Below are 288,358 nucleotides of genomic sequence, written 5' to 3' on the forward strand. Positions count from 1 at the left end.
TTGAGAAAACCTCATCAGAAATAAACCTCATTGTTCTTGAAATGTGACCATTATTTGAGACTTACTTATTTAAATAAATGAATACAAGAAATTTATATGAACATTATACATTCATAATTAATTAAAACAGATATAAAGCAAGCTTGGCAAATTGTAAATTAGTAAGTATATAATAATAAAAAAACCATTAACATCATAAAAAAAATGTGTAAATAAAAATAAAATAAATGCAAAGGTAATAATCTGTTATTTCAGTATTTTTTTATCAAAATGTCACTTGCTTCTCATTCACTCTGTGTGATTAATTTACATAATTGACACATGATAATGTAAAAGTTTAATTTTTTTAATGAATTACAATATTTAAACATTATTATACATATTGTATCAATATTTATTTTAAATAACACATATATTATACAAAAATAGCTGTTACTTTTGGATATAATTGCACTTCTCTAAAAATAATCTATGGCAAATCACATAGCAGGTGTTCTCAACAAGTGTCATCATAGCCCAAGTCTCCCCAATAGACCTTTTGAAATCAACATAGGAAATGTTCGGAATACCAGGTCACATGCACAAGGTGAATACAGGCAAGTGCTCACCGGTGACACGTATTATGCAAAGCACAACCATGATAACTATAATCAAATTAAGTATTTCTTGGCCAAACTGGAACACTGTGAATGCTAGTGGCTCCGCGATAATCACACGCGAATATAGCGTGGTACAGAAGAAAGTATACACGCGCCTTGCACTGCGTACCCGCTTAGTACACTACATGGACGCAACACGCATGTTCCACTTTGGCCAAGAAATACTTAATTTGATTATAGGGTAAGTGCTGGACCTAACAGGTGCATGATGACCCAAACATAGTCATCATAAACTAACGGCTGTATTCGGAAAACTTATTAACGCGGCTGTGTACTCTAGACATTGTTTCTTTCGCGAAATTGAGCTTTTTTGAAATGTATTTACTTTGTTATGTTTTTTATAAATACAAGGAAAGAAAATCCAGATTTGTTAACTCCAAATGCTCTTTTTTATGGATTTTATTTCACTATTTCACTCGCTTCCGCAATTTAAAAGGAAAGAAAATCTTTGTTGTACCATCGGGTATACGCTAGCGACAACGCATCACGCTTTTGTAGACGCGTAATTTGTTAACGCACAGATACGCTACGCATACGCAACGCATATCTGCATGCGCGGCGCATCTTATGGAAGCACCACGGAAGCACTGATTTCATAAAAACCTTGCGGTCAAATGGCTCCGTTTTAGCTGATAAAATGTGAATTTTTTCAAGTTCTTTCCCCCGATTTAAACACCAAGATATGAATAGATTTCGCCCAAACTTCTCAAGGGGCTGTGGATTTACCCGATGTTCACGTAATGTAAGGTAGAAAAACAAGAACTGCCGCATTCTCATGTGAGCTTCGATCAAAGTGCAAAATGTGACCTCTTTAAACTTCAACGGCCTTTATTTCAATGTTCATTTTCTCGGTAAAATGACAATTTAGGTACACGATAACTCAATAAATACAGCATCTATAGGTAAGCAATTATGCTCATCATAAAAAGCATGATCGACTAAGAAACGGTTTTCTTATTTTTTTATATTTTGGTCTATTTCCGATTTTAGGCATCATTTTGTGCAAAAAGGCGTTTGTGAATTTTAAAAAGTTCATTTTGATGCCTTATATGGTCAATATCTAAAAAATAAGGCCAATATCAAAAACTAAAAAAAACGTTTTTGGAATGATGTCTGAAAACAAAACAAAAATTTTTGGAAAGAGTGTTTTTTTTTGTTATGATGTACCCAACAAAAATGGCCAAAAACTCACTTTTTTGTGATTTTCTTCATAATTGATGTTTTTACACCAAATCTGTATTTATATTAAGATTCATTGATGTATTGCCTTTATAAAAATGTATACTTTTATATGTCTTATGCTTAATAATTACAAAGTTATGGCACTTTTACTACATGCATGTCTGAGAGTACACAGCTGCCTTAATAAGGTCTACTGGCAATTTATTCTGTATACATCACAAGAGGGAGCTTTTTATGTAATATACAATCCAAGCTACTGCATTGTCATAATACCAAATATGTTGTCGGTCTAATGATGTAATGCAGTATAGCATTTCATTTAACTAGCCAGCAGGAATAATCTCATTGAGAACACTTGTTATAATGATATTAAGCATGGCCATTAGTCATAACTATAATTTTTTATCATGCACAATTTAAGCCACATGGAATCGGCCATGTTGCACTAACAAAAAATCTTTTGCATGCTGTTGAAATACTTACGGAAACAGCCCCTCGAAGTCCAGAAATTGACTGAACCAAATATCCGCATATTGGTTGTCCCACAAAACGTATCATTTTAAATAACCAGAAATGCAGACAACTGTAATTTACAACTTCACCTGAGACATCACATTCATTAGTGACATTTGAGTTAATGTTTGCAGATTATCTAGAACTGTTATTTTATACCCTGCAATTCTGGAAATTTGCAACACTATTAAATATTTTCCAGTCATTTAACACAATGTCTGAAGCCATAACATATCTGCAGTGGCCTACTGCCCTGGCATTCTCAAGGCACTGTAGGTTTGAAAGGCACATTTACGCAATAGCCTACATGTGACTGTTATGGAATCAATCAAGGTATACCGATGCATCAGCCAATCAATCAATCAATCAATCAATCAATAAAACAACATTTTGACTCAAATGCACTAAAATAATTAATTGTGACTCAAAAGAAAACAAAAAAATATACAATGTTTAACATTTTGTTTTGAATGTGACAATAATCGGTTTGTGCAAAAACAATGAATGTGGCTGCTTCATTTAAAATGCATTCTTTGTGTGACACACCCAGCACATTAAAAGATTCCTGGTGATCAATTTACTTTTACTGGTGATACTTATTAAAATAAAAGGAAAGTTTGTTCATTTTCATAGCAGCTATTGCTTGTCTGTTTTTGCACTCACAAAGATATAATTTGTGATACATTCAAGCAAAATGAATCTCTTTTGGAGGCAAAATCAAGGCTCATTTACTTTTACTGCTGAAGTAACCAGGTTACATCAAACTAAAAACCCTATCCAACTTAGATTTTTAAGTTCCAGATATACATAATACGACACCTTTGTGGTGGATCAATTATAGAAATGTCCCAACTCATTTTGCTTGATCACATCACATTTTTATGTTATTTTAACTCAAAATATACTTAGCCCTGTATAAAACATGACACTTGGTGCCTAATAATACAATATGGCAAGAAAAACCATCATATTGCAGGTCACACACAGGTGACCTGTATTGGTAAAAGTTCAGTATAAGTCACAGGTGACCTTTATCACTCAAAGTGCAGCTTTGATGAAACCCCTAGCTCGTCCGGTTGAGGGTAGTATTTCTGAAGATTCTCTCCTCTCCACATACTGGACATGACAGAGTAGACATGCGGTATGAGTAGTGGGAAACGAGATGTGAAGTAGTGAACAAACCCATCAGGTATGGAACCTAGGGTCTCTTTCACTTCATCTGGGAGCTCTCGATAATGATGTTTCTGGGTTGAGAGAAACAAAATAAAAATAACATGTTTATGTAAGTTGCAAGTTACTGCAGGATATTCTGTAAGGTTTTTTTTAATTCAGTAATTTCTTTGTTTCATACATAGAAATACCATGAATCTAAAATTTTAGCAGATTTTTCTGTAAATTCCAATCATATAAATTTATAATATTATTTGAAAGTCCATGACATAAATAAATCTGCCCAACAACACCCAAAGCAATAATTATTCCAGGAGTACCTTATTTCCTCGAGTACATACTTATTTCTTACTAGATGGGCAAAATGTAGGGTGGTATCAAATGTTAACATGTTTTGAGGAAGTCAAGGCCATCAAATTATGGATCTATTGTGCTACTATAAACCATTTTAGTCAGATTATATAACAAGCCCTCAGTTACATATCCCAGTTGAAGCTTGACAGTGAAAACCCTCAACACTCCTGTACACACTTCTGGAAACCACCTTCTATAGGGGATCAAGAAATGTTTTTTTCTTTCACAATGATATTTATACCGTTTCCAATTCATCTTGCATAAAATAACTGAATCGGGACAGTGTTATTACATTCTTAGATCTCTTTGCAAATGTAAACAGCTACAAAATACTAAAAATTTGATTAAGAAAAGAAAAAGATTTTAGTGAGTTAAATTTGTGAATAAGATTAACAATAATCACTTTTGATTATGAACACTCTCCTGATTTTTGATAACCATTAAACATGAAAGACTAAACCAGGCTAGCGGCACTCTGTACAAATTGCCTATACCGATTCCGAAGACAAGACCTGTGGCACAGTCACATCCCCTGCTTTGTACGTGTTTACCCAGGTCACGGTCTGTCTACGTGACAAACAGTCAGGGTCAGAGGACAGCGCAATCTGTCTGCTGCCAATTCGTAATAGATCTGTCAGTCACCTTTTTGTCTGCACAACAACAGCCTAATATGGGCATAATGGCTCCGCCCAATGAACCATATACGGCGCTGTCAATCATCCTTTTCGTAGCTACGTCACATTATAGCTCATTCATATCATTACATATTCACAATCACCTTTGTCGAACAGACTCTTACGCAGGTACTGAGCTCACGCTGTCCTCATTTTAGCGATCGAAGTAGCGCCTCTCTTAATTTAGTACTCTCAGACTAAACCCACATGCATTATAAACTTATACCAGATGGCCAGATTACTTACTTTGTTTCGCATTGCTCTCAATAAATCCCTTACTGATTTCCCTTTATATGCTCTGAATTTTCTCAAATCTGAAAGAATCAACACATTCACATAATTATAAGCATAATTACAGCTTACTTTGCCACTGAGTCAAAATAAGGCAAGTTCTTTGCTATCATGAATACTTTGACATAGCAAATGACCTAACAATAAGCAATAAAACTTTTCAAATCAAATTAAATATTTTACATTATATACCTCATATGTAGATTCCTGTCAGCCGATTGGTTGAAAGTGCAGTCATTGAATTAGCTACGCCCTCAAAATTAACTATGGACCATTCATGGAAATGACCTATTGACCAGTCACATGCGTCCTGATCAAACTGCGCAATCGCACCATCCACGTACATCCATTCGGTATATGAAACAAATATTGACTGCTTTATATTCAGGACATGGTTCGCGGTGATCACAAAACCATGCTATGACCCGAGACCCACCTTGGGCCTACAATCTTAACCATGCCCCTCCTAGCAGTCAATATTGTAACGGAACCCCCAGTAGGCACCTTAGTAGGCCTACTAATATTGAAAACCATCATTTAAACTTCGGCAGTGCTAATCATATTTTTATCATATTTAATAATCTTTTCATTTACATCTTTATTTCATTTGGTCAGGTATTGCGTGCTTGCTTTGCAGGCGCAGCGCGTACGCAAATTGCGCGACCAAATTGCTTGCGCGATATAGAAATGAAATGCCGATCGTGTTGTTTTGGAACGGCTGAGTTGCGGCCCAGGCTTTGTACCGGTGGACGTGTATTGCATGTCTTGCAACTCACACTTCGCACTCGGACATTCTGATACTAGATTCGCTGATCCTTTTAGGATCAGCTACGTGAGTGTTGTAACAATTCGTAATGATTCGTATTTAATATAATATCTGACTGGAAATGTGCTTATTAATTTATGTATGATTTTTGTATACTTTTCACGGAGACTCAGTAAACGCGGATTAATCCGAGTGAGTGCTCGCTATGGCGTGATCAGGTTTTTGGCTTTTCTATTTTTAACTTCAGTCAGTAAATAAATACGCATCATCGATAAACATAATTTCATAAATCATTAATTTCTTTAGTTAATTTATCTCATTAATTGTCACAATTTTCTAATCATCACATAGGCCTTTTAATAATGTCATAAATGTATTTTAGAGATCGGCGATAGAGTCCGATACTCGATTTCCATAATTTCTTGAGCGTGGGAATTTCCAGCAATCAGCTGTTGATTTGTAAACAAAGCCCACGATGTTTCTTAGTGTAGTAGTATTCTATTTATGAATAACTCGTGACTTTTACAAGATGAATTGACTAGTTTTAGTGATTAATTAATGTCGATATTTTACTGATAATTTCAGTAACAAAGGAAAGCGTTGTAAACTGGATATATAATATATTGTGTATTTGTTGTGCATTGTGAATGTGAAGCTTACAGTCTATGCTGGGAAACCAGTACAATATAATACTGTTGATCATTTTATATGTTGTCATGAGTCACCTTTATTGATCTCATTTCTTTAATTAAGTTACTTAAATTAATTAATTCACAATCCGTGGCAAATCACAATCAATCCAACAACCATCTCCTAATTAACGACGACCAGGTATTTATGCTATTCATGATCCTGACATTTAGGCCCATATTTCACATCGATCCTTTGGGACTGTCACGCTACCATATTTAGTCCATATTTGTATTTGTAGGCCAAGGCACATCCGTTTCAATATTTGTATACTCTGCAATGTAATGTTATTAAATACATAACATTGCAACTTGAACATTTACCTGTTTGCAGCTCTATTGTGATATTATTCCTCCAATCAGATTTGACCACTTCTTTTGCCTCCGTTTCCATGGACACTAATAATGGACAATTCAATGGCTCTTTTTCTATTCTGTCACTTACATCCTGATTAAAAAAGAAAAGAAACACAAAATAAAATGTTATTTATGAAAACCATTGGTACACAATATATTCACAAAGCCTTTACCATATACATAGCGAATGACCTCAACACGTGCACTCTCTTCAGATTACCCTGGTATCAATACAAAAGCATGCTGTGTATGAACCACATCCACAATTGCAATATGAAGCACCATTATATATAAGTCCATAATAAAATACAGACAGAGAGATAATAATGCCAAACGTCTCAGCAACTAAAATTGGATTCAATACACAAATTTGATTTAGTAATGTTGATTTCTTCATGTCACACATACCCACTGTACAATTAAGCGTGAGGGATATTTTGAATAAGAGATTGATGTTTATCTTGTCAATCGTTCAAAATCTGTGTGCTGAAAAATGATAAACATTTGCATGTTTCTTTCTATTACTATCATATTGTGCCAAAAAGCTCAGGTGCTACTTCAATATTTTCTGCTGATGACCACAAGTTGATATTGGCTAAATACACTGTATTTCGTCTGTAAGGGTACAAATTAGTGACATTTCTTGTCCACCATTTTTATACCTGTGACATCGAGATGCATTATGGGCATTGGTCACTTTGTATCATTTGCCGCTGTGACAACATCTTAGGTGACATTCTCTTGGTTGAGCTGGCGGCAGAAAGAGGGAAAATCTGGTTGCTGTGCATGTGTTTGAAATATTTTTGCAAAGGAGACAATGTGCCTGGATGTCCCACCCTTAGAATCATCCTAACAAAATATTGAACATTACTACAATTTTTCTCAAATCTCACCTGAAAAAACTGGAGCTGTTTTTCATGATTCCAAAAAAATGGATGCTTGAGGATACTTTTTGTGAGTGGTCTCAGTGACGGCACAGTATCCATCATCCTGGCTAGTAATTGCCTTGATACTATATCATCTGAAAACAACAAAATAAACTTGCAAATTATTTTCAACTAATACTGTTTTGACGATCGATAAACCCTTACACATCTTCTTCCCCAACAACATTTAATTATTAAGTAGCTTCTTTCTTCTATAACTTAATACATACATTGTAAGACGTATTATTGTAAATTAACATTCCACAGACATGCAAAAAAATTAATTCTACATGTTGTACGAGCGTGAACACACAAGTAATAAACAATCATGACAACAAGATGGTTGACCATTGGTCACAGAGCGCCTCTTCTACACGTTCGATGATCACTATTGCGTACCCGCAACTCTGAACAATTAGGAAATTTATTTAATTAATATCATATAATCTAAAATGTTATAGATTATTATAAGTTTTGACAGACGGATACAAATCATTATACTTCAATTATTCAATTTTAACAGTGTACAAAGAGATGGCAACCATATGACATCAGAAATAGTAAAAAGAAAGCTGCCCTAAAAATAAATGGGTAAAACGAAGACAACTACTATGCACAAAAACCAAAACAGGTAGTGAAGGAGAGAGAAAGTGGGGAAGAGACAAAGACAAGACATATCAACAGACAAAGATGGAGACATATACATTGACAGAAAATTGATGCTAACCTTGTGATATTCTATCTAGACTGAATTCCCCATTGAGTATGTTTGCCTGTCGTCTTAATGAATCGCCAAATGGATGCTTACCACCTGACAATACATAGTAAAACACACAGCCTAAGGAAAATATATCAACAGCTGTAGTCTGTAATGAAACAAATGTGGTATACAAATATGTTAATGGATGCTTAAATTGCTGCTCAGATGAGTGCATATTTACTTTATAGAGGGTTACTTGTTAAATGTACAACATCCAAAATTAAGGTTAAAACAGACAAAACAACTGACGTTTCAAGAGCATAAAGACTCCCCTTTTGCAAGGTAAAAACAACAAGTGTATGCAAACACCACTTGTCAATATAGTCTATATACCTACGTTGAGTCAACGGCACTATAGAAAAATTATTATATTCGTGTACATTGTGGAACATTCAACTACGCCTGTTACTCCGCGACTAATCATGCTAATACAGAAGCGTACAGCACTACTCTACGCGTCCATATTGCGAGGTTATTTGCATACAACAGCTTACTACGCACAGCCACGCAAAGAGTATGTTCCATGATGTACACGAATTAAGTAATTTTTCTATAGCGTGTGCTGCGTTGGCTTAGCGTGGTTTCTTGCATGTACATGTTGATCGCGCACATAAAAGTATGTACACGCACCAAGTAACGCTAAGCTAACATAGAACATGCTGAACTTCAAAACTAGTGCTGGTGACTCGAGGTAGATATACAAACTATAGCACTACAAATGCTACAGAGGGTAGCCATTTAACAGTGTTGAAGTATGAGTCAGGAGTATTATCCTACTCTTTACAAACTGGACTGTCAGCTATAATACAAGTATGACTATTTGTATCACTCTACTCACTGTTCTTTCTTCCCCTATAAGCATTTCGGGAGCAATCCAACCTTCTGTTCCAGCAGCTCCTGACCTGCGCGAGAATGACCTTCGACCTGCCGCTAGTTTCTTACACAGTCCAAAGTCAGATATCATGGCTTTGATTTGTCCATGTGCATTGGGCTGAGAGATGAGGACATTATGAGGCTTGATGTCACGATGGACTGCAAAAAGAAAGATATAAATGCATTTTTTAAATGTAATTTTGTGAAGCAATCTCATTTTCAATCTCAAGTTACCGATTCAAAGTAAGATACCAGCCCAACAATAAATAACCATGTATTTCTGAATGAATTCCTTTTAATAGGGCGTGGTCCAATTTATTCATGTTCTGTTTTCTATCTTATATTGAGGCCTACCATTAAACAATGTTTACACATTTTGAGTTGTGTTGCTCCAGCAGTTTTGGTATGCTAAGTAAAAATATGTATAACAATAGCATAGCAATGCCCTAGATAGGAGAGTACATACTTCTGGGGGTGGTTACCACAATTCACCATGTTTTTATTCACACCATCTAAACAAAACACATCTCAGGCATTACATTTCATTGGGGTAATGAGAAAAATATGAGCTTTCTTCTGATACCAAAATTTCAGCTTTGATGTAGAAAACTGGGAGATGAGGCTGTCGATTGGGTCACACCCCTCTAACCTTTATATTCCACACCATTCTAGATTATCATAATTTATCTTAAAGGTGTGTCTTTTACTACCCTTGCTTAATCCCTATCACTGATGATTTACCTATATTGAGTGAATGTAGATGTGCAAGTCCTGATGTAGCTTGCTGTAACACTTCTCTTGGTTTCAGCTGCTCAAATCTGCTGGTATCACTAACATACTCATGTAATGTGCCAGCACACAACTCTAGGGCTAAGTAACGGAACTGCTTATCTTCCTCCTGGCAAGAAAATGTGAAAGAAATGATTAGTGATTTGCAGAACATCTTCAACTTCATTCAAATTAAGATTTTAAACAAGTACAGAACAGGCGTAAATATGATAATAAATCGGAAGCATAGCAAACATGAAATCAAGCTAATAATAATAATAATTAAAGACAAATGAAAGTAAGAAAAAGTATACTCTGGTTGCGCTACGAAAAAGGTATTACTACCAAAAGCACTAATCTATCCAATTATCCCCTGCTGATGCCCTATTATATGGCTATCAACATGGTGTGAAAAGTGTGCCAACAGATTCCATAATACCATTATTACACAACAATTTTCTATATTTTGGCTTGTCTACTGTGGTTTATCATTGGGGTGGGCTTGTCCAGCTGGGAGTGAATTTGGCCAAAGGGGGTAATTACTAGTAATTGGTCCTGGATAAACATCCCATTTTCATAGAGCAAGAGGACTATATGTATGTATTTTTATTGAATGAGGGGGTCAAATTCATATACCATAGTGAACAAACAAACCTGAACACTCAACACTGGGGATAGCTGTTAATAATCACAAAATGAGTTGCTGGCAATTTGATTCATGAAATAAGCACAAGTTAACTGTAATCATCAAATTATCCGCTACATAACTTGGGGGGAGCTTCAAGAAGATATACATGGAAGCTTGTTAACAGTAATGGCTTCTTTGCTATACAAGGATGTGATGAATGATGATAGCTGAGTGAGAGGTGCAACTATACAAAGTGTGATATAAATATTTACATTATTGTTCATAATATTCACTTTGAATTTGAAACAGATCCTAGAAGACACTACACTAGCGTTTAACCCCATGAGAACTACCTGCCGATTGGCCAAAAAGAAGTTTCATTATCAATTGGCCCAATCAGCAACATTGTTAGAATAATTTCACCATGCAAAAAAAAAATTGGGTTGAATTATTTGCAAAGCTCCATTCTGATTGGTGATTAAAGTGAAAATATCATGTAATTGACCAATCAGAGGCAATGTTAGATCAGCAGTAACAGAGTGCTCACACACTGTACTGGTTTCCCTACATTGCAGAGAAAAGATTAAAGTACAAGTACTTACCATACAATAATATCTGATGACATTTGGGTGCTCATCAGATTCTCTTAACAATTCAACTTCTCTGTCAGCAAAGTTGAAACAATCAGGAAGAATACGCTTCACTGCAACATCACGATTGTCAAACTGACCTCTGCAATATACCCAATAAAAAACAAGTATAAATGACTAGATTTATATTATAGCATATTTTCCTATAAAATAACAATGCATCAAAGTCACATTACATTATGCTGAAGACATCCTAGCTTTCTTATATTGTAGAAACATTGCACCATATTGTAAAAGCTTTTGTCACTGTTTTTTTTTTTTTTTTTTTGATATAAACCAAGGGATTGGCCATTAACTCATGTAAGAAGCAATGCAAAAATACAGAACAAAATTGAAGTCATCTTTAAATTACACTGGCCAGTATTTGATACTTTCAACTTACAAAGAGCTTTATTGACATGCTGCTTAACTACAGGCTTTTACATTTGTACCATCAAAACTGTTGGGATTCTATTAAACTAGCATTTCCTAATTTCAGACATCAAGACTCATTTTCTCAAATACCTACTTGTAAACAAATGTTCCTTCACATCCTTGTCCAAGGATCTCCTTGGGATTGAACATGATTTTACCCACACGGTTAAATCCTTCCGGTGCAGCAGAATCATAGACTCCTGAATCACTACTAGCTTGACTCTGATTGGATGTCTGTATAGAACGAGGCTGGTTGGACACAATCACTACAGGCTGCAATAAGAGATATATCAACAAAAGCATTTCAACATGTTGTTTCTTAACATGTTTTCTGGTCAAATTTGCAAGTTTTTGCAAATAAGTATAAGGAGATATGCAGTTCAAGAAATACTTCCCAAGACACCTTCAAAGAGAAATTATAATGGTGTGCTCATCTATATAAGGGTGAAACAAGGCTCCGAAGGTGACTGCGCTGGTGCTCTACCAATGAATTACTTCTCACTTAATAATTTTACCTTACAACTGGCTGTTTGTTGTAAAGAAATTGTGTACACCTCTGTCTGTGCCAAAAGACAGGAATAAAATGCAGAAGATAATTACTAAGATGTATTTTTGATTGCAAATAAAGGAAACTGAAGACATGCTACAGTAATGCAGATATAGTCTTATTAAGTATGCATACAAACCTTAGAAAATAGTCGCACAATGACAAATATCCCTAACAGCAGAGTAACTATCCCGGCTACAAATGTTCTTCCACTCAGTACAATATGCAAGCCACCATCCTCCCTAACCCCTATAGTCTGTGTATCATTATGTGCATCATCAGCAGTGGGCCTTGGGTGGGGCACAGGTAGTGGTGTAGGTTTGGGGGCATTGTGAGGCAGGTCATTCCAGGTTGGAGGGACAAAGATTTGTTGTGAGGCACCTTTATTGCCCGGGGATGGGATTATTAAGGCATGGGAATCCTCTGGAACCTCGTGATAACCTGCAAATGAACAAATCAAAAAGAGTAATCTATGTTAACAAAAGGTAGCAAGATTGTTCAAAGTCCTTAAGAAGACAAAGGTCCGTTACTGTAGAATTCTTTTGATGTTAATTTAAGAAACAACTAATCACAGTTTTCTTTTAAAACGTAATTATAAAGCATTCTTGTTATTGTTTTATAACTAAGTACCTCTGTGAAGTTATTGTAATTCCATTATCCTTCTTGGTTCCTATGTTATTATATTTTGCTTACATGTTTAAATTATATTGCCATCACTGTTTGTCTGTCCATACTTGTCTCGTCTGTCTTCATCTAGCACTATTAAAAGTCTTGTCTTACTCGTCTTACCAACACACTGAAAGGTCTATTGTTCTATTGTGTCCGATTTGAGCGCTGACATATTGGAAAATGTTGCCAATCAATATTCATGAGAGTGTACATTCAACGTCTAATTTTCGAAATTGGGTGACTTGTGCTTAATTACGTAACGCATAATAGCATTGATATCATCGAATGGCTGCCTGTAGTGCTATTAGTGTTAGGTCTATGTGTGTGTGGGGGGGGGGGGCTGTGTCTAGTTTCTATAATAATTATTATTAGGCCTACATTTATTTATCATCCCTTTCTTTTCCTTTCTCTCTACTTATTCTTTCCTTGCTAAAGTATCGCCCCATCTCCTTGTCTCCCTTCCCTTCTCCATATCCCCTTTTACTTTTTGTCCCCTCTCATTCCTATCATTTTCCTTATCTTTCTATTATTTTATTTACTTCTATTTTTTTTCTCTTCATTTCTTCCTCTCTTCCTCCAGTCCCCTCTCTCATTCTCCATATCCCCTGCTCCACCTCTTCCTCCCTCATCCCCTCCCAAGACCTCTCACAAAAGAGCTGCCTCCCTTTCGGTACGCCACTGGGTATGCCAATCTCCTTTTTAAAATAAAATTAAATGTCAATGTATTACAGTATTACCATTATAGTATTACCATTATACAGTACTAAAGACATGTGGACTTGGCAGCCTTAATTCTGATGTGCAATCGATTTAAATGAAGCTCCTCAGTCAGTGGCTGATAACGAACTGTACACCCACGGCTAATGTGTGCCTTTTGTGCTTATACGGCTACTCAAGTACACCCTTGTGATGTATGGGAACAAAGGGTACCTCTCGCTAGTGTAGGCGCTTTCACGTGACTTTCGTTTGATCGCTTATTGACAGTAGCCTGCCTATTATAGCGTTAATACGCTGTCAGGACAGTTACCGATTTAATGGCGGAAGCCCTTTGTCCCGAACAAAAGGTACCTCTCGATGCATAGCGTTTCGGAAACTCAAATAGGCACAAAGGAACAATATGCGTTACGTAATCTATTCCCTCTCCTTTCTATCTAACCTCCTTGCGTCTAACTAAGTAAAGGGGGGTCAGATACATTCAAGATTTGTTCTCTTTGACCTCCACACCACATTATCTTGTAATTTGTATATTATTTTGATCTTGGTGAAATATACCTTAAATTGATACTGAAACTGATCTATATTAAGGTTGACTGATAGATTCAGGAGTGGTAAGGCTTTACAAATCAAAATTATTACATGTATGTGTTCAATTAGCTTAAATACTTGGTTTCATTAATTTACCCCCCCCCCCCACACACACACAGGAACATGTCACAGATTGAATGACAAAATCTCTTCTTACCAATGAGTAATGGTGGTTTTAATAATGCTGGTGGTCTTGTGTATTGAGCTGGTATAATTGTACTCATCATAGGCTCTGTTACATGGTGAGTGGGTGGTTGATTAGATGAGGGTCCTTCTAGTAATGGCGGACTCCATCCTCTCGGCTGAAATAAATGAATAAAACCAAAGGATTCCATAAAAACAATGTTGCCTGTTATTCGCACAACTGTAGTTGATTAAAAAATTTAGTATAGAGGTTATCCGTGTTCTATAAGCTGCATATCCTATCAGCGACTGATATACCTTGTTTAGGACTTTCAAAAGAAGTACTTGCATGTGCAACCATCACTGTTTCAAAATAGCCCGCCAAAGTCCTGCAGGCAACTCTGAGGTGCATTGAATTGGTTTGAATGAGGATTACTACGGGAACCAGCGCCTTTTGTTAGAAGTCACACATGAGTGAAGTGGATAACCTCTATAGGAGCAACATGAACTTGGAAGACATCGGCTACCATCAATGATGACGGTCATTTCCACACAACGCTCACAGGCATTCTGCTGGTTTATATTCATATTGATTATAAGAACAGTCATTTACAATTGCCAGCTCAAATTCATTTGAATTATAGGATAGAATTAATGATATTTTCTCTTACCACAACTGGTACGGATCCATCCTCTATGACTGCTGGCAATGCAAATATACCATGCTCATACTCTCCCACATACAGGGTAGGTCTATGGAAGAGAAAATACAAAGGGCAATTGAAATCTTCAACACAAACAGACTGTGACCAAGCATAATTATTGTATGCACACTTTCATGTCTAATCAAATTTGCAGTATTCTTTTAGATATTTAGTTGCGGCATTTAAAAGCAAATATGACTGATATTCATGAGATAAATCCAACTTTGATATTTAACAGTTTTACGCACACCAAGCGTGAGAGTGTGATCAAGCCAAATTAGTCTGAAGTCAGACATATTCAATTTCAGTTTCTTATAGGATTTTTAACAGCATTTGCAAAGCTACATTTGGCTGCAAACCCCATTGAATTTGGTTAACCAGTGCAAAAGATGAGAGCAGTTAAAGAGTTTCCCAAACAATAGGAAACAAAAGCACTTCCTTTGTTTGGCTATATCTCAAAATCAATATTTCCGACTTCTGACTGATTTTGCTTGATCATATCACATATGTACATTTTTTTGATCGCCAGTAACCCAACTGCTAAAGAACTGCAGAAAATATGTTTTACAAAAAAAAATACAAACAAACAAACAACACAGAAATTCAAAATGAAAAAAAGAGAACTTACAGAAGTGCATCATCATTAGAGTAATCCAGCAGCCTATTGCTCCATGATGGGAATTCCCCTCCATCTAAGAGATGACCCATAGTCCTAGGTGAGATACTGGTGAATGCAACCTTCTTAAGTCCATCACCATAGAGTGTATAGAGACCAACCACAGGAGACCCATAGCTGCCATCCCATAACATCTCACCAGATTTCCTGTCCAGGGTTACCACAGAACCATCCGTACTGGAAGAGAAATGCTTCCACTCTAAAAATGACAAAACACAATAAAACAAGAAGGAGAGTTTCAATGCAGTGAAGTTTTCATTTCAAGAGTGCTTTTTATAAGATTAAGACTAGACAGAAGAGCCTTAGTTGACAGGTGAAAGATAGAAGTGACAAAAAATGAAATGGAATCCACTATATATTTCAGCTACTTTGGATTTGACGAAGGATCAGTGATTCCCTGTCCCTGATGTTTGTTGATATGATGCAATTTGAGTATCCCTTTGGAAATGTTGGCAATTTTTAGAACCTGAATAACTTTTTTTAAATATAAGGCTTATATGTATTCATATCTCTTGTAGTTGAACTTTGTATGTTTTTTTTTATTATTATGTAAAGTGCATTGGACTTTGTGGAAATGCGCTCAAAAATCCTTGAAATCTAATATACTAAAATAATGAGCGGTCTCTGTAAGTCTGTCCGGCTATGCGTTTCGCTGCACGTCGACGCATCGATCCGATATTTCGGATATAGATAGGTACCGGGCGTACGCTGTTCGTGAGGTGGGTTCAAAGGTCATCGGAGGTCAAAGGTCAAATTTTCAAACTTTGTCTGATCGGGCCCAAACTTGGTGGGTGGAATCCTTGATAGGAGGGGAATATATGTGCGAAATAAAATCGAGGTCAACCGAGGTCAAAGGTCATTACGGAGGGGGTCAAATTTCAAACTTTGTCCGATTGGGCTCAAACTTGGTGGGTCGAAACCTTCGTATGAGGGGAGCATGAAAAACAATATATGGAGGTCATCCGAGGTCAAAGGTCAAAGGTCATGGGTTTCAAACTTTGTCCTATCGGGCTCAAACTTGGTGGGTGGCATCCTTGATACGAGGGGAATATATGCGCAAAACAAAATTGAGGTCAACCAAGGTCAAAGGTCATGTAGGGGCTAAATTTAAACTTTGCCATATTGGGCTTAAACTTGATAGGTGGAATCCTTCGTATGAGGGGAGCATGAACAACATTACACCGAGGTCATCCGAGGTCAAAGGTCATCTGGGGTCAAACAGTATCGCTATCATGCCAGTGCTCTCACAGCATCAGGGCTCTCACAGCAGCAGGTGCACTAGTCTATACTAATAAAAAAATCGTAGCTCTGTCTGTCCGGCTATGCGTTTACGCCGCTCGACGCATCGTTCCAATATTTCGGATATAGGTAGGTATCGGGCATTCCACGTTTATGGGGTAGTTTGAAAGGTCATCGGAGGTCAAGGTCAAAGGTCAAAATTTCAAACTTTGTCCGATCGGGCCCAAACTTGGTGGGTGGGATCCTTGATACGAGGCGATATATGCCCAAAATAAAATTGAGGTCAACCGAGGTCCACGGTGATTACGGAGGGGTCAATTTTCGAAGTTTGTCCGATCGGGCTCAAATTTTGTGGGTGGAATCCTTGATACGAGGGGAATATATGCCCAAAATAAAATCGAGGTCAACCAAGGTCAAAGGTCATTACGGAGGGGTCAAATTTCAAATTTTGTCCGATCGGGCTCAAACTTGGTGGGTGGAATCCTTGATACGAGGGGAATATATGCCCAAATAAAATCGAGGTCAACCGAGGTCAAAGGTCATTACGGAGGGGTCAAATTTTAAACTTTGTCCGATCAGGCTCAAACTTGGTGGGTGGAATCATTGCTACGATGGGAATATATGCGCAAAATACCATTGAGGTCAACAAGGTCAAAGGTCATTACGGAGGGGATCAAATTTTGTCCGATCGGGCACAGACTTGGTGGGTGGAATCCTTCGTATGAGGGGAGCATGAAAAACACTATATGGAGGTCATCCGAGGTCAAAGGTCATGGATTTCAAACTTTGTCCTATCGGGTTCAAACTTGGTGGGTGGAATCCTTCATACGAGGGGAATATATGCGCAAAACAAAATTGAGGTCAACCGAGGTCAAAGGTCATGTAGGGGCTAAATTTAAACTTTGCCCTATATTGGGCTTAAACTTGATAGGTGGAATAATTCGTATGACTGAGGGGAGCATGAAAAAAATTGCACCGAGGTCATCCGAGTTCAAAGGTCATCTGGGGTCAAATAGTATCGCTATCATGCCAGTGCTCTCACAGCATCAGGGCTCTCACAGCTGCAGGTGCACTAGTAATAATAAATAATAACTGAAACTTTTATGGGTTTTTTTTTATTATATACCATACCCTAATAAATAATATAATAATTTCATCCATCAATCTATAGAATTTTAAGATAAGACTAGTAAGACAAGAGATATTATATTACTGATACATAGCAAACCATAAATCATCACCTTTTTCCCAATTACATTTCATAACCATATTCATACACTATGATGAGCTTAGGTGCTTCACATTTTTACACCATGTATAAATTATTTATGTTATTATTACGATGATTATTATATTCATCAATGTTACTATTTATTATTTATAACATTCAGCCAAAGCCAGGCAAAACCCAATATTGCTCACAAGAAGCCTAAATTAAAGGGATGCCAATTGAATATGATGGGACAGAGATATGGGAAGAGGGAAAATTTTAGAAGCAGAAGGAAAACCGGATCATCCATAGGACGAGCATGGATCGGCAACTAAATTCACATGTGGCAAGCAGGAAATTGAACCCAAGTGGCAGTTGTGAGAAGCTGGTGAGAAGCAAGTGAGAAGTCCAAACCCATCCTCCCTAATTTAACAATTAAAATGTTATATAAAAAACAACAACTAAAGAACACTTTATGTAGCACTTTAACATAATATATGGGCATATTTTGTTTAGAAAAATAACACAATTTAATTCAACTTTAAAAAGCATTGCATATGTCCAGAAACTAAACTGCACTGACAAGGTGGTAATAATAGTAATTTTATGCAAATAAGACAGGCTTGCTACCGCACTGTTGCATAAATTACTGCATAAAACAGTTATAAAGTTCAATGTCATCTGACTCAAATTATGTGGGCATTATACATATGGCCAGCCCAGATCAACTGATTTTAATTTATTGCCTGCATGAAATAAATTATGTCCAAATGCCTTGTGGTTTTATAATTATGTACATGTATATGTTTGCCTAATGTAGTACATGTAGGTAGTTGTCAATGCGAATAGATTAAATTCTTATTCTCGCATGTGTTTGCAAAAAAAAAAAAAAAAAGAAATACAAACATGATTTCATCTACATATTGACTACCTAATCAAAACTTAAGGTAGGATATGAGGCATTTTCTGGAAAATATCAATTTCTCTGCTCTGAGCATGTTTTGAACAGAAAATAGAGTAGGGCAAACCCCGGCAAAGTGTATATATTAATTCATATTTTCTTTGTATCATATTGTTTTGATCAACAATAGATCTAGTTAAAGTTTCCAAATGCCTCATATCCTACCTTTAGGAAAGTGTTATAGAAATGAGCTATAATATATTTTAAAAGTTGGAGATAATAATAAAAAAACAAAATTAAAAAATACCACAAAAAATACTATAAACCTTCCTTGTGCCTTTGTTGAAGAGGAACTTTCTTTTTCAATTGTTTTTAATTTGCTTTTCACCATTGAAACATAAGTGGTATATATATATTTGCATTGAATTCATTTATTTTTATTATACTTTTTATACCCTTGAAATGTTATTAAGTGCCTTGGAAAGGCCAGAGGATTTAGCTATTTTGACCAAATTCTTTTGTGCACTTTGTTCTTGTATGATAATTGTGAGTGGATTGAAAGCAATGGTATACTTGCATGTAAACCTTGAGGCTGAAAACACCTTTTTAAATATATTCAGTTACCATGGTAACCAATGCTATATTTTGTCTGAAGTAATCAATATTAGTGGCAAATTTCCCATTATTCCAAGACAAAGCTTAGGCTTGAAGAGGTTTTTTTTAATCTTCCAAGCACTGGGTTTTCCCACTGCTCTTTGTATAATTTATAAAATCTTGAATAATTTTAACAACAGGCATTAAACAGAGGTTCAATCATAATTATAACAGGAAAAGTACAAAAACAGGTGAAATTAATAAATCTCTTATACATTGTACTTTTGTATGGGAATAAAGAGCTAGAAAATAGGAAATTCTTCATATACCTCAACAATTACAGCAATAAATGAATACCTAATTTCATCCTTGTGATTCTTAAAACAAAACTTGATTTATTTTGATATTTCTTGTTTTATTACAAAACAGTAAAGGATCCAAAAATCTCTGGTTTTAAAAGGTTTTAATAACTTACGATAGTCTGCGTCATCTATGCCGACATGTGAGGAATAGTCTGTAAACGTCACATTCCATCTGAAAAGAAAAAAACAAAGAAAAACAGATTATAGATGAGGTGAAATGGAGAAAAAATTCTCTTAAAGGAATGGAGTGACACCTGTAGTGATGGCCATAATTTTATTTGAACTTTGAATTTTAACAATTTAGTATTGTATTCAAAACTAGTGCAGCACTGAAAGGGAGGTCTGAAGGTTCACATGGTCAAGAATTGTCCATGATTCCAATGCCTTCAAACTTTTTTAAACATTTTTAAAATTAGCATTTTTTTCTTTACAACAACAACAAATTTATTACAGGAAAAATGTAAATACAATTCTATATAAGGAGCAATGAACTTTAATTTTTTTGTACAATTAAATGGTATAAAAGATACCCCCCTAACACACATAATTTTTGCAAAGTTAAAATTAAATTAAAATTAAATAAGAATAAAACTTATTTAAAAAAAACAATCAAAACATTTCTTTAAATTCTCCTACATGTGTATGCATGTTTCAACAAAATACATTGAGCTATATGGGCATGGTAGCAAACACAATTGAAATGCATTCAACTGTATAATGAAAGGCCAAGCCTCAAATAGCTCCTATTATAGCCACTTCCTAAAAGGGGTGTATGGAATTTAGCCCAATTTAGTAGCACAATTGGGTGATTTTTGCTGATTTTCATCACACATAATTATGATAGTTTCCTGTCCCATGGACATCAACCACAGCGGCTGAAATATTTAGGTGACCCTGCTATAGCCATGTGACAAAGACAAGATCCTGTGAATATGAGTAATTCAGTATGTTCAATGTTTTGGTGACCTTTAACAATTTCTTTTGAGAAAATTCAACAAAAGTTTTTAATTTTAACTGAGAGTGAGAAACTTCTAGTCACAAAAATTATGTTTGAAACCGGCTTTGTCGGTGTGGATCCCTCAAGCTACAATTAATAACATGTCACTTCATCATCGGTCTGTTCATAGCCATTGTATAACACCAACATCATAATCAATGGTGTGTTCATTCAATAGTGTGAAATTTGGCATTTGGACAGACCCGCATTTGGTAAGCGATGCTTTTCATGTGGAAATAATGCAATTTTTGGTCTGACAGGTAACAGGTTTGTTTTGAATATCAACATTTCAGCATGTGATAGGAATATTATTTCAATTCCACAAACAGTGATATGATATTTTAAAATATCAAAAAAATAGTACGTTTCAATCTTTGCAAAATTCAAATGAAAGCATCTCCACACATGAACGGAACCCAATTATTTACATATATGTTATATATATTATACATGTTGGTTTCGGTTTCAGTGGCTGTATTGAAGTTTTCATGGAAAACAATTGAATCCTTTGTTTTAAAAGAGACCTGACCCGGTATTAAGTGTTCATATATTTATAGCTTGGTCTGCTTGGACATGTAGCTCTGCCTTCAGATTCTCCAGAAATGAAGTGTGAGATTTTGGAAACTTGTGAAAATTGATATTCTGATTTTGTTATGGAAATATATATATCAGTTCTTCCCCCCCCCCCCCCACCTGCATCAAAATTGTAATTTCCTTAAATTCCTTTTGTCTTAAAACATTATTATCACCCAGAAGCTAATATATTGATTCCTATCTCTTTAAATTGCAAACTATTTTTAGTAAATCCAAATCCAATGATCACAGCAAGCCTCCATATCAACTACCTCTTGACACTCACTCCATTGCCATCAGGTCTGCTTGTAATCAAGGCTATTTTTATACATATCACAGTCAATATACATGTATGAAGTACCTGTACTCACTTAAACTGAACAAGCTGCTAGACAATAACAAAACTCAGTTGGCATTTCAAGATGTCGGTAGATAATGCAGCTAACATTTTTTGTTTGACACAATAAACATTTTATTTTTGTACAATTACAAGTGAGAAGAGACACACACAAAATAACCATACCAAATGTGCCCAAAATTTCTACCATTAGGTGCTGTTATTATTATATAATCAGCCAGGCTTCATTCACCAACTGCTGTAAAACAAGTTTATTTTGCAAGTATTTTATTTTTTATTGAGCGGGTTCCAGTGGCAAAATTAAATTGCTGCCAAATTAGTAAATTTATTAATTCTTTAATGCGAGAATCGTGAAATTTACTAAATCAAATTGCAGCAAAAAGGTCATTTTCCCATTTGTGACATGCAGGCCCAGTTGTATGAAGAAAACCCCCTGCCTGAATATACTTCTTTGAATATAGTTGTGTTCACATTGTTGGACGTACGCCCGGTGGAACTTGGTCGGCGCAAGTTGCTAGGAGTAGCGGTAGGCACTGCCAGGAGTAGTGGCAGTGTGAACGATGGTCAGCGTAAGTTCCGCCAGACGTACGTCCGACGATTTTAATCCTGACAAAAGTCAGGAGTAGCGAGCTGGGTGTAACCTCCGCCAGGCGTAAGTTGCAATGTGAACATTGCTACTCCTGGCACGCGGTGTAAGTTTGACCTTTTGGTGCTAGGAGTAGGCTAGGTGTGGACACGCGGTAGGAGTAGCGAAAATATTTGTGGAATTTTTATTAATGTTAGCGCGGGTGTAACTCAAAATGTGAACACGACTTATAATGCTGCATGCAGGTCAAGAGACAGCTGATGTTGATACCGGTAATTAGTTTCCTGTTGACAAAATTGACATATTTATTTCCTGTTGGGTGTGTACAATTTATCTTTGGGAGCAATTTTACTGCATCACATTTGTTTTATTTAAGAAATCCAGAAAACAAAATTTTCCGTTTCATACATAAAATGCCTAGGAAACAACATTTTTTCAAGGAGATTGTTGCAAGCAAAGATAAAAGCAATAACAATCTATAATTTCCCTGTAAGTTTCCACATAGATCTACCACATGTTTTGAACAAATTATTTAGGACTTTAAAAAAAATGTAGGACCTATCTCACATCTTGGTTTTTGGTAGCACTTGTTCAGTGCCTAGTACATGTATATCTGTATATGGGACCATGACAACCACTCTCTGATATTACAAAACCGGCGCTGGCGCGCCTGCGGCCTCTCGAGGAACTAGATCTAGTTCTAGGTTTTTGGTTTTGGTACACCTACAGCAGGGTTTGTGCTGGATTTTATAAAATGATGAAATCCAAGTCAAAATTGGGAATTTACACATGCAACCCCTATCCTCTCTAATAAATGCCCCAGGATACGTGACATTTTCAACATATATTTGAAGTAAATTTTGGACAAAATTGTATTATGATAGCTTTAAAATCGGAGAAATACAGGGCACTTCCGGTTGACTTCCTGTTTTAAGTTCTACTTCTATCGAAAATTACTTGCATTCATATGTATGCAACTAAAGTCTGCACAAAAAGTAACTCAGCTGTTATAAATACGCCTATAGATTCAAAACTAATAATTGTTTTCACAATATTTCAACATAAAAAGAAGGATGATTTATTTACGCGCATTTTGATACCTCATTTGTCCAATTTTGTTAAATATTGACAATACAGCAGTGTTTTGAAAGAAAAATACCCCAATTTAAAAGTTGCAGTTATTTGTATTGATTTGAAGTAAGCGCGAAGATAATGGCGGCCTTTACATGTTTACAGTGCTGGCATTATAACCATTGATCGCTGTAAACTGCAACTTTAAAATTCGGGTATTTTTCTGTAAAAGCACTACGGTACTGTGTTGTTAATATTGAACGACATTTGACTTAATGGGGTATCAAAATACGGTAAATAAACCATCCTTCTCTATGTTGAAATATTGTGAAAACAATTATTAGTTCTGAATCTATAGGCGTATTTATAACAGCTGAGTTACTTTTTGTGCAGACTTTATATGAAACTAAGAATCATCACAATACCAAGGTTTAGATAGTAAGTTTATTTAGACATAAATTTGACAAACAATTTAGTTGTACAGGTGCATTGAAAAGGGCTTCGGACAGTTGTCACTTGAAAATGCCATCAGGGGCAAGGCGCTAATAAGGTTGAATATCGTACTTGCTAATTTTCATACATTCTAGCTCAATATATCATGCGGGATTACATGCTAACAATAATGATGAAAACTCCCTATAGACATTGAAACTTCATAGCTCCAGGCTAAGGCCTCAAATTTTTTCCCATTTTCAAGGCCACTGAGCAACACAAAGAAGGGCACCAAGGCCAACAAGTAATGAAGAATGAATTTGAAGCTGACAAAGATCTGGGGCACTAAGGCCAAAACTGAAAAAGGGTAGGCAATGGCCTTGGTGGCCTCCCTGAAATTCAAGCCCTGTCCAGGCTCCAGGAATATGATAATCTTCATCTGTCCAGAAGCAATTAAATTACAAAAGAAACTGGATACTTCTTTTGGTCATGTGATGTATCTATATCAAATTAACAGATGAAAATGACCCAACTGTCTGATTTATCTGCATCATGTTGCCACTGCTGTTATTTTTGTATGGCCATTACCATTATTGCACCAGATGTGATTGATTGATTACAATATTACCTGATATTACATGTCTAGTACATGTAAGCAAACCTGACACTACACTGTAGCAAATTCATAAATAATCTTTCAAATAGACACAGCAGTAAAAAAAAAATATTTGCAGGGTTAAATTTGCATATTTTTTACCAGATCACAAGATATCTGTTAATGGTGCAATTTTTAGAATATCACATCAACTAAAATATGAAAAGATCCTATTGACTAGTGTTCTTGAACACTTATATTACAACAACTAAAATAGCAAAATGAGAAATCAAATCACATGCAAAATTACACAAAATTTAGGTGATGGAAAAAAACAGAACAACAATTGCGCAAGAAGCGTTGCATGCACATTGGAACTGATTGATACATATACCGGTATAATTACAGCTCAAACACAAAATGTTTTCATTTTTCTTTTTCCTTGTCTTGAAATCTACACTCCCTGTGTGGGAGACTGGGGGTGGGAAATGGTTACCTGCGCCATAATATGACAAGGAGGATTGGGGCGAAACTTCAACACTTTTTGTCATTTTTATTTAACAAATTGCTAGCTAAACAACAATTTCACCTGCATTTCTTTTTCATTTCACAGCGCCTGTTTTCTTTTAATATTTCAGGCCGGGGGTAACAACGCACCCTTACCCTCCCTTTTCGGCAGGCCTGAGTGCATATATTATTTAAAACAAAAATTTTGTTTAAAATAATAATAAACGTTCCTATTTCAAACAATTGGTATGGCTCAAACCAATAGGGGAGATAGACATATTATCTACATATCTATATAACAGTGCTAAACAATGTGAGACTTACATTTTGTCTTTAGTCTTGCTATCAAACATGGTGAGCATGAATTCTGTCCTCCCTAGGAATAAGGTAGAGGCATCCGATGATGGACAGGATGTCTGAGATGACTCTGCTGTTAGTTTCTGTTGTCTCTCTCCTGTTGTAATGTCTATTGCTAACCAAGTGTCAACCTTACGACCTGAAAAGAAAGGAAGAATAACTTCAGGTAAATTCTGATTTTGAGCTTTTGCCACACCATTTTAGTTACTACCAATTGTGACACGATCTGCTCCACAGGGGCCAAAGGAGGCATTTTTGAAAATTGAGTTACTATAATTATTATCTTGTAATAACATTAGGCTCACCAAAGGTCTAGCATATTTGGTTCTAAAGTTATGAGGTTTTGTGATGTGTATTTTCTTATGTATTTTATTGTCTTTTACTCCATACTTTTGCCTTCATCTCAATTTCAAATTAGCTACCTTTGGCTCCCCATGGACCAGATTGTGTCACAATTTAGATTTATAAAGTGCACCTACAGACTAAGAACAAAATATGACAGAAACAATAAATAAACACAATGCATGATATCATCACTGATTTAGCATTGTGGCATATAACAATTATTTTAACAAAGACAAAATAGATAAATTGAAGCCATAATATGTATTTCCTCATTGTTTTTGTGTATTCGCTGTTTGTAATTGTGTTTTCCCTTGCCTGAGATTGGTATAGGAATTTTTCTTTTCCTTGTCTTGAAATCTACACCCCTGCCCCATTTTTTAAACCAATGTTATTTGTGAAATGGTTGCCTGCGCCATACATGGATCTCAGTTGATATTGGGGTTGTATGTTTCTTCTTTTTTTTTTGGTTAATAAATATGATTGAACAAAAAAATTATCACTAATTTTGAAAATGAATTTTATTTAATGTGAGAACGCACAAATTAGGGTTATACACCCAGCCAAAGAATTAAGGATCTGAAGGGGCACGGCAACTTTTTTAGGGCAAGTTGATAATTGCCTTGGATTTTCACTGAAAAGGCAAGGCAGCACGGCAATTTGTAATATTTCAAAAGGGCATCAAGGCAACTGTTGAAAATTTGATAGGGGCACCAAGGCAATTTTTCAAAAGCGAATAGATGTATTGCTGTCAGCTGAATTCGACACCAAAGTAAAATTCGACTCTCAACTTTACACTAAAACTAACCTGCTTGCTCAAAAAAACCTGCTTAAATAATACAAAGCAATCAAAAATCAACAGTTTAATTTACTTAAATTTTGCGATCCCTAGTTCTGAGCTGCAAAACTGACTCAAAACACTATGAAACAGCTGTAACTTTGGTAATAATATTGATCAAATTCGCCGGATAAAAACTATTTCGTGCAAAACATATCTAGAGATGGGCTCACATGTACAAGATAAGACGATACCGGAAGGGGGATCGCCATCGGTTTGCAATGGGAAGTCAATGTTTGCTAATCGAGAGATCAATATTAATTTGCCCAGCGCTCGGATTTTGTTCACGACACAGGAAGCTTTAATAGTTACTAACAGCGTTTCTGATTGGTCGATAGTACGTTGAAGGTATTTCTCTGACCAATCGGGCAAATGAAGTCAGATTTCTAGCAACCAGATTATAAATAATAATGTATAAAAGCCGATGTGATTGGCTGAATATGTAAGCTTACGTAGAGGTAATGAATATTAATTGACAACAAACTATGATTGATAGCTGGGGTGCGATGCTCAAAATAGCGATCGTGTTCAAGATTTTCGATTTAATTTTCCACAATTTTTCGGGGTTTTAACCAGTACTTGTTAATTATTTTATAATGAAGGGGCAAGGCTAGCCGGCTAGGGCACCCACAGCAACTTCATTTAGGGGCACGGCAAGTGACTGCCGTCGGTAAAGGACATATTTTGAGGGCATTGCGGCAATGGGGGTGAGCATATCACGATAATCACCATAACACACAAATCACAAAAGATTACATAAATAATCCATAAGAATTTACAAATACACAACACTAGTATATGAAAAATTCAAATATTGATTAGATTTAGATGTGTCTAGTAAAGCATTGAATTTCAAATCTCCACATCATTTCCTTTTCTTTCAATTTTACTCACAAAATAATGACTGCATCTCAGTTTTTTAAAAAGTATTGTGAAAGAATTTAATCATGTAATCTTTGTAATCAATGAACTTTCAGAGATATGCCATTTAGAGTTCTAATGCAAAAGGTTTACTTTTCCACAATACACAATAAATAACTGATCAAGAAAACTTCATTTATAACTGTAATTTTTTTTAAACAACTGGGAATATTCTTCATAAATACTGGCACCAAATAACAAGGACTCAGTGCAACAGTATGGTAACTCCAAAATAACCATTTTAAAAAGAGGAAAAAAGCTTAAGACTAGAGCCACCAAATCATAAATCCATGGAAATACAATATTGTGGCATACACTGACCCCTGCAAAGCCCATACAAAGTGTATGGGGATGGTGGAGATATCATATTGTGGCACATTCAGTGAGTACAGGCTGGATTGAATCTTTCTTTTTTTATATCAGATTTTTTAAAATTTAAATCAGATTTTTTTAATTTAAATCATTTTTTTTTATTCCAAGAACTGCTATACCCATGATAAAGTCAAAAGAGTACCAGTGGAATGCTTGTCATATCAGATTTAAAAAAATTAAAATCAGATTTTTTAAAATTTAAATTGATTTTTTATTTTTTTTTATTCCAAGAACTGCTATACCCATGATAAAGTCAAAAGAGTACCAGTGGAATGCTTGTCATATGCACAATACTACCAGGTATTTACAAAAAATTCAAAACATGTTTTTACATGTGAGTGAAAATTTCAAAGAAAAAAATTTGGTAAAATCATGGGAAAAAACCTGTTGAATTCTGCACCTTAAAGATGAATTTTCAGCAATAGATAAAGTGACATCATAGTGGTATATAAATTATATGCAAAAGTTGCAGAAACATTAGGAATGAAGTAAAACAGTAAATGCAAGAAACAAATTAACTTACATTTATCAAAAATGGTAAACAATGAACAAACTTGATTTAAATCAGTGATTTTTTTTAAATCAAGTGATTTAATCACGATTTAAATAAATGATTTAAAATTATCAGTGTGATTTAAATCAAGCAACCCTGGTAGAGTGTGAATACACATCATGATGGAGATAAGATTTGTGTCCCTCAAATAGCTTGTGTTGCCAGCTTTAATTTCATACCAGAATCTAAATTTCACCAAAAATGAAGTTAAGATATTATATTATCTGTATTTTATTGATCACATATCGTGGCCAAATTACATGTAAAATTACAAAGCGATTACATTAAAACATTAAAACGATTAAACATTTAAAGAAATTTAAAAGACATCAAAAACAAATTGCACACAAAATATTAACTTTGACCAAATATTGCACATGTTTTGGAAAACATCAAAATAAACAAAATGTCAAAACAATTATAAATATAAACAATTACAAATATGTATTATAACAGCTGCACCAGACCATAAAAACAGCATATTTTTGCGATGAGCCCTCGATAGGTGCTTGATGATTAATTGATTGATAGCTTACCTGTATACAGTATTCCATCTGAACTCCTACATGGTGATGCAGTCACCAGATCTGGTATTGTAAAGGGAAGTTTCTGAAATCAAACAAAGTTTTCACTTACAAATCTACACAAAAAAGAATAAATTGTAAAAATACCCCAAACAATCAAAATATTCACAGAATATTGGTGCCACTTCTATTTTAAAAGGGCATTTCGTGATCCACAGCCTCATCCCCCCACCTTTCTCAAAAAAAGTTGAGATTTTTATACCATTGGAAACCTCTGTCTACACAATGTTTATGTACCAAATATTTCTTGCAGATTAATTCGTTTAGCAAAAATATCGCCAAATTTAAAGAGTGGCCTATGGAGCAGTGTAATACACATAATCATGCATAACTCACAAACACAAAATCGGAATCAACTGAAATTTTGGGAATAAGCTTTTTCGTGGATATCTACTGAAAAATGTCATAAAAAGAGGATGCTAGGATCACGAAATACTCCTTTAAGATGTTTACATCCTCATCAGGTTTGTGTCCATCAGCTTTGGGTCCAATCGCAGCAATGAACAATTAAACAATTTGACCACCGCATGACCTTCCCAAGGTAAGCCCAAGGCTCAAACTCATGCAGATTTATCGTATTCTCCGGTCCGACAGCGCAATGCCTTAACCGCTCGGCCATCTCATATAAGAGAAAATAGTATTAACTTACTTTGAGTCCTTCTGTGCCACCACCCAATGCATATAATGTACCATCCTTTGGGTCAGGAAGAAATGTTGGCCCATCTGCTACATTTACTGGTACTTTTACTACTGGATCTAAAGATTTAAATAAAAGACACAAAATATGTTAGTTTTGCATGTATAATCCGTACATAAATGTGGTTGAGCACCAATAAATTGCAAACAATTGTTTAATGCATCCACTCATTATTTTTCTATATCATCAGCAGCTTTTTATATTTCATAAAAGCCCCATAATGCAATCAATTTAATGTGAACTGTCTGTTTTAACTTGTATTATATATATAATGTACATACAAAATGCTGATATATTCATCTGTTCCGATCCTTGACTTCTTTTGAGGAGTATATTTCTCTGGTGCTTAAACTATGGTTAAATATGCCTCAGGTTGCTACTTTGATAAGGTCTCTAAGCAAGGAAATGGAAAATGTCAGCCTATTTAACAGCTCATGAGTTTTCCATTGACTTTATATTGCAATTTTATGGATTGTGGTCGGGGAGGGGGAGGGGGGGGGAGGTGGAGGGGTTTGACAGTGTACGCATGCTTGACCAAATTTTTTTTCAAACACCCCCTTTAAGTTTTCCTCTGTGAGCAAAAGGACCCGCTAAGCAAGATTTTAGCGCGCTTTCCCAAAAAAGTTGACCCCCTAAACAAATTTTTGTCTAAATTTGACCTACTATACAAGTTTTGATGGATTTTGACAATTTGAACAATTTTTTTTACTAATGTCATTGTACACTAACAATAACATGCTAATCAAGTCTACCCCTCCCAGGTATACCACTTTTTATAAATAATGACTCAAGTGATGAATACATAGTGTACCATCAAGGCCTTCAGATTCGTAGCTTGTTACGTGAATCTGATTGGATTCTTGATCGTGTTAGCCAACATTAATGCAAGTTTGAAGCTTACTTACACAATATACACATGATTTACCTTCTTTAAGTGTCCACAACACAGCTCCTGTTAATTGGTTCACAGCATGCATACTGCCATCTAGAGTTGACACAAGAAGCAGTCTATCCATACCCATGTATGGAATACTTAGACGACCTTCTCCACTTCCACAATTCTAAAAACATATTAAAAATATTATATGAAACAGGTAACATACCCCGGTATATTACATAAAAGAGGTTAAATGTGATCCGTCATACCAACAACAAATGCACATTTTTACAAACATTCTGTGAAATTATACTAAAAAAATTATTTGATTGACGTAACCCGACCGACTCTGAAGTTTAAAAAAAATTAATTAAAAAAAAAAAGTTCCATGTTTATGTAAAGGTGGTACTACACCCCTTGAATATTTTTGCAATTTTCTCAAAACTAATGACACACTGGTTATGTATTATAGGGGCAAGGAAACTGGAATTTTAGTGACTCAAGACAAGAGTTATGTTATTTATGATAAGAAAAGAGATACCGCTAGAATGTACCTCATTTCTTAACATATTGAACCACTTGTCTTGAATCACTGACATTTCAGTGAAGTAATTGGATTCCTTGCCATTATAAGGCTAATGAAATGAAATGATTAGTTTCCCGTCACATTTTTTTCAGTGAAATATGACTATCACCTGTTTGATTGAAGTCATGATTTCATTAAATAATATTCATTATTTTGGAAAATTTCATTATTGTCAAAACTTTCATTTACAATACATGGCTATTACCTTATATTGTTTACATAGGCCTATATACATAACTTTTGTTACCAGTGTGTAGTTATTTTTTGAGAAAAATACAAAATTAATCACAAAATTTATCAGTGGGTGTGGTACCTCCTTAACGCACAAGCAATCACGCGTACTAGTTGATCGCATAATTATGCGCATTCAAACGGATGATATATTTTTAATAGTTATTCATGCAATTTATAGTGTTATTTTCACAAAACAAGTTTGTTAACTGGAGGTATTTTTAAATGAATGGCAATATAACTTTGCACCATCTGTTTTATGGTCATTGCATGAAATCGTCAGGGTTTGTGCTGGGCCTCAGTATTTTTCCTCAGGCATGTTGGGGAAAATTACCTCAGCTCAAAATAAAACCAACCCTCCAATTTGCTAGTTCCCACAATTCCATGATGACCTCAATATAGTTGTCTACAATATAATGTTACGGTACTTAATGTGTTATTTTTTTGATGCAATCAGAATTGTATGTCATGGACATGCATTTGTGTAATGAAAGGAGTTCATTCAATCATACATCATGAATATTTTCATGACGAAACGGTTGTTTATACATATTTGCTACAGCGTACGTGATTGGTCAAGAGCTGGGCTTAAACAATGTAAAAATGCCCGTCGTGGGGAAGGAAAATGAAGGAAAATCATTTTTTAAATGTTACTTTTTATTTTTTGTTTTAGGTTTCAAGTTTCTTAAAAACCTTCAACAGGTGGTATGCGCCGTGCATCTCTAAATTCAGTAAATTTCCATTGTCAACCATGTAATTGAATGGGATTATTTTGACATTTTAAAACGCTTGAAAAATCACGAACAATATAACATACAAGCTAAAACTGTTGGGGTTCGATAATGAACCCACAAAACTAACCGAGTATATGGAAAATGCCATACGGCCGAGCGGTTTTTTCCAGCTCTCTCCGACCATCATGCCACTCGCCGCCTGCGTTCCAACGTATAGACACGTATGCCCTACACCAGTACATACCACTACCAGTTCGCCCCAATACACGTACATACCAAGGGTGATTTTAAGCGGGCGACGTTTGGCCCCCAGAAACCAGGCAAGTGCGCTCGTGACAAGGCAAAATAATATAGACGGGCGACACCCATTTTCTCCCGAGTGGCGCTCGTACGTCTCCAACACTACCTGACTCTAAAATTTAAGTAGAAATTACCTGTAAGCTTAACAAGTTTTGTTGACGAAAACATTGTTTTAAAATCATGAACTGCGTACGCACGTAGAATTCAGTGCCCAGGTCAGTCTGCATAAATTATTGTAATTTAGTTATCGGCAGCTTTCCGATCGTGCACGAGTTGGACTCGGGGAAAAGATTTCATTCATAGAGTTACCCCCAAAGATTTTCGGTAAACTATCGACTATTTCCGGTGGGGATGACGTCATGAACATGAACCATGACCCCATTAAATATTAAAATGGCCGTCAAAAACAGAAAAAACTATAGAAATTGATTGAGTTTTCGCCAAGTTTTTTTGCACCTTTTTCTGACCACGTTTCGGAACAAAACTGACATGGAAATGAGAAAATTTATCATAGGGACTAGTGATGGAATATCACGGCGGAAATGCACTTTTTATTTGAGCAATAAAGTTTGTAACAACACCGCACAGTCTGTGCACTGTGTAGTGGGGGAGGTGCACTGCAGAGAGCATGTGTTATGTGAGCGTACTGCACGGTGTAATTAATTTATTTTTTATTTTTTTAATAACATTATACTGCAGTGCTTTTATTTTAGATCCCCAAACTTGAAATAATAATTTTTTTTAAAAAGTGGCCCCTGGTTCATCCAAAGTGGCCCCTGGTTCACTCCAAATCTTGGTGAACCAGGGGCCACTTTTTTTGCAAAAGTGGCCCCTGGTTCACGCGCTCTTATTTTCACCCTTGGTACATACCATGACCAGTTCGCCCCAATACACTTACATACCACGACAAGTTCGCCCCAATTGAAATTTTTTAGAGTCAAAACTTTTTTGACCCCCCTCCAGAGAACCTGAAACTTTTTTGACCCCCCTCTTTATACATACAAAACTTTTTTTGACTCCGCCTCCCCTTTCCAAGAGGTTTAATAAAAACAACTCGGGGGGGGGGGGTACTCCATTTTGCAGTAACAAACTCAGTCACAATTATAGTAAATCAAAATTTCATGTTGCCCCTATTGCTACAAAAGATTGTTTTCTGGATAGAACTCATCAATAGAAGTACATGTATTTTGGTGGTTAAATGGTCAAAATCGGTCAAAAACTTTTCCCATTCTGACCGGTCATTGGAACGAAATAAAATGACAAGGTCCAAAAATATCAATTGGGAGCAAAATTGGCATAAGCATATATTTACCTTTATATATTTCTTTATTTTAACATATATATGCAAACATGAAACAAGCATATTGTGAAAGTATCAAAGGGGTTTCTTATGAAATGGCACTTTACTAGTCAATGGCATAAATTATTTTTTTCAAACCGAGGCATTGAAATCATACATTTGCCAAAAATCATCCAAGATGGCCGATATGGCACAAAATCAAAATTGCGGGTAAACTTTTTTTTTTTTCTACCAAAAATTTCGATGTTATTGGGTTTAATATGACCAATTAGTAGGTGTATGCAAATTAAATCTTAAGTGTCATTGAAGGTCATTGACTCATTCACAACAATAGAGGTTATCCACTTCACTCATCATGCTCATGTGTGACTTCTAACAAAAGGTGCTGGTTCCCGTAGCATTCCTCATTCAAAACAATTCAATACATGACCTCGGAGTTACCTGCATGACTTTCGCGGGCTATTTTGAAACAGTTATGGTTGCACATTCAGGTACTTCTTTTGAAAGTTCTAAACAAGATATAGCCAGCAGCAAGTTGTAGATGGTATGGGCCAAAATATAAGAAAACGTTTAGGGTTGAAATCAGGTGAAAAATACATCAAATGAGCACGAAACTTCACATTTATGTTCAGAAAGGTGTCTTCTTAGCATGATTCGAAAGGAGTATGGAAATTCCAAAGGGAAGCTGGTGATTTAATTTGTAACTCGAGATCTACTTGTTCAATATTTTAAGCTTTTTACAGAGGGTATGATAGAGGTATTACTGGCAACTCTGCCAAATTTCAGCTCAGTAGGCCACGTTTTTCACCTGAAATTATTGACATGAATATTTTGTGCCATTCTTGAGCAGTGCTGAACTCAGCCATTGGCAATTAAGCGCACTGTGGCGATGGACCAATTTTGACTTGCAATTACAGGAAAATGAAATAAGTTATGTTGCTGTAATTTGCAAGATAGTTACAAAATATAATTGGCATTAACTTCCCCAATTTTTACAGAAAAATATTGAAAAATAAAAGAATGAGATCAATTTAGAAATGTCTGTGCAAGCAGTGCACAGTTGAGCTCCCTGCATGTCTATGGGAGTGTTCTAATCAAGTTGATGGTTCATTGGTCATCCCTAATTATAGGCCTACATGTTTGTTTAGGCTAAGTAAAAAATAAAACATGTTTCACGTCCGGGTTTTCAAAAAAAAGGAGGAAGAGGGTTTTTTTTTATTTTTTATTTTTTATCTCAAAATTGGTGTAAATACCCATACTTAGAGCTGTTTTAGCGTACAATCTGTACATACAATAATGCCTGGAAAAAGGAGGAGGCCCTTTTTTATTTGTTGTTCTGAGAGTTACACCGCCTCTAATGATCACAAAACCTTCCTAAAATGTTTCTTGTATCTTAACAAGGCTATAGAAAGCATCCCAACTTCCTAGACATATTTTTTGAAAAGTTATAACTGAATTTCAAAAAATAAAAATTTATTTGAGAAAACCTCAAAAAGGAAGCGGGAGGGGCGTGAAACATGTTTATTTTTTTTATTTGGCCTTATACATTTATTTATATAGGCCTGTTTCCTAAAAACATGAAAGTTGAAGGTATTTTTCACATGCTGTGACTTGTATGAAGTTTAATTTTAATTTATGCATTCTAATTTTGTGAAAATACATGTTTCATTCTTATGACCCAATAATTAAATAAATAAAAGTAACATTAAGGTAGGAAACTCGGTTCCCACACGTCGGCAAGGAAAAAATTATAAAAAATATTCCGCCTCCTAGTGTACACCTCTTGATTTTTATGAGTAAACTACACACCCCAATGCTTGAAACCACAAAATAGTTTATTTTACTTGGGGATCACTGATCTTCTAATGTACTGCGAGGGCTCTGATCAAGAGCTACCCAAATATATGATTTTTTATGGTGATAACTTTAAGTCACTCGCACATGGAATTTTAGAGGGATTTTGATAGCAGTTCCAATGAAAAAGCTGCTATCAACATGAGACTAAGAATAAGATCTAGAAACACCACCGAAATGCTTTTTTGGGGAATTTTGCTAGCTGAATCTTTTTGATGAAAGTCAATCTTTGACAAGATGTAACTTTGCTACGGAAAGTGCTATGAAAAAAAGGTTTTGGCTTTCTTTACTCAAGCCCTTTAATTTGATATAAAAATGATGCAGTTTGATGGCAAATTTGAATTCACCTGGCATACCTAAAATATATAATATTGTTTGGGCCCCAGCTTAGGCCATTTTGGTCGACTACCAAATGTGTTAACTGAGTCTGAGGTTTGCCTCTCAAAATGCGTGCACAAATTTTGACTTGCTTTGCTATAGAGGGGTGCAGAATCGATGCTGAATTGGTCAATTCGGTGCCCCTAAGAGTGGTGCCCAGGTCATATGCCCCCTAGTTCACCACGTAAACTTGTATGGCTCAAAATTCGGACCGCTTCGCCATTAAGTTTACTGTCATTCCGTATTTCCAGGTGGTTGATGTTTTTTGGTACTCACATACAGTCCACAGGTGTTCCAGAGAAAGTCATTAATATATCCTGCTACTTCACAAAATAAAACAAATTCTCATTACGGAGAAATTTCAGTGAAAAATACGTGCCCATACGACTCTACGGCACTAGAATATTTTCAACAGCAATTCGTTCCATCAACAGCCCGTATACTTCGCAGATGCAGCCCGTAGCACATCGCCTATTGGCTGATTAATCGCTGCAATTTATAATTTATGCTATGACGTCAGGTTCTTCCGCTGCCGAAAGTATACCTGGATTCGATCAATTTCATAGAGTTGGTAAATACGTCATCTGCTTAATTATTCATAGACTACCTTGAACGGATGGAATACATCATACATGGATTACCGAGTGGACTTGCATAGGAGACTCATAGGATTTACACAGAGATATTTTTGGCCAAAATTTGAAAAAAAAGGTTTTGGCTTTCTTTACTCAAGCCCTTTAATTTGATATAAAAATGATGCAGTTTGATGGCAAATTTGAATTCACCTGGCATACCTAAAATATATAATATTGTTTGGGCCCCAGCTTAGGCCATTTTGGTCGACTACCAAATGTGTTAACTGAGTCTGAGGTTTGCCTCTCAAAATGCGTGCACAAATTTTGACTTGCTTTGCTATAGAGGGGTGCAGAATCGATGCTGAATTGGTCAATTCGGTGCCCCTAAGAGTGGTGCCCAGGTCATATGCCCCTAGTTCACCACGTAAACTTGTATGGCTCAAAATTCGGACCGCTTCGCCATTAAGTTTACTGTCATTCCGTATTTCCAGGTGGTTGATGTTTTTTGGTACTCACATACAGTCCACAGGTGTTCCAGAGAAAGTCATTAATATATCCTGCTACTTCACAAAATAAAACAAATTCTCATTACGGAGAAATTTCAGTGAAAAATACGTGCCCATACGACTCTACGGCACTAGAATATTTTCAACAGCAATTCGTTCCATCAACAGCCCGTATACTTCGCAGATGCAGCCCGTAGCACATCGCCTATTGGCTGATTTATCGCTGCAATTTATAATTTATGCTATGACGTCAGGTTCTTCCGCTGCGAAAGTATACCTGGATTCGATCAATTTCATAGAGTTGGTAAATACGTCATCTGCTTAATTATTCATAGACTACCTTGAACGGATGGAATACATCATACATGGATTACCGAGTGGACTTGCATAGGAGACTCATAGGATTTACACAGAGATATTTTTGGCCAAAATTTGACCATCTCTAGGCAAGTTGGCCCTACTTTGTCTGCGTTATGTGAAAAGGACAGTCTTAAGTAAGTATTCGAGCAACGCTTTTGATGTTTTGATGTTTTGGGAGACTGGGAGGGTTCAGAACCAAAAAATGATGGAGCCTATTCTTGACTGTGTAATATTCCTTCAACGAGTTGCCGTGCGGAAATAACCTTATACGATGGACAGATAGTATCAGTTTGTGAATGAGGACATCGTATAAGTTCCTTGTACTAATGCCCCCCCCCTCCAGTCGCTACGCCAATAATGTCACTGGAAATTGAGAGCAACATCAGGACACATACTTAAGATTTTTATTAAATACTTAACGACTTGTTTATCAGAGGCGTAGCCAGCTTTTGGGACAAGAGGTGTAAATGCTAAACATTTCAAGTTTGCGTCATGTACGTACATGCATTTTTGTATTTGATTTCATTATGGTTTATTTCATTTATGCTGTATGGTTTACCTTGTCTGTCTCGCTTCCAACGAACGGCATCAAGCCCAATAACACAGCCAAGCGTGTCCACGCTAATGATCGCCAGCTAACCCACGGCCAACGACAGCTTCGCCACAGCTTATACATTTTATTAGATTCTCTGTACGATTCAGCTTTACTTGAAGATACTTTTAACCAACAAATTATTCATTTCTAGGGTTAATTTACGGCTGAAAATCCACATAAATAACAGCTGTCTTCGTTGAGCACTTTCACGTTTTGTCCCTGGATTTGTTTTCACATTATAATCTCTTTTACAACATGCATGAACTAAGTCATTTACATAATTCACACACACACTAAAGTGAAATGTATGTTTTGTTTAAGAGACTGTACGGAAGACGACTGATGCAATATGAAATAACGAGCACTTGATGCAAACAAGCTGTGGTTTAAAAAAAAGAATATATTGGTAGCGGAGGGTTCAGTAACTGTGAAGCTATTCCGTTCATAAATACTTTGGTGGGGGGACTGTGTGTGTGGGGGGGGACACAAAAGTTTTGAGTTGCACAAAGGGGGGACCAAAAGTTTTGGAGGGGGTCAAAAGAACGAGAGCATACAAAATTTTTATGCGCTTACGCCTCTGCTGGTACCAATAAACCCTTTTTTAACCCCAATTATTTTTTGGCGGCTACTGCCGCTACATTACCGTATCCCATTAAAGCCTTTTTGGAATCTCAAACACTTTACATCATTCTACAGTCGCTATAAGAAAAGGTGTATGACCGGTATGTATCCCACTGATAATACCGGGTCAGAATGATGCAAAATTACCTGGCTGTTGCAATTAACAAATTGTGCAAGACTCTATACCCATACCACTAAGGGGCTGTGCAATAATTATGAGCCCCGGGGTAAAATTTCCAAACGGCTCGCCAAAAATCGCTTGCCCCCCCCCTCAAAAAAAAAAAAAAATTCTTTGCCCCCCCCTTGCACATGCCAAATTTTTTGGGATCCCAATTTTCAAACTGTAAATGGTCTATATACATGTTGTGAGCACAGCGAGCAGGAAAATGTGCATATTTAAGTGTTTCTGTGCCATTTTCCTAAGCCTTTTTAGCGCTTTTCTTTAAAAGGCGCCCATGAATGTGTGCCAAAATCGTTTGCCCTCCTCTCGGCTTGCCAAAAATTGCTTGCCCCCCCCCTTTGGCTCGCCAAAAATTTCTTGCCCCCCCCCTCCCCAATTTTACCCTCCCCCAGGGCTCATAATTATTGCACAGCCCCTAATTTGACCTCAGATGACCCTGAAAATACCTTCAAAATATGTGGCTCTAAATGGTGACTGTAAAATAAAACAGTTTATACTAATTTGACCTCAAACGACCCCAAAATGACCTTAAAAAATGGATCTTAAAAAGTCTAAATGGTGATTGTACCCACCAAGTTTCATGCCCATACAACAGTTTATACGGTACTAATTTGACCTCAGATGACCCCTGCTGACCCTGAAATGACCTTCCCAAAATTTGGCTCTAAATGGTGATTGTACCGGTACCCATCAAGTTTCATGCCCATACGACAGTTTTTACTAATTTGACCTCAGTTGACCACTAGTGACCCCAAAACGACCTTCCAAAAATTTGGCCCTAAATGTTAACTGTACCCTCCAAGTTTCATGCACATACGACAGTTTTTACTAATTTGACCTCAGATTACCCCTGGATGACCTCAGGTGACCTTAAACCACTAATCAAAACAAACTTGTTCAGTCTCTGGTCAAGATGCACCCACCCACCAAGTTTGAGCATGGAAATAGTGGTCTTATCTACTATTTCCATGGTTTGAGGAATGTGCGACCCCTAGCCTAGAAAATGGGCGGACATACACACAGACGTTGCATATTATATAGACAAGGGGTTAGGCCTACCCATATTTGATGGTTCTCGGCTGGGCGCGATTACCTGGCTGATGGTGACTGTAGGCCAACCCAGCAAGTTTCATGCCCATCTAACAGTTTTTACTAATTTGACCTCAGATAACCCCTGGATGACTTCGGATGACCCCGAAATGACCTTCCAAAAATTGGCTCTAAATGTTGACTGTACCCACCCATACGATAGTTTTTAGTAATTTGACCTCAGATGACCCACGGGTGACCCTGGATCTATAAGGGGGGCAAGTATTATATGATGCATGACATTTTATGTGATTTGACGCTCAATGTGTGACAGTTGACAGCCCTGCACTAATTGTAACAGAATCCATTTTACATGCATCCATTTCCCAAAAACTCACACAAAAACATATTAAAAGTCCTAGAAAATCTGATTTGCAGAGGTGCAATTTCAAAGTTGGTTGGATCTTGTAAAAAATGTATTACTCTCATCATATTAAGGTTCAGAAAAAATATAGTTTGACCGATATACATTCCCGATGTATATTTCTTGAGTTATAGGGGGACAGGTCAAATATTAAAATTAAAATTCCATAGGGGACAAAAATTGACAAATTCTCTGACTTTGATCAAAACGGCCTCAGATTGCTCTGCTTGCAAAAACATTAAAAAAGAATAATTTGTCATCTTGGTAACATCTCAAAAATATCAAAATACATTAATAGCCAAGTTGACCTTGACCTATTTTGTGATGTTACCTATCTACTATACTAAAATAACCAGCGAAGTCTGTGTGTGTGGTTGTCTGTGTGTCTGTGTGTCCGGCTATGCGTTTCGCCGTGCTGGGACGCATCGATCCGATATTCCGGTTATGGATAGGTGGCGAGAAAAGCATGTTCACCGGGTGGTTTTGAAGGTCATCGGAGGTCAAGGTCAAAGGTCAAAATTTCAAACTTTGTCCAATCGGGCCCAAACTTGGTAGGTGGAATCCTTGATACGAGGGGAATGTATGCCTGAAATAAAATCGCGGTCAGCCGAGGTCAAAGGTCACTACGGAGGGGTCAAATTTCAAACTTTGCCCGATCGGGCTCAAACTTGGTGGGTGGAATCCTTGATACGAGGGGAATATATGCCCGAAATAAAATCGAGGTCAACCAAGGTCAAAGGTCATTACGGAGGGTTCAAATTTCAAACTTTGTCCGATCGGGCTCAAACTTGGTGGGTGGCATCCTTGATATGAGGGGAATATATGCGCGAAATAAAATCGCGGTCAACGGAGGTCAAAGGTCATCACGTAGGGTTCAAATTTCAATTTTGTCCGATCGGGCTCAAACTTGGTGGGTTGAATCCTCGATATGAGGGGAACACGTAAAAAATATAATCGAGGTCATCCGAGGTCAAAGGTCATCCAGGGCTACATTTTAATATCACGGAGCATGAACAAAATCAAACCGAGGTCACTCGAGGCGAAGGTCAAATGGGGTCAGTAGGCCTATGCCCAATTGGGCTTAAAAGTAGTAAAAAGAATGACGGGAACATGTCAAAAGTCAAAAGAAGTCATCAGGGGTCAAATAGCATCGCTATCAGTAACTCTCACAGCAACGGGTGAACTAGTGTAACAAAACAATGCAACTTTTCTCTGATTTATTTTTGCCAAAGGAACAATTTGAGACCAGTTGGATCAGGAATATTTTTCAATTGTAGACGCATGTGGACCCCAGAACTTGACCTTTGACCCTTTTGCCTATAACTCATGAAAGTATATGTTGGAAACAGGTCAAACTATTTCTGGATGAGAGCAATATATTAGTTTGTATCAAGATTTGACCAAATTTGAAATTTCACCCCCTGCATAAGCAGCCATTTTGGATTTATGCAAATTAGGCACAGTTCTACAACTTGGGTGTTTGGAACTTTTGATGTGTTATTTATTATGCTTCTGAAGTGAATGGAAATGGATTGTTTCAATTAGTGGTGGGTTAACACCTTATTTTTCTTAATTTGAAGGGCTTGTAGGAGAAATGACATTAACTTGCGGTGCCCTAAATCAGCAATGACCTCACTTGACCCCTAAATGATCTTTGACCCTAGATTCAATACCATCCTTCATTGCCCCTACAAAGTACTAAATTCATCAACTTCTGTACATGGTGAAGCTTTTTGAACATTATTATTATTTATTCTTTCTTTATTGAGGGTAATACTGCTTCAGTGACAAGCACTGCTCTTCTTAACATGGCCTAATGAACCCTGTGATCTAACATCTGTTGACATCAACCATGTCAAGTACCTCCTCCCTATTCCAAAAACAGCGTTTAACGGTGAAAGCTCATATTCACTATTGAATTTAGGTATTCCAAATCGGTATATTTCCGAAGAAATCATCAAAAAACTGTAGAATTAGTCTTGACTGTGGTATACCACGTTTGAGACTAATTCAACAGCTTTTTGATGATATCTTCGGAAATACGATTTGGAATTTCAATATGTTATGAGAAAAATATGACTTTTCATATGACATCAATTTATTACAAGATCATTACGATTACTACATCATTGACTGGTTGATTAGATAACCAGTTGATCAATTAAAAGTTTGCGATTCTAGCATCCTTTTTAGGAAATAGTTTTATCTTATAATTATGTTAAATTTCGGTTTATTCTTTGAAAAATTTGTTGATTCCTTTTAAAAAATATTGATGAATTGATCGACCAGTCACTTGAAATGTGGTATTTAATACCGTATTTTGTCAAATAAACGCCCGGCGTTTATTCAAGGTCAATTTTAGAACGATAATTCCCGTTAAAATCATTAGGTAAACTAAAAACACATGCTAAAATGACGAACTATGAACTAGAGACTTCTGGCTCACTTCCGGGTTTCTGATCCAGATTTTCGCCAATTATTGACGCTATTATCGACCATGTGCGCAACTTGGTAAGCTTACTACACAAGATAGCATGGAAATATCGGCATTTTTGAAACATCTTGGTTGAAAAAAGTGGTGGGGGGCGTTTATTTGAGGGGGGGCGACTATTTGACGAAATACGGTAATTATTGATCTTCTGATATTGCTTGATAATTTTAAGTTTGAATACAACTCAATAATTTTAAATTGCCTTTTTGATTGCTTGATGGATGGGGAATGAGGTGATGCAAGGTCGATAAAGTCTGTGGTCTGTGGTGATCACTAAAATGATTACAGGGACATATCACACTGTAGGGATGTGTCAGTAAAACTTCTTAATTGCCGGTACAAACTACTGTTCTCAACTTGACAAACTGCAAATGATATCAAGCAACATCAGCTGTGGGTGTAGACAAAGACACGAAAAAAAGCTACAAATTGGAAAGAAAATTTTGTTTTCATTATTTTATTTCATTTCAAGACACCACATACACGCCATTCAGCAGTGTTATCCAACCTCTCACCAAGGTTGTCTGTCCTACCTTAAGCACACACACCAAAATGTGTAATAACATCCCCCTAAAACATAATGAAAATCTGACCCATCACAAATGCACAATATTACATTCTGTCTTTAACAACAGTATTGAATGGAAATACACAATTTTTTCTTCTTATAAACCTTAATATGTTATTAAGCTTGCTCTTGATAGACATTAAACTCTGTATGATAAGTGTTAAATAGTGGAAGCACTGTTGTCATAGTTGTCATTTTGTGTTTTACAGAGAGCTAGATCTTTTTTATTGTGTAAAATGCAAGATCCATCTTTCTGACAAATCGTGACTTGATTTATATAGACATATTAAGAGTAGAGTACTTGTGTTTATTTCCACTCACTCATTTCATGGGTAAATATAAAGTGCATTAATGCAAACACACATAGAAACATGGAAAGATAAGATAATGGTATTTGGTTGGTTAAATTGGTTTGTTTGTTGGTTGCTGTTTCAACTCATTCCTCCGCTGCTCAAATTTAAATACATTCAGCTGTGTGAGGTTTTCTGCACAACTTAATAATAGTCCTGACTCTTGGAAACCTGATAAAATATCCACTCAAACTCAGTATCCTTTTTTTATATACAATGTTCAGATCTATCAAATAAATACTCAAGAAATGCTACTGACACTGTATAACTTCAGTTTGTTGGATCATCCATGTTTTTTTTTAAAAAGAATTGTCTACTATTACACAGTGGAAGTTGTTACAAATAACATTAACTTGATATGTAAAACAGTGGGCTTATATATTTGATACCATGTAAGTGCCCTTTCCTGCATGGGAAAGTTTTCTTATTTCATCATAATAATCATAATAACAATAATAGTAGTTTCAAAACAAAATACAATTTGAGCAGAATATTGTTGACATACGTCCCCAACAGTACACTAAACACAAACCCATCACCATGATATCTTTACTTCCAGTACTGCTTGCTTGGTGTAAAAAGGTCCCACTTCTACATCTCAGTAATATAAATTACCATCTTTGGAAAAAGTTGATCAGCTTCCCTAAATGGCCTCCTCATACATTTTTCCTAATCCATTTATATCAAAATATACTGTGTCAAACTCAACATACGGACGTCATTCCCACGCAATTTTCATTAAATCCAGAGGCAATTTCAGATATTCACCCTTCCTGTGTATAGCAATTCATGAAATGATCTTTTGGCTATCTTGCAACAAACTTGTTCACATAATATGACCACTGGACATTTGTACTGATCAGGCAGTTAAGTTTAAATATACCAAAGCAATACATTATAGTCATATTCAGGAAGAAGTTGCTTTAATAGAAAAGTTCATGCATATCATATTGAATCGGCTATAACACAGCTTGTATGTCATATTCCACATACCTTGCATGAATCAACCAATACCTGTATACACGGGTACTTAATACTGATAGTACCCAAAAGCACAAATAGTATACACTTCATGCTTAATGCTGGTATGCAAAGAATATCCTCTTACACATGATGCTGAAAAACTGGCAAGTCAAAAAACAAACATACAAACCCCAAAACAAACAAACAAAATGTTGTTGTGTTTGTTTTCATATAGTTTCTACAAAAACACTGACATTAGACTTGCTTGGTGGCCAGCCATTTTGGTAGGATTAACTGTTAATATTCTTCATAGGCACTACTAAGTATTTTCCTGTGTTCTTACTTAAACTTACAATGTTGCACGATTACATGTATTAAAAATGACTGAAAAACACAGAAATCATTTTAATCATATTCTAAATAAGAACAACAATAGTATTGATTACTGGTATACAAAACCATCAACAAGTTTTCATATAATATTTACAAAAAAATCATTCAACAAAACTTAACCAACAAGAAAAATCAAACAGTGTGATTTGTGAACTGTAAACTTGTGAGATAACATGACATTCAGACAAAAAAGTGTTTGGCATATTCATCTACAGGCACGTATTGTACAGCAATTTTTTTGTGTCTTTTTTTTCATGTTTATGTTTTAAAGCAAAATTGTTATCAGCAGTTTGTAGCATACTGTACAACCATAGTATGTTGGCAAGCATATCAGCAGTATTACTGTATCAACTATAGTATAATTATATCATGTGCAGTCTGTATACACATACATACAAATTGTGTTTGCTTCCTAATACAATATAATGTTGTGTTTTATTCTTAATATAAAGCATAGACTTAGTTTTATTTGTTACTAGGGTGGGCTGTATCCCTTGTCCTATAAACGACATTAGGTGCATGTTGTATTGAAAACTTGCAAGTTAAGACAATACAAATCTGGGGAAAAAAACCCGACAGTTTTTATTGTTTTCTACTTGACCTTTTCGGCGAACCCCATAAGCCTTTTCGATTGAACCGCTATATATGTCACAAAGATGCGCACACTATTACTGCACAGTTCACCGGGCTGTGATTTACGCAGTAACAATGTTGTTTAATAATATGCGCACTGGTGTGACGTTTATAGAGGTCCGATGCAAAGGCTTATGGGATTTGCCAAAAAGGTCAATTCTTTATATCAATGTCTATTCCAGTTCAATGTTGAATTAAAATATGCTTCCAAATGAGAATACACAGGAAGCACTTTAAGTGGATGGAACTTGTGGAAGCAGCCATTTTGAAATGTAACAATCTTACCCTTGACCCCAAAAGGTCAATACATTTGACCTTTAACCCTGCATTGCACAATTGAAAACTTGCATTTTATTAAATCCATCAGTTGCCACCCTTTTTACTCTGCATAGCTTTTAAATACAGGTTTGTGAAGTACCTTGCACATTACTGAAAAAACAAAAAACATCTTGCTTTTTTTTTTTGTGTCACTACGACTTTTTACTTAAATTTTCAAAATATTTACTCTCTTTTCTACATAATCTCGCACTGCTATCCAAATGACAATAAAACATCAATTGGAAACAAATTATCTGGTGAAAAAATGTTATTACTTATTATTATTTTTAACAGTATGCACACATACGTTTTGAAAGAATGAATAATTCACTGAATAGTAATAATATAGAATGAATAAAAGGAGTATTTAAGAAAACAAGGCAGAAATCAGATATACAAATTCTTTGTTCTTAAAACTACAAAACATGTGATGCACCCAATAGGAAAAATTCATACATAATATAATAATACTCCAGCCTAAAGTACATGCCTCAATACGAGGAGGGAAAAATGGTCACCATAGGCCATGGTAACCGTACTAGTGTAGTTACAAATGAGACACTTTGGTTACTATATTTTTTTTAAGTATCTACAACCATTATGTGACAATACCTTCTTTTTTTTTTTTTTTTTTTTCCTACACTGCAACAGGAACATAACTATTAACCAGGCTTATATATATTTTTGTGCCGGAAAATCTGCACCAAATTCACAGTATCATGCTTGAAATGGGACAGATTTTATTTTCACAAAAGCATTTTTTGAACCCATGAAACATTCCTTTCACAATGTCAGCTGGACATGTGTGTATATATAAAACAAGACTTACACTGCACAATCATCTACTTTACGTATACTCCGATGCAGTTCTTTGTGGAAGTCAAAGAAACGTGGGGCAGTGAATATCTTCAAGTCATAGTTTCTTCCCGGAGGTTAATTCATAAATTAAGACTGGACAATGTAGCACCGTTTTGAAGAGAACATAATTATATCGTACATTGCATGCACACAAGCCCTGCAAATTGTGCTTAAAATCTGACAATTGCATGGCATTTGGTTTTTTTTGCATTAATATCTGCAGTTACTTAGAAAAGGAGATGACTCTGTGAGCTGAAAAACCAAACTAATTCCAACCCGTTTTCATTATTTACTTGATATGCTCACGTTTGATTTTAGGAGGGGAGATAATGATTGTTGTCCTTGATTCTTTGGCTGTTTGTTTACATGAAAAAAATTATGGCGTTAGTAGTTTGGGTTCTTCGCACACAGAATGTCATCTTTGAAAATGTCATACAATGAAAAAGGCATGAATACGATAAACTCATGCAAAACCAACATCCAATAGAAGCAATACAAAGACCTCTGTACTGTTATGCTGTCCGTCTGCAGATCATGGACATGTGTGGAAAAAAGTTAGTAGTCGTCATGATGACATGACTCTGGGAATGATACAGTACTACGACAAAACTCATTAACATATTTCAGAACATAACACTGTACTGAGCTACTTTGTTGCTAATGATCAGAATGTTGATTTCATCCATGAGATATTGATGTCAAGGTTTTTGTGTTGATCAAAGTCAACACCACACCATTATCAACTTGAACCTGATCACAATGTACCCAATCTGTCAAAGAGAGAAGTATTCTTAATTTTGTCTGTCTATACTTGTACCATTATTGAGTCCATACAAATGAACCGGATGTTGAATTTGAAGTTAATTATCCTCGCCATATCTGTTGCGTAAAAGCTTCTTTTTTTTTGCAGAAAACAGTTTTATTGCACTTTAATCTAGACAAGAGACTCTGAATATTTGTTGGAATGATCGGTCACATTAACAGTGTCATTTCAGATTTTAATCTACTAACGAGTTACCACAATTTTAATACCCGTTTACGAATACCATGGATAGGACTACTCACTTATAAATGGCAACACAGGTCTAAGAAAACAAATAGAACAATCATTTGATGTCACACGCTTTTTAAGAAACAGACACACAAATTTAAGAATACTTCTCTTATCGGCCTGCATTTATACAATCTATTGCATATTGTTTTGAATAAAATAAAATGACTGCATCTTGCTTTAAAAAATGGAACAACACCAAACTGTAAAACCTTTCTTCCATTTATCCTCCAGCTTGCAAAGTTCCACACCTTGCAAATAACATGTGGGTTGTTGTACTATGTCTGGAGGATGATGCTGATGATGACAGTGATATAAATTAGCAGTGTTACAAGGTGCTCCAATGGAATGCATTGAAGTACATCACATTATCTTATTTTGTACATTTTTTTTTCTCATAAAAATTGCAAGGAAAGCCTACAATGTACACACAAAAAAGACGGATGGGTTGGTTGGTGGAGTTTCAATAAATGTTTACAAAAATAGTTATAAAGCCCTGTTCTTAAAACTGATATTGGAAATGAAAGTATGCACAAATCTACACACGGAGTTGATTTCAATATAAGGATTAATACTACCCTCTGAGACATACATTCTGAAATATGAGTACATTCTGAATTACTTCCATTTATTGCTATGTTTGGTTCCTAACACCTTGGTGCTTCCTCTACATGAGCAAGAGTGCTGGTAGGAGCTCATCAATATTTGGTCAAAATTTATATCAGTACAGTAGCTTGTACTTGCTCTGTCCTCAACCTAATGAATAACCTTCTTGCAAGCGAGTTGCTCTATTATCATCTATTGCACAACACTATGGTATTCCTAGCAAGTTTGAGACATTTCTAGCTCTCTACCAGCATCTTATGTCAGAGGAGCAACCAAAGTAGGCGGGAACTTAACGTCTGTATGTAACCAAGACGGTTGGTTGATTATACTACATACAAACTGTACGCAGAACAAATTGTTTCTACTAGTTGTCAAGTTGATTTTTCCCCTTTCATCATCAGGCACTATAGTTTTTTTTCTTTCAAGGAGGATCTTGTATTTGTACAATTATTAATGGGTTCAAAATAACAATAACATTAATGAAAATAATAGTAATAAAGTTAATTTCAGCTTAAAGATACCTTGCTTTGGTTGAACTTATTAATCGACATAATTATGGGTTTGAACATATAAAAAGTTTCTTATAATACTTCAAATGTGTGACATTCCATAGTTTCTTTTCCAATAAAGTACTTGACATAAAGGAATATAATGTACAGGATTTGTTTATGTTAAAAGCCGCAAGCTCTGCACTTTCTGACAATCTACGCTTCTTTTTTTTCCAGAAAATCCAAAGAAATATCTGTACACTTTAGAAGCTGAATGAAAAGTATAACATCTATATATAAATTTCTTCAAATTTTCCAACCTCTTCCCATCTTGGTTACCAAGGAAACGACATAACTTTATGTACCGTAAGAAGATTGCTTCTCATTTCAGTTTTGTTTTTTTATCACTTTTCATTTCACTTCAAATCTTAATTGCTATGCTTTAAAGTGGAACATACATGTAATTTGAAAAAAGGGGGGAAAACACCTTACAGATTGCAGCGCCAGTTAAAATTTGCACTTGAATTCTTGGCAGTTCAAATTACGTAAGTTGCCACTGTTAAATATTACACTGTACAGTACATGTATGTATACAACTGAAAGGATATCGCTACTGTCTTAATGAAAAATAACAAAATAACAGCTCTTGGATTGTCTGTCATATAGTGCAAAGTATAATACAGCAGCACAAACCATAACATCTTCATAATACCACATCTGAACTATTCTAGTTGAAATCCATACACCCCTTAATCTCCCACACAGGTGTAGATTTTAAAGACAGCCACCCATTCAGGTAACCCCATTTGAAATTCACACTTCCTGTGTGGGAGATTGAGGTCATGTCTTCCATAGGGGGTGTATGGATTTCAACTTTAATAACCCAATTCACTGGTCAGCCATCTGGTCATACTCAGATTGATTCCACCCAATTTCTTCTCCATGTAGTCCCAGGTATTAAAGTCAATAGAATAGGGACTTTAAAATTGAATTTCTGTGCCTTCACATTTTTTAATTAGTTCAAATCGGCAAAAAAGGGGCTTAAAAATTGCATTTCTGTGCCTTTTAAAACTTTAATTGGTTAAAATACACATGCATCAATCTTCTTTTTTTTTTTCAACAAATTTAATTTTTAATTGGGAAATTTATTTCCATTTTATTAAATTTCATTACAACTTGTTAAATGCCCAGCACCTGCCACATTCCATGTGCATCAAAAGCTTAATAAGTTGGCTAAATTAAGTCCACTTGAAATATGAACTTTTTGATTTTTCAGCAGATCAATTTTTTTTTCAACCCATCTTAACTTACCAGTTAACTAATTGGACAAGAAAATAAAGGAGTTATGCATGACCTGAGGACTGACGGTCAGTCATATGACAATTTCATGTACATATTAGAATAATTATACAATCTGCTATCCTTGAGGCAGGGCTTGAAGTTAATTTTAGTGTAATCCGTATGTCAGACCAAAACTTCTTTGTATGTAGAATGTGAACTTACTGTCCACCATAAACTAAAGAGATAGAGATCAATCACAACAGGCAAAGTCCCAGCATCATCCGTTTATGAAGTGCAAGAGATAAAACTGCAACGCACATACTGTGTATTTTTATGGTCTATTGCGAAGACACACAATACTCTATAAATCTACCTCAAGTCATCAGCACTAGTTTTGAAGTTCTGTGTTACCTTAGCGTTGCTTGGTGCGTGTACATACTTTTACGTGCACGATCAACGTGCTGCATAGAAATACAATACACGCAAGAAACTACAATAAGCCAACGCAGCACTCTCTGAACTTCAAAGCTCGTACCGGTGACTCCAGGTAGATAGACTGAATCATATAACACAAACAAGGTTGGTGTGATTTGTTAGAGACACACAAAATCGGCCATCATGAATATGCAGGAATTCTCAGCATACAAAGCACGGGGTTTTTGCCTGTTGGTGAATGGTCTGTATTTCTTTAGTTTATGCTCTCCACACACTTACTGTACAGCCTTATCCTTGCCTTATAAGAAACTTGACAGTGTACATGTTGCATTGTATCATTATAAGATGTTGATTGTCAGGATGGAAGTAAACACAAAAACGGGAATAAACTGGGTATACAAACATGGTAAATTAATTATCCACACACACAAAGACCTGTCACAATAAGGTTGCTGGAATAAAATGCTTTTTTTGTTACCTTACCATACATAAATACAACCTTCCTTCTGCTTCTATGTAAAACAACAACATTCATTTTATTTGTTTATCACACACTATTAAACAACAATGCTAGGATTTTTCACCTCAAAGTTTGTGGAAGATAAATATTTTTTGAGTCATCGATTTTTTTCTTCTTCAAACGAATTGTTGACACACCCGTACATACAAACGGAGTTATTCAATTATTGTATTGGTTATACAGCCTTAAAGGGCCAGAAAATATATATATCTTCTGACTATATATATATATATTAACAAGAACAAATCACAACAAAGACATTTGCAATAATATAGAACATGCTTTTTCATAATATAAAGCCAAAAAATTAAAGCAAGAATATTTGACAACTTTTTTCTTTATTTGTTTTTCTTCAAAATCATTAAAGATTATTATCTCAAAGCTACTGTAGTAAGGACAGGAAGATAAAAGGTAGAAGTGGCTTTTCTTCACATATTTCAAAATAGTCATTGGCATGGTTAAAATAGGCAATTTGTGAAAATGGAAATTGCCTCATAAAGAGCATTGTTTTCCTTAATTAAACACTTAATTACCTTAATTATTAATATTATTACACAAGTCTATATCTCATGGCACGTTAGTACTCTCAGGAATGGATGAATACTGTTATACTGGCTAAACTACAAAGTTTAAATTTTATCAAGTCAAAACCAAAGTGAAAAAGATAAAATATCTTCTCATTTATGTGTTCTTTTTAGTAGTGGTAGTGTTCAGTTAAGTCCACACTGCTTTTCTGATTGATTGTGTCTTCGATACCACTAATCATAGGCACTGAAATCTTTGTACATTACTAGTCCAATTGTGAAAAAAACAGCAAGGACATTGATAGTCCCGCTCAAATCTTTCCTTTTTTTTTGCATCCGCTTTAATGTTGAGGAACGAATGATAAAAACAAAAAAAAGAGCAATATCATAAAGTTATAAATATATGCATTTTCAGTGTATAATGCTTGGTCCAAGTGCACAATGAACAAAATATGGCCACAAGACCATTAAGAATAAAAACAGCTTGGAGTCAAGGTATAGCCTCATCATTATAGGTTTTAAATGTAAATTCTATTTCAAATGACATCGTTAACACCTACCTAGTGTGTCATGGTCAAATAACATGTTTAAGTACAAGTTCCTGATAATAATACCTAACAAACCAAATGGCCTCAGCTCAATGATCAGATCTGAAATGGATTTTTATTGTTGGCAGCGTTGTATGGTTCCAGTTCATTGTAAACAAAATAATTCCACCCCCGATGAACCTCCAACTCTTAATGTGCTGCACCAGTGTTTGGTATAAAAAAACATGTTTATCATTCTGTAGACCTTTAACTAATTTTACCGTGTGGATCCAACAGAAAAGATCCCACCCTTTTCCCCCCTTTAGAAACGTATACAAGGCTTTCAGTTTTGTTTGTTTTCTTTTTCACTTCTTGTTAGTAACGTCGGAGTTCATAATTTGCATTTTTAAGTCCAACCAAATATATTTCAAAACTACAGATTTTTTGATCATAATTAAACACTGGTTCTTGTATTACAGAGTTGAAGGCACAAATACAATGTAAAATATTGTGAAAAGACTGTTAGTAACTTACAAAGCAATTTTTTTAACCGTTTTTTTTTAAACCATTTTTTTTTTTTTTTTTTTTCTTTTTTCAATGTTTTAACTACATATACAATGCACTGTTTTGTTTAGACAAAGACGTGGAAAATGGACAAAATCTTCTCTCACACTTGCAAGCAAACACACACACACCCTGAGGGTTTTCATAAAACAACCCTATAGCTACATCTTCAAATATAAACAACACTTTTTTACTTTGTATTGTAAAACTAAACCGCAGTATGAGTTTCAAACCTGCAAATTAAACAAAGTAGACTACTATATAATACTAAACAAAGTACATAAAATAAAGCATGATATTTTTCAAATGGAAACAACATAACGATTGGCTATAGCACAAAGTCAGTAAATTGTTGCATAATAAATTTTCCAACTTGGTTAACCTACAGTGCACCCCTAACACATGGTGCCCGAGTTGCATGAAAGTAATATAAACTCTACTGCTGAGAGCACGAGTATGGAGCAGGCAGAGTCTGAGCTGTCTTCATACTCCTACCATCAGCAGTGAAAGTTTCAACATTGAATAAGAGGAATGCGTAAATATGTGTTAAGTATCAATAATCAGACTATCAAGTACTGCACAAAGGTTGGTGGACAGGAATTTTTTTTCTTTTTACATTTTTTTTAAACATATCATCAAAATATTATCATATCATTATATGAATGGTCCAAGGATAATCATATCAGTCAAAAAAAGCTAAATACAATATTTCTGTTGCATTTTACTTCACAATTATTTCTTTTTTATATAGAGTTCAATTCATGCAAAAATATCAACAAAATAATGTAAACAACAAAATGCATTTTCTCATGCAAAAAAGTGCAGCTCTTAGCACATTATCGTACAAAGCGGATGACGATTTGTTTATTCATTTTAGAAGGCAATCATTTCAGTTTCAAAGGATCTATGCATCTTAAATGTAATATATATATACTTATGTCTGCCGACAAACAAGCAAAAATCTACTATTAAAAAAATTGTCACCAGTGATTTGATATTCGTTTTGTACCTGTTGGAACATATTACATAATACAATATATCATTGCAAGAATAGCCTTACTTTACAACATGGTTCATACAAATGTGGGGCTTATTGTACATACATACCCCTTAATGTGAAATCTTAAAACTACATGTCTTATACAACCACCCAGTTCCCCCAATCCTTCCCCCCTTCTTTCCATGGACATTCAATGGCAGCATACAGAAAAGTTTGCATGAAACTTTTTGTACAACATATTCATGTTGTTAACTTGTTCCCATGGCAATTGTCTGTGCAAATCATAAAATACATTCTTTTTTTGATTTTTCAAACTGTTAATTTCAATTCAGGTGGGTTGTTCAGATAAAATAATGGCACTTCCCATTATTAAGCACCCATCCTCCCAAAGTAACCCTTGACCCCTACCCACAATGCATCAACTACTGTACTGCACTCAAAATACAATTACCCTGTTGCTCTTCACTGGCAGAGTTACAAGGCATGGCATATTATCTTAATTTGTAATTTTTTTCTTTTTATTATTTTTTTATAATTTTTTATGATTTTTTTTTCAATGTTTTTTAAATATATATGTATATATAATATATTACATCCGTCCCTGAAAATCAAAAAACATTTTTATACCCATGGGTTCATAGAAAGCTGCCAAGCGGGACTGGCTCACACAGTTCTTATTGTTTGATTTTTTTTTTTTTGCATTTTTATATATATTTTTTTTGCATTTTTACAAATTTTATTATTTTTTTGCATTTTTTTATTATTTTATCATAAACAAGTCTTTCTTAAAAAACTCTTAATTGCAATATTCATGATTTGGTTTATCATTTCACTTTTTTTTAACATTTTTTGTTGTTTTAATTTTTTTTTTTCACCATTTTTCATTTTTAGTGTTTTTTTATATTTTTTTAAAACATTTTGTTTATATATATTTGTCTTAATATTACAAGCGAGCCATAAACATAAACAAACAAAACTAAAATAACAGCTGGACATTTTATTCATCAACCTGCACTCCCATTATCAGCTGCAAATGGGATTTTGGTAATGAAACCTGAGTGTGAATACTGCTGAATACGAAAACACTCTCCACTAACAATTATGCCCTCCCTCCCTCCATCCCACCCCCTCTCCAAAAGCACCCACCCACGTAACCCCAGATACGACCTCAACATACAGTTTTGATCAATGCATCACACCCACACAGTGGATAGTTAAAAAACCCAAAAAGCAAACATCAATTGATCAACAATGTTGTGCTTTAGGACAAGTTCTCCTTCTTAAAAACCAGACAAGAATGAGTGAATTTCTAATACTTGATCCATAAGAAAGAAACTTAACAAAAAAACTATATTTTCATATGATCACAAAACATGTGATTGTACTGATACATGAAATAAAACTTTCCATTGAAAAAAAAAGAAGAAAAGCTGGGCTCATTCAGTTCCCCTTGTTTCACTGTTTTTGATTTGATCATAATAGCACAAACAATCATTCCCAAAACTGGGGGGATGGGGTTGCTCCGAGAAACTTGTCCTCGCATGTTGGTCATACATTCGTCAGCTGCTCAGCAAACCAAAACCAGTTTCTCATCGGCAACAAATACAACCTCCTCTGGCACTCTCGCACAAAAATTGTTAACATTATTTGCATACACATAGTATTTTGTTATTCATTACATTTTGTCTTAAGATTACAAGTCAACAATATAGGCACTGATAAAAATACTGTTCCCAAAAAAGTGCAGCTTAGTTAGGGCTATACTTTTCAGTCATACAATTTTTACAACTTTTTTATTATTTAGTTTTTATCACAAAGACATGTAAATATATGTATATATAATAGTTACTAAATTGAGTCCACACTTCATTGTTGATTTTAATAAGAAAAAACCTGCCTTAAAGGCAGAAAATAAAAGTACAGTATTCAAAATACATGCTGTATAGGCTATGTACACTGTGTATGTAATTCAATTGAAGTGAAAGACAATCAACAGCCAATTTCAGTCGCCATTCAGCCATATAAACAACTTCTACCAGCTAACATAGCCACTTTGACCCCATGACAAAGTACACATTGATAAGAATCAAACTCTTATGAATGATTTAAGTTTTTAAACTTTTGATCCAAAGGCAAGAAATTCTTCCTACCTCGGAATCATAATCATTCAATATACCAACACGGATGAACTTTTCTGAATATTCTTCCAAGTTTAATTCCTTGCATTGTGTTTTCGCTGATGGGGTCAAATTAACATTAAGCATATAGTACAAACAAACTCCACTTTGAGTTCCTCAACATCATAGTCCCGAGCAAAGTACTTAACAAAGGAATCATGGAACTTTGGTACCTACAATAGTGCTTCATAGAGCCCAAAGTTTCTCAATGCCATCTGACAGCTGAGACACATTAAATATTGGGACGTGAAGCTGAGTTAACTCAAAGTGATAACACAAAAATAACACAAATCAACTTGGGAATTATTTCTTTTCTATATAGATTTTTTTTTTCAATTCCTACAAGCTGATTTGGATCACACTTAGAAACCCTAGGGGAATTGCACTTGAGATGAAACTAATACACAAGTTGAATGAATGACTGAATTTTATGCGGCACCATGTTTTAATATTATTTTCAAATAATGACATAAAAACAAACAGGAAAAAAACAAGGCGCCTTCAGTACAGACTACCTGGTTACTCTTAAAATTAAAATACACTTTGTCTCCATATTCTTTGTCAAATCGTTTCACATAACAAGAGAAATATAATAAAAGATGCACCATTCCATAACAGAGAGAGAGCTATTAATCTAAGCATCCCCTTGTAAAGTTGCAATATCAAGTGCCACACTACTTCTCCCGGTCAGTCGGTTCGTGTTCATCTGGCGGGCAACCCTCTTTAGTACAAGTTAAGTTTCTAAGAATGCATGCTTTCACAGAGCAGCTGATTGTCCTTGTTGGTTTCTCAGCAAAACATTTTTCTTATTCCAGACTGGTATAAAGTACGCTATTCAATCCACTTTGGTTTGAGTTTACATTTTTTTTGTTCCAAGTGATTCTTGCACTTTCTGTAGTAGTTTGTATTTCACTAATAACATAAAAAAAGTTTTTGTGCTGGAAGCTGGTCTTCAGGTAAATTTCAGCTGATTGTTCCTGTGTTCCATTCATCATTAATATCGTCCATCCAGCATGGCATTCTTGCCTTGTTTTTATTACAATAGTACACACACACACTGCATAACATACTCAAAATAGCAAAAGAATAGAATAAATTTCTCTTTGCATGGTTAGTTGTCCTCAGTAGAGAATCCAGTTGGCACACATAGTTTTCATTTATCAAGTTGTGACATTTTAAAGATGCTGTACAAACAATGTCCATATGCCGCTTTTTTTTTCACTTCTAGTAACGTAGTTCAAGTCGGTTTAATGCCTTTTTCCTCAATTTTCATTTTTTTAGTACAATAGCATATTTGAAATCTCCACCACAATGGCAATTGACATGATATGAGGGAATACTATTGAAGTAAAATTGCCCATTTGGTCGCTGCCATGGCAATGTTTGTTTTTCACACAAAGTTATCATGTTTTTAAGGTAGAAAGAGTATCATTGCACATTACAAACAGCATTCAAAACTGCATACATACAAGTTGTAGGTTTCATTTGCATCGTTACTCTTGAAGGCCATTCAGCCCTCTTCTTTGACGATTTCTCTCTCCTTGAAAGTCTACATGCTCATCTCTTCAATAGAGTCCAATGAGCATACAGCAGCTGATAGAAATCATGTGATACACCACATGATAAATCACATGATCATAAAGGCATTTTTTATCCAATACAAAGGTGAAGGTACATTAAATACAATGTTTCATTCATAACACACATCTTCACGATATGTGCATTTTATATTATACCACGTTTTTGTATCATACATACATTATATTGCTGAATCTTGCCCGCATTATTGAGGGAGGGATAACAGTGATCATGCACTGTGTACATCAACAATTACTTACAAATCTTGCTTGATAAGAATTGGTAGGAAGAATAATAAGACATGGTTTCATCCATTTTACATGGATCCCTCACTGAGCAGACCTCCTGGCAGGAAACTGATATTAGAGACATCACCGTCATCAGCTCCTCCCCACCCCATGTTGTTAGGTGTACCAGTAGACCACATCTGGCTACTTGGTAGGCCAGGCAAAGATGATCCATTCCACTGGCTCGAGCCGCTATATTTATTATTACCGACACTACCTTGTGACCAACTGCTACCACCGCCGCCGCTGCCGCCACCGCCGCCACCACCACCACCACCGGATGTTGACTGAGTGCGATCCTTAAAGCGAGCCATATCGCCAGCGGTTGCGAAATCCACAATGATCGTGGTGTTACCGAGGACACAGCTGTGCAGGGTGCGCTGAGCTTTCATGGCTTCGTCTGGGGTGCGGTAGGCTATGAGAGCAGTGCCTTGGCTCAGGTTAAGATGGAAGTGCTCCAATGGACCATGCTGGTTGCACAATAGACGCAGGGTAGAGCCATCAATCTGTTGGTAGTATCAAGAGGATGGAACACAATTAAAAGGGATAGTCTAATCCTTTACTTACAAACTTTACATAATTTTGGACAATTTAAATTTAATACATGAGGACTCTAATATGCTATAGCAAGGTGCCTATTAATCATGCAAGACCAATATGGTCAAGCGTGCATAAGCACATCATCAAATAATGGTTTTTCACATTGAACAACCCAGTTGTTGGAAGCATTAATTTGAACAAAATAGAGAATAAATATGAAGAAAATAATATTTTAATATGGAATTTGTACTATATTTGTCACATAACATCAATATTTCATAACCCATCTGAATCTCGGTTAAGAATGTGGGACCATGCAAGTGATAACAATCGCAGGTGCATTTCAGCAGATGGCTCACTGACGAAATTACACACAATTTCCAAGTTGTTGGTTCTCTTCTGGCAACAATTCATGATAAATAAAACAAAATCAAAGTTACACATGCGGTAGAAAATAATAATAATAATTAAAAAATAATAATAATAATTAAAAACAAGGCATAATGAGAGCGAAAAGCCAAATCATAAAGAAATTAAGATTTCCAACCGCAACATGAAAATAGTTGAATTTACCTGAGGAGTCAAGTTCCTTAGCACCAGCCAATTAGTAAGTGCATCACCACCACCACCACCACTAGTAGACCAAGAGGTTCCTGCACATACCAACATGAAAAGAGAGAATTAGATTTCACCAATCCCAAATGATGCATTCAGTAACTGAAGTACTTACAAAGCATTGTATATCTTTGTGACTTCATTCCATCATCTTATAAGTGAGTGTAAGAAATATGTATAACAATATTGTGAAAGCTAGCATGTGTAATAGAAAAACACGTGTTGAATACATTGAGATCTTAATTTCATGCTCGGCAACATTTAAAAGGGCATACCAAAGTGGTATAAAGCTCTAAAATACCATCCTTCAATACTGACTATGGTCTCTGTGTCTATGCCTTACCATCTTTAAAGACTAATCAGAGAATTGGAGAATCATCATCTTTTCTGGAGTTTTTCAAAAAGATCAAACTTTTAAGCCTGCAATATATTCCATCATGTTTGAAGTATGGAGCTATTTCACACCATCCGTGCAATTGGTTTTACAAATAAGATTCTCAGATTCACAAATTATAATTGCAATTTGGCCAAATCCTACAATATAGCGATTTTTATTTTACATTTCTGGCCCAACACAGGGCATCGCATGAGATAGTTTGAAATCACAAACTATGAACACAAGATTTATTTGTTCCATACCACACATATTTTACTTCATGTAGAATGTATTTATGTTGCTAGAGGATAAAACATAGATAACATAATAATTTACAGTCAGGGTTCCTAGCATTTCACAAAAACAAAATTCTCTGAGTTTTCCTTGACAAATTTCCAAAATTCCATGATAAATAAGTTTGGCTATATTTCTCAAATTCCACTGACTTTTCCACATCTGGAAAATGAATTTAAAAAAAAATGGTTGGTTGGGCAAAGTGTTTGACATGATTGGCTTTGCATACACAGAAGCAACCTACCTGTAGTGCTCTGGGAACGATTCCAAGTACGTCCAGGTTGCTGACTGCCTTGTTGCCATGGTGAGTTGTTAGGTGGTTCAACCAATCCTGGAGGTGGTCTTACATTTCGACTTCCTGATCCTTGATTCAGTGGAGCTCTCCAGATCTCGTGTGTCAGAGTGGTAGGTGTGTACACTGGCTCGGTATAATTCCAACCAGATTTCTTGTTGTTGTAACCTTGTCCACCACCAGGACCGGCAGGCCAGGGCCCACTGGTTGTTGCAGGTGGTGGCTTCATAGGCTTGGTCAGGATGCCTGTGATCCCGATATCATCATCACGCGAGTTGCGATTCTCTGTTTTGGGCAGATTAGGTGTGTTCAGGATGCCATTATTGACGCTTCCTGGTGTGGCATGAGGATCATTGGCAACATCTTTGGTAGTGCGTGGTTTCCATGGGACGCCTGGTTTAAATTCAGGTGGACCAATGTCGCTAAGATCTCCAGTAATATCATTACTGGCCTGAGGGAATGACCAACCAGGAGTATCAGAGAAGGTCGAGTCAGCACTGCGAGGCAAATCAGAAGTTGTAGGTGAATTGCTGCGAGACCATCCAGATGAGGACATGTCAGAGGCAGATGCAACAGAATTATTGCGAAGGGCACCTCCAAAGGCATCTGGTTTACCACTAGAAGCAGTGTTGAGAGATCCCTGCTGCTGTCCAAACAAATGCTGAGTCGTGACTGCTGTGGTTCTTTGATGCCAAGGTCTTGGTTGAAACCACCTCCATTACCTGACAGCGCACTAGGATTGTACATTTCAGTGTCACTAGGCAGCTTGGTACGTGGTGGAAATGGAGCTCGCTGTTGCTGTTGCTGCTGTACTGCAGGACGCTGCAGATTTTGCTGTGTTTGCTGTTGCTGCTGTGTTTGCTGTTGCAGAAGCCGTTGCATATCGGCCAAGCGCAAGATAAGCTCATGTTGTTGACGGGTGGTATTCAATCCTGTCCTGTTGTTGGGCATATTCTGTATCTGCTGGTATTGCTGCATCTGTCGTTGGATAAGCTGGAAGACGGCCATAAATAACTGTGGTGTCAGCTGCTGTTGTAACAGAGACTGACTGATCAAACCTGCTTGAACAGCCAACTGCAGGAATGCCTGCTGCTGTTGTTGCTGTTGCAGCAACTGCTGTGGATTAAATTGACCTCTAAGCTGTTGGTTAGGTGGCATCTGTTGCTGAAGCCCACCAAATGGTTGTTGCTGTTGTCCAGGCTGCTGTATGAGGCTGTTGGCTGGGTTATTGCCGAGACCCAACCCTTGCCCATATCCAGGTTTGGCCACATTGGGCACCATAGGGTTGTTAAGCATAGAGGACGGAGGCATTGGTGAGGTGGGAGTCCCAGGCACATTGTCTCCAAAAGACTTTTCACCTCCATGCAGAAGGCCACCGATATTCATATCTCTGAACTGGCCTTCCAAGTCCGCTTTCTGTGGGTTGAAATTACCAGTCTGACGAAGTTCATCTGCAATTAACAACAAAATATAAGCAACTGTTTGAGTACCTTAACAAAATGTAAGTAACTATTTGAGTGTATTTTTGAAATAAACACCATTAAGAATCAAGCACTCTTTACTGGTAAGGCGACGAAAAAAAGAAACCCTGTTCTACGGGCGGACGGACCTTTCAAGTAGGGTCGGTCGGTCGGCCTTTTTTTTCCGGAAATGACCCCAAAATCACCAAAATCTGTAAATAATTTGCAATTTGAGAAAATACAAAAAAAAAAATTTTGTTCCCGAAATTTTCGAAATTTGGGTCGGCATTCATTTGTACAGGAAAAACTGTTTTCCCAATTTGTTCAAAATCTGGGTCGGTCAGGCCCGTAGAACAGGGTTTTCTTTTTTCGTCGCCTAATGTAGATTTATTTGTTTTTATGCACTATTCTCTGGACATTGACATTTGAGGCACACTTCATTCAGACAATTTGTCGTTCAAACTACTGCAAGAACTAGACAGTGCTATACTGTAAAAGTGAAAATTTTCAATTCAATATTTCCATACATTGACATAAGCACAAAAGAAATATATTCGCGCATTGATATTTTCGCGGTAGCAGCTTGGAACGCGAAAATAAATGTAGCGCGAAAATTTCCACTTTCACAGTACCCTTTACACTATAAATACATGTGTTTGCAGCAACTTGACACACATTACTGCCAAGCCTTGAAATAAGCAGACTGGAACCAGGAGCAATTTGTTTCGAACATTGCTCCTGGTTAACTGGGATTTTACAAGAACCAGGAGCAATTTCTGAAGAAACAGGAGCAATTTTCAAATATTAAATTCTTTTCTGTATATACAATACAGCATACCAGCACAACTGCATCAAGTGCAAAACTGTAACCAGGAGCAATTTATTTTTAAAAATTGCTCCTGGTTCATGTGAATTTTACAAGGACCAGGAGCAATTGGTGGCTTTACAAGAGCAAATTTGCTCCCCGCGGCTGCTTATTTCAAGGCTTGATTACTGCCAACCATTTCATGAAAACATGAATACTTACTGAGGGCACTTTCAAAGTGCATGTTGTGTTTCCTCAGTGCCATTTCAGCTTCATCTTTGCTGTATCCCTGATCCATAAGACGTTTCAGTTTGCTTATCCAGTGGTTCGATTCCCTCTGACCAGTTCCACCAGCCTACAACAAAATTCAGAAATAGTTTTACTATAGTCTGTATACCTTCCTCAAGTCAGTAAAGCAAAATCAAATTTTGAGATTTTCTCATAAACTGTTAATATTTGCAGGAATCTGTTATGCTAATTGGATTCCTTGCATCATATCCTTTCTGAAAATGTATACTTTTATATACCTCTCATCACTGCTCATCATTACATTTAGAGATACAATAAAGGACAATATCTAAATTACTGACTCGAGGAAGGTATACAGACTATAATACATCAAATCCTTTTGTTAACTTATAAAATAACACTTCCTGTTTTTATACGTTGAATAGCATTGTTCAACACTCCAGACTCCCATGGCTATTGCTACCTGGGTCATCTCCTCCTCAGAAGTCATATTTTAATGGTTTTCTATGCTAAGTGTTTTATTCAGGCAACATCACTAGGCATGTCCACACTTCTTGCTTAAGCCACACTGTCCTCGAGCAAAAACATGGGAAATCCGCTGTGAGAACTGTCTTGAGGATTCCAATCCCTAAGTTTGTCCCCAAATTAATCCCCAAGAAATTTAGGGGATGTTATATTTCCCCGAGTGTTCCTGTGGTGTGAGCAAGCCATTTTGGGATTCCCCCAGTAACATATGACCTTGATTTAACTTGACTTTTCATACATTCATTCATTTGAATCACTTGATTTAATATGATTCAAATCAGTACGCCACTAGATAGGTCACAGTAAGCCTCCAATTCTAAACCTGATATCACCAGGCATGGCAAAACTCAGGGATTCCCATCTTCCATGGAGTCGTGTGGATACACCAATCCCCGAGAATTCTACGACTGTCTGAATACACAATGATTCTAAATGCTTTGGTGATCACAACAGGTGACAAATAATAATTATAATCCCTTCCGCCCACATACTTTCTAAGCGTAAGCTTTTGTCTACATAATATTTTCCAGACATAGTAATCCGTCTATCCGCAGTGAAATTAAAGTCAAATATTTATTTTTTTACAGAACAAGTGAGTTTGAGGCATTCATATCCTGCAATACATTATATGACCCATGTCCACTTTTATTGCAATGTACTGGCAATTTACAATTTGGCTCGGTACCCGCCTTAAATTACATGGGGTACCAGGCACAAATTACCATAAAATCCCAGCCTTACTATAAACACACTCTTAAGTCAGGCATTCCAATTTCCCAACCTATTTTATAATGCATGTCAATGTTTGCAAAGTTTTTTTTGTTTATTAGATTTTTATTACAAAAAAATTATCAACAAATTACAGAAATCACAAAAAAGCAACAGCATACAACATATTTTAAAATAATTACAAAAAGGTGGGTAATTCCAAGTTTACATACATACGTACATAAGATCATGCAGCCATAATGTTTGCAAAGTTAGATAACTAGGGACCCCAAGTGAAAATTTTGTCACATTTCCCCCTACATTTTGAGCTTGGGATCCCTAATGGGGTACCGATCCACTGTTTGGGAGCATCTGCTTTAAGAGCATACAGCAGAAATAGCATAACATTTTAAGCAGGCTTCCTTTTACATGGAGTATGCACTTGACACCAGCATCTGCAAACTGGGATGTACTTACTACTGTTGCCGAATATTGGCAGATCACATGAGCAGCCAATCAGCAGCACTTTTCCGATTATGCACTGAACGCTTCAAAAGTTATCAAACTTTGCAAACAGAATCATGCTGAATATGAAAATCTTACCTTGTTGTTTGGTTTCCTTCCACCACGCCATCCTGAACTAGTGGACGATTCACTGCTGTGTGAGTGAGATTCCCACTTATCATCTCCATCATTCCAGTGACCTACTACAAGCAAGCAAACAAGAAACACACACTTAGTGATGCACAGGGAAAGAAAGGAAGGCACAACATAAAAAATACTAGTGGTAGTTGCAAATGAAATGTATCAGAGAGATAGTGAATTGAAGTTGAACTCATTTAAAATCCAAGTGTTTCGCATAAAATTTTGCTACAAAATATTATCCATCTCTATTCTAAACATTTTGTATGACTAAGTAGAACATTTTGATTTTATATTAGTTAAATTTTGATTTAAATTTGAGCAATCATTAAGTAAATAAGTTTGCTTCATGTACCTTCCAAAATGCATACAACCAACTTTACATATGCACATTCTATGTGCTTGCTGTAAATATTTCTGACATTGGGCAACATTACATTATCACACATTATGAAAACATTCCGTCATTAAGACTCTAAATACAGAAATTTTCCACTCACTTCCTGATCCTCCTCCTCCACCTCCTCCTCCACTATTGTCTTCATTCCAACCAGTTTGCATAGAATCCTTAGTACTGCCCATAGTACTGGTCCTTCCCCATGGAGAGTTATTAGAAGAGTCATCCCATTGACCCATACCACTTCCACCTCCTCCTCCTCCTCCTCCTCCTCCTTGCTTAGTAGCTCCCCATACCGATGTCCCATCATCTCCTCCTTTGGCAGTGACATTACCCCACTGAGAGCTTGATGCGCTGCGATCCCCCAGGCACTTGTTCCACTGTCCGCTTGGGAAGGTGGTCTGGCGGAGGGCTGATCACCTTGTTGCATAGTACTGAGCGGTCGTCCGCTGTCTTGTGGTGCTTGGCGACTTATGTTGATCCTAGCAGTGTGACTTATTCTCATGTTATGTTCATTGCTGTCACCCCAGACGTAGGTCCCATCGTCTACAGATATCTTGCGTGGTTGTTCTGGCGAGAGATCACCCCAACCTGTGGCTACCGTAGTAGAGGCCATGTTTTGCCAACTGCAGCCAGTGATGATTCTTGGTGCTTCAGGAGAGGTAGGTACGTCTGTATTGCTTGGTGGAGGGCCTGATGGTGGGGGAACTGATGGAGGGGGTCCAGGTGGAGGTCCTGAAGGAAGAGGCCCATGTGGAGGGCCAGATGGTGGGGGACCAGATGGTGGGGGCCCAGATGGTGGGATTCCAGATGGTGGCAGCCCTGTTGGGGGTATTGGGCCAGAAGGTGGATGGCCTGATGGGGGTGGGCCAGATGGTGGAGGGCCTGCTGGATGTGATGGGGGAGGGCCTGTTGGAGGTGGCCCACTTGGACGTGGTTGATCTCCCCACTGGCTTGGTGGTGGTCGGCCCCATGCTCCAGTTCCATTATCGGATGGTGGTTGATTGCTGCTACCCCATCCCTGTGTCCCTGAAGTAGATGGTGGAGCTGGCTTGCCCCACTGGGAACTTCCGCCAGCTGTAGATGAGTTGTTATTATTCACGACCCATGCACGGCCACCCTGATTTGCGTTGTTTGGCTGACTACTGTTTGGATTACCCCAAGCTGGGGGTGGTTGGGAGGTGGGTGGTGTTGGGTTCCCCCAACCTGTTGGTGTCTTTGGTGGTGCTTGAGATGGATTACCCCAAGCTGATGGAGGTGCAGCTTCTTTCCCCCAGGCTGGTCTAGTACTACTACTTTGTGGTGGAGGCTGTGGTTGTCCCCATGCTGCAGTGCCGTCATCTCCTTTGCCTGCTCCAGCACCTGAAGCTCCTGCATCCACATCCCATTTTGCAGTTTGGTTGATCTGCGTCTTTCCCCATCCGTCATTAGACATCACTTGTGCACTTGCATTTGGATCCAAGCTAGCACTCAGTGAATTTGGTGCTGGTTTCTCTTCCACACCTTTGCTTGCAGTCTGTGCCCAAGAGCTAGGCTGCTGGGGAGGTGCATTGCCCCATCCTTGGTTACCAGAGCCAGCAGATTGTTGATGTCCCCAGCCTGTTGGTTCTTGTCTCCTGTCACTATTTGGTCCAGAACTGGATGGTGCATCACCCCAGCCACTATTGCTTGGTAAAGGATCTCCCCATCCTTTTGTTCCCAAATCTGGTTTTCCCCATCCACTTTCGGTCGCACCACTTCCACTGGCGGGATTATTATTGGAAGGAGCATCGCCCCATCCTGTAGGGGCAGAAGAAGTATTACTTTGCTCTGGTTTAAACCCACCCCATCCCATGCTATTGTTGTTGCTGCTACTGGCTGATGTGTTCCAAGAGCTTGTTCCAGTTGCTGCACTTGAGCTGGGCCAAGAAGATCCTAGATCAAAGATATAAAAGAAACAATGATTAAGAAGAGTGTAATTCCAATGAAATGTTGATTGTGGGATCACTGATTTGTAGGATGCTTTAACTCATGGACACAAAAATGAAGTACATTGTACTGTTTCGCCATGCAAACTTTAATTTTGTTAAATGTGTGCATGTTATGCCACCTCATTCCTGATGAACGTGTGATCTGCATGTGTCGTACTTTCCCTTTCTTAACATGCTCAGCAATATATGCCCACACTTTTGTTAAATCTTTCTCCATTTCAGAAATGTAGCATTTCAGACATTAGTTCCACAGCTGGTGTGTAAGTGCTGACATTGCTACAAACCAAATGTCAAACCACTGTGTATATCACAAATTAACAACTCAATACTATCAATACTATGTTTGACTTGGAGAATGAAAGTATTGTTTTGAGTCCAAGCTGTGTCTCTATCGCCTGATATAAAATGGGAGATAGCATTATTTTAAGTGGTTCTGCACACACAAATCCAGTATTACATCAGGGGAGAGACACGGCTTGGTCTCAAAAGAATATTTTATTCTCATTTCGAAACAGATCACCTGTAAATTCATGTTTGCATGTAATTTATGTTCATTATTTATGGCCATTTTTCACTCCCATGCACAAAATTGGCAAATCCATGGAGCTATTCACACATGAACACCAACTATCACCCCTACATGGACGTGCGAGAACACTGCGCGCATACCATGCTTAGGGGCACCGCAAATGATACACACAACTGCACAGTTCAATACACACCTACTCTATTGCTATTGTCTCATATAACACCGGCAAGAACCAATGAAATAACAGGAAAAATGACAACTGTTTAAGAATTTTGCTTAACCCTTACCATGTTTTTGGTTTTTTTGACTATTGGAAGGGAAAGAAGAAACCATAAAGGAGAGAAGATGAACAAAGAAGAAGTCACTTGATACCCCCGGGATTCGAACCTCTGTGACCCCTTGCATGCCACGCAGAAGATTACTTTTGAAGTTTAGCCATGGGGTTACGCTGACCCAGGCCAGCGATTCTTTGGGTATGTATGACTATGGCTGATTGCATCATCACATCATGTGGAATGCATGCACGAGCAGTAGTTCTAATAGTGAGCTTTGGTTAGGTAAGGGTTAAGCGATGTAATGGTGCCATAGGTTAACTAGACAGAATCATCTGAGGCAATTACATTTTGAACCATATCATGATTTACTGACAATGATAACCCTGCCAGAATAGTTATAGTTAGTGTAAGTAAAGATGCTACAGAACATCAACTTGTTCTAAGGAAGCTAGCATTAACAAGGAAGATTTCTTTTCTTACCTGGGTTTCCCCATCCTGTGCCATTGGCAGCACCACCTCCTTGTGTGTTGCCTGGTTTGTTCCACGAGGCTGCTGATGAGTTGCTGGCACCAAAACCACGACTAGGCACATTCCATGGTTGATTGGCACTATTGGTAGTATTGGTAGCACCAGGGTTACTGCCAAAACCCAATCCGGTTCGCTGTTCGGCATCCAGCGGATCCGCTTATAGCGGTCCTTTTCCTGGAGTGCGAGACTGGGCGGAATTATTACCGGGAACACCTCCCGCAGTTGACTTTGGTCCAGATGCATTTTGTGGTCCTTCTGCAGTGGTGCCGGGGCGGGGGCCAGCCAACCACCCTGAAGGATCCCCTGAATTGTTCGGTGAGGTAGCACCATGATTTGCCCCTGGAGTTGGGGCTTTGGGATCCCATGCAGAGTTGCTTCCACCAAATCCTTGTTGCTGCTGCTGGTATTGTGAAGTTGGAGTTGTGACAGTTTTCCCCATAGTAGGAGTTGTTGTGATGCCACCATCCCAGCCACCACCACCACTACTGTTTCTCCAAATAGAGTTCATCATTCCTGTCGAGCTTGATGCTGGAGGGTTATCTGTAACCATAGCATTCTGACCTACATCCATTGCATTTTGACTGGAAGTGGGAAGGCTGGCACTCACTGTAGCAGTGGCCGATGATGTCTTAGGTTCACCCTCCCCTGGCTTGCTGCCAACGCGGGGGATTTCAGGCCATGATTCTGTGTCTCGCTCATCCACAACAATACTGTTTGGTTTTTCATTGCTCGGGCCCCATCCTCTACTATTGGGACCATTTTGCTCCCTGGCTCTGTCATTTTCATCTGAAATGCAAAATAACAACATACCAAACATAATGCTAGACATACTGCTGCTGATAATGAAATTGAAATACAACTATCAAAATAACACATCTTATTTGGATTTCATAAAGTTTACTGGTCATTGGCCCTTTAAAGCTCCTATAAAGATTTCCTCTCTGCTATCCTTATAATTTGATATAACATTACTAAGGATACATGCATGCCTATGATATAACATAATGCCTTGTACCAACCATCCATGGGGCATAAAGGTACAGTGACAAAATTAAATTTGTTTTAGCTATATGAACAGTCGGTTGTTTTGTTTTTGGCCTAAGTGGGTTGAATTTTGAAAAGAATTCAGCAAGTTTCATAATATGTTTGCCAAAAAAAATTGAGATTTGTTTTAGATTTTCAAGCTTTTAGAAAAAATTCTAGAGTCATTTAGCATCTCCCTGAAAACAAATATCAATCGTCCAACCCTACTTGGCAAGTCAGTCCACCCGCCCATAGAACATGGTTTTTTTGTTGTTGCTTAAGTGACCTACCTGTTTCCATGGCAGTAGGTTGAGGGTTCTTAGTCTGTTGATGTCCAGGTCCGTTAGACCATCCCCCTCCAGCTGCTGCCTTGGCTGCGTCTTCTTCACTATTCCACTGACTCATTTTCACTACAAAAACAAAATGGGGCATTAAAACCAGCATTGTGTTCAAACAATAAATAAGTATTTAGTTATTTATTTAACTGCTTTAGTTGGCAAACAAAGAGCAATGAACACTGAGTAATGAATGTTATGTTCAGCAGCATCAGCATTTAGAATTTAATTTGAACTGAACTGAATAAATCTTCAGTTTCAACTACAAAATCTTAAATAATTTATCTAGTAAAGGATAACATTATCATCAGTCAGCTGCAGAGTAGGCAACTACAAGCTTTCTGCAACTATTACGAAGCGAAATAATTTTGTTTGGCTGCAGCATCCCTTCAGTATCTCCCAGGAGGTACTGGAAGTACAGTGTGCGCGGCCATCCCGGTTTCCTCTTCCCATGTGGTGGAATATAAAGGGCATATTTTTTCACAGGCTCATCATCTTTAAGACGAAGTATATGGCCGAGAAATTTTGGTTGATGAATTTTGAGTATATGATAACAAGCATCTGGGAAATTTCACCAATACTAAAGTAGTTCTTTTCAAATGTTCCTTGTTACAACATCATGACTGTTGTTTCATCTTCACTCCCCAGCTCATTCCAAATAATATTGCATATTTGTATGATCCTATACAACTTACCACTGATCAAATTCTGCACACTTGTGAGTTGGTTTGTAGTCTGCTGGCCTCACACCAAAGAGGACGGCAGCAGATAGTTGTTTGGATTGCTACTCGCCGATGACAACTATGATCACACCGTTTCACAGTACAATTGGCAAAGGCATAAACTTTGGCTTCCTCAAATTCTGTTAAAGAGCAAACAAGAAATTCACTTGGTAGAATGAAAATTTTAAAAGACTTACTTTTAATCACCACATCCATGAGACTTCATCAGAATATTGTGACAGGAGCCTTACTGCGAAGTCCCACGGATGTGGTTACCGCTCCTTTCACAAATCTGAAGAAGTCCCACGAATGTGATGATGAAATATTTAAAGTAAGTCACTATTTTGCTGAGAACTGTTTAAAATATTCTTTCTAACATGGATAAACCTCAACAGCTTATCCTACACAAACAAGAAATTCACTTGTGATTAATTGTGATCAGTCTCATTTTTATTATTTTTTGAAAATTGTTTAATCTATTTCAATTGCAGACAATACTTCCTCATGCCAGTAAATTAAACATTTAAAGTTGAAAATTTTGCATGTGTAATTTTTTGCACTTTGCCAATTTCGAACAGTTTCACTAGTTTTAAATTTGTTTAAATAAGTTTCCTTATATTGAACTGCAAAATCACATTAAATTGAATTCTGCACCTTATTTCAACTGGATATGCAAAGCAGTAGGCCAATATGGTTGTCACTGACAAGGGTGAATTTCACAAACAGTTATGACCCATCCATCAGAAGCCCATAACCCATTGTAACTATACTACAGGACTTTTATGTTATAGATACAATGGATTTGTCTAATGAAATATTGCAACTGTTCATGAAATCGGTCCCTGGCTAGAACACTTGTTTGCCGCAAACAAGGTTAATGTTCAAGGCCAGCAGAAAGTTAAACATACTTATCTGACTTTCCATTAGACACAGGCATACAAACAAACAGATAAATCAAACTAACAATACTCACCTTTGGCTTGATAGTCTATGGCAGTCTGTAATACAAGAATGCAAGAAAAACAAAATAATCATGTATTCTGTGAAAAGCTAGCAAAAGAAAACATACTGGCATGATGGACTGCATCTGACCACACCCACCAGAGCTTTATCAATTTTATGGAAATGTTTGCATCCACATTTATGTATACTGTAATGAGGAACATGTGAATAAAATTTACATGAATTGACCATCTTATGTTTTAAGCAAGGTCATGGCTTTGAAATAGAATACTATAAAAACATTACAAACTGATAGAAAGCAGTGCAGCTGCAACATGCAACTATGCATATGGTCGAATCCAACCAAAAGTGTTCACGGGCCAAAAATAAAAGTCCGAAATAAAAATGTCTCCACAATTTTTTCCTTTTGCCCATTGATTGATGACATATTGGCCTTATAGGAACCAAAAGTGCCATTACTAATCTTGAAAAATAAATCCAGGACGTGTGATAGTAAATGTGATGTCAAAACCCAATGTTACCTACGAATACCACTAGGATGCTTTCACTATCGCAATACTAATCAACCTAAAACAAATGGAATATTCCCATTAACGCTTTTTTAGGTGTAATGTAGACCACATGGTGTCAGGAAAATGCTAGCTCAACCAGAAAATATTTGTTTTTATTTTTATAACGCGATCAATATGATCTTAGTCAATTTATGCTAGTTTATTTTTGAAAATGAAGTTTAGGTCAGTTTCTGTATTTTATTTATCAAATGAGTATGAATCAATTTACACATTGTATAAGAATGAGTAGGATATATGTTTTCAAGAATATTAGGAATTATACGCATACACCTAACGCTTTATACAACGAAAAGGTGAAGAAACCCGGGTATTCGTAGGTAACATGAGCGATTTAACAATATCTATATTGAGTTTAGAGGTTTAAATTTGGCTATTATGGTAATGAATTAATAAAATGGTAGTTTTTAGATCTCTTTCAGATGGTGCGTCCAAATGAATAACTGCTATTACCTTAGATCAAAAATTTGTTTATGCTTTTAGCAAGATTTTGACCACTTCATTTTGATATACAAGTAGTTAATCAGCAATTTTACATAATAATAATTGTTGAATGAATCCGTATATGGGTAATAATAGTGTCTTGGGGTACCGCTTAAAGTTTTTGACAATTAATTTCCATTGGTAGGGACACTTCATTACACATGTCATGTATTATGCTGTATTCGTAAGTAACATTTCAGTATTTGTAGGTAAGAATTAGACTTTTGGTGGATATCGCAATTAAAACTTCATTTTATAAAGCACTTTGAATGTATTATTTTCTTTATGTGCGTTTATTGATACTTTAGACCCTATCATGTATTAATAATGTCGGTTCACAGCGGTTGAAAGAGGATTGAAGTAAGAAACAAAAGTACTAAAGTGACTTTAATTTGCTTAATTGCACACAAATCGCTTAAAACCGTTATTGCAGACTTGTGAAGTCCATCTTGGAGTCAGTTACGCCTTGTGGCCTTTCGTTTGAGGGCAACGCCAATTAGCTTTATACCAGGGTCCATCACTGTGTTGTCTAGATCATGAGACAATAAGAACAGTCGTTTTTTCAATGGTATTCGTAGGTAACCTTAGCGAAAACGGCAAAAGTTACCTTCGAATAAATCAATTTGGACACAAATTACTCAGAAACCAGAAGGTCGGTAAACATTTAAAATGAAGCACACATGACAGTTGACAAATCCAAGTATTTATCCCTTCTAATCTTCTTTGAATCTGATTTTTCTTTCAAATGAGCAGACCGTCGTCTATTTCAGTACATATTTTTCAACAATTAAGCTGTATTCAGTTTTGCATGGTGGGCATGCATGTGAATTCGCAACTTTCATTGACATATGATTTGAAAGCAAACATACAGGCCTTCGTTATGTACCAATATGGGCATTGGCATGAATGGCGGTGTTTCACAATACTGTCATGATGTCAAATTGTATTCAGTAGGTAACATTCGGTTACGAAATTTACCTCTGAATACTTGCTTTTATTGTTGACATCTCAGAAATATTTAAACGCAGGCTATTGAAACTTAATAGAAATAAAGAGTGTATTACCCTGCACCTATTGCTTAACTATTGTTTACTATTCTCTCATTTTGTGGAAATGACACAGCTTTTAACATGTATTCGGAGGTAATGCATATTTTTACCAAACCTACCTTTGTGCCATTTAGAATTTCTGGCAGCTAAACACAATAATAAAGATGTCCGAATGCAATGCATTTCAGTATTGGACATATCAAAGCTTGTATCAATTATGCATTTATTAGTGATTTCCATTTTTAAAGATATATCTAGTGCTATGAAAATTGTATTCAGAGGTAATGTAAAAAATACCACTCAAAAATTATCACAAAAAATTCATAATTATGTACAAATATGTGAAAAATTGAACAGGCAATCTTTGAATACACACCTTTCAGGAAATCAATTTAGATTCAATCCAATGACTTCTTTTCATAATTGATTTAGATGTTTTAAAAAATACCTTAAGAAATATTTTGAAAAAATGGGTAAAAATGAGTAAAACAAGAGTGTTTTTTCATACTAATAATAGAAGTCTACCCACCTGAATATGTTGATACAAATACAAATTGCATTAATCTACCGATTATGCGAAACACAAAAACCCTCTCACACAGAGATTTTTCTGACCTGTCCCTAAGACCGACCTATCGGCGCCCTTTGAGTTGAGCGCACGCGTGCAACGATCCCTGTTCACTCCCCACCGCCCAGAGAAATAACATACCGCAAGGGGTTAAGGAGGCGGGATCAACATATTCAGGTGGGTAGACTTCTATTATTAGTATGAAAAAACACTCTTGTTTTACTCATACTTATACATAGAACTACCCACCTTCAATGTTGATACAAATACAAATTGCATTAACATTGACTAGCACCGCTAATAGGTGGTAGAGGTGCGGTCTGTTATTTAGACGCGAGGTCAGGAAAATCCCATTTTGCTTAAAAAGCAAGATACCAAGAAGATTGCTTAAAAGCAAAAACCCTGAAAATTGCTTGAAAAGCAAAAACAAGAATTGCTTAAAAAGCAAAACATAGACTAAAAAGACAATAGGATTTCAAGAATGTCTACAAGTAAAGTTATTCAATACACTTATGACCTGGTCATTCCTGAAAACAAATAAGGTTAGACAATCAATGATTAAGACATTAATGCTAATTGTTATCTTACCCTTATTGTCTGTTAGTCGAAGTCCTCGTCAAGACTGCTTTAGCGAACTTGACCCTGGAGTCTTCCTCTCCGACATTACGCAGATATGTATCAGTAAACGTAGAGGCGGTGCTTAAAGTTATAGTTTCGCAATTATCGTTCAGAGTGACCCCTTTCTGAAATGCCCACGAGCCTGAAACTGCTCTAGTAGAATGTGCCGCAGGGGCACATGTTCCTTCGAACGCTTTAGCATCTACTATGAGCAGAAACCAACCATCGTGCTAGTGTCTGTTTCAAGCTGCCTTGTTAGGTTTAGCATGGGTTATAAAAAGTTGGTCAGTCGATCCCCTAATATTACTGGTCCTATAAATATAGTGTTCGATAGCCGCACAGGGCACCATAGTCTATCTTCTCGTGCGGATGACTTAGTGCCAATCCTCGGAAGCAAGATGGACCCGTGTTGAAACGCTCTGGCGTTCATTTTTAGCTATGAAACCTACTTTAAAGGTCATAGAGACGCCATTGCGTGAAAAAACAAGAGTTTTGAACGATAAAGCTTGCAATTCCGACCTCGACGGCCGGTTGCTAAGCGCTACCAAAAGGACCGTTTTGAGAGTGATCTCTCGTAACGTGGCAGATTTCATCGGTTCATATGGTGCTCCTTTGAGAAGCTCCAAAACTTTGCTTAGATTCCATGCAGGAACGATTCTACGTTTAGGGGGACGAGAATTGTACATGCCATTGAGGAGAAGACGGATGTAGTCATTCTTATATAGAGTTGATCCGTCCTCAAATCCCCTATGGATCGCTGCGATAGCCGATTTATAGTTGCTAACTGTGGCTACCTGTAAGCCAGAGTCGAACACTTCCGTGAGGAAGTCGGCTATCTGAGACTGAGTTGCTCTGGCAGGAGAGCAATTTGTCTTTTCGCACCACTTGTAGTATCGACCCAGACGTCCAGAATAGATTCCGAGTGTTGAGTCTTTTCTACCGTGGGCGATGAGGTTAGCAGCTTTTTGTGAAAAGCCGCTCTCCTCGCAGCGTTGCCTGATAACGGCCATGCAGTTAACCTCAGATGACCCAGCTGAATGGTCGGCACCACTGTCTCCAGATCCTGCTGTCTCAGGAGGTCTGGTAACTGTGGAAGAAACCGAGGTGTACCTATGAGAAGGTTCACCATGGGCGAAACCATAGATGCCTTGGCCAAAAGGGTGCTATGAGTATTATGTTGCAATCTTAAGCTGGCTATTTTCTGTATTACTCTCTGTAGCAGCGAAATTGGAGGAAATGCGTAGGCCGTCATTCCTCTCCAGTTCAAGTGTAGTGCGTCTACCGCCAGTGCCCTTGGATCTCGCATCCTGGAGCAATATACTGGTAGTTGGTGGTTGCTTGCTGATGCAAACAGATCCACTGTCGGATAAAACATTACTCGGAAGATGGTTTGGACCACCTGAGGAGACAGTGCCCATTCTGTCGGGCCCGCACCTCGACCTCGAGAGAGGTCGTCCGCTAGAATGTTTGTGACCCGGCTATGTGGATAGCCTTGAGTGACATTCCTCGATGGTGACACTTCTTCAACAAGCGAAGAGTGTGCATGCACAACAGGGAGATTTTGTACCTCCTTGTTTGTTGATGTATGCTACCACCGTCGAATTGTCCGACTGCACTATGAACTTGCAACCCATCAACTGATCTTCAACGCCTGGATCGTTCTTTCTACCGCCCAGAGTTCTAACAAGTTGATGTGAGACTTGGCTTCCGTTGGGGACCACAGGCCCGAAGCCGTCTGATCCTGAGTATGACCCCCCCAGCCCACCTTCGACGCGTCCGTCGTGATGGTAAGCTGAGGAGGGGGCAGGAAATCTGACCCCTATGTTCAGGTTGGCCGTCGTGGACCACCACTTGAGTTTGTCGCGGATCAGTTCCGACATTGGAGCCATCCTGTAAACTGAGTGGCAACTGGGTCTGTAAAAAGCCAGTAGGTGCAGCTGAATTGGTCTCATATGCATACGACAATTCGGCACCAGGTCTACTAGACTGGCCATGAGTCCTAACACTCTTAGCCAAGCAGTGGCTGGAGCGTGACTTTCTGCACTGAGAATCTTGGCGCATTGTATTATGTTCATAATTCTCTCCGGAGAGGGCCTGGCCAGGCCCTCCGATAAGTGCAGAGCGGGCCCCAGAAACTGGGGGATCTGTGTCGGGACGAAGTTTGATTTCTTCACATTTATCACAAAACCCAAACTCGTCACAGTCTCTTGAACCATTTTTATATGGTGCAGAGCCTCTACCAGCGACCGACTGTATATCAGCCAGTCGTCCGAGGTAAACGCACAGATTGACGCCTTCTTTCGTCTGAGATAAGCCGCCACTGTCTTTACTATACGAGTAAAGACCCGTGGGGCTGTGGAAAGACCGAATGGAAGACATCGAAACATGTATGTCTGGTCTTTCACCCTGAACTTGAGCCATTTCTGGTCGTTCGGGTGGATGGGTACATGAAGGTACGCATCTTTCAAATCTATTGACGCGTTGCCCAACAATCTTTGATTGGACATGTCAGAACAGTTGCCAGAGTCTCCATCCTGAATCTTCGTGGTTTGATATATTTGTTCAATGGTTTGAGATTCAGGATGGGACGCCAGTCTCCAGTCTTTTGGGAGCCAGAAAGAAGCTCGACCAAAACCCCCTTGAAAGGGGGGGAAGACTGGGACTATGGCATTTTTCTGAAGTAGATTTGAAACTTCGGAGAGCAGTACCTGCCTCTGAACTAGAGAAGCTGGTAATCTTGTCTCCCTCTGCAGGTTCTGCGACGGAGGGGTTGTGGTAAACTCTAACTGATAACCCCTGCTCACTACCCCAAGCACCCATGAGCCCGGGCTGATGGTTTCCCATGCCCGGCGTGTATGTCTGTGCTGCCGCCCACCTGTGGGAAACCCCTGGTGGAGGGTTCACCAGTAAAGGTGAACACGCGGCCGCCGTGCCTCAGGTGCGAGACGACTTTCCCCATGCGGCGTACTTTGCTCTTGGAGGATTGCCGCCCGCTCCTGTGCCTGCTCTCTTCTTACCCCGAGGGGCGGAAGAGGCGGTGCGGGCAGGTGCTTGAGCTTGTGGCGTCACATTGGAAGAGGCTTGTCTGGTCACCTTGACTTTGGCATGACCTCTTGACCTCCTCTTCCTAGACTTGCCTTTCTGGGTTAGAGGCGACGTCTTTTCCTGCAGAGCGCTCTCTTGGGTGAGTTTAGTTGCGAGTGTATCAACCACTGAACAAAACCCATCACCAAAGAGTGAGGCTTGTGCCACCGGAGTCTCTTTCAACTTTTCTGACAAGTCTTTGTTGAAAACGAGATTCAACGAGGCACAAGCGTTCTCCCGCCTAAGTAGGACTGCTCTGCGAGTCAGTAGCCTAGATTCCTCCATGATAGTAGAGGAAAGCTTTGCCGCTAGCTCACAATCCCGATAAAGATCGGAATCCTCCCCACACAGCTCCTTCACTTGATGACCTACACTCGAGGTCAACAAAGAAGAAAAGGCTGAAAGTCTGGTAGATACTCTGAGAGAATTATCCACCGACTTTAATTGTTCCTCCCAATATGGGGAGAACGATTGTGGGTGGTTCTTATTCACTTGGTGAGGTAAGAACTTAGCAACGTCCCCTTCTATACCTGGGCACCGGAACATTCCGTTATAGTCCTTCTCAGACACACGGAACGTTTTCCCGTATACCGGCCGTCTATAAGACAAGGATCCACGATGATCTCCTTTCTTATCAAGAGCCTGCCAATAGCCAAGTATTTCGGCAGGAAGAGTGACACCAGATAATGTGTGTAGTCCACTACCTACCCCAAGCCTCCTAGAAGGGCGCTTGGTGTCTCCTCGGTTACCTCAGGACCATCGTCAAGTCTAAGTTACGAGCTAGACGACGTAACGTGTCCGGGTCTCCTTCGAAAACCGGGTGGTATAGAATCTACCCCACTAGACGTTGACTCACTTGCGCCCTCAGTATGGGCCGGAGGAAATGACGTCATCTCATGTGACATTCCCTCCTCGCCAGAGTCTTCCTCACCCTCACTGGTATCTGAATCCGACCCAACACCGATCTGTGATTCATACTCCTGTGTTTCAGAAGTGTTTGTCATGGTCGATCCCTCCGTGTAACCTGATAGGAGACCCGACATAACGCCAACTGAAGGGGAGGACACGCCTGCACCTTGCGATGCATTAGGTGTCACTGGGAACGTAGGGCTCACTAGTTACCGTTACGGTGTCGACCGCCTACTCGGCTGCTGTCGCACTGGTACCGACCTAGGTGCTCTCGTTCCTCTACCCGGTACCCCGAGTATTCTGAACTTGAGTCTGTCCAAGTCCGAACCTCTGCGGGTTAAACCAAGGAGGAACACATCCCCACATTGCTGCCGGATTCATCCACGGCCCAGCATTGGGGAAATTCCCTTGATTAACGGGTATACCAACTCCTGGCACCCCCATGCTTGTTGCCACTGTCCGGTCTGTGGTACAGTAGTATACAAGTTGGGATTGGCGCGAGTTAGCCGCGGTTGGCAACTCTCGACCTTGCGGGAAAGTTGAATGACCGCTGGGTCCCTGCTGACTAGTTGATTGATAAACACTAGTATAACCTTGAGGATTATCGACCGTATTGGGAGAATCCGAGGTCAGCGCTGCTTGATTGAACACTTGATGTAGTGTACTTGGGGAGTTATTCATCATTGAATAATTCGACCCATCAAGCATGACCCTAGGTGATCGACTATCAAAAGGATGAACATCCTCTTGAGACCGCTCATGAGTAACTTGAGCAGTCGGATCAATACCTGATGATAATAACTTATCGGGGGGGGGCTCCGCCCATGTCCACGCTACCCTGGATATCCCGGGTTGCATGTAACGGGGTGCCAATGATAGGCTCGAGTAGCACCTTCCGCATCTACCGATCCTTTCATTACTGATCTAGTCTCGTTCACGGGGGACCCCGTTACTAGAAATGGGTCTACCACTGGCTCCGTTTTTTTGAGAGGTTTCCCCTGTACTCCAACTAAGCCTAGTGGGTCCCTTGTCACTTTCGGGATCGCTCCCTTACTCGTGGCAACACTAGATCCTGGCCCCCCCGTGTTTAACAGAACATACTGTTTACTAGCGAGAGAACCAGTATCAGATCCTCCTATTTTCCGGGGGTTATTCACCCCTGTACTAATGGGTAGATCTTTGGAACCAACTACTTTCGGGGTGACCCTGTACTCATGAGTAAGTTCGATGAACCCTGCACTTTCCTGGGGTTTCCCCCTGTACTAATAACTGGGTTCATTGTATCGAGACCAGCTGTGTTCCCCGGCACTTGCGCACCTGTACTAACTGCTGGTCCCAACTCTGACATTTTCTGTGGCACTACAGTCGCACCCCTACTCGTGTCTGAGCCTTTAGACCCCAATTCAGGATTCCCGGGGGAACCTGAACCAGAGAAAAGGGCAGGAGCCCTAGCATCGGTAGCCCCCTTGCCGCCTAACTTAAGCGGTAGCGGGCCTCCTTTGCTATCACGCGCTCGTTTCTCAACTAACTTACCCGACTTACCACCTTTTGAAGGTCTCTGTTTGGATGGTCTAATTCCCAACTGCTGACCTCGCTCCAAAGCGTCAAACTGCTCCTCTGAAATCCCTATACATATGGTACATCTGGCGGAACGCGAACACTCACGATGAACATAACAAAGTAAATGAGGGTCCCAGCCAGGAACCGGTGATGGGCACTTAGCACATCGACGGGAAGACATAATATGGTGTCCTCCCCGGGAAATCAATTATATAATATATAGAGGATACAGGTCACTTCAAAGTACTAGTAAGATGGTATAATCTTTATTATGGTAATTAGATTTCGATTAAATTTTATTCAATCTACACAGAGAAACGGCACAAAATAGAGATTATATAGAATATATCTCTATAAAATATGACTATAAAAACCCGTCACTCGACTTCGATATAGCTTCACTGATAGTAGCAATCCACCATCACACAACTTTCACCTACTGTACGTCTCTGGTATGTTGTCACTAGTCTAATTCTAACAACTGCCAAGAACAACAGGGAAAACGCTATATGAGTATAACAAGTTACGGATATCATATATAGAATAAATTGTGTGATTAAACTATACAGCGGACGCTCTAGCAATGCCTTCCGAAAAGCTAGGCAATCACACGGTAACAAAGGGCGATCCTTAGATTAGCGACCGCCATGTTTTGGGCGATCGCGGGAATCGAAAAATTCGACTAAAGGACACATCCCGATAGTTTAATGAGTTTAAAAGTTCCCCATGATACTTAACACTCTCCGCTATAACTGCTATCCTTCCGATTGCAATACACGGCTGTTTTAGTACACAAAATCGTTCACCAACAAGCACGACCGTCCGGAGCTCATAAGCAACACGCCTTTCTTGGGCGGTGACAAAAAATTTTGAACAGGGATCGCTATAACGCATGCGCTCAACTCAAAGGGCGCCCGATAGGTCGGTCTTAGGGACAGGTCAGAAAAATCTCTGTGTGAGAGGGTTTTTGTGTTTCGCATAATCGGTAGATTAATGCAATTTGTATTTGTATCAACATTGAAGGTGGGTAGTTCTATGTATAAGTATAGCATGTTTTGGGGTCTCTGTGTCTAAGTTTTTCACAGAAGGGGTCATTATATATATGGCGCGAAGCGTATGATCAAGCGAATAAACACAATACAAAAAACGAATGCCAATTGATTAATACTTTTAAGTTATGGCCATGAACATGCCGTGTACACTTTTCGTTGGATTCGACCATATATGCACTGTGTGCAGGACACATATTAAAAATTGCAATAGCACAGTTGGAAATTAAATCAACTTCTCTAAAATTATTTCTGCTGCATTGGAACCAATTATTATCCAATCAGCCAATCAAGCAGATAGCTCACCAATGCATAGTTGCAACAGAACAAAATGTGGAAAGCTCATGAAAGTTAAAGGCACCAAAAATCATAAATATTTGGGTGCTATTATTGAATCAAGTAAGAAAACAAGGCGGTTCTCGAACCACGAGTCTCGCCTGCTTTTGCGACTGCCTGCTTTTTCAATTGCTTTTGGTAGCGGTAAATGAATTTGGCGGTTATCGGCTGGGCACGATTATCTGGCTGATGGTGACTGTACCCACCAAGTGTCAGGCCCATGCAACAGTTTTTACTAATTTGACCTCAGATGACCCTGGTGACCCTGAAATGACCTTCCAAAAATTTGGCTCTAAATGTTGACTGGACCCACCAAGTTTCATGCCTATCTGACAGTTTTTACTAAGTTGACCGCAGATGACCCCTGGTGACCCTGAAATGACCTTCCAAAAATTTGGCTTCAAATGTTGACTGCACCCACCAAGTTTCATGCCCATCCGACAGTTTTTACTAATTTGACCTCAGATGACCTCGAAATGACCTTCCAAAAATTTGGCTTTAAATGTTGACGGTACCCACCAAGTTTCATGCCCATACGACTGTTTTTACTAATTCGACCTCAAATGACCCCTGGTGACCTCGAAATGACCTTCCAAAAATTTGGCTTTAAATGTTGACTGGACCCACCAAGTTTCATGCCCATCCGACAGTTTGTACTAATTTGACCTCAGATGACCCCTGGTGACCTCGAAATGACCTTCCAAAAATTTGGCTTCGAATGTTGACTTTACCCACCAAGTTTCATGCCCATCCGACACTTTTTACTAATTTGACCTCAGATGACCCCTGGTGACCTCGAAATGACCTTCCAAAAATTTGGCTTTAAATGTTGACTGTACCCACCAAGTTTCATGCCCATATGACAGTTTTTACTAATTTGACCTCAGATGACCTCTGGTGACCTTGAAATGACCTTCCAAAAATTTGGCTTTAAATGTTGACTGTACCCACCAAGTTTCATGGCCATATGACAGTTTTTACTAATTTGACCTCAGATGACCTCTGGTGACCTTGAAATGACCTTCCAAAAATTTGGCTTTAAATGTTGACTGGACTCACCAAGTTTCATGGCCATACGATAGTTTTTACTAATTTGACCTCAGATGACCTCAGTGACCTTGACCCACTAACCAATACGAACCGGTTCTGTCTCGGGTCAAGATGCACCCACCCACCAAGTTTGAGGAACGTACGACTCATAGTCTCCGAGAAAATAGGCGGAAAGCAAACTTTAACCAAAACTTTAACCAAATTTGTCACATACACACATACACACAACACACATACATACATACGGAAAAGTGATTATATAGTCTCCTGCCTTATCAGGCGAGACAAAAATCACCCAACTGAGCGGACCACCACTTCATCAACAACTCTTTCTCTACATCAAAACGGTGGATACAAAATATTTGAAAAGGCCCAACTTTTTTATACTGAAAAAGCTGTGAAAATTAGCTATGTAGTACATGTACTTAGTGGCTGATCGATGTTCACATAAATACTATTCTAATAAAAAAAGGTTGGCAGAACTGCCATCAACCAGGGGTAGCTAGCTCATGAGTAGCCATCTAAATGTATTGATTTCACCCACCTTGTTAGTATTGGTCACTTTCTTGTGGTCTCTGACAAAGTATTGATTTGTTTCCATTCCCTGCACAGCTACATCTACTGTACATCAAAGCGTGTATAGACTCTCTGTAAGGCTAGTAATACCTATTCAAAGATATAATCGGTGGTATGGAACTGCAAAGGAAAAAATAAAAGATGGCAAGATTAAGATTTGATTTTTACTGTTAATATTGAGGAAAGTGAAGGAAAAGTTGAAAACACACTTTTATCTTATTTGAACTGTAATTCCATGTTAATAAAATTCCATGTCAATTTAACTTATGGATACTACATGTTACATTCTACTGTTTCAGCATTTACGTAAATTTTTGTTTATTATTAAAATAACATCTACATATCAACCATAACATGCCTATAATTTATAAAGGACAATAATTAGAATCATTATCTGTTCATGCTCCAGTGACACCTCATTAATTTCCTTGGATCTTTGGATGCATTGTTATACATGAACTAGGTACAATTACTTGCATTTTACTTGGGAAAAATCAATTATAACAGGGCTTTGGTGCTAGTTTTTAGCCCCTCCAGTGAGCATTGGCATAATGGCCGCTACAGACTCCCGAGTATTCGACATAGAATATTCAATGTAATATGTCTTCATTATTTAATCTACTGCCATTCTATTTCAATCATATGTTACGTAGAATGTCTGGTGGAAATATATTATCGATTTTACGTCATCAAATATTTCCTTACCAGTTTAATATTACTGGAAATAGAATGGGAATTTTATAACTAAGACATGAATATATCAAATATTCTACCTCTGTAGCGGCTTCAATCCTTCCCAAGGCAATATGCACAAGGTGTCACTGGAATTCGAACAGATTATAGTACATGTAGTACATGTATAGGGCAACTATCTATATACCTCTGGCCTTTAACATTGGCCTTTTGGTAATCTCCACAATGATTTGCTTGTCATCAATTTTTTATTCAAATCATATTTTGACATATTTTATGTGAATTATGAAAATATATGAATCATGAATTTACCTGTAGGTTTTGTCCACCGATTCATATCACAAATTTAATCTTTCCTGGCTAAGGGACTAGGGCAGTGTGCACATACACTCTGGCACACACATGTCATGCTGGCACACACTAACACATAATATTTATATTCATAGATAAGATATATCTATTAGATAAAGATCACAGAATAAAACTTGACAACTTACCGTTTAAAGGTAATATTTATTCAATGTTCGTTGTATATATATAATATGGTAAATCCACTCAAGGCATTTATTAGTCTCTTTCACACTCCTATTCATGTGTACTCTCAACACTCCCTTAATAAATATGCAGCTTTCAAAATGGCCACAATGGAAGTCCGTAAGGGAGGTTAACGTCTTCTTATTAATGTAAATCTGGCACTCCAAAAGGTGCTTCAAATAAAATCTGAAACATCAAGAAAATAAACACAGGCAAAGTGTTATAATATTTTTTTTAATAACAATATTCATTATCAGCCTTGTCAAAAAGTAATGATACCAAATATTACAAACTACTAATGGCTGCTGAAGTATATAATATTAATGGAATTATCTAGCGGAAACTAGGCAGACTAGTGAAAGCTATATAATTCGCTGTCGTAGTGCACATTAGTAACCATTGGTTACTGCTCCAAGCCTGGGCTCATACACCTGTTCCGAATTTTGATATGCCATAGGCTTTGTGTTGTGATCATTTCGATCACTGGTTCGTAACAAAGAAAGCGTGATCCGGTTGACCTAGCAACGGTCATATTCTAACGTGCACATTCTGACGTGCACTACGACAACGAATAGTACTATGTCTGTCAACCACTTCAACATGAATATTGTAGTGATCATAATACACTACTCAAAATATTTAAAAGATTAGAAACGGACAATCCTGGTTTTCATTCTTTCTTTTCTGATGATGACATGCATACTGCATCAAAGTGCACATGTTGAACCGTGTTATATAGTGTCAGATTACACAGCTAAGTTAAGAACCAATAAGATTGCAGGAACGTTCTCAAGTTTTTAAGAATTACAAAATATTGTCACGTGATAGGCCGAGCAAAAGCAGACCGTATACTTTATATCTCTTATTATGCATCAATGACAGCAGAAGTATCAGCAACAGCATGATAGATCTGTTAAATCACTAATGAGGACTCTTAATTAGTAATTATATATAGAATGAAATTTTACCTTTCTTTTTTTTCTGTAGGCCCTCGTAGTGATAGAGGTCTACATCATGGTCCGTATTGGACAAGCACTGAGGGAAACTTTGGCTTGCATAAAATCTCTGCAGTACTCAACACTGAGGTTTTTCTGAAAAATGAAGGAGAAATATTTGCAATGATCAATAACCTCTTTAGGCAATAACAAACAGCTTCCATCTGCTTACCAATGCCATCCTCAGTTGATTCATTTTAAATAATTCTGAAACATCTTTTCGGAAACACGGATGCGAAGTATATCGTCAAATTCTCCCCATAAGTATTATACTCTCCAACAGAAAAAGCAAACAAAATTCACAGTGCGACATTTGATAGTGGAACTAAACAATGCATGACATGGCTAATCAAATCATCTGTTCTTTGAGCTAGCTCAAGTGAAACCTGAGGAGCCACAAGCCATCCAGCAAGGTAAACAAGACAGACAGCGCAGAACACAGCTAGGCTTTCAATGTATGCACGGCGTACTTAACATTCAGATATGACTTGTTCTGTACCATATGCACACAGTCTAGCTCTACCTTAACTCTTCCTATATAAAATCCCATAATTTAGGTCACAATCTCATTAATATGCACCGTACAGTGGTATTTTCTTACAAGACGTTTTTCCCTAAGGAGACAGACAGACAGGCAGGATCTATAGATTCTTCCTCATGTTCTCAATGCATTTTTTTTCACTAAATGAGATGGACAGACAGGGAGGTTGTGCTTCATGTTCTACTTTTAAACATGAGCATCTTAAATTCTTCTTTCAATTCCCTGCAGTGTGTTTAGAGAGCAAGTGTTAGAAGCAAGCATGAATCACAATAACAAATTCAGGTCACAGTTTGAAGCTAAGGAGGTCTACAAAGAGTATATATTCACAGAAGGGAGATGGACAGACACAGGCTTGTGCTGGATGTTCTATTTTGAGTATCTTATTTGAAATTTGCATCTCTGGCATGCATTGATAAGAAACATGTGTATGGGAATAGCAATACAAATTTGGGTCACACTTTCAAAGCTAACTTTTTTAAATGAATGAAAAGCTTTCTAAGAGAGATGGCAGGGGATTTAGTATTTTCTACATTTAAATAAACAAGTATTACTGCCAAGCAAAATGTGAGAATTCAGAAAAAAAATATAGGACTGAATAAAATTATTGTGTCATTTTTGTTAAACTGTGTCATTTTTGTTAAACTTGAATTTGGTTTTGAGAGGATCAAAAAAAAAAATTAAATATAACATGAAGCTGCAAAATTAAAGCAAAATGATGCTGTATTGTGCATTACATTTCCCACCTGATCCATTATCAATTCAATATTAAAGTACACCACACAACTGAAATCATTAGAAGCAACCATCAGCATCTCACTCGGGGAAAAAAAGAAGAGAGATAGCGGGGAATTGCATTACTCTTTCAACTTTCTTCTCATTGAAACCCATAATTTCATGTATGTACGAGGTCCCCAAATTGCTTGCTCTATATAGAATGCCTCATGACATAGTCATTGGTTGCTACTTGCATTCAGGAGAAAGGGATACATACATGTACATAGTATTTGCAAGGCAATGCAATTATCAATATCCATAATATAAATTTTTGGTTGGTGCATATCCCTAATTGAAACATCAGCCCTTTAACTTTAAGTCGTGCTAGCTGTAGGTGTTTATTGCAGCTACTCCACTTCCCTAGTTTTGAGTTCCCACTCACAAGTAAAGCAAACCTTTTTTGTCAGCGTAATCTCTTTTCTCATCATTGATCCTTTTGTTTTCCCCAAGCAAAATAGAATTATGTTCGCAGCAAATAGAAATAGTTTATTCTTTTTTTATCTCGGTTAAGATTATACCATAGGCAAAGGGTTAACGTGGCAGGCAACTAGAGGAATATCTACTTCATATTTGAGTGAGACGCACTGCCTTGAGTGCACAGAAATCTATAGGCCACAAATCCTACACTCCATTTGTCTTCAATTTTGCATGTGAAACATTTCAAATCAGCACAAATCAAAGTCAGACCCAATCTCTCAATCTAATAAGAATGATTCTCTGCCAAATGGCAAGGTAAAGTTACACAAGGGATGATATCGTTCATTCAAATGTCATATTACTTTCAAATTCTAAACTTTAAACCACAAGCAAAATCCCAAAGAGATTAAAAACACATACAAGTGTCAGGGTTGACAAGCAACTGATTTTCCTGCATTTCTCTTGTATTTCATACATATTCAAGCCCAAATTTAACATCAGACATGTATACATAGCACCATGATTAAACTGATCCATTCTTTTCCCAAAGACAGATTTTCTCTATGAACAAAGTTGTTTTCTTCTATCTAGCCACTGTCACTCCTTACACACATCAGAAACCATGAAAACAAACTAGGAAATGGGACATGGACAGATTCCCAGTGTAATCTACTGTAGCAAGTTAATTTACACCTCCCAAGTTCTGCTCCAACTATCACCCATGTGGCTAGAGCTATCAACACAATATTATGCCTACCTGGTAGCAAGGTATAAACAAGATATCAAAATACAGCTAGGCTAGCTAGGCTCTGTTGTACACCAAACATACAAACTTGAAAATCACAACAAATTGTCAGCAGTACCGAGTCAGGTCAATTAACCCAGCTCTTCCTATTAGGTTGATACAGTACATGTATGCAATATCCAAAGGGGGGAGTAGGAAAGACAATCATTTGAAGTCTATCACTATAATTTAGTACAAGATTGATATGAAAACAACCAGAAAATGGATTATTTTCACAACAGATTGTTCACAGCATTGATCTGTCTGTAGTACAACTATCAAACCTTCTGTTCATATTTTTACATGACCTAATATTGCGCTGCAATGCGAGTACACACCAAGAAAATTGTTTCTATACAACACATATTCAATACAGAGTACACTTGTACAAAACCAATCATTTCTATACATCAGGCGATATTATTGTCACACAAACAGCAGCACATACAAATGTTATAGGGAAACAGGAATTCCTGTAACCTAACATGACCCCACTATGAACTATTGTACAGCAAATCTTATAAATCCCCAAGATATACACACACAAATATGCATACACACACAAATATACATAGCAACGGAACTAATCAGGGAAGGGAGGTTATTATTTCAAATGTCACCACTTTGATACATGAATAGCAGAGAAGAACCTCACAGTTCATGTAATAATCATGATAAAGCAGTATAAGCTTCATAACCTAAAAACACATACTGCACAGATGATATAATTATTGGTAACCAAGTTCTGGGCCCAATTTCATCATGAAGCCAAGGTAGGAAAAAAAGGAAGTGATATATAAACAAGAAATGTTCACCCTATGGTACCAAGATGACAAACAATCATACAGGGTGTCCTGGAAAGAAATGCACTATCAGAAACTTTAATCTTTAGGTATAGTTTAATGCCTAAACCAAACCAAACTTACAAAATTTGACAATTGACTGCAATATTCCTGAAATATAAGAATTTTACGAACCATTTTCAAACCATCCCACAGATTCAAATATCAATCAATAACCTGTATATCAGTAATACCAATCACTGTGGATGAGGCATTTATTGTCAGTGATTGATATTTTTGTGAAATTCTTATATCTCAAGAAAGTGATTGTCAAAACTCAGAAGGTATGTGATAGCCATTTTATTCCTCAAGCACATCAACTGTTTAGTTCTGTTTGGTTCACCCATTAAAATATCCCAAACGTTTCTGACAATACATTTCTTTCTGGGACACCCAGTACATCAGCAACAACAATACAACCATTAGTGGTTGTTGCTGCCCAAATGTTATACAATTATTTACATCATTATGTTTTCAGAATCTTGCATTTTATACCATACATGACCTAACCCAGTGGGAAATCTAACATATGTAATCATCATGCAAAGGGGTCAAAAGAGTGTACCTTCTGCAATGTATGTTTAGAGAAAGATCAGAAGTCTTTGTGCAGGTAGGGATTCTTGCATGTTATCTTAATCAATTGATGAGTGTCGTCTGCATGTTGAAATATAAATGCACAAGTACACAATTTTCTTCTCGATGAGTAACATGCAAACCTCTCAGACTCTCCCTCAGTCAGAAATTCAATTGAATGAACACAATATGGCATTTTAATGTGCCATGTAAAATTGTAATTGCACACGTCCACCAAATCCCATAACCACCACGTGTGCATGTTGTCATGGTTGAATGATGGAAATGCGGGCATTCAGCTTGCTGTGTTGATTCGATTCCCTGTCCGAGTATAGTCTAACCTCCAGGTGTCGAAATAAGCCAGACCTTGCTCTTAAATTTTCGAGGCCCTCACCAAATTTTTGAGGACATTGGGCCTTATTTCGCTAACCTCGCCAATACAATATGGGATTGACCTTCAGTCCTACACACACTATACTCACCTTTAAAATGTGACAAAAGTGCATCCTTGTAGTAATATTTAAGTTGTACAAAAATACCTGTGCAATAAATGGAAGAGATAAAAAGACATGTCAGAATATAATATCAAAATTCAAAATGTCAAGAACTTGAAAATTCAGCGGCTTTAAGCGTGAAAAAGCAATCAGCCAGCCATACATATTGCTAAGTTCAAGATGGCAACCATTTTAATAAAGAAATATTTGCCTGATACATATTTCAATATCTTCATTAGAAAAGGCAGCTTAAGGGGGTACTACACCCATCGCATTTTTTTACGGGTTTTTTGCATTTTGTGAAGAAATGAGGAAAAAAAATTGGACATAGTGGTATGCAAAATGAAGGGCAAATCTTCTCGCTCTATTGGTGGCATCGGTATCAATGTAGCTTACATGCTTTTGAAGGTAGAAGCCAAAAGGTGGTACATCACTGATGTTTTAAATTCACTTCATTTTGGAAAGCTTGCTATCAACGGATTTCGTTAAAATTTTGGATATGTGTTGCTAACGCATTAGAGAAATAATGTTGATATGTAAAATGGGAATAAGTGGTTCCTGATGGCTTCATGAACTTGGTGATTTTCAGTGCTCCACATCTATCAAAAACGAACTGGTTAAAATGCTTCTATTTTCAATGTTGAGCTATACTTTGTATTTTTAACTAGTTTACATTATTTCACTGAAACTTAATTAAGCCATAGGTAACAGGTTACCACAACCATACTACAGCAATGTTGAAAAAATTGCATTTCTCGTCACCTATACCCACCATATTTCGTAAGTGCGTTAAGCTTAAATTTGCGATTTTGGTAACTATTTTACCTTTTGTTTTCTAACCCATTTCAACTAGGAACTCCAAAATTGATACAGTGATAGCATATTTTAAGCGAGTCATATCATTTGTAACTTACCTATGATTGTCGCTATCCAAGGCAAAAAAATCAAATATTGTGTATATTTCCATAGAGTTCTGCACGATATACGGTAGCAATTTTGACACACGACAATTTTGACAAGTGTTCACCCACAATCCATTATGTTATAATGAGTTGCCGAGTTTTGGTATATATTTAGGTATTTTAAAGATCAAATTCCGGCGTATGGGGCAATCCCAATACGGAGCCATGGAGAAGGAAAAAACAAATTTTAGACAAGCCAAGACGGGCCGGGGGCACAGGAATTTGGGAAAATTTGGCAGATCGAAGGGGGAATTTTTGGCTTTGGAATCACGTCCACGGTATGCCTACAGAATAGAAACGCAGTCAAAATCATGAAAAATTCCTGCACGTTTATCCGGCACGCTCAGGCCTATAACGTAGGCCCTACGCTCGAATTTAGACATTCCCATCTATACCATTTTAAAGGCCTATCCAGTGATCCCAGCAAAGTGTGAAAAATTAAAATTGTTTATAAATGTCTAAAAGTGAAGGATAAGTCATTTAAATTGTCATTTAATATTTTTGAAATGTATTTGGCATAGGATCCTAACAGCAGTAGGCCAATTGACAAAGTTGAAGCCCGATATAATGTAGGTGGCCTATCATAGGCTTATCCCGCTAGTAATCAGATTCGTGTAAAATGTCTGATGATTTTTTCCGGGATGAGATTTTGTCTTTAATACTCAGTGTTTGGCTAAGCCACTAATAGGCCTACTATAACAACAAACAGGGACAACAAAGGCGATTATAAAGGCCGGGCCGGGGTAAGAGGATAAGAAATTCAGTTGGTAGGCCTACACCATTTGGAAATCCCCCAGTGAGCCCCTTATCATGCTTATTTCATCATAATATTTTAATTATATGACTGCCCCGGGCTATAACCTTTAACTTTCATTTTTCCGTGTTACCTTTTAAAATGTAGGCCTCACGCCTATTATTTTTATGGAATTGTAGGCCTATTATACTCGTGCTTTTCACCGCTGATTAAGTTTATATTATCGCAACTCGCCATCTGGGGTGGTGAATTTCTTTCCCCATGCCAACAAATCTTTGTCCTCCCCACTTTGACATGCCAACCCCCTTCTATCGACATAGGCCTACCAAAACATTGTCCCCCTAGGCCTACATGGCAACCGGTATTCAGTTTTAGGCAGGCCGAGAAGGGGCAAGCAAGTTTTGGCACGTAGGCCTATATTATTGCAAAATGCCTCTTCTGGCACAAAAGAAATACCGATAGCAGAGTGATGCCACGTACGTGCACATGTGCATTGACATTGGCCAATATCTATGGGGTGTAATAGGTCTACTATTATTTATTATTCACTTTTTCTACTCACTTTATTAGGGCCTACCATTTAAAATGTCTAAAATTGCGGAATTGTTAAAATGTCTTAATTTATGGAAATGAGCAAATTTCTCATACGTCCAGTGTCAGTACATAAGGGGGGGGCAATGGGGAAGCTACCCCAACCCCTGTGGAAAGTCCGCCCCCCCCTTTGGATGCGGTTGCCCTGAAGAATTTTACTAGGGTCTTTTTTGTACTTAGGAGCCTATTTTGTTTCGTTAAAGATTTCCCCCTTGAATGAGGGTTTCCCCTTTCACTCCTTTGCCCCCCCCCCCTTAAAAAGTCCTAGCTACGCCCATGATCCCCATGACGCCACTTCACGGGAGGGGGGGCACAACATACATTTCTGGTGGGTATGCTCCTGGGGTATGCTCCCCAGAATTTAGTAGGGTCCGGGACTGATCTCCCGGGGTGCTGACGGCGTGACTGGGTAGGCCTACATGCCGGAAAGGGATCATTTTGGAGCTGCCAATAAATATAAAAGGTGGTCTTTTGAGCTGCGAATAGTCAAAATTGGGTCTTTCTTGGCTTTCTGGGTGAATAACGCCTGAAAAACCCAGACATGTGAAGAATGATCGAGCGATGTAGGTCTTAGAGCTGAAATTGTCAAGTTTCTGTGTTTACGTATGCCTGCGCCTGCGCCTATAGCTCTATTTTGGTCACGGGTCTTTTGGAGCTGCGGAATCCAAAAAATGGAGGGGGGGGGGGGGTCTTTCCGGGAGAGCATACCCGTATGGTATTTTGTGTTAAGTTCCAACGCTTAAAATTCAATTTTAATAACACGACGGTCACAATCTTGATTTTATCAGGGATTTTACCAAGAGAAGGTGCTAGGCATACATGCTCATGTTTGAATCTGGCAACTTTGAACTTATGCGGTAGTCTTGTAGCCAAATCTCGCCCTGTTCAGTTTTATACACGCATTTGAATAGGAATTGTTTTGCGCACTTACCTAATGTTTATGGAGCACATTTTCTTCATTAGTTTGTCAAGTTGATGTCAAATGTTCTATTCTATATTATTTGGCAATAGTGTTTTTTTTGCCTATAGTATGTCCAAACATGGTCCAATGTTGTAATTTGTTGTTTTTGATCGCAAAGGTCGGATATTTTTATTCCCGATTTAACTGTGCACCCGCCGGAGGGCTTCGCAAGGGTGCAGAATTCGCTAAAGTTTGACGGTAATTTTGCCTTTTTGACACTAAAACGCATTCGATCCTTAATTTTATTTCAACAAAATTTTTGATTAGGTAGCATATTAATGAGGCGGCTACAATTTTTTTTACCAAATCTTAAAGAATTATTCTCAAATGTCTGACCTGTGTATTTCCTATTGGTAATACAAATTGACGTGTCAGCCCTAAACATACATAGGCAGGTCGTATTTTGGACTGGTAGCAAGTCTAATACTGTATTGTGAATATCGATGAATGTTAGAAACGGCAGAAACCGGTTGTGACGGAGACTACGTGGTAGCGTCCTTAACAACCAGTCAACTTTAAGACAAATAGGTGAAAAGGGACACTTTCACGATGTTTTTCATATTTTTTTTATTTCACATGATCAGTGCATATATCGCCTAGCTTGAAATGATAAAATATTTTTTTAGACCAATCAAACCAATATATGGGTGTAGTACGCCCTTAAGTAGGCAATACAGGTCTTTGTATGCAATTCAGGTCTTTGTATGCAACGACTAGCAGTTCAGTTTCAAAGCTACATGTACTAATTAATATTAGTTATGGTGGGAGTGAAACGCTATATACAATATAGTTTACTAATTATAGTTGATACACAACCTAAAATTGAGGGAGAAACAAAACTATACACTAATACTCACCTCCTCATAACTGCAGTCTTTCATTTAATGGCTGAAACAATAGAGAGAGAAAGGAAATTAATTCAGAAAACAAACCACATATATTTGCAAAATGATAATACTGATTATAGAGTACTTAAAATTATCTTTATATTTAAAAGTATATTGTTTTACCAGATGAAACATGGCTCAATGCTAATCCGTAATAAACATCAAATTCCACATTCAATCAATTTTTATTCCAGGAGGAAAGGGCCATAAGCCTGCATTTTTAGAGTGGTTCTTGATACCAACAACAACAAAAATCAAATGAATGGCTAATTTCATTATATATTCTATACATGTATTCCGGTTTTTGGTAAGCCGCCTTGTTTTCTATTCTCTTCAATAATCAAAATTAAGATGAAAAAGTGAAATCAAGAGTAATATTTTAACTAAATACTCAAGAATTTTAATGCAGATTTTGATTTTTGTAATGGTTTTGACACTGGTATATTTTATCACCGACATATATATGTTACAATAAATGTCTCCAATACAAGTTTGAATATCTCACACACACATGGTACACAGTGTCTTCTTTTCAATTTCTCATTAAGCAATCAAATCCATCACCTCGGTCTGATAAAATACATAATAATATATATGTATGCAGGACGAAGTGTTGATAAATTTAGAATGCTCTCTCTATGCATATCTACCAACCAGAAGCTACATCTTCCAAGTACTATACTGTATACATCAATGCATTTCTGCACCATTTGTATACTGCTTCGCTCCTTCTATACAGGTACGCCACAAACTTGCAAGACTGCAAGTGTTTTAAATTATATATACAGCACAGATTCATAGGTCCCACAGCTTACACTGTCAAGACTGAATTATTTCTTCTGCTTTATACATAATGTGACATGCATACACAATGATGGGACCTGTCTACCGCCTAGTTTATCTCTAGATAGGTAATCCATGTTGAATAATAAAGACAGGGAATTATCATGATATGATATTTCCATGGAGCACATTTTGATATTGTGCAGCGATATTGTGTCAACACTCCCCGATATCAAATACAAAAGTGGTGGTTTATTTAATATCACATTTTTAGATTGGCCAAATTTAATATTGATCATCCCCTTCAAGTCTTAACATAAGGAATTTTTTGCTATTATTGCCTGTTTTGCTTTTAAGAAAAATCTGATGAAGTATTAATGTGCATCATTTTGATTAGCATGCATAGTCCTAACACGCGAGCGTCTGCGTAACACGACTCACGTGATATCATAAGCCTCACACGCATATTTCGTGTGAAGCATGGCTGCACTCTTCAAGCAAGAAGGAAACTGGCCTACTTTTCAGTAAGATTATCAAACTAAATTCCTTCAACAAAGTTTATAAATAAGTTGGAAGACAATAGAATTCATGTTCACTAAAGAATAAAAATTGTTGCCCCCTGTTTGTTCTCACAAAATACGGGAAAATATCTACTGTCTGGTGCAGTATTCCATTCGACCATCGGCTTCATGGAATACGGCACCAGACCATAGATATTTTACCATATTTCATGAACAAACATGGGGTAACTAATAATACCACTGAATCTAACGGCATGCTGAAATGACCTCATCACCAGCAAGTAATTTTATATATATCAAACTCAAATATTAATTCTGCACTAATAGGCATAAAGATGGTTCATTATACACATTGCTGACATTGGCACAAAACAATATCAACCATGAGTGTAACACAATCATTTCCCCATCCTTTTTATTAAAATATTTTTGATGCACACAGCACCTCAGCTACACGTACCTTCAAATTAAAATGCCAAGATATTAATAAATCACACAACAAGTCCTGCATAGATTCAAAACACTACAGATGCATATTTCATACAGCGACAAAATTTCCTATATACATGTAAATGTATGCAGATCTTGACCTTAAGAATTTTTTTGGTAACAAACTTTTCAATATCCATATAACCACATTAACCAGTAAAATCCAATTTCCTTGACAGTAATTGTGATCACATCATCACTATCATGGAATAATCCTGAAATGGATACTGCAAATTCATTCTGTATCCCACGATAATGATACAATTTTTTTTCTTACTTAAAAACTAGAAGTTTGCAATATAGAATACATTCATGATGCCGTCAGAGGATGAGAGGCCGTCAAGGTACACCTGTGCTAGTGCAAGCTGATGAATAATACATTGCAAGAATATATAGAAACCATCGGGAATGTTTCCTGCAGTAAATAGGGAGTGAGATGCCTATGGAAAGTAAACACTGTAAGATTTATACAGAGTATCCTTGTACATGTTTGGTCATGGCGATGATATCAGGAGCATTTGAATAATTGCACATCAGACATGCACTTGCCCTGTCCTTTTTTTTTTTTTTTCCCCCCCCCCCAATCTCGCAGTACTAGCTAAAGCATGTTGGAGGGTAAAAAATCAAACAAAAACACATCTACTTGTCTCTGCCCTGATAAGGAAACTAGATCGTAACTGTGTTCTCCTCAACACAAGTTTTCTCCTTTGGCCTGTCTGAAGTTTGCCAAATGAGAACAAGCCTAGTAAATTGATCATACAAGAAGTGCCAGGCAGTTTAAAAACATCCTATTGATCATTACCATGTTCTTGCGATTCTAATTTTCACACCTTGAATATTTCCAACTGTCACCAATTGAAGCCAACAGGCAATATTAGCAAAATTATGCATGAATGAACCAATTCAACTCCAATTTACTATACTGGACAAACAAGCTTGTTAGCTTTTGCAATATACTGTTTTTCATTATAATCTTCAATCACAGCTACTCCTGTCCCTCCAGAAAAGACCTGAATGACCAACAAGACAGTGGTTGTCTCAATCTCCGGTCTCACCTGATCTGGTAATGAATCTATTGAAACAACTATTATTTGATAAATCAAACCTTGGGGCAGCATGGTATAATGAAGACTACAGCAACGTTATCAGCTAGCATGGCATGGAATGGTGAAACTAATTTTCAATATGAGATAGAAAGGCTAATGAGATTTCTGCAACAATAAATCTATAAATGCTACAAGCATTTAAGCTTAGCTCTCTTCCTCTTTGTACTTAATTCATAACCTTCCTATTGTGCAGATCTTCCTTTTGAAGTTGACATCACTTGTGGCTATTTTTTTTAAAGTACAGTAATTGAACCCTCTGCCTTCATCCTCTAGATGTAATTATTACTTGCAAAACAGACTGCACTTTCTCACACAATTCTCTGTTGATTTCAGTGTACCATTTGCAAATAAATTCTTTCAAATCTCATGGACATAAACAAACATAAATAAATAAAACAAACAAGCCTATGAAATCACATAGGATAGTTCAACTTATAACAGTCCCCTATTAAAGTACTTTTACTGAGTTCTCTGGCATTGCTATTCACATCTAGGTGTACATGTACTTTTCACCTAGACATGTAGACAGTTAAGCTGTGGCAAGCATTTTAATGCCGAACAAGGAACACTAATCTATCTTGAGACAATTTTGCATTCTGGTTCAAGGCATCCAGTTCAATGTTTAATTTGAATTTGCTGTTGTCTATAGTATTATGTGTACTAATATTTAAAATGTAGAATCTGCGGGGAAAATATACGCATGCAGTTTTATTAATAGCATGTTCAGAAAAAAATTCTGATGCGTGTTTCACTTTCATGTATTCTAGAACCACGTCAAAAAACAGGAGCCCACTCAATACATTTATGACCTTATCGTATAACAGAATTGACTCATCAATCACTCTGCCCCGTGTACTTGATTCGCACAGCAACAGATCTACTTGTTGCCAGCCATTTGAACACCAATCAGAATATTCTCACCAAGTGGCAATTTTCAAATTCAATACACATCAAAGAAGTGATAGATCTGGATAGTTTGCTCCATTATGTATCCTTGTTTGCTCAACGAGTCGTCAGAATAAGACATGTTTTTCTAGAAAGCTGCTGTTTGATAGACTGAAATAGTGCTTTGTACAAGTATGATACAAGCCTGCTTTTTCGAGAGCCTACACCTACAACAGGCATGAAAATTACTTTTTTTGAAAACTGCCTGGAAAAGTGAGTGAATTCGGCCTGAAAAGGCCCAAAACAGGCTGAAAAAAATTAAAATGTGCAAATTTGGGCAACAAAACTGCCTAAATTCAGGCAAAAGCCTGAAAATTCAAGAGCTTACAACCACTACTACAAGCATTCCTGTGATATTGTTTTGAACAAGGTCACATGGTTTACACGCTGTGGGAGTAGTTCGCATGGACTACGCGTAAAAGGCATCTTGCTGGTCAGTTTAGATACCCTTGCGCATGTTTTCTTGTGCGTCTTCTACATACTTGATAGTAAAAATGTGCTTACCCCAGGAGTACTTACCTTGTATTTGTTATATAAATGCAGCAGAGGTGTGGGGAATCTTGGACATGCTGATCCTGTACAAAAAAACAACAACAAAAACACAAAATAATTAAATATATAAATAAGGCAATTATTTTCACATATCATTCATCTGTCGGTTGTTTCAAATGAATTTTGAGTTACTGGCAAATAGAAGTGGTTTTAATTGAACCATCCATGGCTGAACCCAGGATCTGTGATTGAACCCACAACCTTCTGTGTGCTAGGCAGATACTCAAATCACTAACCCTTTCAGTCTCCCTGATAACCAGGACTGAAACCAATTTGCTACATGTATTGTAGGACAGTTCGGGTATCATGCCTAACATTATTTAAATCATATCTCAAAATCAATATTACAAACATTTGGCTCATAAGAAAATCTTACATCAAACATGTATGTTTAACTTTAGTCGCATTTGTGACACTACACACATAAATATATACATTTATGTGAATAGGTGGTGTCATGATACAAAAACTTCCAAAACCCCCTTGCCTGAACCTGATTTAATCAATTTTCGTTGAAATTTCATTACGCGGCAGGTCTGTGTATCCAATTTTCCCTACAAATTGAGAAATTTTATTACTACACATTGCTATGACATGAATAGCCATCCTACTATGCCTCCCCACTCTTCATATTCCTTTCATTTTTTTGTTGACAGTGATAATATAATAGCTAAAATTATGTGATTCAATAGACTAGGAATATGAATGCATCCACCTCATTTGATTTCAGATCTGTTGGATGCATACCAGCCAAGGCAATAGATTACCTGGATGGGCAGGAACAGAATTTGTGTTCAATTTATTTTCACTAAAACAACTCTATAACAAGAACCATTACTTTAAAACTATCGTACGAAATCAACATTTGCACATCTAATATGTACATCACATTCACAACCAAATCATGTCAACTTAAACACACATTTCATGAATAATGTGAAAAGAATTTGAAAAGATATAAATGCAAAATTACAACATGATGTTAATAATTCAACTATTCATCTGGTAGGTTAATTGTGTTTTCCTTTTTATATTCAATCATGAAGAGCTGTGTACAGATGAGCTGTATTGAAGGGATGCGTACTACTATACATCAGTCTATACTCTGTATACCTTTCTCGAGTCAGTAATTTACATGTAGATATCCAGAAAGGAAATGATGCAAGGAATCCAACTACATGTAGCATAACAGATTCCTGTAAAAAATAACAGTTTGTAAGAAAATCCCACAATTTCATTTTACTTTACTGACTCAAGGAAGGTATACAGACTATATATATAGTGCCAGTGGATGAAATAGGTATAAAAATATGGATGAAAATATTCCATATCCAATTATATTTACATTGAAGTATATTCAATAGGCCTATATATTTCAATGTTAGATATAATTGGATATTATTCCTATCTCAACCATATGATCAACAATATGAACCAATACAAAAAAAAATGAAGTGATAAAAAATACAATTTCTCATCTATTCTAAAGATGCCGACTCCACTTAATTCATGGAGAACCAATGTTTGCATTAGGTCTATTGCATTTATTTGTCCTTGGTTTCCATGGTACCTTACCCTTAACAATGGGTTGATTCAAGGTTACAGTTGGCTAAATTTGTAACAAATTTATTTCAATAAGTTTTAAAATTATTATGTTCTGCAATTTTACCTGTACCATCACATTTATTATATTTATCATAATAACCATATTGTTCTTCATTTTGAAACACTATGCATGAGAAATATGGCTCTTCTTCAATATGATGCTAGCATAAGCAATCAAAACTATGTTTAACTCTATACAATTTGCAATATTATCATGGAATGTCAGTGTGATATTTCCCCTGCAAAATGTATGAGAAAAAAATGTAATTTATTTCCCTCAAAATCTTATAATGCGTAATTTCGCATGACCTACAGGAAATAAACTTGGTTTCTTTTAAGCCCTATATGGAATTTTAAAATCTTGTCAGATTGACAAATTTGAAGTAACAAAGCCAAATCAAGTATGGAATTATTCAATGCAGTTTAATTTCTATCAAATAGCAACACATAGGCCTAAATGATGCGTATTTATAAAATTAGCAAACTGTTCTTTAATAATTCAGATATGTCAGCAAACAATTCACATGGTAAATCGCTTGACACGCTCTCAATGAATAATTCTGCATGCCTCATTTGGCTAAATCAATAGGAAATAATATCCAGCTGTATCAATCCCGACTAAAATAACTGCAACGATCCAATTCATACCTACTAAATCTGCAGTAAACTCACATTCAGTCATATTGTCAACCCCCTTGGGGTCTTTACAAATAATCCTCGCTCTATTTCTACTATCAGTTGCACAGCTAGCCACTTAAAAATCCCGACATGTATTACATGTATCTCACCCTCCATCACAGACTTCAGCAAACCAGGATGATTAGTAATCCCCTATCCTCAGGCTAAAAACATTTCAAAGATGGCCGCTTATTTCAAGATGGCCACCTAATTATTACGAGGAGCTACAGACACGGATACTAACTGCTTCACATTATAATTTAATTTACAACTTAAATATCGTTCATGTGTGCAAACTGGGCCTGATTGGAGCCAAATTAGGTTTGATTAAGCTGCGCTTGATATATAAGCTGCAAAGCAAAATTTGTGAGAGGATACAGACCTTACTACTATACTAGACAATGCTAGATGCAGCTAATTCACAATGAGCCATAAATAGTCTCATTTCCAATGGCAAACAACATATATATAGTTCATTTACCTCTCTCTAAATACCGTAAACCGTGTTCAGATGAGCTGAAAATGCGAAACTTCATGTGCGTCCACACAATGATTTTTAGTCGCCGACACCTAAAATTACCCCCCAAGTTTCCCTGTACAACTTATATCCATGTCCCAATAAAAATGTCAATCTGGGAAATAGTTCAACAATTTTCAAATATCAACTATGTGTGAATTGTGCATTGCTTGTGGTTTACTGTTTAGACACAATTCCAAGTTTGACATTAAACAATTGATGAACATTGAACACTGAATAATGTCTATGCTTTTAAATTAAGGAACTGGGCGAATGAATCAAGCCAATTTTTTTTTCCATGAGCACCCGCTTCAAACCTTTTTCCCGCTTTCTGTCAGGTATGACTTCTTTATCTTTCAGAACCATCCCAAATCTTGTACATATTTGGCATGAAAATTGTCAATCACAACCACCTCCATCCTTTTCAATGCTTTCACTTATTAAGCAGTCAAGTTTTGAGTTACATGATAATATTGGGCCACATTCATGTTAACACATGCTTGTATTCTCATGTTCAAGATGGCTTTGCTGCCTGTCAAACCTTGTCAAAGAAATCTTTAAGAAATCTTTCTCAAACTACACATGAAATGCCTATGCTTAGACAGTATACACTATACAAGCTTCATATTGATCACCTAAATGCTCATTGTACAACATTGGTACATCTGCAGATCAAAGAAACAAAATCACATAAATGCTGAACGTCTTATTAAAGTTCCACTGACACACTATTGATGCACCAGACTACCACTACCTCAATGCTATCTGATACTCTATGATCGCCTGGCGGGCTCAAGTGGCGCAGCCATGCCCATTCCGCGCGCTGGTCGAGGGTATTTAGATCGGAGGAACTGAGCCAGTTCTACAACAGAGTAACATTTGTATTTCTAAATTTATACAAATGTAGTGTTACATGTGATCCCAAAATTTAAACCCATTCAAAATAGAGGTCCGTTTTTCTTTGAATGCTACTGTTGTATGTATTTGTCTTTTAATCCCGCCCCAAAATACTACAGGACTAATAAAACAAAAGAATATATAAAATTTAAGTAACATTTAGTAACTGCCCAGTGCCCACCTTAAGAACTTATTAATAATCCGAGTACATGTAGTGACATTCAAGATGGCTAACCATATTGAGGAAGAAGCATCCAGCCAGCCAACAAACTGGCTGTTGTGCATACCATGACAAGTTTCTATGGTGCATACCATGACCAACCAACCATCTGTACTTCAATACTGCATGAATATCGGTCAAGTAGCCTTGCAGCTGGTCTGAACCATATTGATCGCCAGTCCCCTCAGTGTTGAGAACAGGTTATTGGCGAAGTTAAAAATAGGCGAAGTTAGAGAAAGGCGAAGTTAAAATGGCGAGTTACCCCTGCAGTGTTTTCCGGAAAGTCCATGCGGCGAGTTGTGAATTTCCGGAAAGTCCATGCGGCGAGTTGTGAATTTCCGGAAAGTCCATGCGGCGAGTTGTGAATTTCCGGAAAGTCCATGCGGCGAGTTGTGAATTTCCGGAAAGTCTACGCGGCGAGTTGTGAATTTCCAGAAGGTCCACATGGCGAGTTGTGAATTTCTGGAAAGTCCACGCGGCGAGTTGTGAATTTCCGGAAAGTCCATGTGGCGAGTTGTGAATTTCGGGAAAGTCCAAGATTTTGAACCAAAAATGCAGTTTTGGTCAAAATTCAAAAAATGATTATTTAAAAAAAATGATACTTGTATTCTTTGACTCATGTCAGTTCCATAATTATACTTCAGAGGTTGTTTAAATGTAAATGTTTAAATGTTTAAATGTAACCCCAGAATACATTGCAGCCACTGATGGCATGTGGTTTGAGAAACACATGGTTATTTTCAGAAAATATCACACTGGGCTCCTGCTGTGCATGGTCAAGGTTGTTATACAACCAGATAAGCTATGTGTCTGCATGCATGCATGTGCAAGAAAACTTTGCTGATTTCATCTTCTTTTCCCAAGCATTTAAAATATCTAAAATTGTTTTAAAACACACGACTTTTTAACTTTCTTGGTGGCAATGTATCCACAAACATTAGCCGTACCAAATTATCAATTCAAAACATAAAAGTCTCGATGAATATTCCATCAACTCACTGTTGGGACTTCATCATAGTGTTACTGTAACTCGCCACCAGGACTTCATAGTGTTACTGTAACTCGCCACCGGGACTTCATAGTGTTACTGTAACTCGCCACCGGGACTTCATAGTGTTACCCATGGAATATCTAAAATAGCCTCACTCTGTGGGGGGGTAACTCGCCTTTTTAACTCGCCTTTACCTAACTCGCCCATATTGTAACTCGCCTAAAACATGCTCTCCTCAGTGTTATACCCTACATGAACAAGTATGCACGACACACATTCGCATTTGATGTAAACATGAAAATAGTTCCAGTAAAAAAGAACCCAAAATGTTGGGCACTCTGCAAATAATGTCACTTCGGAGCTAAATGTTAATCATGACTGTTTGTTATATTTTATCCATGTTAATACATTGTAGCCTAGGCCTTTTGGCAAAAAATAGTGCATTTTGATTTGGTCAAGAAATTGGAACCTATTACTAGTCCATGATTTTATTATCACATCTGTGTCAAATTGTCTCTATAGTCTATGATAAACCAACACATGTGTCCATGCTTCTATTGCCCTAGGATGACATGACCTCAATTGGTTTGTTTACAGCTGAGGACACTGCTTTTTCCTGATTTGCATATTGCATAAACTCATTATTTTTGTGGTATAGCAATTTTTGCATTGACTCACTTGCAAGAAAATCCTATCCTCAATCTTTTGTATTTAGCAAGTCATAAATTAAGACCTAGTTGTGCAATTTTTTGCATCACAATGAACATATTGTCCTAAATACATGTATTGTAAGCCTCTTTTGACAAAACTGTCCAAAAAAATCAAATCATTTCCTGGTTAAATATATTTATCTAAAAAAAAAAAGACATTTGTTTAAATTGTTCCAACTAGAATATTCATCAAAACATTTTTTACAAACAACAAATGAACAATTTAATTTGTACACTATTCATAGAGAGGAGTGAAATAAATGAACCAACATAACTATGAAGTCCATTGATATGCAATAAAATAATTGAGCGGAAACCAAAAAGCTTCATTAGCATACCATGGTTTCCTTTCCAAGCTCAGGAAATCCATCTCTACTGGCAACTAGCATGGGCTGAAATCAGAAAGATCCTGTACTGTGTCATGACCTAGACTGGGTCATCTGTTTCATACCGCTGGAAGCTTCCTTTCAAGTGAAAACCAAATCTTAAAAAATTGTTAGGCCGTTTACATCACCTTGCTAAGGGCTAAAATATTCATACCAAATACTCTAACTGAATTGATGTACGCAGATCTATATGCAGTAGGTATGATGCCAGGCCGATTCTTATTAAAAAATCATTCCACCAAATTTCAAATCTATCTGACATTTAGCGGCAGAGTGAATTAATGAAATATTGACCTAAATATGGTGCCATTGATGTGCATTACTCCGTAAATAATGTCACCCAAAATAATAATGCACCAGAACTATTCTTGTTTTAATCACTACACCTACTTTCAGAATCTGATATGGGAGTTTCAGTGGTGGGGGGTATTGGAATGAGAAGGGGGTGGGGGGGGGGGGGACTTCAATGATGTTAATGTTATTATACATTGTATCATGTGTATGAAAGTCAAAATTGAGTAAATCTAACATCGGCTTTTACATGACACTTCTAATGTAAACATTTTATAGAATTTGTATTAAGGAATTTTGGTCTATCACATTGAAGGAACTGAATATTCTCATTGCTCATTTACATGTAGTACTCAAATACATATTTTTCTTTCTAAAATGTAAACAAATAAACACAATATTATCATAATTAAATATTCAGGTTGGCAAAGAGACTACGCACAGAATACATGGAGCGAGAGAGTGAACACTATCAGCATAGACCTGGTGATATTTTAATTTCCTGATTCTATTTCCAGGCTGCAGGAAGTGAGTGCCGTTTTACAACTGAAAGAGCCCACTATTTCTGATCCAATAGGAGTTCAAAGGTCAAGCTGGGGGTACTATAACCCACTACATGATATTATCTTGACACAGGTACCATGTTGTCTGTAATAAATGCCGCCACCCCCATGTTTTCAATGGGATAATGACTAAAATGCAGAAAAATGCAAAATGCCCATCCCAATTGTGAAATTGCATGGACAAAACCAACTGTGAGCGCCCACCTAGCAATTTTACTACACATGATCCTCCATTATGTGCCGGATCCAACTACACAAGATCCTCCATGGATCCAACTACACATCCTCCATGGATCCAACTACACATGATCCTCCATGGATCCAACTACACAATGATACTCCATCATTATCATGTACAGGATCCAACTACACATTTATTAAACACGAAACCATATACACGTAAAATAAAATAAAATAAAACAATGTAAAACTAAGCGTCCACTCAAAATGACTTGGTTAAGTACCCCGGGTGGTTGATGGAACAAATATGGTAATTTAAATGTCAGATATGTATTTGCTTTCAGATTTGTAATTAAACAATGAAAACAACACATGTATCTGTAATATGCACCACTAGCCCTGAGGTATTCAATTCAATATATTCCACTGCACTGGCCTACATCATACATGTAGATATCTAACAAAACCATAAAACAAACATCTGCATTTACTGTAAATGAGCTTTTTTCTTTCATATTTGCTTTGAGCTTTAGTTTTAGTGTGTTGTACATGTACTGTAGATGTTAATGTCACTGCCAAGAGAATAATAATAGCTCAATAATAATCAATCACCTTTAATGACATCTACATGTAGTATTAATTACCTTAATTCTGAAGTTCTAGCGAAAATAGATGAGGCAAATTTTCCAGGAAATCTTTAATATGTAGGCCTATACGGGGACAAGTTAACAAATTGTTAATCCATGAACTGTTATGAAATTATGTAGGCCTACATGTGCATGACTTTTTACTGTATTACCCTCAAACCTTTACATTCAGAGAGTGAGGAAGAGACCCTTTCCTTGCTAAATAATACTTTTAATACTAAAATTGATCACATACTTCTAAAAATAGATCCACCCACACTGATTGGGATTCAGTATTTCCTGCATATAATACACCTGCACATGTACATGTACCATGTCTGCAAATTGCCTTGAGTGCTTTACCTTGACCTTAAAATGGATCATGATCAGGTCAACTGCTGGATCATGGAAGTACTTCCATGACTGGATCTATGTATTTAAATGGTGATTTATCTCAACACTTCCAGCTTCTTCATTGGACCCAATTAATTAGAGCAACCTGATGCAGTGCTGGACCTGAACTCTTCTTGTAAACATTTTCAGTACACAACAGGCCAAGTTACATGATAAATAATTCAAGTGGATTGAAAGCTGAAAGTGGACTACATGTTGTGCAACCAGTTCTATTAAATAAAGAATGTGTACACAAATTTGTCACACAGCATGATTTTATACAATGATATTCATCATCACAACCTTGGCCCTCTGGAAAATGTAGGCCTACATGTGCAGAATAAATAAAGAATCACCTTGGCCTACTGTACACTGTACACTAAAAGTGACTTGAAGTAAGTTTTCTTTGCAACAGAAGTCTTTTTAAAGGAAGTCTGCAGCAATCACAACATTTTGTCTTATATGTTAGGAAAATTATTATCAAGTACGAATCATATGGTTTTAAACAAACTCATATTGACCATAAAAACGAATAAAAACAGCTATGTCTCAATACACGATATATCCAAAATTCCCTGCGCCAAAAATGTCTGGTGCAATGACATCCCAGTATTAGGCTAGCGGCAGTTGAGCACAAATAACCATGACGTCATTACACTAGACAATTTTGGCGCGGGAATTTTGAATATCGCGTGTTACTGTTGAGAGACGACTGTTTTTATTCGTTCATGGTCAATATGAGTTTGATTTAAATGAAACCATGTGATCCGTGCTTGATAATTATTTTTCTAACATACCAGGCATAAAGTCGTGATTGCCGGAGACTTAAGGGATCTAAAATGAGCGTTTATTGCGTTTCGACAGTATTTTTGGTGGGACATGAGAGCTTCATAATTTTCATTTTTTGAAAATCACAATATAATACAAATTTTATGACAAATTACAAAAATTTGATATTTTTCAAATTTTTGATATATAACAGTCCTCGAAGTAAATTATATAAATCTAATGACATATTCTTAAAGCGTATGTAGCAGGAGGAAAAGCCGACGGTCAATTGAAAATTTTGACCTTTCATATTGAAGATATGGATTTTTTCCCAAAAAGACCTAATTGTTTTTGGTGATTTGGGAAAAAAATCCATATCTTCAATACGAAAGGTCAAAATTTTCAATTGATCGTCGGCTTTTCATCCCACCTACATACACTTTAAGTATAAATCATCAGATTTATAAAGTTTACTTCAAGTACTGTTAAATATCAAAAATATCAATTTTAATGATTTGCCATAAAATGTATTAAATTGCTAATTTCAAAAATCAAAATTATTTGATATCAGAATGACATTCTTCGATTCAGAATGCAATTCGATATGTCTGATGTGCTCTAATGTCCCACAATAAATACTGTCCAAACGCTCATACCCCAGCCCTTACGTTAACTCATGTTTATGAGGCCTCTTTATTTATTGCTCTTATTAAAAATGTGTCTATTTTAAAATGAGCCACGCTTTGTTACATAACTTCCACGACCTTGAAATAGTATGTCTAAAAATACACTGTTGCATGAAGGTATACTTGCCAGTTGACATGGTTGACACAACAAGGAAACCTGACCAAAAATGAAATCTTATCAACAATACATTGATATATATTTTCTGATTGAATGCACTTTGAGACCACAGTGTTTACAATCATAAAGCTATTCAAACAAGGTAGAATAATGGCATGTCAGTACAAAACCACCACTATTGGTTCTGTGCAGGTTTCAAGTATTCCTCTGTGATGGAGGCATTATAAAAGTGCTCTAAACATGCTATAAACATATTAATTGAGTAGAGCAAAGTACACTGATCAACATGCCTTTTGTTTGAGTCAATCGGACATACGGTTGTCAAAATATATCAATTTATATTTTCTTTGTATCTTATTGTTTTTTTCAATAATCAATCAAGTTAATGAGCTAAAATGACTGGAGAAGCTCATTTACATATAATTTTTGCCAATATTTTGCTTAAAATCCATGCATAAATGTTCAGGGCACTTTTATTTTGCATAATTTTGCCCTGAAACTTGGTCAAAGTGTTTCTAATATGTTCTAATGTATTATATAGTGAAGCCGCCCCCTAATTTGCATATTTGCATAATTAATTAGCATTTATGCATATTAGCTCATTAATTATGCAAATATGCAAATTAGAGGGCGGCTTCACTATATAATACATTAGAACATATTAGAAACACTTTGACCAAGTTTCAGGGCAAAAGTATGCAAAATAAAAGTACCCTGAACATTTATGCATTGATTTTAGCAAAATATTGGCAAAATTACATATTAATGAGCCTTTCCAGTCCTTTTTTAGCTCATTAACTATATTGATTATTGACAAAAACAATAGGATACAAAGAAAATATAAATTGATGTATTTTGAAACCGTATGTCCGATTTGTTCAAACAAAAGGCATATTGATCAGTGTACTTCACCCTACTCAATTAATATGGATAAAACATGCTCAAATCATTTCCTAATTTCTAGAAAATGCATCCAATACCACCTTAACTCCAAAGACCACTAAACTGGATTCAAATCTGGAGCTGCAAGTTGTTTGGCAGTGGTTGTTTATTGACAAGACAAGAAATAGCAACCTGAGTGACATTACTCTATAGAAACCACTTAGCCCGATACAAACGACATGTAAAGAGTTCAGAGAACTCTATAGTAAAATTCATAATTTATAAGCTACTTGTATTTACATGTTATTTATCATCAGTATTGACAATTCTTAAACTTTGCCATTTTAAAGATAATATTTACCATAACCGTGCCCATGTTTTTTTTGCTATCAGAAGGGAAAGAAGAAACGAAAAAGGAGAGAAGATGAACAAGAAGTCACTTTGTACCCCAGGATTCGAACATCAGACCCCTTGCATGCCATGCAGAAGATCACCAGCCTCTAGCCACAGGGATTATACTGGACCGGCCAGTGATTCCCTGAGTGCATATGACTTAGGCTGATTTCGTCATCGCATCACATAGAATGCATGCATGAGCAGTGGTTTTAATAGTGAGCTTTAGTGAGCTCTGGTTGGGCTGCTCGTGCATGCATTCCATGTGATGCGATGACGAAATCAGCCTAAGTCATATGCACTCAGGGAATCGCTGGCCGGTCCAGTATAATCCCTGTGGCTAGAGGCTGGTGATCTTCTTCGTGGCATGCGAGGGGTCTGAGGTTCAAATCCTGGGAGTATAAAGTTCATCTTCTTTCCTTTTTGTTTCTTCTTTCCTTCGGATAGCAAAAAACCCATGGGCACGGGTTAGGGTTAGTGTGCATGTTTTTCCTAGATTTAGGCCTCCCCCAGGATTTGAACCTCAGACCCCTCGCATGCCACGCAGAAGATCACCAGCCTGGCCAGCAATTCCCAGAGTATGACTTGGGCTGATTACGTCATCTCATCAAGTGGAATGTATGCACGAGCAGTGGTTTAAATAGTGAGCTTTATTGAGCTCTGGTTGGGAGGGTTAATAATGTTATGCGATTGATGAGGACATCATTTTCATGGAAGGGGAATAATGTAAGTATGCTGATGGGGATAAGACCTTTTTTCAGGATATTCTTGTTCACAAAATAATATCTTCAGATATATTCATATCCAGTTCCATCTAGTTTGGGAACAAAAGATATTTAGATGGAGAGACGCGATCTCAACCAATCAATTGAGCGATTGCGTGACCGAGATTTTACAAGACTTGGGAGCGAGGAGAAAATGAATCACTTGGGCAGTTCTCTCTTCGCGAACCAACACGCTACATGAGTTTGTTCTACCTGCTCTATGATTTGATGACTTTGTATTATTTTATATTTTACATGGAGAGAAATAAATATATCACTACCAAATCTGAAGAGTCAACTTGTTTCATTTTTACCAGTGGCCTACCAATCCTGAATGTTTTTATACGTGCAGTCGTCTTTATCAGTAAAAAAATTATTAATTACTCTTTTCTCAGTCCAACATGTCGCTATATCATTACGTATCACGAAAGACAGGTGACCACTAGTGTTAGGCTGTATGCCGCCATTTTGGCTCAGTGAAAATTATTTTTGGCACATAAAAAGTTGCAATTCTGTATTGCAATTAGTCAATTTGAGGAATTACTGAGCCACAATTGGGTCAATTTGGGGGAAATGCTTCATTTGGCACACCCAATTGCCAGAGAGAGTAAACACTGATATTGACTACTAGTTTTACTGTATTCTGATCATGGTATAAAACGCCAAAATTTTGATGTGCACATCAGACACTTCTGTCAAAAGTGTAACTACACATCCATTGATTTTTAAATGTCACAGTTTCACACTAAATTCACACCTCGATAAAACAATATATCTTTAGTCTATGATCTATGTGACGATTGTGATCCCATGGATTTTTTAAAGCTTTTGAGAAGTGAATTGACCTGTACTGAGTAGCAATATGCATGTACACAATCCACATAGCCTTGCTTTCTATTGATTGTCTGAGGCCGGTCCCACATAGCAATCAATGTAGGAGGCCACTTAGCATAATACAAACAGCTGAGTAGAAGGGTTTCTACTTCACACTGTAAAGTTCACAGTATCATGAATTTATGAAAACTTTACAAAATGTTTGATAGCTTTGAAAATATAACATATTCAAAACCACCACCGAGGCCCCTGGACAACACATGTCAAAATTAGCTCAATGGCGGTATATAGCAAGCAAACAACTGGGTACCACCCAGCTTTGATCGTGATACATATAGTCACAGAAAATTGTCCTGTCAAGCAAAACCAGTTTAATACTTACCCACATAGCCATATAAAGCCCTGAATCACGCACACAGCACCCATGTCAAGAGGAAAACAACAGGCAAGGCATGTAGGGTTCAATAAGATTGCACATTCATGTAGATTTATCATTAATTGTCGTATCACTGATGAATAAAAACTTCACCGCTTTGCATTTATACGATCCCGTCCAAGCTTGCAATCAGTCAATAGAATTGTGAATGTCTGCTAGGTGCAGTGGTACATGTACATTGATTACCAGTGTATATTGTGTCAGTCAGCACTGCTGCTATATGGTATATGCTGGCTGCACACAGCTTTGGCTGGTTTCTTGTGTGTACCTAATGGAGTATAGCGAAGCCTGGGCTATTGCCATGCATAATGTTGACAACTCAAATGGCCTCAATTGATTTTTGTTCTGTTTGCTTGCAAAGTTGTGTGATCTTCATGCAATGTCCTTGTGGTACCGGTACATGTACGTTGCCATAATAATCTTATTTATAATAAATGGAACTGTATTTTGGATTACCATTAACATTATTTTATTTTAAGAAATGATATTATATCCAATGTTATCAATTTATTATGAAAATAACCTTTAAGTACATTTGTTTAAAATCAATAACTATTGTGGTTTTGGATTTACTATGAAGTTGTGTGAAATAAAAACAAACACACAAATGTTTACATAATAATTTGAGTGATATGTTTAAGCTTGAAGGGGGCACAGAAGGGTGAAACAAAAGGACTACAGTAATGTATACCATTTGTTACCATAGCATATTATATCATGTGTACAGAAATATACTGAGCACTAGCACCCAGGGGCCTGGGCCTATAACAAAATTAAATATTATTCATTTCAAAGAAAGTTGCAATGGATAAACACAAAGACTGAAGATCATGTTTCCATGGTTAGAATTGTCCAACATATATGTTAGAACATTCAACATATTTTGGTTTCCCCCTCCTGAGCATAAAAAAGTGCTGTCTTAAAAAAAACTTCTTATAAACCCTCTTCTACAACATTTTGCTTTTACTTTTTAATTTGCTTTGAACACAAGACATGCAACCTGACTACAAGTATAACTTTTCTGACCTAATATATTTCTGAAGAATGAAAATGTTTTGTAACTACTGCTAAAAATCCACATTATTAAACACAATCACTTCTCTCTATTCTTTTGAAACTGGGGACAACAGGTAAAACTTCTTGTGTTAAATAATAAAAGTGTAACTTTCTATCAAAATAATCCCAAAATAAACCCAAGCATGGTGTGTTTAAATGTACCGAGTACTTGTACATGTACTGAAAAAATAATTATACTTTTATGGCATGAGTTGACTCTTCAAAAAATATGGGGTCTTCTTTTTGCCAACCCCCTCTGTACAAGAAACAAATCAAACTATTGATGCTGGCCTGGTGCATTATAGAGCCCTCTGGGGTGTGATGTCAGTCAAAACCAACCAATTGGAAACCAGCTATCTTCGTGTTCATGGACCACTTTAGCTGCCAGACACACTTAGTTTTGAATCAAGTCTGAGCAATTCAACTAAAATGTTACACTACCAAGTTCCAAACTTTCTGATTAATTACCTTGCTAATGTCCACTATGACTAAGGATATAAACTTAACATAGTCTCATAAGTTTATGGCACAAATGATGGGAAAAGAATGGAAGATCCAGGAAAATTCAACTAAACATTATTCGGCCTTCAAGACTTGTAACAAGGTTATCTACCAGACATAACATAGAACATGGATGCCCAGACTTGTATACCTTATCGGAGTGCTTTTATTCATCATTTCTGATACGATAATGATATCATAATGCCACACAAATTTCAAACCTCAAGATAAAATGTCAACACTGTCATTATAATTAATCGCCACTGACAAATATATTCATGATAATCAACAGCATTTTAAAACAAAAATATTCGGAGGGATTTGCAGTTGAAACAACATTGAACATGGCTCACAAATCTACATATGTCGAAGGTAATGGCGGACCAAACAGAAATCGTATAGAAATGCGGGTTAAATGGTAGATACAAATCTCAAAATGGGCCTGCTCAATTATTAAATTCATAGGGGAAATCATAACTAGAACCAACAAACAAGCACACATACAAAAATAGTACTTTTACTGAATCTCGAGACTGTATAGTACAACCCACCTCCCAAAATCAGTGTAGAGTGTACATGTAGTCACATAATTAACCTAGTTCAGGGGTAGTGTAAAACAACTTCTTATTTTCACAAGAAAGCTTTAATTTGTCTCATTTACAATACTATTCATCTTTCAAATGTATGCCTCATTTCTTAATGGTATCTCCTTTATATAAAGACTCTTTTGACATAAAACCAAAATATTGCTGTCAAAGAGCAAGCCGTTTTGTATTCTTGAAAGCAAGCTGACGCAAAAAATTAATTGTTTTTAAGGATATCTGGGACATGCAGCAGTAACAGATCAGTTATGACACAGTTCTCTTTTCATGCACAATTCAAAAGACAAGCGATACTCATATTATATGCCACTAAATGTGCATCTCCCAAGTGTAAGACACCAAAAATTAAATCTTTGCGGTCTAATTTCAGAGAATGGTAACTTCACCATAAACAGATCATGAAAGTGATGAAATGAATAATGCATGAGAACCCACATTTATACCAGCTATCTTCACATGAAAGCACAGAACATCAATGATGATTGGCAAGGTTGAAGATTTGTTAGTGAAAACCATCGTTCAAAATTTCGGTTGTACGTTCGCCCGAGACAACTAAAAAAGTCCCTGGACAACCAAAAATACTGCTTCGGTTGTCTGCCGGACAACCATAAATCTGTAGTCAAATCTTAGCTTTGTACATGTATCTTTTAGCCGATGGTAATATTTAAAATGTGAAACTATTTTTGAATAAAATAAATGTGAATTTAAACATGGTTCCACAACCCAGCTGCGAAACTCAACTGCGGCCATTATCTGTTTATTTTATCGAGCCCCTCGATACCGGAAAAAACAGCTCAGCATTTTTGATTGTTTTCGAGGTAAACGTCCAGCTCAAAATCGGCGTACTCCCGAGGCAAATGCTGCCAAGAAGAGATGCACAGATAATGAGTATGTACCTATAGGCCTACACTGATATTAAAGTATATTAATAGCAAAAACCTGTTCCAAGTAGGGACAACCAAATACTTAGACGGACAACCAGAAATTGTAACCTGGTTGTCCATGGGACAACCATTTATTTTTCCATAATTAGAACACTGGTTAACACATAGTTCCCTTGGCATATTGTAAGTTCCACACATGGAAATAACAAAAACTCCTGTGGGGGTCTCTCTCATTGTGGCCTGTACACCATCCGCGCTAATGAAAACGCGTAAAAATGGTAGTTTTTCGTGGGTAGGCACGATCGCCAGTAACGCATTTAGGGTGTCAAAACATGAAATATTGGAAAAAGGGTAGCAAAATTGCAATTGCTAATACGCGAAATGAAATTTAGGGTATGAAATTTGATGCAAGGAATAAAATCCCTGTTTAGGGTGTGAAAACACCTGTTTAGGGTATTGTTTTAGCCAAGGGTTAAATCCTTGTTTAGGGTGCTTTTCAAAAGTTGATTATCGCGGATGGTGTACAGGCCACAATGGGAGTGACCCCCGGGCAAAAACTCCACATTCAAGTTTAAATTTTACTGCTACTTTTGCTCATTATGTTCTTCCAGCAATCATGAAATGTTGTTATATATTATGTTTGTTATATGCATAAGTCAACCTTGACACACAAAGCTGGTTAAATATTAATATGATCTATTTGCGAATTATCAATGACCTTTGACCTATTGTGCTCAGGAAGTATCACTGTATATGAAAACATAGACATGAAAGTATAGACATAAATACATAATGCCATACAAGCCAAAAATGTTTCGAGGGTAGGTTAAAAATACCCAGTAGGCCTATACATTGTATGAAGGATTGTGGAGCTCGGCATTTGGAAACGTGGAAATGGTCAAAATTGCCCAATTTAGTATGTGTGTTTTATTTGCTTGCTTCTTGTTGTTTTGGGGTAAAAGACAAATTCATCCTATTTTAAATTAATTTCCTGTAGCTGTAGTACTTCCATCATTTGACAAGGGGCATTTAGAGGGGGTTTATTTAAAGAATACAGTATTCAAAATCAAATACCGTAGTTAGGGTGCATCATGCCCCCCTTTTGTCAACCAGATTTTATGTAGCCAGTCTTAAAATGTGCCAAATGATGAAATAATAAGATTCCCAAAATTTGAATTCATTCCGAGTTCGTCTTATGGGTCCTCCGTGGCCCGAAAGTTTGAAACGAAAAACCCATATGAACATAACGCAATAGGCATATGGCAGCTATTGACATAACATGGATTTTCAATCATAAAATTGGCTGCTCCATGTAACCAAGTACTTGGGATGTTATTTAACTGTGTAAATGATACAGGCAATCCAAAACAATTACATTTTAACATGAAGCAGCTGTTCCAAACCCATAATTAATCATGTAAACAAATAGCTGCCATATACATTTCTTGTATTTGACACATAACACATTGAAATATGTGTATTTCTAGTGGGGGAAGGTCATTTAAAAACAACGTTGGCTAACAATGTAATTAATGATTGGTCTTGGGCCTAATATAATATGGAGTCAATGCATGTATGTACGTCATCCACCAGTGGAGCTCCTGCGCCCCTCCGCAGAACTTCCGGTAGTGGATGTTCTGCGCTCGGGGGCGCAGAGAATCCACTGTCGGAGTTGCTGCGCTCGGAAGTAAAATAATAGATTTTCGTATTATAATAACGGTGGATCATTACTGCGGTCGGGCGCAGAACATCCACGGTCGGAGGTGACGCGACCGGGCGCAGTCCCTTATATGTAACGGTGGATCATTGCTGCGCTCGGGCGCAGAACATCCACTGTTGGAGTAACTGCGCTCGGAAGCAATATAATACATTTTCTTATTATAATACTGGTGGATCATTTCTGCGCTCGGGGGGCGCAGAACATCCACTGTCGGAGTAACTGCGCTCGGAAGTAAAATAATAGGTTTTCTTATTAGGCCTATTTTAATAAATATACATGCGTATAATAAAAATAAATTATTTTCTTATTTTATTAATAAAATACAATATGCATGCGTATAATAACTAATATTTTTTATTATATTAATAAAAAATAATCAAAATAATAGATTTTCTTATTATAATAATGGTGAATCATTGCTGCGCTCGGGTGCAGAACATCCACAGTCGGAGTTCATGCGCCCGGGCGCAGTCCCTTATATGTAACGGTGGATCATTGTTGCGCCGGGCGCAGAACATCCACTGTTGGAGTAACTAACCGGAAGCAATATAATACATTTTCTTATTATAATACTGGTGGATCATTTCTGCGCTCGGGGGGGCGCAGAACATCCACTGTCGGAGTAACTGCGCTCGGAAGTGAAATAATAGATTTTCTTATTAGGCCTATATTAATAAATATACATATGTATAATAAAAATAAATTATTTTCTTATTTTATTAATAAAATACAATATGCATGCGTATAATAACTAATATTTTCTTATTATATTAATAAAAAATAATCAAAATAATAGATTTTCTTATTATAATAATGGTGGATCATTGCTGCGCTCGGGCGCAGAACATCCACGGTCGGAGTTCATGCGCCCGGGCGCAGTCCCTTATATGTAACGGTGGATCATTGCTGCGCCGGGCGCAGAACATCCACTGTTGAGTAACTGCAATATAATACATTTTCTTATTATAATACTGGTGGATCATTTCTGCGCTGGGGCGCAGAGAACATCCACTGTCGGAGTAACTGCGCTCGGAAGTAAAATAATAGATTTTCTTATTAGGCCTATATTAATAAATATACATGCGTATAATAAAAATAAATTATTTTCTTATTTTATTAATAAAATACAATATGCATGCGTATAATAACTAATATTTTCTTATTATATTAATAAAAAATAATCAAAATAATAGATTTTCTTATTATAATAATGGTGGATCATTGCTGCGCTCGGGCGCAGAACATCCACGGTCGGAGTTCATGCGCCCGGGCGCAGTCCCTTATAGTAACGGTGGATCATTTCTGCGCTCGGGCGCAGAACATCCACTGTCGGAGTAACTGCGCTCGGAAGCAAAATAAACTCCGATAGTGGATGTACTGCGCCCGAGCGCAGAAATGATCCACCGTTATTATAATAAGAAAATATATTATTTTGCTTCCGAGCGCAGTTACTCCAACAGTGGATGTTCTGCGCTCGAGCGCAGCAATGATCCACCGTTACATATAAGGGACTGCGCCGAAGCGCAGCAACTCCGACAGTGGATTCTCTGCGCCTCGAGCGCAGAACATCCACTACCGGAAGTTCTGCGGAGGGGCGCAGGAGCTCCACTGGTGGATGACGTACATAACTCGTCAATGAGATAAAATAGTGCATGGACTTCCATTGTATCCCTGGGCACTATTCTTAGAAAGCTGGGTTTCCCCAGCAAAGATTCAGATGCAGAATTATTAGACGGTATCGTCGGTATGGGAATTTATACTTTTTGAGATCTGAAAGTCAAAGGCAGAAACAAAGAGAGATGACTAGACTACTTGAGCTATATAAGGTATTCTCGGGTGATCAGAAGGTGCTGACATTTAAGCAACCTGGTACAAGGCAAGGTGGATGGCAAAGTTACTGTGTACTCGATGAAGATCACCAGGAAAATAACATCACCAGCTGCCACAGGGAACAGTCACAACAAAGCATCAGCTACCCAATATGTGTGACTTTGTTAAATTTGCAGCTATCTATATTTCCTGGTGGATAACCTGTAGTCAGGCGGCTGATGCACCCCAGAACAATCTTGACCTCTACAAGCGCCTATTAGCATACGATTCTGTGAATTCTTCAGTATCACCGAGTGCAAAGGCACTAAAATGCCAGAGAAGCAAACAATTGCGGTTAAACTTTTAGAGGTAACTAAAACCAGTAGAAGAAGTTCTAACTCCAAGCACAGATCTGTGCTCCAAGTAACCGGTTTGGCATGGGGTTTTAAACCAACCTTCCCAGATAACATCACACAGTCAACTTCACTCGCAGACTTGAGACTTGGTAGGACCCAATTCATGGTTCATGATGAGGATACTACAGATCGACCATCAATTTCTTGAAGAGAGAGTGGAGAACTGGGCTATGTGTGCTACTATCAGATTTCTAAAATCAAAATCATCATCAGTACCATCAATGTTGTCAATGATGCAGCCGAGTGTGCATTGAAATTGAGCTTGGATTTCCTCAGCACTGCAAAATCTGAGCGCCATTATCAAAATGTTTTACAGGCTGTTAAACAGGACAGGAAGAACAGCTGCGTAAATGTAAACTTTATGAAGACATAAACACCTCAAAAGAAATAAGTCCCCCTCTGAACATGTCGTCATAACATCGTAAGGTTTCATTTTGTACCAACAAAACTAACTTTGAAATAATTATATGACTGTTTACTAAGTGCTGTGTGAAAATGAGAGATTTCCATGACTTCAGGGCTGAATGAGCCTAAATTGAAGGCAAAAACTGCCCTTTTCAAAAGTCACAAAGTAGGCCTATGCTTGTCACAAAAGTTGATTCATGGCTCGTTACTAATGGAAACCCCATGTGTTTGAGTGCAGTTTAAAATCCTCACCAAGTAAACATTTACTGTAATGTGTATCGATTCTTGATCATTCAGCCATGTAAGCTCATGTAAATCCCCTTGGTGCAGAGTTCAGCACAGTGAGTTGTAAGATGGTCAGTTCCATTCCTTTTCCCAATACGCCTTGCAGTTAACAAGCATAGGCCTACTTTGTGACTTTTGGAAAGGGCACTTTTTGTCTTCAATTTGGGCTCATTCAGCCCTGAAGTCATGGAAATCTCTCATTTTCACACAGCACTTGGTAAACAGTCATATAATTATTTCAAAGTTAGTTTTGTTGGTACAAAACGAAACCTTACGATGTTATGACGACATGTTCAGAGGGGGACTTATTTCTTTTGAGGTGTTTACATTTGAAGGAGTACTTTATAGAGAAAGTGTGACTTTCATCCCACATGAAATGTGGTTAAAGGTTTTAGCTTAAGTGTGCTTTGAAATATAGTTCAAATTCAGCTATTAATTGTAAATGGCAGCACACTATGCTAAATACATGTAAGTGTATGTGTCACAGCACATGGCAGCTATTTATTTTTGTGATGTATATCCATATTCATTTGAACTTTTAACTTCAAGTTTAGTTGAAAACAAACCCCAATTACATATAATCCTAATCATAAATTTTAAGTACATGGCAGCCATTATATGTACCATTAAACTTTAGAAAATGTATAGCTGCCATATGCCTATTGCGTTATATTCATATGGGTTATTCATTCAAACTTTCGGGCCACGGAGGACCCATAAGATGAACTCCGAATGAATTCAAATTTTGGGGATCTTATTATTTCATCATTTGGCACATTTTAAGACTGGCTACATAAAATCTGGTTGACAAAAGGGGGGCATGATGCACCCTAACCGTAGTACAAATAAATCATGTCATTACTAACATCAGTTCGCGGCATCAGGGCTCTGGGATAGTTAAATCGCTGTATGTCCTGTCCACCTCCTGCTACTGTTTTTAGCGGCCGCAGGTAGGTAAAAGAAGGAGAAAAAATTACTATCCCAGAGCCCTATGCCTCGAACAAGAGACTATTATGTCACATGACTTAATGCAGCATTATCTCCAACACCTCCATCTTTCTTGTGCATTGCAAATAGCCAAATGCCTTAAAAATTTCAGCTGACACACTAGGCTTTAACATGTTTAACTCTGTGCATTGACAGGTTAAAAGCTAATATAATCAGAGCCCTTACAACATAATTTTGCGAAAGTCTACCTTCAAATCATATGTTGATCATTAAGCTGTATTGGTAACCTTATACCGTAACATCAAGTTCTGTTGACTAAATATAACCCCTGCCTTGGTGATCCAGGCACGTTAAATTAAGCTGCCCAATTCGTGGCTTCCTGGATCCGATTTCCTCCCTTTCCGCCAAAACATTCTTCTATTACCTTTTTCTCCAGCTTGCATCTTCATCAAAGACTCAGAAAATGTTTTTACTCCTCTTCGTTCAAAGTGACAGAAACAACGACTTGCAGTCTAGTATCATTATTTGAGTGGCATTTGCTTAATTATATTCAGCTTTTTCTATGTTCTGGCACATATTCGAAGACCGTGTATGTTGCGTCATATCATGCTAGGGTCAAGTACACAATCCTTGTCTAGGAATGTTTAAATAATATACTAGTATGCATTAAATTTTCACAGCATTTCTGGAAATGGGTTTTACTAAACAACTGGAAAGAAAAAGAGCAAGGTACACCAACTTGACATTGGGGAAACAAGTAAAATACAGACTACATGGTACGCAGAGAGGGACAAAAAACAACAAATGTAGGCATGGAAGTAGGTTAAGTTTGATAGCCACAAATGACCAATTCCAAGGCCCACGGAAGTGTTAAACCATATCTGTGGTTACACCTGCAAAAACAACAGGGATCAACGGGAATATAAAGTGCAGTAGAACAAGTGATGAAAATCACTGTGCACAAAAGCAGATATGATAAACCAAACAACCAATGTAAGCACAAAAACAGGCCAAGTTTGATGGCCACAAATTGCCTATTCCGGAGCCTAAAGAAGTGTCGGGAAAACAGTACACTAAAAGTGATGAAAATCCCTGTGCAAATAAGCAGTCGTTTTGAGCAGAGACATACAACAAAAAATCAAAAATCAAACAGTACAATAACTGGATCTGTAAAATAATATTCATAAATATGCAAATAACACAACACAAAACTATACAGCACATAATGCGCACATACTGGGATGTTGGCTGGGATTGCACAAACCCGCAGGGGGAGTGTATTAGATGCATCAACATCTCAGCACAAGTGCATTATTTTGAAAAAAAATTCGAGCAACAAGTGATATGCATTTATTAACCTATTTCATACACAAGAAAAAAATCCCTGCTTTTTGCTAATTACAATACAAGCAAATATAAATGCATCAAACCACAAGAAAAATGAACATGTGACCCAAAAACAATGCGCATAGTATGCAGAGTGCACGCCCAAGCATTATACACAATCAATGAATGGTTCGCATTTATTCGAACGTTTACAAGTACCGATTGGTTCCTGCTAAAAGTGTATGAAAATTTGATCTTAAAGTATCTTGAAGGTCACAAAAAAGTTTTTCCGGATATTGCCACTAAATACGTGGGTAGTGAATCGTTATTCTGCATTTGCAACACAATCAGCAATGACCTGGTTGACGGTGAAGAAAAGATTAAAAATGCAAGGGAATATAGGCATGGTAATGCAAGGCACTCAGTATAAACATGCACAGGGTGATACATGGCTTACAACTATCTCAACTCAATAGTCGACAAATCCAGCAGGTATCAACATGTATGTATACACAGTACTATCAAAGCTTAAATGAAGCATACACCGAGCTTGATCTTGATACAGTTGTACCTTGCTTTTGTAAACATCCATCCCGGTACCTTCTTCCTACAAAGCTGATGCTGATAAATAGATCAGTAGCTAGCTAGAAGAATGGCATAGGGATTATGAATGCCTAAGAGCTGTCGTACATATCATCCTGACTGTCGGGAGATCAATTTGGCTGGTGGTCTTTTGATAATCTCATGGAATCACTGTCATCATATCATATCACCAGTTCCCTACAGATGTTTAATATATTCAACTTTCAATTTCGCATGTAACTATAGTATAGGTTTGTGAATTCATGCTGCTAGTTTGTACAATTTCAAGGAACACAATTTTTAGGCCCTACGCACCTTATTCTCTCTAATTAATGCCCTGGGATGTTGCATTTTCCAAAAGGGAGCATTAATTAGAGGTCCTTTTTAACGGTAATTCCTATTACAAACATCGCTAGTATCATATGATATGCCATTTTTGAAGAAAGCTTATTCCCAAAATTTCAGTAGATTCTAAAATTGTGTTTGCGAGTTATGTATGATTATGTGTATTACATTGCTCCATAGACAATGTGCTGTAATTTCTTCCTGGTGTACCAGACGGTTAATTCAAATAACACAATATTTTTGCTAAAGAATTAAAGGCCCATTCAGTGATTTGCTCATCCGGACGATCGTAAAAATCATCAAAATTCAGATTTTGGTACCTTTGTAATTGGCATAGATGTGCTAACATAGCCTGCTAGTGGTTCGGTCGAAAGCCGTGTATTTTAGACAAAATAAAGCATTTGCATGATTCTGGACTTTTGATACTGACAGTACAAAAGTCCGACTCGAGATCGAAAGAAGCTCACTCTCCACGCACCAACACGCGTTGCGTATTGTTTCTACTACTTATTACATCAGTAGCTACTATTTTAAACAAAATACACAATTTTAACTGTTTTTCATATTTGAATTGACCGTTAGTTTGCCTCGGTGACCTAACTGACCTTTAATTGCTTATCTTGTTTTCTACTACAAAAATTAAACGCCTGTTTTAAATCAATTTAGACTCTACTTCCCCGTGTTAGAAACACTGGACTAGGAAGTTTTTCCAGTCGATTGGTTGGCGACTGTACTGAAAATCTCGATTTTCTCGAGTCGATCTGAGTTGAAGTAGAAAACCTTTCTAAAACTTCTGTTTTTGACTAATTTGTCGATGTATTCAGGGAAAAGTGGTTTAATGAAATTCTGTAGACTTATTCTTTATTTCTAAGCAACTCTGACAAATTTTCATTTTTTTTAATGTTCCTGTGAAATCACTGAAAGGGCCTTTAATCTGCAAGAATTTTTTTATGTAGCCAGAGGTTTCCAGTTTAACTGTCGATAACAACTAGCCTCGAAGTATGGGGTACAAAATAGGAGGGCAGTCTTCAATCTGGATAAAACTTGGCATATTCAAAAGACTTTACCCACTTTGTGCAGTGCCATCCTATTGTGTCCGCCATATCTAGAAAAGGCTAATGGCCTGCCACCACATTGATATTGTGAAATTGGCGATCAATGTTAAAACATGCAGGTATAGATAGTATGGTATTTTGACAGCATTTATGTTACGGTTTGGCTGAAAAAAAATGGTGGGGCCAAGCCTGGAAACAAGCAGGCGCCGAGCGATTTTTACCCTACGGTTACTGAGTTTTAACGCCTGGATCCAACCAAAATTACACGCCCAGGCGCCAGAGAAAATCTGTATTTTGCGCCCGGTATCAGTGCTCAGGAAATGGCCCAGTAAAACTTCGTCAGGCAAGTTCATTTCCGCTCAAAATATTACTATTATTAGCCATTTCCAATGTATTTTCAACAAAATGCAGTGCCAAATCTTATCTTTTACCTATTATTTCACCAATTTTCCTTGATATTTGCCTTCAGGGCTCATAATTTTGGCAGTATTTTGCCTTGTTTTCAGGTTAGGTGATCACCTCGATCGCTAAACATGAAGGCGGCCATCTTGAATTTTGGCGACATTGTTTCTAGATATAAAAAATTTTCCTAAAATCACGAAATAAAAGGCCAAATTGAATAAAATAAAAAAATGAATTAAAAAAAAAAATGAATAAAATAAAATAAAATAAAATAAAATAAAATAAAAATAAATAAAATAAAATAAAATAAAATAAAAGAAAATAAAATAATAAAATAAGACTCAACTGGTCTGTTCAGATATAATAACATTCATTGTATAACTTGTTATTTGTTAACTTGTGACAATAATTAATAATATAATAAGTTTTAACAAATAACATAGATCTAAAAGTCTCAGGTGAGCATCGAAAACTGTAGAAATAACAAAAATAAGCATTTTGATACTTTAAGAAAAATGACTCCTGGCTCTTTGAAAATGGCTCCTGGTTCACTAGAAAATTACAGGACCAGGAGCCGCTTTGCCAAATGTTTGGCTCCTGGTTCAGACCGACTTATTTCCAGGCCTGGGTGGGGCATTTATTAGAGGGGGGCTTCAATTAGAGAGAATACAGTATAGTTGAGAATTGGATCAAAAGGTGCTAAATTTGTCCACAGTTTGATCCACAAAAGGTGGGATCAAAAGGTGCTGGATCAAAAGGTGCTAAATTTGTCCACATTTTAAAAGCTTGCATTCTGATCCCAAATCTTCATCTGCCTTTCTCACCATTGCATTCTATATTAATTTGTATTAAGGTTAATCGTTCTGATTGTTACCGATTTAAACAAGAAATCAAGTTGCTACTGAGGAAGTTGAACTTTGCTTATTACAGGTACAAAAACAAGTTTACATCCATCCAGCAAACCAAAACCAAAACACCCAACCTGAAACATCCAGAACTTGCAATTAAACTGCCGCTTTGACACATTACGCTCATCTTAAGTTTCATTAAACAGGGCGACGAGAAGGAGAGAGCTACTGAAAAATGAGCATTGAAATTACGCCCTGGGAATAAACCACTACTAACGTATATAGCAAAGGCTGCAATACATGGCGGCTGGCACTGGAACATCCACCTGCCCAAAAGTTGCCATGTATCTCAAATTAGTAACATGACAATACACCAATCTACTCGCCAACCCCAGGCCAGCAACCGCGACTGACTGCCCTTATGTGTGTATACGTATGACGTCCAAGTGTTATTACATCCTGAGAATTGCCTCTGTCTGTCTCTCTAGCCAACCTAACACAATATAAAATACCACCGCCATTTTGGGGGTGAAATTGTTGAAGCAGAAGCTGCCCTCAGCTGCAATGCCATACATGTAATTGCATTCCGTTAAACATGAACGAGAGACCCAAAAAAATTGTAAGCGGACCTGAAAAAGGGTTTCACCAAAAATTTCCAATAATTTCTATTTGGAAAAGCAAAATTTTCCCTTCAAATACCAAAATTTCTTTTGGAACTTCCAAGATTCCTTTTCTAGTCTTAAAAGTCTCATCAACTTTCACCCAAACATTTTAAGTAAGAATGCGTGTAGCTACAATGTCCTTCCGTCTCCATTCGATTACATTCGTGTTATAATTATATTACGGCATTACCACATGATTAGCATGTGTCCTGGGCATGTGCCTCTTACAATGGATGTTGTCAGCATATAGGCCTTTTTCAGCAGGACTTTCGCAAAAAACACCGATCATACACGACCAATCCCGACCATCAAAATATATTCAACCAATCACTTTCTAATATTTGACCACACAGTGGACACTGCATTCACTACACTGAGTTGAGTAAGAGCACCATGGTATGTGATTGGTGCGCTTATCACACATGCTATCACAATTAGTGTGTGACTTGTGGTGTTTTTGTTTACTGCACGTGACATCTTTCTGAACTATAATTTCCAAAGATTTCCGAACTGCTGCTGAAAAGGTCTATTGCGATTGTGTTTTCATCTAAGAATGACAAACATTTTTCAGCCAGTTCAGAACATGACAATTTAAATTTAAGTGCATATTAAATTTCCGTGTCCTCTCCACTGTTTTAATCATGTTTAATAATAATTTAATCACATTTATTCAATGAACCATGACATTGCCTTCAGTCATGTCCGCCCATCATCATTGGTTACAATTGTATATCATATTATGATACAAACATTTAACCCACCTGACTTTCTGCTTGGCTATCACATTGCGTGATCAATGACGGTACCCAAGTATTGCAGCAGGCTTAAGTGATGTCATTCTCATTTAGGGTGTTTTTAGGGTGGATACCATTTCGTCTCAAATTGCCTATGTCCAAATACAGTTGGTCCAATGTTGTGATACATGTACAGTCATCCAGAATTTTTGATCCAAAATGTATTTCGTCCATACATACATACATGTGCTATGGTACATTAAAATTTGGTCCAACATTATTTTGGCTTAATATTTTTCCTCCATGCATAGGAGATAAGACAATTTTTCTGTTGGCTGAAAATATATGGGACAAAGTAAGGTTTGGACTTAAACAAAGGAGGAAATGTGGTTGGATACTACTTAGATGGACATGAAAAATGCAGTTGGCCAAACTTACTTAGACGGACAAGAAAAATGTGATTGCCCAAAACTTTGATGGACTAATGGAAGTCCACTGGACCAATTGATTTTGGATGAAAATCAAACTGTTGTGTTGATCCATGTCCTGTTTTGAGGAAACTTGAATCTTCAATACACCTGGCAGGTGTAACAAAATGATCTCAATATTTAAATTGCCCTGCCAATATCTGTTCTAGGAACTGAAATCATTCTAATGGATGTAGATCAGAAGACAGAATGGGAATTTGGTAATATTAATACACCATCATTCAATCAACATAGATTTTTAAATGAATTCTATTTTTGACATCCTCTATCTACACAAGCCTCCACATTGCCCAAGCAGCAGCCATTTTAACTTGAAACTTCCGCACACATCTTACAATCTGTATACAACATAAATATCACACACCGTATGTTTCAGTCTACATGTGCATCAACATCGGCTTCTTCTTTTTTCATATCTCCCCTTTCATCTTTTGAACAACTCGAGGGGAAGCGGATATTGAAAGGAGAACATGCGACACTTTGGCAAAGAGGGCAGGCATATAAGATATGGTAAATTCTACCATCTAGAATTGAATAATTAACGACAACTACACTTTTGCTGCATAGAACCAGTGAGTGTGATTACCACTATGCATCATTCAAAACAAGTGTGCAGTATTGTAGAAGCTGCACATTAAACAAGACCCACAGGGACAATTGAAAATGGGTAGGGAAGCTAAGAACAGATGCACAAAACAGTTTCTCTTTAATGATTCAATTACTTGCAAGCATGTCACCAATATTGCTTTTTTATATTTTGCGGGTTTTTTTTTGTGTGCTTGCATATATTTGTAATTATTGGGTGTAACATGAACTGATGAAATTAATGCAAATTATGTCGCTTTTGATTTTATACACATACAAAATGTCAACAAAAGTGCAACTTTCTTGTGTCATAATTAGGAATTATACATCTTCAAGGTATACAGGCTACAGCAATGTGAATATCGATTAATCATTGGGAGGAGTAACTGTTAAATGAGCTGTTGTTCCGGTGTGTGTGTGGGGGGATACCCCGTACAAATGACCTTTCTGGGATGTGCCGGATATCGATTTATGATTGGAGGTGTTACTGTTAAATAAGCTGTTATTCTGGTGTGGGGGGAGATACTTCATACAAATGACCTTCCGGGATGTGCTGAAGTTAGATATGGGTCTCATTATGCCCGGTTCATAGTCCACTTCGCGCACACGAATTTTTTATTAATTACAGATTACACAACAGTGGATGTCCCCGGATGGAGAGTCTATACTCCAATATAAACAGGGCCGTAGCAAGGTTGTAAAATGTGGTGGCCATGACAAATGTGGGCGATATATATACAAATATATGACCAAATTGAAATAAAGATATAAAGAAAATCAACAAATTTCTCAAAAATTGGGGGCCAAGGCATCCCGGCTGCCCCGCTTGCTACTGACCCTGAATATAAATACTATGGCTAAAAAGCTTAAAAATGCAATGTTCATCCTGGGACATCTACACAGGTCATGTCCTCAAATGTTTGGTTATTTCATCCAAAAATGTTTTTGGAATCAGCCATTTTGTCCCCAGTGTGGCAATTTAAAACGCACAATATGGGTTTGTGTGCCCGCTTGCCACACAGCACAGGAAGGGGTCGGGTGTGTGTGTACATTTGTTTTTGGACATTTTTCATAATCTATTTTTGTTTTTTCCAAAACCCTATTCTACCTGAATATCACCTATTCTCTACACACTTGCTGTGCAGGCAGCATAGCAAATTCAAAATGCCTGCAAAATCGCTTCAGCACTCTACTACATGAGAATGCAACTTAGCATTGAAGTGATGAATTTCTAAATAATGCAACTGCCTTGTCAGAAACAGTTATCATCAAAATGCACTTCTACTCTACCTCGATCTGAATCTCTAAGTGCCATCTGTACATATGGTGTAATTCCATTTCATGGACTGCATTTCTCCTGTGTCAAACTAAAAGCATTCGGTAGCCAATCCCGTACACACCCACACTTAATGTATTCATGACTGTTTGCAAGAAACATATTGTAAACAAATTCATAGCCAGCTAATTACATATATATATTGCTTGTAACTATAACATGTATTGCAATTATGGTTTGTTTGTATGTTTCCTGACTTTTCTTGATCCTGTTGCTTATATGGTATCTTTAGGCAGTAAACAACATAAGCAACCAAAGTATGCTAAGTAAGTACTATATGGATATACTACTAATTATTTATTGTCATTTTGTTGTTGACGTTTATTTAATGCTGCAGATGCTAACTTGTCACCAACAAATAATCCAGATAATAATTCATACAGCAAACTCCAAATCTATCTTCTATACTAATAAAATAATAAGCGGTCTCTGTCTATCTGTCTGTCCGGCTATGCGTTTCGCCGCGCTTCGACGCATCGCGCTGAAATTTCGGATATAGATAGGTATTGGGAAAAGCATGTTGGCCATGTGGTTTTGAAGGTCATCGGAGGTCAAGGTCAAAGGTCAAAATTTCAAACTTTGTCCGATCGGGCTCAAACTTGGTGGGTGGAATCCTTAATAATTTCGGATATAGATAGGTATTGGGAAAAGCATGTTGGCCATGTGGTTTTGAAGGTCATCGGAGGTCAAGGTCAAAGGTCAAAATTTCAAACTTTGTCCGATCGGGCCCAAACTTGGTGGGTGGAATCCTTAATCTGACGAGGGAATATATGACCGAAATAAAATTGAGGTCAACCGAGGTCAAAGGTCATTACGGAGGGGGTCAAATTTCAAACTTTGTCCGATCGGGTTCAAACTTGGTGGGTCAAAACCTTCGTATGAGGGGAGCATGAAAAACATTATATGGAGGTCATCCGAGGTCAAAGGTCATGGATTTCAAACTTTGTCCTATCGGGTTCAAACTTGGTGGGTGCAATCCTTGATACGAGGGGAATATATGCAAAAACAAAATTGAGGTCAACCGAGGTCAAAGGTCATGTAGGGGCTAAATTTAAACTTTGCCCTATTGGGCTTAAACTTGATAGGTGGAATTCGTATGACTGAGGGGAGCATGAAAAAATTGCACCAAGGTCATCCAAGTTCAAAGGTCATCTGGGGTCAAACAGTATCGCTATCATGCCAGTGCTCTCACAGCATCTGGGCTCTCATAACCGCAGGTGCACTAGTTACTAATAAAATAATAAGCGGTCTCTATCTGTGTATCTATCTATCTGTCTGTCTGTCCGGCTATGCGTTTAGCCGCACTTCAACGCATCGTGCTGAAATTTTGGATATAGATAGGTCTTGGGAAAAGCATGTTGGACATGTGGTTTTGAAGGTCATCGGAGGTCAAGGTCAAAGGTCAAAATTTCAAACTTTGTCCGATCGGGCTCAAACTTGGTGGGTGGAATCCTTGATGCGAGGGAATATATGACCGAAATTAAATTGAGGTCAACCGAGGTCAAAGGTCATTCATTACGGAGGGGTCAAATTTCAAACTTTGTCCGATCGGGTTCAAACTTGGTGGGTCGAAACCTTCGTATGAGGGGAGCATGAAAAACATTATATGGAGGTCATCCGAGGTCAAAGGTCAAAGGTCATGGATTTCAAACTTTGTCCTATCGGGTTCAAACTTGGTGGGTGCAATCCTTGATACGAGGGAATATATGCATAAAACAAAATTGAGTTCAACCGAGGTCAAAGGTCATGTAGGGGCTAAATTTAAACTTTGCCCTATTGGGCTTAAACTTGATAGGTGGAATCCTTCGTATGACTGAGGGGAGCATGAAAAAAATTGCACCAAGGTCATCCAAGTTCAAAGGTCATCTGGGGTCAAACAGTATCGCTATCATGCCAGTGCTCTCACAGCATCTGGGCTCTCATAGCCGCAGGTGCACTAGTACTAATAAAATAATAAGCGGTCTCTGTCTGTCCGGCTATGCGTTCCGCCGTGCTGCGACGCATCGATCCGATATTTGGGACATGGGTAGGTACCGCGGAAAGCATGTTGACCGTGTGGTTTTGAAGGTCATCGGAGGTCAAGGTCAAAGGTCAAATTTTCAAACTTTGTCCGATCGGGCCCAAATTTGGTGGGTGGGACCCTTGATACGAGGGGAATATAGGGGCGAAATAAAATCGAGGTCAACTGAGGTCAAAGGTCATTACGGAGGGGTCAAATTTCAAACTTTGTCCAACCGGGCTCAAACTTGGTAGGTGTAATCCTTTGTATGAGGGGAGCATGAAAACCATTATATGGAGGTCATCCGAGGTCAAAGGTCAAAGGTCATGGATTTCAAACTTTGTCCTATCGGGCTCAAACTTGGTGGGTGGCATCCTCCATACGAGGGGAATATATATGCGCAAACAAAATTGAGGTGGGCCAGTGCTCTCACAGCATCAGGGCTCTCACAGCTGCAGGTGCACTAGTACTCTAAATACCAGGTGAACACAGCAGCCTACATTTTTACCTGGCAGATGTTGACATTCCAGATTTCGCACTATGGTCATTGATTTCAGCATTTTTTTAAGAATAATGCATATGCGCAGGAACTCCATTCTATTGCAATCCTTAACCACTTGCTTGCTTTCCACTGCCTCACCTAAAAATGTCCAATTTACCTAAGCAAACCTTCATGCATACCAAATTTTGCTTTGAATTAATTCATGATGGAGACGATATATGCATGGTTAATATTCAAGATGAAATTTTGCACATATTCCATATGGTTTAAAAACCATATGGAATACACATACGAAAAGTGGCATGAAATTCAACTTGGTATAAAGGTACCATTTTCACAGTTCTAACCAATTCATATTTGTCAAAAAGAATCAAAATTAAAGGATGCTACTTGGCTCAGCAGAACAACATACAGAAAACTTCTAATAAAGCTGAGCCCTGGAGGTTTGTAATCGGTGGATAAATTGCATGTGAAGCTTGCTCTGTTTTGTCTGCTATGCATTTCCAATCCACATTTCACTATAAACTGTTGTGATATAAGCAATCAAAATATGATGCATTGAACAACTTTTTTTTATGCCTGCAAACCATAGATACATATAAAACACGAATAGCCGAGACTCCATGCGTATAAAGACAGCATAATTCTGTCCACCCACATAGGCCTTTGGTTTGAATGTTTAAAGCAATATATCTTACGGTAACGTTTATAGATAGATAACTGACTGCGGTTGTTGTGGCAGATCAGATTAGCTGCCCTGTAAAATGATCAGGAAGTTTCTCCTTATGTCCTGAAGATGATTACCGTACTGACGCGAGTATAGTCCCACCCCGTTTTTGGGTGAACATTTTTCAAAATTGGGGGTGGGACTATACTCAATTTCAAATTTTTTTTTTTTTTTTCAAGTTTTTTATTTCGGTTTTGAAGTGTCCCTGGACCTAAACCTAAATGCTAGGATCATTCATGGTCGACCTAAAAAAAAATAAAAAATTCAAGATGTTTTGTATTTTTAATATGAAAATTGATAATTTGTATTCATGTCATACTCTATTAATGATTTCAAAATGCATTAAAAATACAAAACATCTTTTTTTTTTTTAGGTCAAGCATGAATGATCCTAGCATTTAGGTCTAGGTCCTGGGACACTCCAAAGCCGAAAAAATAAATAACTTTAAAAAAAAAAAAAAAATTTAAATTTCCGAAATTTTTCGAAAGTTTGGGGGTGGGACTTTACTCGAAGGTGGGACTATACTCGCGTCAGTACGGTAGTAACAAATTGCATGCATACACACCAGCACCAGTTCTAGTGTGGTCAGCCACAAAACCTGTTCTAGTGTGGTCAGCCACAAAACCTGCTCAACCATCAATATTTAAGACAACACTGACATATGTAATGACAGTATTGAACATTCCTTTGATAATATATAGGATGCTCACAAATTTTAAAAACAAAAACAAAGAAGAAAACCCAATTGAAGTTGGAAATGAACCCACTCCTGGCATGACCATCGCAATCATCCAAACTAAGGATGCCCTTTATATTTTCCTACATTCTGAGTTTTCCATATTTATATAATTCCAGTGCATTTAATTTCCAATGGATGTCATTAAGTTATTATTTTTTAAAGCTATGTGATATGATGATCTTTGTGGTGTTGATTGGTGACTTTAAAATATTTCACTTGTAAAGGTTTCAGGGTTGTAGCTACGTCGGGCGGTGGCGGGCGGGCCCGCACGGCACTCTTAATTTCCACCCGGCACTCAAGTTAATTTTGAGCCCAAATACCCAGCACTCCAGTCTCAAATGTTTCAAAATTAATGAACAATCAGTATAACAAGGCGGTTCTCGAACCACGAGTCTCGCCTGCTTTCGCGATCGCCTGCTTTTACGATTACTTTTGGTATAAGTAAATGAACCTGCAACAACCCATGGCGATTTGCCTGTTCAATTTGAGCTTGCTTGGACCAATATTGAATTTGACCTTTGATCCCTAAATTTTGGTGGGTCTCGGCTGGCCACACGACAGTTTTTAGTAATTTGACCTCAGATGACCCATGGGTGACCTTGGATGACCCCTCAATTACCTTCCGAAACTTTGACTCTAAATGTTGACTGTACCCACCAAGTTTCATGCCCATATGACAGTTTTTAGTAATGTGACCTCAGATGACCCCTGTGTGACCTTGGATGACCCCGAAATTACCTTCTGAAACTTTGACTCTAAATGTTGACTGTACCCACCAAGTTTCATGCCCATATGACAGTTTTTAGTCATTTGACCTCAGATGACCCTTGGGTGACCTCGGATGAACCCGAAATAACCTTCCGAAAATTGTACTCGAAATGTTGACTGTACCCACCAAGTTTCATGCCCATACGACAGTTTTAGTAATTTGACCTCAGATGACCCCTGGTGACCTCAGATGACCCTGAAATAATCTTCCGAACATTTGACTCTAAATGTTGATTGTACCCACCAGTTTCATGCCCATACGACAGTTTTTAGTAATTTGACCTCAGATGACCCCTGGGTGACCTCGGATGACCTTGAAATAATCTTGTGAACATTTGACTCGATGTAGCACCCCAAAAGAGACCATTTTTGACATAAAACCTGTTTTAGACATTTTTTGAAAAAATGCTTCCTTCACCCTAAAAAGGTGGTTTTAATTATTCAGTTTCCTATACTTTTGTACATGAGAGACATTCTTCAAAGTCTTTTTTTGGCGTAATCAAATGTTTCAAAATTAATGAACAATCAGTATAAAAATTAGCAATTCTTATCAATTTTTTTTTACCATTTCATATAAATTTCACCCGGCACTAAAATTTGGCTAGCTATAACCCTGAAAGGTTTGCTTCCTGACCAGGATCAGGTAAGATTTGCACTTGTACCAGTATTGTGTTTTCTTGAATCCAATACAACAAACCAGGAAATTGAAAGTAGGCCAATGTGGAATTTTTTTTCTTTCGTTTTATTCCTGCCACCTCCTTCGTACAAGTTGTAATCATTGCAATAGCGCATACATGTATAACAACAGCCAGTTGAACAGAACTACACCAAGTATGGATACACATTTAATATGGTTGCGTTGTTATTCCATGTATTTTAATTACATGTGACACAGGAGGTCAAAAGTGTGCAAGTTGCCCACGTAGCATCTGGGGTAGCATACTACGCAAAAATCATGAACATGAAATATTCATCAAGACCCAGATTTTGAGTCCAAAATGTTGTCTTTAATATTCTACTTCATAACAGGGGTAGCGTTAACCCCCGATCGGGGGTGAATGACCCCCTAAATTTAAAAAGTATTAATTTTTCACCCTCCATATATTGGGAATGTACAAGCTCGGGAGTGAATTCGGACCCTCTACTTTTGGACCTTAATCAGGACTATCCCTGACTATTTTTCACCCCCGAGATTTAATTTTCACCCCATGTATTTGGATTTTCTGCAAGCTTGGGAGTGAAAAACACGGGAAACAACCCCCGACTTTCGGGCCTTAATGCTACCCCTGCTTCATAATCATGATAATTCAAAGTTAAAGATTTTTTGACCGTTTTTACCAAAAAGATCATGTAAACATCTGATTTTAGGATTATCAAGTATAATTTATTGCAACTTGGAGTATGCTAAATATATAAATGGTAATAGTTAAGCAAATAAGTGTATTTTTGTGACACATGCACACCCATTATGCATGCATGTGTACATCAAACATGTATCTCATATTGCTACTGAGCACTTACCAGCAAGAATCCGTACGTAGCAAAGTCACAAGTATAAAAATTATTTCATGCGATAATGGCAAGACCTGTAGAAATGGGAAAAACAAAGACAAAGACAAAATGTTTAGTTTGATTGAATCTTCCAATATTAAGCATTAAATCAAGATTTGATTCATCATACCATTCCAATGATCAGATTTGCAGTTATAATTTTTCGTTCTCACACTTGAAACCGACCAATTTGGTATTACCTGTTTTCCCAGGTCTGTTTGATCCAGGATGTCACTCATTTGAAAAGTGGTTTGATGATGCAGATTCCCTGACCAATTCCTATTCTGTAAATATTGAGTTTATTTGCTCCTTTGCATTCATCTAAACTAGAGTGGCAAGGTTTGTGTTTTCTAAATGTCAAATTCTGTGTTTTTTCTGTTTTTTAAATGTGACAATTCTAGGGAATTCTGACCATTGTATTTAAGTTCTAGAAACACTTAATGTAAACATCCAATATGGTAACTATACTACCGGAGACAGAATAGGGAATAAAACAACAAAATTTAATATGACCACTCATTGGCCCATAGACAAGAATAAATAGAGGAATTGAAGAAATAATCAGTAAAAGATGGGGTTTGTTTGGGCCTTTTGCTGAATATACATTTAAAATTTGCCAATATTTTTAAGTGGAAGTAAGTTTAATTTCAATGATTTTTCAAAATTGCATTTTCTGTCTTTTCTGTTTTCAACTCCAATTCCGTGATTTCATCCCTCAGCCCATTCCAGCAGCTTCATACTGTGGAGAAACCTGTACTGGTGTCTTCATGGCTATGGCAAAGTGTACGTGTATTGGGTGTGCTAAGACAAAAAAAATCATGTCCTAGAATAGAATGCTAACTACATAATAATGACAACTTCTACACTCCCAGAACAATTTCTTCAATTCAATTTACATGTATGACCAGTATGCCAATGGGTCAAAAAGAAGCAACAGAGTATTTATATTTGACCACAGATCTGTGATTTGACCCAGTAGTTCCCAGACAGATTCGCAGGTGGATAGATGCATGCATCATACATTGTACATCCGAAATTCAATTTGTTGGGGCACCCATTTTTAAGGCCACTGGGCAAAGACAAAGAAGGGCACCAAGGCCAACAAGTGATGAAGAATGCCTTGATCAGTTGACAAAGATCTGAAGGGCCAAAACTGAAAAAGGGCAGGCAATGGCCTCTGTGGCCTCCCTGAAATTTGAGTCATGCTGAAGATCATGAAAATACACATACACATGTAACTATTAGTATTACACTTCTCTTTATTTGTGCTTAGAAAATATGAAGGCACTATCAAAGGAACTATTATGGTGATCATGAAGGCATGAACAACTTGTTGTGCCAAAAATGTTACAAACAAGATACGACACTTGGAAAATGAAAGAAGCACTGTCAAAAAGGGACTGTTGAGGTGATCATGAAGTCCAAAAATGTTAAAAACAAGATACAACATATTTAACGAATGAACTATTTGTATCCTATACCCAGGTACGTAACCTATGACCCCACCATCAATAGAAGTAATCAACACAATTGAGGCATATCTACCCACTACATTTTGTACAATGTTCATTGAGCTTACCTGGGAGGATGCACCTGGAAGTCTTTTTATCTTTAGCTGCATCGGTAACATGTTCACATTCAACATTCAAAGATCATGCTAAATTTACTAACTATAAACATGGGTACGTAGGAATGGCATAGCCATTCAATTGTCTCTTACCAAATGTTACGAGTTCTGTGAGTCACATATATCCATTCAGTATCCTATGAATTCATATCTGCATCAAACCAGAGTACAATCGGTCCATATTCAAGCTGATATATTTGCAAGCACAGAACCCGAAGTTGAGCTGTTGTCTCTACAGAGGCATATGGATCATTATGTCAAAAGAACTAAGCCAATTGCCTCTCCACAACAAAATGGAATTAGTGTCAACCAGCCAGCTAGCAACATTCAATACACTCCACACCATGCGTATGTATACATGCGTCAGTGTTGCTAGAGTATTTTTGTTAAGGCTGATCATCGCAGGCAAACCCATCTGAAATAATGCACTCCCGCGTATTTTTTCTATCAGTCTATGGATGTCTAGTCTGTCAACGCTAAAGAATTGATGAAATCGTAATGTTAATTGCTACTGAATTTGGCATCAACCCAAGTTCTTTCTTTGACAGATCTGAAAGCATTGCCTACCAACACCAGACTTGCTATAATAAAATGGAAATTATCCAATGATGTTTTTTTTAATCACTGCCAGTCTAAAAAGCTGCAAAATTTGAATGCACATATGTTCAGCAATACAAAGTAGTTGATAGTCCCCTGAATGGATATGACAACAATTTCAAATTTGAAACTATGATTTAAATTTTTCGCTAAATATGTTACCATCTCATCCAATAAACATGCATGCACAACACACACACCCAAAAAGAGAACAAAACCTGCATGATTGCACATGCATACAAACACACCAAATATACACCTACACAAAGTATTATACAATATACAAGCCCAACTTTTCATGGGCCATTTGGGTATTTAGGTCTGAAAATCTATGGACCCTTGTCTATTTTTACAACCAAAACACATATTAAATTGACGAATAGTAGGGAGCCTAGATGTTTTGACAGCCTCTATCATGAATCTAATTATCAGTCTTTGTCAAAGTCTTTGTCAAAGACAAATCGCTATGGGGGCGAGAGGCAAAGCTGTGACATTGAGCCCCAGAGCGGCAAGAAGTGATTGTGGGGACGAGCAGAGCGCGAAGGCACGACAGAGCAGTGAGAGTGTGATACCCAGTAGTTTCTCTCCCTATGGATAATATATTTACATGAACTGTAGCACAGACTAGTCACATATAATGGGTATAAAATAAATAATGCTGTGTTGGAAATTTAGCATTTAATGAACTACATCTACATTACACCTACAGGGAATTATAAAAGGGCTTTGATTAACCATAACGCCCTAGCTGATGTTTGGCGAGGGGGAAGGAAAGAAGGAAGGAAGGAAGAGAGAAGACTTTTTTTCTTCGGGTGCGGTTTTGTACCTTGCCCGGCCAAGCTTTCCGCGACCATATGACTGTTCGCATGATGACGCAATCACATCACGTGGGATACCTGGCCGTGCCTATGCTTTGTTAACTGTGGTTTTGTGTTGTTTAGTACGGTTAGGTTTAAGATACACATATAGGAGGAAAATTAAGGTGTTCTTAACCCTAACGCCCTAGCTGCTTTTTGGCGAGGGGGAAAGAAAGAAGGAAGAAAGAAGAAGAGAAAACTTTTTTTCTCGGGTGAGGTTTTGAACCTTCGGGTGCCAGACACATGCACGGGCCTACCTTGCCACGGGGGTGTAGCTTGCCCGGCCAAGCTTTCCGCGACCATATGACTGTTCGCATGATGATGTAATCGCATCACGTGGGATACCTGGCCGTGCCTATGCTTTGTGAACCGTGGATTTGTGTTGTTAACTACGGTTAGGGTTAAGAACTAAATAATTGCAATAAACAGAATAGCCACCCCCTTCCCTTTTTTTATGGGCATTCATAACTGTGTGCAAAATATTGCTTTAAAATATTTGGAATGTTGCACTTATCTCCGACAGATGCAAGCATAATATTTGCTCTACATTCAACGATTAATTGCTCCAGTATCAACCACATACCCATTATGAATCGATATTATCTCTACAATGATGTCAAATAAAAGACAAAAGTTCTTCTCACAACCATTTTCCCTTTGTTTATGAAACTAGATCAAATAGCAGCAATAGGGCTTTTTATGAAGAACCGTGTTCTTTCCTCATGTTGCATGGCATGCTATCTCAGAGGAAATTGAAGTTCCTGTGATTTGAGCATCCTATATAAAGGAATGTAGCAGAGAAAAGTCAAGTGAAGTACAAACAGGGTCCATACCAAGCAGCATAACCATAGACAACTTCCCATTACACACTTTTCTTTAAATTACAATAAAAATGTACCTTCTTTATCATAACATGTCAGACAAGTTGTAATCTGGGGCACTTCAAACTGTAAAGCATGACAAAATTATGCACCCTCATACTCGCTATGTTTTTATTCACAACAGAGTGTGCACAAGCCAATTTTTAGCATTTATAAGCACTACAGTAGGTACATAATAAATGCTGTAATGTTTTATCTAAAAACATCACAAAATAATTTATTTTGAAGTTTCAACATAATTGGAACAATATTGTAAATTTTCTCTTCATGCGATCAATTCACCATCCCCCGTCTTCGACTGACATCTGTACATAATGGGTTAGCAAGATGGGATTACAATAGCTAGCAGTACTGGGAGTGACATTTGATTTTAGAATCGTGTATTGTCTCCAGGTAGATGGATTAGCAATTGTCAATCTGAATCCATATGCTTACTTCGCATGGTTCAAAATAGAATCCATAAACTGTGAGTACTGTTGGCCAAGCAGAGTTCTAATTTCTAAATTTAAGGTGGGATTGAAGTATTTTCTGGAATACAAGGATATGCTCTTGAGCATATTTTAAACAGACTATTAGGATAAAGTACACTGATCAATCATTATGCCTTTTGTTTGAAACAAATCGGACATGCAGTTTCATAATTACACCAATTTATATTTTCTTCGTATTTTGTTTTTGTCAATAATCTTATAAAATATGCAAGTTTTGCAATTATTTGGCTAAAAATCAATGCATTATGTTCATGATACTTTAATTTTGAGGACTTTTGCCTTGAAACTTCATCAAAGTGTTTCTATTATTATCAATTGTATTATAATTTGCTTTCTAATTTATATAGTAGCACAATTAATCAGCATTTATGCAAATTAACTCATTAATTTATTATGCAAATGTCTGAATTAGAAGTCAGTTACAGAATTATAAGCCATGCAAATGTTGATGAGGAAAAAAATACTGCACCCTGGCAGATGAGGGTGGTAATGGCAGAGTCCCTGAGAGATTTGAACTGTGTGCCTTTACCAAATAAAATAAATGTCCCTTTAAAGTTTACAGATACTGTGGTGTGAACCCTGAACAATTTTAACCTAGCCCTCAAGAATTTGTAGCCTTACCGATCATATTTCCTACTGGGCAATTTGTCCAGGGCAGTGATGAATCTTCAAATGTCAATTTTAGCATATATCATACTGTCTGTACATAATAAACGCCCCGAGGACATGCAAATTTTCGAAAGGGGAGGGGAAAGGGCTAGAGGCAAAATTTTAATGAAAAAAAGGTATGTAAACTCGGCGAAACCATGGCGAAACACAACTTACTTCCTGGTTCAAGTTCTATTTTTACCAAGATTTCCAAAATGGCGGCTACCATGTAATAGAATCTGTGGTGATATCATTGGTACCAATATGGAAAATTATCACCACAAAATTGCATTTGTAAGTAGGCCCTACATTTTCATGCATAAGTAGTGCTCTAAATGAAAATTCTATAATTTGGTAATGAACTGGATGGATGGATGGATGGATGTGGAAATTTACAGTAGGTTTTGTTCATGCAATTTTGCAATTGTAAGGGTTCACAGCAGATGCCAATTTTATTAACTCACTCTGCATTTCTATCACTTTTCTATGGTTGGAGGGGGGGTAGGCCTATACGGAAATGGTTTTCTATAGTTTTGATCAGCTTGTAATTGGCGGGCCTAAAAACATCACAGGTTAATATCCAGGGCTCGAAATAAGGAGGGTCCAAGGGCCCTCGGCCCCCGAAAATTAGTAAGGGCCTGCAAAAGATACATCTGGCGGGACCAAATTTGCCCGCAAAAATCTTGCCATTTTTCTCACTTATTTGTGGGGTTCATAGGTTAAAACCAATGGCCCAAATTTGGGCCCAACAAAATTTGCAAGGGCCCTCAAGCATATAAAATTGAGGGCCCAAATGGCCCTCAGAAATTCTGGCTTATTTCGAGGCCTGTTATTAAATATCAATTTTTTTTGAGAAATGTCTTGTGACATCTCATCAGAAGTAACACAAATTATTTTATTCACATCCAATGCTTTCATTTACTTTATTTGACACGCACAATAAATAGATCAGCTACTTTTTGGCATAGTGGTAAAAACCTAATTCCTGCTGATTATGAGCTGATCAAACTATTTGAATCAGTTTTTGAAAAAGTTTTAAAAGTTACATTTTATCAATTTTGACTCAATCACACAGTTCAGATTTAAGCATCATCGTCTTGATTCCCTAATCCCAGACAACAAAATCATCTCAGATTGTATTAGTACCAAATATGAAGCTCTTTCTCTATCTTGTCTTTTTCTGTTGGAACACCATGGATCCACCCACCTTGCCAATGGAGATCAATACATATTTCTGTCAAATTAGGTGGGAGAGGGTGGAGGTTCAGTGTGTTAAAATAGTCCAAAACTTACATGTGTTGTAGACTCCTAACCGGAGCGATCTTACCTTTCCGATGTTGATGAAGATACTTCTTCTTGCATTGATCCCGAGAAGTCATTTAGTCCCACCCCACATAAATGAATTAATAACAAATCCCCCCGATGGAATCACCCAACTGGTGACGTCTCACCTGATCATCATCCCTTATCCAACTTGGGCTACCCTACTCGGTCCAAACTTGTAGGGGGTGGCAGGGGTCCAGGACTAACAAGTTTTAACAAGGGAAATTACCAGTAAACTCTCGTCGCTATTTGCTGGTAAAAAGCGAGGAAGGTCAGTTTCTATTGAGCAGAATTAATCCCTTAACCGTCCGTCTCTTTACCGGTAAATGGTCACAATAGAAACGCGCTTATAGTGATGTTTTATCTTTGTATTACACATTTGAGATGTATATTTTTTACACTACAGCATTTTAATATAACTTTGAAATATCTGAAATGAATTGCCAAACACTAATAGATGTACATGAATTGCTATAAAACACTGAATGGCAGGTTTATAATAGACAATTCACACTCAATGTCATCCTGGTGTTCATTTGATAATTTTGAGCTCTACACACAAGTATGTGATACACCAAGAAATATACCCACAATTTATTGTACTGAATAAACTGGAGATTTTGTTGTAAAAGAGCATTTAATTATAAATACCAACAATGTCAAGAGCCTAATTACATGTATTGCATATAATCTGCATTATTTCCTGTATACTTATGATACAGCACGGTCAAAATACATGCGATAAAATAAAACACAGAGCACAGTACAGGTAGGTATATACCCAAAGTAATATGGCATGTCACATACCCATACTACAGCAGCATGTATCGTCATCTCATTTACTACTCAAAATATTTTCCCCATCTTATTTTCTCATCTTTTTGTTTGCTTCTATATTCCGACTTTGCCCTTCGTATCATGTCTGGAATTCATCCTCCACAGATTTTTCACAGCCTCTGGCAAAAATCACAGATGAACATGGGAGGAAGAACGGGCTAGAGAATCCCAACCCACTGCATTATTACTACTGTAACTTATCCATTCTTTCATGCAAGGGGATTTACCGATTTCGCTTTACATGAATAGCAATGGGATCAAATATTATCAGCCATACAACAGCATGTTTTATACAGAACATACCACATGTTAGCCTGGTTATCATAACATGGATAGTTTTATTATTTATTTTATACACAGTAACCTAAAAATAAATGTGTTCGTTCGTATCTAACCTCTTCATTACTGTTTTTGTTTTGTTTGCCTGACCTTTGTTTCCGCTCAACTTGTTCTTTTCAATAAAATAAAATGAACAAATATAAACAATTCATTAGCAGTGTGACCAATAAAACAAGAAACATCTTTAAAAAGACATTGCGAATAAAATAGGCTTTTTAAGTTTAGAGCGTGTTTTCATAATCTAGCTCAGTTTGTATTTTACTCTCTATGTGCAGGGAACCTTAATATTACATTAGATGTATATGTTTTTTATTATTCGTACTTTCACTATTTTCACTAATTTTCACCAATTAATATTTTATGCAATCTATTAATATTTTGAAAGCACATTTAGATGTGGAATCAAGAGAATATTTGTTAAATATGAATAAACCGTAAACATTTAAAAATATTAACTGACAGCTAGCCCTTCAACAGCCAGTACAAGAGATCAATCTTACTAGACCACGCTCCAGGTGTGGTTTAAAAGCGAGATCCATCTCTGAACCACGCTTCAGGTGTGGTTAAGTGGCATGGATTTTACACCGACATTGAGTGAATTGGACTGGGGAATTGGTACCAAATGTTCGTATTGTTCCCTTGTTTTGCTACTCGTTAATGATTTTATAATGAAGGGGCATGGCAAGTGATTGCCATCGGTAAAGGACATACCGTATTGTTTGTAATAAACGCTCCCCCTCTAATAAACGCCCCCCTCCAATTTTTCTGTGAAAAATTGACAATTTTTCTGTGAAAAATTGACAAAAATGCAAACATTTCCATGCCATCCATCGCATATCGTGTAGGTAAGCTTAAAACTTGCATCAGTTATGTCAGTCACGATCGCTAAATTGAATGGACAAAACCTGTGATGACTCAACTCCCATCCATTTCATTGCCTAATTATGGTAGAATTTCACTAATTCCATGCACTTACAGGTGTAATTTTGTTGAATTCCCACAAAAATATCATTTTCAGTGGGCGCCGCCATCATGTATAGTCGTAAATCCCTCCTTTTAATAGGAGCACCATCGGGAAATTGAACCTGATTTTCAAGCTTTTTTCAATGACAATTCACTTCCAATAAACGCCCCCCTTTTGGAAAAATCGGGGCGTTTATTACAAACAATACGGTATTTTCAGGGTAGTATGGCAGTCAGGAAGGGCACAGTTAATATGAGGGCTGCTTATTGGCCTACCTACCATGATGGGGGGGGGGGGCACAAGCCATTTTTCAGCCATTTTCCTATGGGATTTTTTTAAATTTCAGATCAATGGGGGGCACGTTCCCCCCTGCCCCTATGACGCTACGACTCCTGATTACTTACTTACCATTTATTTAAATATTTATTTATCGACTTAATGATTTACTTATTCATTCATTTACAAAATATACTTTTTACTTTTTTAATTTATTTGCTTTAACTTTACTTACTTTTGGCCCCAAATACTTATTTATTTCCTTATTAACTTACGTGAGCCTGAAGATTACACTTTATATGCTTCCAAAACCTATTCCATTCTCTTGTTAATAATTCAATAATGAGCCTCTATCAAATTTTCAATCAACAAGGAGTCAGTGTCAGTTCTAATATTACCTGCACATCCATACATCAACTTCAATAAACATGACGTAATTGAGCGTCTGATTCCCCTGAATGATTATTGGCCATGGACACTGACAAAACATTCATTACTTATTTATTGTGTGTGTCGGGGGTGCGCACATTGGTATATTATCAACCGAGAACATTCACCAGAATACATTTCACATGAGACATCCAGCAACAAACGGTCGGCCGCATATTGCAAATAACCACCAATGTGATTCAAGTAATAATTTTTATTATTAGGGTGTTGCCTGTTATTACTTACAATAGTAGCATGAATTTTGCGACACTATGTATGTCCTATGGTTATTCCTATGCTCTTACGAATGTTATTATCCCTAACTGACCCGAGTCTCACAAAAGTAAGTCATATACACCCAGGAATCGCTGGCCAGGCCAGCGTAACCCTGTGGTTACAGGTCGGTGATCTTCTGCGTAGCATGCAAGGGGTCAACAGTTCGAAATCCGGGGTACCAAGGGACTTCTTTGTTCATTGAGGGGTCCTAGGTTTTAATCCCAGGGGTACCAAATGACTTCTTTGTTGAATCTTCTCTCCTTTTTTGCTTTTTCTTTCAATTCCGATAGCAAAAAACCTCCACAGGTTCGGTTCGGTTAGGTTTACCATCACTATGTTTCACAGAATGTCTGCAATATGTTCAGCTTATAAATAATATCAAAATCTGATTGTGCCATTAACATGGCTTACAACTGGTTGATAAGTCCAAGGATGTCTTCCTAGCAGACCAACATAAAACATGCATCAATTATTTACCAAAATTGATTTGAGTTACAAACATTAAGGGGGTACTACACCCCTGCCAAATTTTGTGCCTATTTTGGCATTTTTCTAAAAAATTATAACGTATTGTGACAAGTAAGATTAGTAATATTGTAGGGACAAGGACTACAACTACTGCACTGGAAATTTTTATTTCAGCACAGACAACAGTTGTGGAGTTACAGTCAAAAATGAGGGAAAACCAATATTTGATCAATAAATCAATAACTACTTGACTTGAGTTGCTGAATTTTCAGCGCAGTAGTTGTAGTCCTTGCCCCTATAATATACATATATCTTACTTGTCACCAATGTGCTATAATTTTTGAGAAAAATGCAAAAATAGGCACAAAATTGGCCATGGGTGTACTACCCCTTAACATACAAAAATGTTACAAGGAAATCCACTACACATGCATGCATCCCCTGTGAATCCATATGATGCAATCACCCTAAGTCACATATGTAAGAAATCGCTGACCGGGCCAGAAAAACCTCCTGTGGCCGCTAATGGTTGGTCGGTCGGTCTGTGATCTTGTGCTTGGCACGCAACGCAAGGGGTCTAAGGGTCCATTCCTGGGGTACCAAAAAAAGCTCATTTATGCATTTTCTTTTCTAAATTAACCCCTGACAGATATCATCTGACAGCAAACCACTATCTGTGGGTTAAGTTAGGAGTCAAAAAGTGACGTTTATGAATTCGGTTTTATAACTTGGCATCAGTATGTCAGGCATTGTGAAACAGTTTGCTTTGTACATGTAACTCAGAATATCCCTTGGGCCCAGAGCCCTTGGGATATTCCTAGGTTTCAAAGGCGAAATGTTAAGATTTTTGAAAATGCCCCCCAAATAACTGATGCGCAGTTATTTATGGATTGGCTTAGAGGCAAATGAACAAATATAAAATGAATTATGGTCTATTAACAATCATTATTAAACTACCATATGGGCCTGTAGGGTTGGTTGGATACCCTCTTAAGATTTTATATTTGGTAAAATGCTCGGACCTATCATCATACTACAATACCATTTTTTCACCCTGATGTGGCAGTGACGTCAATGCGTGGAAAAAGCTGTTTCACTCGCGCATCTATGCAGCGTTTTTAAGCATGTGCGTGTATACAACTGCGTTTTGAATGAACACTAGTGATTTGAGGCTGCGCCCACAGAAATGCAACTAACATCACTGCCAAATCAGGGTGAAAAATGGTATAGGGGTAATTTTGGTTTCTTCCCTTATATTTCATCGATTTCTGCAATTTAAGTTTGCATAATTTCTCAAATCAATTGATCCCGATTAGTTCTCTGCAGCACATTTATATGCCCTGGACACTACAATCTTTTTATTTCAAAAACTTGAAAAATACCGGTACCAAAGGGATGCTGCCACACATCAACCTTTCTTTCAATTTTAAATGTCATCAAAACTTATATTATTAGATCATGGTATGGTAATTCTTCAAAGTCTATTTTGCTTGAGCAACTGAATACCTTGCCAAGGTCTAGTTAAGAATCAATTTCATGACATTTGATGCAGTGATGACACTGATACCATCTACAGTCTTGTAGCTTTCACCATTTAATTCTATGAGTGACCTTGTCAGCAAAGTAGACTGTCGGAGATATTAAGAAACTAGTTCGCGTCTGCTCACTCTGCCGATCTTGTCTCGAATCAAACTCCCAATGGTTCATGATTGGTTATTACTGTGTAAAACAGGAGGTTCCTTCTTCAGAGAAAAGTGGTGAATAGTCGCCCCCTTCAATTAAACGATGTTTCAAAAATGCTGATATTTCCATGCTATCTTGTGTAGTAAGCTTACCAAGGTGCACACACAATCGATAATTTTGGTGAAAGTCTGATTATAAACCTGGAAAGGAAACGGAAGTCATCGTTCCTACATTTGTAAGTTCATCATTTCAGCATGAGTTTTAAGCTTACCTATATATGATTTTGACGGGAATAATCATTCTAAAAATGACGTCTAATAACAACGCCCCCGTATAAATCATTGTACAGCCTCAGCACTTGTTCAGTGCTGGATGTGACAATCCCTGGCAATAAACAATTGCACTCCAGTTACCATGGTGGGCTCGGTGGCTGGTCTGCGCTCCGCGCAATAATAATATTATATTCGGTGGCATTGCGATCAGGGGACCTGATCTACAAGATCAGAATTGTGAATTTGAAAGGTAGCAGATTTCTGCTTTCAATACAGATTTTTGGGCCAACTTTAATTAAGGACTTGCAGGATCTATGCTTAACGGTGTCTGCAGAACCTCCATTTTTTTCCTTATTTCGAACACTGTTCATATACATGTAGGCCCACTTTTACTTTACCAATGTCAGTTGTAATTTCTCAGTTACCCTTCCCTTTAACATGTTACATTTTTGAAACAATACATGTACTTGTTCAGGTGCGGGTATACTGTATCCAACTCCAATTGTGACCTTGAGACTTGCTATTTTTAGATGTTCAGGATTTGGTTGAGTGGGTTAATGCCTGTAAACAAACACTACAAGGGCAGCAGAATGATAGGGTTCTGCACACATACACAGGGCACAGTGTTTAGTACAAAGCAAAATTACAAACTAATTACAAACTAACAAATTATTATGTTGCATTTAATTCTAGTAGTAATCATAAGGTTGATGCCATCCATTTCTTATTGTTAAAAAAGCCTGCCTAATACTAGGACCCTACCACATTATCACATAATAATTAGGTCTACACTTGATTCTGAGCTTGCCATGATCACATATCAGAAAATAAACACGGTAACTTTCTCGTTATTTTCGTTAGTTTCTTGTCAATGTGCAGAACTAAACACAATTTCATCTTTCTTGATCATTTTTTAAAACATTACACAAGATTACAATGCACAAAATGTCATACCATGGTACCAGGCATTTCACTCAGTTCATCCACATTTACATTGTGCCACCAGGTCTTTCTGTCGGGAGGTAAACAACACAAATACCTTTTTATATGTCAAGCCCAATGTATTGTATGCATTTCAAAACTGTCAAAACAATCCTAATGCTTTTATGAGCAGACCAACAAATTGAGAAGATATTATTGGGTATGAGAGTTGGTAGCCTCTATAGGTTATTTACAATTTACACGAGACTATTGATCAAGATCCATTTGGACTATGAAAATACTAACCTACTATACATCATGGTCGTCAACTTTTTGGAATTGCTGGCATGAGATACTGTCAAACAGTGGCGTACCGGGACGGAATTATTGTTTGCTGACTACAAAATTGTTCATTTTTGACCCACGTCAGGGTGCTCGAGAATAAAACGAAGTGGGGGTGTGGGTAGTAGTAGTAGGGACAACAATTTTGACAATGCGTGATATTTGGTACGGTAGTGAGATTTAACACCTTAAGTGGCTCGTCAGTCGCGCTATGGCGCACAACCAAAGTCACAAGAGAATATTTTTATGAGTCGGTAAGTTATTCAGTTGTCACTACGAAGCATAACACAAGTACATGCGCAGTGTAGACGAATGATGGATTTAGTCTAGCCTAGAACACCACCATTACATAAAAGTTACAATAGTAATATGAAATTGGATGGTAATCATTTGAATCCAATACACAAAATTTATTGGTTGCGCTGAGTTTTAAAATATTGGATGAGACGTAGTCGGGACTAATACTTCTAATTGTTGGACTCCCACCTCCAAAATGAATTTTGCTCGCTGTCAGGGCCGGGAGAAATATACACATTTTTAGGAATTAGCTGTTTCTTTCCCATGGCTGCCAACATTGGAATACATGTAAATGCAGAAGATTTCTGCTAAGTGTAAAAAAGCTTAGGATGTGCACCAAGGGCAGCGGCCCTTGCGTGGGATCGCCCCCCCCCCCTCCCCCCGAAAAACTCCGGGATGTTAGCTTTTTGAGACCCTTAAAATGTCTTTCCAAGGCTACTCAACCTTTTTTTTTTTTTTTTTGGCAAAAGGACAGGACAGTGGGCGTATAATTGATTTTGTTTTGATTTTTTAGCCAGAAGGCTGTAAATGCAGATGATTTAGCCAGATGGCTGCAAATGCAGAAGATTTAATTAATGTTCTGCAGAAGACAGAAGATTGCCAGCAAATGAGGAAGACTTCCACAGGATCAAGAAGGGTTGGCACTTGGCAGAGTCTCTGCTTTCCTGGTGGGAGGAGGGTAGAGATTTAAGTAATCACTTACATGCATACATATGTTAGATTATGTTCCAACTTCATGTTGAAATTGGTGGCATGAGCAGCTGAGCAGCTTACCTGATCATTAGTATGCAGTGCTTTGCACAGAAAAACAAATTGAAAGGTTTTCCTCATGACTGAGGTGAAGGATGTTTTCAATGCACATCTAATATATCATTGGTTTATAGTCAGCTAATCATTTATTCTGTACTACAGGTACATGTACAAACATGATATACGGTAGGCAAAATTCACTTTTTCTCACTCACTTCAGACCCAGTTCATTTTATTTCAGAAGAGAGAATTTTGCGATAATACAAGAGGGAATTTTTGGAATTTGGAGGGAAATGTTGCTTCCAGATATAGTATTAAATTATACAAAAAGAAATTATGGTGTGAAATTTGGCTTACATTCAGAAATATAAATTTTCCAGGGCCATCCCCATTTAAAAGTATGTTAGAACGATCAGAATCCATTCCTAAATTACACAAATACAGCTCAGATCCCCAATGGATATTTCAGAACACAGAAATGCATGAACATGTAACCTTTTCAAATAGTAAACACACCGTCATGTGCAATGCTCAAATGCAATTCAAAGTGTTAAATGTCACCTTATCTGTAAACAACTTGTTTTGAATATCTTTCCAATATAACTAGGAGGATTTTCTGTTTTCAAGTTATAATTTGCTTCCACATGACAATAAAATAAATTATTGAAAGTAAATCTGTAATTTTTAACAGTGAAAACTGACATGAACATAGACTTGATTAACCTAGACCAGAATGTGGCGCGATAGTCCAATCAGACTGCTGTAGTCAGCCTCGGCAACTGCATGGATTATGTCAATCAGGCAGGCAGGCAGCCTCATTAGCATATTGGGACGACATGTCTCGGCCACAGAGGGCAGTCTAACAATCTAGTGATTCTAATTACAGATGCATCAGAATGAATTGAAATAGTAAATATAATAAATTTCACACTGGGATGGTGTGGTTTGGTTAACTTTGGTATTCCAGGGGAGTCAGCTAGGGCTTGAGGTTCATTGATGTTCAGGTATTGTTTCATTTTTTTTTAATGTTTATATTCTAAACCACATTCCTTAGTCCTTACACACATAAAATTTGCATTTAAGTGCACTATAATTTACTCTGTAACAAATTAAATTTGCTAAGAAATTTGTCATAGCTAACATTTGTGAGAGCAAAATATTTAGCATAAAACATGTTCAAATGTGACATAATCTGCTCCATGGGGGCCAAAGGGGGCATTTTTGAAAATTGAGTTACTTTAATAATACAAATAGGCTATCCTATTTTCCTATTTCCTATGGCATTCACTCCAACTTGGGGTTGAGTGGTGCCATCTGCTTCATGATGTCCTGCCACTTCCTTCTGTCTTGAGTTAGCCTGCTAGCTTCGACCAAAAGAGCTGATGTTTACTTTGCTACAGTCTGCTTTCAGGCAGTCACTTTTTGGTGGTCTTCCTCTTGGGCGTTTGCCATGGATTATGATGGATATGTGCCTCAAGTGCTAATTTGGGAAAACGTGATGGTGGCATTCTCTGGATATGGCCGAAGTATCGGAGTCTTTTGTTGATATTCTGTCCAGGATGGTAAACTCCATGTCAAGGGTTTTGCTAATGGTGGTGTTTCTGATCCTGTCAAGACGTGACACTCCCATTACTTTACGAAGGCACATCATTTCAAATGTTGAAAGTCTGTTTTCATCTTCTTTCTTTAGAGTCCATGTTTCTGCTCCATACAGTAGTATCGAGAGGGTTTCTAGTACTTTGTAGAGCTTGATCTTAGTACTTCTCTGTATGTCTTTGGCGCTCCATGTCTTGTGGAGTTTTTGAACAGTCCCTATAGCTTTCCCAATGTGTAATTTTACGTCTTCGGTGCAGGATCCCGTTTGACAGAGCTTCCCTCCTAAATATGTGAACTCCTGAACCTGGGCTAGTGGTGTTCCATTGATTTTTATATCCATATTTGTGTACTTTTTGGCTATCATATACTGAAAACACCAAAGGTCTAGCATACATACTTGGTTCTAAAGTTCTGAAGCTTTGTGATGTGTATATATTTTATTGTTTTTTTACTCCATATTTTTGCCTTTATCTCAATTTCAAATTTGCCGCCTTTGGCCGGAAATTGGCCCCCATGGACCAGATTGTGTCACAAATTCATGTCAATTCAGAATAAAAGATCAAGATTGGATGTGGCTGATTTGGTTCGCTGTGAATGTTGGGTGAACCTCCTCATTCTGTTGCCTGAATAATTGTATTATTAATTATAAATTAAATATATATTTTTAGGTAAATTAAGTATTTCTTGGCCTATTAACTGGAACATGCACATTGCGACATGTAGCGTATTTAGCGTGTAGGCAATGTAAGGCGTGTGCATGCTTTCTTCTGTACCGCGCTATGTACGTGTGTGTTTATCGTGGAGCTACTAGCGTTCATAGTGTTCGATCTTGGCCAAGAATTACTTAATATACCTGTGTAGTAAGTAGTGCGGTCATTGATATTTCCTGACATTTCGGCAACACAGGGTTGGCGATTTTTTTGATTTTTTAAAAAAATCAAACAAATCTATTTATTTGATTTAAATCGGATTTTTTTTATTTAAATCAATTTTTTTTATTTTTTTTTATCCCAAGAACTGCTATACCCCATGATAAAGAGACCAGTAGAATGCTAGACATATGCACAATCCTATCAGGTATTTACAAAAAATCAAAACATGTTTTCAGATGTGAAAATTTCAAAGAAAAAATTTGGTAAAATCATGGGAAAAAACCTGTTGAATACTGCACCTTAAAAATAATTTTTTATCAATAGATAAAATGACATCATAGAGGTATTTAATTGTATCCAAAAGGTGTAGAAACATTACAAATGAAGTAAAACAGGCAATTCAAGATAGAAATTAACTTAAATTTATCAAAAACGGTAAAAACTGAAAAAGTTGATTTAAATCAGTGATTAAAAAAAAAAAATCATTTGATTTAAATCATGATTCGCACCAACCCTGCGGCAACATATCGACATGAATTGCTGTCACAAATTAAAGCTCTACAGATTTGCAAGACAAGCAAGCAGTGATGCTAGAATCTGAGACGAATTCGTCTCAGACTAGAATGACATGAGCAGGGACATTTCCCTGAACCAACCCCACTTGCGAGAAGTTGCAATCTTACTTCTGGGTTTGAGAATCTCGCTAATCCACGCTTGATACGTAATGCGGAACAGCGGAACTTGGAAGTATAAGGTACGTGTGGTATTTGGCATGGATTTCGACCAGTGCTGTACGGTGCGACCATTTTAGGCGCATTGGCGACCAGATTTTTTCGAATGCGACTAAACCTTCAATCCCTGGCGCCAATGGCGACCAACTGTTGAAGCTTTTAATTGCCAGCAAATACAAAACATGTACATAACATAGCATTCAATAGTGCGCATGTACGGCTATATGCATTATTATGACGTCTCGATGGGGACTTTCTAGAAAACATATAGACCTACACTGTACATGCTGTGTATGGACTTATGTAGCATTCAATGGGAATGTACATAGATTGAGTACAGCGCAGCTATGAACATTCAACGCCCATGGCTGTGACAGGGAAGCCCCTGGTCATAAAGTATTCTGTATGTATTGCGTGCAGTCAATAGGCCTATAGGATAGGTCAAAGGATTTAATCGTACTCAAGATGGCATCAAAATCAAAAAGAACTTTGAATTTGATGGACCTTTTGGGGAACAAGGAGAAGGAGGATTAAACAATTAAATCAGGGAATCCAACAGCAGTTGATATGAATCTAGGGGAACCTGGAACTGGAAATGGAAGTAAGCCTAAAAAACTCAAAATTGAGCGTAATTTAAACCATTGTGGCAGAATGACTTAGAGTGGTTGGAATTATATGATGAGTTGCCGCCTCAGTTTTTTTACTTGGGGAGCAAAATTTGGGCGCCTAAATTTATAAAGTTAGGAGCCATTGGCTCCTCAATCAGTTTTTGCACCGTACAGCACTGATTTCGACTGGATTTTGACTAGATTTTTTGAGAACATTCTCAAGTCTAAACATATATTGATTCAATACAACTGTATGTCAACAGAGGATCAACAATCAACAATTATTTATCAACAACAATCAACAATTATTTATCGACAACACATCAACCAAAAATACCATATTTCTTTTTTGAAAAGAAACTTTCCTTCCAAATGCCACAATTTCCCGGGAAGGAGCTTCCTGGAGACCACCAGGCAAGCAGATAGGACTTGACTATGTTTTATCTATTGTGAAACTTGCAAGTCTGAACCACAACGATAGTTAGGAAATATAAACTCAAATGTTGTTTTATCACATCAGCAGGTAAGCTATGTAATCACCCAAAATTGGATTTTGAAAGTCAGGTAAGCCAGAGCATCAGGGTTGGAAAAAAAAGAGTTAAAACTTACTTACCTAGTTGGCTATAGTAGTAGAAAATAAAAATATTTTAAGTAGAAAATTTTGAAGGGAAATCCAATCCAATCCACTAATCAAAGATTCTAGATTTTCCTGAATCGGCTCCACTCCTCTGTCACAGCTCACTGTCCTACAAAATCATAATAGATAAGACTCAATTAGTGGAACAGTAGTGGTAATTAGCAGAATATCAAGGTACATGTACATGTACATACATGTAGGCTAATGAAAGTTGATTCCAAGTTTCTTGTCAGTTGTCACCTGTCCACATTGCTTTTTCATGTTGGTCTTTTAAAGGGGGGAGGGGTAAACACTAACCCAATCAGTTTAGGATATGGATTGTCTTCAAACTTGCATACAATTTTAAATATCGCCCCCTTTATGCATATATGTGAGAAATCGAGAACATTTTCAGCAAAATGTGAATAATTAGCACAATTAACAAGCCACTCTGTGGGTTGTTGATCTTTTTTATTTTTTATTTAAATCAGATTTTTCTTTTAAATTTTTTATTCCAAGAACTGCTATACCCCATGATACCAGTGGAATGCTAGTCATATGCACAATCCTACCAGGAATTTATGTTAAATGTTTTATATTTATGTTTTACATGTATACGTTTTTATATGAAAATTTCAAAGAAAAACTTTGGGAAAAAACCTGTTGAATTCTGTACAGGTCTTCAAAATGAATTTTTAGCAATATAGATAAATTGACAGCATATAGAGGTATCATAATTGTACCGTATTCAAAAGTTGTAGAAACATTAGGAATGAAGTAAAGAAAGAAATTAACATAATGGTAACAAAATTAAAAAGTTGATTTAAATCAAACAACCCTGCATTTTGCAACTAAAATAGGCTTCTCATAAAGCTTAAATTGACAGGCCAGGAATCCGGGATACTAGCCATCCATTGTTATTTTGTGTCCGTCCAACGTCCATATCAAAACGATGCACTTGTCGGCTACTACATCACATGTCTCTTTTTATATAATAGCTCAGTACGTTTGGGTCTGTGAAGGTGCTTGACCAGGCATAGATTTCCCTAGCACAACAAGTCATACCTAGAATATTTTCTCAATTTACGGTTACCAAGTTTTGACGCCTGGATCCAACCAGAATTATATGCCCAGGCGCCAGAGAAAATCTGTATTTTGCGCCCGGTATATGTGACCAGTATTGCTCCATCACTCAGTGCTCAGGAAATGGCCCAGTAAAACTTCGTCAGGCAAGCTCATTTCCACTCAAAATATTGGCCATATCCAATGTATTTTCAACAAAAAGCAGTGCCAAATCTTATCTTTTACCTAATATTTCACCAATTTTCCTTGATATTTGCCTTCAGGGCTCATAATTTTGGCAGTATTTTGCCTTGTTTTCTGGTTAGGTGATCACGATGATCGCGATCATGGAGGCGGCCATCTTGAATTTTGCCGACATTGTTTCTAGATCTATATTTTTTTTACAATTTGCCTAAAATCATGAAAAAATAAATAAAATAAAATAAAATAAATTGAAATAAATTGAAATGAAATGAAATGAAATGAAATGAAATAGAATAGAGTCTCGATTTTAGTCAATAGATTTACATTAATAAAAATAAAATAAAATAAAATAAAATAAAATAAAATAAAACAAAACAAGACTCATAGTTTTTAACTGCAGATATAATAATGTTGTTATAACTTGTTATTTGTTAACTTGTGGCAATAATTAATAATATAATAAGTTTAAAACAAATAACATGGATCTAAACGTCTCAGGTGAGCATTGAAAGCTGTAGAAATAACAAAAATAAGCATTTTGATACTTTCAGAAAAATGACTCCTGGCTCTTTAAAAATGGCTCCTGGTTCACTAGAAAATTACAGGACCAGGACTAGGAGCCGCTTTTTCAAATGTTTGGCTCCTGGTTCAGACCGACTTATTTCCAGGCCTGATCGTATTAATAATAATACATATGCGAAAAGTAGTGATGTGGTCGGCACCGTTTTTTATTGTCGACATGTCGATATAATTAATACCGGCGTCGACAGTGTGTCGACATATAAAAAAATATATATTTTTGGCCAGAAAATCAAGTTATAGGCCCAAACTGACTTGTTATTCAAGGTTGGAAACCAGCGAAATACTGCTACTCAAAAAAAAAAAAAATGCCAATTTTTTTACAAAGTTGAAAAAGTTGTACATTTTAATTACTTTTGTTTCTATTGAACAGCTAGCAATGCATACTAATTCAATGTGTCCCTGACTGTTCAATAGAAGCAAAGGTAATCAAAATGTACAAGTTCATCAACTTTGTAAAAAAAATTGGCATTTTTCTTTTTTTAGTAGCAGTATTTCTCTGGTTTCAACCTTGAATAACAAGTCAGTTTGAAACCTATAACTTTTTTCTGGCCAAAAAAATATTTTTGAATTTTAAAAAAAAAAAAATTTTTTTGTCGACATGATTTTTTGATGTCGACATGTCGGCATACGTGCCGACGTCGACATTATGTCGACATAAGGCATGTCGACCACATCACTAGCGAAAAGTGCAAGAATTACTTCAATGGACATTGTAATTTACTCGAGAACTCTAGCTTCGAATTTGCACAAGATAGTTACGCATTTGATGCTAGAGTGCGTTGCTATCGTTTTTCGGTCGGACAGCAGTGCAATTTTTTGCACTGGAGGTTATTTATTCTGTTATGTTGAAATTTGGATGAAAGTTATTTCAATGAGTCAACTGTATCTTTTGAGCAAGATATGCCTATTTTGGACCAGGTCAATGAATTTTTTTTTGTGTCAATTCTTAATTCTGGGCCTACAATATTCCGTAACATCACGATCATGTCATGCATGCATGGCAATGCCGGTCCAAGCATATTATGATGATTGCGTAATAATTTCTCGATCACGAGAGCATGAATGTACTGCGCGCAGCCCTCGAATTAACCCACGGCACCCATGGCATTTTGCCGTGGGTGCCCAACCCACTGCCGTATTAAAAATGCCCTCAAAATATGTCCTTTACCCAAGCCAGGCAGTCATCACTTGCTGGCCCTCTAATGAATTTGCAGTCGGTGCCCCAGCCCTTCCCTAGTCGGGATTATGCACTTTCAGTTTCTCACGCGTTTGAACGGGAATTGGATTGCGTACTTTTTCGATGTCTAGTGAGCAAATTTCTTCAATATTTTGAGAAAATGATGTCAAATTTTCTATTCTGTTTTGTTTGGTAATAATGTCTTTTGCCAATAGTATGTTTAAAGTTGTAATTTTGTGTTTTTGATTTGTGAATTCTGAACCCTTCGCAAGGGTGCCGATTTCGGCAGAACTTTGACGATAATTTTGCCTTTTTGGACACTAAAATGCATTCGATCCTTAATTTTGTTTCAACCGAGTCTTAAATTAGCAAGCACAATAAGGTTGGTACCACTTTTATATACATTGATAAAATTTTAAAGATTTTTTTTCAAGTTTCTAACTTGGCGCCGAATCGTTAAGTGTGTATTTCCCATTGACATCCAAAATGGGAAATACGAGTCTGATGGACATAGGAACGGCGTCCATGAGACTCAGCGAGTCTAGCCCTTCCCCTTCATTATAAAATAATCTATCTACATGTATCAATGTTTGTGTGTGTTTTCTTCACTTTTTGAGAAATTGCCATGGTGCCCTTCTAGCTTCTCAAATTTTTAACAGTTGCCATGATGCCCTCTTGAAATATTACAAACTGCTGTGCTGCCTTGCCTTTTCAGTGAAAATGCAAGGCAATTATCAACTTGCCCTAAAAAAGTTGCTGTGCCCCTTCAGATCCTTAATTCGAGGGCTGACTGCGCGCTGCGTGCACTGCGTAATTTCGCAAGTTTAGTGGAATGACACGATAGCACGATCGATTGTGCATGCACAGGAAATGCAGCGCTACCCAAAACGAATACACCCAAAACGTACGTGGTAGGCGTTGTACGCCGACGCAATTGTCACTGCGTGCCTTGAGCTCTGAGAAACTATTATTTTAGCTTAAGTTATACATGTATAGATGAAGAAACTACGTATGCAATTAATTTAGAATAGAAACTATCCTATTGTGATTGTATGATTAATTAATTTACTCACTACGGTACTTTACAGATCTTGTTAGAGTTCGTTCAGCGAGCTCGAGTAATAAATAATAAAATATACCAATATCATTCATTGCATATTACATGATGGAATCGGATGATGGAATTTACAAAAAATAGTCATAATTATTTCGCCTTTCGCCCCGGCTTTTTCGCTCTCTATCAACTTACCGAAGAATCCTGTAGCTCAGTTTTCTCTCGATGCTAAAGATACTAGCGATTGGTTACTTATTCGTAGATGTTGCACTCTCTGTAAGTGGTAGAAAGAACAATTTCAGCCGTCAAAATGTTGATAAAAATTGCACTGACGGCTTATCTTCTGTCGCCATTTGCAATTTGTACCGAAACAGTCGCGAAACAGTGCGCAAGCGCAATAATTTTTGGTGATACCTAAGGCGAATGTTTGTACGCATAGAATTATCAAAATAAACTACCGTGGACCATTTATTGCCTTCTCCGAGAGGACGTGCTTCAACCAAAACAGATGCACCCACCCTGGATGATGCACCTGCATCTCGAACCTACAGGTCTCTCTGATGTGAAGGGATACCAACTTGTGAGATTTTGGCTCAAAATTTAAAATTTGATTGAGAGTGATTACACAAAATTACTTCCATTCCAAATAATTAAAAATATATCACCATTCTTAAAAATCCAAACAAGTCAGACAGAAAAAACCACTGTCAAATGGCAAACCCACTTTATGTCATAGGGGTAATTGCCCAAAATTGTCAAAATAAATCAAAGTTTAAGTTACATTAAGTTGCCTAAACATTTTGCAAAGTTTCCTAAATAATTAGCAAAGTTGCCCAAAGTTGTGTAAACTTTTCATAAAGTTGCATGAAATTGTGCAAAGCCTGCTCGAGGTTAATGCACTTGAGTTGCACAAAATTGCACAAAGTCGAATGCAGCCTGGTCAGCATAATTTAACCACTGTCACTTTTGACAATAATTGTGTAGGCCTATTTTGAGTTGGAACTTAGGCTTAATCATTGTTAAAAGGGCATTTCGTGATCCACAGCCTCATCTCCCCACTTTTCTCCCAAAAAAATTGAGATTTTTATACCACTGGATACCTCTGGCTACACTGATGATGTTTATGTACCAAATATTTCTTGCAGATTAATTCGTTTTAACACATCTGTATACCAGAACAAAAATTACAGCAGTGGACTCTGGAGCAGTGTAATACACATAATCATGCACAACTCGCAAACACAAAATCGGAATCAACTGAAATTTTGGGAATAAAGCTTTTTTCGTGGAAAAAAAAAAAAAAATGTCATAAAAAGAGGATGCTAGGATCACGAAATCATCCTTTAAACATAGTTGTTATTCATCAGTAACCCTGGATATATGCCACAGGCATCTCGAACCTACAGGTCTCTCTGATATGAATAAAAGTGTACCAACTTGTGAGATTTTAGCCTAAAATTTGATTGAGAGGTATTACACAAAATTACTTCTATTCCAAATAATTTAAAATATATCACCATTCTTAAAAATCCAAACAAGTTAAGTCAGACAGAAAAAAACACTGTCAAATGGCAAACCCACTTTATGTCACAGGGGAAAGTGCCCAAAATTGTTAAAATAAATCAAAGTTTAAGTTACATTAAGTTGCCTAAACATTTTGCAAAGTTTCCAAAAGTTGCCTAAATAATTTGCAAAGTTGCAGTTGACCATTATTATGTTTTGATGCATCCAAGTGTGTGAAAATATTGGATCCAAAACATGATAAAATTGATGCTTCGCCCACTATTTATTGGTCTCGCTATGTGTTTTAAAATATTGGACTCGACTCCGTCTCGTCCAATATTTTAAAACTCATAGCTCGACCAATAAATATGGGCTCAATCGATCCAATTTTATATCAAAGTTGTGTAAACTTTTCATAAAGTTGCATGAAATTGTGCAAAACCTGCTCGAGGTTAATGCGCTTGCACAAAATTGCACAAAGTCGAATGACAACTTTGCGCAGTTTGGACAACTTTGGACAATTTTCCCAGTGACACAGGGCCTCCAATAATTGTGTAGGCCTATTATTGAGTTGGAACTTTTAGGCTTAATCATTGTTAAAAGGGCATTTCCAATCATATAGCCTCATCCCGCTCGTGTGTTCATTCGGTTAGTAAAAAAAAAGTTGCTATTGTTCTCAGTAGCTTCATAGCAGGGGGGGGGGGCTCACTTTAATATACAAGGCGGTTCTCGAACCACGAGTCTCGCCTGCTTTTGTGACCACCTGCTTTTGCGATAACTGTTGGTAGAGAGGTAAATGAATTTGGCGGTTATCGGCTGGGCACGATTATCTGGCCGATGGTAACTGTACCCACCAAGTTTCATGCCCATGCAACAGTTTTTACTAATATGACCTAAGATGACCCTGGTGGCCCTGAAATGACCTTCTAAAATGTTGGCTCTAAATGTTGACTGTACCCCTCGTGCTAAGTTTCATGCCCATAAGACAGTTTTTACTAATTTGACCTCAGATGACCCCTGGTGGCCTCGAAATGACCTTCCAAAAATTTGGCTTTAAATGTTGACTGTACCCATCAAGTTTCATGCCCATACGAGTTTTTACTAATTTGTCCTCAGATGACCCCTGGTGACTCGAAATTACCTTCCAAATATTTTGCTTTATATGTTGACTGTACCCACCAAGTTCCATGTCCATCCAACAGTTTTTACTAATTTGACCTCAGATGACCCCAAATGACCTTCCAAAAATTTGGCTTGAAATGTTGACTGTACCCACCAAGTTTCATGTCCATACGACAGTTTTACTAATTTGACCTCAGATGACCCTGGTGACCCCAAAATGACCTTCCAAAAATTTGGCTTTAAATGTTGACTGTACCCACCAAGTTTCATGTCCATACGACAGTTTTTACTAATTTGACCTCAGATGACCCTGGTGACCCCAAAATGACCTTCCAAAATTTGGCTTTAAATGATGACTGTACCCACCAAGTTTCATGCCCATACGAGTTTTTAATAACTTGACCTCAGATGACCCTGAGTGACCTCGGATGACCCCGTAATGACCTTCCAAAATTTGGCAAAACCAAAGAACTATTTCATCAAAGTAATAAATCAAAACAGAAAGATGCTTCCTTTACGAGTTATCACTCATTGAAAGTGCTACTTTGCTATACTTTACATGGAAAGCGACTATCTTAAAGTCGTCATATTTCCTTAATTACATGACCGATCAAGCTGTTATTGGGATATGTGATGCACAGTTGAAAATTAATTGTTAAAAGATTTGGTGACCTCAGTTGACCTTTGACCTTGTATGTGACCTTTGACCTCACGAAATTGGAAAAAGTATGTTGCGCTGAAAAATCAAATTTGGCAATACCAAAGAACTATTTCATCAAATAAATCAAAACAGAAAGATGCTTCCTTTACGAGTTATCACTCATTGAAAGTGCTACTTTGCTATACTTTACAAAGCGACTATCTTAAAGTCGTCATATTTCCTTAATTACATGACCGATCAAGCTGTTATTGGGATATGTGATGCACAGTTGAAAATTAATTATTAAAAGATTTGGTGACCTCAGTTGACCTTTGACCTTGTATGTGACCTTTGACCTCATGAAAATCTAATCAGGTCGAGTACCTCTGGCCACGCAACTCCCCACCAAGTTACGTCACTGTACCCCATACGGATCTCCAGATAATCTGTTCACAAGGTATTTTGCTTATTACGCATATATTATGCAAATTAGGTACTTAATTACCATATTTTACGCTCAAAATCTAATCAGGTCGAGAACCTCTGGCCCTTCTCCTCACCAAGTTACGTCACTGTACCCCATACGGATCTCCAGATAAGCTGTTCACAAGGGTTTTTGCTTGATACGCATCAAATACGCATAAATTATGCAAATTAGGTACTTAATTAGCATATTTTGCGCTGAAAATCTAATCAGGTCGAGAACATCTGGCCACGCTACTCCCCACCAAGTGACGTCACTGTACCCCCTACGGATCTCCAGATAAGCTGTTCACAAGGTTTTTTTTGCTTGATACGCATCAAATACGCATAAATTATGCAAATTAGGTACTTAATTAGCATATTTTGCGCTGAAAATCTAATCAGGTCGAGAACATCTGGCTACGCTACTCCCCACCAAGTTACGTCACTGTACCCCATACCGATCTCCAGATAATCTGTTCACAAGGTATTTTGCTTATTACGCATAAATTATGCAAATTAGGTACTTAATTACCATATTTTACGCTCAAAATCTAATCAGGTCGACACCCTCTGGTCATGCTACCCCCTATAAAGTTTCATCATCATAGCACTTACGGTTCTCAAGATAACGCGTTCACAAGCTTTTTCCGAACACACACACGCACACACGCACACACACACCCCCCACACGGACACACACACACCATAGTGATTACTAAGTCTCTCCCTGAACATTCAGGCGCGCGAGACAAAAATGGATATCGGTGTAGGGTCTATTATAATAGAGCTGACACTTTCACAGTAGGGGCATTCGGTGAGAGCAAAATATAAAAAATATGGGGTCTTTTGGTGACTGGTGAGATTATAATTTTGAGCATTCGGTGAGGGCAAACTGTACAAAATGCTGTGGGGTCAGCGGGCTGGGTGAGAGATGGAAGTTGGACCTAAAGTAGCCTAGGTGGGGGTATAGGATGAGAATATGACCTTTGATGGAAAGGTCCTAAGGCTTTGGGTGAGAGCCAATTAAGAAGCCTCAAACATTAATTTTTTGTTCAAAATTGTTTCAAATGGCTTTGTTATTTCAAAATAAGTGACAAAATCAGTGATAAAATGAAAGTTGCTGTACTATTTCAAAAAATTAGAGCTAATAAGGATCTTTGGTGGACAGATGGAACTGAAAAATAACTTCAAAAATAAGTTTACTGGATCTGAGCATTTTGAGAATTGGCGGGTCAAAGTTCATACAGAGGTCAAAATTCAAACTGCTCAAATGCTGTTGAAAAGTTCCCCAAATTATTCCTCTTTTCATGGCGATCCAGAAAAAGTATACTTTTACCCACAGTGTACTGTGACTTTTACCAATGCTGTGACATACTCTTCTGGAGTTATAAACAAAAATGTCCAAGGTAACGATTTGACCTCCACAGGGGTCAAAACCTGAAAAATGCTCCGATCTTCACAAAAATACATGAATAGTCTCAAATTGACTTAAGAGGTATGTGCTCTCCTCTCTGTTTAGGGTATTGGTGCCCAGTCTCCACTACTGAAGTCTGCAAAAGAGACTAAGGAACACCGGAAACCACTCAAACTTGTTTGCCGGGAAAGTGGATCAGATGACCATATCAGTCATTAGTTCGCAACGCAAACTTAGAAAAACGGGCAAACAGACACATCATTTATCGGTATGACATTTTCGTTATTGGTGACGCCCTATCTAAGTTTGCACTGAAGTGCCATCTCAGTTTTGGTGCGCCGACTTGGATCATGTGCTAATGAATTTTTATTTATTCTGGATAAAATAATGGAGTATTTATTACAATTTCAAGCATAGAAGTTTAGGTAAGAAATACAAGAAGCTGTGTAATTAATATTATGACAAACATGCAACTATTTAAGCTACAGGAGCCTGGTTTTTTAGTGCAAACTCTAATTGAAACCATGCAATTGCGTTGCACTAGCTTTTTGTATACACGTCGTCCCATACCGTTGTGCAGAGCTACTACGGTATGGGTTCCTCGTACTAATCAGTCATACGTGATGAAGTCCTCTGATGAGTAGGATGAAGATTAGGCCTAAAATCCAACATGTTTAAGGTCTATTATGATTCAATAGACAATGACCTTTGTCACCACGTTACCATGGTAACAAAACATCCTAGCTATAGCAAACTATCTTCTTTTAATTGTTTATAGAAGACAATTTTCATAAAAATCAGGAGTATTTTTCAGGTTTTGACCCTGTGGAGATCAAATGGTGACCTCTGACCTTTCCGCTTATAACTCCCATCAGGGAATGGCACAGATAGGTAAAAGTATACTTTTTCTGGATCGCATGACAAAGAGGAATAATTTGGAGAACTTATTGCGAATAGCGAGAATTGGCATCCTACTTGGATGGGCCAAAAAACAGCCCTCAAGAAAGAGACACATCAGAGATTTTGTGTTACCAATTTTGTTTTTGAGCAGTCTGGGAATCTATACACATGCCCCACTTTTGAAAACCTTTGCATGCCATTGGACTGGAGGGCGAAGAGAGGGGATAGAGATATAGGAAGGAAGGAAGGTTTTATTTCAAACTCTAATGGTGACCCGCAGGTCAAATTGCTAGAATTGTACATTAAACACAACTAAACAGACACAATGCAATTTGCAGGCAGCAGCTAAATCAGCGCCAATATTGCAACATTGAAACAAACAACTATACAAACATCCAACCCAACCCAACCCCATCCCCCAGTAGGCAATGAGGATAAAGTGCCTTGCCCAAGGACATGATAGGGGAGTGAGAGATTAACAAAATGAACCGAGACATTTTTCATTATTTTATATTTTTATTTGTGGTTTCATTATCAGACTTATATGATGTAGCCATCATAACATTCATACCTTTCATTAACAGACTTATATGATGTAGCCATCATAACATTCATACCTTTCAAAACAGACTTTTATGATGTAGCCATCATAACATTCATACCTTTCATTAACAGACTTATATGATGTAGCCATCATAACATTCATAGCTTTCATTAAAAGACTTTTATGATGTAGCCATCATAACATTCATTAAATGATGTAGCCATCATAACATCCATACCTTTCATTAACATACTTATATGATGTAGCCATTATGATCATAACATTCATATATTCGGCTAGCAATTCTGACTGAGTATTAGTGAACTGAAAGGTTAATTAGGTCCTGTTATCTTATCTGTCAGTAGAACCATCGGATGGGTCGACTAAGAAATACTATATATACTAAATAAGGAATAAAACCTTGTATAATAAGGATTGAAAAATGTTTCCCCATAGGAATGGTAGGCTGTGTGCATTAAATTTTTGGGAGCAATTTTAATGCATTTCGGATTTTTTTAGAGAAACCCAGAAAAAATGATAATTTCAAACAAAAAAATAATTTGAGGCATCAGTTACCATAAATTCTGAAATAGTAAACAATTCTGAAATAGTTTTAAAAAAAACAAGATTTGCATTTTGGTTTCAGACCAACTACGGAAAAAATTTTTTTAGCCCAATGAAAGCTGTATGTTTTTATATAGACCAGAGATGCCACAAATCTGCTACAATGAAAGCTGAATGTGCATTAGTACACAAATAATCATCTGACATGGATAGCTATGGACCCCAATATTGGTCTAAATCAGGGAGATTTTCAGGTTTGTTAACTTCCTGGAAAATAAGGAAGATTTGGCATTTTCCCTAGGCCAGCATGGTAGCCAGCCTTATAGTGCCAGGGGGGAAAGCCAAATTGTTGTCTGATTTTCAGTCATTTTAATGACACTTTACACTATGCCATTCAAATTTTCATCCCTGAACATTTCTGTGGGGCAGTCCCCCTGGCTACCCCACTGCACTATGCATTAACAGAAGTTGTCTATTTAAAACTACCATGTTGGCAGTCAGATATATAAATGATTAACCTCACCTTGAAGCCCTGAGAATCCTGATTAAAAACTACATGTGACTGCTATGGCATTCCATATGCCTGCAGAGTAGGGGAGGAATGATCTTCTGTGGCACATTGAATCTTGGAATTTCCACAGCAAGGTCATATGAATGCTTAGCTGGCATGAGAGGACTGGGGCTCTGCCATTATACACACTTACATGCTTAAAGGTGCAGTATACTTGGGGGTACCAACAAAATAAAGTTCTATTTCAACATATAAGTTCATCAGGGCTCGACACAATAATTACAACTGTTTACTCCGAAGATGATCACACTGGTGATCTACCAATGATCTACCCCTCCAACTGATAGTAAGACTAGGTTCCTGTGACCAGTCATTGTCAATAATGACATTGCACATCCCAGTTCCAGCAGTGCAAGCTCTGCTCAGCTGACTCTAACTCAAGGGTCTGCTGGGTAATATAGGGGCATTGACTTAGCACGCTGGTTTACGCCACTCATACCAGCTGTTCCTAGCATGAAAGTAGGATGGAGTACCCAATCTCTGATGATGGTTTAATTAAATCATATCTCTGAGGGAAGCGGGACGGTTGGGATCCCTTAAAACCGGTTTAACCCACCAGAGTCTGGTCCTAAGTCCAGAGACCTCTGAGAATTGATTGATGCCTACCCAAGACAAGGAGATATGCAGTTCAAGAAATACTTCCCAAGACACCTTCAAAGAGGCATTATAATGGAGTGCTCATATGTATAAGGGTGAAATAAGGCTCTGAAGGTGACTGCGCTGGTGCTCTACCAATGAATTATTTCTCTATTACACTGTGTTTAAATCATAGCTTTAATAGTATTTAAGAGCATTATTGAAAATACATTTATGTAATTAATAATCAGATGTAACTTCACGATGTCCTATGACTTTGTTCCAAATATATTCTCAAATTGACATGATTGACAAAGGTAAGAGTCTACACCATGTTTAATGCAGAGCACATGATTGCTTCTACTTCTACTTCTACTTCTACGACGATACTCGACAGGATCCATAAGTAAGGATGTAGTGTCAAGGAAGAAGTGTCAAATGTTGCAGAACATTCATCAGGCCTTGAGTTTGAAACAAACTGCAGATAAGCTACACACCACTTTCCTTAGAAAGTTTACAAGATCTGTCACATGAGTAATTCAAATTGAATTGCAATTGTCCACAAATTTTAGGTGAGCTATAAACCCCCCTTCCTGAGATAATTAAGGAGAGTGATGACAAGAATTAAGAAATCACCCTCACTCACCATTAAACTCAAGGCCTGTATTTATGTGCAAGCAAGTGCATTGTGACCATTGTACTCGATCTGTAAGACTCTGAATGTTTAAGTCATTCTGAAGTAGATCCAATATAACGTTTCTAAAATTCTTTGTTCATGAAGAACAACATCATTTACATTGAAACATATTCATGTCCTCCTCATCAAATATGTTGAGAGACTTGACTGGTACTAATCTGTGCAGAACTTACATTGGTAACCAATAAATTTCAGTATACAATTTAAATAGAGGTATAGTCATTGTGGCGTCAACGCCGCCATCTTGTGGGTACGGAGTGCATTGTTGCTAAGATCACCGCGTTGACGCTTGACTGAAGAGGTGTGTCATGCGCTGCGACATCCGCGTATTCGGGGGCGTAATGTCTAACGCATGACATGCACAACGGCAGTACCCACAAGATGGCGGTCCCGCGGAAAAGGCTGACAGCCTCTATTAATGCAATACCTCTCTTACAACTCAAACATCACCATACGACTTGCACTAAACAACATTCCAAAATGGACTAAACTCTTATGGCTGCCAATCGCTCTCATCCAGCATTGCATCTGTAGATCTTTACTCTTGGACACTGGCGATGTGTAAACATTGGCGCTACACAAACTGCATATTCCATAGGCCACTTACATGTAGTATAATCTCTCTATAAGGGATATTGACCCTTCACTAGTTTTCTGTTTGATTGAATGATTGTTTGATCGATTGATCAATCGATCTGGTCTATCTATACAATACATAATGATTAATAGTTATGCACTGACACCATCTGAGAATGCAAGAGCTGTGATAGCTTTTTGATGTCCGTTGAATTCTCTTTTCACTTCGCCTAATTCAAGACTCCACAATCTGGCTGTTTGGTCTGAGGATGCTGCAACATGAAGAGAAAATAAGTAACAATGATCATAACGACATAGCTAATTCATAGCATGCTTCATGGTCAGAACACCCAACAATTCAATGCAATGCAGATTTTAGCATGTTATTTGAAATCAGAATAATTTGCAAATGCCAAACATGAGAGCAATCTTATTAAGATATTTGTGATTTAAGTGATTAAGTATTGTCCACTAAAAATCATGACAATTATCTGTGGTATAAATTACAAATGGGATCAAATACAACCACCTTTTGCAGGGCAGAGGAAAACAAATTCACAATCAATTTTGTGATTTGTATTTTCATTTAAGATTTTGAATGAAATCGCAACTCTGATGTAAATAACTTGGGGTGTGTTCTTGGTTTTCCCCATAAATGATGAAATATACCTGAAACTGTAAATTTCTTTGCACCAGAAATGTACACATACATTTTTAATACCCTTATAATGGCACCCTCTAATGCCAATTTACTTGCAATCTTAATCAAATGTAAAGCCACACCAATAAAAGCATTCTTAACGAAGTCTACAAGTGCAACATATGCGAAGTATTTTGCTGAGGATGAGAAAAAACTACATTTTCAGCATGTGGTACAGGTGAATTGTCATGTTGGTAAAACATCTCTCAAGCTAGTACATGTTTGAACTGATCTGCCTGATTGGCTATTTGTAGAGGCTAATGTCAAAGGTCAGCGCCTATGAAATAATACTATGATCATCTTACCTGTTATTACATATTGTGAGTCTGATGAGAATGCAGCGTCCCACACCCATCTCTGCATTGGATCACTAAGGGTTGTTTGCAATGTGAAATCAGTGGTTTTCCATATCCTTACAGACTGATCTGCAGAAGTAGTTGCTAATAATCTGGAGAAAAATATATCCAATTAATTCTCATTAGAAATGCACTGGATACACATACTTCCACACACATACTTATAAACACTGACAGCGATGTACTACTTTGAGTTTTATTATTGTGGACACATAATTATTTGAGTCTTATTGGCCTTATCAGACAACAGGTTATGACACATTTTGCCCTCTCCCTCATTTGAATCAAGGGAAATCACCCTGGTCAACTACAGATATCAGATGTAGCACATTCACTGTTATAGCCTCCATTTACCATGGTTTGGTCTTGATTCATTTTGTACTCACAACTTTCCTTTTTCCCCTAACTGTTTTAAAGACATTGGACTACAATAAACTGCAGACATTAGACAGACTTTGCCATTCTATAAGTCAGATTTTGCTGTGCAATTTGGCCAAAGATCCATCCCGAGTTTCCTCAACAATTTTGCATATTTTGTTTGATTACATGTACCTCCCATGTTTCCTAACTCTTGTTTATAAAAGATACACAGGCCACATGGCAAGTGCAAAAGTAGGCCTATATACGGTTTCATAACACATTAAAATATCCCTATTTAGTGGTGGATACTGAATTTCATGTCATCGGTAGTTAATAGTCACTTTTTGTGGCAACTTTTTTTTGCCCTGCTCAACATCGTGACTTCAGTGGATCAATCTGACACTGATATGCGCCAATCAGTGACTTCAGTGGATCAATCTGACACTGATATGCGCCAATCAGTGACTTCAGTGGATCAATCTGACACTGATATGCGCCAATCAGTGACTTCAGTGGATCAATCTGACACTGATATGCGCCAATCAGATAGTCTGCTCATTGTTTAGGTACTTTCTGACAGTCTGAATATTTTTATATTTCACCTTGGGGCAAATAGTAGGCCCACAGTCTCCAGTTTACCTTATGGAATCATTTTGCACCATTTCTCAAATAAAGAGCAGTCAATATTTGTGACATGATCAAGGGGAACGAGTCGGATGTCGCTAATATTGTTTTTGAGATATTGGCAAAAATAGTGTTCAAATTTTTTTTGTTTTATATTGTTTTCAGCCATTGATAAATTACTCATAACTCAGTAACCAGATGTCCGATTTTGATGGGGTTTGCTACAAAATGTAGCATTTGTAAACTGCCAGAAAATTATGTAAAAAACTTCTAATTAAAAATTGCCGACATGTGACTCATTCCCCTTGATCATGTCACATTTGTATATTATTCAACATAGGACAAACTTACGTGCAGTCAGGGCTAAATTTACACTTGAGTCCATATTTCTTGTGAGCAGGGATCTTTGTTCTAGGATGTAGCTGTGATATTGCATCTTCTTGTCCCGGTGATATCCTCCACACGTAACAATTGCCTTTATTATTGATAGCTGCCATATTTGTGGCATCAGGGTCTACTGCTATGCACTGGATGGAGGCATCTGCCTCTGGTACCTGTTTAGAGTAAGTGATTTATAGATGTGAGAATCAAGTGAAGGTGTTTTGTAATTAAATGATCCTGTGATGTTACGATTAGCTTGCAAGATCCTTTCACATGAGATAACACGCACACCCTGTTCAAAGGTCATACAGCCTTGCCGTTTGAGGAGAGCAATCGTTCTCGCTCGCCACCGCTCGCCCAAACTCCATTTCTAGTGAGCGATTTTACACTCGCCATAGACACTATATATCGCTCGGCGACGCTCGCTGCGAATCAGCCAAAATCAGCCATCGAATCAGCGAATTCAGCATTTAATCGATTCTGTGCCCCTGAGGAAGTCACAAACTTTAGCGCGGTTCACATGCATTTCAACATAAATACCGTTTTAAGACCGAAGCTCTAGTTGATTATTCGTATACCCAAATTAGTGGTATTTGTGCAATTTCGACCACTCGCCTAGCATCATGCTAGCGAGCGATTAACCACACACCTTTAAAATATAGACAGCATGCAAGGCCTGATACAATATTAATTTGTGTAGAACAGGTTAGGTACATTGTGTGTAGCATAGGAACTGCCCATTGTATTTACAAGATTGGTAGTTAATTTTTCTTTTCAATAATCAGGGTTTTGGTCAATGTGAACTGACATCTACACACCCATTCACCATAATGACATGGCTATTTGTATCAACTAAATGTACTACTGTATTATATTCTACAATATAGTTTTATTTTCTCTTACCAACTGTTCATTGTGTCCTGTTCTAAGATTCCAGATGTGCACTGTACCACTTTGATCACCAACCATTAATTCACCCTGAAATTGAACAGAAAAAATATTAACAAGTCTCACATAACATTTCATCATAAGGGAGACTCCAGATAACTTCCAGTAAGAAAAAGGGGGAAAGGTTTTCAGTTCAATGGTTTATTTGGCTTTATCCTTTGTAAGAACACTGGTTAAATTTCCATTCAGTGGCGTGCACAAAGGGGGGGAGCATGCCCCCCCACTTTTGTTGCTCATTCGGGGGATTCGGGGGAAAAAATGTTAAAAACATCAAAATTTGCTCCTAATCAGACTCCATTCGGGGGAACTGAACAACCTGGCCCCCCACTTTCAATGTGCTGCGCACACCACTGTTTCCATTCTTTTTTGTAAGTTTGTTTGCAGGCTTATCCAATATTTTTGATTAAATGAAAACAATCAATTTTTTTAATCAGGTACTTGAATATTTTAAAAACACTACAATCGAAGTATCAACATTTTCTAATTTGATCAAAAACAATTATTTATAAATTCTTCTAAGCAAATAAGATTTTTTAAGCAATGTTTTCAATGGATAGGTGGTGGTTTTAATAGTTGCATCTTTATATGTGATTATTAGGTGAAACTTCAAGCAGAATAATAAGTAAAATGCACAGCAATGTTTAACAGTGGGATTCTATGCAACAAATATGTTCAACCACGCCACACAATCTTACAGCCATGCAATCTTCAAAATTAAATTAAAAACAAATAATTAAAATCAGTTGTCTTTAACAATCACCCAAGCCTATTATTTGTTTGTATGTTTGTCTGTATTTAATTCTTCAGCATTTACAGAATACCTACTTGGTTTGGATGGAGACAGGCACATGTTACTGGAGCATTGACTTGGAAGATCTTCTGACAATGAAGATTACGAACCCTACAGAACAAAAGAACATTGTTATGACACAATTATTGTTTTCATTCGTACATGTATATTGACTTGATAATCATCCTTGGTTTTTGTTCTTTCTTTGTTTATCAGAACTTTCTAAAGGCATAAAAGAACTACAAGATATTTCAATACAAAGTATTCTTTTGAGGGAGGAGGTAGAGAAGGTGGCACATGAAAAGGAAGTGGGGCAACATGGAACCTTCACAAATAACTTAAGGACCATGATAACTTTTTACCATGATGTGGCAGCGACATCATTTTAAAGTCTAAAATCACTAGCATTCACTCAAAGCGCTAGTGTACACTCGCACGCACTGAAAGACGCTACATAGATGCGCGAGCGAAACAGCTGCTTCAACGCAATGACGTCACTGCCACATCAGGGTGAATAATGGTTCAGTAAAGAAAGGGAAATAAAAAGAGCAATCATTCTTTCAAATAACAAATGTAGTGACAATCCTACCTGAGATCCCATATTCTAGCTGTGCAATCTTCTCCACCAGTAAACATCCATTTGCCATCCTCCTGAAAACCAACACTAGTTACATTCTTAGATACGCCTTCATAATTGATTACTGGTGTTGAGTCATTGGAATTGATGTCATACATACGGATGTGTTGGTAGCCTGAAAAATGTACAACAAAATCATATTATGGCAAACTCTGTATCAGAAACAGACTCCGTACATTACTGTGTAAGTTCCAATCTTTGTTTGGTCATTCTCTGCATAACAGATGCCAACATTTACATTCAGCAATCATGGGGGTTTCACACAGAAACCATGGAAGTTTTTATAATTACATGCAACCTAATGGGTACAAAACTAGACGTTCGCTTTTCGTATCTCTTTCCTTGTTGGAAAGGTATAACGTTGAGGAGATAGGAACATGTACCGAAAATCCGGGACCTACTCTGCCATGTTTGGCTGAGTAACGGTACATGAACACAGTCTTTTGTGCCTATGTAAATTAGTCATTGTGTAAAGCTGTGTTTATACCCATGGGTTACTCATCATCAGACTGAATCATTGTCGTTAACTGCACAAGTTGTGTGTGCAATTTTAGAGAACGTTGACCGACAGAGGGTGTCAATATAGGCCTACGTGTCGCTTTTGAAAAACAGCGAATCATGCGCATGCTCAGCAGGCAAATACGACAGCGATTTAGTACACTGATCATGCATGCGATTCAGGTTTCTGCAAAAGCGATTGAGTATAAATGCATCTTTAGAAATGACCAGCGATTGTGTGTTCTCAAGTGGGTTTTATCATGTTAATTATATAGTGACCTGACACACATTTGTATTGGTTCGATCAAGCATTGAAATGCTTTCATTTTTTGTACTGGATCGTTCAAGCATGCCCAACAAATTTGTCAAAGTAAGTGCCTCTGGCCCTAGTGGAAGTAAAAACGGATACTATGGCCAGAGTTCTAGGGCTATACAAAACCTTCCTGCATTAGGGAGGTTGCCAAATTTGTTTGTTGGAATGTACAAGAAATTTATTAATTTCAGTGAGCCTCCCTGACAATCAAGGGAGAGTTGGCTTCTCTGGTATGAATATGCGTGTAACCAAAAAAATTGTCAATTGTGGTCAAACTTTCAATAATATATATTGACTGAACAAAATTAATATTGAAATGCAGTATTTATCGGGTATTTGGTAAATAATCTACTTTGCACTGGAATCACAGCATGGACAGTCTTACACTGTACATACATGTAGATTTAGAACTCTTAATTTTTGATCAAAAAGTTATTTAATTATACTACTTTTGGCGAGATGCATCTAAACAATAGTAATTTTGCTGACAATTCGATTCCTTCACATTTGCAGAAAAGGAAATCTAAAGGACAGAAAAAAGTTATAAATTAGTTTGTGATTAATTCTTACCTGCTGCTGCCAGAAGATGTCTGTCAGGTGTGATTTCTAAACAGTTTACTTGCTGTGGGCAACATGTTAAGGACAAACATATGGAATTACATAAAATTATATCATAATGTAATAATATAGAAACCACCATGTTGGAATAAATTTGTTTTTTAATAGATGCACTATCTAATCCTGCACATTTTGACACCACTTAGAATCTAATGCGGCCTCAAGAAGTAAAGTAAAGTAATTGAATAGACGAAGGTTCAGTTTTAAAAGTTGTGTTAAAAATCATTGGCCAGTTATTTATAGCCTATAGTATTAGCATGGAGGTATGGTAAAAGATACCACATAATCTACATTTTAAGGTGGTGTTAAAGGCAAGGTTTAGGGAAATCATGAATTCCAACATTTGTGCAAATATCTCCAAAACCTTTCATGATACAATCTCAAGTGAGTTTGTACTTATGTAGGGATATGTTGGCCATGTTATGAAGGTAATAAAACCGTTGCCATGGTAACCAAGCAGTCGCTATTGACTTCTGACCAATCACATTGAAAGTTGTTTTTTTCCTGTTTTCATATCCCACAAAAATACTGTCGAAACGCTCATTCCAGATCCCTTAAGATTTAATATCCTGCACTTTTTAACCAAATAAACGTTTTCAACTGAGATGTAGGTATTTTCGTCTCAGGTTTTCAAGTTATTATGACAAGTTTATAATATTCATGCTGTTTGTGCGGGATATGCCTTTAGGATGTTACGAAAATGGATTAACCTGTTTAATTAATAGGCCTATGATAAAAAATGTTTTAGTAATTTCTTTAATTTAATAAAAAAATCCTATATATTATACTCATATAATATTATCATCATTTTATTATTATTATTTCGTTGTTGTTTTTAAATCGTAATCATATTAAAAGAATATCCTGCTGATCACGATCCTATTTTTATCGATAAGGCCTATAGCTACGTCATCGATCACTTATCGGATTAAGTATTGAATTAGCCAATAATAACTGCGCACCATCTATTTTGAGGTCATTGTGTGAAATCGGAGGGTTTTGTTTTGGGCTGAGGTATTTTTCCGAGGGAGCGGTAGCTCATATGGAAACGTTTTGGCAGTATTGTCTCATTTGATATAGACCTCCTCATCCACACACAGTGCAAAGTTCTATGTAAACAATTCACTGGGTCATTGCACAGGAGATTAGGCTTGATCAATAATGCAAAAGCACACCCAGGGAGTTTGCAATTAGGACCACTCCATTGTTGTGCATGGGTAAATTGGAGGGGGAAAGACACAATCAATATTCACAAACTGGTCATGAAGCATGTGTTGGTTGTTTTCTGTTTCTTACAAACTTTTATTACTACAAATTTTCCACAAATACCACAACAACTTACGTGTGTCAGGTCCTCATATATACATAAGCGTAGAAAACATAACACACAGGAAACCCTATTACCCCTACAGTGCAAGTTCTGCGGCTCAAGCCGACTTGGCCTTGGGTCCGGTTGGGAGATTTGACATACACGGATAAAATAAAATGCGATATTTTGTTGATTCACCACTCTGTTAAACCAGCAAATGACTTCCAGCGAAATTTAAATAGTAGATCAGAACTAAAACTAGTATCTTTTTGAACGCAAAGAAATGTTAAAATTAAATGAAATGATGCGAAGTACGTCCTTACAATCAGCTGATTGAAGCGGTAATGGCGGCGGCGTCCCCAAGCAACGCATCCGGGATGTCGTGATGACGCATGCTAATGGGCTGTTTCTGACCTTTTAATAACACGCATACCGATTGGATATTTTTACATTATTGAATAGTCCGAAAAATATTTGACCTAGATCAGAATTGTTTTTATAGATACTTCTAAAGCAGATAATTAATTTTGCAATGCACTTTGGGAAAAAAGAATTGAATCATTAGCAACCGCGAGAGGGCCATTTGAATGTCGGGATTTCACTGGATTCATGCTAATTTTTGCCCTTTCGCATGTAAAAAAAGGGTGATTTTGCAACATTTACACGACCCGTCCTGAGAAATGAAAGCTTCTAAACACATTTTATGAACGGATTTTGTGAGAAGAATGTGTATAGTTTTAAAATCTGAATGGGATTTTAATTGGATATTTTTATTTCATTCAGTAGAAGCTCGTTTAGTGAAAATTGGCCTGGTTTCTCTATGTAACCACTTTCATTTCTGATCTGAGAGCAAATGAGACAACATTCGCATATGCCGAGGAAAAACACCGAGGCCGAGGGCCAAAACAAAACCCGACAATTTTTATTATACACGCACACGCGCGCAGAAGTCATTGTTGCGCGTCCGGAGTCATTGTGAGTTATTAATGACCTCGCAATTAGGGAGTGTTCATAAATACTTTGGTGGGGGGGTGGAAAATATTAGGGGGATCAAAAAATTTTGGGTCCTAAAAGGGGGGATCAAAAACAATTCAGTCCTTAATAGGGGGGATCAAAAAAATTTGAGGGTAAAATTCCAGGGTAAAATGTAAGAGAATGCATGTACATTCCAAAATTTTTGGGCGCTCCGCGCGCATCAATGTTGAGTATTCAATTTTGTACTCTCAAGCTACAAATCAAAAAAAAGTGTGCACTTTACAATTTGGGTGTACCACTATGACTCCAATGTCAATGAGTAATAACTCCAAACGGTAATTTTTAGCTAATGAGTTAATGACCATAGGGGTTGATCCTGGGGATGGGGATAAATCCCCAATATTTTGATGGGGATGGTCCATACAATCATCCCCCAATGTTGACGCCTGTATATCGGTTTCTAACCAAAATTAACCCCATATTTGGTCATTTTAAAATAAAAAGTGCCTATTTTTTGGTGCTTCGCGCAAATTAATTCCAGTTTTGTACTATACTAGTATTTCACCAGTTTAGCTTCAATATGGCAAATTTTTTTTGCGCGCTTTGCGCGCATTTGAACCATGAACTTATTTTGTCGACCAAAAGGGGCTGGATTCACTGGACTTCAAGAAATTTTCTCCAACCCTTAATGTCAAAAAAAAATCTATGCCAATGTTAATAATGATGTATATTTTGGGTTTCTTTAGGACATGAAGGGGGGATCAAAAAAATTTTAGACCATAAAAAGGGGGGATCAAAAAAAAATCCACCCTTTTTTAGGGGGGATCAAAAAAATGTTGATGTCCGAGGTTCAAACTTTTCCAACCACCCCCACCAAAGTATTTATGAACACTCCCTTACTCGCGGTCAGGCAATCAATTTCTTTTGATTGGATTACAGCCTTACATAGGTATAATACAAAAAAAATTGAACTTTTTTTGATTCTCATCAAAGTAATCTCATATTAAAGAGGTAAATGAAAGAAAACTGATGAGGCATAAATGAATGTCATACGACATGTGGTTGGAGATATGCTAATTTGAATGTCTCAATTTTTCAGCCAATTTCCTGTACAAACTTTTGTGCATGCACATATTAAAATCCTTATAGGCCTATACTGTGCATTGTGAGTGGGGGGCCTACACAATTTTAAGAAACAAGCACTTGCTATTTACCGGTACTGAACTGTAAATGTAATCCTAGATTGATTGAATTTGAATTGATGTGAACATAAGGGCCTATCATTTTCTTTGGAAGGGGGGGGGGGTCCCAAATATACAGGGGGGGTCATAATTTTTTGGAAAGAAAAATAGGGGGGGTCATAAAATTTTGATGACCAAAATGTAGGGAGTCGCAAGATGACCACAGATAGTGTGTTTATCTTATTCAAAAGACTGAATACAATTTTAGCCTCTTCAGGGGTACGCACGGCACATGACTTGTAAGGTGTATCAGTGGGTGGTGGGGAGGGGGTCATAAAAGTTTGTTGCGAAATAGGGGGTCGCAATTTTATTGATGCTGACTTTTTGGAAATTTAGGCGCCCCACAGAAAATGATAGCCCCTAATATACAAATGAACATGTATGAGTAACATCTTGTTTTATTTCTGTTTTCTGATGCAGATTCCAGCTTTGACAGAGGATGGAAACCAGGGACTGTCTTTTGGAATTTGCAGGAGAGCATTACATAGCTCTTCTAGAGCCTTCAAGAGCTGGCTCAAAATATGCTAAGGTGTCATATTATAGCCATATATTTTGACATCTTTTTTAAAATAATAATTATAGAAATGGAATATTTGCTAGTTTAGTGGCAAGTTTAGGTAGTAAAGACATAGCATACACAATTTAAGTAAAATCCTTTCACTCTAAATAATAAAAAAAAAAAAATAGCTGTAAAAATGCCTATTTTTACACTTTTATTTGTAACATGCCAAGAGACGCCTTTTTTCAACAGCTTTTAATTTTTTTATGGATCCTTATAGAAATTCATGTGACCTGTTTCCCAAAATGGTGCAGTAAACCAATCAAAAAAACAGAAAGAGGCATTATGAATTATAAGTTAACAGATCAAAAAAAGGATTTAAAAGTTTGCCTTGCGTATGTTACTATTGTCTGTCAAACTTTTGATTGATTTTGAAGTCCCTCAGTTTTTATAAACTAAGACTTGAAGCATAAACTAAAGGGTAAATCTATTGTAAATAACTTCATTTCTCCATATTATAATCAATTTGTAAGTGGCTGCCATCTTTTTTGAACATATAACAATTTAAAATTTTTCTTGAAATGTCTGTCAAATAGTAACATACGCAAGACGGTGCTGTAATTCCTGCTAAACTAGGGTGATACAGCTAATTATGCTACATGACATAGCATTTAGCTCCACCTAGCTTTGTGGCACTATCACTTTGTGAGGAGAAGCTTTTTGATGACACAATCCATTGTTAAGTGTTGTCTGTCAAACATTTGTACGCAAGTAACATACGTAAGATTTGTATGTGTCTGTCAAAAGTAACATACGCAATACGTTTAAAAAAATTAAAAATCACTTGATGTTCACATTATGATGATAGTTTAGAGTTTTAAAAGTGTTTTAAAACATGTGATTTATAAACTGCATGTGATCTTTATTCAATTTCCCATCTTGAACTACTGTTTTTGCCAAATTATTATTCTGTATGTTACATTTGACAGACATCTTATGTATGTTATGGCTTGACAGACACACATATTTTATTTATAACAATTTATCCTCCTTATTGTAATATTTGGACACATTTTTTTCCACAATCAGTTGCTGTAGGTCCTACACCTAAATAACCACAAAATACCTTATGTAATACTTTATAAATTTTTATTTGATTGCAGAAAATCATCAAAATTGTGTCTGTCAAATATAACGTACCCAAGGGCTAGAAAATTAAATTTGTGAAGTAAATGGTCTATAACTTATCTTTCTTTTAGTGTATTATGAACGATATATGTGCATACTATAATTTAAACCTGGTTGGAGACCAAAAGAAAAGAGCTGGAAAAATAATTGTGTGTTACACTTTTATGACACCTTAGCTTATTTTGAGCCAGCTGTTTAGAACATTTACAATAAAATGTAGTGAGAGAATGGTCAACCAAGCTAAAAATCACTCTCCGATTTAAGGAGAGCAGAAGAGAGCGATTGCTCTCGCTCTCCTCAAAAGGCAGTCCCTGGGAAACCACAGTGAGGGCCAACAGCATATGCAAAAATAAAGAAAAACTTCTTCAAAAAAAATGAAATTTGTGTTGAAGTGTCTTATTATTTTTTTGTCATTGAAAAACTCACGGGTTTGATACTACCCACCCGAGTACACCTTTTCACTGATACAAGGGGGGGGGGGGCAATTTGTTTGGGGGGGGCACCCCTTAAAATGTTTAATTATTAAAAGCACTAGCTGATGCATTCACCCCCTCCCCAGGAAAATGTTTTTGAGCAGGCACCCTTTGGAGCACTGGCTGGCGCATGCTCCCTATTCCGAAGATCATTGCGGAAACTCGAGGGCCAGTTCACTTGATCATCAGAATGGGGTCACTCCTGCTCAAGTATGAACCCCCCTGCCCCCATCCCCCAGCTTAAGTTTTGTCTTTGAGCAGGCACCCTTTGGCGCACTGGCTGGCGCATGCTTCCAAAGATCATTGCGGAAACTCGAGGGCCGCGCGACTTGATCATTAGAATGGGGTCACTCCTGCTCAAGTTACCCCCCCATGACGTGGCGTCATAGGACTACGCCCCCCATCAATTGGAAAATGGCCAAAAACGGCCTGTATCCCCGCCATCAATCATTCATGCGTCTATAGCAAAAATCTGATAGCGCTATGCATGATGGGATAGGAATAGAAAAGGTCCAAATTTGCTTCTTCCCCCGACTCATAGTCGGCACAGAGTGAGAATCTATCCCAGCATCCACAGCATGAGCCCATTCAATTAGTATACGCAAACCATGCCGGGTTAAACATGTTCACTCACTGGCAAAAGTAGCCGAATTCGTTCTACACAAAGTCCCCAGTTCACTCACTTTTTGCGCAAGGCATCCATCCAATCTCATCAAAACAAACATTTTTATGTACAAAAACCTACCTTTATTCACCGCGTGCTCCATTTAACTTACCGCTCAACTCCGTTATTTAGATATTTGGAGAGTAATTTCCGAAAAAATAGATCAAAATCGTCACTTTCAAACCCACTAGAAAGTCGCCAAAATTTGCCGCGACCACGCGGCGAATCATCTGACCTCTTCCGGGTTATGATCAAGTTCAACCTTTTGACTTGACCTTGTAAGCTTTGGAACTGTTTTTAACTCGATCTAATTCCCCCCAAAATTTTTTTCAAAAACATCGCCGTAAAATTTACTACCGGTAATGAATTTCCAAAATGACGCCGGGTGCGCGATTTCCCTATGCTGAGAGAGGCTGAATATTGCGCATGCTCAGGTAAGGAATGCTCACATACCTACCTTACAGGCTTCGCGTACATAATGAGGTTATGAATACAATAGAATAGATGTAGTATTTGATTGACAAGGTTACCCCTACGTCCTGTAGCTGCTTGTATAACAGCTTTATATTATATTAGCTTAACTTAGCCTTAGTCATGTTGTTAGTATTGCCAAGCTATGAACAATTTAATACAATATCACTGCAAACATGGCAGTGTAATGCTGGTTTCATACTACCCTGCCGCTTGCCGCTGAGCGGCGTGGCGCACGCGCATTGCAGACAAACGGACACAATAAAGGCTTGTCATTGGTTGAAACGCCCTGCCGCTTGTCGCAGCGGCAAGCGGCAGGAAAGTATGCTGGAGGCTTAACGTAAATACTAGTGCATGAAAAAGATACAGAGTCCTGATGTTGCACTGTTCTTTGACAAATTCCGGTGTGAGCTTGCCAAAAACGAATCGTGTGGTCGTAGCCTGCTGTTGCCAAGATCACTTGGTCGGCTCCGTCATTATTTGAGGCCATTTTATGGGCCTAAAAGCGATACTATTTTCTATGGTCCTCCCACTCCGCTCGTACGATCTACTTGCTTGCTTGTTTTCCTCCACACTGGTTTTCCTACCAACTCGCCCTCGACCACATCGTCCAGTCCAAATTGCGCTTCAAGGACCGGGGGGTGCAGTAGGGATGGCCTGCCAAAAAACTGAAGATTTCGCAGGCCTGAGATTTCGTTATTGTTGAGCAAAACTTTGTTCAAAAGGCGCTCCCTGTGCCAAAAATCGCTTTCTCCCTACCAAAAATCGCTTGTTCCCCCTTTCGATCTGTCAGTGCTTCCCCCAGTTTAGTAGACTTTTTTCCCCATCCCCTGGGGTAGGCATACAGTCATATTCGCAGGGAGGAGGCATCCGATTGGGCCCGAGGCTTTGTTTTTAACTTTTTTTTGTAATGAAATTTTACACATCTTGAATTCTAGCTAATTCTGGTCTTCATTTTGATATATTTAAAAACTGAGTTGTGTCCCCCATGCACGGCGCGTGAGTTAGTGTTGGAGGAACAGACTAGTCTATGATTATGATGGGAGTACTCCGCATCAGGCCTGATTGGGATGGTGCAAGCCATTTCAGCAATTTTGGCAGTAAGTGAGACTAGTGAGTGAGAGTTGACACTTCCCAGGAGGCAGTGAGCAAGTGGGGGAGCAAGTGAGTCGATGCAATGATTGCGCAGACCCATCCCCCCAATATTTTGCCGGGGGGCCGGGGGGATGGTCCTCATAATTAAGTTTGGCCAGTTTAGCCCCAATGCACAATATTGAATAAGTTTAGCTTCAAAGCGGCAAAAATTTTCGCGTGCTTCACACGCATTAGTATCATAAACTTATTCTGTCGCCAAAAGGTGCTGGATCGCTATACTTCAAGAATTTTTTTCCACCCCCCACCTGCGGATGGGCCTGAGTGGCATTACCAGACCTGTCCTTCCTGGGGGAGATTAAAAAATTTCCCAATTTCTTATCAAAAGTGCTTACAGTGAAGTGTTACAGTGGGTCCAGGGGCATGCCTTAGGGCCCCTGGTGGGGTCCATGGGCAAAACTTCGACAGGGGTCCAGAGGGCAGAGCCCCAGAAGCTCCTGGTTTTTGACATATTTCCCTCTTTTGAAGTCGACTATACCCGATGATCCCCTTTTTTAAGGTGCGGCTACCCAATGACCCCCTTTTTCGGTCGCGGCTACCCATGATCCCCTTTTTTCTAGAATTGCATCATCAAAAAAATGCCACAAAATAATGCGGAAACTTTCAAATTCTCTTATTTGAGCAAATTTGTATTGAAAATTTGGAATAGCCTAGGCCTATTTGGAACAAATATAGGTTTGCTCTATTTTTTCAAAATTTTCTACCCAGTACCCAATGACCCCTTTTTTGAAATGTCATACCCAAAGACCCCCTTTTTTAAAAATGCTATACCCAATGACCCCATTTTTCATTTTGTTTGTACCCAATGACCCCCCCCCCTTTTTTTAAAACAACGTTTTGTACCCGATAGGCCCCAACTTCGCCGATGCCGGAAGGCACACTAGTAACCGTCACTTCTAATGTTGAGTGCCCCGGGCCCTTTCCTCTTCTTTCCTTTTTCCTTTTTTTTCTTCTCCTTTCCCATTCTGGCCTCCTTCTTTCCCTTTTCTCTTCTCCCTTTCCTTTTTTTCTTCCCTCTTTTTCTCTTCTTCCCATTTTTTTTGTGTCTGGGCCCCACTGGTTATACACCACTGGGCGTACGCACACGCAACACACACTTTGCGGCCCGACCTTGTTCTGAGATGACCACGCGATCGGGAAAATTGTTGGGTTAAAATTGTCTCACAATTGTGAAATTGAAAATTTTTGGGTTAAAACAAAATGTAAAAGTTGATACAAGAAAGTATGTATACACTTCTATAGGCTGCACTGAAGGCTGCAGTACTCCAAAAATCATGAGGCGTACAGATTTGAATGGGGACAGTTATAATTAAAGACAGAGATAAATGCAATTTATCGCGTCTGATGTCACTGTCAATTACGATCCTTGATTGGTTTACACAGGTTAATCAGCGCGTAAAAGGAAGACCGATCTATCTGGTGCTGATCGGAGAAAAGGAATAGCAGCAAATGGCGAAAAAGTTCGTACTTTTACAAGGCAAAAAGCAGCTTTTCTAGGGATTGTGGACATGGTGCCTTCACCAAAGAAAGTTTCTTACTATAAAGCCCTAACTTTTGAGATGGTTTGCATGTCGAAAGGTGCAAAATCAACAATAAGGCGCCCGGTTATAAATCCGCGTTCAGCAAGTCATCATCACGACACAAACAAACCGTGCTCGAGTTTGATTGACAGGTGACGTCAGACGCGATAAATTGTCTTTATCTTTGTCTTTCATTATAGTGCATGGGTCGAGTCGTACTACGGACTTGCTAATTGGTAAACTGCGACCTTACTGTGAAATTTTATTTGTCAAAATACGATGACCACATGTAGTCAGTAGGAGACATGATCAAATAGAGGGCAGTAATATATCACAAGAGTTTGCTCTCTACCATCTGCAACAAAACAAAGTCGTGACAGAAGTTGGTGCTGTGATGCATGGATGAATGGGAATATTTCTCATGATCTTATATTCAAAGCACGTAAGCTTACTGATTACTGATATCACATGATTTAGGGGTTCATTCATATATAATATAGTTTAGTTATGAAAATATATGAATGAACCCGTTCATACATTACGCAACATTCGATTTCTGCATGGCCATGGACTGGTGTTTAATATTTTCCTAATTAATTTTCAGAAATTGACTGAAAACTACCAGTTCCTTATCGTTTCTAAAAGTTTTTCCATCGTTAATTGTGAGAAAATATTTACTTGCTCAGTCCATATGCGCGCGCAAACATCGCGTGCATAACTTGCGCTTTGCGTAAATAGCTCACAAGGCCGGCAAGCATACATACGCGCGTATCCTATAATCCTACTCGTGAGCGTCTATCGGTTCTAGCACGGCTTGTTTTCGACCGAAAATGCAGGCATAATTAGTGGTTCATTCATATATTTTCATGACTAAACGATTGTTTATGCCTGAGGGCTTTAGCCGAGGGCATAAACAACGCTTAGTCATGAAAATATATGAATGAACCCTGCTCATACATATATACGTAACATTCTGCGTGCTGTTATTTTCCTCCACAACTAAAAAATATCGTCATTTTAGACTAAAAACTACCAATTTCTTATCCTTTTTAAACTAAAAGTTTTGCCATTGCTAATTGTAAGAAAACGTTTACTTGCCAGTCCACCGTGTTTGGACGCGCGCGAACATCGCGTACATCATTGATGATGAAGAAATTAATAGTGTTAACACGGCTGTGTACTCAAGATGTTGTTTCTTTCGCAAAAATTGAGTTTTTTTGATATTTGTTACTTTGTTATGTTTTTTATAAATAAAAGGAAAGAAAATCCAGATTTATAAACTCCAACTGCGCTATTTTATGGATTTTATTTCACTATTTCATTCGTGTTTGCAATTTTAAAAGAGAGAAAATCTTTGTTGTATCAGCGAGGTACACGCGCGCAACAACGCATCGCGCTACGTATCGCGCAATTTGTTAACGCACAGATACGCTTACGATACGCCGACGCTTATCTGCATGCGTGGCGCATCCTTTGGAAACACTAATTTCAAGTGGTCAAATGGCTCCGCTTTAGCTGATAAAATGTGGGTTTTTTCAAGTTCTTTCCCCCGATTTAAATATCAAGTTATGAATGGATTTCGCTCAAACTTCTCAAGGGGCTGTGGATTTACCCAATGTTCACGTAATATAAGGTAGAAAAACGAAAACTGCCGCATTTTCCTGTGAGATTCGATGAAAGGGCAAAATGTGACCACTTTAAACTTCAACGGCCATTATTTCAATGTTCATTTTCTCGGTAAAATGACGATTTAGGTACACGATAACTCAATAAATACAGCATATATAGGTAAGCAAATATGATCATCGTAAAAAGCATGATCGACTCAAGAAACGGTTTTCTCATTTTTTATATTTTGTTCTATTTCCGATTTTAGGCATCATTTTGTGCAAATAGGCGTTTGTGAATTTTAAATAGTTCAATTTGAAAACTAAGGCCAATATCAAAAAAATAAAAAAAACGTTTTTGGAATGAAGCCTCAAGATTGAGCTAAAAATAAAATAAAATATTTTGGAAAGAGTGTTTTTTGGTTATGATGTACCTAACAAATATTCCCAAAAACTCACTTTTTGTGATTTTCTTCATAATTGTTGTTTTTACCCCAAATCTGTAAATTTATATTAAGATTTATTGATGTCTTGCCTTTATAAAATGTATACTTTTATATGTCTTATGTGAATAATTACAAAGTTATTGCACTTTTACTACATGCATGTCTGAGAGTACACAGCCGCCTTAATAATGAAACTATAATTTTGAGAAACAATATTCAACATGCAATAGATAATGTAAATGGACAATTCCACCGTTACGGACGTTACAGATACATGCAACTTGCAACTTTTAAGTGAATAGCACACATATTTGCTGTTAGGATAACACTTTATTTCTTAGTATGCTACTAGTACACACTCTAATGTTCAATATAATGAAGCAATTTTGTTTTGGCTTTTGTAGTTAATTAGCTACAGAAATTAGAAATGAGCGTTACGGATGTTACGCGAAAGTGCCTGCCTTTTTGACTGATGGTACATATCCTTAAATCTCTATTCAGTTCTGTGTTTTATTTTTTCTGTTAACTATATTGAGCAAGCCCTGACTCCATTCTATGTAAACATGAAAAGCAAGTTTGAAATTAATACTCCTGTATCGCCCTACACTGTTGATTTAGTGTTACGGACGTTACATTTTGTCTCAAATGTAACGTCCGTAACGTTTTACATAATGAAAAAAAAACTGTTCAGGTGCTTCCTCAGATTTTTTTCTTTACTATCTTGAAGTAGATCTGACATCAATCTATGGAGGCATGATTAGCAAGTTTGAAATAAATGCTCCTGTTTTTTAGCAATAATGTTCCTAAATTTTGTTACGGACGTTACAAAGGCACTTTTGGCATGGAATTGGCCAAATGCAAATGTTGGAGCTGTGAAATGTTCTAATCATAATAATGATACATGTATGTTAAAACATGAAAGTGAAGTTATCAATCATGAGAATGCTAATGCCATTGTTAGGAACTCTGTACATAAAACTAGTGCTGGTACATGTACATTTGTAGTATTAGTAATAGTGATAGGCTGTACAGGCCAAAAATAAGGGTGATGTTTCAAAAAGCTTAGGGTACCAGCTGAATTGAAGCACCTAATCCTCCTGAGCATTTTGACACCTTTAAAAAAAAAATTGGTTGAAAAATGAGACAGTGCCGGCCAAAAAACTACGCATAAGGGGGATTTCTTGGGACCCCCCCTATTTTTCACTATTTTGACCATTATGGGCGTTTTCTTTGCTGTTTGTGGGATTCTAATGATTATTTACATAATTTTGGGTCCCCTGGATATATTTATGCAATTTTTACACAAATCGTATGTTTTGATGCAAGTTTAAGGGCCAATTTAGGATGTGAGGGCGCTGTTCAGCCTAATAGCTGTTACGTATCCCCCCTACTAAAATTTAATCATTTCTTATTATCAAATCAAAGTTACTGATAAATAACATCATCTGTCCAAATTTGAACTCTCAACCTTATTTCACTTGTGCGTGGTACCCATTTGAATATGTGTAGAGACGCTTCCATTGACTTACATGTGATACAAAGTTCGTTGACCCCTGTATATTGCTATGGGCAGGTTACCCTGTATTAAAAATTAGTGCCACGGTCACACCAAATGTGATAAATGGCTGAAAATTTCAGAATATGGATGATTGATGATTATCTCTAGTATGATTAACTTAAAAATCGAAAATGGTTGCAGAAGGGGTCGCTAAACGGTAAAGCGCCCTCACGGCCTAATTTTACCCAAAAACGTTAATTTTAAGGACACTCAAAAGTTTCATTTGACACAATGTGCATAAATGACCTTCCTAGACCTAAAACTATGTAAGTAGATACCAAAAATGCATTACATAATCCTTAATGTGATAAAATTCCCTTAAAACTAGAAAATAAAGGCCAAATCTGCCCCCCCTTGTGTGTCGTTATTTGGCCGGCACTGTCTCAATTTTTGGCCGATTTCAATAAAATTGGTGTCAAATTACTCGGAACAACAAGCTGCATCAAATAAGCTGGTACCCTAAGCTGTTTGCAACTACACCCTTATACAGCCTATCACTATTAGTAATGATGTTTCAGGCACATCTGTTATTGAAAATGAAATGTCTCAAGATGTTCACACCAATGGTGCAAACAATGATAATAACTTTGATAATGAAGAAATGGAAAGTGTTTATAAAGTCACAACATGTAACTATAATGAGTGTACAAAAAAGTGGTGTAAGTTTACAGATAATGATACTGTAAATGTAAGTGTAATTAATTCTGGTATCAATGAAAACATTGTTAGTTCTACTTTACTTGAAAACATTCATGCTAAAAATAACTTATCTGTCTTGAATGAGAGTGTAGGTTATGATACTGATATTAATAATGACACTGTTAATCATACCACTAATTGCTTTAATAACCTTGACAAGACCTCAGATAAAAATAATATCAGTAGTAGGCCCAGTAATGGTGATAAAGTGAACAATGAATTAACAAATAGCATTCACATTTTAAATGAAAATAGTGTTGAAAATGATATTAGTGAAGCTTGTATGAGTATAGAAAGCAACAGTAGTCTAAATATATCAAGTGACAATTCAAAACAAATCGGTAAAGACAGTAATAGTAATGATTATAATCACTTGAATAATTTTAATCCTTACAAAGTTCTTAATACTCATGGGAAAAATATTGTTTTAGCAAACCTAAACATTTGCAGTCTTACTGGTAATATTGATGAGCTAAAACATATACTTAATGATAATCCCATTGATGTAATGGGACTTGGTGAAACTTTCTTAAATGAACATATATCAGATAACATTATAGATATTGATAATTATTTAAAGTAAGCAGGCACCCAGGAGCCATTTACCCAATGGTCATAACATTTTGACTCCTGGTCCACACCAAAATCATATGAACCTCAACCAGGTGCTACTTTTTTTTTAATAGAGCCTGGTAGTCAAAGCAGGTTTTGTATTTAATGTGTACAATTGAAATTTAAATGACTCTTAGCTCTTTAAAAATGGCTCCTGGTTCACTAGATAATCTCCATGATCACAGGACCAGGAGCTGCTTTTTCCAAATGTGCATATTATATCATTTTCAAGACTGGATTGAATTTTAACAAAAAATAACAATATAACAAAAAAACAACCCAAAAAACAACAACAAAATTTTTTAAACACACACACGCACAAAAAAGTACAATGAACCAGAAGGGTGGGTAGGAAATGCTAAGGCAATTATTTGTTAACTGAATCTTTTAAGATTTAAAAATTTTAAGATTTGAAAATTTAATTTTGACAGAATGTGTTAAAACATATTCTGTCAAAATTAAATTTCTTAAAAAATAACATGGTTTCCCTTTATTTTGCAGAAAACTTTTATTAGGTAGTGTGTGAATTGATTTGTTAGCAAGTACATAAACTCCTTTACTATGGCTATGCTAGATGAAACTCTGCTGTACCAGAAACCAGTACCTGTGCCTCCACCAGATGAGTACTTCAGGTAAGGTTCAAATTGTACAATCAAGATTTCATTTCAATTATAACTATGTTACCAATGCAAGCTAATAGAACTTATAGCAGTATCAGGTGCTGATTGATATATCGTAAGCACCCGGGTATAAGCCCACCTTCGGCTATAAGCCCACCCTCTATTTTTCAAAACATTCTGGGAACAAGGGTGCACTCAGGTATAAGCCCAGTACTAAATTTTGGCCAAGTTCTTAAATCAAATCAATGCTTTGCTCCCATATTTAAGAACAAATATAAAAAATATCAGTTGATAATTAACATTCCACACTTCTAATTTTAAGAAATTGACATAAAAGATAGAAATTACTGGTACATTGGGCATGCATATACAAATGGGGGTGATTGTTCGTATTTTTAAATTCAAGCACTAGCCCTTCCCCGGTTATAAGCCCACCCCCATTTTTGAAGTGAAATCTGCCATCTAGGGGGGTGGGCTTATACCCGAGTGGTTACGGTAATTGCAGACAATCCTCACTATATAGCCAAGGTGAAACCTATTTGGAGGGATAAGATATGGCTATCAAAGCAAGAATGAGCCTCCCGATGGTGCTAGTATACAAATAATGAATGTTTATGAATGCAATGGTAAGAATATTTTCATGAGTTGAAAAATGGAATGTTCCATTCAACGAAGCGAAGCTGAGTTGAATGGAACATTCCATTTTTCAACGAATGAAAATATTATTTCCATTGCACGAATGAAAAAAAAAACATTCATTATTTGTTTTATATAACATCTAAATAGATCTTTGTTATTTGATTTGTTGATTGTAATGGCTTTGCAGGAGTTAAAATATTGTATGCAATCGTAGACAAATATGGCTTTTTTTAGCAATACATTCTTGTATCACCCAAAAATAAGCCATTCAAAAGTATTATTTTAAGGGTCTATTATTATTTTTACCAGGCGTTTGCTACACAGTAAAATAGAATTTAAGCTTACCTAGACACCGGCCTATCCAATGCGTATTGTAAGCTTACCTTTTCACTTTTCTTGTTTTCTACTTTTTCTTTCCCAAAAAAAAAAAAAATCGGAATATGGCTATTCGCGGCTTTCCATGTAGATGTGAATTATATTTCTTCAAAAATATTCATCCAGAATTGCCGCAAAGGGCATAAATTAAGTTGTTGTTTTAAATATCCCGTATCACGGTAGGGCCTATGCTATGCATACTGTTCGCCGATCGGACTGAAAAAAACCACACCATGTAATTAATCTAGCCGTGCAATAGAACGTCGAATATAACGAAAATGCACGGTGCATATAACTAAAATGCACGGCGCATATAACCAAATTCCACGGTAATGACGTAGGCAGTAAAATAGTTTATTTATTGAATGACATGTGACCAACAATCAACCAATCAAATGACAAGGATCTACTTAGGTGTTATATAATAACAATTACATCACTTATGGTCAGGTGTGAAATATGGACTATAAATATTGAGATGGAAAGCAATTATCAATAATATGATTGGTTCAAATATGGCTTAAAGAAGCCAATCACATAAGTAGGACACACAACCTCTCCAACCTCTAGTAACAGTTCATTTTGGCATCAAAGGTACATTGTAGATCAGCTGCTGGCTACCACAGCTTAAGGTGGTACTACACCCCTGGCCAATTTTGTGCCTATTTTTGCATTTTCTCAAAAATTATAGCGCATTGGTGACAAGTAAGATATGTATATTATAGGGGCAAGGACTACAACTACTGCACTGGAAATTTTATTTCAGCACAGACAACAGTTGTGGAGTTACAGTCAAAAATGAGGAAAACCAATATTTGATCACTAAATCAATAACTACTTGTCTTGAGTCACTGAAATTCCAGTGTAGTAACTGGATTCCTTGCCCCTATAATATACATAACTTTTGTTAACAGTGTGTTATTAGTTTGTGAGAAAATGCAAAAATAGTCACAAATTTATCAAGGGGTATAGTACCACCCTAAGGTGACAAGACTTCAAAATTAATGGGCTACCCCAAGAGATCAGCAGGACCCTGTAGTAAAGTAGTGGTAGGATATAGGGTTAGGATTGGGATTTGAGTTTGGTTTAGGTTTTAGAGTTAGGACTAGGGTTATGGTTAGCATTAGCATTGGGTAAAGATTTGGAATTTTAATGAGATAAAGGTTAGGATTATACAGTTACTTTGGATGATGACCATTATTTCAATATTGCTCCATGAAGGCTATAGAGTGAGAAGGTGAACAGCAAAGCACTTGATATCATAATGTTCAAAAGAAATGCATAAACTTCTAATCCTAAATGTTCAATGTTTTGTTTTTACAGGTTAGTTCACTTTGATCTGAAAGGTGCACCGCCTAAAATGGAATTTCTCAAAGAGGTCAGTAAAGCCGATTGACTGTTCAAAATATCCGAGTTTAAAATTTTAAAAAGCTCTAGTCTTCCCAAATATGCATCAAGAATGTTGTTAGAGCTGACATTGCCTAGATGCAAAATAGTTGCACTTGAAAGTAAGGCTAATGAAAGTCAGTGTTATGTTTAGCGTAACATTTTTTTCAAACCACAATGAGGCAACTTCTTCATTATTCATTATTTTGCAGGGTTTCATTATTTACAAAATAGCTGCCATTTCATCAACACTTGGCACACTATATACCATCCATATTCTGTTAAAACAAAACCCTAATCAACCATAGGCCTTTCTTGAAGGCATAAACCAACTTATAAATTATGGAGGGGCCTAAATTCGTATTTATATATTTCACCATCCAGGTATTTATACCAGCTCTCGATCTTACTAGTAAAAAGGCCATAAATTGTTAAATTGCTGTCCACATTATTGGTCCAAACCAGCCCTCCTTGGGGTAATGGCCAATAATAGTTCAATTTGATGACAGAATCTTGTTTTTGGTTCTTTTTTTAATTTTGGAATAGGTTGATTTATCATTGGCATGTGTGCTTGTGTTCCCATTGGAAACTAATTGTGTACAAAATACAAAATAATGAATTGTTTTGGGATTTTGGCATCACAAACGCGGCCAGAAAATCCAAACGCGGGCGGGTTACGCTAAACATAACATTGACTTTCATTAGCCTAATGTCAGACTTTTGATAGCCTCGGAGAATTTGATCCGTAATTGTGAAGTCAACCACTTAAACAAAAGCCACACAATCATTGTTTCCAAGGAAAATGGTCAGTGAGTAACCATGAATAGGTGTAAATTTCACCTTGAGCAAGGGATAGTCTTACAATTATGATCCGATTATCCCCAAGACAACCTAATACACCCTAGACCTGTTATCGATTGTCGTATGTGTCGTATTATCGTCGATTTGGCCCTAAATCCGACACTTCAAAAGAAATTGTCCTTTTTCGACACTTTACGACACTAAAAAAAAAAAAAAAAAATGAAATTTCCATGCTATTTTGTCCAAATAAGCTTACCGTACGATCATGTTTTCAACGGTAAGTCAAAAATTACCCCCCGAAGTTGACCCGAACCTGGAAGTAGAACAAACCAGGAAGTGTGTTTACACCGGAAGTCGGTGATCGTAATTCATATCGGTGTGATTTTAAGCTATCTATCGACTTTTTCAGCATTTTTTTTATCTCATTAAAAGTTTCGACACGTGTCGATTGTCGTATTTTTTTTTTCCGACACAGTGTTGAATTAGAAATCACTCTTCATAGTAGGATTACAACTGGCCAGTTACACCATGGTTAGACTTCCACATCTGTTTTTTCAAGTGATGGGTTTAAATAAGTAAATATGTGATGCAATGAAGCAAAATGAGTCTGATGTCGACCATAATCAAAATTCAGCTTTCAATGTTATTACATGAGGCATTCTTAGAGCTTTATTTTGCTGAAAACCCCATCATAATTTGATTTACAGTTCCAGAGATATGGTCATTTTAGTGTTGCTCAGAACAATAAAATACAAAGAAAGTTGAATCCTGTTATTGGCTATATCTCAAAATCAATATTCCAGACATCCGACTCATTTTGCTTGATTGCATCACATATGTTATCATTGAATCTTATGGTTTTACACAATATGTGCACAGAGATTATTACCCCCCCCCCAAAAAAAAATCAAAAAAACATGTTGATGTTTCTTTGCTTTCTTTGTTTTCTTTGAATAGTTGTTTCCCAAACTGAGTGAGTGGGGATGTAATGGCCTCCTTATGGAGTATGAAGATATGTTTCCGTATGATGGAAAACTAGAGTTTGTCAAGTCACCCGATGCTTATAGGTACGTATGGCTACTAGGCATGTTAGTGTGTGTTTTATTGAAAGGGAGTGACTGCTTATGGTTCCAGATAATTGCTGAAATCAATGTTTTAATTGACAAAGCATGGATTTGTGAATTTGAGGCCACAATATAAAATGCACAGGAGTTTTTATTTTAAGAAAAGTATGTAACTTGGAATATGGAAAAACAAATTATTATCTCCTGCATAAACAAAATTTGGTTTAAAGTGTGTTGCCTTTGTGTCTACATGTGTAGGCAATAAATTGTTGTTGTTATTATTATTTTGTTGTTTGTTTATTTTGTGTTTTGTTTTAGTTTTTACCTTTTCCAGAAAAAATTCATATTCCCAGTTAAAAATTTTCCAAATTTTTGTCACCTTCCATGATATAATATAAAGAAATAATTCTGCAATTTCTGTGATATCAGGATTAGACATATTTATGTGGGAATATGTTATCAGTACTTGTGTATTACCAGGCATGTGAAATCAAGCACCTGTGATATACTTAAATCTCTTTGATGATTGCATTTATATATATGTGTAATAAGCTTTTATAATGCCAAATATTCAAACAGAGATAATGAAATGCTAGAAAGTGATTATTGGATATTGAAATAGAAAGTGTGTGGATTTCTGACCTCTACTAGTAGTCACCAGGGGTCAAATTCAAAATGGCCCCATTTACATTGGACCTTTATTTTGAGCGGAAACTCTCTTGCTGCTATCAGAAAGTACAATGGCTCCCACAATGGCTCCCAGTTTGGCATCTAGTTTTAGCAAATTGTCAGAGTCACCTATCAGCATTAATATATAAGACAAGTTAGGATGTTCATCCAGGTCTTATTATAATTTAAGTGCCTCATTTTCTCCTTTTTGGTCATTACATTTTTAATTACAGCATGTCAGATATTGAGACTCTGCAGCAATTAGCCAAAGAATACGGTATGGAGTATATACCACTGATACAGACATTTGGACATTTTGAGGTTAGTGTATAAGCAGTGGCATAACTAGGGGCAGGGGGGGCAACGTGCCCCGGCACCACATTTAGGGGCGCTGAAATGACAGTAGATAAAAAACAATCAATTCGGCGCCTCCTCCAAGCGGTGAAAGTCAAAATTCAACTTCATTGTAACCAAATTTTATTTAAGTGGTGTTTGTGCAAATTTTCATGCGCTATGCGCGCAATTGTTTCAGAAATGGGTGCCTGGGGGGCAACATTATACATCCTTGCCCCCAGCGCCAAAACCCCTAGCTACGCCACTGTGTATAAGTGACAGGATATTCGATATCATTGTGTTTTTTAGTTCTTATATCAAGGTTGAACCTTCTTACTAATAATATTGTATTCTAAATGGTTATGGTTCTTTGCATGCTTAGGAACTTAACCTTGCCCATGCCTACATGTATATTACATGCCAACCAGGGATTCAAAGGGGTAAAAACTTCTTTCTTTTTTTCTGATGCTATGTACCTTGTCATCAGTGTTCAAAAACAAGGACAAAGTTGAGGGTGTCCAACAGATAACCTGACCTCTGGGTTTTGGTTGCCCACCACTTATTTTGGTTGCCCACCACTTATTTTGGTGCCTGTAACATTTCTTTGAATTGAATTGGATTTGAATTGATCTCAGGGTTTTGGTTGCCCACCACTTATTTTGGTTGCCCACCACTTATTTTGGTGCCTGTAACATTTCTTTGAATTGAATTGGATTTGAATTGATCTCAGGGTTTTGGTTGCCCACCACTTATTTTGGTTGCCCACCACTTATTTTGGTGCCTGTAACATTTCTTTGAATTGAATTGGATTTGAATTGATCTCAGGGTTTTGGTTGCCCACCACTTATTTTGGTTGCCCACCACTTATTTTGGTGCCTGTAACATTTCTTTGAATTGAATTGGATTTGAATTGATCTCAGGGTTTTGGTTGCCCACCACTTATTTTGGTTGCCCACCACTTATTTTGGTTGCCCACCACTTATTTTGGTGCCTGTAACATTTCTTTGAATTGAATTGGATTTGAATTGATCTCAGGGTTTTGGTTGCCCACCACTTATTTTGGTTGCCCACCACTTATTTTGGTTGCCCACCACTTATTTTGGTGCCTGTAACATTTCTTTGAATTGAATTGGATTTGAATTGATCTCAGGGTTTTGGTTGCCCACCACTTATTTTGGTGCCTGTAACATTTCTTTGAATTGAATTGGATTTGAATTGATCTCAGGGTTTTGGTTGCCCACCACTTATTTTGGTTGCCCACTACTTATTTTGGTGCCTGTAACATTTCTTTGGATTGAATTGGATTTGAATTGATCTCAGGGTTTTGGTTGCCCACCACTTATTTTGGTTGCCCACCACTTATTTTGGTGCCTGTAACATTTCTTTGAATTGAATTGGATTTGAATTGATCTCAGGGTTTTGGTTGCCCACCACTTATTTTGGTTGCCCACCACTTATTTTGGTGCCTGTAACATTTCTTTGAATTGAATTGGATTTGAATTGATCTCAGGGTTTTGGTTGCCCACCACTTATTTTGGTTGCCCACCACTTATTTTGGTGCCTGTAACATTTCTTTGAATTGAATTGGATTTGAATTGATCTCAGGGTTTTGGTTGCCCACCACTTATTTTGGTTGCCCACCACTTATTTTGGTGCCTGTAACATTTCTTTGAATTGAATTGGATTTGAATTGATCTCAGGGTTTTGGTTGCCCACCACTTATTTTGGTTGCCCACTACTTATTTTGGTGCCTGTAACATTTCTTTGGATTGCAATTCTTGCCACAAAATGCCACTTTTTTTATTTGTTTTACTTGAATGCATTTTGTTGAATTTCGTTTAGTTTGTAGATTATGAATTGACCATACCTTTGATCCTTGCTATTTTCATTGGCATTGACATGATAATATAGATAAAGCTTGTGAAGTTTGTATGCATGTACAGACTTTGGTGGCCTTCCGGAAACCACTATGTCATTTGAGGTTGTCCGCAATCAGTCTTAGTTGTCTTGGGCAACAGGTCAATTACTTATTTTGAATGCTGCTACTGCTTGTTATTAACATTTTGTTACGATAACTTCAATATATTACAAATTTGATATGATCTCGTATTGACAGTTTGTGTTGAAACATGATGACTGGTCTGATGTAAGGGAGTTATCCAACATGCCTACATCAGTGTGTCCATCAAATCCAGGTAAGTACAGCAGCCTAATATGTATACTTAATGTTTTCTACACATTGTTAAATTTCATATACAATCACTTGCTGTTTCATCAGTGCACTTCTTGCATGCAATTAGACAAATAAAATGTGCATGTTGACGCATACCTGCCAAATAGGGACAGACAGTCCCCTCTTTTTGAGTTTTCCAAAGAAAGTAAAACGTATGGACAGTCCCTAATTTTCAACTCAGCTGTAAAAAACATTTAAAAAAATGTCAGTCAATTTCATGACAATTCCAACATGCCTTTTGCAGTTTTGGCACTTGCCAATGGCCAATGCGTGATCCCTGTTTAGCACCTAAACAGGACCAGGCCATGCCATAATCGGTAACACAATACTACTTGGCTTATTTAGTGAATGAGGTGCTGATGTTTCATGTCTTGATTCAATCAGCAGAACCCCACTTACATATATTTTATTCATTATATCAGAAATTTGTTTCCAACTTCTGTGATAAGTAGTGTGATCAGTAACAGTTATTGACAAGAGACACTTATAGTGTATGAATCATGTGAATATTTGTTTATTAGTTTTCCTGGCTGAATTCATAGTAGAATGATATGTTTTCATTTTCAGATTCTGTTCAGAGAGTTGTGGAGGTTGTAGATCAGGTCTTTGCATTGCACACAGATTTAAAGTTCTTCCATATAGGTGCTGATGAGGTAGGGTGCATTCATCTTATTGTGTTTGGACTTTGTCTACTTTTGAAAGAACACAGATGTTAGGCAAAACCAACACACATATATAGTAACATACACACCGGGTATAAACTCATTTTACATAGCTGTAATTCTAACATATATATTTATTTGTTTTAAACTAAACAATTTTTTATCCTTTCAAATGATGAACATTTTGGTCCATATCCACAAAACAAGTTAGACCAGGTCTAATTTCTAACTATGGAGATTATTTCTATGGAGAAGGAACTTTTTGGTATTTACATGTCCTTATAATATTGTAGATTAAGGGCAAACTCATGTAGCTTAAAGTTAGATAGTTGCAGTTTAATTTTTGGACTTTACTAGGACTAAAGGAGGAAAAAGAAAAGATTAAAGGGATCCCTCCCTAAGTCTAACCTCCATAGTTAGACCAGGTATAAAGTTAGACCTGGTCTAACTTGTTTTGTGCATACAGACCTTTGTGGATATTGAGAAGTGATTTTGGGCTACCAAATTAGACATCTTTCCAGTTCTTATCTAATTCATGTAGTCCATCATTGATTTCCACTGTGTTGTCTTTTGCCAGGTATTTCATCTAGGTCTATGTGCCAAGTGTAGGGCTCGTCAGGATTCAGGACTAGACAAATCTGAGCTCTTCCTTACTCATGTGTCCAGAGTACTCAAATACCTAAAGAATAAGTACCCATCGGTTACATTCATCATGTGGGATGACATGTTGAGGACTGTCTCTGTTGAACAAATGAAAGGTAAGTGTGAAATATTCAGGAATATTTGATACAACATTATTATTAGATGGCATTAGTTGGTCAGTTGGTAAATAATTATGATGTGATCAAGCTCAAGGAGGTGGCTGGCTGTTTGACATTATATCACTCATGTACATAAATTCTAGACAGTTACAGACTGGCCTAGTTTGTGCAGAACGTTTGCCTGAAAAGATTATTGGCATGGATGAGCTGACATACTTGGTCCCTAACCACAAAATGCAATTACAAGAGGCCAGCAATGTCCAGCAAAGCTGGTAAATATTTTTACTAAATATCATTGCTACTCACAATTGAATATATGAATACAAAACCCACCCAAGTCCATACGTTGGCCAAATTGAGTTAAGCATGGGAAATTGTTGCTATACATAGGCCTGTCATATGTATGAAAGAACAACTCAAATTCAATATCTGTGTCTATTGAGCATGTGAGAAATAGCATATATGAAAGAATCGCCCAATTCCGTGATTTGAGTCTTGTAACACATTGATTGAAATCCAGTATGTATAAAAGTCCACTTGTAACACATTCATTGCTGGAGAGTGACTTTTGAAAAAAAATGGGTTTAATAAAGGACCGTGTGTGGTTTATATTACATGGCAGAATGCTTATCAAAATTATACATGTGTGCTTTATGTTGTATTATCTTACTAGTGGTAATCTCATTCCAACGTTGTTGTCTTTGTATATGATTCAAAAAACCACCCAAGTCCAGAATTTAAAATGAACCCTACAAAGTCCCTGAAATGCTAATCGTCATACTTTATACAGTTTAATCCACTCATTTGCACGTAAAACTTACCATATTGACCAGGTAAATCTAACTTAAGGAATTAAAATGATACACAGGTTTCTCTCTCAAAATCACTTCCCATGGACTTGGGTGGGTTTTGTATTCATGTATTCAATTGTTTGGAGACCATTTATAAACTTTCTAAGTGCGTATTTTACACTCCACTTTGACTTGATCCCTGGTGACAGCGATACCACGGGTACTTGGGTACATACTTGCAAATTACACAGGGTACCCGGGCACAAAATTACCTGAAAATAACAGACTTAGTAAATATGAATTGTCGCAGTAGATTTACCAGATAGAACTTAGTGTTACATTGACAAATGAGTATTAACTATTCTTGGAAAATAAATAGAATTTATGTGCGAGTGTTTTAAATCAAATTTGGAGTGCTTCCTTGTTTGCTTGCATGCTTGATTGCTTGCTTGCTTGATGATTGATTGATGGATTTGTTGTTATTTTGTAGCACATAACTTAGGTGAGATGGTAGACCCTATGGTGTGGAATTACTCTGCACAAGACGCCAATTTCCGATCACGTTTTACAGATGACATGTGGAGTAACTATGCAGCAGTATTCAGCAATGTATGGGCCGCTTCTTCATTCAAAGGTATGCATTCCAACTGACATTATAGATTGAGAGAAAAGAAAAATTCAGATCTGGAAGGGACTCAAATTATTAAATTTGTGTACATCGTGGAACATTCAACTACGCTTGTTACTCCGCGACTAATCATGCTATATACACGAGCGCAGTGTTCGAAATAAGCACTTATCCTCTTGTCCTCTTGTCCAAAAATCAATGGGGACAACCAAATTGAGCTATGTACTTATCCCCTGGACAACCACTATATTTTACCTCCAAAAATATGACACATTTTGGGGACAACCAATATGTTTTGAGGACAAGCAGAATTTATGCTAAAGTTGTCCTCGGGACAACCTCCATATTTTTCTTATTTCGGACACTGCACGAGCGTACAATGCTACTCTATGCGTTCATATTAGCGAGGTTATCTGCGTACAACAGCTTACTACGCGCAGCCACGCAAAGTGTATGTTCCACGATGTACACGAATCTAATAATTTTTCTATAGTAATGGTACACTAACATGGGGCCAATGATTGGTTGAATATATTTTGAAGGTTGCACATGATCGGTGTTTTCATAAAATTCTTTCTGAAAAAGTTACTATTTACAATGCGTTACCAGTTGTAAATCTTCTTTGTGAAATAAAATGCATCCTAACTCATGAACTAATGAGTTTGAGACTTGCGATGAGTCATAAAGTTTAGTGAAACCACCCCTGGTCATGAACAACTATACCTGAATGCCACACCAATGTATGATGATGCGTAGGAGTATTTGGCATGCTATTATTTACCTCACAGGCTCAGTGACCACATTTTAAACCAATGGACATTGAGTATCAAATGTATATTTAAATGAGTGTGCCCTGATTGACAGCCTCATCCCCCATAAAAATGCAGCTTTTTTTATCAGGTCATTATTTTTTATCATAACCCCAATGAACTTAAAGCCTGAAATATTTTTGGAAGTCTTTTACTGTTCTATGGGTCACCGTTTTTGCTTCTAGAATCCAAATGGCTGGAGCAATTTAATTCAAAAACGTTGAATAATGTTTGGGTGGTGGGTCCAAGGTGAAGTAGAAAAACCATCGGCCACCATAAAGACCATAATCTTTTACCATTTGCAATGTATCATATATGTGATGCGATAGAAAACCCCATTGAAATTGAACAACCAGTTTCAAAGATATGAGCAATTAAAGCATTTCCAAAACAAGGGGAAACAAAAGGAAATATTTCCTTTGCTTGGCTATATCTCAAAATTAATATTTCAGAGTTCCGACTGATTTTGCTTGATCGCATCACATATGTTAACCATAAGTTTTCATTTATGTTATATAACAGGTGCCTTTGGTCCCACCCTATACTGGGTGCCCAACCATCTACATCTTCAGAATCACATCTTGTGGCTAAATGAGGTGAATTTACTGGTGCCTAAGACTCTTAAGATGCGAGGTTATGCTTTAACAGGATGGCAACGGTTAGTTAGAAAGCAAAATGCAACAACTTTTTTTTTTTTTTTGACAGCTGACTTTATTCAAAGTTTCTTGTTACATATTACTGCCACTTACTCAGTGACCTTAATGTACATTGTCCTGTTTTTTTATATTTATTAGTGTTAATGACAAGCATTTATATAGAATTTATACGAGGATTGAAAAACAAGCAAATCAATTTACTGTGAGAAAAAATACACAGGGGTAAAAAAAATCATAGCATTAATCGTTGCCATGATTGCCACTTCTTATTAAACTTTTGTAACTGTAAGCTACATACTGCTTGGTATTTCAAAACATTATAGTAACATTTAAGTTCCCTTTTTAAAATGTCTAAGTTTGGTTGTTTTTCTGTCATCTTTGCTCTATACAAATGAAGTTTTGCAATAGTCAAAATCAGTGTTAGAATAAAATCAAAATTCGATCCAAAAAGAATTAACTGGGGGTCATAAGTAGATCTATATTGATCTTGTCTTTTATCCAATCTTTGAGATTATCCCAAAATATTTTAGAAATCGGGCAATCCACAAAAAGATGTTTGATTGTTTCTGCATTTACCTTACAAAATGTGCATAAGTCATCATCCCTTATGTTCATTTTTAACAACAATGTATTTGTGCCTATGATACTCTGATTAATTCTATATTGAAACCATCTCATTTTAATATCACTGGAAAATTTAAAATTTAAAGTACATATTTTTTTCCAATCATCACTCTCTATTCCAAATTCCGTTTGCCACTTATTTGTTATATTCTTCATTTTTGATCCAATGGAAATATCATAGAACACTTTGCACCCTTTTAGTTGTTTAAAAAGTAATTCCATATTATTTGGCGAAAAGGTGATGCTAGTTTAGAGCCTTTAGTACCATTGTAATTAAAATTTGACTGAATTGCCCTGATAATACCATTGTATTCCAAGAAATTGGTCTTCACTTTGTATAATTTTGTAAATTCGTCAGTCGACAGAAAAGATCCGTTTACTTTTAATAGATCATTTATAAACATGCAACAACTTGGTAGATAAAGCAAAATTCATAATTCAAAATTCGTAATGGTTAAAACAGCTTGATGTGTTTGAGAGGTTTTTTTCAGTCAGAAATGCAAAGAATTCTTTACAGTGAACATGTGTTGTATTTATTATGACTAAATTTGGCAGATGTATGTAACTATTGTGGTAAAATGTGCAATTTTTCAGTGAGAATGGCAATTCCCTTGCACCAAATCCAATTTTCAATGCACCAAAATCACTCTGGCCTCAGAGTAAACACTGATTTACAACAGTGTCTAGAAAGGCCTGACTCAACTGCAATTCAAAATAGGTTCATCACAGGTGCTAATTACTTTATGCTTCAAGGGTGGGGTGGACATTTTGTTGACAAAGTGAAAGGTTGTAGAAGATGAGGATTTTAAGGCTACAATCAACGAAAAAAGTCTTGGAACGCTTGCGTGTAAATAACGTAAAAACTGTCACCCCCTCTCCCCGTGCAATGTTGAGAAATACCAAAGTCTTCAGCGGTTTCCCAATGTGTTCCAACATTGATTGATGGGGAGAGGGGAGGGTAAATCATAGTTGTAGATGTCATGCTTGTTCCCAGGCAAAATATACGTTATTTCCATGATCATATGAAATTCTGCACGGAATTTCGACAGAGTGTACCAAGCGTTCCAGGGACTTTTTTCGTAGATTGTAGGTGATGTAACCATGGATAACAGACCGCGTACAAGCAGTCAAAGTCTCGGCATCACCCGATAATGAGGACCGATTGTTCCATGAAATGCGACGGGCAAAACTGCGACGGGCAAAACTGCTACGCGCTTACTGCATATTTTTATGGTCTATCTCGATGGCACGCAATGCTCTAGCGCATATACGCGAAGGCACACAACGCTGGCGTAAATTGTTAGACACGGCACGATAGAACAATCGTCCCTCATGAATATGCAAGAATTCACAGCGTTCAATGCACGGTGACTTTGACTGATGATACATGGTCTGTAGTAGTCCTGGGATGTAACACATTCTTTCTTTTCTTGCTCTTGATGATAGATAGCCTGTCAAATGTTAATATCCTTGTATCATTACCTTTTGCATTTCTTTTATGTTACAGATATGATCACTTCTCAGTATTATGTGAACTGCTACCAATTGGTATTCCTTGTCTTGCTTTGGCTCTCTCTATATTGATGAAAGGTATGTTAAGTTACTGTAGATATTATTTTATCCCTGATCGTGTGTTAGCCACATGGTTAAGAATATCAGTCCCAATCAAAGATTATATTGGAGAGTGCATGCATAACACTATGGTAAATCTGCTATATTTGATGCTTGGGTACGAATGTGATGTGATCTGTGAAAATCCTTCACATGGTGAAATTTTTAATTCAGGAATTTTGTAGAAAAAACATTGACATTTAGAACTGTTGATTTTGTACCTGTGACTTCAACATAACTTTAATTATCATGAACTTAATCTTTACCCCTAATGAATTCTTAAAAAGGTTTTCAACAGATGTACCAAAACGTAATACAATGTACTGTTATATTTTGATGTTGGTATCGCAGGTGCATTTAGTCATGAACTACATGCTGAAGTATCCAAGCAACTAGGCTTCAGCAAACCATTGGATTTGGCCATTATCATGGTATCAGGACCAGAAAGGTAAAGCTGTTATTTCACACCATCTAAGGGAAGTAACTAATATGACCAAATGTGCAAAAAATTAAGTATGCTTCTATATGGGGTCTCTCGCAAGGCATTTCCCTTTGTCATCTTTCTGCATCAATAATGAATAGATTCATACACACTCAAAAGTGTGAGATACAAGCTGTCAAATAGCGTGACTTCTCTCTAGTCCGAAGGGTCCTTAGTCTGAAGGTTCTCTAGTCTGAAGGGTCGCTAGTCCGAAAACCAAATGAAGAAATGTGGCTGCACCTATAAGATAAAGTGGTCTGCTGATGCCATGGAAATAGACAAAGTACACTGCAAAATTCCTGGCGACAGAGTGACTACATCGCACTGGAACTCTGAAGTCACTACCGCCGTCACTCCAGAATAACCTACCCTATGGTGGCCGACAGAGTCACTACAGGAGAGTGACTACATCGGGAACAAGGCAGTAGGGTACTATGCAGCAGTGCCATCACGTAGTGACTACAACTGCTAGCCTCCGATGTGTTACCTGCTCGATGCCGCATCGGCGACTCATGATGTACACCACCGACTAGATTCCGACAGTGGTCCACATCTTGTAGTCACATCAAAGTGACTTCCATAGCCAGTGCCCCATGCGTCGCCTGCTCGGTGCCCTGTCGGCGAACTTCAAGGTGACTACGCTGCCGAAAGGTCGTTGACCGAACCCTGTTATGAGTTCGAACACTCTGGGGACGCGCGCGTATATCTACCAAATACGCGCTGATGATGACAAATACGCGTATCATGCATGTTTACTGCTTGTAATACGCTCATGAATGGAATGAGTTTGTTTTATAATTAATTGATTGATGCATGCTGTACAGTGGGTCTGTGGTTCTACTGCCGTCTTTGTTTGTTTGTTTTTTTATTGCTGCTTTTGCATTCTTTATCATTTATATTTCAACTGTGAGACTTCCGATTCATTTTGTTTCATTTATTTATTGTTCTCTTTTATAATATTTTAATTCTTTTCGTGCTGCCTGATTAATAATCTCATCAACTGTGTGTGTTTTATTTGCAGTTCTTGTTCTTGGTTTATTTGTTTGTTTCATTTCAAACGTTTTTATTTTGTTATTTGTTTGCTTGTTTTCCCACAAAACTTATAGCATTGCTTTGTTTACTTCAGTGGTTAGATGACATGTTTTGCTATCAAATTAGGCCTATTTTTTCATATTTTGCATGATAACGTTATATAGGCCTATTGAAACTTTTTTTTTATTTAAAAACAAATTGTGTTTTTAAATGTTTTAAAAGAGATATTAATTTTCAGCCGAAGTTCACAAAGTATGCCTATTATATGCCTAGCATTTTCAATTTATACATTTTGATTTGCCAAAACTTCACTTATTTTGAAGCAAGATTTTTTCTGTTATATTTAAAATTGATTTAGGCCTATGCCTAGCATGCATTTTGTGTTACTTCTTGTTACTTTCCTGAAAGGTCTACTGCAAATTTATACTTTTACTGCCGTAAGTTTATGCAAAACTTTGGCTTGTGCTATTTACTTTTTCCGTTTTTCAAAATGGTGTTTTTATAGGCCTATTAGTTTGATTCGTTTTTCATGTTGATTTTTTTACGTTATCAAATTATGCCTATAAATTGGTGTCACATCAATATAGGCCTATTGCAGTGTTTGTTTGAAATTGTGTCTTATTTTCTATCACGCAAATATTAATGCTTGTTATGAATTATTATTGTTATAATTATTTATTTATTTTACACATTTAATATTTTAATTCATCAATAGGCCTACGTGCTTCTTATAATATTCCTACCTTTAACTTCTTTTTTTGCAATTTTTCTCAAGTTGTTTTGTTTTGAAGTGATTCTTTTTTCTTCCATTCTTCGTTTATTGGTTTCTTCCTGTTTATTTATTTTTTATTTTTTTAAATTTATTTAGTTATTCAAATAACCACCAATTAACAAAGATGTATTTTATTCATCATATTAGTTTATTGAATTATACTTTGTTTACTGATCATGTTTATTTCTTTTACTAACAAATTTATTTTATTCATCTAATATTTCCCTTCTTTTTAAAGTTCTGTTTGCAATTTCCCCCTCCCTAATCCCCTAAAAAAAGCAAGAAATAAAGAATATTATTTGAATAAATCAAGAGAATATAAAAATATGGCAATAAAAGCAAAACCGCAACCCAAAAACGCTGCACGGACCCAGGCCCAGTCGCAGTAGTCACACCGGTGTGACTCTCCTGTGAAGTCGCCCGCCTGAAGTCACTCTGTAGAAACCTAGGAGGCTGGCTACCCGGCTATTTCGGACCGGCGATATGGAAAACCGAGGTGTAGTTTCCGATGGAGTGACATTGTGGTGACATCGGCGTCACACAGATGAGAATCTTGCAGTGTAGTTGTATTTTCTGTTTGTTTTTCTGTTCTGACGAGCCCCAACATAAGGAGCAGCTCTGACCAAATAGGTAAATTTATTATGACTTGGACTTAATGAGCATTAGAATTACTTTGTCACAAGAAATAAGGGCAAAAGTTGGAATGGGTCTAATCTTTGTGTAACAGTTCCTGACCTTCCCCTACCACTAGCTTCAATTTTAGTGTAGGACCAATTTTAGTCTAGGACCAATTTTAGTGTAGGACAAATTTTAGTGTAGGACCAATTTTAGTCCCTCTTTTGCAAATACTGGCCAACATCGTCACTTCATGATCCAGACATAAAATGTAGTAATTTGTATTTTTCCACACATACAGTAACCCTACCTCAGCAACTCATGCTATATTTCCAGGCAGTGAAGTATTTAGATGTATACAGAATCTTGCAATATATGAAACTTGCCAAGAAATTCGCTCATTAATAGCAACTCCAAAGGAAACAGTGTAAGTGACTTGTATTAAGCTATTCCAGTTGAAATCCATACACCCCCTATGGAAAACATGACCTTAATCTCCTACACAGGGAGAATGAATTTCAAATAGGGTTGCCTGAATGAGGGCTCCGTCAAATGGGTTACCTCAATGGGTGGCTCCATTTGACATCTACATCTCCTTATAAGGTCATGTCTTTCATATGGGGTGTAAGGATTTCAACTGGAATAGCCAATTGTTTGTTTGCTATGTTTGAACACAAAGGAATGGATGGTGTGAGGTGTATCCACTCTTAACCAATCTGAGCAAAAATAGTTGCAGCTAAGTTTTATATTTTTAATTTGGGATGGGTTGGGGGATAACAGCCTAATGCAAAATGTGTATAATGATATTGTTTGGCACAGGTCCCAATTATTGGTATGGTCATTATCACATAAAACAAAGCACTTGCATTCAATTGTCATTTATTGTCAGGGTCACAACATCCAGAATGAAATGTAAAATTGTTGGGACCAAGACAATTATTGCAAGATTTCATCATGCATAAGCTCAGAAGAAATGTTGATCTATTTACATTGTTCTATGAATTGATATAAAATATATACATTAATATGTATTCATACACTCTTAGATAGTGAGAACCAATTAGAGCAAAGGTTAGTAAATTAATAGCAGTGCATAAATATAGTATAATTGCTCGGGCGTGCACTCTGTGTTGTATGTGCAGTGCTTTTGAACACATTCATTTTTAGAAAATCATGTGTTTTTTCCCTCATGTATGAAACTGAGATGTTGATGCATCTAATGCACTCTGCCCTTCGGGGGCTCATGCATCTCAGTTCTCAATATCTCAATTAGATATTGCTTTGGCAACTTTTTTTTTATAAGATAGATGTAGATGTAGTGATGCATTAGATGCATCAACATCTCAGTATGTGTGCATTATTTTGTACAATTTCACTCCCAATAAGTGATATGCATTTATTAACCTATAACTAATATTCAGAAGGACCTTAACTTGTATGCTCTATTGCATAATATTTTAAAAAGAGATGCACACAAAAAAATTCAAGCAAGATTCAAATAAGAATGAAAATGTAATCAGCAGGTGTGGGGCTGGTATGATACCACAAGTACTCATAAATATTTGATTTTTGTTTCAGACTTGAGGAGGAGCAATCCACAAAAAGTGATGCTGAGAAGAGAGCAGAACTTGAGGCCAAAGTAAACAGGTAGGTTTCTATCATGGTGTATATGTCCAAATAAGCGAGTTTCATATACATACAGTGGAAACTCGTTAATACGAGATTGGTTAATGCGAGAAACCGCTTACTACGAACAGAAACATGTGGTCCCGATTTCCCCTATTATTTACTGCACAAAATAAACTGTTTAATACGAGGTAAATAACACGAGATCCACATAATACGAGCACTTACTGTCAGTCAAAGCTAATTTTTCAAGGTGAATTTATGATGTAAATCATGTCAGAAGTTGACAAAATATTCGCTCGAAAACTCAAAGCATGACTTCGGGTCCATCCGCAAATCAGTGCCAGGCAGCACTTTAGCGGCAAGGATTCCCTTTCCTATTTTTAGTGTGTGCCTTGTAATTCACTGATTATCTTGTTATGGGTTCCTGCTGTTGAATGAAGCCTTTGACCTAATTTAAGTAGACTAATATAACCCTGTTATACTCAATAGCATGCTTTATATTAGACAAGAATTTAATAAATTCTTTCTGTAAATATGATCATCTATGTTGGAAAAGTATGGAATATCTTCCATCAATATATATTGTTTTCTTATTACAGGCTTCGCTCAAAACTACAAACTCTACATGACAAATTTTGGGAGTGCATGTCAAAGATGTACTTCAATAGGACAATTGAAGAATGGATCAAGTTGAGGTTAGACCCATTGCAATCACTATTGGACAAAAGCCTTCAAAGCAGTATTGCAGGTGCTGCAGAGGAGACTAGTAAAGAGGACAAAGAGGACCAGATGGTGTTAGACCAGCCTGGTATAGATGATATATCATGATGTTGGCCTAGACAACATAGCGTGGTTGACCCACAAGGCATTGGAGATATTGCATAACAATAGCCTCCTGGTACCATGATGACCGACATTGTGTATTGAATTATTCCAGTTGACATCTGTATATACACCCCTATGGAAGACATGACTTTAATCCTCCACACAGGGGGGTGTAGATTTTAAATGGAGCCATCCATTCACATACCCCCCCCCCTTGAAATTCACACTCCCTGTATATGTCTTCCATAAGAAATGTATGGATTTCAACTGGAATAGCCCAATGGTGCTGTAGAAGTCATGCAGGTTTATGTGGAGTTGATAAGAGATTCCTTTTTCGTGTGTCTCCACCGTTCAGAATTTTATGTCATGTTTGAGAGGAAAAAACAAATGTAGATGCTTCCAATTAATACAACATTACATGTGATATCATACAGCCTACAGTGTTATAAAGGACCTATTGTATTTACTCTTGCCAGCAGTTTAAGACATTATACGCTGGCGAAGTTACGTAATAATCGGATTAACTACCATAGCAATAGGTCAAAACAATTTTTGAATATACCGCGCTGCACTGATACGTTCACGCGGTACCTCTGCATTGAACCATATGCTGATTACTTGCACCTGTAAGATTAGTATCTTTGAAAAGACCAGTATTGTATTCAATCTATGATTGCAGACATACACAGGTGATTAGTTCAACCTGCTTGTAGTGCAGCGCGGTATATTCAAAAATTTTTTGACCTATTGCTATGGTAGTTAATCCGATTAATTACGTAACTTCGCCAGCGTATAGGGAGACTTGTTTCATGCAGTATTTAGTAGATAATATGAAAATATTATTGGTGTATAACTATAGAATGAAAAGTAAAATCACTTTTTACAAGATTTCTTGCTGGACATAGTGCACAAATGTGTGCTGAAGTGGTGTATGTAAAGTGTGCAGTAATGCTTGTTAATTGGACAGTATGGGTGTGTTCATGCATGATCAGTACGAGTACAATGCTACAAATGTATCAATGTTTCCTGGAGCATACCACCAAATACATAATGGATATGATGATATACACATACCAAAAAATATACAGTTTGACCATTGAATGGTACTTGTATGGAACTGAAGGTAAATGTGCTGGGTGCAGTCTGGGGTACTGGGTATAAATATACAAAGTCACATAGGGATGAAATTTAAATACTTAGTTCTTTTTTTTCTTTTTTTTTTGTATTTCTTGCTCTTGCGAGCTTTTACTTAGTTCTTTGGGTTGATAGGATGAACAAATTTTAATCTTTACTCAGAACTGCCAGCGCACATAAATGTTGAAAACAAAACAAAACAAAACAATACAGTGCATCTGGCTGGATTCGAACCGGTGACCTTCGTATTATTAGCACGACGCTCTGCCAATTGAGCCACAGAGGCACACTGGAGAAGAGCGGAAGTTACATAGGGATGAAAATTATATATTTAGTTCTTCAGTTCGAATCCGCCAGATGCACTGGTTTTTTTTTTTTTTTCAAAGTTTATGTGCGCTGGCTGCTCTGGGTAAAGATTAAAATTTGTTCAGACCTTTAAACCCTTTCCACTTTGACATTGTGCTGATTTTTGGACATTAATTATGTACACTTACAGTATTTTTGAGCTTCCAAACTACCAGTATTTCAGAGAGGTACACTTTTGAAGTAATTTATGTACATGTATATAAGTAAGGTTAATATTTTCAAGTAAACAAAGCAGTATTTTTTGTTATACAATATAGCTTTACTTAGGTATTTAGGTCTCTTTATTTACTTAACAATTGTTGAAACTGGACCATTTGAAGTTGAATGTCATATGTTACCATGAAATGGATTTCTAAGTTGGACATTCTACAATGCAAGTTTTGTTCTTAATTTTGTAAGATTCTAAGATAGTTAATAGTGTAAATCAGCATGTATGATATTAGAAACTCAAAACCAAACAGAATTCCAATAACGCCCACCTTTATTGACTACTTGCATCAGTGGCATGCGCAAAGGGGGGTGGGGGCAGGGGGGCCATGGCAACCCCACTTTTGTTGGTAATTCGGGGGAAAAACGTTAAAAACGTCAAAATTTGCTCCTGATCAGACTCCATTCGGGGGAACTGAACAACCTGGCCCCCCACTTTCAATGTGCTGTGCACGCCACTGACTTGCATGGTTCCACAATTATGCACAATGTGCGAGGAGAGCCTTGAACTGGCAGCAAACATGAATGAGAATTGAACCAGTCATATTACATTGTGTGTAAATTAATGTACTTATTCCTTTCATGTGATGTCAGTTCGAGGCTCTCCTTGCACATAGTACATAATGGCGGAACCGTGCAAGTATAATTTGGTTCATCTCAAGTTTGGTAGTGACGTATGTGGCGATTTGTGACGTAATAATGACGTCACTACCAAACTTGAGGTGAACCAAATTATAGTGAATACAGCTTGACATTCTACAGACACATTATTCACCCCTTGCATGGTTTTGCCATGTTGGCGGAGAGCCTCAAACTGGCAACATACATGAAAGGAAGAATTATGTAACTTTACTGTAAATTACATAACTGTTGTATAATTGATTCAATTCCCATTCATGTATGTTGCCAGTTTGAGGCTCTACTCAAAACTTGATGATCATGCAAGGATCAAATACGAGATGAGTACATACTTGGTGTGGACCACCTTCCTCACATTGTGTGTTCAAGCTGGTATGCAGAGATGAATGTGGTAAACAGAGATGCCAGTTTCCAATTTTGACCAAATGTATTATTGTTATAAATCTTTGCCTCTTGGGCTCCATCAAGGTGCTGTCCCTGCCGGCTGCAGACCTTCAGCATAATTTTCATCACATCTACTGGCATTATGTAGTGCATGAGTTATAGGAAAAAAGGTCTGTAGGGAGGTTGTGCACATGTAAAGATGTCGTCACTTGTGCCATATTAAGTATAATCAAATTATCCATTGTTTTATTTCAGTTTTCATACATGATTACAGCCAATTTCTTACACATTTTATGCATTGACTATGTCGACTGCTCAATGCCAGAAGTGGGTAAGTGCAATAGCTGCCCTGTGAACACAGTATATTGTACTCGTCTAGTACACATGGCAGCCATTGCACTTACCCACTTCTGGCACTGCAGTCGATTTTAAGTTCCTCATCCACATTCTCCAAATATTTAGTACAAATTCATGATATCACAAATTGCTTATTGTGGTAATTTTGGTAAAAGTTGTCTTTTTTGGCAGTTATCTCTTCAATTATTTTTGTGTCAAATTTCTTAAAACTGTTGAAGAATTAAAGATAAATTATAGCCTTGTAAAGTAGGAATTGCTTAAGTACAAATCAGTGGTTAAAATAAACAAAGTTTACATCTCAGTACAAACCAATACTTGCCTGTTGTACTTTTATTCCAGTACTCCTTTTCAGGTAACAAGCCACCAGATAAAATTATTTGATCATTTGGATGTATTGCAAGATGGATAGGATTTTTGTTGATATCTGAGCTGTGTAGCAACCATATCAGAATCAGATTAGGGTGTCAAAGTGAAACTTACATGGTCCAAATTGACTCCTCCAGCAACTTGCTTGTGTTCTCATCTTGATGATTATCAACCTGACTATCTAACCACACCAAAGGTTTCAGGAGTAATAAGGCTGGTAAAGCTCAAGTCCGATAAGAATGGTTTGAGCACTTTCCCGGATATGACTGAGAGCTAATACCGTAAACGTTTGCCTAATGGCGCAACTGGGCTCCTTTGCCTTGGGGTAAATTTCATGTACAAATAGAGAGCTCCATCTAAAAATTCCAACAAGAATTAAGGGTATGTGCCCTTATTTGCAGGTGGGATTTTTATGGGAGGGCACCTTTAGTTTGTGTCTAAAGGTGAACATTTACTGTATACCGAGTCTTAATTCTGAACTTACTAATGCTATTAGAATGTAAATGTGTGAAAGAGGGAGAGGGTCCCAAAAATAAGTACACACACTTTTGCAACACAATACAAGGCAATAAATTCAATTTATTTGGATGCAATGCCATGACATGATTACATTATATAAACAATTGCATTTAAAAATTATATTCCAATCAAAATTCATGTAAGTACACAACACATAAATCCTATGATCTACATGTATAACCAATTCCAGCTCCAGTGACACCTTATTCAGTTTATTGGTCCTTTGGATGCATTGTAATAGCAATAGAGGTTATCCGTGTTCTATAAGCTGCATATCCTATCAACGACTGCTATACCTTGTTTAGGACTTTCAAAAGAAGTACCTGCATGTGCAACCATGAATGTTTCAAAATAGCCCGCCTAAGTCATGCAGGTTAACTCTGAGGTCGTGTATTGAATTGTTTTGAATAAGGAATACTACGGGAATCGGCGCCTTTTGTTAGAAGTCACACATGAGTAAAGTGGATAACCTCTATATAATGGCTGCATGTAGTGCTAGTTTTCATGCCCCTCCAGTTGGTCTAATCCTTCCCCCAGAACAATATGCATGAGGTGTCATGTCATTGGAATTGGAATCAGATGGACTTGTTGAACAAGTCATAATAACAATAGGTAATTATTAAAAAGCCTGTTACTGGGAAATAAATACAGTTTGCAAGGATTTTTAGTTTTAAGAATAGTTGCATTATTTAAAGAAAAAAAGAGTTGTACACTGAAATTAAAATTGGGTATTTTGTTCACAAGGTTCACATGATTTCCACTGCTTTTTATTAATTCAATTCTTTCTAAAATTACATGAACTTCGTAATAAAGTATATAATCCACATAGTAACCAAGAGTAACTAGTGAACACAATCATATGTGACATAATCAATGGAAATTACTTGAATGTTGAAAATATTCAATTTTGGGTGTTTTACATTAGTTACTGGCCCTTCAAAAATGCAAACTACATGTACATTGAACTTCCGGTTACCAAGTTATATGCAATTTATCAGTTACTGAAAACAATAAGAAGCACATTTCTTGCCAATAATTCAAAATCTATATTAGTGACATTAAAACTCATTCCCCTTGATTGCGTCACATAAATATCTGGACCAGAAATTCCAGAAACTGAAAAGAAGTGCTTTTGGATGTAAACATCAATAAAGACCACATTTATTTCACAACTGCCTCAATATTTGCCATCTCTAACAAGAACAGTGTATTTTTTGCAGATAAAATTGTTGCATTTTTATGGCATATTTTGTCCATACATATTGGTAGCTTATTTACATGGAAGCACATTTGGCATTGAAAATAAGTGTAACAACTACCACAGAATATAAAATCAAACTTGCTTCAGATGAATAATATTGAGAATGTTCTTACTGAAAATTATGGTTACTTCCGATGCACTTCCAGTTTCTACAATGTTGTGGTTCACACACTAGTTAAGGGATCTACAATGAGCGTTTATGGCGTTTCGACAGTATTTTTTGTGGGACATGAGAGCACCTCAGATGTATCGAATTGCATTCTGAATACTGAAGCATGTCTTTCTGATATCAAATAATTTTCATTTTTGAAATTCACGATATAATACAAATTTTATGACAAATTATTAAAATTTGATATTTTTCAAACTTTTGATATATAACAGTCCTCGAAATAAATTTTATAAATCTAATGATATATTCTTAAAGTGTATGTAGTTGGGAGGAAAAGCCGACGATCAATTGAAAATGTTGACCTTTTATATTGAAGATATGGATTTTTTCCCCAAAAATACCTTCTTTTTTTTGGTGTTTTGGGAAAAAAAATCCATATCTTCAATAATGAAAGGTCAAAATTTTCAATTGATCGTCGGCTTTTTCATCCCACCTACATACACTTTAAGTATAAATCATCAGATTTATAAAGTTTACTTCAAGTACTGTTAAATATCAAAATATCAATTTTAATGATTTGCCATAAAATGTGTATTACATTGCGAATCAGGACATTCTTCGTATTCAGAATGCAATTCGATATGTCTGATGTGCTCTAATGTCCCACAATAAATACTGTCCAAACGTTCATACCCCTTCCCTTAATCCAAGAGTATGATCAGGGTGTGTTAATTTCTGTCGAATTATTTCCACTTTGACAGACTACAAACTCCTATCAGATGCAATATTGACCCCCTGAGGATGCTTTCCTTACAGTCTTTCTGATTGGTTATTATGTGATATATTCATCTGAGTGACCAATGAAAATACAGCTTCTATATATTTAAGCTCAATCTTTAGTCCTACCAAATTCTTAATACCATGCTGCTGATTGGCTCAATAAATTATAATAGTCATTTTATAACCAATCGGCAGGTAGTGCTTATGAGGTTCAGCTATGATGTGCAACATATTTCTTTTCCGTTTTTGCATACCTGGATGATTGAGAATATACATAAGGGCTCATATTGAAATACCCTACCACGTTTTCACACAGAAAGAAGGCAGGATTCCCCTCGCTAAGCACGCGCCTCAGGAAAGCTCGGTCATAAAACGGATGGATTATATGCATCAGTGATACACCCTGCCCAGGATTTTAACAAAAGAAGGCTAGCACAGGAAAGCTGCAGGATGGCGCACACCTTCCTGTGTAAGGGAATTTCAATATGAGCCCTAAATATTTTCCCTTTTAAGTAATTTAATGGGTGGAAATCATCTCCAAATTAAACCTTAATAACATTAATGTCTCTGAAAATAAAATACATTATAAATATTCTTGATACACAAAAAATAACAAACTTAACAATATAAATGATTTCAGTTTATAAATGAAAATGGTACAAATGAATAAACTGGGTAAATATAACTATGTAACTACAAATTATCTCAATAATATAGGCCCTAAAAAGTTGATATTTGAAAAACTATTATATCCCAAAGAAGAAGAAAATTCTACTTGAGTAAGTTGAAAGGTCTGACTTTACATGAGGGTCAGAGTCAAGGTGGAAACAGTTCCTAAACTTAGCGCAACACCCAAATTAAAAACAAAGTGCTACATTCTCATTAGCAACAGCATGCTATGAGCACTGAGATGGAGAAAAAAAAAGCATCCCCAAATTATAATACATTCCACTTTCATTTTGGGTTACCTGTATTTATGAACATGTTACCTTTTTAATACAGGGGTGGTGCAAGTGCAAAAATGTCTACATGGTTGGTCAGACCGTTATTGGACAGTCCATAAGTTCAGTTATAACTAACATCACTGTATTCTGTATGATCGCCAAAGAACCAAATCTAAATAATTGTCCTAAAATACACAATTAGCATAAGGCCAAAAAAATAGTATGTCCCAAAGCTAGGCTCAAACTTAAATTCTTATATACATAATAAAATATTTGCACAATAGTGTTAAGGCCAAAAGAAAATAATGGTTTGTCTCAAAGCTCACGAGTTGTTTGAAAACAAATGCGAAATGTGATTTTTTTTTTTTTAATTTCCCGACTTTTTTCATGGTATTTGGAGAAAAAAATCTGATTTTCGCCGAATTTTTCTGGAAAAAGTAAATAAAAAAAAATTCCGCATTTGTTTTTTTCCAAATCTCATGATTTTACAAATGTGTGCGCGAGCTTTGAGACAAACCTTTTTATTTTTTTGGCCTAATCACACAATTTTTGTAAAAAAATGAGAGAAAAAATTAAATTTTATTTCTCCGACACAAATGCGACTGCAAATTGAATGCGTGAACAGCTTTGAGACCTACATTTATTTGCCTGATAATGAATTCACAACCCAGATTAGGGTTGGGTAACGTGGAAAGGGTCAATTGAAATATTATCCTGAAATAATTTCCTTACACATAGTACATTGGGCTATTCCACTTGAAACTCATACACTGCCTATGGAAGACATAGTCTCCCATGCAGGGAGTGTGAATTTCAAATGGGATTACCTGAATGGGTGACCACATTTGAAATCTACACCCCCTGTGTACGAGATTAAGGTTATGTCTTCCATAAGGGGTGTATGGATTTCAACTGGAATAGCCCATTTCATATTGCTTTGCCTTCCTTCATACATAAATATCTGTTACACACAATAATAAAGAAAGACTTTCATACATTAACCTAAGCACCTTCAAAATCAAATCAACCTATTTGATCATCAATTGAATACCTAAGTGGAAAAAGGGCCCAGCTCCACCATTTTACAAAAATGAGTTACACCCAGGATTTTTATTGCTAGCAGACAATAATTCTTCCTTGTGTGTGAAAAAAAAGGACTCAAATCTACTCTCTGAATAGTCTTCCAAGTACACTTAATCATGGTATCCTTGAAATATTATGGAGATGGAGTTGGGCCCTTCTTCCACTTTGGTATTCAATTATTAGGCACTGCTCTATAGATTCTGGAAGCTATGGCATAGTCACTAGAAAGGAAAAAGGTGGGAAAAGCTTACAGGTGATGTCTAATGGATGTATTTCTACAAGCATTTTAGCATGATAGTTTAAACTGCTCTTAGTTTCCCCAAAAGTGCAACATTTGTTAAAATGTGTTTATATAATTATTTCCCTAAAGTTTAAAGTGACTTTCAACCATCAAATTCAACTAACCTTGAGTTTATACATATTAATAGTAGATATTAGCATGTAGCATACATTTGACAAAACTGGCAGTAGACAGTAGAGCAAGGTTACGAAGGCAGCTTTCAAACACCAAGATGTTTTCTGAATATAATATAATATAATTGTCATTTAAACAATTTAGTAATTACTCTTGCCCTGTTCAGTCAGAAACATAATTATGGCCTCAAAATGATATAAATTAGGAAAGAAAGGATACAAATGTTCTTCATTCAAAATACTCCGATTTAAGATTACTGTGGTTTCCAGCCTCATCAAGCCATTTTGTAACGTCTCAATCGGTCATTCCATACACCCCTATGGAAGACATGACCTTACTCTTCCACACAGGGGGTGTCGATTTTGAATGGAGTCACCCATTCAGGTAACCCCATTTGAAATTTACACTCCCTCTAAGGGCCGGAAGATTAAGGTCATGTCTTCCATACAGGATGTGTGATTTCAACTGGAATAGCCCAAATGATATTGTACTATTCCTTGCATAGACGTCTAGTTGTAAATTTGGGTATTCTAAGTGAAAGCGCAATTTAAGGTACCCAATCATGCAATTAGCAAAATATATTGAAGATATCAGGGTAAGTTGGTATGGTGGCAGACACTTGTGATCCACAAGGTATATTGCTAATCGGGATCAATGGGCAAACGTGATGCATGCTGGGAATGAAAAGCGCTCAAAAGCTATAGAATTTGTCACCCGAGATTGCAAATTTGAACGCTTTTCCTTCCCAGCATGCATCACTTTTGCTTATCGATCGCTATCAGCAATATACCTTATAGCAACTGGCCCAAAATTTGAGCGCACAGGCTCAAAGTTGATAACAAAGCTTGTGCTCTGGTACATAGCTGATATGATTACAGTATGAAAACGTAGTCACACAGAAAAAGAAATCCTTTCTTGTCAAATTGTTAGCAAGTTACAGTAAGAGTCCCTTCCATCTATGCACTACACTGAGCTACATATGAGACTGATTACCGCTACATGGAATGTTCAAGACAGTACTGAATACATTGGTACATAATAATATAAACTCATGATAACATTCATGCAGAAGCATCTATTAATTGTTTAACCAATGTATATTATCATCTTTGGAACCAGTGTAACATCATCATGTATTGAATTGAGTATAAGGTAACTGTAAAACATAAACTGAGCTCAAAAAGAAACTTTTTACAACTTGTGAATCACAAGGTCATATCTTAAAATACTGTCAATCAAAATGAACCAAAATTACACACAGGATTACCTTAATACTCTACTCAAAACACATGTCAGTAACCAAGCAGTTGTCCAACTGACACAACAGCAAAATGCACTGTCATGGGACAGCTTCCTGGACTTCCTTCACTTTCACAGCCCAACATTTGGCACCCAGGACAAAAACTCTGTGAGAATGCACACAAGATCCTTGCACAGATGATAAAACGGCGCTGCTTTCTGCTTTTCATACACTTTTTTCATGAAACAGGGCTGGGCTGTGAATGTGGTCCAGGAAGCTGTCCCATGTCAGTGCACTTTGCTGTTGTGTCAGTTGGATAACTGCTTGGTTACTGACATGTGTTAAGAGTAGAGTATTGAAGTAAATCTGTGTGTAATTTTGGTTCAATTTGATGGACAGGATTTCAAGATATGACCTTGTGAAAAATTATAAGTTTCTTTTTGAGCTCAGTTTACCTAGCACCAGTTGTGCTTGACTGAATTTAAATAACTAGAAACCTACATCTGATTGATGGACATCTTGAGTTTGTACTTATCTATATACTTGAAATGTTTACCCTAAAAAACAACTTTAAACATTCCTTACATATAAAAATGAAAGCAACAAACTTCCCTTCAAAGGTTGTACATCATATAGATATAAGAAGCAGAAGTCCGAAACTTCTCCATGAATCATTTAAAACTTCTTCATGAATCAGTTAATATATAACTGACCTTTATGATCATTCAATTCTACCATGAAAAAAATGACACTTTTATATAAAAATAAATATCCTCTAACAGTACAGTACTCGTTATCATTTTTTCATGATAAATTGCATCCAATGTAAGCTCCATAAAATATACAGGGTGAGATAACTTAAGAATTCCCATCTTTGAAAAGAAATAGCATTCCTTTGATTGGTAATACTGTAAATAGGTAATATACAAGTACCACACTTTGTTTACAACTCATTTGAAATCAATCTAGGCTACTTCTTACAATTTCTTTTCAAAAAAGGTTGCCATTTTCCTCAACTCCATCCATTCAATAACCTCAATAACTTAATAATATCAATAACCCATATTCACATAAGTAGACCAATCTAGTCCGGGTCTACACTGGGTTAAGTCATTGAGGCTTCATTAGCTTTGATCAACTTGCAGAGAATGCCCCATAAATCTTCAAACATTTTGCCTTCTTTGTTGAGTAAGATTTGAACATGTCCCACCTCGCCAAACTACAATCCATTTTACCTTGAGGCTAATTAATATTAGCCCACTTAGTGAATATTAGCCAGTAGTTTCATACCAAATATTTTTGTAATAACAATTGCCATTATAATTGTTGCATAAAAAGTTTTAGCAATTACTCTCCGAGATGCAGATATAACCACATACACAACCAACATTGGCACATATCTACTGCAGTTTTAAAATAGCATTTTTGGGAGCATTACCCTTCCCCTTTTGAAGGTTCAAATGAGCTTTTATATGTGTGGTATGTAGGTAGCATACTGCTACTGCTGCTAGTCAAGACCAACACACTCATGAGCAATACAGCCACAAATCTACTGCAATTTACAATGGCAATAGGTTATACCACTATACCACTAAAATGCATGAAAATATGACAAGGAACTATTTGTTTGTAGGCCATCTAAAAAGGCTGCTTTAAAATCACTGAAACTGAAGTTATATAGCAAACAAATTGCATTTTGGGTTTTGATGCTTTGAAAGTATGTTTTTCTCTCATTATATGAATTTTTTGTCAAATTTTTGTTGAATAATTCATCCACACTGCATCAGTTTTCAGTGAACATTGTAAACATTCACCTTACCCAGGTGAAATTTTCAGCTTCAAGGGTGCACTACCATTTATGTGTTTATGGTTCAATGCATTAAAACAAGAAAAGTCTTCAAAACCTCTGTTAAGATTTTGGTCATTTGGCATCAAAATCATCTAGTTTCAGCTGGTGTTGGCTTTTAACTGTGACAGTTCTGAATAAGAGAAAATTCTGCACAAAATTAGCTATTTTTCCATTGAAAATTGTGTATATAGGCAATTAGTGGTATGTAACCAATATTGGAGGTCTGTACCTTAGTTGCTTATAGGCATAATGTTATACATATATCTACTGTTCAGCTTTCTTAGATGTATACATTAATAGCTGCATTTTCCAAAGAGTGTATCGATACTGTTGATATAGAGCAATACATCAAATGCTTTGTTTTATTTAATGGTGATTTGGTACATTCTGTGAGACAATTCCAATCTAATAGTATTCACTACTTCAGCTAATTTGGCTGCCATCTCATTTCAATTTTAATTTGTTTAGATTGCTGGACTCCAACCCCGGATAAAAAAAAAACTCCAAAAAGGCAGCTTGTTTCCACTGTGATCCATGGTTCATTTGAAATTGGGTAGATGAACCATCATGGTCAGTCCTGTAAAGAGGGCCATACCTGTTACATGTAGCTCACAGTCAGTTCCAAAAAGAGTAGAGTGCTAACCCCTGTATGTAGGACTACAACTAAAACCGTCATTTCAAGCAAGGAATGCTACTAAGATCATATTAGATCTTAATTTTTGACAAATGTTAGTGGACATACCCCATAAGTTACCAACCAAGACACTGAAATGTAGGGTGGTGAAAACCTTTTCACTGGAATTGTATAAAAATGCACCAAATTGTAGGGCTAATTCACTTTAATACATATTTTGCTGGATGGAGTATAGACCCTCTATAAAAATCATTTTGAGGAATAACATGATAAGAACAAGGACAAGAACAAAGCATCACTTCTTCTCAACTTCTATGATATTTTCAGGTTGGTACAGCTCGTTGCTTTTGATGTACTTGATGACTGGGTCAGGGACGATGTATCGGATGCTCTCGTTTCTTTTGATGGCTCGCCTGAGAGGGAGAGAAATGCCAAGATTAAATATTAAATTCACAGCATATATAATAGAAGAAGCAACATAGTAGAGGTTTCACCATTGTCTAAAAGCTGGTCAAATCAATAGATACAAGTTCTAAAGATTAATGAGCAAAGCAAAGTGCATTTTCACAAACAATATTCCGGATGTATCAGGCTTTTAAAGGCCATTGGTTAATCACTTGCTAGCATGATGCTAGGCGAGTGGTCGAATTTTCACAAATACCATTTATTTAGGTATAATCAGGGATGGTATAATCAAGTACAGCTTTGGTCTTAAAACGGTATTTAAGTTGAAATCCTCGTGAGGCGCGCTAAAATGTGTGACTTTCTCCGCTTGGAGAGGGCACAGAATCGATTATATGCTGAATTGGCTGATTCAATTGCTGATTTTGGAAGATTCGCAGCGAGTGATATTTAGTGTCTATGGCGAGTGGAAAATCGCTCGCTAGAAATTGAGTTTGGGCGAGCGGTGGCGAGCAAGAGCGATCGATCGCCTCAAACAGCAAGGCATGATGTATAGTGCCCCAATACCAGTACAATTCAAAAGCACAGCTTGCTCATTATTGTCATCAGTAAATTCAATGAATAGGATTGGATATGAATTTTAATTCTTCGGAGTTATAAGTTGTGCATCACACATATATGGGTGTGAAAACAAAAATGATAAACAATCACACTATAGTCCATATATCTACCTCGGGTCATCACCGGCACTAGCTTTGAAGCTCAGCGTGTTTTGTGTTAGCTTAGCGTTACTCGGTGCGTGTACATACTTTTAAGGGCACGATCACCGTGCCGCATATGTACACGCAAGAAACCACGCTAAGCCAACGCAGCACATGCTGGACTTCAAAGCTAGTGCAGGTGACTTGAGGCAGATGTATAGACAATAATCATAACATCAAGACTGTTGACCCATTGGTAAGGAGCAGAGACTTTGGCCCGTCTTCATGCTTGATGATCACCATTGCGAACTCGGAACTCAGAAGAACTAAACTTACTGTAGTAAAATATAACAGTTACCTGATTTTAGTAGAACTGATGTCATTATATATCCATTCCGTTACTATATCTATATTATTCTGAAATTAAAAACAATATAAAAACATGCAAGTTACAGGACAGCTCAACATAGCTTCACACAGCTCAACATGCAAGCAAATGGGTCTTATTCTACATTCCTGGAAAGTATGTTTTAAAATAATTTTACATGGTTTTAAGGCGTACTACACCCTTGATAAATTTGTGACTATTTTTGCATTGTTCTAAAAAAAAATAATAACACACCTTGGTAACAAAGTTATGTATAATATAGGGGCAAGGAATCCAGTTACTACACTGGAATATCAGTGACTCAATACAAGCGGTACGTTATTTATGATAAGAAAAGAGGTACCGATAGAATGTACCTCATTTCTTAACATATATAATGAACCAATTGTTTTGAATCACTGAAATTTCAGTGAATTAATTGGATTCCTTGCCCCTATAATATACATAACCTTTGTTACCAGTGTGTAGTTATTTTTTGAGAAAAATGCAAAATTAGTCACAAATTTTATCATGGGGTGTAATACCACCTTAAGATATTTAATTTAATTAACTTTTATTTTGATCAATTGGGAATATATAAAGACAATTGGTGCTACATCAAGTTGAAGATTAAGTGTCAAAACCATTTTTTTTACTAGAATTGTATTTTTCAAAGCCATTATCACTTACCTGGTATTTATACAACATATCCGACTCATAGATAAATTTCCGTGGGTCTGATCCAGATCTAGTCACTACCACAAGACCATGCTTGCCTACTATCGTCTCCATCTGAAAAGGAAATGCACAAAAACCTTATCAAAGTTTTTGTCAGAGAAGAACGGCACTTGTTTGCATTTTGAGAGCGTACAGAACGTAAACAAGGAAGTGGGGTTTTGATTGGTTGAATCAATCGTCTGACAATCATAGCAACAGACCGATAATCTGATTGGCCGATTGTGTGTCAAATCATTGGTCGGTGCAGATCGGCGCCCTTGAAGTGAACACAAAGCTCGACGTATGTCGCTCATTAACAGGGTGCTCGCGTGCAATCTGAGCAAGGGACTGCCATTCTTGTTCCTCTCTGTAGTGATTTATACTGTGCTATGGCAAATCACAGACCCTCTACAGATGGTCTGTGGCTAGACCAACACTGTGCTACACTAAAACACAGACCCTCTATTAGATGTGCATATCAAGGTAATTTGTAAAGCTTTACAGCTCCTATATTCTCCCACTTGTGAAAATCAGTGAAGAAATCTCTACCAATATCCATAAGTTGAATACCATTATCAGGGTCTTCCATCCATTTAAAACCTAGCCCCTTTACTTGGGTGGTATGAGTAGAGGGAGGCTATTTGCTGCCCACCCCTACATGTATGGTGCAGAAGTGGAGGCACGCTGTGTATTGAATTCTGTTGGATTTGCCAGTGTTAGGGCTCACACCTATGTTTCAGATGGACAAATGTCCTATACCTTAGTGGTTATGAAAGTAATGATCTTATTACATCACTCTATAGTGTGTCTCATCTCAAAGTTGAATTTTGCAGTGGCAGATTAGAATCAGTGTGTTTACGCTGTTGCGTCAGCAGCGTATGGACAAATCGGCCTTCTGTGTATACGCTCCGCTGGATTGGGTTAGCACACACAATTTGAATCTGCCACTACGAAATCCAACATGGTGTTACTCTCAACATGAGCTGAAACAGACTCTAAACACTTACATCTTCTTTAGCCCATAGATCTGGTACTGCAAAGGACTCTAGTAGATCAGCTCCACATAGAAGCTTTACTTGTACTCTGGTTTGGTTGGCATTGATATCATAGGCATCGTTGTCTGCTTCTTCTGTAACCAAAACAATACAGAAATTTTTAACTCAAGGATAAAACATGTACAACTGTCAAGCACCAAGTAAAACAAGGGCAACTCATAAAACTTATATGGGTATAGGTAGGCAAGGTATAAGTCATACTGGAACAATGCTCACATGCCCAAGTGCTATTTTTTTCTTTCCCTCAGCATAGGATGAACTCCTTATTATTAATTGCTTTGGGTTGTTACCTCCTGTTCAAGCGCATTTTATTTTCACAGCATGCCCGTACAAAGGAGTGCTTCTTGGTCAAAAAAGGTCAACATTTTGGGAATAAAGTCCAAATTTCACAAAATTGTCCCCTCCCCTTGGAAAAAAGGTCCACTTTTTCAAAATCAGCAGTTTTCAGCACCCCCCCAAAAAAAATCCTGCGTACGGACCTGCTTCCCAGCATAATGCTGGTATACCCATTTATATATGTATACTGAAATGCAGAGAGTCATTATAATAAGGGCCACGATTTGAACAACACAATATTTGGCACAGTTGGATTTGAACCAACACCCTTACAATTATGAACCTGTATAACTGTGCCAATGTGTTTTGAAAACAATTTTCCTGATCACTAAACTGGCTCAGACCCCATTGATTTGAGGCACAGCTAGTGTGGCAGCGTGAGGAGTCTCCTGATGGGGGAGCATCAGTTAAATTCAGTTCAGAGCAAGGAGGGGGGGGGGGAAGGGGGCAGCTGCCCCCACTGTAAGAAGTCTTCCCCCCTTGTCCCTCTGCGGAGGCTGGCCGCCCTGACATTAATGAATATTTGTCCTTTTTTGTATTTTTGGCAAATTTTTGACCATTTTCATCTAAGTTTTCCCCTAAAAAGTTGTCTTGCCCCCCCCCCCTTGCCCACCCTCTGAAAAAGTGCTGGCTATGCCACTGAGCACAATAAACACTTGCCATATTATATGCTTTCTCAAGCTTTTTATGTTTCTTGCTGTATCTTGTTCCCAAGGCTTCTATTACAAAGCAGTTGGTGCTTGTAAAATGTGCATTAAATTGCTTGGTATGCGAAGCAAAGGTAGTAAGATATTGAAGGAACATGTCAAATCCTTGGAGATTTTCACAATAATCAAATAAAAGACATTTTTAAGAGCATATCATATGAACCTTCTCTCGACTTCTCGTTTGAAACAAATTTGACTAAAAAGCTTTGTAACAAGTTAAAATGGTAACACACAACTATTTCCAAAGGTGGTGTAAATCAATATTTCATTTTCTAATGGGCTTAGCCAAAGGCTACTTCACTGAAACATGCATGAGTAAAATGATGAGCACACACAGATTTTCAAGAAACATTTACAAGCTAAACACAAATATGTCAATCACTGGAAATGTGAACTCAATCAAAAACAATCATATTCAGCTACATATATTATAATATCTTGAACAAGCTACTACTTAGCAATGCTGATTTTACTTAACTATAAAAATAAAAAGAAATGATTTTGCCTTACAAATCACAAAACCTTAAATATTTATGCAACAGAGTAAAGTTCAATCAGTACCTTAGGATATGGGTTGTCTATACTCTGATCAACACTAAAAAGGCAAGAGTTATGAGGCGTTTGATATTTTGCCTGCAATGAGGCTTTTGATATTTTGCCTGTAAAAGTACATCTACCTTCTGTGCATAGCTATCCATTTGCTACAATCTGGCATAAAGATGGAAGAAACTATTGCATTCTCTCTAATAAATGCCCCCAGGGTGTAACATTTTTGAAAGAGAGGAGGCATTTATTAGAAGTGAATTTTCAATGATAAAAAATTGGGGTGAAACTCTCCAAATACGACTTCCGGTTTAAATACAACATGGAGCGCCAGCATTACAGATATTAATATATAATTTGGTACTGATCACAGTATAGTGCTTCAGGGTTAAGGTTCAGATTAGGGTTCTTTTTGCTGTTGGAATTAGAATTAGTACCACTACTGGGGCTATGTTTCATCTACACACATTGAACTTGAATACAATTGTATCACCACTGCAATAGAATATGACATCAGTTACAAACTTTCAGCACATTACAGGAAAAAAGCATATGAATTATGGGACACTATATACATCAGCACTAACTCAGCATGCACAATACTAATGTACCATACCTGGTGCAAATTGGCCCCCAAAACAGGCCAGATGTGACACATTATGGAAGGCCCTCATGAAGTCTTGGAAAGACATATGAAGAATAAGATATACAAGATGTCAAGATATTCAAGATAATGACAATAATGAGGGAAATTCATAAGAAGGGAGTTAGAAGCAATAGGTGAGATAATGGGGATATCTGCACAGAACATCAGATCCAAATTAATCCACATTCAATGTGTACATGGCCATGGATCAATGTGTTGAATGAATCAATGTGTTGAATGGATCAATGTGTAGGAAGTACATACAGGTATAGATTCAAAGCCAATCATGGAAATATTGCTCTCAAAGTATTGCTCTCAAAAGAGAGATTAGAATTATTAGACTCTTCACAAATGATGAAATTATTAATTATTAAGTAATACATATTTATACTTTGGGTCTCCCTGTCAGTCCGAACTACCGTCAGTCCCTATTTTTAGGGTTAGGTTAAGGGCTAGGGTTAGGGCTAACCCTAAAAAATTCGGACTGACGGTGGTTCGGACTGACGGTAGTTCAAATTGACAGGGGGTGTACCCCATTACTTTTCATTGATGCTTAACCACCAATATTGTTCACGTGAATGTATAAGCCATAGTAAGGCACACATACTTCTTCCTTTAGAACTGAAGTATTTGATCTGAATAAACTCCACACAGAGAAACGGTACAATGTACATGTGCATTTCTTCTACAGAGTAATGGTATAGCAACATGTGACCTGATTATCGTTCTGTGCACTCCTTTATAAAATTAACCACATACTACATGTAAGAGCAAATGCTTCGTATACATCCATGAAACTGTTAATTAGTAGCTTATTGTGAAACAATTCTGACTCATCATTTAAGAACACAGTCTTAATTGTATTTATAACCTAAATAGCAGCGCAACTCTTTTGACACCAGCATCTCCTTCATTTTACATAGCCTGCATAGCAGCGAGTGAGAGTGTATTCAAGCCAGGCAGCCAGGGCGGAAATTGAAAGTGTAATTTACAAGATCTGCTGGCATTTTCTGCTTTATATGCTGGAGTTATTTGGAGTGTAAACAAAAGCAGGGTTTGCAGGGTACAATGACTGATCCATGTTAGTGGAACAAAACCAAGGCAATTTGTAAGCATACAGGGTGTATAATACAATTGAGATCTACGGGACCTCAGCCTACTTCACATGCTATCTAGTAGTACACATGATTGTAGTCTGACTCTAATTCTAACCATGAAGTGAAATTGCATCAACTAGCAACTACACTAGCTTTCAAAAAACAACGGTTCTTTCTTATTGATGCACACACCCTGTTACTGAGGCTTTGTATTCCCTTCATGAGCACTGCTCTGCGCCGAACGATGCTTTGATGCGTGATCAGCAAATCAGATTACTGGACTGTTGTGAGACGATTGAATCAGTCATTCAAAACCCCACTTCCATGTTTATGAAAGCTCATGTACGTATACACAAGCAAGCTATTTATATCAAGTTCCAATAGTACTCTATATACTGTGGTTCACCTCAAGTTCGGTAGTGTGTGGACAAACTACCCTTGTACGCATGCATGTTCGCTCTGCACGTTTACCTTTACGCGCATGGTTCACATCGAAAAACGCACCTACGTCACTACCTAACTTGAGGTGAACAAAAGTATACTACATCTTCCTACAAAAATAATATGTCATACACCCCTGAACACATACACACACAAAACTATAAACTCATAACTTGAACATTTTTACATATTATAACATTTTTTTCCCCAAGTCCAAGTTAACACTACAGGTAGAATTGCAAGATCATAGGCAGTGTCTTTTCCAATCCCTTTGAGACTAACAAATTACAATTTAAAATCATGGATCACTGCTGCTTCAACATTGGGAGGGAGCCTGGTGAATTATTGCTAAGTAAGGTTGGTATTACCTATGTGTGAGCATGACATTGTAGTAACTGGTGCAGTATTACCTCCTACACGTATGCTATGCCTTTAAATATTACAACATAATATACCGAGTGATTTTACTGATTATGCGATTATGTTATTCTCACCTACGTCCAATATTTAGAAGGGAAGGAAACAAAGTCATTCAACTCTACAATCATCATGTGATGCACTTAAATTCTTACCTAGTTAAATATTCAAGGAAAAACTATACAGCCATGCTCAAGCCATAAATATATTTTGATCCACCACCATTCATCGGTTTAATACAATAATTGTATGAACCCATGTTCAGACTGGTCAACCCTCACGCATTTTGCTTGTCTTACACATTTTACTTCATACTCCAGCTTTCTACAAAGCCATCAAAATCTCCAGCTTTACACTCACTAAATCTCATGCAATGACAAATGCTTTCTTGAACATCAAAACAATTTGCTTATAAATAGTTTATTAAACCCACATTTTGTCAAAATAGTACACCAAATGGCAGTAGCAGATCAAGCTGATGTTTTAGGGGGTGCCTTGTTTTTTGGCAAAATCAGCACACTTCTTACAATTTTTGGGTCCTAACAGCTCCCCCCTCCACCCCAAATTTTGACAACCCTGGATCCATGGCTGCCAAATGGCTCGCAAGTTTTTAAATTTTTTCAATATACAGTATGCGCTGCCCTTGACACTGACGCACCAAAGTTGCACCACAAATACTATTTTTTCAATCAGAAGAAAAACATCCAGCTTCGCCTTGTTCAATAGTTGACCCTGGGTAATACCTAAAACACAAAAATATTGTTAAAACACTGGTCTTAATCTTTCCAAGATGCCTAAATGGGTATGCAGTTATGCACATGACAATGGGGAGTGGTGGGCTAAAGGGAGAGTTTGTTTCAAATTTTATTAGCAATGTAAATTTAGGGTGGTGAAATTAGGGTGGTGAAATGAAATTTGCTTGCTCTAGTACTCGATTGTAACACTGTATTAAAGAACAGAATAGTTAAATGGTATGCTGCAAGGTGTTGAAGTGGGACCAGTACAGGTAGAGCATGATGAATGTACTATAGTCTGCACTTTGCAATGCTGCCTGCTCCCTTGTGAATATGCATTCATACATGTATCTCTTTTACATACAATACATGTACCCAAATGAATCCACAGATGCAAAAGCTCATCATGGTATAACAAAAATATAGTTATATAGTCAAACATTTCTAACCAACTGTCAATGTTTGGGTATAATGTGGATTTGTGACCCATTTACATAAACAATGATGAACCCATTGAGATAGTATTCTTGATTAAATATGTATTTTATAAAGTAGTTTATAGTTTGCAGTTATCCATTTTGAAATCTTTAAATATTTGACCCGTTCCTTCCATCTTGACAATTCTTGATTCAGTGTGCCCTAGTTGCCATCTAAACCTTCTCAATCTTTAACAAATCTTAGGTAAAGATACAAACTTTTTAAAATATATTCCCTAATAGAATTTTTTTAGAGATCATACATAAATGAAGAATTTTAATGAGACAGGTAATTAGGTATTGAGAAAGATGTGATAAAAATCTTACCACGATTATTACAATATTGTACTTTTAAACTGTCGTCAGTCATTACCCTTCAGGGTGACTCCCACATCTCACTATAAATCAAACACCTACTTCATATTCTCAGAATGGTACTTCCACATTTATGACAAGATAAAAATAGCACACTTATAACATCATATTTCATACACATTTCAAGGGAAAACGTAGGTATAGAACCCATTTTCTATAAGTCACATTTATCATTTTTACAAATTCATAATCAGAAGACAAGGTTCTCCAGATAATTTTGTCAGAAGTCTTTTATTAGTATTAATAATCAATGTTTGACAGCTAAACGGAAATTAAAATTGGACTACTGTAATTAATTGCTGGATTAGTTGTAATTATAACCTTGGATGCAAAGTATAAATGATATATTTTTTGGGAGAAGATTGAACTATTACATATTAGGCTAAAAAAAAATAATGCTATGTCTCAAAACCCATGGCAGTTTCAAAAACGAATGAGGAATGAGGTTTTTTTTAAGATTTGTTTTTTAAAGATTTTTTTAAAACAAAATTATGAACTAAGATGTCATTTGCGAGTGTTCAAAAGTACACAGTATGAAATTCGGGTTGATTTACACAATTGAAGTACAAACATCAATTGTTTTATACTTAAACAATGAGCGTATCGAATCAAGTAACTTTTCTTCCAAATTAATGTCTCAAAATTTCATGATTTTACGGCAAAAAACTATAAAAAATTTTTTGAAAAAATAAAAAATGAATATGCCGTTTCAGCTGACATGGACGCACTAAGAAAAACGAACGCAGCGTGGGCTTTGAGACATAACTTTTTTTTTTTAGCCTTAGCAATGCAAAATCATTTACTAATCCTACACACTGAAGCATATTTGCATCCAAACTACTTTTCTTTAATTAAGTCCCTCTTCACATCAAACATTTGCAAGAAAAAAACAAACCCAAAATACTACACACACATGCATCAAACCACTTTATTTCCTTTCATAATTTCAAACACGGTGCATGTATTATAGATGCGTGGTAGAGAATTTTGATATCTATGTAGATTGGGGTTTCCGTGGTAGCGGCATCACCAAGATGCCTTCAAGATACACTCAACTCCAGCACTAGATGATGCTCATTTCCTAGTACATGTCAGTTATGCTCCAACACTTTATTGACCTTTCTACATAGAAGGTTGGTGTCTAGTAAAGGGTGCCCTAATCGGCATAATAGCAGTCAAGTTATGCACTGTCATTTTCCACCAAATATTTGAAATAATGCATTTTCCTTAAAGCAGCAAATGTTTTCTAGTGAGAGGCACCATATTTTATTATCATTGCTTAAAACTACTTGTTTTGAGGCAAAATATGATACAAAGTATTTTTATTTTTAGGGATATTTTTCCAGTTAATCTTCTTTGAGGTATGTCATGAAAAATTAAGTTGCAGACATAATGTTTACTTACAAGTTAAGAAAAGATCTAATACATTTCTATCACCGAACAGGCAGTCTTGATTTAAATGAATCACAGTGCGTTGAATATACATGGGACCATGATAGACAACAATTTTTGCTTGTAATTTTCGCTGTGAAAATCAGTGCAATGTCCTTGTACACTAAACCAATTTAAACTTGCTTGTTTAATGAATATTGATCTAAGAATCCATGTTAACTTGGTTATCTGAGTAAATACTGTGAAAGTCGCCATTTCACGAAGGACGCAAATATTATGTCATGGAAGCAGCGCCCATTAGTAATCAATGTCTTCTCTAACCCATGCCAGTCTAAACAGACAATAAACAAATTAATCTATCATCTTACTCATCACTTCATTTTTAAAATTCTTTGAAAATACACTAAGCCCTATTCATTAACTAAAAATAAGGACAAGATTAATTAGGTTCGTGCAGCTTATTAAAGATATTTGTAACGGAAAGCTCAGAATCACTAAACTCACACATACTACCAGTCTTTGAAAAAAGGCATGTGGTAATTTTTAAATTGCTTCATCTTAAAAATAATATCCAAAATGTTGTAAATCCACACTCTATTTAGACTTACTTTGTAGTAAACAGCATTTTTGCTCAAACTGGCACTATAAAACCTGTAGACCCTCCCTCGGGTCCGTGGAGAACGACTGGTAATGTAGATTACATAGCATTAAAAATCAACCCAATACACGGACCCTCCCAGTCTGTAGGCAATTTGACTTCCAGCTCCCACAAACTGCTGGAAGTTCACTTTTCCGGATTTGGTGTCACGCAATCTTTCTATATACCACGTCCATGTTTTCACTACATTAACGCTTGTGTGTTTAGCGACTAAACAACGATATTGTATCCGACCAATCAACGCAGCTTGGCAGCGCGGGATATTTGAAAAGGCTTCCTAGCTAAATAATGTGCAAACATTTGCAAACCGCACGCGATAATGTACGCAATATGGACAATAGGCCTAAGTCCGAGTCGAGTGGTTGCCTTTTATTATTGCGCGTGCATTTCATGGGTCTATCAGACGCGTGCCACTTGAGCTCAATACCTCTCAGTTGTTGACAAGTGTCCCATCCGATCTTGCGTCACATCCCGCGGCATAGCTTTGTGCTACCATATTTGAATTGAAACTGGGCGGGGCTTTCGTGAATTGACATCGAATCACCGTGCCGTTGAACGAATATTTGGAAGTGAGATCTCTAACAGATTGGACCAGTCTCGGAATCAGCGCTCAATGGACTTTCGCGTTCACTAAATACGAGTATATTTCTATATTGCTGCATGGTTGACTGTGGTGGGTGTAATTAGTGGCGTCGATTTGTGGATGAAGAGGAGTGGGTTTTTGGCATTGACGAAAATAAGGGGGGGGGGGGAGTTGGCATTTTTTTTCATAGGGCATTACGTAATTATTTATTGTTACATTATCCAGAGATGGAACCGAACCGAGACTGGGGGCCAGTCTATAAAACCTGTTGAGCCATGATAAAACCACTGAAGACTTACTTGGACCATGTCACACATTTGCACATCTTGGCAGCATTTGAAACGAGAATTTATTCGTGTCGCAAATTTGATGAGGGGAAAAGTAAATGTCACTGAAAGCCTGGGGCACCTAGAGGAACAACTAAGTAAGTCACGCTCAGTCTACGTCTTGTACGGAATGAAACGTGGAATTGTTTGATGCCAACTGACCTGAATCTCCCTAATACATGTACCTTGCATGCAGTTATTATTGCATAGTCAAGGCAGTGAAGGCGTAAGGCACCAGATTCAAGGAACAGGTCTTAATACTCAAGATCATGAAAATCAAAAATATGCATGTTTGTAGTAATTTTCCATGTGGATTCCAAATGAAGTGATGAAAATGCCCAAATTTAATTTTTGCTCCAAGATATGTACACTAAACCAATTTAAACTTGCTTTTTAGCACCAATAATCAAATTCTTCCACATAATATAATATGAATACAACTGAAATTAAAGGTTTCAGAGTACTTTCACTAACTTACGTACGTACACTACCTTCCAAAATCAACATCTTGTAATAAGCTTGAGAGTAATTTCGACATCTAATAAATTTGCCAGTTTGTGAAATTGTGCACTGAATTCTAATGAAGATAAGAAAATTAAATTTCAAAACAAACACTAGATATGAAACAACTGAAGATGAAATATTCTAAAACTTCATGTAGCAATTTGTTTCACAACCTCAGTAAAACGATTCTTTTTTTGTATAAATATAAGCATGAAATTAAAACATAATATCAATTATAGGTTAATTAATAAATTTGTATTACTTATTGGAAGTGAAATTTTACCAAATAATGTACTCGTACTGATAGGTTGATGCATCTAATGTACGAGCCCCGCAAGGGGGAGTGCATTAGACGCATTGACATCTCAGTACAAGGGCAATTTCTCGAGCAATAAGTAATACACAGTTATTAAACTATTTCATACACAAGAAAAAAATCCTGTAATTTTTACTATTTTGATAACAAAATTTTTTTCACTCAAAATATAAATGCATCAACCTGCAAGAAAAATGAATGTGTACAACAGCTCTGCATGTAGTACATACACTCCTGGCATTTGTCTATCATTTGCTCTAAAACTGTTTCCTCTGACATCATTCTGTTAGTTGTCCTCTTTATCACTGCAACCTACAAAACCTGACACTATTTTTAAATGTATGTAGCAAGTGTTAGTCCCCCAAAGCCATGCACATACAGTCCTGAAATCTCTGTCAAATTTGAAACTAAACTATCCATATCTTTCTATTGTCCCATTTCTTCAGGTCTTCATTCTGCATCCGTCCTAACTATCTTCATTCCCAGAAATGATCCTGGCCATTTCAAAGTATCATGAGCATATAGCTTCAAGCCACACAAAAGCCTGTCAACCCTGTCGAATTTGAAACTAAGCTTGTGCTGATTTACCATGTACATGAGGGTTGGTATTGGCATCTGAAAAGGTCAATAGCTACGCTATCTGTGCTGAAGGCAAATGAAACATTGATTGGTGCTGTGTTCTGTCTGATTTGTACCATTATATACATGGAAAGAAATTAAAGGATGCTGACAAGTCTTAAGGGCACTTTCTGTAACTGAGACACTTATCTTTTTGTATACCTTGCGGTGATTAGTTTATATGTTTACTGTTTCAACAAATACAAATAAAAGCTGTAAATAAAATCAGTGTACTGGTTGAATGGTACCAACAAATATGGCTTGGAATAGTATAGGATACCCTTTGGACCCTGTGATTAGGCTACCCAGCTTCAAAAATAAACTTTGGTTTGCACCGCTAAAGAGGCTTACTAAAACTGAGACACCTATTTATGTACATCTACACTATGCTGGTATGAAAAAACCTGAATTAAATTTATTAAATTTCAGTGTGACCTCCATACAAACATTCATTCACACTACAATTAAGTTTGAATTAATAAAACAAATCAAATTGTCAGAACTTTACTAAAATTGGGTTGTTTCTTAACAACCCTGAAGATTGCTTTTCCACCTCTTTCTATTGCCTGCATTTACCATCCTTGCCTCATTCAACGCACCTGTTCTCTTGTTTTCATACCATCATTTCCCTCACTTGTTCCCCATGCAGTATCTCTTTTCATTCATTTCAATGTAATGAATTCAAATTCAACAATACCAGCGACAGCGAGTCCATGCACAGTAAGAAAACAAGCAAGCACTACAAAACGCTATTTTTGCTACATTTTTCTTTTGCAAACATCCAAAGCTATTTCGTAGCACAAATTCTCACAACTTCCGAGCACTGACTACAACATATTTGGCACTCTGGTCCCAACAATGAAGATTGATAAATACATTCACAAAAAAATTAAACATTCTGCAAAACGACCAAAATTTCAATGATCACAATTTAGACATTTAACTATTTCCTTGGCTGACCTACCTCCCCACTCACCCCACTTTGTGGTCGATTTTTCCCCATCACATTTCTCTCACCTGCATTTGTATCATTATCTCACGACCGATGCATGTGAAATTCTATAGTCCAACAACATCATGCTTGTAACTTGACACATGCTACAAACATCAGTAGTTTATTCTAAGCTTGAATAGTGTTATTTTGAATATAAATTGGTAACAATAATTGTTGGTGTATTATAGTACTAGTAACCATGACAGGTATCAGATATACTCAATGGCCTAGTTTCCTCCTTTTTGTCAAGATATTGTGAGCACCCAGCAGGCAAGATAGTCTTAATTTCCCATGATTTTGCCCACCAGCTATAATAAGATGCAAGCTGCAATCACAGTTCATTTGGTACAAGTTCAATCTCCCCAATAACAAGTCCTTACTTTGATTTTGCAATTTTAATTTTCAGATCTAAACTGAGCTCAAAAAGAAACTTAGAATTTTTTACAACTTGTGAATCACAAGGTCATATCTTAAAATACTGTCAATCAAAATGAACCAAAATTACACACATGATTACCTTAATACTCTACTCAAAACACATGTCAGTAACCAAGCAGTTGTCCAACTGACACAACAGCAAAATGCACTGTCATGGGACAGCTTTCTGGACTTCATTCACTTTCACAGTCCAACAATTGGCACCCAGGACAAAATATCTGTGAGAATGCACACAAGATCCTTGCACAGATGATAAAACAGTGCTGCTTTCTGCTTTTCATACACTTTTTTCATGAAACAGGGCTGGGCTGTGAATGTGATCCAGGAAGCTGTCCCATGTCAGTGCATTTTGCTGTTGTGTCAGTTGGATAACTGCTTGGTTACTGACATGTATTAAGAGTAGAGTGTTGAAGTAAATCTGTGTGTAATTTTGGTTCAATTTTATGGACAGGATTTCAAGATATGACCTTGTGAAAAATTATAAGTTTCTTTTTGAGCTCAGTTTATTTTGCTTCACAGGACTGTGGGGTTTGTAACTTGGCTCATCATTTTCTCAAGCCACTGTCTTTATTTAAAGATATGAAGAAAGAACAGTGGCATAGATTTCTTTTTGACATGGGGGGATGGTGTTGGAAAAAAATCTTGGAAATATAGTGAATGCAGCACCTTTTGGCGAAAATAACTTGTCTATGGTACAAATGTGCTGAAATGGCCAAATATGAGGTTAATTTGGTCATACCGTCTTCAACATTGTGGGGATGATTGTATGGACCATACCCATGGCAAAATATTAGGGGGGTTTACGCCTATGAGGCAGAAGAACAGACAGAACAGACATCAATTATAGTTGAAACTACTTCTTGATTCTAGACACATCCTTTTCTCTCCTCTGTAATGTGGCTGTCCTATGCTTTGTATTGGATGAGGATTCTCGTATACTCATGAAGGCCAATCATTCTATCGCCTACGTCTAACAACGCACAGTGTTGTGTGAAAGATAGCAAGACTGAGCTGTAAAAAATATGCTGTAACAGGCATCGCATCTTTGTCTCGCACATCATGGAACGATTGGCCCTCATTAACAGATTTTGCTCAACTTTGCCAGTTGGTTAATCTTCTGCAGTTTATTAGTCTATGGTGGCTGTACACCTGGCAACTGATGGGAAGTCAAAGGCTTAACTGACAAAAGACAGATAGAAAGACAGACAAGATAGAAAGACAGACAAGACAATAACAGACAAGAAAGACAGACAAGACACTAACAGACAAGCAGACATAACGACTCATTATGTTAGACTCTGCAATTCATCAACAATATCAAAAACAAGATGAAGAACCTAATGAACGATCAACAGACAAACATATCAAAAGATGGAGATACCTACATGTAAATACAGACAAACAAACAGACAGACATTTATCTTACCATTTGAGGCTGTGTCTTGATTCTTGACATTTCTTCTTGATGTTCGTTTCACCCCTCTCCTCTGTGGTGTGCCAGTACATCTCGGAACTGATGGTAGGCCATTATCGTGTTGATTGTCTCCACAAGGATTTAATTCTGAATCAAAATGTTTAAGTACCTGTAGTAATATTTGAAAAGATACAAGATGATTGAAAAAGAAAATGTTAAAACTGCTCCAGCTTGATAAATATTGATACTTTCATTTTAACACCATTCTACTTTGCATACAATGCTTCATATTTGCATTACAACTCACTCATTCAAATTTCATCACAACTAAACATGACATTTGCAGGCAATGTTTCAAGAACCACAAGTTATATTTGAAAAGAACAAGTGCATACTTTGCATTTCATGGGTCAATTATCATTATTTTACAACTGACTTCATACTTTTCTATACAATTTCCTTTCTCAAACAGTTCACAACTTCTGGTTGAAATGTTGTCTCTTATTTTATTTGTAGAACCTGCCTCCTTGGGCCTTAAGCCATAGTATTGATACCGATATAGCATATTACCTGACATACAATCAGTAGTCACATAAACATTCTGTTTTCATGTTTAGACATGAAATAAACAATTTACCTGTAGCTTTTAAGGATTACTTCAAGAAACGGTCAAGACACAGTAATGATTTGCAATTAACAAATAATAAGAAAACCTTTTTAGACCGAAGTATCATAACAAATGATCCCATTCTTTGAAATTCTTTACCAAAAACAATAAAAGAATCAATTTCTGTAAAACATTTTCGCATTCAATTTAAACATGACCTATTACATACCTACATACAATCTCACTAGTACCCCGATCTTTGAGCCAGTCCTTGCTGCACCCTTTTTTTTTTTTGCTCTGTTATTGATTATTAGTGTAACGTTAGTTCTTCTATTATTTATTGTAATATTGTAATATGTCTTCAGGGGTAGGTTACTTATCAGGCCTCATTGGCTTTCCAGCCTTCTCCTCCCTAAGGTTTTAATTGTTTGTCATTTGATGTATTGTTTTTTAATATGGAAATAATAAATTGAAATTACCTATCTACATCTGCTGAATCAAAATATCTTCTTCAGATATTTCATGCTCAAAATAATCTCATTTTTCATTATTAATTAATTATTGAATCAAAACCTAACTTTAAAGCAGACCAGCATATCATCCCTATCATACACCCTGTCCTAACCAAAACAGATGAAATCAAACTACAACTTTCCATTTCAGTCCAGACATTTTTGCTCCAAATATATTCATTTCTAAGTTCATGGCAGTTAAAACTGCATCTATGTTCAATAATAAAACCATGAGAGGCTCTTTTTAAACAGCATCCACATACTTCCAAATATCCTTCACCACATTCACTATTCTGCCAGATAATTTTGCATCTCGCTTTTCAACTGCACTTACATATAAATCAATATTAGTAATTTCACTAAACCTGCTGGAAATAATATGGTAATTGAATAAAGTAATCCATCCAATCAAAAAGCAATTAGACTAATTATTTTATTTAAAAAAAATATTACTGCTTTTTCTTATACTTGAACGCATTCTGTGTAAGTTAATAATCCTTTTATCATGCATTATACCTATTTCCCTAATGTTGTACATAAATATGATTGCATTTTGTGATAGAAATTGAGTTACATATTTCATAATCTGATTTTGAATGTAAGCAAACCAACAATTACATCTTGAAAGGTACGAATGCTTTTACTAATTTTTTCAGGAATATTAATTCAAAATTGTCTGGATTATTTTTCACAATTTGAAGGTCTAGAGCTCAGGAACCGAACCACTGGATCAATAAAAGCAATGTTTATACTTCTGGAATGCATAAAAATGTGTTGGTTAAAATCGAATCAGCTACTTTTAACAATTAAAACTACATTTTATAATCATTGTCTACGTGCAGATCACACATGTATACATAACACCATAATTGTATTTTATTGGCCCCGGGCTGTTTTCTTTGTATCATTTTTCAAACTCACTTGGGATGAGAAAAATCCATAAGAAAATATTAATAGACTACTTTTGTAGTTGAGATTTCCTACCTCCAACCTACGCACTGCAACTCATGTAACAAACTGTTGATCAAGAATGTCATTGACTAAAACCAATTTGACATCTTTCCCCGTCCTCAAACACCCATGAAACAACGATTTCATGCTTTTGACACTATACAACTAATCAGTATTAACACGTTGCTTTGGTTACCGACCATATTATTAGGACAAATCTATAAGCCAGCAAATCAATTAAAGTTGTCCTTATATTGTGCCAAAACTTGGGTTTATATTATCTTTTTAAATAGAAAACAAGCTCAGGTGTAAAATGAACATTGGCATGTTGCTTGTATGCACGCTATGGTGCACAAAGTAATGTGTTAGCAAGTCTACCCCACACATACTAATTACAAGTTGTCAAGAATGTGTTGTGACTAGAGTTGCCATCATAATATGCGAGGAACTGAACCAGATGAGGTGGATGTCAGTGATTGGGCTATTCCATTTAAAATCCACACTACCCCTGTGGAAGGAGTATGGGTTTCAAATAGAATAGACAGTTGGGTAACTTCCATTTGAAATACTCACTCCAGTTGTGGAAGATATAGGTAAAGCTATAATGCAGGGGGAGTATGGGTTTCAAAATGATTAACCCTGACTAGTTACATCTCCCTGTGGAAGATATTTCAAAATCTTCTACTGGGGTAGTGTGAATTTCAAGTGGAATAGCCAATTGCAACAAATCTGGAACTTTTCAATTAGGTTTAAAACAAAAAGCTACCAGATCAAAGCTTTTATATATTTATGTTTTGATCAATTGTTTTTTGACATCTTGTAATTGCGTAACACCTTTGATGATTACCCTGCAAGTGTTTGGGTCTCCCAAACCATATCCTGGGTTTCTTGTACATTCTTCGTGTGCTTTATGAAAAGAATGATTGAATGATATCAATATTGTTGTGTACTTTATACACATAGCTAAAAGGCCATCTTACTTTAATAGTCCTTGAGAAATGAAATGTGGTTTATTATTGTCAAAAAGCTCCCCCAAAAAGCTTATTCCACGTTTGATAAAAAAAGATAAAGTAAAAAGAACAAAACAAAGACAGACGTTTCTTATTTATAATCACCCATTCCTTTTTTAACGCAAATGCTTTCCTATTTCAATATTAAATATCTTGCACAAGCTTTAATGATGACCTAAGAATGGTTAAAACAAGTTGACATGTCCAGAGCGCAATATGACCATTGCCAAACCAAATAATAAATCCCATGGGTTATCACAACAACTTGCTATAGACCGGAAAACTCCTGATGACAATATTTAGTGGTCATTGACACAGGAGTTGTTTACCAAAACAGCACCGCAACATCCGCTATTATCACTGCCTACATCTTTATTCATTTCCTTCTATCACCTACGCTTTAATCAAAAAGACTTGTTTCAAAACTTGATTTAATCAAATTTTAACTTTCAACATTATTGGATTTTAAATGTCATACTTGCCGATCTTTCCCCCACATTCCCATCACACCATACACCCAGATGCTTGAAATGTGCTAATTTTAACACCAAAGATCATACGCAAGCTGTATCAAGCTTCTTTTTTTTCTTTAGCAAAGTTCATTCTCTTATTAACAAAATACCCAGCTCTCAAAGCCGAAACAAATGAACAAATATTGTACCTGTGATGAGTTAAGGAATTCAGTTCTGAGCAAAATTCTGCACCATTGGACATATCCATGTAGTGCACTGACTAAGTGTATCACAATTGATTCTTACAATGAATCTTAGTTTTGAAAACTACACTATGTTTATGAAATTTTACTATGCACCTACTACAATCTTGGTATTTGGAAGAAATGTTACCATGCTAAACCTATTTCCCAACAATGTTCTCCTTCACATCCCTCTTCTGCAATATTGATAGGGATAATGTCATCAATATTTGCATCTTGTTCCCCAACAATGAATGAAGGGGGGGGGCAGATGTACTGGAAAGCATGGGAAAAGTCCAACTAAAGACATTATTGAGGCAATGGTCCTTACCTTGGCAGTTTCTGTCCAGCAGTCCCTTTCTAGCTCCCATGTACTTGTCTTCACCCAATCCGATGATTGTAAGGCTAGTTTACACATCTCTGCTCTGTGTTTACCGGATATCAAGTCCTAAATAATCAAAGTAACAAAAAGAAAATAACTGTTGAAATCAACACAAAATACTTCACATCATTTGTGCTCCTTCTCTAATCATTGCAACCTTCATCCTCATCTGCCACTCATCATTTGAACTTTAATCAACTCCATTACCATGATTTCTGTTGATCTTCCTTTCTGTTGGCTGACCTTGTGCCTGTAATCGTATTCCCCCTCCCTGGCCCCTCAAATGCAGTTGTTACTTGGATATTTTGACATTTACTTGGACTTTTGTATTTCATTGATTAAATCGGAAGCTGGCTCATTTTAATAATATAAATGCCTCTCAGCGATTCCTCGTCTGCGCATACAATGTTCTTGCACTCACTCAAGGACACGTACCCCTTCACCAAAACAAATCACAAGGAGCCAGTCTGTTTAGTCTATCCATGTTATACAACTACAGATAGAGACAAGGCTCAGATTGCAATTAGCTTATATTAGTGTAATAGATAACTCCCTAATACTTAGTATCATAAGGTTCAATATAAAGCATCATCTCATCCCACATATTGAATTTGGTCCCCTTCCCAAAGTAAGTCCCTACCAGGAATTCCATTCACTCTAGTGATATAAATCACAAACTAAGAGTTTGAAAATCACAAACTAAGTCTTGATGATAAAAACATATAGATAGGGCCGCTGTCTGGTTGTGTACATTTAACTGCACAGATAACCCACTTAGTAATTAGCACTAGCAGCATCATTCAAAACCCGACCCTATTATGCAATATCTTGAAATTCAATTTCCGTACTATTCATACAAACATAATTCCATATGTCAGTGCAGGGAAATCGCTTTCTGCAATTGATAGTCTGCAACATGGCATCAAATTTCTTGAGATACATAGCTCATATAAACTTTCTTGCACAAAAACATCTCAAAAGCCACTTCCAAAGATTGGACATCTTGACCACGCGATTCAAAATTTAATAAAATCCAAACACAGCTTTGGCAGATGCAGTTTTATAGAAATTGCCAATCTAATTTTTTAATTTCCATCTTCCACACACACTAATACTATTGATTACACTTTTCTTGTCAGGATGTTGACCTCTATTTTCCCTCATGACCTATATAGGCAAAGAATCAATTCACGATGTGTTTCCTTTGCCATCTTGAGCATGATCACAGATACCCGACATAATAATATCTGCCTTACATCTTGCCCATCACTGCCAGGCCGATGTTTAGCATGGCTGTAATGGTCAGTAGTTTGCAATGGTTTGAGTGCACAGTATGCAATGGTCAGTGCATGGTTATCAAATATGGTCAGTGTGTATTGGTTTATGGTCAGTGTGTATTACCAAAATCGTACGACCATAATACACAGATGACCCGACAGAGTTCTTGTTAATAATGGTCAATTGCAATGAAATCAATCTCACTGCAGCCTGCTTCTATACCACTGTCTTTTCTCTAGCATGGCAACAAATTATAGTTTTGATTATTACAGGATTACAGGAGGAACAATTTTGAACATCCACCATGTTCATCCATATTTTGAAATCGATATAAATCAGTAACCCAGCCAGCAAACATTTACTTCCAATGACACTATTAATAGGCATGTCCACTAAAAATGGAAGTACTTTTAAATTGATTCAGACCTAACTTATTGGATGGGAATTGATGAAAGAAACATTTTGGCGTTTAAATAATCTTAATCGGACGTTTCATTCCAGAGATATGGCCTTTCGAGTGTCACGGTTTTATATAGGGCTGCTAGAACATGTTAAAAAGTTAAAGTCCAAAAGGAATACTAACAGAAAGTGCAACTTTAAGGTACTTTTTCTTAATGTATTTATTAACTATCTTATCTGGAACATTATATTTGCTTATAACAACATGAAAATAAGATCATCCTGAAAATTTAATCGATTTTGTTGACATACAACAAAAACTATAAGACCTCAAAACCCATGGTTTGTTTGTTGAAACCTCAAGCATGATCATAGATGGCCGCCATGGAAAATATCTCCATAGAGGAGATGAACAATAAGTGCATTATTTCAAATGAAAAGCGGTAGTCTTAAACATTGTTCAATCTTTTAAGGTCAGCACATTTTATCTTCAAAAATTATTATATTTCATCATGGCATAAGTTTGGTAACATTAATCACTACCAATTTTGAGAAATTTGCTCCAACTCAAAGGTTATCTTTACTACATTGAGCAATACACTGTGTGCATGGAAGCCATGATGGTCCCCGTTTTATACTCCCTATGAAATGGACATGGTAGTGAGAAGTGCACGGGAAGTGCATGATTTGAGATGGGCCGCGTAGGCTTAAACATTCTTAAATTTCTTAACATCCTACACATTTTGTCTTCATAAATAGTTAAATTTTATGAGTATGTAAGTTTGCTTGTCTGATTCACTCCAAATTCGGAGATAATTGCGTTTGAACACCTGATGCACGGAATGGTGTCACTTCAACCTGTTGTAGTTCTCATCTCATTAAATTTTTCATTAAAAAAAGTTGATTTCTTCATGCAGGAAGGTCCTCTCTATTTACTGACCAAACAGGAAAAAGTTTGGTGAATGTTTTCTGGTGGAATCAGGAATTTCTTGAAACACCCTGATATAGGCCTACATTTGGATCAAAACAAGTATGTACGCCATTTAACATGCCTGGGATTTCTTGTATCGATCAGTTTCTCCATAGACAATACGTGTGTGAGTGCACGCACACAGTAAATGAAAAATCGTTCTAGTGGAAACTGTATTGAGAGTGGGCATCCCTACTATTAAAACCAAATTTTTTTTTTCCTATGACACTATAAAGACAAAAGTGCCTAATAACCAAAACAGAAGCATACCCAGCAAACACAAAATTTTTACCAAAAATGTTTAAATGTGGGGTTATTATTTATAAAGGGTATAAAACATTTTAATAACATTCACATTTTTGACAATTTCATGCAAAACATTCTAACATAATGTTAAAAATGTTTAAATGTGGGGTTATTATTTATAAAGGGTATAAAACATTTTAATAACATTCACATTTTTGACAATTTCATGCAAAACATTCTAACATAATGTTAAGTGTTGACAAAATATTTTGTAAAAAAATGTTTGCCAACAAATATTTTACAATAGCATTTTGCCATTTTAAATTGTCCCAAACCTTTTTCATATAAAACCAGAGAAGATAAGAGAAGATGTTAAATGTTATCAAAACGTTTTGTACAAAACCTATATGTGTTTATAACATGTTTATGTTTTAGCACCAACTGTATGTCTGCTGGGTAAAAAGCATTTTAATGTATTTTAATGTATTACTTTTTTTAATGTATGACTAGTCTCAAAAGCACCATTTGAAAGAGTTCCATGCTTCTGGATTTTCACAGTTACCCTGGGCTTGGTAGGAGTTTATCCCAGGAGCTTAATCAGGAGTTGTCACATCTTTGGCCACTAAGTCAAAAGCATGGGTCTAGTCTCAATACTTTCACTCCATCTGAGTTGAATGTAGAGCAACATATCATAGAGGCATACTTGTGAAGCTACGTGACCACAATACGCGCAATATCAACTGCCTTTTTAGCCTACTTTTCACTGCATGTAAAAGAAGGGAAATGTGGAAGGAATTCAAAACCAATTCTTGCACTTTGTAGCGTATCATAAAATAAAGTGGTACAGCTCAAATCAAATGTTTTTGCAGCCTAAGCTTTGGTGATGCACATCAAAAGTATAAGTAAACACTACTGTTGCTGTTTTCATGGCATTGATCATTTATTAAGGCAAAGTCTTGAAAGTTTTGAAAATATTTGGTAGATCCAATTTCTTTACATTTGTAAATTTAAAGAAAACATGGAATTTTTTTAATGGTGTTTTATTTTAATGAACGTGCCAAAATAGAAAATACACAAACAAAAAGTTCAATTTTAATCTTCTGCAGCTCTCAAAATTCCCTTCCTTTTATAATTCCAATGTCCTTCAGAAATTTGCATGTTCAACCTGCTAAACATGACTCGATGCACACAGATGAATGAACAGTAAAGGTGAAGAAGATTTGAGTTCTGCACGGATGAATGTGCAGACTTTATCACATTAGTGTTGGTTTGAGGTATGCACGTATATAGGAAGAAGACTGGTTTTGTTGCTGATGAATACTGTCATGACTGTACTTCTTATCTTACTGGGACTTGAGTAAGATCTCAAATCTTTGGCCAAATAACCTTTAAGAATTAATTTTAAAAGAAACTACTTTGCTACACAGGAAGCTTTAAACAAAAATATACAGATCATTTCAAATGTTCATCAGGTGCTTAGCCCAGTCAAAAATAACAAGAAAATGTCAAATCTGTAGTTTGACATTACCCTAAAGATGTTGACTTTCTTATCGACTACCTACCTTTTTGGCATATGCATCATTGACTGGTGATACTAAGCCTCCTATTACCTGATATTTTCCTAGACGTTGGAGGTAATCTCGGGCTATTTCTGTTTAAAAAAATGAAAAGAAACGATAGGGATTAATCAAATGTCATCATAATAAGGATAGGATTTATCTTTGCAACAGTATAGATGATAATGTCAAATCAAAGTGAGATGTGATAATAAGATATAAGGATAATAAGAGATATAAGATAATTTTTCTTCTTCCTCCTTCTTGTTGTAAATGATATGTGTACCCTTTATAAATCCTGTATTTTGTTACAAAATTGAAGTAAGTACTTCACAATCTACTTTTTAGCAGTAGAAGAATGACATCGAATAAAGAATAATTATTTTGATACCTAAACTAAATTTTCAAATTGTCCAGAGTTAATAAGTGCATGGAGCGTATACGTGTATGAACACAGAAGTGCTAAACAACCACGCTGATTGGCTGATTAACAATCATGTCAACAAGACGGTTGATCCATTGACCATTGAGTCTGTAATGTGCTTCATGATCACTATTGCATTCCCTGAACTCTGAAGATTTAGGAAATTTATTTTAGTTTGTGATGAAAAAAATATATATCCATTCCCCCAGATTACTGAAAACAGACCCGTACCAAGCAGTTTGGATCAATTTGTTGTCATCTTTGCAACATGATACTGAAGTTAACATAAATGATTATTTTAAAATCAAATCTTAAAGGGTGCCCAATTTTTTTGGACTTTGCTATGGCCCTGTCTGAAAACAAATGTCAAATGTCACAAGTGTCACAAAAACTGAACCAAAGTGACAACATAATATTCAAGTGCAGAAAATGTTTCCTTTTTTTTATTATAACATTTCATTAAAAGGTCATATTAGAACATTAATACTGGGTTTTCTGTACCTCTTCTGTAAATGATACAGCTAAATATGGTATATAACATACTATCTACAAAAAGAAATAAAAACAAAACACATCTCACAAATCCACATAGCCATGACCGCATTTTCCGTAATTATTGTGACAGAATAATAACCTAGTCCATTGCACTACTCCACTTTACCTGAGGGAAGTCATTACTGTCTTCAGAAGATAGCAAACTAGGCCAATATATATGACAATAATAGCTTTATGCATTATGAAATACCATATCAAGTAGTATTTAGCCCCAGTGATCTAACTAGGCTAACTATTTAAGTAATTTTCTAACCAATATAAATTCCCCATTTATTGAGCTATCCACAGGTGGTTTTCAATCCAGCTTCAAACTGGACTGTCCAGATCTGGATGAAGTATTGAGCTGTGTATGATGACTTAATCATAGAAATTTTGTCCCATATACATTTTCCATCAAATCAAATTCTACAGATGACCTATCCGCACCAGGGAAATTAGATCTCCAGGAATTGTGACTGAAAAAGGTCACGATTCACACAAGTCAGACCTCATCTCTACGATCTGAATTGACATAGGTCAGTTTATTTCCCGGCATGCTTAGTAGGCACATCGGTCTTACCATAGACCCTGCAAGATATTTAATAAATATTTGCTCCACAATTTATCAATACATGTATGATAAAATATTAAAACATCGTACAAGAACTGTTCTATAGTAAATCAGTTATACCAAGTAACTGATGAGACATTAAATATGCAGGATATTAATCATCTTCCTAATAGGCAGACTATGGTACGTCATAGACATGACTTTTTACTTCCGCAAATGGCCGTTGGTCGGACCTCATCTCTTCTCAAATTGTGACCTAGGTCCCGACATTTAACCCTATGCAGTCTCATTCCCCTGTCCGCACTGCTCATGCAGATGCATCATGAAGAAGGTAATCTACATCAATCTGGATTCAGAGTATCATATGTGCCTAGATCAACCTAATCATAATAGTAATTTGAGTTATGCATTCATGTAAGGCATTCAGCTATGAAAATGTCATTATCAAAAGAAAGACAATTCGCCAGCGAAGTGTTACGTGTAATCCGATTATCACTATGTCAACTGGATCACGCTTTTGAGTTCTGCACCACGATCGAAATGATCGCAACACAAAGTCTATGACATGTATTACCATTTCCAAAAGGTGCGTGATCCAGTTACCAGGGAGTTATGTAACCACTTCGCTGGCGAATTATGAATCATTTCAGGTGCACAGTACACTGTATGCATGTTAATTTTATAGCAAAACAAACTTCATACAAATTTTCTAACAAATTGGTTAACAAATTGTAGAAAAGTATATCACATTATATTAATTAATACCATGATAGCCTTACACCAACCTGTAAGGGTTCTGCCATTTATAGTAAAATAAAGTTGAATCTTGTTTATACAAATTTCCAAATATAGCTAATATATATTAGCAAATCATTATACCTTCAACATAATCTCCTTCAACAATATTTGGCAATATTGCTAGAATTGTACAGCTGGGTTTTTTTTTATTTTGCAATAATTATCAGAACCTCTAGACTTGACACACACACACTGACACAGACCAAAGACAGAAACGCTTGGATAGCAGTAGTAGTGTGCCCAATGACAACATAGCTGGAAAGCATAGACGATTTACTTTATTTAAAGGCCTGCAAAATATTTTTTTTAACCCGTAGGCTTTAATGTGTGACTGCTGCAACAGTTCAAATCAGGGAAAAAATAAATACCATGAAAATATCACTCTTTACAGTATCAGCTTGGTTAAAGTGAAAACAACAACACCAACATTTGACAAATCACCTTGGCTTCTAATATAAATACACCTCTATGATCAGTTTGATGTCACTGGTCAGTACAGCTCAACTTTGAAACTAAGACTTTTTCAACTTGACTGGAATTCACACCAGGTTTATTGCTATTTTTCTTACTACACTCTACATAGCTAATTATTGATACGTGCTGGTCATCTCCATCATACCCACACTTCTACATGTTACATATAACACTCCTGATCCTGGTGCAGAGCTATCACCTAGCCAGTCAAACACAAGGTATAATTCATGTCATTTGTCACACTCTTTGGAAACAAAACACCTGGGTTTCCTTCCTAATGGGTCATCTTCATCTTATAATTCACAGCATCTGTGTGTGTCCATGACTTCCGCTTTCTGTATTGTACCAAGCATTACCGTCAATCTGTCTTGAAAAAATGGGGGGAGGGGGGGAATAATTGACCTGAATTGTCAAAAAGTGGCTGAAAAGATAAAAAAAAATTGGGACATTTTGCCAATGACACCAATGGTACCGAGTGTCACCTATTTTGATCCACATGCAGTTCCAGATTTGGAATAAGTCCTAAACCTATTTGTATATATGGGTCTCTATCCTGGAGATCCTTCATCCCTGAGAACTTCTCTTTTTCTCACTAAAGACATCCTATGTGACTCTCTTTTATAATTGCACCACTAATCAATGGTATGTTGTTCATCTACACAATCATGAAATGCTGATTATGCTGTAACATCAACAAACTTGTGTGTGGCTCACTGTGGTCACTGCACTCAAGCATCGGATCTACAAACCGCAAAGCCAGGTCATTGCTTTTTTCACTGACCGAGCCATGGGATAACGGGATAAGCTAATTTGTAATATTTAATATATATGGAAGAGAAAAATGACAGGTTTTAGAACTACCATGTTTTATGTCATTAGTCATTTCCATTTGACAGTTAATTTGTGTATTTGACAATGAGGCTGATCAGAGGTCAGATAAGATTTAGTATTAATTTTTTTAACAAATAATAATCAGCAAATAATAATAATAAATCTAGGAAATAAAATAATAGATAACTTATAAAATAATATTGAGATGTTATATAGGCCGAGGGGTAAAACCTGTAAATGACAGTTTAATCTTTTGACAGATCAAGCGCCTGACCCCTTACATCTTCCTAACAAACACAATAAATACATTGAGTTAACTCATCTTGCTGGATCTATAATTCAACCTGCTGCACATGTGAACTTGCATCAATCATGTTAATATACATAGAACCAAAACACAGAAACACACTTATCTGGCTGCTCTTAGCATTATCCACTCATCAAGGAGCATGTTTCTTATTAAATCTAAATTTAAACATCAGTTCGGGTGCAGATTATAATGAATAAGGCAGAGTCCCAGCAGCCTGGGTCGTGTAAGGAACCCATCTTTTAACTACACTCTGTTCTCAGTTGAACGTAGAGGTATATATCATAGTTTATATTTTTTAGTCTGAATATGGCGAACTACAAATGTTGTAACAGCACAACTTAGAGTGCAGGTGTGTGTGTGTGGGGGGGGGCATTTGTAAAGCCCTGCAAATATGTAAGTCCTCATTTGCAAGTGTTTACAAGTAGGGTTGTGTGTGTGTGAACACACTTGTTTGTGTGTAGGGACAATTCTAATTTACATAAACATACATGTGACACAGCCCTCCGTAAATTTACCAGGAACAGACATTTACTCCAAAGGGTCATTAGCCTGAGAAGGCTTTATGTTTAAGGTTTAGGGCATTTTAGGTTAGGATTAGTGATAAGGTTAGATTAGCATAATGTTAGTGTTAGGGTCGGGATGGGGTTAGATGTTAGGATTACAGTATGGGTTAGGTTTTGAGTTAGGGTTAGGAATAGGGCTAAGTTATAGTAGGTTAGGGTTAGGGTAAGGATCATTTTTTGCAACCACATCAGTGAACTTTCGGACTAATGACCATTCGGGCTATCAACCTAGCACTAACATCATGATACAAATGTCCATACATGTTACACTACTGACTCAATTTACAGTTTGTGAATAGCATTCCTACATCACCATCAGTGATAACGAGTTCAATTCTTTTCTATTCCTTTCTAGACATCTCTCAATAGCAAATATTTGAATTACCCGTCCATTTCCAATTGAGTGCCCTGAAATAGGTATAAATACCTCATAAAGAATACATTTCAAATTGTATCGCTTTTTTGATACATAGGAATCGGCAATTTCAAATATGATAAATAATGGATATGCTCTAGCTGAAAGCACTACCATAATAACTTTTTGTGGTTTAATATTAAAAATTCATGCTATCATATCTCTTCCTATGAAAGATGTATGGTGAGGAATAAAGAACCGCTTTGCAACACAAGCATCATTTAAATGTTATATAAGGTACTCTATAGTTTGTTCAGCTTATAATTGGTGAAAAAAATAACTCATAACATCATGTATTGATATGGAGTGGAAACTATTAGTAGTACAGTGCAGCACTTAACTTAACATAATTTGTGACTGGCCCATGATTATGTGAATTTAGGCAAGCATAAGATGGGGCTTCATTGACATGCACATTAACAAACACCAAATAATTTTTGCCAATTATAAGCTGCACAAACTATACATACTACTACAGAACTTCTCTTTTCTACTTTTTTAAAAGTCTTAGGCAGGCTTCAAAATTCACCAAGGCCACAGCCTCTGTTACCCCTCCATTGCTATTGGCCTTGTATGATACTCCTCAAGTACAAAGCATTCTTCAGTACATAGTGGCTTTTGTGCCCTTTGCTGTCCCGTATTCCTTTATTCTGGCCACCACAAGCTACCACAGAGCAATTCGCATGATAATACAATAAAACAGGTGATAGGTGTGAATGGTTGTTGAATCGTACTAGAGACCTGTCGCTCTGTCACATAGAACTTGGAACCAACATGTCTGCCATTTCGATTGTTATACCCTTTTGATTGAGTTTATTCAATAGGGGTCTATAGTCATTGTGGTGAGCTGAGTTTCTGCGCAGAAATTGTTAAAACTTCACCAACCAATTTGGAATACCATTTATTTACTTCAAGATCCAGGCATTCAAGTTTTAATTTAAAAACTGACAGAAGAAATTTAAGTCTTCACAGTTTCAATTATATTGCACATGGAATTTAAAATGCAACCTGAACACTAACATATGGTAACTCTGGGTTATATTATAACTTCATAATTTGTTTATTGCCAATCCAGGATAGATTACTAGTTAACTTTGACACGGGTGTTGTCATCAACATCAATTAATGAAATAGAATGCAACATATTCTAATAAAAAGCTGGTCATGAATCCTGCCATGTTGTATGTCTTGATTACAGGGGCGTTTATTCTTCCGTTAATCGCCCCCAAAGGGGAGGGAATAATTTTACCCCTCTGGGGAAGAATTTTGTGTTTTGGTAAAAAAAAGAGAGAGGGAGAGAGAGAGAGAGAGAGAAAAAGGGGAAAAAAGAAAGAGAGAAAAAAAAAGGAAAGAAATTCCAATCGGATTCAGGGATTAGATTAAAATAAAATGAACTAATTATTAGAATTTGGGGAAGAAAACTGGAGCATGTGGATAGTGGGGTATGGGGGCTATGTTTGGAATGAAGTAGAAATTCAAATGGCTGGCAGTGGCTGGTCCTTAGTGTAGGGGGACTGGGTTATGGTTCAATGTCATTTAGGGAAGAACCATGAGCATAGCATAAGCATACTCCCCCAGCTTATACCCAATCCACTCCCAGCTTGTAGCCATGCAATCCCTCCAAAATAATAATATTGAGGGAAATCAGGGAATGCTTTAGCATAAAAGAAGAATAGGTGTCTCAGCAATTCTTCCCTGGGCATTATAGGTTGACCAATGGTTATACTATTGGTCAAGGGATGACCAATGGTTATACTATTGGTCAAGGGAGCTAGTTTCTGCTCTGCGTATTTTATGCTCAATACATTTTCTTTTTGTCAAGACTAGTACTAAACTTTGTACATTTAGGGAAGCATTTGGGATTCTAAGGGAAGACAGAACCATTTATCTAACTTAACAGCTCTATGAAAATAAATTTGTCTGTCCCTTTAAACCTCGACCTTGGATCCAAATCCTTGATTATCTTCCCTACATGTAGATACAATTTTCAATGACAATGTCCATTGTCCAGATTGTGCCATGAGACTACAATCTGGGGAAGAATAAAGATCCTGGAGGTGTTTGACAGTCCAGGGACGTCTTGTGTCTTCCCTTTGAATTGTTAGTCCATCTCTAGAAATGCAATGAATGCCAATGATTGAGTTGTCCAGACTGCACCATGCATTATAGGGAAGAATTTGGGGTTTGTAGGGAATAGAACAACTTGCCATTTAGCTAGTTGTATCAGAAAATTTGCATGTTTAATGAAAATGACAAATACTCACAATTTGCCAAAATCAGGGATATGAAACAAACTGCCAAAATTCAGCCAGGGAAGGTATCAATAAGAGACAACTTAAGGTTACACAAAGAGACGATAAAAAACGATAAAAGACGTATAAAGTTGTTCTCTAAAACAGAGTTTTCTCAGTAATCAAATATCGCAGCGAGTGAAATGTTGGTGCATTGGATGTAGCTTAACATTTTTGTGTGTGTTATATACAAATTATTAGAATAAATTTGAAAATCCTTCGTTTAAAGCATTTTTACCCACCATGTTCACAAGATCAAAAACACGTTCCATGAGGTTTTTTTCAAATGTGCGCTCCGTATAAATCCACACCGGTGATTGTTTTCTTCTTTTTCTTATTGTATTACAAATCGATCAAAGAAATAATGTTGCCATGGGGAAGAACCAAATACAGTACCGATTAAATTTTAAAAGCCCGTTTGGGGGAAAATTTTGGAGAATTTGCTTGAGAAAAAGCTGGTTTGTGAAATTATCGATATCTTGATTACGAGACGTTAATTTAGACATCTGAATACCTACATTATTTCTCAATATTCTGCCAATTGCTATTCCATTTGATTTTCACTCCAAATTGAAGCTTGTTTTGCAAAAAACGAGGTTTTCCTCCATCAGTTCGTTCAAAATTTCAGCGCCGACATGCGTGTTTATTCTAAGAGCCATAATGCGGACGTGATTGTAATCAAATGTAATTGCATCCAATTATAGTTATATCATTCGCTTTGAGGACAGTCAATTCCGTAAGCTGATCTATGGCGGAGTGGATAGAGCGTTGGACTGGGAATCTAATATGAACTATTTTTGTGGGTTCGAGTCTCCGTGTGGCTGAATTTTCATTTTTTTTTCTCTTTTCTCATTTTTACCTCCTTTCTTTCCTCTTTTCTTTCTCCCTTTCTTTTTCATTTCTTTCTTTCTTTCTTTCTTTCTTTCTTTTTCGTTCATTTTCTTTCTCTCTCTTTCTTTCTCTGTTTCACTAGCCTATTTCTTTATTCTTTCTTGCTCCTTTCTTTTTAGTTTTATTTGATGTGATTGATTGTTTTTCACTTTATATAATTCAGAAATTTGTAGGCCTGCTAAATCTGTCTTGTTGATTTTCATCCCAAATTCGATTTACAAATAATTGCTTTTTGATATTGTTGTTGTTGCCTACCCTATTACATTGTAATCAAGGGAATAGCAGCATTGATTTCATCAAAGATATCAAGGCTATAAATTCAAAATCAACACATTTTTCAGGGCGTTTCTTAACGAAGTGCCCCAATCAATTTTAAAATTTATAAAATCCTTGTGAAAATTGCCAAAACGGCTTGTGCCACCCCCGCATCCGAGCTCCGGGCACGAGCTAAGCCAAGTTTCATAGCCTTTTCATGTCTTGACCGTGGATCGATATTCTATTGTAAGTAGGCTCTACGTCCCGATGCACGCTTGTTCATTTTCTGCATGGCTGTTTCTGTTATGAACTTACGCCCTCTGAAATCAAGCGCATGAAAAACTCTCGGCTAACCTTAAGGTACATGTAGATTTCAACAAGCATGACTTTAATAGTCTAATCTACATGTTATTGGTAGAAAAGGTATGATTAGTTATAGTTTTTGGACTTGAATCTCTGTTGAATCAATTATGTGTATTCATTTCGGAAATTATAGTTATAGGCCTATGTAATGTACTTGTCATTATAGTTGGTTACATGTTTGCATTGTTTTAAATACATTAATAGTTTTTACATACATAATTTAGTAAGGCTATCCTTTATATCTTATCCTCATTGCTCTCAGTGATAAATCAATGAAACTAAATATGAAAATTAAATATATTATATATAATTCAACTGAAATTGGCAGATTGATTGAATGATTCTACATTTACTTTGTATTTAAAATTTCCTGTTCCTGGTCACTCTGCAGTGGCTGAAACACCTGACCATGTAGTTTATGAATATGATCAGACTGAACGTCACAGTTCTTGGACAGAGGAACTCACTGGACACTGCCTCAGAATCCCTACACATGTAATCCTGAGTTGCAGTATTATGGTTCTACTTTTAAAATACAGCAATGATTATAACAGTGCTAATTATATTGCCAATAGAAGAACACACACTCTGTCAGGTAGTGAATAGTAAATAGTGATATAAACTAGTATATCAAAGTTTTATAAATTACAGTAAATTACTTAACATTTTCCCTTTGGGTCTTTTCTGTGGGATTCAGGTTGGGGAAGAATCTGGGAAAGAATGTGGCCACGGCGCGGTTGGGTGAGGGAATAATTTTGATTTTCTGGAAGAATAGACACCCCTGCTTGATTATGCTCATGTGAATAACACTTGATGGCATCAAGAACTATAGAATTTTTCAACAGAAACTCAAAAGTTAATTACACACTTCTAACCTACACATAAAGATTTAGTGACAAGCTATGCACCAGACTAAAAAAAGTGTAAATTCAAGAAATAAATTGAACCTTCTATCTTCCGACAAGGCAACCGAGACACCTTTTCTGTAGAAAGTAAAGGGTTTAGCCCCATTGGAGAAAGCAGGCTAGCTGTGTACCTGACAACCATTTTGAAAATGGTTGCCAGGCGCACAGTGGACTAGAAAGAAATATTACCGAAGACAAAATTGATACCGGAAATTCAATCAAATAAACAAACAATATAGCTCATAGGTTTACATCATACACTTTTATATCCGTTCCCCTCTAAACAGTCAAAACAACTGAGAAATCTTTGTACAGATATTGCTTCTCACCATGATGATCAATATTAGAACCAGATTGATGCAACCTGATATACAATCAATGGTTGATAGGCTTGATTTAAATCATGTAATACTTTAATATCTAACCAATTTTTAAGAGCCATCTGTCCGATAATTAAAACCATGCTCAATAAAACACGACCAGCATGAAGTTTCCTGAAAATAAATCTTAATCATGGAATGATTTTCTTTGAAGACATCAATGCCTAAACACCTTTCAATTTTTCATTTTTGATTCTGTTTTTAATAATTCAAGTAACTAAGCTTGTAATTATTGACCTTTCACACAGATCCACCACTTTGCTACCAAAACAAGGTTCTTGCAAACACACACGCCAAAATGCATTTTGTTTGAAAGGCATATGCACACACAACATGCACTGTGTGGTAGAAACTAGTTTTAAGATGCCGTGCAATGTGTCAATAGTGTCTTCTAATTGGTTACAAAGCAAATGACAGATTCCTTCAATCAGGTCATCCGTTCAAATCCCTGGCACACAACTTCCCATTTGTGTGACCTGTTTAGTTATAACAGCTAAATTTGCAATGTGCAAGTGTGTATACCACAACCTACTAATCAGAACTCTGACATTAAAATGTTATGGGCTTTTAATTTGACATATTTTGCACGATGGGCATTTCATGGAACGAACACAATTCTGTAACGCATAGTTATCCATCAAATGGCCCCGTCACTCAGCGCTGATGTCCATTAAGAACCTGTGGTCACTTGTAACACTTGACCATCAGAAACCAATCCCATTTTACATGTAGAACTGCAGGCTTGGTAATTGGATCTACCCAGTCACCTGGATATATACCCATTCAATCCTGAGTGCTATAAACTTGTATGCTTCCTATGCCAAAGTATGCAACATTATTTATAGTCTGAAAATTACGAAATCATTCCTTAAGAATCACTGAACTAATACTGGGCCTTTTTTTTCACAAATTTGAGAGTATTTTTGTGCAGATCCCAATAGAGGCACAAAATTCTATATAAAATTCTGATTTTTTGAGAGGATTTCAAAATTGTAGAGGTGACTGACAGAAAAGGTATGTGTCTTGTATGCTATCTACTGTAGATAGCATCGCTGGTTCTTGGAACCTCACTGTGTTACGTGTATGTGTGGTTATTACGAAAGTACATTAAAGCTAATAGGGTAAATGATTAATGAAATGATAGCAACTGGCAAATCTTATATCTTGTTTGTCGCTTACTGCTGAACCTGACTTGTCTGTTAGATTCCAATCATCTTTGATTGAGATATTTTGAGGCTATCAGATACACATCTGAATAAGATTCTGATGAGTGATACCATTCTCACAAAACCGAAATTTTTCACTTGGAGGAGACTTTAACAGTTAAGCTATACTGAGATTAACTTTTGTAAAAAGTTTTTATCACAATTCTTCATCAATTTTGTTGTGGGTTTTTTTCTGGAACAATGCTATGTCCAACTTTCATAAAAAATGCTTCAATATTGAAAACATAAAACAAACTTTTCAGTAGATCTAGTGTTTCCTGGCAGCCAAAAATTTGATAAACATATTTCGACATTTCTAAAAAAAAAGCAGCTCACTACTTCTTTAAGTTTCTTAGAAAAGTCCACAAAATTGGGAGCTTTATTTTACCATACAGACCAAAAATTTGAGAAAAACAATTACTAGCAACTCTGTTTGGTTCACTTGACTTGCTTCTGTTTGGTGCACATGAGTTGCTAGTAATTGTTTTCTAAAATTCTGACTCAAATTATTGGTTTTTCAAATTTATAGACTACAGTACCATCACTGTTATAAATTTAAAACCAAAACATTTTGATAGTAATTGATCACTCTGTTAAGCTGACTTTGCTAAACCAATTTTTTTTCGTTAATACTAATTTATGTAAGCCCCACAATAGATTTATCATGTTATGATCCTCCTACAGTTTTTGTCATCTAATCATACTTCATTAAGGAAGAAATTAATCATTACACACGCTTAACAACAATCAGTACAAAATGTGCACATAAACCTGTGAAACCCAACACTGTTTTCCACCTTCAGAAAACTGAAATAGGACTGGGATGACATCAACAGATAATACTCAGAGGACATGATCTTTAATACATCATCCTGTTGGAACACATTTCTCATGGTATCATAACCTGTGTGATATTTATGGCATCACCGTATTACCTCAATTCTGATGAATTATTGTATAATTAGGTTTACAAATGCTGGATATACAATGCTTACTTTGTAATAACGAACAAAGCGCAACGAGGGAGAAATGTTTTTTGAAATAGAACCCTTAACTACCAAGTAATTTCACTATTTTTAGATTTAAGTGTGGTAGTATTACATGCATCACAGAAAACTGAAGTTGGATTCCCAAGATCCGCAGCACAATGTAGCACATCAAATAGCAAGGCTAATAAATGAAAAGGGGGGAAAAAACTTGTTTGTTTCCTGTTGATGTACCAAATTTTCAAGTTTCTCAGTATTAACAAAGACTAAGATTTTAATTGACACAAACTAAGTTTGATTCAATATCAACAATGAGATGGACAAATTGCAGTAATAATAACATTGGACTAGGAATTTTAATGCCGGTTTAACTATCCAGACTCTGAAGAATGGACAGTGGATACTTACATCAGCTTCACTGATGCTAAGCAAGTCCTTCAGAAAAAGTTGGTCACCATGATTTGTTTTCAAAAGTAGTAATGACCCACACTTATAAAAGCACCCCAAAATTCCATTTTAAAACAAGTCCCCATTCCCCATTATAATATACTGTTTGATGCATACATGAATTGCTAGTATTGTATTATAAACTACGGAAGCCGACTAGCCCAACTATATGGACACCGACTAGCCCAACCAGTCAATTATCATCATCCAATCCAAGATTTTTATAATGACGCAGGTGCATACATGCCACTATAAACACAGACCAAAATAGACTGAAGACTGTCTCTTGTCTTAATGTACCCAATTGCAGGAAACAGGCTTTTTTTAATGCTGAACATTGAATGTTTACTCTACAGATGATTGCTGTCAAGGAAAAGCACTTTGAAAATATTAAACTTATCAAACTGGTCCGGTGGAAAACGGGGGTGGAAATAAGATTCAAGTTGACAGCATTGGCTATCAATATTTTAACGCAAGTTTTTGTTTGTTCTAACCATATTACATAAAAAGAAAAAATTATTCAACAAAATTAAATTAATGCCATTTTTACAGAAGCATTAATTATTACAAAAGCAATAATACCATAAATGTGAAGGATAACACTATTCTGATGATTGTGTTTGCAGGTAAAAAAGATTCTCAGAATGTTCAAAAGTTTCCAACCTCACAAAACTGTCAAATATAAAAACCAAATATGAAAATAACACTCGAACAGCACGAACTGACAGAAGGAGTGTGTGAGCCATTGAAATGTCAAATGATTGCTGGGAGGCAAAATTATAAATCCTTTTGTAATTTGCTACTAAACCCTTGATGATCCTACACTCATGTAGAAAATAAAGTCTGCTGGATTCAAGAAATAGCGACTAAATCTACATAGTACTAGATTTAAATCGAAATGATACTGGATATAAGCCTCTCTGATACTATGTAACTAGAAACCAGTTGGTACAATACCGATATATTTCCATTTATATCGAACTAGGTTAGTCTCCACACAAACGCCTAAATCTTGATGGAAATTGAGAAATATGCCAGACCCTACTCTATTCCAAACAAAATGGTTAAGTTAGCTTACATTTCTGGAAAGTGTCCTATATGTGTAAGATTTGTGAAATGCTATTTGTAACTCCAGATATTTGTGGTTTTTTTGTTAGATTTATGAGATCACCCCAAATGTGCCTTAAATCGGGTAAGATCAAATTGAGTGCTTTCCATATATCATAGATGTGATGCGATCAAGCAAAATCAGTCGGAATTCAGAAATATTGAGTTTGAGATATAGCCAAACAAAGGAAATATTTCCTTTTGTTTCCTATTGTTTTGAAACTTCTTGAATTACTCATATCTTTGGAACTGGTTGTTCAATTTCAATGGGGTTTTCTGCAAAATGCAGCTTTGTAAATGATTTTTACTGTTCTATAAGAAACTGAAAATTTAATATTTCTGAGTTCCGACTGATTTTGCTTGATCGCATCAGCACATATCTTTATCTGTTTATCGTCCATTTCAAAAGAAGCATTTTCCTGTAACGTAACATTAAATCTTTGAATTCTTGAGATATGCGCCTTCTAATATTGCTTTGGATGGTAAAACAAACTAAGAAACACACATATACCTGTTACATTAAATTTTCCCAACAAATAACTCATTTCAGCTTGAAATATTACATACACAGTGAGGACAGGATAATTACTGTATTTACGGGGTTGGACACCCCGTGGAATTCTTTGTGCCCAACAGGCACATAATTCATCAATGCAAGTTGATCATCAATAGATACGGCTAGTTCGTCCCGTCACAACTGTCACAATAAGTGACGCAATGAGCACTGACATAACATGCTTGTTTTCTTCTTAAAGAGTATCATTAACCTGTTTTTCATTAAACAAATTGGATGATAAAATATAGGTCAAAAAGTAAAGGTTTCAACTAAATACGATGAATTAACACCTGAAATGTACAAAGGTGACATGTGAGTGTGTCTATAGGGAGGACAACTAAAATGACAAGGAAAATTCACCTTCTTTTGCCATCAAAGACAAAGTATAAATTTACAAGGGAACATGGCGATTCCAAGCTGACAAGACCAGGGCATATACAACAAAAAGAAGTGAATATCTTTTACCTAAATAGTTACCATGTTTACCATGTTTACAGAAACCTATCTTTTACTGAACTGATTTTAATAGAACTTAACAAGGCAAGCAATTCAGAATATTTTAAACCATGGCATGTAGGATTGGGAAATGGACACATTCGGCAATGATTCAACTGATGCACCTATGTACAATCTTATTGGTGTCAAAATAGTTGATTACACTTGAATAGTAATGACATAGTTCTCACATAGATCAATGAATGGGTGGATTGTAAAAGTTTATGTTTAAAATAGCAGCATGAAAATATTTTCTTTTGTATTCATGTTATTTTATTCCAAAACAAATCAAAACAAACAAAATTACAAACACAAGAATCGGTAAAAGATCACAACAAAAAAACCCAAACAAACAAACAAAACAAAACAAAACGTAAGCAGCAAAACATTTGACTACTGTTTGTTTACTTTTTAGTTTCATTTTCGTTATTACACCTTTCATTATGCATGCTACATGAAGACAAAAAGAGGCACACTATCGCGACGAAACATGTGTGTAGCTTGCTACCCACATACTGCTCAGTCTCCATATGACCTATATCACACCACTCTATCAGTCTTTCATTCATTCCTGTAGACTCCCATGCCTAGCGGTTGAATAGATAAATATTCATGGAGCTATACATGAAGAATTTACACTTGAACTCCATATGTATGATGTACATACCTACTGAAAATGTATGTTTATTATGTAACCACTTGTGAATTTTCTTTGGATAATTCTTTTCTTTTTCTGGCAACTATATCTTCGGTAGATAGCAGAGTAATAAATACACATTACATGTACACTTGTAAGTATATTCTGAAATAAAACTAGCTCTTCATGCTGAGAGCTCTTCAGTGGAATGTTAGAAAGAAATACAGCTATCGATAAACTACAAAGAAACTATCTTAAGATTATTTCAAATGTTAAAAAAATATGTTGTCCAATTGACTGAAAGCCTGCATATTTGTAAAAGCAAAGCTATAGTTTGATCAGCTTGTAATCGGCAGGAAATTGTTGGACCTTTACCACTCTGCCAAAAAGAAGACCCACATTAAGAGTGATATAATTGACCTATTTGGTCTATATTGTGGGTGTTAAAGAAAATAGACAACATATAGGACTTGAATGAATAATTTGTGATTCTTCTGGCAAGATGTTACAAGACAAGTCTCAAAATAAAATAGATATTAATCCACAATGTTACAAGGCCTGCCAATAAGAAGCTGGTCAAACTACATGTTTACTCTTTCCTATAAAATTGACTTGGCTAATAATACTATTGACGGCTTGGACCATCAATTTAATTTTGCATAAAACAAGCACAGGAAGTAAGAGCATTAAGAAAATTGACCCAAGAAGATACCTGTTAACTTTGGCTATATTTCGTGTGTAGTTTGTTATACGGACTATAATAGCCTCATAAAAAATAAAGTAACAGCCTCATAAAAAATAAAGTAACAAATAGCCCCATCAAATATCTAGGCTAATATTATAGCAAGACATTTTAGCAGTATAATTGTTTGCAATGAGAACTGTTCTGAGCAGTTTTATGTTTTTTTTGTATTCTAGGCTTCAAACAACTACACATATTGAAGCCTATCACAGGCTATGGGTCAAAATATTATCGCAGGCTATGGGTCAAAAATATTTTCACAAACTTTGAAATTTGCGGTCCTGAAATTAAGCATGAAGAGCCAAAATAAAAGCCTTGTGAAAATCTTCCGCTTATACAGTATTCCCCATCTAGCTGAGATGAGAGAATACCTAAGTATTCAACAGCTTTTAACCTTCCAATCGGTAGCACTCAATAGCTGTTTGACGTCACACGTCACGCTAACGATGTATCAACAACTTTGACAAATATCACTTGAATTTCACAAAAGAGGATTATTACACAGGTTTGTATCACCTCTTCCTTAAACTGAACATAAAATATTATTTTGCATTTTAATTAAGTTCAATATGTTTCTCATTATAAAAAGCGGTTTCTGAAATAATTTCTAAAAATAATATCAATTCAATTTCTTAAACTACTATGCATGTTTGTACTATAGTTTTGAGTGTTGGCAAATTTATTGGCTTTGTCCATTTCTGTACAATTTTTCCCCTTATCCAGTGTAACAATCATAGCACACCAAGATTTATATGATATCTTGAGTAAGTGCTACCAATGGTATCTTTTACAAATTGAGTGTTCAATCTGATCACAACTGAAATGCAGTACCAATGACAAACAACGCTAGATGCGAGTGGGTCGATTCAACGCTTGCCTTCAAGCCGGGCAAGCACTGGCTGATGATGCAAAAACAAAATGCCTACATGTACCACCTTTATATTGGGCTTGACACCTATCATGGTACATGTACTGTACTGATTAACAAGTAAAACTCGGCTGAGTGTGTAAATGTGACTTATGTTTTTCTTACATTAACTACAGTCTACACAAAAAATGCTTCAGGAAGGTTGGTGTTGTAATAAGGTGGGCGACATAGATCTACCTCTAATTCGACATTCCTTTGATTTGAGGTGATGGAATGGACTATAAAACTGCATTGACTTTCAAAAGCAATTTCACTACTACTAAATAGTTTTGTGTGTTTTTTATATCATCCATGTGAGTTAACATTTACAACATGACATCTACGCAAGTAGCGACTGTGTTACAACTTGCCCCTTGCATTTATATCTTGTAATTTGCATAGAAAATGGGCTAGATTTGAGCCCTGTAACTTATATTTGCCATGATATGAAAACAGACAACAGTACATTTTTGATAAAACGTTGGTAATTTTTGATAAAATTGAGGACACAGGACAGGTATACTAACCTGTTAGGTATAACCTAGTTATGAAAATGCCATTGACAGGAGTCGATTTACAGTAGCAAGAAACTGGATTCTAAAGTAAACTTTCCCTGAGGGGAGCAGGTGAATGAATATGATATTATTACAAAAAATTATCAACTTGATGGATTTTTTTGAAAATAAAATGAAATGTATACATCAACATCTAGTAATAGATCTCCCACTTCAACATACATACTGATTGTGACGTTGGATGCTATGTATCTAATATTATACACTACCACAAAAAGAAATGTTGAAAATAGACACAATTTCTCAAAGATCTGGCATTTGCATTCTCAGAATGACTAGGCTGCTAACACGCCTGTCACCAGAAAAATAACATTAGGACATCAATGAAAATAAGATTGTTACCACAAACATTTAATCTAAATGTTAATTGAGCAACTTAATCAATTATCAGCCTTTATTCATTGTCTGCATTTTCACCTTCAGATCTAAGACATGCTAAGTCATCATCATTGCTGTACATTGTAATCAGTGGCGTACCGTGGCCGCTCCTACCCCGGGGGCTGAAGGAAATCAATTTTTGCTGCCCCTTCCTCTTGCGCTAGCGCCATAAACGCCACACATTTTGATGTATAGTAACATTTTTTCAAATTTTTTTATACTTTTCATATTTTTTTTTCGCCCTTTTTTCTTTACTAATTCTTTTTGACGCCTCTTCTACTGCCGCCGCCTTCGCTTGTCAGCCTTTGTGTTTGCCGCCCCTGCTTTTTGCCCCCAAAGCCCCCCAAAAAAAATATGCGCATGGTAATTGACCACTTTTGTCATCTGGGCAAAACCCCATGTTCCGAAATTGGTTCCAATGATCAACTTTTGGTGCAAATTAGTTGCCTTACTCAAACAGATGCCTTGATCCTCAAATTGGAACCTTATGGAGTTGTATTAAAAAGTACACCTTCCCTTGGTCCTGGCAGTTCTTATATCTTTTGAATGATAATCAATTGTAAATTCATTAGAATACATCAATACAACCTTTTTTTAGCCAACACATCTAAGATTACCATATCTTCCAAATTACATGTACCAAATTCTACCTAATAGCACTCATGTGGATTTTTTGAATCTTGCACCCTTTCCTTGCACTTTTAGCATGTAATAGGATAAAACCGTTTATTTATTCACTGCGGTGAATAATATCAATATTATTTTGCATAGAAATGCCCATTTTGACTTTCAAAACATAATGAATAATCAACGCTCCTTAGAAACATCATTATTTTACACTCGAAGCACTAATTGAGATCAACAATGGCACAAAAAAACATGCCAAAGGTAAAATTGAGTAACTATTACCTACCATTAATTGAACATTCTTCATACTAACAAGGTTGTTTTAATTGAATTTCTTCATTAATCACCAAACAACTAAAACAGTTCATCAAACAACTCAATTGCTCTCCAGTTAATATTACATGCAATTATAGCATAAGTGATAGAGAGGGTCTGCACTGATATTCCATTGCATATGTACATCTAGCATCAGCCATTGATTGATAATCTTGATTGTTATAATTGCACTATTACTTGACACCAACTTCAATTTTAATTTGTCTTTAAATAGCGAGTGGGCCACTAGCTTTCCAATTTCAGTGATTTTTAAATCAGATCAAATTGCGAGTGGGTCACTACTCACTAGTTTTCCAAATCAGTGATTCTTGAATCAGTGATTAAATAGCGAGTGGGTCACTAGCTTTGTGAGTGCTTAGATTCACAACAGTAGAAGAGATACCAAACATTTCTAGGTGTGCACAGTGAAAAGGGTTAAAAAGATAGAACTACATACCAAACATCTCTAGGTGTGCACGGTGAAAAGGGTTAAAAGACCCAGAGCACAAAAGTACAACATTAGTTGGACTCACAGCCAACTCACAGCTCCCAGCCATAGTTAGGTAACTTCCACTACCAGATCTAGGATCTGTGCTTCCACAGGTCAATTTTCAATTTTTTATGTGGGTGTCCTAGTGTAGGTGTTTGCACGTTATCTGCACAATTTTAGTGAATCTTTAGTCATTTATACATATAGTATAGCCCAATTTGATCAGTTTGTTTCCCAATAGGCATGATCACTGATGATAGGTTGACTCTAAAATCCCACCCTTGCCACATGTAACAGCAGGTATGATGAGGACTTCCTTGTTAGCAGGAAGGATGTGAACACAAAATCCTGGATTATCAGTTGATAGGGTTCAAGGATTTCAAATCTATGATTTACAATTCAGCTTCCATAAGTGAACAATATAAAATACAGTTAACTGTCATACTGGTTGAATGGTTGATTTGATTTGCACTGTCAATCTGACAAACACTGGTTTGGTAATCATAATGTTACATCAAAGACATTCAAAAACAGTGTTGGTTATTATGAGAAGTTGTTTTCATTTCAGACTAATATTCATGATATTGTAGCTGTAGAGGATTGAAGGCAAGAACTTCTAATCATTAGTCCATTACCATACCACTTCAGTCCAAAGTATTTTACAAGCTTTCAATCTAATTAGATGTCATAACCCTATGTGATATTCATTATATAACCAACATAGTAAAAGTTGAAACCATACCAACAAAGGAGCGAGTGTGCTTTCTATTCATTTATATTGAAAGAAACCCATCAACATTTGTTAAAGTAAAATTTAACCCTTTTAAATTTAACAAAATTCTGATTGATATCATATAAATAGCAATTTTGTTATTTTCATCAAAGTTGTTAAAATTTTGTATGTATGCAACTTTCGTAAAATTTCAAGTTGTGCAAGTGTTTTAAAACAGTTCTGTGGTTATAATTATGTATGTAGTACGGTAAACAATACATGTACATTTTACAACAGTTTTAAAATATCATGTATGTAAGTTTACTGTCTATTCTGTTGCCTAATATCTCCTCAGAACTTACTTAACATTGAAGTATCAAAGTATAAATTAACTATGACTCTAATTTCATGTTGTCATTCAATTGATTTCTGTATTGGAACATACATGTTTGACATTTTCTTCTGTGAAATCCAATGTAACACTCAGTGGAAATTATGTGCATAATTGAGAAGCACAGCTCCTTGAAATCTAACACTTTAATAAAATCAACATACAACTCCGAGTCTGGATCAATTCGAACTAATGTACATATCTCATGTGTTCACACATTAAATGCTAAAACCTAATCTCAAAATTACCACAGCATACGGTTACATACTGTACAGTGTTACAGTGTATCTTTATAAAATGTGCACCACATTACCAGTATGCCTCACAAACTACTGCATAATCTCAGTAACCCAGAGGTAACTCCATCCACAAGTACTGTGTATTATATTCAGTGATCAAACACTGTGATGTAAGATCTAATTTGACTCGGGTAATTGAATTACGAACATCTTGGTCTCCAAGTGTGTCGATATATTTGTTCATAATTGCATTGTGGGATGTCTTGTAAGAAAATGTAAATTATTTTAAACTTTGGTATTTAAAAGTCATCTACATTCAATAGATGAATTTTAAGATGTTATAAAGAAAACCATTTACACTGATTTATGCAAAGCAAAGCTATTGATGACAATGGTTTAGTTATGTGGAACAATATGAAACCTGTTACCTTTTTGCAATCCTTAATTTATACACCCTAAACTATCCACAAATTCAAAAGGTAACCACAATATTGTCCTGCACTTCAAATTTCATTATACCATTCTCACTTAATGGACCTCATTTTGACATAGGGTGAACACCATTTTGTGATTGTCCAAATTACAGACAAACTTCGCCTTTTTCCCCAAAAATTAATTTTCCCTTTTCATTCATTCATTCATACATACCTGCCCCTTCCCTTCCGCTTTTCAATTTGCTGTTGGAGCGGTTAGAGGTGCTATGCACATATTCGCTTCAGCCACTCACTGGGCTGTTATGTTGTATTTTGATGCATTTTTTGCAATATATATTTATGTAACTTTAATATTAATGTGTGTCAGTGATAAAGTGTAATAAGTTAAGTAATAGATAAATAAAATAAATAAATAACTTTAAATTTTATGTTGCAATCTTGTTCATTCATTTCCGTGCAATATTCCCTACATATAACCACCCATTGGTGTATACTAGTAATACTCCTTGCATTCAATCTCAGTAAGATCAATGGCATTATGCATGGCATAGTACAGTTAATCACTCAGTTCACAGGGCAAAAATTCAATCTTCTGCCTATATCTTCCGCTTTATAATCATGGTCTGTATACTTTATTTATAGGTCGGAATGCTAACTAGCAGATTACTGGTCTATTTGAGCATGCAGGAGTATTCTAAGGCTATTTGATCATAGACACCTAGTGATGAAAGAGAATGTTAACTGATACCAATCACATGGTACATGTACAATGTACATGTTCATGATTTTGAAGTGTAATGGAATTAAAAAAGGTTAGAAAAATAGAGGTAGGATGATTGAGGTTTGTGCAAATATTTCATTCCCATGAATATTAGTATTTGAGAGGGGAGAAATATAACAATTGTGTTGCTGCATCATCCTATATTGATTTGCCTGTAGACATACATACATGTACAAGATAATTTAGCTGGATAGCTAGTGGCATATATTGTTATCTACTGAAGATAGCAAAGCAAAAAATAAAACATACCCACCTATTCTTCAACACACCCCTACATGTAATCACCTCAGGACATGGATGCAGTTTGAGATGCAAATGCAGATGTCTGGATGCATATTCAATCAACATACATGTACCAAGGAGACTTTCGGTTTTTTTTTTTATATGTATGAAATTTTACCTAGAAACTGTGGATGGTACTTAACTTACGATAAGAGGACATATCTCGCAAAGGAGAATGGTCTGCCTTTACATAGAGGTCCATGGTTTAAATGTGAAATGTCATGTGTGTGTGTGTCCTTGATTGCTAGCAAACACCTATGCACTCAAACATTGTCACAATCAAAACTTGATACAGATTATGACACATGTCTTATGACTTAGAATGCAAATTTATGACAACTCATAGATTTCAACTAAACAGCAAAAGCACATTAATTACTCCACATAACCGACAAAATCAAACTGATTGAAGGCGCCAACTATTCTCATTCTTCCACTTCATCTGATGCAAACAACAAAAAATATGCCATAAAGTAAGGCTTTAAAGACAGAAATGGCGTATGACTGGTAAACAGCCCTTAATTGATTGAATAAGATGTTTGAACCACAAAAGGGTACCTGTATGCTCTTGAGCTAAGAGAAATGCATAGAGCCATGCAGCTATGTATTGATGTACATGACATGGTTCTGAATGAGAAGAAATTTGACGTAAAGCCTCGGTACTTGATTTTGTCTAATGGTTATTTGGCATTTGATTTTCTGAACACAAAGGAATGTAGATCAGGCAAAATAGAGAAAACAACTCCAAGCACCAAAATGTGTTTGAAATTGTTCAAATTAGGCCTCATCTGTCATGTCTGTTCATCAAAATATGCATGACATGGTTCTGAATGACAAGAAATTTGACGTGAAGCCTTGGTGCTTGATTTTGTCTGATGGTTATTTGGCATTTGACTTGGATGTACACAGAGCTTGAGCACCATACACCAAAACCTGTAAGAAATAGTTGAGGGAATAAGGCCTCATCTATCATGTCTGTTCATCAAAATATGACTGCTTATGATGTCAGGAATAATTATCAGCTTCAAGAAGCAAGTGACAAATTGATGACATTTCAATGGTAAACTGTATGATTAGTACAGTTATGAAAAATGTAGATGACAATTTAGTTTTATCAACGATAATTTTATAATAAATATTTGGCATAGCAAATTTATTTGACAATGCTTTGTCTGAAAATATGACACAAAGTTAAGGAAAATAACAACAATATATTTAGAAGATCCATATCACAAAAAAAATGAATTACATTCACATGGAAACAGGTTTTGTATTTTATTTTATCATTTAGTGTATAAGCTTACTTGTACATCATAATGTAATCCTAGCCTTAGCCATACTTTAAACCCAAAAACAAAAGTATGATTTGAAGTAATTGTCATATTTTAGTAATAGAAACCTGAAAAAAAATATTATCCTCTCCCACACCAAAATTTATTAAAAAATTTAATATAATTATATTTTATTATATATTATTTATATATACATATTATTTTGGATCTCTTTTTGTTAATTTGTATAATTTTCAGGAAACCAGCAGCCAATTTCCACCCATATGAAACTCAAGACTCCCTCACCCACATTTTACAACCCACACCACAACTGCATGCATGTTCATCCTACTGAATGAAGATAATATAACATCATGATAAGGTAGCCGACAAACTGCTTGCTATTGCTGCCAATCTTTCCAAGAACGAGAAACATTTTATACACTATAGAATCACTGCTTTTCACTTGAGGCTCATGACCTATAACCATGGTTTAAGATTACTAACCTTTCTATCATCATTTGTTTTTAAGTCTTTTCATTTATTAACTCATGTTAACAATTATGCAACATTTTGATTGTAAATTTAATTTCAATTGATTAACTGACAACATGTATTTTCACAGCTTTGCAAGAGCGTGTTACCATCAAGATACATGGAAACAGACAATACTCATGTACCAAAAAATCCTCCATTTGGCATCCATATTTAGTTTGCAGTTGGCAATTGGATTGTACAAGATAAATTGTTGCAGAAATTGAAACATGCTTTCTTTTAATAAATATGCTAATTGATGTGAACAACAACCAAAAATAATATTTGCAGGAATATCAAAATAACTGAAAAAGGCCAATAAATGGACCAGGTGCCAATTTCGTATAGTTGGGCATATATTCAACTTCACACAGCCATAGTACCCAATAGTTTTTATGGAAGTATTGGAATGTATATTTTTATCGACAGCATAAACACCACTTATATCATCTACATTGTAAATGACAAGCTACAAATGAAATAATATATTCAATTTTCAATATTAATTGACACCGTGACCAAACTGTCAAATTAGTAATCTAATGTCTTACATAATACAACAGGTTGAAAGCAACATCTAAATCATGCTCTACTATTTTCATGAATAACTTCAAATTTATGTTCCACCATTTCGTTCTTGACATTTCATTTCCCCAGCCTTCCCTACAGTCGGCCTCCTTAAGACGGTCAGGCAAACAAACAGTCTGTAGTAAAGCACGTCCATGATGTATGCACAAATCACTCTACCGGATAAGACTTGAGTCTACATAGAGTATATCCAAGAACAGAAAGGCATATCTGCACAGTACACACCAATAGCTACCAAGTACAAGTAAATTATTTTGACAACACAAAAACAGGCAATATTGTTTTGATATTAAAAGTTTTTCAATAACAAATGAAATCTCTTTACTCTAGCCCTAAAATAAGGGCAGCTGATTTAATAAATAAATTTCTCTGTAATAACATGATTCACATGGCAGCTATTTCATATCTCTACAAGTGTGGGTCTCTGATACTTTCAACATGGAGTGAACTGACCAACATCTAGATGGAGTTTCTTTCCCCACTAGGGCAGTTGAGCTGAAAAAAATGTAGAAATTTAATTTACATGGCAGCTATGTCATTTCTCTGCAATGAACATACATACTGATTTAATCCAACTATGACCCTCATTTCAATTGCCAAATATCGCTGGTCAATGAAGAATTAAAATGTCAGATTGATGACTTGTCCAACTAATTGATTTATATACAGGGTAAATAATTGTCTCTGCATTATAACATGCTTCAATTATGTCATCAATTAAAATCAGTGATCTTCTAAAATTAAATTTTTTTTAAATATAGTGGTTAAAACTAATTCTCACACACAAAAATGTACATGATTTTTGAAGAATCAATTTTGGCTCTTGTAAACCAAGTTTAGGAGCATTATTATTCATAACAAGCAGGGGTAGCGCTAGAACAAAACGCTCTAGAGTACACAGGGACCCCACACTTGCAGAAAATCTGAAAGTAGGGGGTAAGAGTTTGGTAAGTCAGAGTTTCACAAATGCAGCATAAATAGTATGTCTGCAGTAGCGCTAGACTGAAAAGCTGGGGGTGTACAGGAACCACTGAACTTGCAGAAAATTTAAAAATAGGGAGTCCGAACTGTATTTTGGTGAGTCCAGGACCCCAAAATGCAGCCTAGCGCTACCCCTGATTACAGGAATTGATTCTCTGATTCGTATACATTGTACAAATGTTTTTAGTGCATGCTATAATGCTACAACTGACAACTGTTGTGGCGAAAAACACAAAACCCAATATTTTATCTGAAATATATGAATACACTTCAACTTGTGTTGCTTTACATACACATAATTGGCCATGTCACTCACAGTTATATAAAATAAAACGTCTGTCCATAAAACATTTACTTTTAAAATACAACATGACTTGTACCAGAAGATATCAAGATGAGGACTACATACCAAACATTGTTAGGTGTCCATGATGAATAGGGTTATAAGATCCAGCACAAAAAAGTACAACATTAGCTGGACTCACAGCCAACTCACAGTTAAAAGCCATCGTTTGGAAACTTCCACAGGTCTATAATATGTATTTGAATCAGCATCCTCACAATGCCAACGACTCACAATTTAATCATACATGCATAGGTCTATTCTTTTTTCAGGGTCTATGATCTATCCTAATATCCAATTTGATAAGCTTGTTTCAACAAAGACCTTCCATAGTACAGGAGCAGCAACCTCAAAAAAATGACTTCGTTCACCCTCCACTACATACAAGGTTTGACACCATAGGTAGTTAGTATGGACCCTCTAGATCACTGCTAGGTAGGTAGTGGACTCAAATTGTGGTATCACTTTTTTTTACAGGTCATTTTATGTGTGGACGATAATCGCATAAAATCACCAAAAATAGGACAAAATTAAGGGTAGGGGAGATATAAATTCTCATAACTCAACTTTTACTCATAATAATGAATTTATTTTGGTATGAATATGTAGCTAATTGATTGTTCTAACTGCCTAGTATTATTTGAAAGCAAACCTAGGTTTCATTTGATCATGATTGGAAGTGGCCAGTCCATACACTAGTGAAAAATCAGATTTTTCACAACAATGCGCAGGGTGGGTGTTTTTGTGACATTGGCTTCAAATTTTACTATTGTGCCAATTTCTATTTTCAAAATTAATTAAGTTTCCTTTTTTTAATTTTGTTTTTAATATCAAGCATATCTAGGCAAACTTTGATGTTCTGGTTCAAATATTTATGTATGTGCATGTTTGCTTGCATGTTGGTTTGTGTTGTGTGGGTTTGGGGTAGGTGGGGTGGGTGGGTGCGGGGTGTGTATAGGGTTCAGGGTTGGGGTGTTTTACATGTTTTAATATGTCACTCGGCTGAACTATATAAGTTCTATTAACAAAATTTGTTTGTTAAGTTGCCATTCATGTAATATTTTGAATATTTATATGTGTCGGGTGAGATCAACCGCTGTTTGTCTGGAAAATAGACTGAAAATGTAAAAAAAATAGTTACTTTTCCACATGTAGCAGCGTGTGTAACAATATTAAGGGGTAGGGGAAATATAAACCATCATAACTGAACTTCAACTCATGATAATGAATTCATTTTGGAATTAATATGTAGCTAATTGATTGTTCAAACGTGTTAGTATTATTTTAAAGCAAAGCAAACATTAATTGTCAGGTAGATAGCCATAAAATGTGAGAAAAGGTTACTTTTCTATGTATAACCATGTCAAATATGGCATTATTAAGGGTAGGGGAAATAAAACCACCATAACTCAACCTTTACTCATAATAATGAATTCATTTTGGTATCAACATGTAGCTAATTGATTGTTCTAACTTTCCAGTATTATTTTTAACAGAAAAACCATAAGATAGACATAAAATATGATAAAAATGTTAATTTTCCAATGTGTAACAGCGTAAAATTTGACAATATTAAAGGTTAGGGGACGTACAAACCAACGTAACTCTCGACATTTATTCATTATAATTCATTCATTTTGGCATTAATATATAGCTATTTGGTTGTTGTAATCTTTTAAAGCAAAATAACCATTAATTGTTAGCTGGAAAGACATAAAATGTTAAAAAAATGTCAATTTTTCATGTTTAGTACCGTAAAATATGACAATATTAAGGTGTAGGGGACATTCAAATCACCAAAACTCAAGTTTTACTGATGAAAATGAATTCATTTCAACAATATGTAGTTAATTGTTAGTTCTAACTTTCTAGTATTATTTAAAAGCAATTAAACCATTAGTTGTGAGGTAGATAGACATAAAATGTACGAACATGTTAATATTCAATGTCTAACAGCGTAAAATATGACAATATTAAGGGGTAAGGGGACATACAAATCACCAAAACACAGTTTCACTGAAGAAAATGAATTCCATTTTGGTATCAATATGTAGCTATTTGATTGTTCTCAGTTTCTGGCATTATTTTAAAAACAATTAAACCATTAGTTATCAGGTAGTTAAACATACAATATGAGAAAAATGTTAATATTCAATGTCTAACAGCGTAAATATGACAATATTAAGGGGTAGGGGACATACAAATCACCCAAACTCAAGTTTTACTGATGAAAATGAATTCATTTTGGTATCAATATGTAGCTATTTGATAGTTCTAACTTTCTAGTATTATTTTAAAAGCAATTAAGCCATTAGTTGTCCGGTAGATAGACATAAAATGCATGAAAATGTTAAGATTCAATGTCTAACAGCGTAAAATATGACAATATTAAGGGGTAAGGGGACATACAAATCACCAAAACTCAAGTTTTACTGATGAAAATGAATTAATTTTGGTATCAATATGTAGCTATTTGATAGTTCTAACTTTCTAGTATTATTTTAAAAGCAACTTAAAATTCATTAGTTGTCCGGTAGATAGACATAAAATGTATGAAAATGTTAATATTCAATGTCTAACAGCGTAAAATATGACAATATTAAGGGTAAGGGACATACAAATCACCCAAACTAAAGTTTTACTGATGAAAATGAATTCATTTTGGTATCAATATGTAGCTATTTGATAGTTCTAACCTTCTAGTATTATTTTAAAAGCAATTAAGCCATTAGTTGTCAGGTAGATAGACATAAAATGTATGAAAATGTTAATATTCAATGTCTAACAGCGTAAAATATGACAATATTAAGGGTAAGGGACATACAAATCACCCAAACTCAAGTTTTACTGATGAAAATGAATTCATTTTGGTATCAATATGTAGCTATTTGATAGTTCTAACCTTCTAGTATTATTTTAAAAGCAATTAAGCCATTAGTTGTCCGGTAGATAGACATAAAATGTATGAAAATGTTAATATTCAATGTCTAACAGCGTAAAATATGACAATATTAAGGGTAAGGGGACATACAAATCACCCAAACTCAAGTTTTACTGATGAAAATTAATTCATTTTGGTATCAATATGTAGCTATTTGATAGTTCTAACCTTCTAGTATTATTTTAAAAGCAATTAAGCCATTAGTTGTCCGGTAGATAGACATAAAATGTATGAAAATGTTAATATTCAATGTCTAACAGCGTAAAATATGACAATATTAAGGGTAAGGGACATACAAATCACTCAAACTCAAGTTTTACTGATGAAAATTAATTCATTTTGGTATCAATATGTAGCTATTTGATAGTTCTAACCTTCTAGTATTATTTTAAAAGCAATTAAGCCATTAGTTGTCCGGTAGATAGACATAAAATGTATGAAAATGTTAATATTCAATGTCTAACAGCGTAAAATATGACAATATTAAGGGGTAAGGGACATACAAATCACCCAAACTCAAGTTTTACTGATGAAAATTAATTCATTTTGTTATCAATATGTAGCTATTTGATAGTTCTAACCTTCTAGTATTATTTTAAAAGCAATTAAGCCATTAGTTGTCCGGTAGATAGACATAAAATGTATGAAAATGTTAATATTCAATGTCTAACAGCGTAAAATATGACAATATTAAGGGTAAGGGGACATACAAATCACTCAAACTCAAGTTTTACTGATGAAAATTAATTCATTTTGGTATCAATATGTAGCTATTTGATAGTTCTAACCTTCTAGTATTATTTTAAAAGCAATTAAGCCATTAGTTGTCCGGTAGATAGACATAAAATGTATGAAAATGTTAATATTCAATGTCTAACAGCGTAAAATATGACAATATTAAGGGTAAGGGGACATACAAATCACCCAAACTCAAGTTTTACTGATGAAAATTAATTCATTTTGGTATCAATATGTAGCTATTTGATAGTTCTAACCTTCTAGTATTATTTTAAAAGCAATTAAGCCATTAGTTGTCCGGTAGATAGACATAAAATGTATGAAAATGTTAATATTCAATGTCTAACAGCGTAAAATATGACAATATTAAGGGGTAAGGGACATACAAATCACCAAAACACAGGTTTCACTGACGAAAATGAATTCCATTTTGGCATCAATATGTAGCTATTTGATTGTTCTCATTTTCTGGCATTATTTTAAAAGCAATTAAGTTTCCCACGAGGGGTTGAAGGTCATAATGGGGCCAATACTAAAAAATGATCCTATCATGTTGTAATGTTGTAATCTCAAATTGTTCCTCTCATCGCTAAGAATTTAAAAAAGACAATTGTCATAGTTCTACGAAGCTTAGTTCAGGGGTTATAACGTCGAATATATCAATATCATAAATAAAGGTCAAATTTTTTAAATGGCCCAATTGCACCAATTAAAGTAAGAAACCTCAATCGATACTACATTCAAATTTTGGTGCAACGATTTGTATTCCTGTGTTCCCCTTCACAGTTAATGCAGCCAAAGTTGAGTTATGGTAATATTTCCCCTACCCTTAATATTTTCATATTTGACACTGTTACACATGGAAGTTTTTTCTCACATTTCCTTTGTATCTACATAACAACTAATGATACCAGAACGTTCGATGAATTCATTATCAAGAGTAAAAGTTGAGTTATGGGAGTTTATATTTCCCCTACCTTGATATTGTCATATTTAGGGACCGTTGTAAACACTTGTAAGGGGGGCCTGATGCAAAAGGGGGGGTCTGAAAATTTTGACCCTCCTAAGGGGGGCCTGAAAAAAATGATCAACAATTTTCCTGAGTATGAGTAAAACATATGACGGTGTGTAGAGGGCGGTGACAACAAACAACAAATGTAGGCACAGCAGAACATGTAGGTAAAGTTTGACAAGTGTTTATGAACGGTCTATTACGCTGCTAGATATAGAAAATGACTTCTTCTGACAGTTTCTGTGTATCTACCTGACAACTAATGATCGCTTTGCTTATAGAAAGTTAGAACAGCCAATCAGATACATTTTGATACCAAGATGAATTCATTTTCATGAGTAAAAGTTGAGTTATGGGAGTTTATATTTCCCCTACCTTGATATTGTCATATTTAGGGACCGTTGTAAACACTTGTAAGGGGGGCCTGATGCAAAAAGGGGGGGGGGTCTGAAAATTTTTGACCCTCCTAAGGGGGGGGGCCTGAAAAAAAATGATCAAAAATTTTCCTGGAAAAATTGAGTTTATATGATTTTCTATGGGGTTGACCCATAATTTTCATGTCAAAAAAGGGGGCCCTACAATTTTTGAGGTCTGTAAAGGGGGGGCTCGAAAGAATATTTTGCGATGAAATTTTTTTTGCATCAGGCCCCTCCCCTTACAAGTGTTTATGAACGGTCTATTACGCTGCTAGATATAGAAAATGACTTCTTCTGACAGTTTCTGTGTATCTACCTGACAACTAATGATCGCTTTGCTTATAGAAAGTTAGAACAGCCAATCAGATACATTTTGATACCAAGATGAATTCATTTTCATGAGTAAAAGTTGAGTTATGGCAGTTATATATTTCCCCTACCCCTTAATATTGTCATTTTACGCTGTTAGACATAGAAAAATTACCTTTTCCTCACAGTTTCTGTTTATACTGCCTGACAAATAATGGTCGCTTTGCTTTAACATAATACTAGAAAGCTAGACCAATCACTTGGATATATTTTGATACCAAGATGAATTCATTTTCATGAGTAAAAGTTGAGTTATGGCAGTTTACATTTCCCCTACCCCATAATATTGTCATATTTACGCTGTTAGACATAGAATATTTACCCTTTCCTCACAGTTACTGTGTATCTACCTGACAACTAATGATCGCTTTGCTTTGAAATAATACTAGAAAGTTAGAACAATCACTTAAATACATTTTGATACCAAGATGAATTCATTTTCATGAGTAAAAGTTGAGTTGTGGCAGTTTATATTTCCCCTACCCCTTAATATTGTCATATTTATTTATGCTGTTAGACAGAATAGTTACCTTTTCCTCACAAATACTGTGTATCTACCTGACAAATAATGGTCGCTTTGCTTTAAAATAATACTAGAAAGTTAGAACAATCACTTAGATACATTTTGATACCAAGATGAATTCATTTTCATGAGTAAAAGTTGAGTTATGGCAGTTATAAATTTCCCCTACCCCCTTAATATTGTCATTTTACGCTGTTAGACATAGAAAATTTACCTTTTCCTCACAGTTTCTGTATATCTGCCTGACAAATAATGGTCGCTTTGCTTTAAGATAATACTAGAAAGCTAGACCAATAACTTGGATATATTTTGATACCAAGATGAATTCATTTTCATGAGTAAAAGTTGAGTTATGACAGTTTACATTTCCCTACCCGTAATATTGTCATCTTCACGCTGTTAGACATAGAAAAGTTACCTTTTCCTCACAGTTTCTGTATATCTGTCTGACAACTAATGGTTGCTTTGCTTTAAAATGATACTAGAAAGTTAGAACAATCACTTAGATACATTTTGATACCAAGATTAATTCATTTTCATGAGTAAAAGTTGAGTTATGGCAGTTTATATTTCCCCTACCCCTTAATATTGTCATATTTACGCTGTTAGACATAGAAAACGTACCCTTTTCTCACAGTTTCTGTGTATCTACCTGACTAATGGTCGCTTTGCTTTAAAATAATACAACAAAGTTAGAACAATCAATTAGATATACATATTAAATTGAATTGAATAGAATTAATACCAAGATGAAGTCAATATCATGAGTAAAATATTGAGTTCTGATGATTTATTTTCCCCTACCCCTTAATATTTTTCTATGTTATGCTGATATACGAGGGAAATCAACATCAGTTTTGTTGAGTTTTTGGGTTTTTTAAACATTTTTGTCTTTTTCCCAGTGGTTACTCACGTCCTACACATAAATATTCACATCAATGGAAACTTAACGGATTTTGTAAATGGAAGTTGGTGCAGTGAAGTGACATATTAAGACATGTACACACACATTCATCCCCTCATCCCCACACATACCCTATGTACACCCAGCACCCCCCCCACACACACACACACCTCGTCCCACAGACACCCCAACGAACTCATACATATTATAATGATTGGAACTGTTACAGTAATGTTCCCCTTGATATGCTTAACATTAAAAACAAAATTAAACATTAAAATTTAAAAAAAAAAAAAAAAATGGAAACTGAATCAATTTTGAAAATATAAAGTGGTATAGTTGTGAGATTTGTGGCCAATGTCAAACTTTACACATATGGTTTAAAAAATCAGATTACCACTCATTTATGGACTATATACTTCCAAATATGCTCAAATGAAACCTGTTTTTGTTTAAAAATAATACTAGAAAGTTAGGAAAATCATTTAGCTACATATTGATACCAAAATGAATTCAAAATCACGAGTAAAAGTTGAGTTATGGGAATTTATATCTCCCTACCCCTTAATTTTGTCCTATTTTTGGTGATTTTATGCGATTATACGCTCATACATAAAATGACCTGTAAAAAAAAGTGATACCACAATTTGAGTCCACTACCTACCTAGCAGTGATCTAGAGGGTCCATACTAACTACCTATGGTGTCAAACCTTGTATGTAGTGGAGGGTGAACCAAGTCCTTATTTAGGCCCCCTGTGGGATCTTGCTCCTGGACTACCATTGAAGGTCCTTGGTTTCACAAATTATTGGTGGACATGATAATAAACTACATGTATTTAAGTCCAAAACCTTAAACCTTGTCCAGGTAACACTGACTTGATAGCCTTGTCACAGTAGAGCAAACACAAATAATCACTTGCATTTTGCAGAGAAGATGATAAAGGAGGAGATGGTTGGAACATGTAATCCGATTGCCCACAGTTAACCTCTCTGAACCCCCACACACACACCCCCACACACACCCCGGCTTGAATGATTCGATTATTCTCTTAGTTGAGAAAATATTCCACAAACGGAAGTACATTGTTTAATTCCTAATTAGCTTGGTCTGGCAGTCAAATCATGCCTTTTCCCTTTTTTTTTAAAACTAACCTGGGTGACCATTATTTCCAAACGAATAAAAAAGTATTACACATCACAACTCCCATCAAAAGAATCAACATATAAATTTGTTAGTTTGTAAAGGAAAAGTCAAGCATTTCCAGTAAAAATAATATAAGGTCAAAATCATCATAATCATAAGCCAGAAATTTAACATTTTATTTTATTCAGACATTTGGCATTTGTGCATTGAAGGAGGGGGGGGGGGGGCATCAAAGCCATAGTGTGTGATTTTCCCCACAGCGACGCCCTCAATTTTTCTTGAATTTCTACTTTTTGTACGATTGTAATGCCCAATGGTGTCCTAAAAATAATGTGAAAGACTATTTACGTTTTATGACGTTTTACGGAAAACGGAATAAATATCACGGAATCGGAGGTACAACATGGAAAATAATTACATTTTTGTAATGAGAAATAAATGTTAAAAACAATCTTGAGTTGTGTGTATCAATTTTTATGATAAAAAATACTGTTTAATAATATTACCAAAATAAAGGTATAATACAAAGGCATGAACCCCCCCTCCATCCATCCAAACATCTTAACAGTCGGCCTAGTATTATCGTGAGAATATTCCAATTAGAGCATATTAATTAATCGTGACGTTGAACACTTTATTGCAACATTAATATCATTCATAATCATTGTTTATACATTTTAAGCTTTATTCATAAAACATGCATATTACAAATTTTACAACACGGATTACAACACGGAAAATGGATTTTAGAAAACGGTAAACTTCGGGCTCTAGACTATACAGTAAAATTTAAGTTTTTATAATAAATCCCGAGATCTCTGGCTTTATTCCGAGTTCAAGGATCGAGTGATGGCTGATAGACTTGAGCAACGTCAATTTTCACATATCGCTGCCAAAACATATCACAATATCAGAAGTTAACAGAAATTCACTTTTATACAGGATTATGGGTGCAAAATGACCCAGCAAGCAGTGAAACAACAAGACTTACATTGTAGTATACAAATAAACAAGTACAAAACATACTTTAATTTAAACTGCCATCATTCAAAACAGCTTCTTTTATATCTGAAACATTAATAAAACCAGTATGTACCCGGATGTTGATGCGCAGATGATGCGCAGTCCAAGTTTTTTTTAATTGAGAAAGGGTTTATGATCATGATGGCGAGCTGGTCCGAATTTTGAGTCATACAAGTTTACGTTGTGAACTACAGGAAAATTCTTGGCCATGAAAGTTATGGAACATCCGCGTTGCATCCATGTAGCGTATAAAGCATGTATGCATGTAAAATAATAGTTTCTCGATCATGAGAGCTAAATAGGCACACAATGACAATTGCGTCGGCGTACAACGCCCCTACCACACATGCTTTGGGTAGCGCTGCACATACAAAACTGTGTAGGGAATTTCAACAAGCATAAATTATCTATCGTAACCAAATACGGTAGCTCGTTATCCAAATAAGGCAAGTCGTAATAAACAGCGCCGCTCATTATGACGTCATTGATCATATGTTTCGGGAAAATCCGAGCGCTGGGCGAATCAATCGATATCCCGATTGGCAAACATTGACTTCCCATTGCAAACCAATGACGATACCCTTCCGGTGTCGTCTTATCCGGTGTCGCACTATACATGTATGTTTTGATCAAGATACTTTTTACCCCCGCAAAGTTACAGCAATTTTTTCATCGCTGTTTCGAGTCAGTTTTGTAGCTCGGAATTGCAAAATTTAAGTAAATTAAACTGTCGATTTTTGAATGCTTCATATCATCTAAGGAGGTTTTTTCAGCAATCGGGTATGTTTTTAGTGTAAAGTTGAGAGTCTTATTTTACTTTTGGTGCTGAATTCAGCAACAAGCACTACCAGGAACTTAAGTGATTTTAGCACGATCGATATGCATGGATCAAATGATTGTTGTGGACGATAATTCAATGGTAAAACGTATGGTGTGCGCCATTCTGCATGTGGGCGAAGCTCATTAGCTATGCAAATTTCAATCTGCGCTGCTCATGCCCAGACTACCGATCGAAATTATTTATGTACAGTGTCAATGAAGCAGTTTTGTTATAGCCAAAATAACAATTACTCGATCATGAGAGGATGTACCTTCTGTGTCAGCGTACTTTTCATAGAATAACACGATCGCACGACCTGCATGACCGAACCTTGACTTGGTCCTTGCCTAGCAACGACGTGTGATTGGCCAATTCTCAAAAGCTGTGTTTGCGCCGTAAGCGGCGGTATTTGCGTAGCACGCTCGGTGCAAATAACTGTGCGTACCGGTACCCAAGTCCAAGTTGGCTCTCATGATCGAGAATTTAATATTTTGGCTATAGTGCGCTGCATTTCCTGAGCGTGCACAATCGATTGCGCTATCGTGTCATTCAACTAAACTAGCGAAATTACGCAGTGCATTCATAGTATACTCTTACTCTCATGATCGAGAAACTATTATTTTAGCTATAGCATATAGCATTTTATCATTTATGTCAATGTATGGTCAAGAATTACTTTTCTTTAAAAAAAAAGTATTTTTTTCGGCACAGCGCGTAGAAGGGGAGGAGACCTCAACATGTGATTGCCGATCACCAGTGCGTACCTGAAGTATTACAAAATAAACTTTATGGATGACCTATGCACAATCAACAACATGTTGAAGCATATCAAGACAATCATGATCAACAATCATGGCAATGACAATGTGAATGTCAACAGGGCCGTGACACTCGTATTCAATCCCTGTATAAAAATTGAAGTCACTTCACGGCAGTTTGAGTGACGGTTGCTAGGGAGTTTGGTACCATCGGAATGTTGATTGAACGTTTTGGGTAGTTTGGTACCATGATTGACAGTTTTTGGGTAGTTTGGTACCCTAAATTTGTCCAAGATGGCGCCCATCGACTGCCAATTATTCGGACCCTTTCCAGCAAAAATACAGCTTATTTAGCCAGTCTCGCCATGGGGTCATCGAAGAGAATATTTTCCTAGCATATTGAGCTAACTCCTCAGCTATTTGGTTTTTCACGATATGATAGTAATGGAAAGATTCGACCAAATGTTCGCTGTTTTTTCGCCATTTAATTTTTTTTGAAACGATGACGAAAACATTGCATCATCTCTTCCACAGGTAATACACTCCTACACGTACATGGGTACTATGCCATCACATGCATGAAGGCGCATAGGCTGAATGACTGACTTCATTTGCGCAAACGAGTGGCTTATCCTATAGTATACAAATATTTACTGCTCTAAATTCGGGATCTGGTGGAATCTATTGGTCCCCTCGGTGAACTGGAGACCGTGAGCCTACTATTTCCCGAGACCGCCAGGTCGAGGGAAATAGTAGGCTCACGGTCTCCAGTTCACCGAGGGGACCAATAGATTCCACCAGATCCCTAATTTAGAGCAGTAAATATTTGTTTTATCCTTCATTAATATATTCTTTGTTCATTAATTGGTTAAATAATAGAAAGGCCTTTATCATAGACATAGGCCTAGGCATAAATGTAGGCTAAGCCCAAGCATAATCAAGGCTAGGCTAGGCTTGCCGTGCTTTGTTTTGATTGAATACACGTAGGCCTACATGCACAAAGCACGCACACAATTGAGTGGCTATAAAGCTTACCGTTGTAATGTTTTAACCTCTACAATACCGCCGTGAAACGAGTAACCATGTTCTCTGTTATTTCGCCGTAAATATTAAGATATTGTTCCTGATGTAACTCAGATTTATGTCATTAAACTGCCGTATTTTAGCTGCACTTCTGTGCTGCTGCTTGTGTACTTCGCAAGACAACACGACTTGCTACACATTAATACCCCAGAACCGGTAGCGATATCCCGCGTATGTGGCGAGTTGCACCGACCGTTAGGAACTGCGACGCTGCTATGAGGTCATCTGCTACTCAGAGGAGTATAGCAAAAAAATATATCCCGGGAAATAGCACTTTGAGTCGGCTTTTTAACTGCTTTGCAAAATAGCAAAACTATTTTTGGTCACATGATACTCGTTTAACCAATTAATGAACGAGAATATATCAATGAAGGATATAATATATTAGTACTCGAGAATCCTTGATGTCAACAACATCACAACACTGAACAAGTCAAATGAACAGGAAGCACGTACACCACATAAAATGCGGTTAACTAAAAATTAAAACATTCTCTTTGAACAAAAACATCACCAACATATACATTCAATATTCCGTTAAACTTTCATATACATATACTTACCAAACATGCGTAGATGCATGTTTGTAATTGGGTTAAACGACCCGCAGGCCAGCAAAACTACTCGAGTGGGAGCGGCCATCTTCAATCGCAAAGGGCTTCTGGGTATTTTTTGGTCCTTGTTCGATTTTAGTGATGTCTTTTTCGTGCAAGTTCTCGTACAAATAGAAACAAATTTAATTGTAATCGGCATTTTAAAGTTTACAAAATATTTATAAATATATTTTTTTATTTTCTATATAAATTAAACATTCATGCTTTAATAATAAGATACAGTACAAAGCATGTGTGAACGAGGCTTGCTTACTGGCGAAATGAACAAAATTGTGCAACAATCAAAAAGCAGCTGAGCAGATCAAAACAAACCCACGTGTGGGTACGGAGAAAACATCACAAAATTTGAAGACAATTTCACTTCTTCACACAAAATGATATATTTGATCAAGAAGATATGATGTTAAGAATATCGTTGGTCAGCTGGAGAAACAGTCCGATTTTGCCTGTGATAGGCAGAAGGTCCCTTTTAATGGTCGTATCAATAACGATGTGATCCTTCCGTGTCTTGCGAGTTGTATGCGGCGGCGGTGAAGGGAGCCACACAGCTTACCGGCTCACACGGTAGAGCTGTGCTGCACTCGCGTGGTAGGAAACTGGCAGCAGTTGCGTTGGAGCCCTCAACGCGCGGCTTATTATGGTCATCTCCTCAAGGTCATGTAAGACGTTTCTCATTCAGTAGCAGTGTGTGTACTGATGCAGATGATCAGATGGGAACAAATGAGCCTCTGAGGTCAAATCAAAGAGGCCCTCGCAGGGGAATTAATAGGCGAGGCAGAAGAGGCATTCAGAAACTTAATCGTGATTTTTGAGTGAGCACTCTGGCGCAGAATATGAGGGGGATAAAAATGATAGCACGTTTGGTGCCGGTGAGATGCATAGACTTGATGAGTCTGATGAATTAATTGATATTCATGATCCTCAGGGGAGAGAAATTCCATCAGAGAATTTCAATGAGTTTGATGTTCAGTATTTTGGTGGAGAATTAGAAAACTTATCAGCGGAGACCTCTTTTGTGAGGCATGAAAATGTTGGAAGTGATGATCCCTTGGAAAAAAATGAAGAATGTGAAGTTGAAGTTGATACTGATTTAAATGAATTTGATCAGCAGTGGTTTGGAGGAGCTGTTTTCGATAAACCAATAAAAAGGAAAGGTCAAATTATTCCAAGTGTAGCTTCAAAGCCATGGTCAGTTGATGCTGATGTAAATGACATTGATAAGCAATATTTTGGAGCATCAGCATCCACAGGTTTAGGTTATCAGACAAATAATCGGGCAGACATTGGACACGGGGAACCAGTGTTTTTAGATACAAGCTGTAATGAAGAAACTATTCTTTGGGAACAGAAAAAAAAGGACCGATTATCATCATTGGAGCAAGAAATGGGTTTAGTACAAGAAAAACTTAGTGAAACAAAATTCAAACTTCATGATGAAGCTACTAGGGTAGACTTCAAAGAGAAAATCAATTCAGAAATGCATGAAAATGTGAAATTTGATGATGACCAAGGTGCAAAAAGTCTTGACATTCCCAGTAAACTACAAAAGGAGCTTATAGCAGAGCGGAAAATCGTAGAACAAAACCAAATGAGACAACAAAATATTCAACATGATGATGATTTAGAACCAGAAGTAAGAGCAACATTGATGTCACTCAAGAAGAAGAAGAAGATGTCCACATCTGAAAAATTACTTGAAAGTATAGATAGCGGTATTGCAACCAGCAATAAGCCATGCTCTGGGTGTGGGGCATTTCTTCAGTGCAATAGTGTGGACAAACCAGGTTTTATGTCCAAACAAAGTTTCTTGTCATTTATGGAGAAGGTAGAAGCAGGGAATATTACCACAACTATGAAAGCATTATGTGTGCGGTGTTGGAATCTGATTAAGCAGAAAGAAGCATTGCATGTCAGTGTCAATCAAGATGACTACACTAACATTGTGAAAGCAATCAGGTGTGTTGATGATAAACTGTTGTTTTCATTTCCAACTTTGAAATACTGAGAACACATTTAAAATAAATTACACTGGTTTTTTCTTTGAGAAGTTTGTTTCCTATTTAGTATTGATTTGAATTACACAACGACTCTTACATTAGGCCAAGTAAAATAAAAAACATGTATATCGTCCCCGCCCTCACCAATTTTTGGAGATTTTCAAATATTTTAGTTATTTTTCCTATTTGCTTCTTTACTTTGTTTCTAAAATTGTTGTACACATGTAATGAAAGGCATGTTCAGATGTTCTTGGTTATCATTTATAAACACATTGCAAACACTTTCTTCAAGCTAGGGGTACGGTAGGGCTTTGGGGAAATAACATAAATATTAGGGGGCCTCCCCGATTTTATAATATGTTGACAAACACTTTGAAATTGCAATTTTACACAGAAATGAATGATAAAAAAATAAAATAATAACAAATAATAAGGACCTCCCTCACCGATTATTTAAAAAGTCCGGACAATATACACATTATTTTTTTTTTAGTTGGCCTTATAATAATAATATTTATTTGAATGGCCAATTTAAGGCAAACAATATAATCCAACATACAAGTAAGTAAATGGTAATTCAGGAAAAAGAAAAGACTTTTAAGTCCAAACACAGAGTGCTTTCCTTACTTCTAATTTCCTAGTTTCTCATCTAGTCCTTCTTCAATCTAATTCCCGGAATACAAAAATCAATTTATTATTCCTGCAATGTTTAGCTGTTGACCTGTTGGTTTTATTTACAAGGCATAAACAAATGTGGACCTATTTATCATTAAAAATCTTCCAAATTGTAAATGATTTGTCAATTTTACTCAGTTCTGAGTCTGTCACACTAAATTACATGGCTCTTGACAATTTTGACATTACTATTTCAGGAAGAAGAGATCCCTTGTACTTGTGATGGTAGACCTACTAGACTTCCCATGCAGCTTCATTCCTAGTTTACAGGATGTGATAGGTAACAAGCATGTGTGTCTGGTAGGCAACAAGATGGACATATTACCTGTGGATTCTAGAGATTACTCTGAGAGAATCAAAAAGCATCTACTAGAGGTAAATTTACTGAAATGATACTTTCTACTATTTTGAAGTCTTTTACAATACCATAGCTCAACCACTCGAGTTGCAATCCTTAAGGCAGTTGGAGGGGAGCATTATTTGCTATGTATTAAGGAACACAGGATATTACAATGCAAATTGTGTACAAATGTAATGTAAATAATGATAATATCAAATTAAAAGAATTGAATTTTTCTTCAATTTTCTTGCAGGCCAGTGTAAAAGCAGGTGTGTGTACAAAAGAGAATGTGCAAGGGATCTTTTTAGTGAGTGCCAAGACGGGATATGGGATAGAGAGGTTGATAACTCAGCTACACAAGAACTGGGGTACTCAAGGAGATGTATATCTACTAGGTAAGTGGTAGGAAAGAGAATGTGCAAGGGATCTTTCTATTGAGTGCCAAGACGGGATATGGGATTGAGAGGTTGATAACTCAGCTACACAAGAACTAGGGTACTCAAGGAGATGTATATCTACTAGGTAAGTGGTAGGAAAGAGAATGTGCAAAGGATCTTTCTAGTGAGTGCCAAGACGGGATATGGAATTGAGAGGTTGGTAACTCAGCTACACAAGAACTGGTGTACTCAAGGAGATGTCTATCTACTAGGTAAGTGGTAGGAAAGAGAATGTGCAAGGGATCTTTCTATTGAGTGCCAAGACGGGATATGGAATTGAGAGGTTGATAACTCAGCTACACAAGAACTGGGGTACTCAAGGAGATGTATATCTACTAGGTAAGTGGTAGGAAAGAGAATGTGCAAGGGATCTTTCTATTGAGTGCCAAGACGGGATATGGGATTGAGAGGTTGATAACTCAGCTACACAATAACTGGGGTACTCAAGGAGATGTATATCTACTAAGTAAGTGGTAGGAAAGAGAATGTGCAAGGGATCTTTCTAGTGAGTGCCAAGATGGGATATGGGATAGAGAGGTTGATAACTCAGCTACACAAGAACTGGGGTACTCAAGGAGATGTATATCTACTAGGTAAGTGGTAGGAAGGAGAATGTGCAAGGGATCTTTCTAGTGAGTGCCAAGACGGGATATGGGATAGAGAGGTTGATAACTCAGCTACACAAGAACTGGGGTACTCAAGGAGATGTATATCTACTAGGTAAGTGGTAGGAAAGAGAATGTGCAAGGGATCTTTCTATTGAGTGCCAAGACGGGATATGGGATAGAGAGGTTGATAACTCAGCTACACAAGAACTGGGGTACTCAAGGAGATGTATATCTACTAGGTAAGTGGTAGGAAAGAGAATGTGCAAGGGATCTTTCTAGTGAGTGCCAAGACGGGATATGGGATAGAGAGGTTGATAACTCAGCTACACAAGAACTGGGGTACTCAAGGAGATGTATATCTACTAGGTAAGTGGTAGGAAGGAGAATGTGCAAGGGATCTTTCTAGTGAGTGCCAAGACGGGATATGGGATTGAGAGGTTGATAACTCAGCTACACAAGAACTGGGGTACTCAAGGAGATGTATATCTACTAGGTACGGTAAGTAGTAGGAAAGAGAATGTGCAAGGGATCTTTCTAGTGAATGCCAAGATGGGATATGGGATTGAGAGGTTGATAACTCAGCTACACAAGAACTGGGGTACTCAAGGAGATGTATATCTACTAGGTAAGTGGTAGGAAGGAGAATGTGCAAGGGATCTTTCTAGTGAGTGCCAAGACGGGATATGGGATAGAGAGGTTGATAACTCAGCTACACAAGAACTGGGGTACTCAAGGAGATGTATTTCTACTAGGTAAGTGGTAGGAAAGAGAATGTGCAAGGGATCTTTCTATTGAGTGCCAAGACGGGATATGGGATAGAGAGGTTGATAACTCAGCTACACAAGAACTGGGGTACTCAAGGAGATGTATATCTACTAGGTAAGTGGTAGGAAGGAGAATGTGCAAGGGATCTTTCTAGTGAGTGCCAAGACGGGATATGGGATTGAGAGGTTGATAACTCAGCTACACAAGAACTGGGGTACTCAAGGAGATGTATATCTACTAGGTAAGTGGTAGGAAAGAGAATGTGCAAGGGATCTTTCTAGTGAGTGCCAAGACGGGATATGGGATTGAGAGGTTGATAACTCAGCTACACAAGAACTGGGGTACTCAAGGAGATGTATATCTACTAGGTAAGTGGTAGGAAAGAGAATGTGCAAGGGATCTTTCTAGTGAGTGCCAAGACGGGATATGGGATAGAGAGGTTGATAACTCAGCTACATAAGAACTGGGGTACTCAAGGAGATGTATATCTACTAGGTAAGTGGTAGGAGAGAGAATGTGCAAGGGATCTTTCTAGTGAATGC

The 288,358-nt window shown here is 36.7% G+C and overlaps 6 protein-coding genes across 8 annotated transcripts in view; 2 read left to right on the top strand and 4 right to left on the bottom strand.

The window, feature by feature from the left end:
- Nucleotides 1–2,002: 2,002 nt before the first annotated feature.
- LOC140148542 (serine/threonine-protein kinase/endoribonuclease IRE1-like) lies at nt 2,003–38,327 on the bottom strand. The gene is made up of 19 exons (XM_072170540.1): nt 38,048–38,327; nt 30,713–30,848; nt 29,740–29,846; nt 29,043–29,115; nt 25,448–25,619; nt 20,118–20,176; nt 15,651–15,897; nt 14,990–15,071; nt 14,353–14,497; nt 12,361–12,662; nt 11,769–11,947; nt 11,213–11,342; nt 9,956–10,112; nt 9,180–9,373; nt 8,309–8,447; nt 7,549–7,676; nt 6,623–6,746; nt 4,799–4,866; nt 2,003–3,598 (listed from the first exon to the last, which is right to left on the bottom strand). The coding sequence occupies exons 1-19, from the start codon at nt 38,162–38,164 to the stop codon at nt 3,389–3,391; spliced, it is 2,769 nt and encodes a 922-aa protein (XP_072026641.1). The 5' UTR covers nt 38,165–38,327; the 3' UTR covers nt 2,003–3,388.
- Nucleotides 38,328–51,997: 13,670 nt separating this feature from the next.
- Nucleotides 51,998–157,592, bottom strand: LOC140148553 (uncharacterized). The gene is given in 21 exon segments (XM_072170552.1): nt 51,998–58,456; nt 59,064–59,143; nt 60,020–60,733; nt 60,736–61,518; nt 62,555–62,687; nt 64,418–64,521; nt 64,957–65,083; nt 65,086–66,767; nt 68,108–68,941; nt 69,469–69,588; nt 70,209–70,375; nt 71,209–71,233; nt 83,018–83,169; nt 84,240–84,462; nt 85,245–85,367; nt 89,685–89,741; nt 93,822–93,852; nt 98,215–98,270; nt 134,432–134,496; nt 153,160–153,292; nt 157,437–157,592. Coding segments are annotated over 10 exon segments (5,049 nt in total). The 5' UTR covers nt 69,584–69,588; nt 70,209–70,375; nt 71,209–71,233; nt 83,018–83,169; nt 84,240–84,462; nt 85,245–85,367; nt 89,685–89,741; nt 93,822–93,852; nt 98,215–98,270; nt 134,432–134,496; nt 153,160–153,292; nt 157,437–157,592; the 3' UTR covers nt 51,998–57,979.
- Nucleotides 157,593–163,781: 6,189 nt separating this feature from the next.
- Nucleotides 163,782–180,440, bottom strand: LOC140148564 (target of rapamycin complex subunit lst8-like). Its single transcript, XM_072170564.1, has 8 exons — nt 180,226–180,440; nt 172,991–173,042; nt 171,562–171,724; nt 171,008–171,083; nt 170,138–170,212; nt 169,205–169,407; nt 167,819–167,961; nt 163,782–167,085 (listed from the first exon to the last, which is right to left on the bottom strand). Exons 1-8 carry the CDS (start codon nt 180,346–180,348, stop codon nt 166,967–166,969), a joined length of 954 nt encoding a protein of 317 aa, XP_072026665.1. The 5' UTR covers nt 180,349–180,440; the 3' UTR covers nt 163,782–166,966.
- A 7,529-nt stretch (nt 180,441–187,969) lies between these two features.
- LOC140148572 (hexosaminidase D-like) lies at nt 187,970–208,623 on the top strand. Its single transcript, XM_072170576.1, has 14 exons — nt 187,970–188,084; nt 190,410–190,464; nt 192,231–192,340; nt 193,240–193,327; nt 195,456–195,534; nt 196,140–196,225; nt 196,812–196,992; nt 198,277–198,420; nt 199,746–199,881; nt 202,011–202,093; nt 202,466–202,562; nt 205,316–205,441; nt 206,593–206,661; nt 207,243–208,623. Exons 1-14 carry the CDS (start codon nt 188,014–188,016, stop codon nt 207,469–207,471), a joined length of 1,554 nt encoding a protein of 517 aa, XP_072026677.1. The 5' UTR covers nt 187,970–188,013; the 3' UTR covers nt 207,472–208,623.
- A 9,149-nt stretch (nt 208,624–217,772) lies between these two features.
- Nucleotides 217,773–283,153, bottom strand: LOC140148578 (nicotinamide/nicotinic acid mononucleotide adenylyltransferase 1-like). 3 transcript variants are annotated; one of them, XM_072170602.1, is made up of 9 exons: nt 264,060–264,204; nt 244,627–244,715; nt 240,121–240,237; nt 236,028–236,184; nt 225,203–225,265; nt 222,953–223,074; nt 221,919–222,020; nt 221,220–221,278; nt 217,773–220,171 (listed from the first exon to the last, which is right to left on the bottom strand). In XM_072170602.1, the coding sequence occupies exons 1-9, from the start codon at nt 264,157–264,159 to the stop codon at nt 220,054–220,056; spliced, it is 927 nt and encodes a 308-aa protein (XP_072026703.1). In that variant the 5' UTR covers nt 264,160–264,204; the 3' UTR covers nt 217,773–220,053. The 3 variants fall into 3 exon arrangements, with proteins under 3 accessions (XP_072026703.1, XP_072026689.1, XP_072026696.1); XM_072170588.1 differs by lacking the exon at nt 264,060–264,204 and adding an exon at nt 282,944–283,153 and having other exon boundaries at nt 217,775–220,171; XM_072170595.1 differs by lacking the exons at nt 225,203–225,265; nt 264,060–264,204 and adding an exon at nt 282,944–283,145 and having other exon boundaries at nt 217,777–220,171.
- Nucleotides 283,154–283,289: 136 nt separating this feature from the next.
- Nucleotides 283,290–288,358, top strand: part of LOC140148600 (nitric oxide-associated protein 1-like) — a 21,408-nt gene continuing 16,339 nt past the window's right edge. Inside the window, exons 1-3 of the mRNA XM_072170614.1 lie at nt 283,290–284,950; nt 285,864–286,041; nt 286,260–286,401. Coding sequence (XP_072026715.1) covers nt 283,869–284,950; nt 285,864–286,041; nt 286,260–286,401 — 1,402 coding nt within the window. The 5' untranslated portion in view covers nt 283,290–283,868. The remainder of the gene's footprint in view (nt 284,951–285,863; nt 286,042–286,259; nt 286,402–288,358) is intronic.

This window comes from Amphiura filiformis, chromosome 1 (assembly GCF_039555335.1).
Source record: "Amphiura filiformis chromosome 1, Afil_fr2py, whole genome shotgun sequence".
Classification (NCBI taxonomy): domain Eukaryota; kingdom Metazoa; phylum Echinodermata; class Ophiuroidea; order Amphilepidida; family Amphiuridae; genus Amphiura; species Amphiura filiformis.

What these genes read in the sequence shown, in the direction of transcription:
- LOC140148542 (XM_072170540.1), bottom strand. Translation starts at nt 38,164, where the DNA reads ATGTATAAGCTGTGGCGAAGCTGTCGTTGGCCGTGGGTTAGCTGGCGA. An exon ending in TCTACATTCACTCAATATAG is followed by an intron (nt 9,374 to 9,955) that starts GTAAATCATCAG and finishes TTCTTTTTGCAG; the next exon opens with TCCATCGTGACATCAAGCCT. An exon ending in CACAATAGAGCTGCAAACAG is followed by an intron (nt 4,867 to 6,622) that starts GTAAATGTTCAA and finishes TGATTCTTTCAG; the next exon opens with ATTTGAGAAAATTCAGAGCA.
- LOC140148564 (XM_072170564.1), bottom strand. Translation starts at nt 180,348, where the DNA reads ATGGCCTCAAATAATGACGGAGCCGACCAAGTGATCTTGGCAACAGCA. An exon ending in CAGTGCAACATCAGGACTCT is followed by an intron (nt 173,043 to 180,225) that starts GTATCTTTTTCA and finishes TGTTGCCCACAG; the next exon opens with CAAGTAAACTGTTTAGAAAT. An exon ending in CTCACAATATGTAATAACAG is followed by an intron (nt 167,086 to 167,818) that starts GTAAGATGATCA and finishes TTCATGTTGCAG; the next exon opens with CATCCTCAGACCAAACAGCC.
- LOC140148572 (XM_072170576.1), top strand. Translation starts at nt 188,014, where the DNA reads ATGGCTATGCTAGATGAAACTCTGCTGTACCAGAAACCAGTACCTGTG. An exon ending in AGACATTTGGACATTTTGAG is followed by an intron (nt 193,328 to 195,455) that starts GTTAGTGTATAA and finishes TCGTATTGACAG; the next exon opens with TTTGTGTTGAAACATGATGA. An exon ending in GCTTTAACAGGATGGCAACG is followed by an intron (nt 199,882 to 202,010) that starts GTTAGTTAGAAA and finishes TTTATGTTACAG; the next exon opens with ATATGATCACTTCTCAGTAT.
- LOC140148578 (XM_072170588.1), bottom strand. Translation starts at nt 283,133, where the DNA reads ATGCCGATTACAATTAAATTTGTTTCTATTTGTACGAGAACTTGCACG. An exon ending in GCTGGACAGAAACTGCCAAG is followed by an intron (nt 236,185 to 240,120) that starts GTAAGGACCATT and finishes ATATTACTACAG; the next exon opens with GTACTTAAACATTTTGATTC. An exon ending in ATCTATGGGCTAAAGAAGAT is followed by an intron (nt 222,021 to 222,952) that starts GTAAGTGTTTAG and finishes TTTCCTTTTCAG; the next exon opens with ATGGAGACGATAGTAGGCAA.